This window comes from Peromyscus maniculatus, chromosome 1 (assembly GCF_049852395.1).
Source record: "Peromyscus maniculatus bairdii isolate BWxNUB_F1_BW_parent chromosome 1, HU_Pman_BW_mat_3.1, whole genome shotgun sequence".
NCBI classification, from domain to species: Eukaryota; Metazoa; Chordata; class Mammalia; order Rodentia; family Cricetidae; genus Peromyscus; species Peromyscus maniculatus.
In genome coordinates this window covers 95,481,882-95,770,239 of record NC_134852.1, presented here as the reverse complement: position 1 = coordinate 95,770,239, position 288,358 = coordinate 95,481,882, and the positions used below count along the sequence as shown (strand labels likewise).

The following is a 288,358-nucleotide window of genomic DNA, read 5'->3' as shown; positions in this document are numbered from 1 at the left end:
CATTCCAGTTATACATGAGGGGATCCAAAGAAATCTGAGGAGCTGGGTAAGGAAGACTTTTACATATCCAAATAAAAGCCTATGACTTTCAATTATCCATTCAACAAATATTGGTTAGGTCCAGAAGAAGAATGGCTACGTTTTGGTAAATAATGAGATACCTAGTATAGGATTATGGCAAAGATGGATGCTGAATCTTAGGTTTACAATGGTGTGACGTATTGACATTGGGAAGGAAGATGATGGTGCAGGTAGGGATGTGAGAGGTTTCAAGCTCCAGTTTGGGTGTGGAAAGTTTCAGGCATCTGTGCAATCTCCAAGGAAAAGGACAGGTCAGGTTGGCAATGGCAGAAGTAAGTTAGGAATTCAGAAGAGAGGAGATTTGGGGACCACTGGTATATAGATGAGTAGAAAGTGCTGATGGGGGGAAAGCGGAGTGAGAAAGGCCTGCAGGAACTGTAGCCTTTAACAAGTTATCATGAAGCCGGGCGGTGGTGGCGCACGCCTTTAATCCCAGCACTCGGGAGGCAGAGCCAGGCGGATCTCTGTGAGTTCGAGGCCAGCCTGGGCTACCAAGTGAGCTCCAGGAAAGGCGCAAAGCTACGCAGAGAAACCCTGTCTCGAAAAACCAAAAAAAAAAAAAAAACAAGTTATCATGAGAAGAGAAGCCAGGAAAGCAGTCTGGGAGGGGACAAGCAATGTGTGAGTGTGGAGGTGTTCAGAGTGTGCAGCCAAAGATGTGCAAGATGGGCAAGGATGCTCATGACCACGTGTCTGGTTAGCAGGCATCTCAGGCAAAGCCAGCCATCAGCCTTCTGAATAACAGATTTTATTGGGACACGGTCAAAATTGTTCATTTCCAGACTCTCTGAGGATGTGTCCCCGCTGTAATAACAGAGTTCAGCAACTGCTTTAAAGCCTGTGTGGACTACAAACCCTCTGGCCTTTGTAGTTTTCTGACAGCTGAGGGGGCTGAGAAGCAAATGAATGGGAAGGAGTAAAGACACTGAATGTGAGCAATTATTAAAAGAGCTCCTAGAAGGGGCAGAAAGTGGTGATGCCCTGTTGCCCTGGAATGACAAAATATTCGTAAGCAGACTGTCCCCTTTCTTTAAGTTCTTGAGCGTTTTTTCTTTATTGAAAATAGATTCTTTTCTCATACACTACATCTTGATTATAGTTTCCCCTCCTTCTACTCCTTCCAGTTTCTCTCCACGTCCCCTCCCCCCTGGATCCACTTCCCTTACTGTCTCTCATTAGAAAAGAATTCACTTCTAAGAGATCACAGCCAAATATGGCAAAATAATATATAATAAGATAAAGCAAAACCATTACATCCAAGTTGAGCAAGGCAATCCAACATGAGGAAAAGAACCTCAAGAGAAGGCATAAGAATTAGAGACCCACTCATTCTCACACTCAGGAGTCCCATCAAAACACTAAACAGAAAGCCATAATATATTTGCAGAGGACCTGGTGCAAACCATGTAGGCCCTGTGCTTGCTGCCTCCATCTCTGTGAGTTCATGTGCATTTGGCTTAGTTGATTCAGAGGACCTTATTGGCCTGATGTTCTCCTTCTGGCTCTTACACTCTTTCTACTTCCTCTTCTGGGGGGCTCCCCAAAGGGGGGGATTTGATGGAGACCTCACCTTTAGACTCTTTATCAGAGTAACATCTGGCTGTGGGTCTCTGAGAAAACCTCTCTGATGAGGCACTGACTATATTTATCTTTCTGAGTCTGGAATACCAGAGTCTGGACAGCCCAGAGACCTGGGATAGAAAAAAAATCAATAAAATTATTCCTACTGATATTCTATTATACTCATAGATCAGTGCCTGGCCTAATCATCATCAGAGAGGCTTCCTTCGGCAGCTCAGGAGAGCAGATACAGAAACCCACAGCCAAACATTAGACAAAGAGAGAGCCCAAATTGGAGATCTTCACAGGGTCTCTTCTCTTGGAGTTCAGGAACCCCATGGAGGAAGGTGAGGAAGAACTGTAGGAGCTAGAGGGGTCAAGGACACTTGGAGAACATGGCCCACAGAATCAACTAAGCAGGGCTCATAGGGGCTACAGACTTAAGTGGCAGTCACAGAGCCCGCATGGGTCTGTACTCAGTTCCCTGCAAATATGTTGTGGTTGTTAGCTTGGTGTTTTTGTGGGACTCCTAATAGTGGGAGTGGGGGTATCTCTGACTTTTTGCCTGCCCTTGGGACCCTTTTCCTCCAACTGGTTTGCCTTGCCCAGTCCTGATATGAGGGTTTGCGCCTAGGTTTGTTATAACATGATATGCTTTATTCAGTTGATATCCTCAGGAGGCATGCTGTTTTCTGAAGGGAAACCAAGGGGGACTAGATCTGGGGGAGAGGGTAGGTGGGGCGGGGAACTAGAGGAGTAGAGGAAACTTGTCAGGATGTAGTGTGTGAAAGAATAAAAAATGCATACAGATCTAAACAGAGAATTCTCCATAGAAACTCAAATGGCTGAGAAACACTTAAAGAAATGTTCAACATCCTTTGCTTTCAGGGAAATGGAAATCAAAACTACATTGAGATTCCATCATACGCCTGTCAGAATAGCTGTGATCAATAACTCAAGTGATACATTATTCTGGCAAGGATGTGGGATAATGGGAATACTACTCCATTGCTGGTGGGAGTGCAAACTTGTACAGTCACTATGGGAATCAATATAGTGGTTCCTCAAAAAGTTCTGTATTGATCTACCTCAAGACCCAGCTACAAACAGAAGGGAGATCTTGCAGTGCATGGAGAAGTAAAGAAACTCAATAGTGGCAGCTTCCCGAGACAGGAAACATTCTAAGAAACACAGAAAGAGGTGGCTACAGGACAGGTTTATCTTCCACCACCAAGTAGGTAGAGAGACACATTAGGTACTGAGGATGGGATGTTCAAGGATTTGGGGGAAGGACCTTCAGATGGATTCTTTCTGTGGTTTTATTTTCTCTGTGCAGTAGCAGACAAAGGAGTGATGCCATGTGTGAAGAGTGAATGGGGCTGGAGAAACAGCTCAGCATTAAGAGTATACACTGCTTTTGCAGAAAACTAGACTTTGACTCCCAGCACATGTGTTGGGTAGCTCACAACCACCTGTAATTCCAGGTCCTCGGAGACCGAGTGCCTCTGACCTCCATCAGTTCCTGCACTCACAGGCACGTATCCTCTGTAATAATCTATAACAGATGATTGCATCTACATTAGACTGGAGGGAACAATGATTCCAGTATCAGGAGAAGCAGTTTTCAATGACAACAAATGAAGAGGGAGGGCCAGAGGCCACGAGAATTGAGTTCTTGTCCACACTCATTTTCATTGATCACCTCCATTCTTAAGGTTCGAACTAAATGTCTTCCACAGGCTCATGTGCTTTAATGTGTGGTCTCTAGACAGTGAATCTATTTTGGAAGGTTGTGAAATTTTTAGTATGTAGAAGGTCATTGGAGGAAGTAAGTCACTGAGGGGTAGGCCTTAAAGTTTATAGCCTGGTTCTGCTTGCTGTCCAATCCCTGCTTCCTGGTCTGCCCACAGGTGAGCAAGAAGCCTGGTGCCCCTGCTTTCATAGCTGAAGCCACTGTAGGCCTTTCTGCCAGGATGGACTGTATCTTCTCAAACTGTAAGCTAAAATAAATCTCTTTTCCCTTAAGTTACTTCTTACAATCTTTACACATGTAATTTTTCATAATATGGTCATTTTACCTTTATATTTTGATGTAAAATGACATAAAATATCACCTTATATTTTATATCATTTGTTTTTAGGGGTAACAGTCTTCTGAGATGAAATTCACATGCTGTGTAATGTATCTATTTAAAGCTCAAGGGTTGGTAGCAGTCACAGGTAATTATCACTAGGTTCATTTAGAACATGTTAATCGTTTCACTCCCGAATCCAGCTGGGTAGTAGAAACTACTCCATTTCTCCCCAACCCCCAAGTCCTAAGTGACAAGCTACCCTTGTTCTGGCTCTGGAGATCGTTCAGCTCAGAGTTGCTTTGCTGCATGGATGATGTGTCTGTTGGCTAAATATTTACAACTAGGAATACAACACATTTTTTTGTCCTTCTGACAAGTTAGTTTATCCTTCCTTTCACGAGCTTGGGAATGTCTCAGTGATTCCCTGAAAATTAGTTTCAGTGGGCTTAGCATATGTCAAAAGTATAAGGAAAGTCTGTAAAAACTTAGCCTTCTTCACTCATTGGCATTGAAAATTGCTTCTCACGGTACCGGAATCACTGTTCTCTTCAGTCCAGCGTGGCCTGCCTTCATCTGCTATTGATCATTAATTGTGCTGCACACCTCAGTTGCATTGATGTTTCCATGGCTGCCCCTTGGGTATTTCAGCTGAGACTATCTGCATCTTATTTGCACACGTCTATGAGCAGGATGAAAGTTGGCATGACCTTCAGAGTCTGCAAAGGGCAGAAGAGAGGCAAGTAGAGTAAGCAGGCTCCAGGGAGGACCATATCCCGTCCACATGGGGGTTTGTTTCCTCATGGCTGAAAGTGAGCTCCCTGCTTAAGATACAGACAGAGGGATGGAGAGATGGCTCCACTGTTAAAGGCTAGGCTCACAACCAAAAATATAGGATAGGGAAAGGATCCGCTGTAGGAGATTTCTGGAGATGACTAATGAAGTCTCAGAATCTTGGCAAGTGACACCATTAGAGCCCTGATGGGAGAAAAGATTGGTGTTTGGGGAAAAATGATCAACAGCTTCAAAACGAACTTGTCCTCCTGCAATTGATCAACATTCTCATCAGAATGAGAAGCACTATAGCTCTCGTTTCTGTGTTCTCTTCAAATATCATTTATTAAAAACAAAACTAGCTTTAGAGGTTTTTTAAGGTAGCATTCTACCTATCAGTCACTCTATTTATCTCCTTACTCCTACATCCCTTTTTATTAATTTAGTGCACATATCTCCATAGTGCAAACACAGCTGAATATAAATTTAAGTTTATATTCTCCCTTTTATACATGAAAGGTCAGTGTGCTGGGTTTCTGTTGTTGTTATTGTTGTTGTTTTTCAACTTAACATGGACTGAGTTATTTGGGAAGAGGGAACCTCAGTTAAATTGTCTCTCTATGGACTGGAGAAATGACTCAGTGGTTAAGAGCACTGGCTGCTCTTCCTAGAGGACCCGGGTTCAATTCCCAGCACCCACAGGGCAGCTGACAACTGTCTGTAACTTCAGTTCCAGGGGATCTGACACTCTTACACAGACACACATATAGGAAAAATAGTAATGCACATAAAATAAAAGTTAAATAAATTATTTTTAAAAAAGAAAAATAAAAAAAAAGGAATTGTCTCTAACAGATTGGTTTGTAGGCAAGATTGTGGGCATTTTCTTTATTAATGATTGACAGGGGAGAGTCCAGGCCACTGTGAGTGAGTAGTGCCTCCCCTGAGCAGGTGGTCCTGGGTTGTATAAGAAAGCAGGCTGAGCAAGCCATGGGGAGCAAGCCAGTAAGTACTATTCCTTCACGGTTTCTGCTTCAGTTTCTGATTCCAGGTTCCTGCCTTGAGTCCTTGCCCTGACTTATCTCAATAATGGACTCTGACAAGGAAGTAAAAGATGAAATAAACTTTTCCTCGCCGAGTTGCATTTCGGTCACGGTTTTTGATCACAGTAACAAAAAGCAAACTAGGCCAGAGGGATCTATTTACCTGCTCTGTACTTGTTGTTAATTCTAAGTCAGCAAGAAGAGAGGTTCACTTTCCTTCCTGGATGGCGGAGGATTCCATCAAATCTTTGTGCAACAGTGTTTCAAAAACATTGAACCTGTTTCTGTCTGTTGAGCGTTTGTGTTGTTTCTAGTCCTTTGACATTACAACTGTAGAGTTACAGTGAGTCGTTGGCTGTATGTATGCCAGGACATCTGTGCTACAAATTCTCAGAACTAAAAACTGCTGAATAAAATGGGAAGTACATTTGATTACGTCACTTTTTCTTTCAAAGAGTGTCAAGTGTCTCAAGTGCTGCTCCCTTCCAGGGGCATTTCTAAGGTAGAGTGGCTGATGGACTCTGCCCCCTCACCCCACCCAAGCAACAGAGACATATCACCTGTTCAAAACTTAAGAGTAATAATTGATCCTATGACTGGGAATGTAACTCAGTGACAGAGCACTAGCCTAGCTTCTCAATGCCTTGGATTTTATTCCTCACACTGCAATTGAAAAAAAAAATTGAAATTCAATTAAAAAATACAACAAAATTGGTGGGCTCCACATTGACACCCTGACCTAGAAATTCTACAGTCAGCGATGAAAACTCTCTTCCTCCTCCAGATCTTCGAGCATTCAGTTGTGATGGTTAATCTTGATTATCAGGTTGGAGGGACTGAGAATCATCCAGAAGACACCCCTTTGGGCATGCCCTTTGAGGGTGTTTCTAGATGAATTTAACTGGGAAGGGAAGACCCACTTGGAGCAGGTGGTACCTTTCCATGGACTGGATTCTGGGACTGAATGAAAAGGAAAGGAGGAGGAGGAGGGGGAGGAGGGGGAGGAGGAGGAGGAGGAGGAGGAGGAGGAGGAGGAGGAGGAGGAGGAGGAGGAGGAAGCCAGTTGTGCAGAGCATTTGTCCCTCTCGGCTTCTCACCTGCAGACACAATGTGACCAGTCAGCCCATGCTCAGGCTGCTACAGCTGAGAGCTGTCCTTGTCGCTTTGCTTTCCCCATCGACACAGATTTTACTCTCAGTCAGCCACAAAACGAAACTTAAACCGATCCAGTGCTTTCCTGAAGTTGCTTTTTTCGGGTGTTTACAGCAACCAGACAAGCAGCTGAGACAGCATGTAGATTCAGAGTCATGGGGCTGGTGCTGTGATGAACCTCACCATGTAGTTCCTAGGCCCTTAGAACTGGTCTACCAGATGAGTGTGGAAGAGTTTGGGGCAACGGTCTGGAGAAGTCTCAGAGTGCTATAAGCAGAGCTCAACAGGCCCTCTGCTGGGAGTTTAGGAGACCAAATGCCAAGGGAAATGTGAACAGTCAAGGCTCGGCTTGTGACATTTCAAACTGGGAACACAGACTCTACTGGGAACTGGGCTAGTGGACATTTGTGTTATGTTCTGACAAGGAATCTGCCTTCATCCTGCTCATGTCCTCAGGCTCAATTCAAAGGTGATGGAGTAATTTGTTCAGTGGTGGAAATTCCAAGGGAAGATAGCATTCAGGCTGTGATAGGGTTACTGCTTGCTGATCGCATCTGGATCTACAGTCAAAAGAGACAGCAGGAAGTACAGCAGAAAGATATGAAAAATGGACAAATTTTCCAGGAAAGACGTTTAAAGTTTCAGATTGGGTTGGTGTGGCTGTAATTGTTAAAAAAAAAGATTAACATCATTATAAAGAGATCTCCTGTGCTATACTAGGACAACAGGAAAGGTACTCTGGGAACAAGACACCTCCCTCCCCCACACAACCCCTGCCCATCCATCAAAATCTCCAGCTTGTAAAAATGCAAATTTATTTGAAAAGAGAGAGCCTGAACTGAGAATGCCACTGAGGGGATTATAAATAACTGCTTGAAAATAACTGATTAGGGAAGCCATTTTCACACATTCAACTACCACAATGCACAGATGCCATTATGGCTATGCGGGAATGGAACCAAACACATCTCCAGCTGGCAGTAAAACTTGACAGTGTCATTCACATACTGCTGCTTTTACAGACATGCAAAAGAGTTGTGAGGTCCTGGAGACTTGCACCAAGATTTCTTAAAGCTTTAAAGACTGGCCAATATGTAGCAGTGCTTTATTTCCTGCAAGTGTGAGACTAAAATGCTTTCACCCTAAAACTAAGGCCTAAGATTTCTCCTTTTAGGTACAGGCTATGAGTTACTGAAACCAGTCAGTCCAGATTCCAGAAACCAGGAAGTGTAAAAGTACAGACTCACAAGGTAGTCACAAGGTAATGACTGCTGGGCTATGGAATGTCCTCTCCCTGGTTCCCTAAACTGACCATAAAAATGTCCCCACCTGAGGGCAACCAATGAGAAATGGTGGCAGGCAACCACCCCCTTAGAAATAAGATTAAGCCATGATGTCTAGAAAGTCCCTAGAAGTGAGCCAATCAGAATTGTACCCATACTAGCACCCCTAAATGATGTAACCTTGTGGCTTTTGCCTTTAAAAACTGAGTTTGCAGAGAGGTGGGCACTTCCTCCAGCCTCCACTACATTGGATCTGTTGGGCGAAGTCGCTGCCTACTAGGCTTGTATTGCTTTTGGATATCCAGAATTAAACCTTGCTTTTGCATTCCGGCGTGCTCATCTTTGGTGGTCTCTCTGGGGGGTCACAATCTGGACACAACACAAGGAAGCCCCAGGAGGCCACTGCATGAAGCTATGAAGGTAAATCCTAGGCTGCAATGGAAACCCAAGAACGTTGGAGATACTGGGTCTAGGGGACATCTGCCAAGGTAAACTGATGACACAGAATGGAGTCAGCCCAACACAGAGGGTATGTCCACTACAGATGGCACAGATGGAGGGGTAGAGCTTCTCAAGGCTGTTGGAGATCAGATGATTATATCATGGATTCCAGATGCACAACAGGGAGATGCAGAATTTGCTTTCTCTGCTGGCTTTGGTTTTGGTCTAGCATTTCCTTGCTCTAGTCCCATCCCTTTCTTTTGTAATGGGAATGTTTACTCTGTGACACTGTATGTTGGACACTTACAACTTATGCATTTAATTTTACACAAGTCTACAGTCAAGAGATTGCCTGAGTCTTGGAGGAGACCTTGCCCTTACACTTTTGAACATTTTTAGAATTGTTAAGACTTTTGGTTTTTAGCAGATGGACCAAACACATTTTGCATTATGAGGTGAACATGAGACCTTAGGGGATCAGTGGATGTTATGAAGTAAAGGTGATGTTTTGTGGGTCGAGTTGGAGTGGTTGATCTTGGTTGTGTACTTGACAGGATTTAGGATCAGCTGAGAAACAACCCCCTGGGCATATCTGTGGGGTGTTACCAGAGAGGTTTTACTGAGATGGGAAGATCAGCCTGCCTGTGGGTGGCACATTCCATGGATTGAGATCCCAGAATAAGCAAAAAGGAGAAAGTGAACTGAGCACTAGTATTCATCTCTGCTGCTGGAGTCTGGACACAATGGGAGGAGTCACATAACCTGATGGCAGTCACAGCTAGATCTTTTCTTGTGCCCCCACCCCCCACACAATGACCAATTCTTCCCTCAAACCATGGTCCAAAGCAAGCTCTTCCTTCCTTAAGTTGATTTGTCACAGCAGTGAGAAAGTAATTACTAATGTATCTAGAGTCTGTGTTCTTGCTACAGTTGATGTGGGTTATACCGTTAGACATACATGCATTGCTTTCTGTCTATGTAGAGGTTAACTTGGTGGCCTCATGGTTATAAGATGTCCACTCCAGATGTGGCTGCATTTTCATTGGGAGAAAGACAAGCAAGGTCCTATAAATGAGAGCTTCTGGGCGCTTGTCTTTCTCCCAATGAAAATGTAGCCACATCTGGATAGGACACCTCTGCAGGCAGCTTATGTCTCCAGACTCCATGTGCTACCAATGTCTGCATTTAAAAGGATGAATGAGGGCCAGGTGGCACTGGCACACACCTTTAATATCAGCACTCAGGAGGCAGAGCCAGGTGGATCTCTCTGAGTTTGAGGCCAGCCTGGTCTACAGAGCAAGATCCAGGACAGGCACCAAAACTACACAGAGAAACCTTGTCTCAAACAAAACAAAACAAAACAAAAAGGATACATGGACTTAAAAGAAATTAGCATAGAAAAATGATTGAAAAGAGGAATGGGACTTGAGTTTCTTCATTATGCTCTTCATCGTGGTAATTGAACTGTCACTTTCAAAGCTTAAAATTCTGCAGAAGCTAAGGTGTAACAAAACCTTCAGGGTTACTGTTCAGTCCTGTGATGACTGTTAGGTAGATGTGTCACTGAAAGGAAAATGGCGCTGGTTACCGTGTGGAAAGGTCACGATCATGACAGAACCCAGTGGTACCTTTTAGAGCTTTATTAGGAGGGAAAGGAGAGAGAGAGAGAGAGAGAGAGAGAGAGAGAGAGAGAGAGAGAGAGAGAGAGAGAGAGAGAGAGAGAGCGCCAGGCCTGGCAGAGAGGAAACACTGAAAGAGAGGCACAGAGAGAGATGCACACAGAAACAGAAAAAGCACATAGGGGTGCACATCCAGCTTTTAGGCTGGGACGCAGTTGCCCGCTGATGACGAATAAGGTGCCAATATAGACTCCTTACATTCCAGACTTTTGCTTATTATAAAAAAGCAAGTAAACAGGAATAGGGGTATCATTTCTCCTGGAAAAACTGCTTCTAGTTGACTTGGAGGGCGTTGGTTGGCTCTTGGGGGGAATAAGGAAGAGGGTCTTCCGAGGTAGACAGATGTTATGGGATGATGGGGTGTCTGTCGTCTGTTACTCTGGAGCTGTGAATCCCTCTTGATGATTAATGAGGTAGGTCAACTTCAAAAGCAGGAAAAAAAAAGCCTCTACATTTATTTTCAGATCACAATTGTAGACTTTCATTTAATTACATTTTTAATAAAATAATTCATACATTGTAACTCATAATAAAAGTTCATAATAACCCAGGGATGATGGCTTATATCTGTAATCCCAGCACTTAGGACACTGAGGCAGGAGGATTACCATGAGTTGGAGGTCACCTTGGACTTCAGAGTGAGCTATCTCAAAAACAAAAATAAAAACGAAATTCCTAACATATATTGAGGAGCAGGTATTAAAGGTGCCCTACTCTGGAGGTCAGACTATGCTTTGGACTTACTCTTCCTCAGCAGGGCATCAGGGTCCCACCACTAACTTTGTCATTGTGCTGGCCGGCCAACCTAGATGGGCAATAAAAGGTAACACTGCCCTTTTGTTTTCTTCTGGTCCCTTGTGATGGGGGAGGGGAACCCTTTGCCACCATGTGCTCAAGGACCCTTTCATTTCCTCTAGCTTTCTGATCCTGCGGTGGGGGTGCTATGGTTCCTTCAGTGCATCCTCCTTGCTTTCTTCTGGGCAGACTTCATTTGACTCACCCCCCACAGAGAGCATCCAGAGTGCTGCAATGTTCTCCCTAGCCGTAGGACTGATGGCTGCCTCAAGACCAAGGCCATCTGCTTCCTGGTCTGGACATTCTGCTTGCATTAATAGAATGTCAGTATTCATTTTCAGCACTTTGTCAACTCTTTGGCTGACGATGCATTTAGAGTCAACCTGACTCTCAATTTCTTTGACTCACACCCTCGACTAAGCTTTTGAACCCACTTAGAAGTGTGTTATCTCATGGGTGCATTTGTCCTTAGATTTATGTTGTTGGTCCAGCTTGTTGAGGTTATTTTGTCTTTTGCTTCTGGCACCTGTGATGCCTCTAAGGCTGTCAGCATCACATTAAAAGCAAATCTGGAAAACTGTAATGATCCATCCTCATTCTGATCACTGAAAAAGACTCCAGGTTCTGAAGGCCAATGCCAGAGCACTGGGGCCAATTAGGATGTATTTCCACAAGTGAGCATGCCATAGAAATGACCACTGCATGCTTTCTGATGTTTATCATTATTCAGGAAGAGCTATGTGTTCATTATAGAAAATCACAAAATACAGAAAAATATGAATGTAAAATCCAGCTTCCAAAAAGTTAACACTATAGCATCATCATATGAAGTATCTATTATCTCTCTCTCCATATATGTATATATATGAATGCATAAGTATATAAGTAAAACCTGCTGAGTCTATTTAATAGGCCTTGTATATATACGGTTTCAAGGCTGTCTACTTTGTGTTAGGTAACCAGTTAGGGGGCCATCCCTGGGAGAGGCCAATTCTACCTCTCTCAGCAGTCCTTAGCTGCCTGTAGTTCTTTGTTTAGGCATGGGACCCTATAAGATTTCCCTCTTCCACATTAGCTTGTCTGTTGATATTATTATTAACATAGTCTTGTTTAGGTAGTCATAATTTTGAGGTATCTTGTGCTGTGGGATGTTCTATATGGCAAATATGTCAATAAATAAAACACTGATTGGCCAGTATCCAGACAGGAAGTATAGGTGGGACTAACAGAGAGGAGAATTAAGGGAACAGGAAAGGAAGGAGCCACTGCCAGGACAAGGAAGATATAAGGTACCGGTAAGCCATGAGCCACATGGCAAAGTATAGATTAATAGAAATGGGCTGAATATAAGAGTAAGAACTAGACAATGATAGGCCTGAGCTAATTGCCAAGCAGTTTAAATAATATAAGCATCTGTATGTTTATTTTATAAGTGGGCTAAGGGACTGCTGGGGCTTGGCGGGACCCGGAGAAAAAACTCCAACTACAGTCTTGGATATAGCTTCCCAATCATTTCTAGAAGACACAGTCCCACAGCAAACTCCCTGGTCCTCTGGCCCTTACAATCTTTCTGGCCCCTCTTCAGAGATGTTCCTTGAGCCTTAGGTGGAAAAGTTGTGTTGTAGATACATTATTTGGGGTGGGCACCACATGACCCATTGATTTCTACACAATGATCCGTTGTGGTTTTCTGTAATGGACTTGCTTACTATAAAGAGGAGATTTTTTTTTTTTTGGTTTTCAAGACAGGGTTTTTCTGTCCTGGATCTCGCTCTGTAGATCAGGCTGGCCTCGAACTCACAGAGATCCGCCTGCCTCTGACTCCCGAGTGCTGGGATCAAAGCCATGTGCTAAGAGTAAATTCTTAGATGAGGAGTGAGAGCTACACTTCTCTGTATGCATAAGGATGAGTTTTAGAATGCAGTTAGGAATTATGCCTGTCTTGGCGTTTCTATTGTTGTGAAGAGACATCAAATGAGCACAACAACTCTTGTAAGGAAAACATTTAAATTGGGACTGGCTTACAGTTCCGAGGTTAGTCCATTGTCATTATGGTGGGGAACATGGTAGCATAAAGGCAGACATAGTGCCGGAGAGGTAGCTGAGAGCTCTACATCTGGATTTGCAGGCATCAGGAAGAGCAAGTGAGTCACTGGGTCTGGCTTGAGCTTCTGAAACCACAAAGCTCACCCCAGTGATGCACTTTCTACTTATTGAAGTGGGTTACACCTACTTCAATATGGCCACACATCTTAATAGTGCCACTTCCTATGAGCCTAAGGGGGTTATTTTCATTCAAATTACCACAATGACTGTCTAGTAAAGTGACCATAGTAGAGTATCTTCTAAGATCTATGAACTCGCTATCCTTGGATAGTTGGCTAAGTTTCTAGTACCAGACATGATTTCCCTCCTATTGAGTAGAGGGGGCAGGGAGAGAACAAATGACATCAAGGATGTTTGATAGAGCTCCAAGGAATTGTATTATTTTATAGTTATCTAAAGTTACAGACAATATGTGTGTGTGTGTGTTAAATGAAGTCATGCCACTTAGAATGCCAATGTTCCCCATAAGAGCCATATACCATCTAACAAAATAACCCCAGTACCAGAAACGAGAACCCTCCTTTTAAGTTGTTGGTCAGCAGAGTCTGAGTGACTACCAAAGCAATATAGGCTATTGCTGCTGTTCCCAGTTGCCTCTCAGAGGTTGAAAGTAAGTTCCTATTTCTGAAAATACCACACCCTTTGGACACCTGGATCTGGACATCTGGACATCACACACTCTGAAGATTCAAGCTGGATCTAACCTGAAGCCTCTTTCCTGGGGTTTAGATTTCATGATACCAGAAAGTACTAAGAAAAAAAAAAAGCTGCCAAGGAATGGAAGCAATAGTTGTATCCAGCTGTAATGACAATGAACTGTAACAATGATCAACAGAACAAGATGTCTCTAAATAGTGCCATTCATACCTTGGCAGTAACCAACAGCTAACAAAATATCTTATTTCTATTGATTACATGTATGGTGATTAGTACCACTTCAGGGTATATTAGTGAAATTATTAAGGCCACTCCACGTAGTTAAAAGGGAGGTTTATTTAGTGGAGTAACTTACAAATAAAGGGATAGGTAGGTTGCAGTCTGGGAAAGACGCAGCCTGGTGGTGTTCTCTGGAGAACTCTACTCGGTCTACCTCCAGCATCCAGAGTCCAGGAACTAAGAGAGACCTTGTATCTGGATCTTGGGTCTTCAGGGTCCTCTCTTGGCCCTGCCTTGTAGGCATGACAGTTACTGAAGCCTCAATGGGGGTTGGAACTTCCAGATCAAGGTTGGAATGGCTACCCACTACAAGGGTATATTAGAGAAAATGTTGCAGTAAATATGAACTTGGGTGGCCTTTTACTTTTTTAATGTGATTGAAGAAAAAATAAAATTACAAATATGGCTCCCATGAAATCTCAGTGACAGCGTTACTATATGTTCTTCGCACATGAGATCTCCAAGGGTTGAAGATACCTGAGTGGTCTTGAAGGCCTTTGGCATATATGGGCTCATCTGTGTTCTTATCTAGGTATGAATCTGATTATACCGTGCAAGAGGGAGCAGGTAGAGACATGGTAGATGCTTACAAGGGAGCAGCTAGCCAGCCTATTAGTCCACATGAATCTGATATAGCAGAATCCTCATGTGGCTGAGCGATTCCCAAGTCCACTGTAAGGGGCCAGCTGCACCATCATCTCTGTAGTCAGCACTGGGTTCCTTCTGGACTTTGCTGATGCCAGAGAAGAGACTCGTCATCTGCTAGTGCCTGTGCCTAACCACATCAAAATGGATGTATAGAAAAGAAGTCAACAGAGGTGAGTGGGGACAAGATGCTTTGTCTGGAACCTGGACTTCTCAGTCATGAGTCTGTGTCTCTTGCTCTCCACCTTTGTCAGCATAAACTGCACTTCAGTTGAGTTTCTGGCATGTGCAGCCCTCTCTGGGTCCTCTTCCCTGACCCAGCCCTATGCTCTGAGACTTGTGTGGAACCAGATGTTTTAGCTGGTAGGAGGATAAGAGTGTGGCCCAGCATCTGGAGCTTATGGCATCATTCTGTCCACACTGTTAATTGCTATGAAGCAATAAAAGCACCATTTCTTTAGTATTTTCCCTCCTCACTCACCTCACCCAAGACCCAAATCAATGACTATGTTGTGGCAAAATAATCACAAGTGCTTTAATATTTTATTAATTTTAGACAGTCAGTGCATGCCACCAGCAGAGAGAGAGAGAAGCTACCAACACCATCAGGACACATCCTCCAACCAAGTTCAAGGACCTGTTTTTCCTTTCTTTATCTCTATATACACATCCATGCCGCTCACAGTAACTATTTGATATCAAACAGTCTTGTGAATTTTTAACTTTCAAGTTGTGTTGTGAACATTCCTCTGGGCCAATAACATTTAAAAATTTAATCTGTAATGAATCATGACAACCAATTATATGAATATAGTAACATTTCCCCTCCTTTATCCAAAAGAACCTGGAAGAGTGTCTCAGAATATTCAACTGAATTCTTGATTTCACATCTATAACTTCATTGCACCCACTGTTAAATGTGGCTCTTAAGTGAGCACATTTTGAATCTTAAGATTTAAGGTGAGATTTGATAAATGTAATAATTTTAATTTGGAAATACACTATCCTTCAAAGAACAAAGCTTACTATGCATATTTGTGTATTTGAGCATGCACGTGTATGCCCATGGAGATTATTGATGTGGCAATGAGTTCAGGTCCTCAAAATATCTAACATTATCTGTTGAAGGCACTGAGTTCCAGACTTCAGTACCAAAGGCCTGTGCCAGTGCCTGGCTTGGGAAAAAGCTTTTACTGAGTGAAAGTTCACATCCTACCCCATCCTCTGCCAGTCTCCAACATCCAAACTTCTCAGGAAGCACACAGCCTGAATAAACACCTACCCTGCTCCCCAAGCACAGTATGAAGATAAGCCTCTGCCAGACCTCTGCCAAGCAAATTACCGTCAAAACCTTTTTAGAAAGGTGATTTAAAGTGTGCTGCAATGATGAGTCTGGTAAATTGCTTTAAAGTCCTTGAAGAAGTGGTTATTGATCCCCAGCAATATTACAGACAATGTGCAGAATTTCAGTTTCTCTCTTTGCATGCCTAATAAGTTTGACTTTATATATTTAATGTCATCCTTCTGTCTTGCTTGTTGCACATTTTGTGTTCACAGCACAGTACCGCTCAATTTAAGTGATTTTCCATCCCTCACAGTGCACCAATTATCAAGTTATTACCTTTAATTCCTGACATATTTTTCGGTGTTTTACTTTGCATCACTGAGAGTGATCCTGTAAACATTGTGTATTATATGTACATGATGCTGCTATTTGGGGATAGATGGATAGATACATAAATAGGTGATAGATGATAGATAGATAGAAGATAGATGATAGATAGATAGATAGATAGATAGATAGATAGATAGATAGATAGATAGATAGATAGATAGATAATAGATGATAGTTGTGTATGTGCACATGTGTGTGCAGGTGCAGCTGCCTGTGCATACACATGCAGAGGCCAGAAGATGACTTCAGAAAATATCTTCCTCTATTGCTCTTCACCTAATTTTTTTGAGAAAGGATCTCTCACTGAACCTGGTACTCACCATTTCAGCTAGATTGGTTGGTCAGCAAATCTCCCAAGATGTGTGCTAAGCAAAGAGCTCTAACACAGACCTACAAGGCCAGCCCTGAAGTCTTCTATTGAATGGATGACCAGCGAATAATTGTTGAGATGTCTCTATGAGCTCAGTATTATTTTTTCACTTTAATTTTTTTATTCTTTGAGACTTTTATACAATGGGTTTTGATTGTATTCATCCCTCCCCCGCTCCCCAATTCTTCCCCAATTCACACCATTCTTCCACTGACCCAACTCTGTGTCCTTTCAAAAACAATCCTTCTAAACCAATTTGGAGCACAGCAGCATTATTTTGTGAAATACTTGGTATTTCTTTCATTCAGAAGCATTTGCCATTTGCCAGGTCCTCACCTGGGTACTGTGAATACAAAGATGTCTTGACAGTCTCGGGACAACTAGGTAGGGGCCAAAATGTTCTGCAAGACCCCTGGTGACTCTGAGAGTAAAGAAGATTGGTGACAGAAAGGAAGAGAAGCACTTTGGGGCAGTGAGAAACACTCAGTTTACTTCCTCCTCCTGGAATAGAACTGTTCCTCACCTCAGTGTTCTTGGTAACCAGCAGGAAACATGTCCGGAATGTTACTAATGAATCAACACACGCGTGGGGCTCAAACTAAGGCTGGAAATACGAGCTATGGAAATGCTACTTGAGCCCTTCCAGAGAGGAACACATGGGCTTGTCTGTGGGGACACTCCCAATGTCCCCAGAGTGCACAGAGCTCTGGACTTCTCTTTGAAAGAAGCTCCTTCAATCACCAACCCGGTGACTAGAGAGTTCGCTCTCCAGGCGTGCGGTGACAAAGAGTGCCAGGTGAAAGGACTGCAATCCTTTTGGCTTGAGCAGCCCTTTATCCTTTAGATGAGGGATTTCCATATCAGAAAGTCATAACTTGAAAAGCACTTGAGTTGTGAAATGGAAAATGTGAGGGAAATGCTTTGTGTCTGCACTGAGAGTGATTCATGGCCTTCAATTTTACTTTTAATTTAAAGTAAGCTTGCCTGATCTCACTTCCTCCACTACCAACTGAAATATTAAGTGTAATTTCATCATCCATTTCTAGCGTTATTAAATAAAGCTGAAAGCTCCACAGCACCTTAATATGCACGCGATATGGACTGCCTAACGAACGCAGTCTGTGGCATTCATTTTTTAATTAAATCAAGGAAGAACTTGGAACAGATGTGTATCGTTTAAATGGATCTAAATGGTCCACTCCAGCTGGGTGCTATGGAAACCCACACTTCAGAAAAGCTTATCCTTTAATTTCCAATTAAATCTAATCTAATTTCTAATTTATTTCTACTTATAGCTTATACTGAAGTCTCTAATTCTTTGGTCAGTAACATAGAGGCACAAAGCTGAGAGATGGAAAAATCCCAGAATCCTTAAATTGCAGAGCTAAAAAGGCTGAGGACATCATTACATCCTTTGCCTCATTTCATGAAGGTGGAAGCTGTGTGAGAGAAGAAATGGACCCAAAGTGGACAGTGGCCAGCTCTGCCAGGTCCAGACAACACTGGGAAATATGTGGTTTATAAACTGGCAAGACATTCAGTTCAAAGATTAAAAAGAAAGCAAGAAAAACCAGACCAACAAAAAATTCAAACCACAAAGCGTTTTATAGACGATGAGATGTTGGAACAGCTCAAGAAAAATGTTCCTTGAGAAGTCGTTTATTTCCTCCAAGGCCGTTTGTCTTCTCCTTTTAATACTCCCAAGCATGAATTTAATATCTTTGCTCTAAAACAAATAGCTCCTATAAGGCTCAAAGGACAAGAGGGATGTTACAACTCACCAAGTCCAATAAGATCATTAATTATTTTGCTGGCCATTAAGCACTGGTCTTCAGGGATGGTTGAGAAATGATGAGCTGGAGGCTAGAATCTTCAGCATGTCCTGTGTTGCCAGAATCTGTTGCCATTTGTGGGGTGGGTGATAGGTCCTCAGAATCTGTTCCTCATTTGTTGAGGGTGGATGAGGGGCCCTCAGAACCCGTTACCAATGAAAAGGGTAGGTGAGTCCTTGGTAGACTTTCTGTCCCTGGTCTTCCCCTCTACCTCAGAACAGAGTTGGGAGCTATTTCTTTCTCTCCACCTTTTTGTAGGTGCTCAGCCCTCAGGATTTGTCCATGTTTCATTCTCCCAGCCTGATGTTCATTTCAGATGCTCTCATATATATCTCACGAGATCAGGCTTCACAAGAACCTTCCCTTAGAACTCTCTGAGCAACCCAAAAGGTATCTGTCCCTCAGTGCACCACGATGGCCTTTGCCCACTCCAGTCTGATCTTAAACATCTGTTATGGATACACATAGATGCCACAGAGGATTAGCAGAAGTGTGCCTGTGAACCGGCTCTCGTTTTCTTGCCAGCCAGATGTTAAAAGCACAGCCCGAAGATGCCTGATAGTGGTGCCAAAACTTACACAGGATTAAACAGCTCCAGTCTCAAGTAGCCTCAGGCACTGTTAGGGTGGCATGGGAAGGCATCAGCGACCAGAGAATGCTGGGGTGAGTGTGAGCATGTTCCAGGAAGCTCTCAGCCTCAAAGGCAGATTTCCCTGTAAGTCATGTAAGAGTCTTTTTCAACCTCATTCCTTCTTCTTTATAGTTCAGTGATAGACATAGACATCATAGCAAAGAGGCCAGTTCTCTCCTCCGATGTGATCAGGTAGGGCTCACATTGACCAAAAGGCTGAGAATGTTCTAGAATCACATTGTCACGTCTGTGGCCATCAGCACAAGTCAGTGTGGGAAACAGGAACAGATTACATGCAGGAGAAGAATCCTGAAAACAGTACAAGTCCACATTGACAGGCAGAGGGATTGGGAGACCAGTGCAGACTTCTCTTCAGCCAGCCCTTGATGAATTCCTCCACGAGGGGAGGCTCAGGAGCCAGTTTTTCTTTGGATAGGAGAAAAAAAAATCACTAGAAAAAATTTAAAATGGTGTTTTGCCTGCATGTATATGAGTACCACATATATGCGGTGCCCACTCTGAAAAGGGTATTGGATTCTCTGGCACTGGAATTGGATGGTGGTGAGCTACTATGTGGTTGCTGGGAATTGAACCCCAGTCATCTGGAAGAACAGTCAGTGTGCTTAATTACTAAGCCAACTCTCCAGCCCCAGTAGGGGGAACATTGTAATGTTTGCTTGTTTGTTTAGCGTGTGTGCGAATGCCAAGGTGCGTGTGTGGAGGTCAGAGGACTGCTTGCAGTTCTCGCCTTACACATGTGGGTCCCAGGGGCTAAAGTCAGAGCATCAGACTTTGTGTCAAGCATTTTTACCTGCTGAACCATCTCCTGGCCCTGCATCGGAGGAATTTCTAGTCAAGGAGAGAAGAGGTGGGTGTTCTTTCCCCTCCTAAGGCTCCTGCAGACGGGAGTGCAGCAGAGATCTGTGATCATCACACCCCTCTGGCCTCCTGAGTTGGGTGTGGGCAAACAAGGCATGTAGTGTTGGGCCAGCAAGTGGGGAGACTTAGGAAGAAATTAACTGCTCATAGTGCTGGAGGCCAGAAGTCTTCAGTCAAAGCACCAGTAGTTTGGCATCTGCTGACAGCAGCGAAAGTTACTCAATATGGAGTCACTTATGTCATATCTAGTAAATTAGAGTTGAGGGGCCATAGAAAAAGGCGCTCAGGCTGTGTACACCTTAAAAACAAACAGCCCAGCGGTGGTGGTGCACACCTTTAATTCCAGCACTCGGGAGGCAGAGGCAGGCGGATCTCTATGAGTTCGAGACCAGCCTGGTCTACAGAGAGAGTTCCAGGATAGTCTCCAAAGCTACACAGAGAAACTCTGTCTCAAAAACAAAACAAAACAAAAAAAAAAACAAACAAAAAAACAAAACAAAACCAACAACAAACAAAAAACAATTAAAAAACAAAAAACCTAACCTAGTCCAATCCTAATCATAATGCCAAGACTATAAATCCTACCTAGCAACTAGTGACAGCCACAATCAGAACTTGCCAGCTCTTGTAAGAAATTGCAAAGGCCAATGAACTTTCTTTCAAAGCAGGTTCTGTAACTTATTCCTAACTCAGTGGAACCCCACACAGTTTCTTTTATGTCATGGATGCACCAGAGACTACCATGTCACCATGAGCCCCAAACTGTAAATCTGTATCTTATGGTTTACACTTTGGTTGGAGATTTAGTCACTTTTTTTTTCTCTTCAAGTTGGCAGAACTCAGTTTTTCATTTAAAGGTCAATATTTTCTCTGTCACTCCACGAGGTGGAGAGTGGGGCAGCCTTACTGAGACTGCCTTACTGAGGACACTAATCTCAGTCCTGACGGCCCTGCCATACCACATCCCACTGTACATATTGTGACCTTGGGGAGCTACATTTTAACCTGTGACTTTGGGGTTGAGCCTTGACTGTAGAGCTCCAGGTACTTGCGAATGGGGCCTCTAGAATCTGGAAATCTTGGATAGCCTGAGTAGTTGAAATCATCTGTCCTGGGTATAGCATCTGGCAGGTCCTAGGCCTACTTATTGTCAGGGCCATCAGAGGCAGTCTGGGGTCATCCCGGACGGTCCCTGTCCTTGTGCTACAGTAATTAAAGGAGCCATTTAGAAGGAAGGCAAGTGCCAGGCAGATGCCAGGAAGATGTCATGATAAAGATCCAACACAAAATGGGAAATATGGCAACAGAAACCCGAAGTTATGTCAGAGTGGGGGCAGCCAGACACTGTGGGTTTAACTAGCTGGTTTTGTAACAAGAAAGTGAGTCAGTTGTTTGAAAAGACTTTATATTCTGCAACAAACAAAATGATAACAAATCATGCGAACATTGATACCCAACATTCCTAGAAATGTGAAATCTCTACATTCTGCTAATAAAATTCATTTTAAAACTTGTTCTTTGAAAGTTTATATATATATATATATATATATATATATATATATATATATATATATGTATAGATAGATAGATAGATAGATAGATAGATAGATAGATAGATCATATTCACACGCTACCCTCTTATGTATAATCCCCCCTCCAAACTACTTTTTTTCCATAAGGAGCCCTCTTACCATTTTTGTTAGTGTTATCCACTGAGTTAATTATGGTTATTTGGATAAGCATGGTGGGGCATTGAGATAGTGGCATGACTTACTGGAGTATCCAACCACTCTCAGAATGGATTTGAAATACAGTTTTAGAAACACTACCTGAGTAAACTGGGAGTTGGGGGAAGGAGGGGGGAAGGGAAAAGGGGATAAGAACATGACTGAACAGGATGGTTAAGTTAGGGGAGGGACAGAGAGGGAGAGCAATGAAAGAGATATCTTGATAGAGGGGGCCATTATAGGGTTAGGGAGAAACCTGGTGCCAGGGAAATTCCCAGGAATCCACAAGGATGGCCCCAGCTAAGACTCCTAGCAATAGTGGAGAGGGTGCCTGAACAGGCCTCCTGTAACTAGATTGGTGACTACCCTAATTTTCATCATAGAACCTTCATCCAGTAACTGATAGAAGCAGATGCACAGATCCACAGCTAAGCACTGGGCGGAGCCCCCTAAGTTCAATCAAAGAGAGGGAGGAGGGATTGTATGAGCAAGGGGAGCGGGTCAAGATCATGATGGGGAAACCCACAGAGACAGCTGACCCCAGCTAGTGGGAGCTCACTGACTCTGGACTGACACCTGAGGAACCTGCATAGGTCCAAACTAGGCCCTCCTGAATGTGGGTGGCAGTTGTGTGGCTTGGGCAATTTGTGGGTCCCCTGGTAGTGGGACTGGGATTTATCCCTAGCGCATGAACTGACTTTTTGGAGCCCATTCCCTATGGAGGGATACCTTGCTCAGCCTCGATGCAGGGGGGAGGGCCTTGGTCCTACCTCAACTTGATATGCCAGACTTTGTTGACTCCCCATAGGAGGCCTTAACCTCTCTGAAGAGTGGATTGGGGGGGGGAGGGGCACAGGGGGAGGGGAGTGGGAGGAAGAGAGGAGGGGAGCTGTGGTTGGTATGTAAAATTTAAAAAACTTTTAAATAAAAAAAGAAAAAAGAAAAAGAAGCATTGTCTGAGCCCAATACAATAATCTGACCTGGACACAGCCTGTGTCTATCAGGTTTTTACTGCCCTGTACATTGTAACTTATAGTATGGTTTAATTCCACAAGGATTTTGCCTATTATTTACCTTTATAAATATCACCTCCCTCCTCACCTGCTACAGAGACAGCAATCTCTGCTCTGGAATCCCATGGGCTTAGAGACAAGGATGGCATTGAGTCAAGGGTCCCTTGAGTGTTCTGCAGATACTTTGTTTTGGGCTTGTGGCTTTTTGTTTTTGTTTTCGTTTTATAGCAGAACTCTCTCCCTAATGAAACTTTGTACAGAAATTTAATAGATAAAGCCTGCCTATAAAGATGACGAATGAGTTATTTCCACAGTAAAAATATATTTTGGTTTTTTCCCCTGTTGATTATATAAATAACATATTTGTTGAGAGAGAAAAAAATACAATACAGTATGAGGCAAATTAGGAAGCATCTCTAAAATTAGTTTCATGAAGTTACTGTTGTCTTTCCTAGCATTTTTCTTTGTGCAGTTTTTATGCCTGAGATTTCACATGCTGGTGCATTTTCATTGTAGGTAAAATCTCAGGCATAAGATTGCAAGATTGAATGTAAGGTTTTTATGTTTTAGTTTGAAAACAGGCTGCCGGGCTGTTTTCTAATGGTCTGAAGTGATTCTCGTCCCTACTGATGACACTAGCTGGAGCAGGATTTGAGACTCATTTTACCTTTGTCAGTTGGCCAGCCTTAAGAGGACAACATTTATTTTGTAAGTCTTTTGGCATTCACAGACTTAGTAATTGTTTTTGACTTAGATTTTCTGCTGTTGCTTATCTTCTCTCTTTAAATGGGGTTGAACACGACAGACCCTGGTGAGTGCCACAGGCATTGAACTTTCCTAACCTCTTATTTATCCATTGTGTTTATGATTTCTCTGTGAAACTTGAAATAATAACCAGCTGCTTTGGATTTGATGTCTGTTCCGTGTGACATCAAGGCACGGTACACTTAGCTCTATGCCTGCAGTTTCCATGTCTGTGGATTCAAGCAACTGCACGTGAAAATAGTTTTTAAAAGTCTGTACTTCTAATGTAAAACGTATTTCTCTTACTTCTTAACACAACATGACAACTATATAAACAGCCTTCACAGCACATTTACAATCATAATTAGAGATAACACACATGGAAGATGCAGGCAAGCTCTATGCACCATTTTGTATGGGGAGCTTGAACATTTTTCAGATTTTGGTGTGTGCGTGCATGCGTGTGTGACCACTAAAATTATTCCCAGTGGGTTCTGAGGGATGACTCTACGTTCAGCAAATGTATTCTTTTCTTGCAGTTTCTGATCTTGTTCAAAGATGTCTCCCTAGGCCCACTTGCATTAAGTGGTGAGCTGCACCAGAAACAGTCCAGACTATACATGACGACTACTGCCATACTGCAAAAGTACACTGAGGCTCTGAGCAAAACCATGAATGAGCTCACCGCTTTATTGCAGGCCCAGAGCACTTGTGTTTCAGAGTTCTCAAGCCGCCATCCAGCCAATGGCTGGGGTGTCAGTCACCTTGAGGCTGACTAGGAGACTCTGCTCCCCAGCTCATATGGCTGTTGGTGGGGACTAGCTATTGACAACAGGCTACCTCTAGGTCCTGCCAGCTGGGCCTCTCTATAGTGCAGCTCAAGGCCAGCTGCTGGCTTCATCAGAGCAGTGGGAACCGGGGGCAGAGCCAGCTTCGAGAGAGGGAAGTCACATTGAAAGTGGCATCACAGTGCTGTGCTGCAGCCTTTGCAAGCCAGGCACGACGTCCGAGCCTCGCTGTGGAGTTGGTTTAGTGAGGAAGTGAATGCTCGCAGGTAGGAAGCAGTGGTGGCCATCTTTGAGAACTGTCAGCTGGCAGAAAGGAGAGCACTGTCAATGCATGTATTTCATTCTGAAAGGGCAATGGCAACTTTGTCGTAAAGTAGACATTCATGCTCTGGTTTCTTTCTTTCTTTTTCTACTTTTAAACTTGAATTGAATCTGTTTATTCTTATGGAAAGTTGAGGGATAAATATGAACAACTAATATTTTTTCATTGTGTATTAATGAACACACCTTTAATAACCAATATCCACCCACAGGCTGCGTGTGGGAACCATTCAATTAAAAGTCCCTAGTTTCCAAACCACATCAGTTCAAGAAGAAATTAACTTTCAGATGCACAAGTGCTCAGCAGGGTGCAGCTCATCTGCTACACATGGGTCTTTATAATCTGATTAAACCACTCAGGGCTTAGTGAGGAAAAAGCCCAGAGCTGGCTCCCCCTCCATTCACTATGCAGAGGTTGTTTGATGTTCTTTTTAAAGCCAATTCATTGACTTATTATATTTTCATTTAAAAAAAAAAAAAGCTTTAGTCCTTTTTGCAAACCACATCAAAATAAAAACTCTGCTTCGCAACAGACATGGAAATGTGGGGCTTTACCAAGCCCCAAGGACTTGAGAGATTACACTTACATCAGTCTTTTCTTGGGAATTAAATGTCTATTCAAACACAAAACTAAGACAGAAAGGACATTCATTAATTATGCATTTATAAATTTATTTAGCTGTGCAAACTTCTCTCTGTTTGCTAGCTAAAGTTCGCAGAGACCAGGGTGGAATTTTATTTAGAAGCTGCATAGAAAAACTAAGCAGAGAGAAAATTTGTGTTCGTATAAGCAGGGAATATTCCTATTTGGGATGGGTTTTGTAATACTTGAAGGGAAATTAGGAGACTCGTGAAACATATGGTGAGAGATACTTAATCTTCAAAAAAGCAGTCTTTGTTCAGGGAACCAATTATGCCGCTTCAAATCATTTCAGGAGAATATTTATTTGCGTAATTAGGCTTGCAGTATAGACATTGAATAAGCACAAGAATGACAGATCTATTTCGGATTAAATAGTTGTAAGCTAAAAAGGCATGTTAGAGATTTTCTTTGTGTGTGTGGTATATTTGTGTGTCCACATATGTGCGTGAATGTGAGTGTGAACGTGCATGGAGGCTAAAAGTTACAAGGTGTCTTCATTTTACTGCTCTCCGTCCTATCTTTTGAGACAATATCTCACTGCACCTGGTACTGGCCAAGTGGCCAGTTAGTTCTAGAAACCCATCTGTCTCCATCCATCCAGAGCTGGGATTACAGATGTACTTGTCCTTGTCTGGCATTTTTATGTGGGTGCTATAGATCTCAACTCAAGCCCTCATGCTGTGAGATTACCCACGGAGTCATTTTCCTGGCCATGAGATTTTTCTTAAAGGCATATTTTCTTGGTAATAATAAGGTAAGTGTCCAGTTCCTTCTGTCCAATGCTCACACTCGCCGTTTATTCCTCAGTGTGCGCGTGCATGAGTGTGGGCACAAGCGTGCCATGGTCGCGTGTGGAGGCTGGGGGACAAGCTCAGATAGCAGTCCTTGTCTTCCACCTCGTTTGAGTCCGGGTTCCTTGTCACTTCCGACTAGCTGGCCCACGAGTTCCCCTCTCTCGGCCCAACTCGAAGTAGGAGGAGTAGGATTGCAGAGGCACACTACCACATCTGGCTTTCATGCGTGTCCCGGGTTCAAACCCAGCCCCTCATGTTTAGGCAGCCAGTGCTTCTTAATCCGCAAGTGTGCAGTTCTGCTCTAGCGGCACCACATTACGAGTTTCTAAGCCCTTTGTGTCCACCTTCCCCTGTCCCACCTGAGCTCCCCCCACCCCCCCCCCGCCCGCAGGCACAATCTGCTTCCTACCACTGTGGCTTTCTTTCTCGTTTCCTGTAAACGGAATCATTTAATACAGCTCTTTGTTGCCAGGCGCCTCTCCCCCAGCACGCTCACTGGGAGAGGCAGCCATGTTATTGTATATGTCCTAGATTTGCTCCTTGCTCGCTGCTGAGTCATTATTTACACTATGAATGCGCAAACCTTGCTCATCACTCCCCTTGAGCCCCTGTGTTGTGCTGGCTTTGGACGACCCACACACAGAAGCAGAACACAGCTCTGTGTAACAGGCGTGTGCTTCCGTTTCTTTTGGGTGAATATTTTACCGCAGTGTGGGCAGGATGCTCAGGAAAAGCACCCTTAACTTTTTCACTAAACTACCCCAAGTCCATTTTCTGAAGAGAACGAACGTATCATAACACACTTGCACCAGCAGGGGGCGCTGGGCCTCACATCCTGAAAACGCTACGGCCTTCCACTAGCACCACCTTGGGGCCTTGAAGGAGCATTTATCCGAGCCACAAGCAGCTGGTTTCCTTTCAATTCGGCGAGGCTCAAACATGGAGAAATGTGAGAGCTATCTGTCTCTTTGCCTGTCTACGGGGAAACAGAGGTATTCTTTAATCCATAAAAAAAAAAAAAAGCACAAAATCATGTTGTTTTCAAAGAAACAGCTACAACTAGAGATCATTGTAGTAAGTGATTTAAGTCAGTCTCAAAGAGGAATATAGTAGAGAGACACAAAAGCATGCATGCACATACAATATGAAAATAGAGCTAAGGCGGGCGGTGGTGGTGCAGGCCTTTAATGCCAGCACTCGAGAGGCAGAGCCAGGCGGATCTCTCTGAGTTCGAGGCCAGCCTGGGCTACAGAGCAAGATCCAGGACAGGCACCAAAACTACACAGAGAAACCCTGTCTCAAAAAACCAAAAAAAAAAAAAAAAAAAAAAAAAAAAAAGGAAAACAGAGCTAAGCTCTTTAAGGAACAAGGAGGATGAACGGGAAGGGTCAGAAAAAGGAGGGTTGGTGCTACAAGGGGGCGTATGTTCAACATACAATACATACTAGTCTGAACACTTCGAAACTCAAAGAGGCTTCTTTTGAATTTGAATGACTTTTGTACCTGTGACAAGGGATGGGGACACTGGGAGTTTGGGCCTTGAAATCAGATTGCCCGATCTGAATTCGACCTGTCACTACTAACTGTGTTGCTCCGTCTCCTCATTGTGAAGTGCATTAAATAACTGTCTACCGTACAAGGTTTTGGAAGATAAATACATTGATGCACATAAGGCACTATGTGCTATGAATACATGTTCCACATAATGTAGATGGATTACAATCCCTTCACCGTTCTTATGAAAAATTTCTTTTAGCATTGATCCTAGGAATTAAGAGAGAGCTTCTTGTAATCATATTTTCATCTTTATGAATGACTCTTTATTGAATTTCGACAATATACTCATTATAGAGAATTTAGAAAGCAGAGCTTTGGCAACATGTCAGGCTGAGCTCTGTGTAGAGATTTTTCCTGCTACACTACATGGATAAGATAGAAGAAGACAATTCTGAAAAAGGCACAGCTAAGGCTCTGGAAATGGGGAGCTAGGAAACTTTAATCAATAGTCCTCCTGGGCAAAAATGCTAAAAGAATAAAAAAAGAACATGGACTGGAGGCTGGAAACTGGTAAGAAGATGGAGGAAAATGACTGGACCATCATGCAGGCAAGAGTAGGCTCCATGAGAAATCTGTTTGAGGCTGAGACCTTGAGGTGCATGTTAAGTATATGTGAGCTCTGGAAGCAAACAGACTTCCTTTGACCTGAGCTCAGCCCAGCTCACCCACTCCAATTCTCATACCGGATCTGCGGGGAGTCTGGGTTGATGAGCCCTGGAGAACTGGCAGAAACATAACATCCGATCTGGACAAGATAAGAACCACTTAGACCTAAAGTCATTTCTGTAAACAACTTTGTAAAAACAACCACTGTTGGCAGTCAATAATAAGCAGATCAAGAGGAGAAACAAACAGTTGAGCAAAACACATCAAAAAAGATTGTGTGTGGTAAACAGAGTCGCTCACATGGCCTCCAGAAAGCAGAGCAGGTGACTGTGGTTGCTGGCTTTCTGCTCCCCCCCACACACACCCTTTTTATCCCATCCAGCCCTCAGCCTATGGATGTTGCTGCCCACATTCAGGACAGGTCTCCCCCAAAATTTTAATTCTCTTTGAAAAAAAAAAACCCCACCTACACACTGAAGTGCACTTTGCTAATCAATTATACACCCCTCAACCCAATTAATGCCAACTGTCTCAAAACCCTTTGTCCAAAGCTTTCACAATTTTCCAATTCTTAACTTGCAGTGGCCGTCTAGACCAAAAGCTGAGTCCAGTCCAAGAGGAGGTCAACAGGCTTTCCTTCGTGGTCTTACTAAACTCGCAGAAAAGTTGACAGTGGAGGTCATGCTCCCTGCCATTCAGGGGTCCTGAAACAGTGCCTGGGCTCAGCCATGGGTGACATACCAAACAAACCACCACAATCCGCAGGACTGGTTGATAAAGCTGGGTCTTCTGAGGAGCCTCGACTCAAGAGAACGCGAAGTAGCTCTTGATGTCACACCTGCCCTACTTGACGTAATTACGGCATGAGATAAAGCCCATCTTAGCTTTGAGTTGCATTCAGGAAAGAGATATTTGTAAAATGGCCTCCTCTTGACCCCAAGGCTGCTCTGACAGGTTCAACAAAGGTTATGACATACAGAGCAGGGATGCCACCAGCTTGGGCATCTTCAACAGGTGTGACCTCCAGGGCTCATGACAGGAAGAAGTCCTATCGAGAATCTCTGCAGCAGCCAGTGTTTTAAGGGTTGCTTTGTTTAACCCATGAAGGGACAGGGTCCCTTCGGTCAGAGAGTTGAAGAAGAGAGGCAGGAAATGCCACTCATGGGCCCCAGACCTACCAGGAGCCATTTCCAAGACAGAAGCCTGAGCAGGCTGCACCATGCCATCATGTGTATCCAAGGGAGGAGACAGACTTCTGGCAGAGGGAACAGTTTGGGTGAAGACTAGTCATCCCAGAGATCTCAGATGGATGCTTGTGTGACCAGTGCTATGGAGGACAAGTACACACAGAGGCAGACAGAGGTCTGGGGAAAGCACAGCCTGTTGAAATCTTTGTCCATTCTCTGTATGTACTCACCTCTCTCTGGGAACCCAGGAGGACAGGGAGAGGCTCAACACTCTCACCCCACTGTTGCCTCAGCAGTTGCCATGGACGCCTTGTTGCCAGGCTGAGCTCCTTGGAACTTTGCTGTCAGGAATGATGTCACAAAACTCCTGGGAGCTTACAGAGCACTGCTGGGCCAGTGCCCTGGAGACTCTAGATGAAAGCAGAGTCTCACAGAAGCTATGCTGCCACGTAAAGAAGGGATAAAGGGCAGAGCCCTTTGGAAGACCAGAATTGGGACCGAACCCATCAGCAATGCAGAAGCTGGATGAAGAGTTTATATGGTGGAGGGGGGGTTGGGCCATCCTGAACTGTACCCCTTAGCACAATCTGTCCTTCCTTCCTCTTTCTTTACTTTGACTTCTAATTTACCCATATGCCCACAGATATCCACAAAGCCTGGGGCTGGTGTTTTGCAGCCTAGGCCCACTCATTACCATCGGAAGAGCTGGCATCAAAAAGCTTCTAGGCATGGACATCTGTTTCTGCTTTCACACTGACTGAGTCCATCTGACAAGGACATATCCAGGGACCTTCTTCTCAGAAAGGCCTATTTCACCTATCATTGCTCGCCTACGGAAGCCATAAGGAAAGACTATGCCTGGGAGAGCCTCAAAGTACCAAAATGATTCTCTACCTCCTATTGTAAATGCCTTCCCTTCAAAAGGTGAAAGGATCATGAATTTGGCTGAGGGCTAACTGAATTAGCTGACAAAAATCACTTCCCTACAATGCATCTCAGAGTGGTCACACACCATATATGTTCTGTGGGTTTTTTAATCTTTTCCAAGTGTTAGGAAACTATATCCAGCATTAAACAAATGTTGCAATAAAGGAATCAACTTGAAGATCCCCGTGACAAAGAGAAAAGTCCCTAAATGCGTCACAGACTAAAACATCTATTTCCAGAGTGTGACTTTCCTAAGTCATGGCTGTCACCACTTGCTCTGTGCGCAACGGATGTGGTCTCCCATACCAGGGACTCAGATCTTCAGGGGCAAATGGAAGATGTGGAAATATGGAAGGTGTGACGGAGACTCCCAGAGCAGGAGGATGACAGGAATGGAGTGCACCCCAGCCCTCCTACATCAGGGCCCAGCAAACTAACACTCATGGCAATGTTCTCAGAAGCCTCTGGCTAGAAGACAGGGACACTCAGCCTTCAATTGCTGAATGAGAGAGCCCAGGCTCTTGGAGTGTGGAGAGCTCACCATCCTTTAATTCCCCGATCCTCTCTAACTATGGGTGGACATCACAGAAACAGAGCATTGAGTCTGTGATGTGTCCAACCAAGGATCTGGGTGACATTGGGTAGCAAAAGTCAAAAGTACAAATGGCTCTTTGCCTGGGCCTTTGAGGCCCAGTTCTGTTCCCTACATCTAGCTGTCATGGGGTCCTTGCCCACTTCTCTGAGCCCCTTCACAAAGCACTAACAAACTACATCTCACAACGTATGAAATAGAATCAAGTTAAATTTATCACAGGAATGCAATACTGATTACTAAATTAAATTACTAATCATTAAATACATTAATGTAATAAATAAACCGTACTACTAAGATGGAGGGGGAACTCTCATAAGATCATTTCAGTTGATGAAAACTAAAACGTTGTTTGGCAAAAATAAACGATTAACAAACTGGGGGCAGAAGTCAAGTTCTTCAAATTGATGAAGGACAGCTATGAGAAATACCCGTCGATATTCTATTTAACACGAAAGGAAAAACTCCCTTTAGTATCAGGGAACAAAGACATGTTTTTGCCACTTTAATATGGGGACAAAGATGTTTTTAGCACTTAAATTCATCATTAGATTGAGAAGTCTAGGCAGGAGAAACTGACAGAAGAAATGAAAGGCATCCTGTAGGGAAAGGGGGGAAAAAACCTCTCCATTTGTAAGTGATAAATTCTTTCACATGGAAAAATCTTAAAGAATCCCCAGAAACAACTATTAGATGAGGGAAAAAGCTATTAACAAATAAGCCAGCAAGATGCCAAGTAAAATAAAATTGTGTTTCTGAATACTTGGAACTTAGCCCTTTCTGACTTTAAATTTTACTACAGATATAATAAGGCAAAGTGATGCTGGCCTAGGGATACATATATAGATCCACAGAACAAAACTGAATCCCAAAATAGTCCCTCATGGTTCTAGCCAGCCAGCTTTTGGCAAGAGTACCAAGGCAATTCAAGGAGGAAAGAATAGTCTTCCAACAAATGATGCCAGGATAATTGGAGATGGTGTTAGACTCTTGTTTCTGTTACGAAATTAGTTACTTTCCTCACTGCTGCAGCAAAATCCCTGACCAAAGCAACCTGAAGGGTTTGTCTCAACCCACAACTCAAGGGTCCAGTCTCTCTGGTGGAGAGGTCAAGGCAGCGGGAGCTCCAGGGCATCCGGTCACATTAAATCCCAGTTAGGAAGCCGGGAATGATGGTGATGGTCGGTGCTCAGCTAGCTTGATTCCTCTCAAGGAATCCAGGGTCCAGCCCAGGGAATGGTTTCATCCACTTTTAGAGTGGGTCTTCCCACCTCAACTAACCTTATCAAACGAATCCTAGATAATCTCTCACAGACGTGCTCAGAGTCTCGTCTTCTAGATGATCCTAGATCTGGTTCACTTGACAATGTATTAACTACCAGAGTTACAAAATAAAAAAAAGGGGGGGGTTATTCATTATGCTCACAGTTTCAGAGATCTCTGTCTATTGGTGGGGTGTTGAGCAGAGCACAGTCTGTAGTAAAGTTCACATCCTGGTAGACACAGAAGCAGAGTTGAACAATGACAGGAAAGGGCCAGGGCCAGATCAAGATAGTGCCCCTAAGGATACCCCCCCCCCAGTTACCTACTTCCTCCAATCAGACCCCACTTTCCACAGACCCTCTGTCTAATGTTTAATCTATCAATGCATTAAGCTGTTTGTTAGATCAGGGTCCTCATGCTCTGACTCTGTGAGCCTTACAGACCTTCTTCTGAGTGAGATTTACTAATCTTCTATGCAGTTTTCAAATCCAATAAAATGAACCATTTTACACACACACACACACACACACACACACACACGTATATATACACCAAAGAATGTAGCCATTCTCTTGCCTGATAGATTATATAAAAATTCCTTCAAAATGGCCAAGGACTTAAATATAAGTGATAAAACTATAAAACTCTTAGAAAAAAATCTTTATTCCCTCACACTAAGCAAGGTACCTTAGATATGACATCAGAAGGAGTAATTAAAAGGTGCTTAAGACTAAAATCTTTTGTATTTTCCAAAGACTCAATCAAAAAAGTGAAAAGATAACCTGAAAAGGAGAAAACTATTTGTAGATATCTTTTCAGTATCTAGTATTCAGTGTAAATAAAATTCTTCTCACTCTTAACAGCCTTACTTAAAATGGGCAAGATGGTGACATGGTAGAAACAACCCAAATACTCACTGTGTCAGATTGAAAAATAGCCCCTCAGTCATATCCAGGTCAGACACTCAGACAATATTAATGTGATCTCAATCTCTCTTAAGAGAGAAAATTGGTTCTGTTTTAAACCATGAAGGATATTCATTGGGATTCTATCGCTAGAGCCCTTTGCTCTTCTTTCTGGCATGTCTAGACTCCTCATTAGAAGCCTTCCTAGGTTCTGAAGGGCATATCAAATCTGTTCAGCCAACCCAACATTTTAGAATACTCAGAGAGACAAAATCTCATCTCAGATCCATTCTCTGAAACCGTCCTTCTAGATGTCTCCAGATTAATTCTTTCTAAAGGAGATACTTTCATAATACAACTTCCAAGGAAATTTCCATCCTGGCCATTAAGCACTCAGCAATAAAGGATGCTGTTTAGGTTGTGAGGACCATGCCATGCATCGCAGTGCACTGGGATGACCCCAACCACCATAAGAGAAGATAGAACTCAAGCAAACACAAGTCTATCAGAAGTCTTCGATGGCTAATTGTTCATGGCAGCCAGGTAAGGCAATGGTGCCCAGAGAGTTGCTCAAACACCACTCTAGATGTGTCTGTAGGATGGAGATGTAACTCATTTACAGCATACAGGAGGCCCTGGGTTCAATCCCCAGCACTGCATAAACCATGCATGGTGCCACATGCCTATAATCCCAGTACTTAGGATGTGGTGGCACTCACCAGTAAGATGCTGGAGGACCAAAGGTTCAAGGTCATCCTTGGCTACATAGGAAGGCTCCTGTTAAAAGGATTTCCCCACCCAAGAGCTTCTCAGCAGACTCCACATGCCCAGGAAAAGCTGGACACTGAGACCAAGAGTCATCTTTCATCAACTAAACAAAATCAAATTAGAATGTTCCAGAAGGAGTCATGCAGAACTGGCCCAGCCCCCAGGGTTTATTTTCTTAGCTGCTTCTAGAAAATGTAGATCCCTGTAGCAAGGTGCAAAGCTGGCATATGGCACAACCATCAAACCCAGGTGAAACCATCGGATCCATGATAAAACCAACTTGAAGCATTAGAAAGTAGGTATCTGGTGTTTGCTCTCACATGCCTTCACCTTCTCATGTGTTTCAAGCTTTTCAGTAAAAGAGGGTGGCACATGGTGGTAAAGCAGCATCAGGGTTCAGCACACTTAGCTAACCATCGTCTGTCTTTGTAAACTAGGTATTGCTAGAAAATAGTCACAGTGTGTGCGTGCGTGTGTGTGTGTGTGTGTGTGTGTGTGTGTGTGTGTGTGTGTGTGTGTGTCATATGCTTTATTCCAAAAGCTTTAATAGAATCCCAGCATCTAGGCTATACATGCATGATTTTGGCTTGTGTTCATTTAAACCAATGACTGTACTTCACTTGAGTCTGCTTTGTTTTTTGGACATGGTCTCAGTAGCCCAGGCTGGCCTTGGAGTCACTGCGTACCTGAGGATGATTTTGAACTTCGTCTCCTTCTGCCTCTGCCTCCTGTCCTGTAATGATGTGAGGTATGGCCTTTCTTTCCCCATTTAGAAACTTCCCACTTTACCCCCAGCTCCCTCTTTCTGACACAGAATGCTCACATTTGCATTATTTTAAACTTTATTTTGAGCAACGATTCCATCCAATCCAAGTTATAAGAAGTTAATCATCTGTTGAGCCTGAAGGATGTTATGTTAGAGAAATAAATCAAGCACAAAGAATAAAAACCTAGTGTTTTCTCTTATCTGTATCTAAGGTAAAGGATGATGGGTTCTATCTGGAAAGGGATGGAGAAGGGAGACAGAGAGGACTGTTAGTGGGCACTGGGGGCATTTGGACACAACTCCACATATTCTAAGAAGAGTAGTATTTCAAACTAGCCAGCAGGAAGGATTTCAAATACTTCCAGTACAAAGAAATACTAAGTATGTAGGTGGTGGGTTTGTTTGTTACCCTGATCTGACCATTGTGTGTTTGCTACATGTATTGAACAGTAACCTGGTCCTTTGTAAATGGATTACTACAATTACTATGTGCTAATCAGAAATTTTAAAAGTACAATTTAAGCCAGATGTGGTAGCTCACACCTGTTAGGACAGTACCACAGAGGCTTGGGCAGACTTTTCTGAATGGTCTCTGCTTATTTTGCTGTTGAAAAGTAAGTTCACGGTCTGGTGAGTTAGCATAGGCTAACAGTTAACTGGACTCTCTCAAGCACCTTCCCAGGCAGTGTACCTGGGAGTCAGAGCTATGAACCCCAACTCAAAGTCTTCATTAATTTTCTTCAGCCAAGTATGGCTTTGGGTCAGTCACTGATCCATCCTGCATGCTAGTGGAACACTAAGAAGACAGTGACCCAACCTCAACATCTGAGGCCATGAGCTACCAGAAATATAAATCTATTTCTTGAGAGTTCCAGAAGCCAGCTTCCTTTGCTGCAGGCTGTAAAATAAAGTTCACCATTCTCTGTCCAAAGTATGCTGGCCTCACAGCAAACAGCCAGTCTAGGTTTGTATAGCAAGGGCTTCTCAGCAGAGGATGGCTGTAAGTATGGGTCAGGGAAGGAACTGGCAACTCATACTACTTACTGTTAAATTTGTAAGATACACCCAAATGCATAATGTATTCAAATCTAATGCTGACTATTCCTTTTAAAGTAGTTCTACCAAAATTCAATCAGCCATTTGCCTGTTGGTGAAGGTTAGGTGTTTTTAAGGCTTAGGTATTAGTGACTGGGAAGAATTGTGTACTTGGCCTCTGTGCCCTTCTATAATGCTTTCTTCAAGATATATACCTGGTAGTGGAATTGCTAGTGGTAAATCGTGTACATTTTCAACTTGACTGAATGCTAGCGGTATTATCATTCCGACACCCCAGCTGCTTCCGGAATCCCATGGCCGTGCATGTGCGGTGAGCACTCAGGCAAAACGCTTATTCACTCCATGGCTTTACATACATCCTATGTAATCCGAGAGCAGCATGGCCACGTAATCTGCACATGTGTGGCGTGATTACATGAGGCCCTATACGCATGTGCAAGGTGATCCTTAGAAGTGAGTCGATCCACCCATTCTCTCCCGCTTCTGCACATTTATTTCTGGCAGGGCTGCTCACTAACCCATCTTTCCTATCCCTCCCAAATAAAACTCTCAAAGTGGGTTTTGTTGTATCTCATGGTTTGTTCACGCACCCAGTAAATAACAGGGTTGTTCTTAATGTGGTTCCTTCATGTCCGAAAGTACCTACAATAGTTCCAGACACCATATTGAACTACAACAACAGCCAAGGCGTAGAAAGTATTGAGATGCATATTCATGATTAAGGCAACCATTAGCCAACAGAGCTTAAGGCCAGTTTGTAGATTCTGTGTAGTGTACTGAAGGATGTTCAGCAATATCCCTGATTGTATCCAGAAGCCTGAGTTAAATATTTCTGGGTAACACACTGCTGTTTCTGCTGAAGGCTTCTTGCCTATAGGTGTGAAGGTCTCAGCTGGTCTGTTCTCAGCCTGGCTTCTGGAGAGGGGAAGGAAGTGCCACCCAGGCAGAGACAAGGACTTCGGGGACAGAATCACCCAGACCATCACTCCAAGGGCTGTGTTTTATTTTCACATCACAATGTAATTAAAAAAAAAAAACAGACTCTCACTTTCCTCTAGGTCCTTGAATCCATTAGATTCTTTATACCAAGGTTCTTTGAGAGCCTTGGAAAAATTGTACAGTGTTTAAAAAAAAATGTTCCCAACTGACTTTCCTCCCTCAATTTACATGCTGCATAGATTCGTGTTCAGCACTGTCATTGTCAGTGAGAGTGACGGATATTGTTCTTAACAGGAGTCAGGGTTTCAGCGAGATTTCTCTGCCGTTACAGAACCATCATTTCAGAGTATCTCTGCCCTCCCAGCTTCTTTTATTAAAGGACATAAAGGCCTGCCTGTCCCCAGGGCTGTCGCTGAAGGCAAGTGTGCTCCTGCCCCCACAGCATTCACTCGGAGTTGCTGCTGCCTTGGGCTTCTTCGATAAGTTAACAGACATTACAAAGATGATTTAATGCTGATGATGTTCACCGGGAACTCTCTCATGGCTTGTTACGGCTCTTTGTTCTCACTGACTTCACTGCTAGGCCAAATAGGACTCAGAAGACCCATATTCAGCAAGAGGCGCCTTGGATGCTCTTGTTTTGGAGGTGTCAAAGCCCATCTCTCCTCTTTGCAGAGGACACAACCATGCTGGGCCCCCGCTTCTTCTGTCTCCTTGCGTTAGACCTGGGTTCCTGAGCTCCCGTTGTATTTCCAGCCTCATGATCCTGAAACAACACCTAGTCTTTCCTCTCAAGGAACTCTCACAAGGTGTAAGGGAGAGTTCCTCTAACGACAGAGAGGGCTGGAGTGAGTCAGATCTTCACTGAAGGATGGATTGGTTGCCATGGACACTGTGCCAGGGATTCTGGAAGCAGAAGGTGGCTATGACTGAAAGGGCATTGTACTTGGAGCTGGAGCTTGCTGTCTGATCCAGCTGGTGACCTTAGATGGTGGAGAGATGGGTCACTGGACATTTTGATTCTTCTTTTCCTCATCTGCAAACTAGGGTTAATAAAAACTTATTCCAAAGGCTGGCCTAAAGACAAAGTAAAGTAAATGATGTTAAGATCCTTTTATGGTACCTATTCAATGAAGCAATACTCTATTTGAATTATGATATACAGAGTTCTTTATCTTGGGGAAAATTTGTAAGTGGCTAGGAAACAGTGTATGAGTCACACTCACAATAAGAACTTGTTGAATGTGCTAGGTGCTATTGCTGGATTATCTGTGGATCCTACAAATACTTAAACTCCTCGCTGTGTTAGAAAAACATGTAGAAATTGATGAGAAGCAATGAAATGCTATGTCAAAAGTGTGATACACTGTGAGGAAGCAGGGCAATAAACCAAAGCATAAAGAGGCTGGCAGCGCTGTGTCCCGGTGGGGTGTCCAGAATGTCAGCGACATACAGGAAGGGAGGCTGAAGATGCAACTATCTGCAGAAGGAAGGATCGAGGCCACTGCAGTATGGCTCATAGGAGATCCATGCAGGTCCTTCATACTGGAGAGTCATCAAGGTCAGCATGGTGGAGGCAGAGAATGCAGAATGATGAGGTAGGAAAATGAGGCTGGGCAGTGGTGAGCCTACGTATGTAGGACTCTGGCTGCAACAGGGAGGGCAGATTCTGTTGGAGCCCGTTGAAGACTGAGAGCAGAGCCTGGGCTGGATTTATTGTTTGAAAACGACCCTCTGGCTGTATGAAGGTGTGAAAGGTGAAGGCAAGGATTGAAGAAGGAACTATTGCTAATCCAGGTGGTTTGGAGTCTTGCAGCTTGGGCTAAGGTTGTGATGGGAGAAAGAAGACATTCAGTGGAGCATTAGCCAAAGAGAGGAGATGAGAGAGAGTCAGAACAGCTGAGCACACGACCCTGCTACAGCGTGGTAAGAGGACCAGCTGGCATAGAGCAGGGACGAGAGGAGGAAAATCTAGGATTTCTTTTCTGGCCACAATAAAGCTAAGCTCTTAGATGTAAATAAAACTGGATTGAGGCCAGTTGGGGACATGAAGCTAGAATTCAATTAATATGCTCTTCTCAGGCTGAGAATCCTCTCCACAAATGGAACCACTTGCTCCCATGATGCCTGTGTTATAGGTGAGGAAAGAAGCTCAGAGATTTTGAGGACAGTTGAGCTGTTTGGATCAGTTGTGACTCAAGGCCAAAGGACATAACTCATAAAGGAAGTTGGTGTTGGCAGAGCAGAGGGAGAGGTTGATCCCATTAAGTCATTGAAGACACTGGTGGACCAGATCCCGGACTGCTATCCAGACCCCAGAAAAATAAGGGCACGGGTGGGAATGGAACTTAGACGCCATAGCTTCTACATTCCCATCATTCCTCAATGTCACCTTCACCACCTTTCCTTTTCTCCACCTGTGTCTTTCCCAACCATGGGTCCAAATAGGACCTGCTTACCAGGCTGTGGCCGAAAGGATGAGTAGAAATTCCTGTGGGGTTTTCTCCATAGTCGAAATTATCTCTGAACCTAGGTACCCATGATGGCATCTTCCCTAGAAGGCATCCCTCCTGGTGGGCTCTCTGGAAGGAGCAGGGAGCTTAGGTGCAGCTTTCTCTAAACCTAGAAGTCTATTCTTTATCGGAGCAGAGTTTATGTCAGGATTTAGAAGGAAAATGCTCCCCCAGGCATCTTTCCGTCTCTGCAAAGTTCTGTGTCACTAAAACTGCAGGAGCAAATAGTAGAAGGCATACGGCTTCCACCCTGACTGAGCTTTGAAACCTCCCTTTGTGTTTCCCAAAATGTTTTCACTCTCTGTCCTCTTCACCAGAGAACCTTGGAAACCCACAGCAAAGGCATTTTTATTAAGTTCTAACTCAGGAGGCTTAATTACTGCTAGGCAGCTTTTCTCTATGACTCAGAAACATAATCCTGCTCTCTCCGCTTTCCCCCTCGGGTTCAGGCATCGCACCAGGCTTGTCTTTACAGAGTATCACAGCAGCTGGAAAGGAGCAAAGGTGGGCTCCCAAGTGCTATGGTTAGCTCTGTCTCCTTGCCGGCTAAAGCAAGCGCCTGAGCATTTTCCAGCAATGGGATTCCTCCATGGCTCAGTCTCCCCAAGTCTGAAAACAGGGGGAGGGATGTGAGGAATGCTGTCCTTCTGACCCCATTCATTTTTACTATGGGAGTCCTCCCATGTGTCAGAGGGGTAGGTAACAGAGAAGCAGGGCCTGGGACAAGACAGGATGAGCAATGGAGCTGGTTAGATTGGGGGGCGGGGAGAGACAGAAGCAGAACTACAGCTTTACGAGGCCAGCAAGCCAGGGTCAAGGAGGCCCTGCTCAGGCCAGCCTAGGCTCAGGGAAGGAATGAGAGAAGGCACCCCTAACCTGAAGTAGTGATGGAGAAAAAAAGGAGACCCAACAGAAAGTAAAGAACAGAGGATGAGGCCCCCGCAAGAAAGGGGCTAGTGGAGACCTGGAGCAGGTTGGGGACCCAAGTAGCGTCCACCTGCTCTGACCGCTTGTGAGAGTCCATTGCTACATTTTCAGGCTTTTTGTGAGCCAGAGGACATCACTTCAGCCATTGAAGACTGGCTACAGTGTGGCCTATAGAAGTAACTGCAGAAACTGGCAAACCCAAGTGCTTGCCCCTCCTCCAGCCTCCGTAGCCCATTGTTAAAATTTTTCAGGCTGGTCACCACCATCCTAGGCTCCAGTGGTTTGAGAGTCCAGTGATCCAAAAGACTTGACTTAGAAGATGAGCTAACCAGCTAACCATCAAGCCTGATTTTGCTACCCCCAAACATCATGGAGCTTGCATCCCGGTTTCCAGGAGAGAATCCCTTAAGAGAGTTAATGATCATGGTGTGTTCCTTTTCTAGTAGAGTCTCCAGATAGCATCATGTCAGCATCAGTTTTATCTGGGAACCTGTTGTATTATCCAGCCCTCTCCTACCTTCGCTTTGTTAGAAACTCTAGGAGTGTGTGTGTGTGTGTGTGTGTGTGTGTGTGTGTGTGGTGTGTTGTAGCATGTATGTGTATGTGTGGAGGCAGAGATAGATGTTATATGACTCTCTACCATTCTCATCTAATTTTTGAGGCAAGTTCTCTCTTTTTTTCATTTTTGCCATTTTTTAATTTAATTTTTTTATTTTACATGCCATACATATTTTACAACCACAGTTCCCCCTCCCATCCCTCCTCCCACTCCCCCTGCCACCTCCCCCTCCAAACCCAACCCCCATCCCCTCCTCCAAAAGGGTAAGTCCTTCCATGGGGAGTCAACAAAGCCTGGTACGTTCAGTGGAGGTAGGACCAAGCCCCCCCTCCCCCCTGTATCAAGGCTGTGCAAGGCATCCCACCATAGGGAATGGGCTCCAAAAAGCCAGTTCATGCACCAGGGATAGATCCTGATCCCACTCTCAGACCCTCAAACAGACCAAGCTACACAACTGTCTCCCACATGCAGAGGGCCTAGTTTGGTTCCATGTAGGCTCCACAGCTGTCAGTCTAGGGTTCATGAGTTCCTACGAGCTTAGTTCAGTTGTTTCTGTAGATTTCCCCATCATGATCTTGACCCCCCTTGCTCATATAATCCCTCCTCCCTCTCTTCGACTGGATCCCTGGAGCTCAGCCTGGTGCTTGGCTGTGGATCTCTGCATCTGCTTCCATCAGTTACTGGATAAAGGCTCTATGATGACAGTTAGGGTAGTCACTGATCTGATTACAGGGGAAGGCCAGTTCAGGTACCTTCTCCACTATTGCTAGGAGTCTTAGGTGGCGTCATCCTTGTGGATTCCTGGGAATTTCCCTAGCACCAGGTTTCTCCCTAACCCCATAAGGGCACCCTTATCAATATATCTCTTTCATTGCTCTCCCACTCTGTCCCTCCCCCAGCTTGACCATCCTGTTCCCCTCATGTCCCCTATTCCCTCCCCGCTACAGCCCCCCCCCCCCAGTTTACCCAGGAGATCTCATCTATTTCCCCTTCCCAGGGAGATCCATGTGTCCCTCTTAGGGTCCTCTTGGTTACCTAGCTTCTCTGGAGCTGTGGGCTGTAGTCTGGTTATCCTTTGCTTTATATCTAGTATCCACTTATGAGTGAATACATACCTTGTTTGTCTTTCTGGGTCTGGGTTACCTCACTCAGGATGTTATTTTTCTAGTTCTGTCTATTTGCTTGCAAATTTCATGATGTCATTTTTTTATATACAACTGAGTAATACCCCATTGTGTAAATGTACCCCATTTTCTTTATCCATTTTTGGGTTGAGGGGCATCTAGGTTGTTTCCAGGTTCTGGCTATTACGAATAATTACGAGGCAGGTTCTCTTAATGAATGTGGAGCTTGCTATTTCTATTGGCTTGTTAGCCAGAAAGCCCCTAGGATTTTCCAATCTCTATCTGCCAGTAATAGGTTACAGATGTTCATCACGATGCCCGGCTCTCACATGGATTTAGGATCTGAACTCAGATTTTTGTGCTTGTTCAGCAAGCATTTTTCCCATGAACTATCTCCCCAGTGCCCCTAACCCATGTCTTACCAATCCCTGAAGATGCCTGACGTGAGAACCACTGGACTAGGCAAGCAGTGATGATGAAGGCTGGGCTCCAATCTATGAACACAATTAAAAAAGAAATCACTTGCAGGGAAGCTACAAGGAAAACGGTGGGAAGATGGCCCAGCAAGTGGTTCAAGATAAACTTTGGAGTGACAGGACTGTTAGGTGGCTTTGCCATCTCAGGCTGAGGAGGAGCTGATGAGAGCTTATGCCAGATGTTGGGGCTTCGTATGTGTCACACAGCAGTGCACCACAGTGATGCCTACAACATCCATCCACCCACCCATGTACTGATTCATTTACTCACTCGAGAGTCACCTTGAGAGACTCCCATTAATCTCAGGTTTGGGGTGTTGGGAAAACACAAGCCAATAAGTCACTCTCCCTGCTCATAACTCAAGCTCTGGACAGGACCCAGGGGGTAAAATATAATTACAGCATGTAAGATGGGAAATGCATATGGGGAAAAATGTGTCTGAGTTCAGCAAAGGGAGGGACCCACCTGTCCACCAGCCTAGCCGAGAAGGTTTTCCCTTTAACCCAGCACTGACTTCTCTTAAGGAACCCTGGCATCTATGACATGTCCCATCACACAGACAAGGAAGCCAATGATTGGGGGTGATAAGGAATATGGAGTGGGGAGGGGATGGGGAGTGGAAAGAGGGAGGTGATAAGTGACTTTTCTAAGGACACATAGTCTTTAGAAACCAGGGTCAGGTGTGTGGCAAGGCTAATTCTAGTTCTTTCTTTTAGAGTTGGAGCTTGAAGATATAAATATTTTCAGTTCTGCCCTGTGTGTTTCCTGAGGACTGTAGCATTAATATTACCGATACCAAACAAGCATGCTGGGCCTTTCATTTATGCAGTACTTCAAGGGCCAGCTGTGCTTATTTTCATTGGAAACACAGTCTGCTGGTTGAACTATGCAGAGAGGACATGGGGCTGGAGAGATTCCTCTGTGATTAGGACTGCTTCCTGCTCTTGCAGAGGACCTGAATTCAGATCTCAGCACCCACATCAGATGGCTCACAACCACCTGTAATTCCAGCTCCAGGGGATGCAACACCCTCTTCAGACCTCATTACACACCTATACAACACAGCACACACACACACACACACACACACACACACACACACACACACACACTTAAATAAAAATAAAAGTAAATCTCTAAAAAAGAGAAGAGGCGTGGATTTTGTTGCCCCTGTGATAGGCATAATTTCAAACCAAGAGAAGATGAAACAATTGAGCCATATCCTGACACATTGTATTAAGGACATTTCTTCTGCTGGAATAAAACAGCATGGCTGAAAGCAACCTGTGGAAGAGTTTATTTTAGCTTATGGCTCCAAGGGGATAAGAACTCACCAGGGTGGGCAAAGATGGCAGCAAGCAGCGGGCCTATAGTGGCAGGAGCAGGAAGCTGAGAGCTCACATCTCAACCACAAACACAGAGCAGAGAGTAAACAGGAAGCAGCTTGAGGCTTTCGGCTCTCACATCTCACCCCCAGTGACAGACTTCCGCCATCAAGTCTGGCCCATGTAAACAGCCACAAACAGCACCACCATCTGGAGACCAAGAGCTCAAACTCTGGAGCCTGTTGGGGGGACTTTCTCATCTAAATTACAGCCACACACAGAAGGTGAGCCAGGCCATGCAGAACAAGCAAGTGACCGTGGACCAATGGGCTGCTAGCAAGACCAAGCTCTCAAGGGAAGCAGTTGTGATCCCCCAGCCTTTGTCGAGTACTGAGCTAGGTTGTAGAATGGGAAACATCCCCTTCATCTTCCGGAAGCTTACTGTCCGATGAAAGGCTCAGGTGGCAAGAAGAGCAGTGGAAACGGTGAGCTAGCATTAACACGGAAGAGTGCACAGACGGAGTACTGAGGTGAATCAGGAGAAAGCTTGGCTTCATTAGAGCTTGGCAGAGAGGAAAACGGAAAGAAATATAAAGAGGCAGAAGCTTGAGAAAGCTTCAACCAGCACAGGAGTGGGAAAGAACCCCAGTCCAAGGCGGGGAAAAGTCAAAGGGGCATTGAACAGTACCATTTGTTAAGGTTGAGTGGTTCTCAACCTTTCTGATGCTGCGACCCTATAATACACTTCCTCATACGGCGGTGACCCCTGACCATAAAATTATTTCCATTGCTACTTTGTAACTGTAACTTTGCTACTATTATGAATCATAATGTAAATATCTGATATGTGACCCCGAAGTGGCCATGACCCACAGGCAGAGAACCACTGATCTAGACGAAGACCAATTGAGAACCAGTGTGGTCAGATCCACCATTGTCTGGGTATGTCCTGGAGTTTCCTGCACAGTGCACATGAGAATGGGAAGCTGTAAGTTGCCCAAAGCTTTGGGTGTGCAAAGGCCCTTGGTGCCCTTCAGCAGGTGTATCTTCATGGAGCCATTACTACCCTGTCCCCACAGAGACTGTCCCATTCCCACTCTGGAGATATCTTACTGACGTCCAGGAGCAGCTTACCCAGTGCAGGGCACAGTGCACCTCTTGTCTCAGTGGATTTCCACAGCCGTGAAATGATTGACATCAATGCTGCCATTCCCATTTCACATATGAGAAAACTGGCCAAACAAACCACTTAGGGCCTCACTGCAAGCGCGTGACTGCATTAGTTAACTTTTCTCATTGCTGTGACCAGATATCCTACAAGAAGCCACTTAACAGAGGAAGAACTTATCTCAGCATACAGTTTAAGGGAACACAGCCCATCACGCCAGGGAACGCACCATGGCAGGAGAGGGGCGTGGTTGTAACATCACACCTGCAGATAGGAAACAGATGAATACTGGTGCTCAGCTCACTTTTTTTTTTTTTAATTCAGTTTGAGACCCCAGCCTGGGGCATGGTGTTACCCACACTGGAGCAGGTCTTTTCTGCTGATTCCAGAATCACCCTTACAGACATACCTAGAAATATGTATTCCATGGTGACCTTAAATCCTACCAAAGTGACAACAAGGATTGACTGCCACAGGCGGCAGATTTAGGTTTGTGTGACATCAATGCCGGTATCTATGACCCTCCTATTGTCTGTCCTTCAAATGTTCTGTCTTTTCATTGTCAACTTTCAAGTGGTCAAAAAAACTAGCATCGGCCACAATGGGGTTTTTGTTGTTTCTGACCTGCTTGCCCTGTTCGCTTCCTGTCTTAGGTTTGCTGAAAAAAAAAAAAAAAGTGATTGCAGATCACCTAAAGATGGGTGAGGGGACAGAGCTGAGAACAGGAAGTCTATGAACAACAGTTCCAGCACAAGATTGCCACAGACTTGTCGCCCCAGCCCTTGTGAGCTGGAGGCAGGAGGACCAGGAGTTCAAGGTCATTTTCAGCTACATATTGAATTAGAGGGCAGCCGGGGCCACATGAGACCCTGGCTAAAAAAGGAAACGAAAACTCTGGCACATTATAAAAGGCAGGCTGAGCCCTAGAATTTTCCATGAGGGTTTATTTGTTTATTTTGGTCACCTTTTATGTGTTCTGTGTCCCGAGCTCTCGAAATTGGCACTGACACCTGTTTTCATTTACAAAGCTCCCCGCCACAGCACTACGGCTTTGATGAATGCTGCTGTAAGCGAGAGAACCTTCCACGTTGAGCACAGAAGGTCAAAAAGCGCTTGTGAATAGAAAAACCTCTGTTTACTCTTTTGAATAGTCAGATAAATTTAAGTATCTTTGGCGTCAACAACTCCAGCCTGTTAAATCACAAACCAGAACACTGAATACACAGGGCAGCATGGAGCGTTCTCCCCTTTACCTAATTACAAAGCACAGGGCTGAAATCATTCACGTTCATTTACCCGACTTCCTATTGTCAATCTCTGTATCCATGCTTGATGTGATTATGTTAATGTGCTAATTAAATTGAATGTTCTTTGTTGAACGTTCTGCTCCCAGCAAAATGGGAAACTTCTCCGAGAAGTATGTCTTCCTCCAGTGTGGTCTGGAAGAAATAGGGCAAACTCCCTGTGAGAGCAGGAAATGGTGTCTTGGGGGTTGAGCTAACTAAGATACAATTCAGTTTGGACAATTGAATGCATTTATGAAGTGTATTCATAAAGAAAAGAAGGAAGTCCAGTGGCAGAACTTCCAGGAAGGCCTGGAAGAACTGTCAGCTCACTTGTATGTGGACCACGAGAGGGCGCCACAGGGACCAAACGCATAGTGTCCTGTGGCCATCTACTGTACTCAAGACTACCTTTACAAACAAAGCTGTTATGAACATAGTTGAGCAAGTGTCTTTGCGGTATGATTGAGCATCCTTTGAGTATATGCCCAAGAGTGGTATATCTGGGTCTTGTGGTATATTGATTCCCAGTTTTCTGAGAAACCTCCACACTGACTTTCAAAGTGGCTGTATAAGTTTGCACTCCCACCAGCAATGGAGGAGTGTTCCCCTTGCTCCACATCCAACATGAGCTGTCCCTTGTGTTTTTGATCTTGGCCATTCTGACAAGGGTAAAATGGAATCTCAGAGTCATTTTGATTTGGATTTCCCTGATAGCTAAGGATATTAAGCATCTCCTTAAGTGTTTCTCAGGCACTGAGATTCTCCTGTTGAGAATTCTCTGTTTAGATCTGTACCCTATTTTTAGATTAAGTTATTTGGTTTGTTGATACCTAGTTTCTTAAGTTGTTTATATATTTTGGAGATCAGTCCTCTGTCAGATGTGGGGTTGGTGAAGATCTTTTCCCATTCTCTAGGCTGCCATTTTGTCTTCTTTACCATGTCTTTTGCCTTACAGAAGTTTTGCAGTTTCAGAAAGTCCCATTTATTAATCACTGCTCTCAGTGTCTATGCTATTGGTGTTCTATTCAGGAAGTTGTCTCCTGTGCCAATGCATTCGAGATTATTTCCCACTTTCTCTTCTATCAGGTTCAATGTATCTGGATTTATGCTGAGATCTTTGATCCACTTGGACTTGAGTTTTATGCAGGGTAATAGACATCAATCTATTTGCATTCATTTACATGCCAACATCCAGTTAAACCAGCACCATTTGGTGAAGATGCTTTCTTTTCTCCTTTGTGTATTTTTGGCTTCTTTGTTGAAAATCAGGTGTCCATAGGTATATGGGTTTGTGTCCGGGTCTTCAAATCAATTCTATTGATCAATGTGTCTGTTTTTATGCCAGTACCATGCTGTTTTTATTACTATAGCTCTGTAGTGGAACTTGATGTCACAGATGGTGATACCTCCAGAAGTTCTTTTATTGTACAGGAATTTTTTTTTTTAGCTACCCTGCATTTTTTTTTCCATATGAAGTTGAGTATTGTTCTTTCAAGGTCTGTAAATAATTGTGTTGGGATTTTAATGGGGATTGCAGTTTTATTTGTAATAGTCAGAACCTGGAAACAACCTATATGTACTTCGACCAAGGAATTGATTTTTTTTTTTAAATGTGATACATTTACACAATGGAGTACTATTCAGCTGTTAAAAACAAGGACACCAGGAAAGTTGAAGGCAAATGGATGGAACTAGGAAAAATCATGCTGAGTGAGGTAACCCAGACCCAGAAAGACAAACATGGTATGTACTCTCTCATAAGTGGATCTTAGCTGTAAAATAAGGGATTACCATGCTACAATCCATAGACCCAGAGAAACTAGGGAACAAGGAGGGTTCATGGAAGGATGCCCGGATCTTACTGGGAAGGGGAAATAGAAGAAATTTCTTGAGTGGAGAGTGAGGGTGGGTGGGGATGAGAACATGAGTGATCAGGTTGGGGAGGGCAGAGGAGGACAGTACTGAAAGAGACTACTGGAAATAGGGGTGGGCATTTCAGGGTCAGGTAAAAATCTGGCAAAAGGGAATCTCCCAGGAATCTACAAGGATGACTCCAGCTAAGACTCAACAGCAGATATGTAGCCTGAACTGACCATCTCCTGTAACGAGATTGGTGCCTAGTTCAATTGTCATCAGAGAGACTTCATCCTGCAATTGATGGAAACAGATGCAGACCCACAGCCAAACATTAGATGGAGTTTGGGGAATCCTGTGGAAGAGGGGGAGACAGGATTGTAAGAGCCAGAGGGGTCAAGGACACCACAAGAAAACTTGCCCAGCCTTAATACATGGAGAGGTGCTTAGTCTCTCCCAAATTGTTTTGTTGGTATCCATGTGAGGCCTGCCCTTTTCTGAATAGAAATGGAGGAGGAGTGGATGGGGGAGGGGGAGACATGAAGAAGGGAGGTGACGGAGAGGGTCTGGGAAGAGAGGAGGGAGGGGAAACTGAGGCCAGGAAGTAAAATACATACATACATACACGAATAAATTTATTTTTTAAAAGACTACCTTTGACTTGAACTTACTTTGTCCTGTTGCTTTCCTGACATGATATCTGCAGACACATTAGACACAGCCTGGTGTGGCCTCTGGGGGGGGGGGTCCCAGGTAGAAACAGTTTCTGGGAATCTGTAGCTGACACCGAAAAATGGGGAGGGGACAGAAGGGAAGGCTGAGCTGCATGCCAGTGTTGCTTCTGAGTTTCCGGCCGGATGCCGAGGTCTTGCCTAAGACAACAAGTACTTCTTGAGTCGATTGCTTCCATTTGCAAACGAAATGGTACCATGATACTCTGTTAGTACTTGAAATTTTAATTCCGTATTACTGAGAGAGAGCTTTTACATTTTGGTTAGACTCGGATTTTAACTTCTGCAAAGGCTACGGACACACTGGGGAAGCGTTTGTGAAAAGCGGGGTGGCTTTCAGAGATCTGACTCATTTTGAACCCAGTCTGCATCTGTATTTCCTCTACAGTAGCGTTCTCTGGGCTACCCAGAGTGTGGGTACTGGAGAATGTCCCACGTGAGTGTGGTGCTGCAGTCTCTCGGACATTCTGCTGATCTCACACACACTTCACTTTCCTCATATTACCCAAAGGGTTATCCAGACTTTCCGTATAAGTTGTGCACAAAGGATGACAGCTGTGACAATGACTGGGAGACACCGTAGCCCTTAGCCACCAGTTTCCAGGGTACGTATCGTAGAATCTACGGACTGGGGTAACGGCACTTTCCTGTGGTTGCCATACTGCTGGCACTTAATATGCATTCACTAAGTAACAGCTGTTAGTATGTTAAAGTACGTTCATTTAAAAAGGAGCCATATCACACTGATGTTTGGAGATAGATCTACACACACAAATTATTAACTAATGGAGGAAATGGATTGTACACAGGCTTCCAAAGGTGAGGGTGCCCTGGAATGTATGTCTATTTGACCTCAAACAAATGGATCACAGAGAGCAAAGTTTAACAAAGTATGTAGTTAGTTGAACATCACTGACTCCTGACTTTAGGAAAAGTTCAGCTAGCTGTGTTAGTCATGGTTAATTAAATAAGGTCTCCCCACCAGGAATGAGTTTGGTACACACAATCCCACTGTGGCAAAATCTTGTAGCCAGTGTTGCTATAAGCCCAGAGATATGATCCATGAACTAAGACTTTTTTATGTTGTAAAAAGTAGAACTATGTCACTGCTACACACCTACTAAAGCCGTTAATGTCTAAACTATTGACAACACAAAATGCTGGTGAGCCATGGAGCAATAGAGGCTCTCATTCATTGGTGGTGGGAATGCAAAATGGTACAAACATTTTGGAAGGCAGTTGAGCATCTTTGTAAGAACCTAGATGTACTCTTGCTCAGCAGCCAAACCCCTTGGTTTTTGTCCAAATGAATTGAAAACATCTATCCATGCAAAAACCTACACGTGGATATTTATAGCCGCTTTATTCCTGTCTTCCAAGCCTTGGAAGGTGTCCCTCTGTGAATGAATAAATAAACTGTGATAAAGCCAGACAATGAAATAACATTCAGTGCTAAAAGAACTATTAAACCATACAAAGACAAAGAGGAAAATGTCATGTGTGTTAGTAAAGTGCGAGAAGCCAAGCTGAACAGTGTAGACATTGTAGGGTCCCAGCTAGATGGCAACTGGGACCATATCTATAATGAGAAATATTTCATATTGAAATATCTATAATGAGAGCTAAAAGATCAGTTGTTCTTAGGGGCTGGTGGAAGGGCTGATCAAAGGTTCTTAAGGTGAATGGGTGGGACACAGGATTTGTAGGGCAGTGGAGATATTCTGATACCACAATGGTGGATCCACATCATCCTGTGTTTGTTAAAACAGAATGGACTCTGGCTGTCAGTGATGTATCCATGTTGGGTCATCATTTGTACTAAATGTACTACTCTACAGAGGACACTGACAGTGGGGGATGTTGTTGAAGGACAGAGAGTAGATGGAATGCCACCTACTTCCCACTCAGTTGTGCTGGGAACTATTCTGAATATAAAGTCTTCTGAAAGAAAAAAAAAAGCAGAAACATTGCTAGATGAAAGGGGACTGAAAAGTGGCAGAGACAGGACAACTAACATGGCCTGTGGTCCTTGATTTAATCCTAAATTGGGAGTTGCTTTTTTCATGAAGGTCACTTTTTAGATAATTAGAGACAAATAAATAAGATTTGGAGCTGATGTAATTATATTAAATCAATGATAATTTCTTGATTTGATAATCAAAATGTGGTTATGTAAGAAAAAGCACTTGTTCTTGAGAAAGACACACCAGAGTATTCAAGCAGAAAGGGGTGTGATATCTTCCAAAGGCCAGAAAGACAGCACAGACATACACAGAGAAATCATAAGGCAAATGTGACAAGATACTGTTAATTGGGGTATAAGGACTGTGTAAGTTATTTCTACTGATTATTTTTTTACAGAAGCTTGCAAAAACTAAAATTGGTTCAAACTTTATAACAGTATAAAAGACTGAAAAACCAGAATTACTCCCGAAGGATAAAGTACATTAAATGACTCATTGGAACCAGTGACAGCATTATGAATTCCCTCATCAACTTTCATCATTGACATGTGCATGAACAGAAGTACTGTTGAAGGGCATCCTTCCTTCAGCCTGCCTTTTTCTTTTTCCTTTTTTACTTTTATTGATTCTTTGTGGATTTCACATCATGCATTTCAATCTCACTTATCTCCCTGTCCCCTCAAATCTGCCCTCTGCCCTTGCAACCTCCCTCCAAAACAAAACCAAATTCAAAAGAAAAATGAAAAACAAACCAAACAAAAAAAGAGGAATCTTGTCGTGGAAGCTGTCACGTGGCCCGGTGAGTCACACAGTTTACATTTTAGTCCGTACATCTTTACTTGTAAGTGTTCACTGCTATGAGTCATTGGTCTGGCTGGGGGCCTCTGGTCTCTGCTACACCGTTGACAATGGATTCTCACTGAGGCTACCCTTGGATATCCTGTTGTTGTCCTGTGTCATGGAGATCCTGCTGTTTGGGATCTGTTGGTTCGTCCCCTTCACATGCTCCAACAGCTCATAGACTCTCGGTGGGTGTTGGGGTGGGCCAACTAAAAGCCCTGGTCCTGGGCCTGGGTGGTAGCTGGATTGGTCAGCTCGTAGCTTTTTCCCTCATCCTCACTACTCGAATGAGCTCTCCAGCACTGCCTGGGCTAGCTCACCCAGTGCCACCTGCAGTAAGGAGTGGGGCCAGTTCTCCTGCTCCTGAGTCCTCAGATCTGGGTTTCGGTCACTCATATTGCCAGGGCCAGCCCCACTGTTTTGCACAGGCAAGGTGCAGGGCCTTCTCTCCTGATTGCTGTAGGGGGCATATGACCAAGGTGGAGTGAAGGAGATGGGGGGGCAGTGTCAGCTCTCCTGCTTTCAGGCCCTCCGGGCTGGCTTACCTGTGTCCCCAACAACAGGGTCAGCTCTAGTGTGCTGCCCAGATAGGAAGCAGAGGCTGCTTTCCTGTGGACTGCAGCCTGTGAGGATCAGGGCGAGCTCTCCTATTCTTATGACCCCAGGGCCAGCTCTCTCACCTGCCACAGGTGGTAATGGGTGAGTGGGGAGGGCATCTTTCCCTCAATCATGCCACCACAGGATAGATGGGCAGGGCGGGGTCAACTCTCTGCTCTCATGCCCTCAGGAATGGCTCACATATGTCCCCAACCAAAGGGTCAGCTCTAGTTCTAGTGTGCTTCCCAGGTGGGGCATAGGCTAATGGTTAGGGATAGGGCCATTGTTCCTGAGTGTGTGTGTGTGGGGGGGGGTGAGCTCTCCCCTGAGGTGTAGGGCCAGCTCACTTGCTGCAATATCCAGTGAGGGGCCAGACCAGCCATCCCAGGGCCCGTGAAGAGCAGGGATGGCTCACCACAGCATGGTTCCAATGACCCCCTGTGCTAACACAGGCCATAGACATCACCACAGACCCCAGCTGCAATAGGACCATAGACCCAGACATGGCCTTCATCAGCAGTTTGGGCATAGATGCCACCATGGCCCAGATGGCAGCACAGGCCCCTTAAGTCAGCATGACCCCAGCAAGAGCATGGTCCCTGGTCATCAACATAGTCCCATCTAGCTGGCCAGACCCTGGGCATCCATAGAACCTTTGGTGGCAACTGGAGCCATGGATACCACCTCAGACTCCAGCCTCCTCAGGGCCACGGACCCAGACATGGCTCTAGGTAGTGGCCTGTGCCTGGAAGTCTTCATGGGTCCAGGTGGCAGCACCAGCCACCCAGATCAGCATGGCCCCAGGTGTGGCACAGTTCTCAGACATGGACATGGTCTGAGGTGGCTGATCAGACCCTGGTCTTCTGCATGGCCTTCAGTAACAACAGGAGCCCTGGACATCAACTCAGACTCTGGCTGCTGTAGAACCATGGACCCAGACATGGGCCTCTGCAGCATCTCTGGCCCGGATGACACCATGGCTCCAGGTGACAGTGCAGACCACTCAGATCAGGAGGTCCTTGGTGGCAGCAAGGCCCTTGGACACCCTCATAGCCACAGGTTGAGACTCAGACCCCAGGCATCTATGTGGCCTTTAATGACAACATGGGCCACAGACGTCAATATAGACCCTGGCTGTGGTAGGACCATGAACCCAGTTGTGGTCCTGGGCAGCAGCCTGGGCCCAGATGTCACCATGGTCCCAGATCTACCTGCCCTTTTCTAACCGAGCCATATTTCACATGAGCAATCTCCACAATAGCAGAGTACAGAGACCTGCTACACTCTAGGGACACCTCCCTCTCCCCTCCATGTGGCTATGTCTGGTGGCACAGTTGCCTTTTTATTGCTAATTTTTCTCATTATTTCTGTCATTTTCTAATGATATAGTGCTTTAAATTTATTATACAAAATTATTTATTATACAAAAGAATAAAATGTACTAATCGTACTGTTATTATTTTTTTAAATATGTTTTTTTAAGATTATTTATTTATTGTGTTTATACAGTATTCTGCCTGCATGTATGCCTGCAGGCCAGAAGAGGGCACCAGATCTCATTATAGATGGTTGTGAGCAACCATGTGGTTGCTGGGAATTGAACTCATGACCTCTGGAAGAGCAGGCAGTGCTCTTAACCTCTGAGCCATCTCTCCAGCCCCTGTTATTAATTATAACAGGCCCCATTATTTCCTCTCTTTATTCTTGCACCCACCCCAGTCTGTCAGGTACTTATCCCAAGAGCATCCACTTAATTGCAATAGCCACACAATGGCCATTTCTGAGTAGTTACTCTATTACCTCGTATGTCCATTAGTTTATATGTGCACCTGGTTTGGGATCCTGACCATGTCATTCACTAGCTATATGATCTTCAACCAGTTAACTAATCTCTCTCAGCCTCTGTTTACTTTTAATTTAAGTTATTCTTGAAAGCTGGAGTGTACGATTGTGTGAGCTAGCCAAACCACAAATACCTGCCTGGCTATTCATTGCTTGTTTCCTCTATTTACAGAACTCCTACTGAATCTTTTTCCAGTTGCCTTCCTAGTTTAAAAAAAGGAGTTCCATTTCAGCTCTCTGTGGGAAACAGGGAAGCATGATCAGCAGGGACAGCTCTACTTTGCATAAATCGATACTTAGAGATTGAGTGGGCAGGAACACTGAAGTCAGATTGACCTGGGTCCACATTTTAAGCCATGTCACTTATTAACTGTGTGAAGCTTCTCCTCCCTGAATATCAGTCACCAGACAAAGTAGAAATAAAAAATAACTCTATTAGAATGCCATATTAGAGGATTAAGGTTAAAAGTAAGATATGCAAAGTGATTCTGTGATCTTTTAGCTATTTTATAGACATAATACATGCCAGTATTGTCTTGTCCTAGTTAGACCATCATTTCTGAGATAAACATGATGACCGAAGGGCTAACAGGGTTACAGTCCATCAACAGGGCATGCCAAGGCAGACTCCAGGCAGGAAATGAAGCAGAGGCCATGGAGGAACACTGCTCCATGGCTTGCTCTCCATGGATCACTCATCTTGCTTCCTCATACTCATCAGAACTAACTGCCCAGGGATAGCATTACCCATAGTGGGCTGAGCCCTCCCTCATCAATAATTAATCTAGAAAATGACCTCACAGACTCATCTACGGGTCACTCTTATGGAGGAATTTTCTCAGTTATGGTTCATCCCCTCAGATAACTCTAGCTTGTGTTAAGCTGACAGTAAATCAACCAGGATGTGTATATTATAGATATCACACACACACACACACACACACACACACACACACACACACACACGTTATATGAAAATGCACACACAATATAAAGATGATGCGGTAGCTACACAGTGTTGTGATTTAAGTGAGAAATGTCCCCCATGAGCTATGTGTTTGAAACAGAGTGTCCCCAGATGGTGTGACCATTTGATGAGAGTGTAGAACCTTTATAGCCCAGCCCCATCTCCAGTTCTCTGGTGGCTTCCTGAACATTTACATTATGATTCACAACAGTAACAAAATGACAGTTGTGGAGCAGCAACAAAAATAATTTTATGGTTGGGGAGTGGTCACCATAACATAAGGAACTGTATTAAAGGGTCACGGCATTAGGGAGGTTGAGAACCACTGCCTTAAGGATGGTGTGCTTGTCTAGGAGAGGTTTGAGGCTGAAACTGAGTGACTGGGGATGACAAAGAGTGCTTTGTGGCCGAGCCACTGCGTGTGACAGCCTGTAAGGGGGGACCGACCACATGTCTCGGGGAGGGCTCTAGTCCTGGACCCATTCTGCTCTTTGTTACTTCTTTCCACCATCCCTTCTCTGCCTGCCTTCCCATCAACAGAGGCGTTCCAGAGCCTGCTCACTTGCTCAGTTTTTGTTTTGTGTTTTTAATTTTTGCCTGTCAATCTCTTCCCCAATGCTACTTTATCTATCTTCCTTAGGTTTCCTAGGTATGTCCATTCTGCTTTTGACTCCTAAAGGGGGAGGGGGAAAGCTTTGAGTTTACATCTTCTTTGACAGATTTCATCATTTTCAGTTCCTGGCTTTCTCAGAACTTCAGAAGCAGCTCCAGAATCCAGCATGGTGATTCATAAAATAGCTCCTCAGCATTAGTAGGTGCTTCTAGAAAGTTCTACCTAGAAACATACCAAGCCCTAGAAGAAGGAAAAAGTGGGCTTCCAAAAATAATACTATTAGGGATTCAGAGGTCTCCCACAAGCTCTATCTTATGCCAAGCAAGCTTATTAAGAAGTACAGCATCTTGCATGCTATTTCCAGGGGAGAAATGGGACAAAGTCAGCAAGAAGCTAATCAAACAACATTGCACAAAGGGAACACAGGGTATCTCAAGAGAATTACAGCCAGGGCACACAGTGTCCTTGGAACTGATGTCCATAGCCCCCTTAAGGTGGAAAGAGTTGTGTTCTCAGGATCTGAAGCCACAGCTCCCCCAGGGCCCTAGCCCCAGGCTGTACCAGCTCTGCCAAGTATATTCCTGGCTTTAGAGGAGGATCTGTGTTCCTTCTCTATTCATTAGATCCTGGGGGAAGGGAGGGAGTTCCAAGGCCATGACCCCAGGCTATTAGTACTTCTGCCAAGCATGCTGCTAGTTATGAGAAGGAGCTGTTTCTTCTCCATACATCAGGGCCTCAGGAAAAGCCTTAGTTGATCAGCCCAGCCTTCAACAAACTTGTCAGTGACTTTCCCTTTCAAAAATAAGATGAAGCTTTGCAGATGCCACTGACTACCAGGGTGGTTCAATGTCAGTCATGGTCAAGTGTTTTTTGACATTGCTACTGATGGCGAGTCCTTAGACTTTTTATTTCCTCCGAGCTGTTTGCAATGCAAAGTTCCAGGCAGCAAAACAACATTTGTTCTCTGAGCACTTGGGAAAAAGGATTTGGTTATATCATTTACCACATTCACAGTTATTCCAGGAGTCGTGTGCCAAGGTGGTGACTTCACACCCCGTAATGACACTGAGCACAAGAAATCTGAAGACAAGAGCATTTTGAAGCATACAGGTCCTGGCATCTTATCATGGCAAAGGCTGAGGCAAACGCAAATGGTTCCCAGGTTTTCATTTAGCTGTGCCAGTGATGTATGTTGTCTTTGGGAAGGGGGAAGATGGATACTGTAGAAACCATGAAACACTTTGGGTCCAGGAAAGGCAAGGCTGGCAAGAAGCCCACGATGGATGATGGTGGAAAACTCTAAAGCATTTGTCTTGGGTGCATCTTACCCACCAGACCACCCCTGTAGCTTAGAAGAGTGCACCCAACCTGTATGCTCACAATCCCCGATAAGCTTTATGCTCTTGCCACAGCTCATTAGGCTCTGAGTTTTTCAATATTCCCTTTCATATCTAGCTGGATTGCAGTGACACTGGTGACTGTGAAAAAAAAAAAAAAAACTAAATGGCCACACCCAACACAAAAGTGAGATGAGCATGGTTCTATACACCAAAGCTTGTGTGTAAAATCGACTCATGCGGTGTCAGAAATAAAATTCAGTTTAAATACAGTGTGAGATACTGGGTTTGAAGTTTGTCTTTCCATCTATATTAGGTGGAGTCTGGGTTGGCTGGCCATTGGTGGAGGCTCTGCTCTTTGGGGAGCAGGAAGAAATTGGGGCTGCAGACTTACCAGGCTCTGGTACTTGAGAGATAAGGGCTGTGCCCACGAGTGCAGACAGAGAAGACAGACCCCACCTACGTTTGGCTTGATTTGGTTGTCAGCTGATTGCACGCTGGCTTTTAGTGTAAGTGGTGGGTGAACGAGGATTGTGGGGAAGAGCCCAGCAGCTAGTGGAGTTCAGCCTGTATCTTGCCCCAGGTGCTGAGAAGGCCTGGCTGCCCTGGAATTGCCTGAGGTTGGCCTTGGTGTTGGCTCTGTGCCCTTCCCCACTACCAGGAACACACAAATCCACAAAGAGAGATGGTGGCTGGCTTGGGGAGAAGGCTGAGTTAAACAGGACAGGGAAATAGCCAACCTGGGTGGCAAGAGGAAATCAAGAAAGGTGTGTGGCGAGTTCAAATTCCCTGAAGCTATCTTGGGAAGAGAGCCTTGGGAAAGATGAAGGGGAGGGGTGCTTGTGTAATGCTTGAGTAATTGTCTTTTCCCTGTAACCTACAACTCTTCCGTTTTCATTCACAAAGCCGACAGGGTGTCAATTTATGTTACTTCAAACATTTAATCTCCTAATCCATAGAGCAAGAAGAATAATGGGAACCCCCAAAGAGTAATCCTTACACTGTATCCCAAAGAATGTTGGAAGTTTACTGCCTAAAACTTCTATGGCAGTGTTCGAAACGGCCAGATATTCAATACACCAGAATCCAGCCCCTCCATGACTGGCTGGAGTATCCTCAAAATGAATTTTCTTACCCAGAAGTGTGCTTGGTTTTATCCAGCCATGTGTCTGTCCTACAGGAAATCATTGTCACCTGCCCTTCAATAGTAGTCATTTGCATGCTAATGATTAAGCAGTCTCTAACCAGTCAGTTGGATAATGAACCTGGGCTCGCTGTATTGTATCAGAGTAACCAGAGTGGGTGGCAGCCAAATGCTGAATATCACTTAGAGAGAGATTAATTTTTAACCAACCCTATTCATTCTCTTGACGTTTGAAAGCAAAGTTACCTCTGTTTATATAATACAAGAAAAGATCAAATACACATATTTGGCATGCCTTACTGAAATGCCTAAAGAACTGTAGTGGGGGAAAAAAATAAAATCTGTTCTCCTTTGAGGACTTCTAGTTTGAATGAACACAACAGGAAAGTAGTTAGCCATTAAAATCAGGGGCTGGGGAGACGGTTCCGTGGATGAAGATCTTACTGTGTAAGTGTGAGGACTGGAGCTGGGATCCCTAAAACCCAGCTAAAGCTGCACATGGTGGTGCTCATCTTTAATCTCAGCATTCCTGTGGCAAGATAGGAGGCAGAGACAGGAGAACCCCCAGAATTCCAAGTGCCAGCTAGCTTAGTGTAGGCAGAGGTGAACAGCAAAGAGATTCTGCCTCAGACAAGGAAGAAGGTGTGGACTCAAACCAAAGGTTGTCCTCTGACTTCCACCTGTGCCCCTTGGTGCAAATGCATCCACAACCACACACCAACAATCTCTCTCTCTCTCTCTCTCTTTCTCTTTCTCTTTCTCTCTCTCTCTCTCTCTCTCTCTCTCTCTCTCTCTCTCTCTCTCTCTCTCTCTCTCTCTCACACACACACACACACACACACACACACACATAAATCGAAATAATTTCATAGACGTAGTGTTTCTTCATTAAGATTAAATCAGATATGCCAATGAAGCAATAGTACTAAAATGATTTGAGAGTCAGAAGGCAGTGTACAAAGGAGTTGTTTTTATCTCCACTGGGGAAAAAAAGGGTTATTGACAACTTTCTCATGCATTGGGAGAAAGTGAAAACTGATAGCGAACCATGCCCTAAGTTGCATGAACTCTTCCGTTATACTCATTTTTCTTTTGGTTTTTTGAGACAGGGTTTCTCTGTATAGCCTTGGCTGTCCTTGAACTTGCTCTGTAGATCAGGCTGGCCTTGAACTCACAGAGATCTGCCTGCCTCTGCCTCCTGAGTACAGGGATTAAAGGTGTGCACCACCACTACCGGGCTTTCTTTTGTTTTCCAAGGGGAATTGATATGGCTTTTAATACAAACCAGAATTATAGCAAGATATTAAAAATAAAGTCCAGTCCAGAGAATGGTAGAAACAGACAGACAGACAGACTCAGGAATTCCCTCACACAGAGTGGTGTTAAGTACGTCAGAAAGATACAAGTAGCTCTGTGTCACCTTGTCACAGAAGAGATAAAAGTGTGGAAACACACTGAGTTATTTGATTGCTGATGTTCAGTAGGATAGTCAACCATTCCATAACTATTAGAAAACTTCATTTGGGTATTGCTATGGGCTGGATACCAGGAAAAATGGGAAAAATGAAAATAACACCTCATAATTTGATGGAACCAATAAACATGCAAAAAAAGAAAAAAGAAAAAAAAAGAAAAGAAAAGAAAAGAAGCCCAGGGCAGTGAGAGACATGATGGAATACAGAGAAAGGCGGGATCTGGAGTGATGGACATGTGGATCCTGGTGAGGAGAGGTACAGAGGGAGGAGGAAGTGACAAGTAATTGGGTTTTATTGGTGTGCAACTGTTAGTGAGGATAGGAGAATAGAGTGTGAAGAGAGGCAAGCAGGAGGGAGTTGGGTCCACAGCTCCTTTCCAAGGTCTGTCATTTACTAACGACAGATACTTACTGTCAAGCTTGATGAATCTGTTTCAGCTTTGATCTTGGCTCATTTTTTTTCCTGATTTTTCTGCACTCTGGATGAGTCATCTCTGGATTCCTGTCCCGTCTTTGGAGTGGTGCCCCCCATCCCTTTGAGCTCTGCTTCCTTGTAGTGTCGGCCCCGGGCTTCAGTAGGAGACACTTCCTTCTATCAAAGTCCTGTGTCATCTCCCAAGCTGGGACAGCCATGATCAGCTGTCCCATGGACGAGGTGGGTCTTCCGGGGGGAGGCACACCACACAAATTGAGGGGTGACCAGCCTTTTTTCATGACATTCTTTCTCTGGAGTGAAGGAATGGGGTGAAATATCCCTCTAAACATTTCAGCTCCGCCTACCAGGATCTACGTTCCTCATGACGGAAAAGAAGGTGAAATGGAGTGAGAAGGAATGGCGGCCAGAAGAGAAGCAAGTCAAGCCCAGTCAATGGTGATGTTCAAGGACCTGGATCTAGTTTTCCTTGAGTCTAACTAGACCCCTGCCCTCTGTGCTTTGGTTGTCCACCTTTTCTTTGAACGACCTGGGCATGGTCAGCATCTCACCAGGAGGCTCACTGCTCTGAGATAGTTCAAACTGGGGAGCTTTCGTGGACAAAGAAACTCCAATTGATTTCACACAAAGACTTTTGAAATAAATGCTAAGTTCACTTACTTTCTTTTCTTCTCGATAAATAACCATTAATGAGTTTTTCTCCAGACATAGCTTTGGATGGACAGTGTTATCATTACAGTTTTTCAATTTGTCAGTTTGTTTTTTTTTTTTTCCTTTCTATTTGCTCTGTGGTGGTTTGAGTGAGAACGCCTCGCCTCCCACAAGAGGTTCATCTGTTTGAATATTTGGTCCCCAGTCAGTAGAATTGTTTGGAAAGGATTAAAAAGTGTGGCATTATTGGAAGAGGTGTGCCACTCGGAGAAGCCTTGAAGGTTTCAAAAGCCCAGGCCTGTTCCCAGTTAGCTCTCTCGGCTCATGCTTGTGGATCATATGTAAGCTCTCAGCTATCGACCCAGAGTCATGTTTGCTTGCCATGATGATCACGGACTCCACCCCTCTGTCGCTATGAGCTCCAAATTAAATGTTTTCTTTTTATGAGCTGCCTTGGTCATGGTGTTTTATAATAGAAAATAACTAAGACATGATTCATCACAATCTTAGCTGGCGAACCTTCCTTAGCCTCTCTGTAATAATATAAACATGTACATCATACCAACCACATACCCGAGGCTATCAGCTCCCATGGTCCTCATAAAACTCCTCTGAGGTAAGTATTACCATTATCTTTCCTTCATAGACAAGGAAGCTTGACTCACACGCTAGGTACACACCGTTGCTGGGATTTGAACATGGGATTGTATGGCTCCAATCATACTCTGAGAATAGCTGAGTCTGAACTGTCCTGCAGCTATTGCTCCATATGGCAAGGACCAGTCTAGAATCCAGCAACAATTGGGGAAGCCGGAGAGCAGAGCAAAGAGCTGTCCATCAGGCCTTAGGAAACCAGCTTCTGGCAAAACTCCATGAGTTAGACATCTCCAGGAAGGAAGGCATGGCCCCAGCCTTATGGGCCAAACTTACTCATCTCCAACCCTCTCGGTCTTAGCCACCTGTCTTCCCCTCAGATCGAGGATGATTTGACCCACTGTAGAGGAGAGGTTGAGCAGAAGGCAAGAGGAAGAGTCTCATATTTCTGCAGTTTGGCCAACAGTAATCAATGTGTTTTGCATTTAACCTTCGTTGCTGTTTCATGATCTATCAAAGATCTCAACAACTTCGTCAAATTTTCCACCACATTGTGATTTTTTGCCACAGCTACTCCTTAAATATCTGATTAGTTTTGTTATTGTTGACATTTTATACCCGTGTTAAAGGGGTAAAAAGAAGCCTTGAGGTACTGGAATACTGTGTGAAGCTCAGGGTTCTAGTCCCTGTAGAACTGCCCTATGAGGGCTCCTCTTTGTCCCTAAATGGGAAGCAGACTCGAATCTCTCCACATTTGAGTTTTCTCTCTACTTGTCTGACCTGTCATCCTTGGAGATTGAGTCCAAAACGTGTAAACCAGGCCCATGGGTTTACTGTCTGTCCATTACCCTTTCCTTCCTCTCCTCCTCAGACCCTTTCTTCCTCTTCTCCTCAGTCTACAGTAAAGGCCACCATGGTAGTCTTCTCCCTCCTATCTCTTCTGGCCAGGGACTTGCCACACACATCCTTCACCATGTAATGCATCTGCAGAGCATTGCAGTATCTCATGTGTTCATAGCACATGGATTATCTCATTCAAGTTCATCTCCATGGTGACTTGGCACAGTAGGCAACGCCACCCATTTTACAGGTGATGAAGGTGAGACTTAGGGAGGGGGTGGTTAGCAAGGCGTCTAGGGCAAAGAGAAACAGTGGAAACCACTTCGATGGCAGGAAAGGTATGCCTTGCTGCCTAAGATTAGGTTCGAATCTGCTCTAAGTCTGTGATTCTTCAAAAAGAGAAGAGGCCTGCTAGAGGGGATAGGCGGGTGGGATGCCTAGCTGGGCAGATTTGGACAAGTGGAGTGAGGGACAAGGAGGTGAGAGTGAGATGCCAGGGACCTAGAAATCTTTCTTTCCAGCAAAGAAAAAGAAGTAAGTAAGAATGGAGGAGTGAGGACAGATGAAAGGAAATATGAAGAAAAGCCTGTCGATGCAAAACACAGATCTTGTGCTGAAGCTTATCCTGAGTCAAACACACTGGTGGGGACATCAGGCTGCAGGGCTCAGCAAAGCAGGGCCAACTCTGCTATAGGCCTCAAGTCCTATCCGATTTATTTATTTATTTAATTGTTTTGTTTTTGTTTTTGAGACTGGGTCTTCCTCTGTAGCTCAGGCTGGCTAGAACATACTAGACAGTCCAGGTTGGTGTCAAACCTGCAACACTTTTTCTACAAACATCCTCTGAGGACTGAGGTCACAGGCATGATCCACCACATGGATCTGATGACATTCTTGGCTTTGGGGATAGTGGAATTTTTTTCAGTTTTTCCTAGGACTATATTCTAAAGGTTTTAGCTAGCAGTGGTAGGATGTTGGTCAAATACAGAAGTGAGTAATAAATAACTATTTAGGGAGTTACAGAGAGCCCAAGGTAATGTTGGCTTTCTGTCGGCAGCATTGTAACTCCTCAGTCCTAGGTGTTCTCATCAGTCAGTCAGCTGTAGGATCATCAGCCCAGGTGTGGCTTTTCAAGGGACCTTCAGAAGTTCCGAAGCCTGGGGTTTAGAGTCCTGGTGGCCTGCTGCTCATCCTTTACCTCCCTCTTTACCTGGGTAATCATGGTCTCTTGCTGACCCGAAGTGAAGTTAGAAGGTAATAAACACCCCCCTTGAATCATTTGATGTCTTCCCAAAGAAGCCCTTTGTGTCTGGAGTCAGGACTCAAAGGATATGAAGCAGAATCGGGGTCACAGCTTCCTCTCCTCAAGTTGAAAAGAAAATAAATGCTCGGGGATTTGGTTGTTTATCAGCACGATTAAGCCACTGCTGGCCATTTCTGGGAACCCAGACCCATAATTGTGTGCTGTGGGCACACATTTTAAACGTGTAAATCTCAGCTTCAAGTCTAAAGCCTCTTTTGGCATTTGAGAGTTCTGGGTTAAGTTTGAGTGGAATTCCTAAGCCTGCTTCTGGTCACAGTCGGCTAACTCTCTTAATTAGCACAGGACCACTGTATTGTATAAACACCGCTACTCTGTGCTCAGAAATGACTAACCGCCCCATTCCAGACTGTTTACTTAAAAGGAGGGGGGCTTTCATCCTCAATCAATGCCCCTGGGCATCGAACCTGTTTAATTCTGAGAGACAAAGGAGGGCTAATGTGGGCCTGGTCCGCTCTTTCTCCTTTCCTTCTCCAAAGCCCACCCTTCTCTGCCCAGCCACCAAATCCTCATGCCAGGGGTGACTCAGCACCAAGTCTCCTCCAGCCATTGAACGGTACAATCTTGATAAATTCACTTTTCTACTTAAAGTTCATTTCTTCTCTGGAAAGTTAACAGTTGACACAGGCACTTTCTACCTAAGAGGGTCTGTGTTGGGGAAGATGAAATATCTCCTTCTTTATGAAATTCACCCCCCACCCCCACAAAACCCTAAACACCAGCACAAGACAGACACCAGACTATAGAAAGTCCAGCTGTTGCTCACTCGATAGCTGTCTTTTATTGTAATGGACACTGGCAAGAGGACACATGCATGAGATCCAGTATCAGATTTTACGGGGCTAGTGAGATGGATCATCATATAAAAAGGCCTTGCCTCCAAGCCCAGCTGAATTTGATCACTGGGGCCAGCATGGTGGAAGGAGAAAACAGACTACCCCAAGTTGTCCCATGACCTCCTCATGAGTGCCGTGCCACTTGTACACACACACACACACACACACACGCACGCACGCACGCACGCACGCACGCACGCACACACGCATGCATGCATGATATTCACAGAACAATGTTCAGAAAATGGGTAAAGGACAAGAACATAGTTAGAGAAACCTTGTTATACCTGGCTATGTATGTATGACAGTTGTGTTTGCTACAAAATAAGCCACACATGACTGCACTTGGTTACTAAACTGCTATGTATCTGTCAAGGAGGGAAACCTGATTGTTTTTCAGGCATGTGGAAAGTCGGAGGGAGAAAAGAACTCGGGGGTGATGCTGAGTGCTGTGCCTCCTGTGGGTAGAGCCGAGAAAAGACTCTACCAGAAATGCCTGGGACAAAATGCCTGATGGGACACAGTGAAAGACTCTGTATTTCCCTACCTTAAGAAACTTCACAGAGATTAGATGCGGTGCTTCACGCGTGTATTCCAAGCACTCGGGAAGCAAAGGCAGGAGAATTTTACAAGTCCAAGGCTGGCCTCAGCTATGTGATGGGAGCCCCCATCTCAAAACAAAGCAAGTATGTATTGTACATGGATTAAGTACTGAGGGGTATTTGAGAGTGTTGTCTTGGGGGGATATGGAAGAAAGGCTGAGTTTCACTTGGTTTGCTGTGGGACATTAGGGCCCTTCTATTTAGACACGTGCTGAAGTGTCAGTCCCTGGCTGATAACCCCATTGGTCTCTCCTTGTTTCTATCTGGCCCTGGCCTGTCTTGAGTCTGGTTGCACAGGGTATTATTTTTCCTTGGAAATGTCTTACCTTTCTACTTCCCTACATCCTAGTCATTTCCTCAAAGGCAGCTTTCAATGTCACCTCCTCTTTGTCCCTTTCATTCAGCAGTGACACATTTCAGAGGTTCTCTTTAAGCTTCCAGAAGCAGCTGCCCCCAGACAGCAGGTGCCTTATGCCCTTCCTCCCATTTCCCTCCTACTCTAGACGTCCTGCAGGACAAGATTCCTGTATGCTCAACACCCAGGTCTGTACTCGGCACACAGAACTTTCAACAATTGTCCAATTGATATATTCTTAGGGCAGTAGGAACAAACACTGCCGGAAGACGTTTGTTTGGAAACACACCCCAAGCATTATTTCCCTATTCTGTCCTATGCTAGTGTGGTATCTTTTGCAGATGTTATCAGCGTTAGACGCCATACTGCCCTCAGCTGTGGCCTGGGGTGTGACCAGCCTTCCAATTCCGCCTTATCAGGGCATCTACTGTGGAACATCCCCTCCAGGAATCCTGGTGGTTGCCTGGAAAACACCTCTTCAAGTCTCCTGCACTTTAATTTCACCCGGATATGCGGATGGAATCGTTAGAACCCTTCTTAAGGCCCCAGTCCGGAGGTGTGAATAGGGCCCTCGAGAGGACTCCATAATAAACGCTGACAGTGGCCATGTCCTCAGGAAGGCAGAGCTCGACACCGTCCTCAAGGCTTCCTTGGCTCCTTTCCATTCCTGGGCCAAGCTCTGGGCTGAAGCTGTGTGTGAGTGCCTTTGAGGGACGGTGGCCTCGGGCATTTCTGGGCGCCTTCCCCTAGGCCCTCGTCCACAGCCCTGGCCGGGGAGCCCGGGAGCCCAGTGGCGCGGCCTTGGCATGCTAAGTGGCAGCACTGGGACGCCTTTGTTTCTGAGGCCGGTTGTCCTCTGCATTCAAATGGGTAGCTCTCCCACCCGCTCCTCCGCGAGGGGACAGCGCCCCTCTGCGATGTGTCCCCGACACCTGGAGACCCTGAGAAGGCGTATAAGGGGGTGCGCAGAGACCCCCCCAGCCTGGGCACCTGCGCGGGCTCGAGGGGGTCCTCGCTGCCCGCTGGCCCAAGTCTCGCGGTGCTACGGCTCGGACCCGGGAGCCGCGGGCCCGGCACCCCCACCGCTCCACAAAGGCTGAACCCGGAGGAGGCCCGGGAAGGGAGGAGCGCGGGTGCGCGCGGAGGAGCGGGGAGCGCGCGGGGCGCGGGGAGCAGCGCGGGCAGGAGCGCGGGGCGCTCTCGGAGCGCGGGAGCGCGGGGAGCACCGCCCGCACCTTCCTTTGTGTGGCGCGGCCGCGGCGGCGCTGGCCCGCGCCGGGTCCCCGTCCCCGCCCCCGCCCGGCGCGCCGGTCCCTCCCGGCAAGATGGCAACCCCGGCCGCCGTCAACCCTCCGGGTGAGTAGCGGCCGAGCGGCAGGCCCAGCCTGAGCCGCGCAGCCCGGGGGTGGGGAGCGGCCGCCGCCCGGCAGCCTCAGCATCAGCACCGGCCGCGGCATCCTCATCCCTACATGGTGCCCAACCTGGTCCCGCCGGCGCCCGCCGCTACCGCGGGCGACTCGATGCTCGCCCGCGGGCTCCAGAGCCACGGGAGCTGGCGGATGCCAGGTGTCGCGCCGAGCGAGGAGAAAAGTTTGGAGCGGGGATTCAACAGGGCAGAACTCCTGGGACTCTTCGCCTGTCGGCCCCGCCTCCCCAGCGCTGCCTTTGGCGGGGTTTACACCTGGTCACTGTATATGTATCCCAGTCCTTTCTGGACACGAAAAGCCTAATTGGTCATAAGGTAGACTGAAGCAGCCCCGTCCCTGTCCGATTGCCTGCTGCCTCCCAGGGTACAGCGTGTGACCACTAGTCTCATGCTGGCAGATTAGAAAAATGGAAGGAGTTCATGAATGAGTGGGAGTGTTGGGCTGCTGTGGTGGGGGAGCCCTATTGTCGTTGGCAAAGTTGCCCGTGGTATCATGCAAGGCTGCGAAGATGGGACATGCGAGCGCCCCCCCCCTCCACCGCCCGCGCAAGTTTTAGGTCTTGTGTTGTCTCCTGTGGGCCTGGAGAGTCATAGGTCGCTGTGGATGAGGTAGGGACAGTCAAAGAACTCAGACCCCAGGAAAGCCCAGTGAAAGAGGTCTTGTGTTGAGGTTCAGACCTGGTGGGGTGAACTACCAGAATGCTTATGAGAGAAGAATGTCTTCAAAGTTATGAGTGGAAGATCCCTCTATCCAAGTTGGTTGGGGAAGGTTGAGGGTGGGGGATTGCGACCGTGGACACTCTAGCTGGACTTTGCAGAAGGTGCAGTTTGAAAATGGGGAGACACAGGTTGAGAGGCATTGCAGGCATAAGTCATGATGGGCAGGCTCTAAGCACAGCCTGAAGGCCAGTGACTGAGGTGTGAGAAGGAACAGAGGGACTTAGCCTTGAGTTGCATGGGTGTGGCCAGGCTCAAGGGGCCTTGAAAGACAAGGACTGTGACTTCCTCTTCCCACATAAGAGAGGGTTTTAAGTGGTCCTGAACAGAGGAGCCACATGATTGCCGTTTTCCTGTAAGGCTGATTTGTCAGATGTGCTGAGGTAACATAGACGGTAGTAAGACAAGAAGCAGGGACAGCGGTGAAGGGAGATAGAAGAAGGAGGTCAGACTTAGGTAGAGTGGCTTGAACAGAGGAGAATGAAAATACCAGGCACAGACAGAGTGTGGGATCTGACCTTCTTTAGACTTGGGGTAAAGGCCAACAGGAAAGCCAGAACACACAGAGGCCGGTGCCTGTGGGGGCAAGGAGGTGATGAACCTTTGTAATTCCAAGGAAGGAGGCTCTTGAACTGAAACAGGCAGTCCTGGAAGAGCAGGCATGGAGTCCCAGTCTGGAACTCTGAGTGGGCAGATGACTGGCATAAAAACATGGCTGTGTCATTTAGTTACCATTGAAGTACTTTCAACCTATTCTGCTGCCTAGAAATCAATAGAAAATTAATAGATTTAACTGTAATGAGGTGAGAAAAAGCAGAGGAGAAAATGAAGATGGTTGAGTTCAGAATAGGCTTCTATTGGGAAAAAGAATAAACACTTTGGTGACTTACATAACTCATCTACCATTACATCACTGTTGGAAACTGCTTTGCCCATCACATTGCTCTCTATGCTATACGGAGTAAAGACTGGACAGTCACCCAATGTGCCAGAGCCTTGACCTTGGAATTTGGAAGGAGTGTTGTTGGTCAGCACCTGGTCAACTTGATACACTGTAATCCAGATCTTTTCTCAGTAGACAGACAGAAATACTAGATATCCTGACCCTGCTGAGAGTTTCTCAAGGAAAATTTCTTGCAGTGATTAACTAGTCTATCATTCACCATCATTTCTTTAACTGGTCCACTGTGATGGCCTTTGGGTCTGTAGGAGGTCTTGGTCTTGCACCATATAAGGCTTCAGCTTCTTTTGGGGCAGAAGAGTTAGTTTTAAGGGATACGGTTAAGCATGTGAGCTGAAGAGAGATATTTCAGATTGTATGAGAAATTTCCACCGGGCTAGCTACTCACGCCCATGAGCATAAGTCACGTGACATTTCTTTGGATTTCTCTTCCTACCTCCACCCTCTCCCTGGATGTTGCTTTGCACAGATTAAGAGCTTGGTAAACACAGCTAGATGGACTTAGAGGTGGCACAATTAGTTTCTGCAGCTAATCTGTTCTCAGAATGCCATGGCCACCTCCCATACCCAGCAGCTGACCACTGCACTCCAGCTGAACATATGCAGACACTGTGATATGGTGCAGTGGTGCATTCTGGGACCTCAGCAATGGTGGATGAAACTGGGTCTTTTCACGTATGCCACTTCATTGCTTCAAACCTTACTCTGGTCCTTCTGCTTGAGATTCAGGTTAGCATTCTACCAGTTACCCTCTGGGCACAGAGGTCTCTGGAGGAAGGGATGGCTCCCAGGTATTTCCATAGCTGTTGATATCTTGCAGCTTCTAAGTCATTCCCACTCTATACACTGGTCCCCTACTATTGTAGTGGCTGAATTTGCTCTGTTGTGTCTGACCAGGGATGATGTATATTCATCTCCTGGAATAGAGAAAGGAGTTCTAGAGCTCTGTGTGAGGGTGTTGTTCTACCCTTTAAAGATGATATTTAAGCATTTCTGATTTTTATGAAATTGTGCAGGTTTGAATTAGCTACATGCATTTGAGGTGTCTGCTCCTGACAATGCATAGTTTAAAAGGAGCCAGTGTCATGGTTCCTTTTTAACTTTGGTGCCAAGAAGTCAGGTCCACACTCACGCGGAGCAGTCATTAGCCTTACACATTAACTGGAAGGTCTCTGGAATGAGTTTTACAGAGTGACTAATAAGACTCGTGATGGTTAAGCTCAATTCTCAGCATGGTTAGAATCACCTAGGAGACACACCTCTAGCATATCAGTGAGGGTGTCTCTTGAAAGCCTTAACTGAGGAGAGAAGACTCACCCTGAAAGTGGCAATAGCATCCTATGGGTGGGGGGCCTGAGCTGAGTGAAAAGGGGGACGTGAGCTGAGTACCAGCGTTCATGCCTCTCTGCTCCCTGACTGAAGATGGAATGTGACCAGTTGCTTCAAGCTCCTGCCCCTGTGTCTTCCTCACTGTGATGGGCTGTGTCCCCTTAAAAGTTCCTTTTGTCACGTCAAGAAAAGTGATTAATACAGCTTGTGTATGTTAAAGGAGTTTAAAGGTATGTTTTTAAAGAGGTTTGGGATTCCACTTTTACCCCCTGGAATTAGCTAGTATATCCCTTTGGTATTTTAATGTGTTACTGATTATAGAGAATAGGAAGGTTGTTTGGACAGGTTACTGTAGATGAGAAAGTGTTTGGAATGGTTCGACTGTCTGTTGACTATCTTTGGTGTGTCAAACCCTCTTCAGGATGCAGAGTAATGTATGAGAAGATGAGGGGGAATGTCGCTTGACTTCAGTGAGTTCAGAGTCTTAGAAAGGAGGTATATACATTGCCCAACTTTATTTTTAAACAGGTGAAATCATGGGGTTAGGAGGGTGGCACGGTGGGGAGAGTGTGTTTGCCGTACAAGCTGAACACCTGAGTTCCAGTGTACATCAGACACATGAAAAAACATGTTGGCTCGGGGTGGGGCATCGAGGGGACAAGAAGGACATTGCTGGGGCTTGCTGGCTGCCAACCTAGCTTTAGGTTTAGTGAGAAGCTTTGTCTTGAGGGAATATGGTGGAGAGGGATAGGGCAGGACCCTTGAAATACTCCTGTAACCCCTGTGAACATTGAATGAATGGGTGTGCTCCCATACATGTGATCATACAACACACACACACCAAAAAATAAATAAAAATAAAACACCACAGTAGAATGAAGTGAAAGCTGACTGGGTATATATGTATAACAAGGGCCCTCTAGTAGCCTAATGGGGAGGTGGCTTCAGAAACCAGGCCTTTTGTAGAGGAACACATTGACATACAGAATAATTTTAGAAGGATTATTTGAACTGGTGTTGAGGGGTAAGGATAGACATATATGTGAATGTTTGGGGACTGTCAAGTCATTGTCTCCTCATGCTCTTGGGAATCTTGCAGAGCACCCGAGAATATGCAATGGATTTATAGCTTCTGAGAGATGCATGCTGTGCTTGCAAACTGTCCAGCCTTGGGTAAAGCTGGAACACCAAAATAGCTGGGCTAGTAAAATGTGTCAATGTTATGAAGAAATGATACCCTGAGATAAGTAACCAAGGGACCTGATTTAGATGGGAGGATTGGCCAAAGCCTTGTGAAGTCAATGAAGGTCTGTATGAGAAGCTGACCTTTAAATCTGGCTTTGAGGAATGAAGAGAAGCATGAAAAAGAGCGTTCCCACCCCACCCCCACCCCCTGGGCTGACAGGGAAAGGCTCCTGCAGAGAGCCCATGGTAAGGAAGAATTGGTAGATTGGAGCAACCAGAAAGGACAGTGCTGCCAGAAAATGATGAGCAAAGACAAAGGTAACATGAGAGGCTGGAGGTGTGAGAAGAGGCAGGCTCATGGAAGGCCATGGATCTTGAGTTCAGGTTCCAGTTTGATTCTAAAGGTAATACCAAGCTGTTGAGGGCATTGGGCAGGGGAGATATATGGTTCAGTACACATATCCAGGGACTCATCTTGGATTCTGTGGCAAGCAGGATGAAGTCTTCCATGAGAGGTGTGGACTTGGATATGGGATGTACATGTATGCAGCAGGGACACTCTAGTTACATCCTTGTCCTTTGCAGTTGGGCAGGGCATGTTCTCTTTGGGGCAGAGTCATCCTGACTTTAGGTAAAGCGTTGGGGGATGAGTGCTGAATGAGTCCCAGGCTTCTCTCCTGAGAGCTGCGTGGATGGAGGTGCTGAGGAGAAGTGGGGTGAAAGTAGCCAATGGGGGCATCCTGGAGGCTTCAGGATGAGACATTTGTGTTGAGGGAATCAATGGAGTTGTCATAGAGGCCTAGACGTCTGGGCTGAAGACATAAACAGAGATGATAGGCAAACCAGCACAGAGACCCACAGGTGCTTCCCAGGGTAACAGGTCACAGAATATAGAGTATTTGGGCTGGAAACTGAATTCCCAATCAGGGCTTCTGGCCACTGCCTTATTATGGCTTTGTTGAGATGCAGTGTGGTACAGAGTCAAAGGGAGGCAGTTTCTGCATCTTTCCACATCGTCACTCATTTCCATGAGTGTATATGGGTCTAAGGCCTGTGCTGGTGTGTGATGTAAGCAAGGGATGAGAATAGTTAGAGCTTCTAGAAGAATATTCTGTGTGACAAGGCCACAAAGTTTCCAGAGCCATGAGCTCTTCCTCGGAGGGCACTGATAGGAGCTCTTCCGGCTGGAAGCTCAGTTTCCTACATACAAGGGACTTTGCGTTTCAAGGATAAATGCCATTTCCCCTTCCTTATCAAGATTCTTCTATCAGTGATGGCTGCTGCTGTATCTGGGCCCCTCTCAGAGTGATGAATTGCTCACCTTTCCTTCCCTACTCCCTCCCCTCTTCACACCTGGCCATTTTCCCATCACAGCTCTTTTCTCTGCTGTGCTCAGTGTAAACTCTGCTCCCTTAGGGAAACCCACCTGGAGCCTTTTATCCGGGCAGCATGTTCATGCAGTGACTTCCTCCAAGGCATGGCTGAGCACCTCTACTCAACTGAAATTGAATGGATTGTGTGGTTCAGCAAATGTTCTCATATCCCTGGTCTGACCCGAAACCTAGGAAGGCAGGAAGTGCACCTGTCCCTGTAACCACACAAGTCCCTGCTGTACCGCTTTCCACTTGGTAGGGTGTTGTTAGTGAATGGACACCAAGGAATTGTCTTGTTCATGTGTGATTCCTTTACCTGCCTTGAAAAACAAAACAAAACAAAACAACAACAACAACAAAAACCCACCCTGTATGTCTGCATCTCTGAGCTGTGTAGTTTAGAGCTGACTTTTATTTCTGATCATTTGATTTTAGTACGGACATCCTATCAGGATAATCCCTAACCTGACCAGTTCCTCTAGACTTTATATAATAAGGCAAGAAGTTGTGCAGCCCACAGAAACTTACAGTTTCTAGGCCAGATGGAGAGGGCTGGTGGTTGGAGTGGAAGGATGTTTAGTAAAGCCCCACTGAGGTCCTCTTGGAAGGACCTCCTTGGTGTTATTGGTACCTGGGTAGGCACAGTGGGACCAAAGGAGCAGGTGTTCTTTCCAACATCAAACACTCAGTGGGACCCTTTGGTGTCCACTTTGCTCATCAGAGCCTCTCTGCCTGGTGAGTCATTTTCTTGCCTGGACCTTTGATTCACCCTAATTGTCACATGACTGAAGAGTGGCCAGGGAAGGTGCGTGGTTGCCCTGTGTAACAGATTGAGATGTAAGTATATTAGCAATGGTTTTTGTTGCTGTGATCAAATAGTAGACAGAAAGCATTTATTTTGGCTTACAGTTTGAGAAGGTCTAATCTATGATGATGAGGAGTATTAGACTATTTGCTCTCATCTGGGCATGACAGCAGAGATGGGATGTTGCTGCCCGGATGGCCTCCTTCTTTTTTCCTTCATGGGATAATGCCACCCACTTTCAGGGATTGGTCTTCATTCAGTTATTCCTCTACAGAAAGAGCCTAATAGGCCACCCAAATTTGTACCTCACTAATGCCCTAGGTGTTTAATTCAGTTTAAAAAATGTGTGTGTGTGTGTGCAAGTGTACCTGTGCTGTGACGTGGTATGGAGATTAGAGGACAAGTCTGTGGAGTTGGTTCTCTTCTTCCACCTCCTTGTGGGTTCCAGGGATCAAACTCAGGTCTTGAGAGTTGCATGGCAAATGCCTTTACCCAATGAGCCATCTGTACCCTGTCTCACCTATTTCTTAAACCTATCAAGTTGACAAAACTAACCATTATAATTACAATAGTTTTATTTCTGTATTTTAGGCAAACAGCAAGAAGTCCAAAGTTAATTTATGCTCCCAATATTTTACCCATAGTTATAAAAAATATATTCTCTTAACTTTCCTTGAACACTCCCATGAGTCAGATGGACACCTGGGCTTAGAGGTTGCAGGTGTGTATGTGTACCACATCTCAACTGAGGACATTTGCAATGCTTAGAGACATTCTCCCTTGTCACAGCTCCTGGGTTGGAGGTGATACCAGTATCTGTGATACAGGCCACGAGGCTGTTTAGCAGGCTCTAGGGACAGGGTGACCACTTCTCCACACTAAAGTATCCAGACTCACTTGCCACTAGAGCCGTTGATAAGCTCTGATCTGTGGGGATAAACTTGTCCAAGGCCTCTGGAGAGTGATGACTGGAAAAGATACATCATTGTGTGTGGTTCATAAAGGGGCAGGCTTGCAGAAAACAGGACAACCTTGAAAGGTTGATACCCCTCTCTTCTTTTAAGATTGGACTTTGCTGTGTAGCTCAGGTTGTTCTTGAATACTCCATCTTCCTGCCTCGTCCTCCTGAGTGCTAGGATTACAGGTGTGTACCACCACACCTGGCTTAAGATGACGCCTTTGAGATAGTTATGAAGTCCATGATGGAAGTTAATTTCAATGTGAAATAACAGAAGTGCAAGAAGTTTTCCTTATTTTTAGAATGGCATTGGTAATTCTATCGCATCAGCAATTTGAAATGAGGCATAGTCTGGAATCGTTTGCCATAATTTGATATGCCTGACGGATTCCAAGTCCTCCAAAGAATAAAATGAATGAATGTGATCAAGGATCACAGCTGTGCTCTCTGATTTTTTTAAAAAGCATTTCACACCAGAAAACTTCCAATTCTATTCAACCAGCCTCCCTGAACACGGCCCCTCTTCCCTGAGCAGAGGGCACTGTGCTGGGGGAGAGGGGCATGAAAGATGCTGATGAAACAGGCTGGCAGCATGTGGTGTGGACTTAGCCAGTTCCTACATCAGGCAGCCCTGGGACAGGTTTATGCAAATTTATGCAAATGCTGGTTGTCATTGGTGAGCAGAGGAGATGTGGATTATCCTGATTCTTTCCTACAGGCATAGAAAGAAAGCTAAAGGAATGTCTTTCGGGTCTACAGCACTGTGGTGGCCAGAGAGTGTGCCTTTTCCTAATCAGTATCTCCAAGGGCAGGTCTGTGTTTCCAGCTGCCTGCTGGGTCTGTGGGGTCCCACAGATCCCACAAAGCTTGTGTCTCCCTAGCTTACTCCTCCCCCTGGTCCCCCGTGGCTGCTAATGGCACCACACTCCATTCATTGGTTCAGGCCAGACATTAATTATTTTAATTGCCTATCCACCTAATTAAACAAATATTAATTGAATGCCAACTGTGTGTACTCACAGTGGTGTGCAAACCCAGGCATGGCTTCTGCTTTCACTGAGCTTTGCTGTGTGGCTGGTGAGTCAGCCATTTATTAAGTGATCAAATGCACAAGACATCATTAAAAAAGGTATGGTGAGAGAAGAGGGTCTTTGTTTTCTAATGCAGCATGTCGCTATTGAAGTAAATATAGTAGGGGTGAGTGATACGCAGGGGTCCCTTCTGAAAAGATCTTTGTGGCAGCTGAGTGAGGAACATGGGTGGCGGCCACAGGCAAACCAGGTGAGGAGATCTGCTGGGAGCTCCTTCAGTGGGTCTGGGCCAGGTGATGGAGCCTGCAGACGTTTGGGGGAAAACTGGTAGAGCCGGTGGAAGAAATGATGACAAGGAGGCAGAGCGCAGCAAGCTCCTGGGTTAGCCATCAAGTTGGTATCATTTCCCCATAGACCCTGAGATACAGGGTGCTAAGGCTTCTTGGGTTAAGGACTTCACGTAGAGAGGTCGTGAGTTTGGTCTCACCTGTGAGACTGAGGTGCCTCCGGTTCAGAGGTGGATTTACTGGAAACCTGAGTATTTCATTCCACATCCACCCCACCCACCTTGCAAGCAAGACTTTTCTCTTTTTCTTCTTTCCTGTTTTTTCTTTTCTTTTCCCCTTTCTTCCTTCCTTCTTCAATTTCTGCTACATAATTGGTACTTAATAAATGATTATTGGATGAATGAATTAATTTGGAAAACCTCCTAATTCCCTAAATTTTAATTTATGAGGAGAAACATGTTTACTGCAGGGGATTTTTGAATGAAGTTGGTAACTTCATTTCCTGAGGTCCGCAGACAGCTTGCAGGGTGGCACAAAGAGAATTGGATGCTCACATCTCCCTCCAGTTGCTGATATGGATGGTTTATGGGTTTCTGCATCATTTGAAAACAAACAGCAGGCAGGATGCACTATTTTTTGTTTGTTTGTTTTCCTTATCCCCTTTTATTAAATTTATCCTGATTGCAATTCCCCCTCCCTCTACTCCTCCCAGTTACTCCTCACCTCCTCACCCCTCCAGATCCACTCCCTTTTTGTCTCTTACTAGAAAAGAACAGGCTTCCAAGAGATAACAACAAAACATGACAAAATAAATTAAAAGATAAAACAAAAAACATCACATCAAAGTTGGACAAGGCAACCCAACAGGAGGAAGAGAGCCCCAAGAGAAGCCACAAGAGTCAGAGACCCACTCATTCAAACATTCAGGGGTTCCATACAAATACAAACCTGAAAGCTACACTATATACGCAGAGGACTTGGTGCAGATCTGTGTCGGCCCTGTGCTTGCGGCTTCAGTGAGCTCGTATGAGCTTTGCTCAGTTGATCTAAAGGGCATTGTTCTCCTGGTGTCTTACATCCACTCTGGCTCTTACACTCTTTCCACCTCCTCTTTCTCAGTTTCCTGAGCTCTGAGGGAAGAGATTTGATGGAGACATCCTATTTAGAGCTGTGTGTTCCAAGATATCTCTCTCTCTCTCTCTCTCTCTCTCTCTCTCTCTGCATAATGTCTGGCTGTGGGTCTCTGTATTTGTTACCATCTGCTGCAAGAGGAAGTTTCTCTGATGATGGCTGATTAAGGCACTGATCTGAGTATAGCAGAATATCATTAGAAGTAATTTTATTGTTGCTTATTTATTTATTTATTTATTTATTTATTTATTTATTTATTTATTTATTTATTTATTATTTGTTGGCCAATAGTATTTGGTTTTACAGTAGGTCTCTGGTCTAATCTTGGGTTCTTGGTCACCCAAGCAGTATTGGGTATGGATTCCATCTTGGAGAGTGGGCCTTAAGTCAAATCAGACATGGGTTGGTTACTCCCACAAGCTTTGTACCACCATTGCCCTAGCATATTTTGACACAAGACAGATTGTAGATCAAAAGTTTTGTGTTTATGGATTTCTTTTGGTCGTGTGCAGAGTACCTTCCTGTACCAATGACATTAGAACATAGGGGTAAAAGTTCTATGTGGGCACCAGCTTGCCCTCTCCATGTTCAATGAGTTGTGTGGGTGTTGTCTTCAGTAATAGGACCTTGCTGTCAGTTTGTAGAGAGAAGTCTGTTGTCTTAGCAACAGCCTGGGTTGTTTGGAGATTTCCATAGGATCCTTTCAGCCAGCAACTCAACTGGATGTAACCGGTCCTGGTACTGGAAGTTTCATTTGGTGACAAGAGATGGCCACTTGGACTTCATCTCCCTCATTATTTAGAGACTTCATTAGGATTGCTTAAATATATTTTAGGAAGTTTCCACTGCTCTAGATTTCTATACCACCCCTCAAAGCCCCTCAATTCTAGCAATTTCTTCCCACATTCCCTCCCTCACCCCCATATCCCCTCCCCATCTGATTCTCCTGCTCCCATTCCCTCCCTGTCCCAGTCAACCTGCTTCCAGAGACTGTTCCCCCCAGTCCCTTCCTCTAGACCTAATCTCTCTAGGTCTATGGATAATAGCTTGGGTATCATTTATTGAATGGCTAATGTTGGCACAGATAATAAGATATATACCATATTTATCTTTCTGGATCTGGGTTACCTCACTCGAGATGACTTTTTCTAGTTCCACAGGATACACTTTCTAACGCTAAGAACTTCCGTGTTTCTTAAGGATGTTCCCCCACAACGTTGCATCTGTGGCCCCGCTGAGGAATTTGTTGTTAATCTGACAGCACTATCTTATCTGTGGTCTGTTTTCATATTTTGCCAGTTGGTCCTTATCACATGAAACTTATTTTCTGATTCTGAGTTTAATCCAAGATTAGAAAACCCATTAAGTTGTGATGTCTCCTTTGATTCTGGAATCAGTTTTTTTAATTTTAAATTTTTAAATTTATTTTTCAGTTGTTTTAATTTTGTCCTTCATAACTTAAAACTCTTTGTCAAGTACTGATTCTGTCTGATGTGCCTCACAGTTATAATGAGTTGTGCTTTATCCTATCTATCTGTCTGTCTGTCTGTCTATCTAATCATCTTTCTTCAGATTTTAAGTATTACAAGCAGGAACACCACACAACTCACCATACAACTGGTATTATATCATGAAGTGACTTTTGGTAGTTGTTATTAAAAGCAAGTCATCGAGGTGTCCATATCAAGGTCGCACTGTACTTGGTTAAGTGAGGAAAGATGTCTTCTCTTGGGTTCTGCTCACCACAGTAAGTACACACAGAACAGAGTACAGGTCTTGGGGATTTTAACCTAAGAGCTTCAGGGTTGACACTTTCCTAAACTACATATCAACTTCATTTGATAAACAGAATAATTATAAGTTAACTATGTCAGGATTCTCTTACCTTTAATAAAGCCAAGAGACAGTTGAAGTGTTTAATTACCAACTTCCCTGACATACAAATTGAAAGGCTTTTCAGGTAAGCTGCCTGTGTGGAATGCCTGAATGAGCTCTGATTAACAGTAGGCTCTACAGTCAAGCAGTAATTATTCTGCTGTCCCATTCTTGGGTGCTGATGCACATCCATATTTAGATGCATATTTGTGTTTATTTTGGAAACTTAATTTCCTGCTTCCTTTAATTTCTTCTTAGAAGGCAAGTTTGTACTTCACTCTGCTTAATTAAAAAATAAATAAATAAATTTTGGGGCTGGAGAAATGATTCAGCCTTTAAGAGCACTGGCTGCTCTTTTAGTGGACCTGGATTTGATTTCACCATCCACATGGGTAGCTCACAGCTGCCTGTAACTCAAGTCCCAGGGGACCCAGTGCCCTCTTCTGGCCTCTGTGGGTTCTAGGCACTCATGTGGTTCTAGGCATTCACAGACATACATGCAGTTAAAATACTCATACATATAAAATAAATGAATAAAAAATTTTAAAAAACTTTGGGGATCTAATTTGCCTATAGAAATTTATTGAACTTCCCATTCGTAGAACTTTGTCTTGACACTCTTCCTTCTTTTCTCCCTTTGTCTTCCCTCTCTCCCCTTTCACCCAGCTTTAGCCTGTGTGTTGAAGGCTTGGCCACCGGACTGTGGTGCTACTGGGAAGCAGTGGTACTTTAGAAGGTGGAGGGAGTCACTGGGGTGTGTGCTTGGGGAGGATAGTAGACGCTTGGCTACTCCTTCCCCCTACACTTCATGTCTGCCATGAAGGAGTAGTTCTGCCTTACTACCCACTCCCTGTCCTGACATCTGCAACAACAGAGCCCACCGCCCCGGACTGAAGCCTTGGATACCTTGCCTCCTTAGGTTAGTCCCAGGTAGCTCCTCACAAGGCCAGAAGCACAGTTGTGGTGAGGACTGCAGGGTCCGATCTTCCAGTGTTGGGTTGCTTCTCCTAACGCCATCACAGTGGTGTGGCACATGGCACTGGGCTTGGAACCCAAGGACCATATGTTTTGTTGAAGAGAGGGGCTCCCTGGTAACACCAGAAGCATGGTCTTCCCTTGGCACTCTGGGACTCCTGGGCACATTTGATCACCAGCTTCCCCTCTCTAGGCAGTCTTCCTCTACTCTCATTGTGGGAGATCTTTGGGGCCCTGGATCTACTATCCCCAGGGTGCTGGTCCATTGGTGCCCTGGTACTCCCTCTTTTCCCCCCATCCCTTCAATGGTACAGAGGACATAATCATGGCCCAAGCATATTTTTCCTCCCTATCCCCCATATGCTCTGGCCACCCATTATGCGTCTTCAGTTGATGGTCCAGGGCTGCTGGAGCTGGGCCTGGCGTGAACTCACCTCTGCAGTCACTTGGTACCCGTCTCCTTCCACCTCTGCCTGACCCTCTCCTCTGCTTTGGTTAGGTTCTCTACAGCACTGGAGTCAGAGCAAGGGCCTATTTTGTTCAGATTTATTCCATCTCTGTCACTCATATGTTCAATAAGTATTTATTAGTCGTCTACCCTTTGTTACTTTCAGCATTTGGTGTTGGGTATACCCTGATTGCCAGGGACTATGGCACAACGCCTGCCTTCAGTTCTTCACATTCTTGAGGGCAGCTTTGTCCCCTTATCTCTCATGTTTAGCACTGGAGACAAGTCCTTTCCATACAGAACCTGTGCAGTTTGGTGTTATTAAATCAGGGATTCTCAAGCCTGACCACACTCAGAGCTGCCAAGACGGCTGCTTCAACACAGAAGGATGCCCTGCTTCTGAGGTCCTGAGTCAATAAAGTAGGGTGGGGAGGGGGTATGAGCTTTGCCTTTAGGACAAGTTATCATGTGCAGCAGCTGCTAGTGATGATGCAGAAAGCACACTTCAGGTCCACTCAGGGAAGTGCCAGTGGATCACTCCCTTGGTTCCTAGCTTTGTGCTCATGAGCTCAGTGGCTTTTGTGGTGGTCAGCTGTGGTCGCCCCATCTCACAGATGAGAAAATGGAGGCTTAGATAGGAGCTAAGCCTTGGGATCTGTTTGCTGGCTTCCGTGTTTGAGGCAAGAGCAGAAGAGAAGAGACAGTTAACAAATGAACTGAATGAGGAGTCACGAGCAGAGGGATTAGCCGTGTATGCAGTAGCAGGGAAAGGGTGGGAAGGGTCTGCTTGCAGGGCTGTCCCTGGCTGTGGCTGAGTATCCATGGGTACCCTGTGCTCATAGACAACTGGGCCTCCTTTTCTTGAGCTTCCATTTGTTCATCTCTAGCCTGAAGACTTAGTCACAAAAGCAAGCGTTCCAAGTGTGCAAGTCACAGGACATCTTGGGGGGGGAAAGCTGAAGAGTTTACGGTCTTGATTCTCGGGGAATTTGAGTGCGTTTGGAAAGACAAGCATGAGATCTGTGTTTGTAAGCAGAGCGACTCTGGGTGGCAGGGGTGCTTTGCTGCGATCCACTGGTTTTAGAAGGAGAGGCGAAGTAAAAGGAGCCCTAGGGTTGCTAATAAATGCTTGTGTGGGGAAAGCCCGGAATGACAGGACACTGGCAGCAGATAGCTAAGACACCTCCCCTTACCCCCCTCCCGCCTACTATCCACCTAGTTCCTGGAGTCTCTTTCCCATTCTGTCATCTCACACCATGGACCATTTTGGATCTGTTTGAGTTCTTCGATCATATTCTCATCTTGGTTAAGAAATTTCCCCCAGCTGGATCAGGCCCTCTGAATAGGTGAGACAGTTGATTGGCTTGATCAGTTTGGGAGGCAACTAGGCAGTGGGGCCAAGTCCTGTGCTCATTGCATGAGTTGGCTGTTTGAAACCTGGAACTTATGCAGGGACACTTGGCTCAGTCTGGGAGGAAGGGACTGGACCTCCCTGGACTGGGTCTACCAAGTTGATCACAGTCCTCGGGGGAGGACTTGTCCTGGAGGAGGTGGGAATGGAGGGTGGGCTGGGGGTAAGGGGAGGGGGTGGGAGGGGAGAGAATAGGGGAACCCATGGCTGATATGTAGAACTGAATGGTATTGTAAAATAAAATATATATATATTTAAAAAAAAAGAAATTTCTTAGAAACATATGATGATGATACATTATCAACATGTAAATATGTATTTATATTTATTCCAATAAAAATGACAATTTTCCTTGGAGTGTCAGTGAGATATGGTAGGAATAATAGAACCATTTCTGAGATAGACCTCTGTTTATGCCACTTGGGGTAAGTAACTTAATCTTTCTGGATCTTGTTTTCTGTCCTTATTGTAATGGGGGGGGGGGACAGTACCCATTGCCCAGCAGATAATCCACATGTTGGAGGATTGTTATGGGCATGCAGTGTGATAAACATGCGTAGGGTAGTACCTGACACTTGGCAAGGATGAGCAATGCATGTTGCTCTTTCTCAAGAGGAAATAGGAAATGTCAGTGTGCATGGGGAGCATGTGGATTATTTTCCAAGTTCAGATTATTAAACACCTAAAGGTAATATAAAGAACATCACTCTAGGGCTGGATACATGGCTGAACAGTTAAGAGCGCTGGCTGTTCTTGCACAGAACCTGGGTTCAGTTCCCAGCACCCACAATGGTGGTTCACATCTAATTTCAGGGGATTGAATGCTGTCCTCTGACCTCCAGGGCCCCAGGCACATACCTGGTACTCATACACTTATGCAGGTAAGACACCTACTTAAACACACAAAATAAAACAAATAAATCTAAAAATTTTTGAAAAGAAAGACATTCATTGACCAGTCTGGTGATACACATAGTTTTCTTCCTCATATTGAGATGGAGTGGATAGCCTTGCTGGCCATCAGCTGTCGCTGGCATAGATGGACAGCTGAACCTTCATTTTCCAGGTTGCCAAATTTGGGAATGTCCTTTTGTGGGGGATGCCACCTTTTCAGGAGTGGGCTTGGGTATACTCTTGTGTTGACATTTGTGGATGGGGAGTCTTTTGTGGATCTTCTGAAATATCTTTAGTTGGCATTTTGACAACATTCACAGTTGTGTGGTCTAAACCTTCTGTCCATCTACTCATGTGGAGATCTGTGGATTTAGACTCCAGACACGGGTCTCATGCACTACTTGACTTCCCCATTTGCTGGAGGCCGTTTGAAGTCACCCAGAGCCTATGTCTTCCTCTTCTTCAGGTTACTTCTCAGGTACTTTGTGGATGCCGCCTAAGAAGGTCTGGGCCTTTGCCTGTCAGAGGTTCTTTACTCTGCCCTTACTCTTGCAGAGTTGGTAGGTGGGCTGTGGAACACCAGGCTTCAGACTGGTCATGGCATGTTCAAGGTGCTTCTCTGTTGCCTTGTAGGATCTGATGATACCAATGTAGATTAGGGGTCTTTTGGATTCTCTTCCCTCTGAGGGGACCCCCTCACTCCTGAACACCAGGACTTTTTAATCTAGAGTATTCTCTTCTTCTCTAGGGTAGGCACTTGCAATCTAGAGATTTAAATTTTACTTTGAATAATGAAAAATAAATACCCCCTTCTTATTTTTTGAAATTTTTGTATCTGGAATCCGGGATTAAGTGCCATTGCCTATCTTTTCTCTCATTCCCCCCCTGCCTTACTACTTGATGACTTCTGGGAGATTTCATTTTATATATTATTTTTTACGACTTCCCATCCTTTCTGCCCAGGGAATGGGGCCAGTTCATTGGCATTTTGAATTAGAATTCCTTTCCTGTTGCTAATTGGGTGCCGGATAGGAGAGATGAAGTCATGTATTTCTTCTGTTATTGTCAACGAGGGGAAAGGTGACTTTGAAAAGAAGCATTTAGATAATTTTGTTCTGTAAGAGGAGATTTATTAATTGGATGGAACAACAAAATTCAGTGGTGTCATTAGACACTAGTATTTATACCTTGCAAAGAGTGATTTGAATTAAAGATAAGAGTCTGTCAAACCAAGGCAAACACAAGGAAGGTATGGTCACAGTATTAAATGGGTAAAAGTATATAAAATATATCCTACAGCATAAAGAAGGTCATTTTATCCCATTATTCACTGGTCTTGAACAACATCGTATGGTTGATATGATGTCTGGTGATAGTAGAGTGCATACCACATCTAATTGTTCCATTTTCTCCATCAAATCAATCCCACCTAAGTGCTTGCACTTTGAGCACTCAGTCTTTTGTTTGGGGAAGGTGCACCTTTCCCCTGGGGTCATTTATGCTGCCTTGAGCCTTTCATAGCTTAGAAAAATTAGAGACAAACCTTTGGCCTTTTTAAAGGCTGATTGTCACTTAATCCAAGTGAGTTTTCAGGAAATTATAACTGAAATAAACCTAGTAAATCAGTGGTGTGTTATATCGATACTAAACACAGACAAATAGAGAATTGATGACTTAGAAAGTATGGTGAAGGAAATTACAGAGGGGTTAAGCAGTGTAGCTCAGTTGATAGTACTTGCCCCGCATATACAACCATGTCAAATAAATAATAAATAAATAGAAAAAAGAAGTTACAGAGAATCCAGTACAGTGGCAGAGTTAGAAGTTATGAAAATAATGCTTCAGGTAATTGCAGTGTTCATGTGGCTTTGAGCCTTAGTTTATATGATGGTTGGAATAACCTCAGTGAGGGACTGACTATACCAGGTTGGCCCGTGGACTTGTCTGGGAGTGGAGGGGGCAGTTGTCTTAATTAGTTAGTTGATGTGGGAAGACCCAGATTGCTGTGAGAAGCAGAGTGTGGAAAACTGTGAAATGAGAAGTCAAGCTGAACAGCAAGCATACATGCATTCATTTCTTTCTGTTTTTGACCATGGCTGTGATGTGATGTGACTACCTGTGTGAAGTTCCTGTCTTGACTTCCCCACAGTGATGGGCTGTCACCAGGAATTACAAACCTTAAGAACCCTTTGTCTCTTAGGGAAATTTATCACAGAAGCAGAAATGAAACTACAACAGTTAGATTCTGGAACTACCATAAATCCTCAGCGAGATAAATAAAGAAGACACCTGAACCTAAAACTAAGGTAGTAAAAGTCCTAAACACTGAGAAAAACTTAAGACCTGTAGCAACAGTGAACACATTTGTGTGGCTGGGTTAGAGTAATCAACCACTTCTCACCTACCACATGGAAGCCAGAAGATGGCTGTGCTGAAGACCAAGTCCAGGACCTTGGCCAGACCTCTACCACTAGCCTACACTTTCAACCTCTGTGCATAGATAATTCATCTTTCAGCAATGAGAAGGAAGTAAAAAAAAAAAAAAGTAAAAAGTTAAGAGAACAGAGGCCCCATTAAATGAGATTCTAAAGGTTCTACTTGTAGAAGATGAAAAGTGACCTCGTTGGAAATTTTCAGACATAAGGAGGAGGGATGGACAAAGAAAGTGATGAACACAAGAATAAAAATAAATTTGCTTTGACTCTCCATAACAACAACAGGCGCTGGGTGGCGTGGCCAGAGGGAAAGCTGCGTGGTTCCACACACTTCTACCTTTTGCTGTAGTGTGCATAATAATTATTCTAGAATAATCAGTAGCATATTTAAATCACCTTCAAATTAGTAGGACAAAAAAAATCATAAAGTGAAGTCTGTAACTCCCTTCCCTCAACACAGCATGAACAATTCAGGGAAAAAGGACTTGGGAAAATGGGTAGCAAGTGAGAGGTGACAGAAGTGAGTCTGAGTATTAAAATGGTCCCTACAAATGGATTCAACTTTGTGCATTAGGAAGGAAAGTGCCAGATTAAAAATAGATTCAATTGGGGTTGATAAGAGATGTTTAAAATATATTTTGGATTCCACTTTTGGCTTCAATTGTATAGGTATTTTATTTCTTATGGAAGAAATTTGTATATTCATTCCTTGATATGTCTTATTTTTTTCATAAGTTGTATTTTAAAGATCCATTTAGGCCAAGTTAAATGAAAAATGGAGAAAATATTTTAAAACTATATGGTAATTTAAAAAATCAAGCTTTCATATATGTGTGTGTGTATACAAGTATGTATGTGTAACTGTATGTAAAACAGCTGGAGGAAGGCAGATCTCAAGGAAACATTTTTTGAAGTGCAGAAATGGACCATTTAAAAGTAATAAAAGGTATATTTCATAAAATCCTACTCAGATACATTAATAACTGATGACATGGAAGCTGAAACAAGTGTACTTGTAGGGGTCATCTTGGCAATGACTCAACAGCCTAGTGACCTTGGCATGCTTGGGAAGCCTGCTGGTTTGCTGGGGGCAGGATGCAAAACATTGCCTTGTTTGTGGTGATGGTGAATGTACAAACGTGATTCCGGCACCAGGCGTGCCCATTGACTTTCAGGCATTAATCACACTTAGAAGCGATGTCTTGAGGACACTATTTTACAGTCTTTTATAAAGGCAGAAGGGGTCTAACCGTTAAAAGTAACTGAGTCTGAATGTCCAGCAAGGGCAAAGCAAACCCACAATGGTTTGCATATGCAGCTTTTTTAAGATTTATGCTTATTTTTAGTGTGTGTGTGTGTGTGTGTGTGTGTGTGTGTGTGTGTGTGTGTGTACATGTCCCTTGTGTGGGGGCCCCTGCAGAGGCCAGAAGAGGGCATCAGATCTCCTGGAGCTGGAGTTACAGGTGGTGGTGAACCACCTGATATGGGTGCTGTGAACCAAACTCAGGTCCTCTGGAAGAGCAGGAGGTGCTCTTAACCACTAAGCTATGTCTCCAGCCCCTAAATTTTTTTTTTAATTTCAGACTATAATTTCACCATTTACCCCCTTCCTTTCCTCCCTTCAAACCCTGCAGTGTACCCCAACTTGCTGTCTTTCAAATGCATGACTTCTTTACAGTACTTTTTGAGACAAGGGCTTACTGTGTTGCTCTGGCTGTCTTCAGTTCCTGTGTTGAAGTGATCCACTGGCCTCCTGAGTACCTGAGTCTATAGCCTTGTACCACTGCACCTGGCTTATATATACAATATTCTTTAATGGCTTACCAATTAGGCATTAAAGCATTCTCATTTTAAGTTTATTGATGGAGAAAAATCTTCATGATTTATTAACTTAAGCAAGTAAATTATGTGTGATAATCCTAATTGTTCTATCATTTTAATATACTTATTTATAAATTTGTATATTTATTTGCATTTATACCTGTATGGAGAAGGTGTCTTTTTCTGTGTGTGTGCTTGTTAACATGTGTGTGATTGCCAGTGTGTGCATGTCTGGAGGCCAGAGGTCAATGTTGAGGGTCTTCCTCTGTCACTCTCCACCTAATTTTTTGAGACAGGGTCTCTCACTGAACATCCAGAATGCCTTCTCAGCTAGACTGGCTGTCCAGCGAGCTCCCAGGATCTGGCTATCTTTGTCCTCTTCCCCCTCATGCTATACATGTGGGACACCATGCCCATCTCTTAGGGGGATGCTGAAGATCTGAACTCGGGTCCTCATGCATGTGTGGCAAGCACTGTGCCTGCAGAGTCAACTCCCCAGCCCTGAAAAGTCATACTTCTATGTACAACTTTTTGTCTTTGTAGAGTTCCTAGCATTTTTGGTCCTGCACCTTATTATAAAATAAAATACATTTAAAGAGACTGTAATCCTAGATTGTGTGTTGCATTTTGTGTTATGTGCCTAGAAGGCATTGTCTTTTGCTTTAGATGTGTGTTGGTTTGCATGCATTATCCACTTGGCCATGTGTGACTTCACACGTGTTTCTCGGCCTTGACCTTTGACTTCTTTATCCGTAAAATGTGCATGATGATCCCTAGCTCACAGAAGAGCAGTGTGTGTCAATGAGATGATGCATGTGGCCTGTTCAGTCCAGCACCTCACAGAGTCCGTGGCCAGAAATAGTGCTGCCATCGTCGCCACCGCTCTTGATCTGAGGCCGTTTCCCAAGTGGTTAACACCCACCTTCATATTACCTGAACAGCGGCCATACTGAGGACAACTCAAAACACATCCTTCATGCTAAGGACACTTATGTCATTCTGAGTCACAGCACTGGTTATGTCAATGTCCTTTTCATTGACCGTTGAGCTAAATACACCTTGTCTTTGATCTAGCCTGTGGATGTCTTTGCCAGTGTCAAATTGTATGAACAGCAGTCTCCTCACACACAGCTTTGCTTTCTGCAGTTACCAAAGGCCAACAGGGTCTAAAACTATTAAGTGAAAATTTCAAGAATTATCAGTTTACAAGTTTTATTATAATATGCTGTTATAATTGTTCTGTTCTTAATAATAGTTATTGCTGATCTCTTACTGTGCCTGATTTATAGGTTGAACTTATTGTGGGTATGTATGTAAGAAAATATAGTGTATCTAGGTATGGGTGTTCTGCATTCTTCTGTGCCTGCACTGGGGGTGTTGGAACAGATCCCCTCTGGTCCAGGTGGTATTGCTGTTCAGTCCTGGAATAAAAGACACATGGTGATGTTGTATGGTCAAAAATATTACTAAGAGATATGTTAAGATCTGACATATTAGTGAGATTTCTAATCTCTGTCCATATTAGTAGTGATATTCTATAAATATTGTAGAAGCAGTTCATTGTTTATTGAATATGTGAGTTTAGGGATGTGGTGTGTGTGTGTGTGAGAGAGAGAGAGAGACAGAGAGAGACAGAGAGAGACAGAGAGATAATTTGCCAGGATTCTTGTATCTCTAAAAGAGAGCCCATTTTAAACAAAATTAAATAAACCATAAAACTTGGTGCTTAGATGGGCATTTGGCTCGGCCCCGCTCCCTCATGTTAGTTTTATTCTCTGGCAGGTCCCCTCGAGGTTGTGGCTCAGTTACATCTCATCATTGGGAAATCCAGCAGAGAGGTCCTGGATAGGAGGGCCAACTGACATCCCTACACTAGTCTTTGGTCAAAAGACATGTTCTCTGAGTGGTTAGATGTGGGCATGTTGTGGGAAGATCTCCCGGGTGCAGATTTATCTGAATCACAGGGACCAAGGAAAAGAGGGGGCATGTGTCAAATAAGACTCTCAACGTTATCTTGTTACCAAAAGGGCGGAGGGCCCAGGATAGGCAGTGCAACGAGGGGTCCACTCTTGTACCCTTGTTGGTGAGGTGCTTCTGTGTGTCACGGGTTTGGGCTGATGATTGGTTTGCACACAGCTTTTGCAGAGTTTTATGTATTGAGGAGACAGCCTCTGTGAACATCTTCACTGTCAACCTGCCTATGTTTAGAACCACTATAAAAACACACCTCTAGGGAAGTGTGGGAGGGTGCTAACTGGGAATGCAGGTCCCGTCCTGAATGTAGTCGTATCCTTCTCTGGGCTGGGTTCCTGGACTGTGTCAGAGGAGACAGCGAGCTGAACACCATCATGCACCTCTCTTGCTTCTCTGTGGACACAGTATGACCGGCTGTGTCACAGGGCTGCCACCACAGGTGGAGCTGGTCTTGCCACCATGCCTTCCCTGCCATTGTGAACTACACCTCCAAACTGTGAGCCGAAACAAACCGTTCCCTCCTTAGGTTGCTTTAGTCAGTTATTTTATCACAGCACAAAAACGGCCAGAGCCGTGCTCAGGAGGCTTGCAGCTTTGGCGGGATGGCAATGCGGTCACAGTTACATCCTCGCTGCAGTCTGGGTTGAGGGCTCTCCTCAACAACACCACTCTCTGAAGGATGTCTCCCTTCTCTGGGCACCTCCATGGGCCAGTTGTGGCAGTGATGTTGCCAGTGTCCCACCTTGTTTTATTATGGCATCCTGCCTGAAACCACAGGACAGAATTTTACCTGTACCAAGGTGATTTTCTTCTTGCTGATTTTCTGTCCCTGGAACTTTTCCCTTTTTAGATGTCTATGTGATCACACACACACACACACACACACACACACACACACACACACACACACACACAATTTATTGACAAAACAGCTATTACTGCTTTCTTCCATCACGTGTGTATATCTGTGTGTGTGTGTGTGTGTTTGTGTATTGTATGCATATGTGTGTGTACATCTGTGTGTGTTGTGTGTATATATCTGTGCGTTGTGTTTGTGTGGTGCCTGTGTATGTATGTTTGTGTGTTGTGTGTATATGTGTATGTATGTGTTATGTATATGTGTGTGCTGTGTTTGTGTGTTGTGTGTATGTGTGTCTGTCTGTCTGTCTTGTGTATGTGTCTGTATGTGTGTGTGTGTGTGTGTGTGGTGTGTGCATATAGTGGCAATTAATGAGGGAATTCCACATAGTTTATCTGATAGTCACAAGGGGTTTATTTTGAGTTAACTTACAACAAGCAAAGGGAGTTGGTTACGGGATCCAGGAGAAGTGAGGCCCGGTCCAATGTGGTTCTCTGAAGAACTCTGACTTGGTCTGCAGTACCAGCATCCAGCATCCAGGATCACGAGGTAGCCAAGAGAGAGAGTGTGTATACGCATTTCAGGTCTTAAGGGGTCCCTGTCTCGGCCACGCCTGAGTAGGGCAGGTACCTACCTGCTGTCTACTAGGGGTGGTACTTCAGGGGTGAAGCACAGACAACCACCTCTACGTGTGTGTGTGTGTGTGTATGTTGTAAAATACCTTGAGCTACTGAGTCACATTCAACTTCTTGTGCCTTAGCTGTGGCACTAATGGATTTTTGGGTTTTGTGATTGAAATTTGCTCAGTATAGCCCCATGTACATTTCAGGGACTCAACACCATGAACGTTTGCCCTTCTGAGGAGCCTGAAGTGCTGTGTGGTCTTTGACTTTAGAAGCCCATAGCTGACTTGCTGCTTCTGCTAGCCCAGCTTCCTGTGTGGCTGGGCTGTCTCTGAAACCGGGAGGGTTTGTATGTGTACTGCTTTCCTCCACAATAACCACTTCTTCAGAAGAGCATGGGCAGGGCTACTTCTGAGTGGCCGTTCATATCCACTCCCTATTCGCAACCCCCAATCCATCCACAGTGCTCAGTTGAATTAACCACCTGATACAACACAAGAAAACACCACTTCCTGAGTATGTGGATAGAGAGGAAAGACAGAACAAGACTGCTTTCCCAGGATAGAGCCAGGTTCTCAAAACCTGTGCTTTTTGTTAAATATGAATTACTGGTTACTCTTTAGCCACTCCATGTCCATGTTGGGCCTTATACATTTGTTTTGAGCATAGCTATAGTAGCATTGGATTTCAGCTGTGTGTGTGTGTGTGTGTGTGTGTGTGTGTGTGTGTGTGTGTGTGTGTGTGTGTGTGTGTGTAGTGTGTAGTGGGGCTGGGTCCAGGATCTAGGTGCCAATCAATTCAGTTGCTGGCTAGAGCTGTCTTTCTGGCTTTTGGACAGACACGCTCTTCTTCTAGCCTCACCTGGCAGAGAGAAAGGGATGGTCTTCTCTCATAAAGTCACTAATCTCATTATGAGGGACTCACTTTAATAACTGTATTAGACCTGGTTACCTCTAAAAGCCTTCTTTCCAAATGCATCATTTCAGGGGTTAAGGCTTTAACATATGCATTTGGTGGGGCACAATTCAGTCCACAGCACCAACAAAAGTTATTTGATTAGATTACATTGTAAGTGACTCATACTTGGGATGATAAGGTCACTAACTTGGGAGAGATGAGCATGAGGCAGTGGAGTTAACAGGTATGCTGATCCAAAAAACTAGGATTCTTCTGCAGCCCTGGTCCTGCTGAGGCCTAAGCAACTGTGTTTAGTGTCTTTCACCTGCTTTTATGAAGACACTTTAACTGCTTTTAGATTCATAGGTCTAATTGCTTCTGTATTAGACTTTCATACCATGATGTCTGCTCTGTTGACCCAAGAAATACAGCATTCTCCTCAAAGGGAGTTGTAGCTGAAGCTTTCTCCAGTCCTGCTTAGCCCCACAGACCCCACGGCCACTTATAAAATAATCACTCAGAAGTTTATATTAATTAAAACTGTTCGGCCATTAACTCAGGCCTACCACTGACGAGCTCTTACACTTAAACTCAGCCCATTTCTGTTAATCTGTATGTTGCCATGTGTTCCGTGGTTTTACCTGTGTGCTGTTATATGCTGCTCCTTTGGCGGCTTGCTGGCGTCTCTCCTGACTCAGCCTTCCTCTTCCCAGAATTCTCCTCTCTGCTTATCCTGCCTGTACTTGCTGCCTGGCTACTGGCCAATCAGCGTTTTATTTATCAACCAGTCAGAGCAACACATTGACAGCATGCAGAACATCCCACAGTAGGGAGTAGTTTATTCTGGAATCAGCTATGAATGACCGTGACTCAGGACACAGATTTGATTTGTTCCAAATTCCACATCCCAACATGGTAACAGTTTCATGAAGGTTTTATAGTAACAAAGAAAACCATGAGTCAAGACCCTTTTCAGATTCAGTGGTGGACCGTTACAACAAAGTGGAGATGTCTGTGCTGTAGGCCTCAGATGCCGTCTGATGACATTCTTAGCTTTTGAGTGGGTGGAAGCTAGTTAATTAAAGTTAGTTAAGCTGTTAGTTAATGCGACCCAAAGGTTTTACCTTGTAGTCACAGGGATGTTAGGTTAGACACAGAGGTGGGTAAAGAACCTAATATAAATTCTGATTAGTCTCTGAACCTGCAGCATTCCAACCTCTCCACAATCACTGAAGTTCTAACCCATTGATCGGCCTTGTGGAAAGTTCAGGATAAGTACAGATCATTGCTGAGAACTTTCACACACAGCTCACAGGTGAGGGGGCTTTTGGAGGGGATGCTGAAAGCATCATCCATGTTCTCCCATGCCCTGTCATGCTGTCCTTCCTAACAATGTCATTGACATCATCTAATGAGGCCTGAGTGTGGAGGGCGATGTATAGTCTACATACAGAAGGAGTCAGCCTAGTACCCAGCTATCTGGGCAAGACAGCAAAGAACTAGATGAGGTCCCAGCATTCCTTGTCTGTGTTCTTAACCACAATGTCACATGTAGTTTCACACATGGGAACCACCTCAGGTGCTTATAACTACCACTGCTGTGTGGAAACTGAGGCTGAAGAACACCCAGGTCTTAGGAGAGGAGCCGATAGAACCTAGGTTCTCAGCCTTGCCTTCCAAGGTTTGAAGCAGCCCTCTTAATTTAGCAGGAGTGAATCCTGCCCCCTGCAGGAAAGAGGAAGAACATGTGTCGAGGGCAACAGATACCATTAGACCCTACCACACACACAGCCCCCAACATCGGTCCCCTCTCACATCATCATCATCCTCTCATTTTCTAATCTGACCTCTGGATCTAGAAGCAGATGAAAATATTTTGCAGTGTGTAATGAGTTGGATCATCAACACTGGGGCCGGGGGGGGGGGGCATCCTTTATGCCAGGCAGAGTATATGTCACTGGAAGATCCTTTATTCTTAGCATACTTTCTCTATAGTCTAGGTCTCCTTTTAAGGTAGGAAGCATCAGAAAGTAACAGCAGGAGCCGGGCGGTGGTGGCGCACGCCTTTAATCCCAGCACGTGGGAAGCAGAGGCAGGCGGATCTCTGTGAGTTTGAGGCCAGCCTGGGCTACCAAGTGAGTCCCAGGAAAGGCGCAAAGCTACACAGAGAAACCCTGTCTCGAGAAACCCTGTCTCGAAAAACCAAAAAAAAAAAGAAAAAAAAAAGAAAGTAACAGCAGACAGATAGCTTTGTAGAACAAAGGAACGGTGTGGATGGACACTGCTCAGCCCAAGTGTGAGCTATTCAGTATGTGCTATTAAATATGTATTTGGTCTTCCTGTTTCCTTAGAGAGATATGAGTGTCCTTTGTGTGCCAATTATACAGCTGGTGGCTGGGACTCTGGCAACTTCAGGATGGGGACTGGTTACCTGGTATACCTTTGCAGGAGGAGAGGGTTGGGACTTTAAGCCCCAACTCTGACCCCTGGAGAAGTTTCTAGTTTGCTTTCCTGTTGCTATGATAAACACCATGACTAACAGCAACTTAGGGGAAGATAGAGTTTATGTCAGCTTACACTCCCATCTCAGCAGGGAGTTAGGACAGGAACCCTGAGCAGAGCCCAGAGAGTGGGAGCTGTTCACAGGCTCACTCACTGGCTCACGCTCAGCTAGCTTTTTTATATAACCCAGGGTCACCTGCCTGGGGGTTGTGCCGCCCATAGTGAGGTGGGCCCTTCGTGTCTATCGTCAGTCAAGCATCCTTCACACACATGGCCACAGCCTGTCTGATCTGGGCAGTCCTTTGGTTGAGACTTTCAGATGATTCTTGGCTGTACTGAATTGACAACTTAACTAACCAGGATGGAACTAAGCAGAGAGGGACTAGAGATGGAGTTAATCCCAAGCAGCCAAGGACTCCATCAGTTCTGCCTGAGTCATGGGACTGCATACACAGGTTTGGGAGCTTCCTAGTTGGTGGCATGTGAAGGTACCAGGAGTGGTGTGTTGGGATTGGATGGGAAATTTCCCTACCCCCTCCTCCATACCTGTCATCTGCTGAAGCCAGCGTAGATGCGTATGTCCATCTTCAGTTTGAGTTGTTAAGAACCTCAGCCTCTTCAGGCTTTTTCATACGCTTCTGACTCTGAAGGGCTGGTATCCACCTGATCCTCAAGAGGTACTGGCATGACCTCAGGAGTTTTTCTGCTGCAGTAGTCTTTTTTGGTATAGTGACATAGGAAAATAATATCTAAAATATAATGTAGGAATAAAGGACCACAATCTGCTACTGATGCCCCTCCCCACCAGGACACTGAGATGTGCACAGCAATCTGTACAGGTCAGTGCAGGGCACCACTCTTTATGACCCACCTATGTGCTCTACTACACTTGCCCTAGGCTGGACTATGTCTGGGTACTGCTGGTCTACAATGCTAAGCCACTCACTCTCCTCCAAAGCCCTGCCCTAGGAGTCCCCACCAGGCTTCACATTCTAAGATGAGAATCCCAGTCATTGAGATTCCCACAAAGCATGGTCAGGGGTACTTATGCAGTGCTGTTTTTAAGATGAAAAATCAGCCACTTGTGACCAATGCCCCACCCACTGAAAGCAATAACTAAAACAAGATCCCTGAACCCAAAATTGTCCCTGAGAAGCCAGCAACTGTGGGCTTGTGAGGAGTTCACAGTTCTGCCCTCCCTGCATGTCCTTCTTCTCAGGGGTCTTTCTGGAAATGACAGCATGGAGCACTGATAGTCATTGTTCTCGTGCTTGTGACGTTGTAATGCAGGATCAGACCCCCACACTGCCATTCACAGCCTACATCCCCAAGACCCTGTTCCCACTAATGCCTGCCCTCTGAAACCCCAGTAGGGGATTGGGAGGCTGCAATCAGGGTCCCAAAGTTGGCAGCCTTTCACTCTGTCTTTCTGAGGCTATGTGTTCTGGATTCATTCTAGGTTTGTGTGTTATAGGGGTGGGTGATAGGAATGGACATCTTGGTTAGAGGTCATCACAGATGGGTCTAGACCCATATCTGTTGTTCATTCCTTATATCTTCCTTGAGAGTTTTGACATCGGGCCTCTTGAACTGCGTCATCTTGTCAGGGCCCCTGTCTGCACCTGCCTGGCTGTTGTTTCTCAGCCTTCCTGGTGGTGTCCATACTGAAGCAACAGCAGCTGCTGCCTTTCTGGTCCCCATCTTGATGCTGAGAATGGCTTTGCATCTTGGAACTTCTTTAGAGATCCCCCTCTTCTGTGGCCTTCAGATTGGGCAGCAACTTGAAATGAAAGGGTTGCTGCCTCGGGCCTCTCTTTCTTTGCCTCTGGGACAAAGCTGGGTATGCCATGCCATGTTTTAGTCTCTCCTATCATGCCTGGAGGAACTGACCACTGTCCTAGAGAGGATTTCACTCCCTGGGGAGCTTATGTTGAGCTTTCCTGAGATCTCAGCTTCGAAGGTGGGGCTTTTCTTAAGAGGTGAAAATGTAGCATCTGTTTCCCAGTGGTGGGTGAGGACTTTGATGGGATAGACCTGCACAATGCTCCACCTGGATCTGTGGATACAGTGGGAAGGCAATGCCAGTGAATCGATCAATTACAGGCAGATGTTCTCTTGACTACACCTGACTTTCTAGGGTCTCGGCTTAGATCAGAGGTTGACAAGTTATGGTCAGTAAGCCCCGCTCCTGGTTCTTTTTATTTGTTATGTCCCAGGAGCCAAGAAGCATGTTTGTATTTTCAAATGGATATAAAATGACACCAAAAGAATATCACATGCTATTCAAATTTTACATGAAATTCAAACCTCGGTATTTGTAGTGCAGAACACGGCCCCACCATGGACATGCATGTCTGGTCCATGGCTGCAGAAATGAGAATTGACAGCCTGCAGACTTCACAGAAAACGGTCGCTGAGGTAGTCCAGGCTGAAATGAACCTCATGCTTGAGCTGAGGCCTTGGGGGAGCATACCAGCATTCCAGAACGTCTCTGCATTCTGTACTCTTTGTCTGCAACTGCAAGGTGTTTCTTAGAAGCGCCTGCACCCGTTTCCCGTGCTCCCAGGAAGCCCACAGTCCTCTTCTCTAGAAGCTCCCCTTTCATCTCTTCAAGTCTGAGGGCCTGTACCCGTTCCTCTCCTTGTCACTGCGATGGAATAGCCGACAGAAGCAACTGAAAGGAGGCAGGGTTTACTTTGCCTCGTAGTTTGATGGGATATAGTGCATAATGGTTGCACTGGCTGGTTGTGTGTGTCAACTTGACCCACACTAGAGTCATCAGAGAGGAAGGAGCCTCAGGGGAGGAAATGCCTCCATGAGATCCAGCTGTAAGGCATTTTCTCTTTAGTGATCAATGGAGGAGGGCCCAGCCACAGTGGGTGGGGCCATCCCTGGGCTGGTGTTTCTGGGCTCTATAAGAAAACAGGCTGAGCAAGCCATGATGAGCAAGCCAGTAAGCAGCACCCCTCCATGGCCTCTGCATCAGCTCCTGCCTCCGGGATCCTTTCCTCGCCAGCTTGCTTTTTGTCCTGGTGTTTTGTCACACCAATAGAAACCCTAACTAAGACAATGGTGATGGAGAGGCATGGTGGCCGGTGGCTTCATGGTGATAGAAGAATGCAGCTGTAACTTTGAACCTGACATCTAGGTGGAAAAGGCTGCAAATGTTAGACAGGAACCTTAGCCTGAGGTACAAAACTTCATGTCTGACCCCAGCAACCCACCTTTCCAGTAAGGTCCCCGTCTCCTAAAGGTTCCACATCCTCCCCAAACAATACCATCAACTGGGGCCCGAGTGTTCAAACATGGGAGCCTCTGGGGGATATTTTATATCAAAATACAAGTGCCAAGCAGAAATGGAGCCACAGGGGACAGATTCCACTTGGTCTGTAGTGCCACAGAGTCTAACAGCAATACCTTAAACAAACAAGAAAAGCCATTCTAATGCTTTGCATGGAAACAGCCTTACTATTTTGCATATTTTATATTTGTAGAGTAATTCACTGTTTAAAATTTAACACAAAATGTTTTTGTTGAATGATGGATGAATGTATTCATCAAGGAATATATTCAACAAGGAAACCACTTCACTTCATAAGACTTCCTAAAGAAAATTTTGTATTATGGAAGGATGTGTGATTTACTTAATGGATTGTTGTGTAAACAGGGGAAATGTTAATTTTTTTTTTCCTTTTTAGAAAAGACATTTTCTGAGAAGAATTGTGCTTATGGTATGATACGCTGTTTTTCTGGCTTTATAATACTTCTGCATTGAATATCTCTACTTGAATAATGAGAGAATAACAAATGTGCCTTTCCTACTATCTTGTTATGCAAATGTCTTTTATTGACATGCATCTTTACATGGAGTTGAACAGTGGCATGCAGCTGTGTGGCAAACTTGAAGCCATAAGCAAAGTTTAGAGGGACGAAGGCAGAGGAGAGTGACCTGGGGAGGAAAGACTACAGGAAGGCCCGAGTTTGTGTTCATTTCCGGGTGCTTTTGTTGGAAGGAAGGGAAGAGCCCTGCACAGGAATCAGAGGTACCCAGAGGGACAGAGATGCGAGAAAAATGAGTGAGACGTGGAGAGGACCACCAAGAGAAGTGTAGCGGGGGTGGTTCAGGAGTAGAGGCAACAGCCAATGAGAGAAGCAGCCCTAAGCGGAGGGGGCGGGGTGGAGAAGAATGGAGGAGGGCAAAGGACAAGAAGAGGAGGGTCGGTACCAGTAGGCTGAAGAAGTGGGTCCGGCAGCTCCAGCCAAGATGGTTTATTCATTACTGTTCTCAATGCTGTGACAAAACACTTCACAAAAGCAGCTTAGGGAGATAAGGGCTTGTTTGGTCAGTCTGCTGTCCCTCATGGAAGCAAAGATGACCGAAGGAGTGGTTTGAACTGTAGGCCAAGAATGTCTGCATCCAGGAAGCAGAGAAAGGAGTACTGGGGCCCAGAGCACGTCCTCTTTTTTCTTTTTTATTCAGGACATAGCACCAGCCCATGGGATCCACATTTGGGGTGGATCCACCCTTCCAGTTAGACCTCTCTGGAAACACCTTCACAGATATGCCCAGGCTGAGACTCTAGGTGATACAAAACTAGCCAAGTAGGCAGTGGTGATTAACCGTGACAGTAGGTGAAAAGATGGTCCTTGGTGGAGATTTCTTGTCTTAGTCAGGGTTTCTGTTGCTGTGGCAAAACACCATGACCAAAAAGCAACTCGGGGAGGAAAGGGTTTATTTGGCTTATACTTCCACGTTGCTGTACTTCCATCACTGAAGGAAGTCAGGACAGGAACTCAAACAGGGCAGGATCCCAGAGACAGGAGATGATGCAGAGGTCATGGAGGGTGCTGCTTACTAGCTTGCTTTCATGTGGCTTGCTCAGCTTGCCTTCTTATAGAACCCAGGACGACCAGCCCAGGGATAGCATAACCTACCACCATGGGTTGGACCCTCTCCTATTGATTACTAATTGAGAAAATACCTTATACCTGGATCTCATGGAGGCATTTCCTCCCCTGAGACTCCTTCCTCTCTGTTGACACACAAAACCAGCCAGTACATTTCTCCTGAACTTTTCTGAAGTCATGGTGGAAGGTGAGTTGGGATGTGGCCGATGGACATGTTCACAGCCATCTTCTCCTATCTTTTTTCTTAAAAAACAACAACAAAAGGCTTATATTGATTTGTAATTGTGTGTGTGCACCCATGTGCTGGTAGAGATCAGAAGAGGGTGTCAGATTTCCAGGAGCTGGAGTTAGAGCCATCTGACATGATCAGATCCTCTACAGAAGTAGTAAGCTCTGTTAACTACTGGGCGGTCTCTCCAGACTCCATCCTTTATTTCTTCCAAGTCCTGCTCCTGAGAGGTGGCACCTGGAGTCCAGGTAAACAACAGAAACTGGCGGGTCCTTCTTATACCCACTGTTGTCCCTGGGCCCACTTCAAGGAGCTCGCAGTGCCATGGTGTTCACAGACACAGCCGATGAACTTCACAGCCATGCTGTCTGAGCCACACGACCCTGGGCCTCCACACTCCTCACTCTCCGCTTCTCTGAATGTTGCCCCAGGACTTCCCATCACCCCCTCCCAAGGTCTGTCAGCCCTAGCTTCTCATTCTGTTCTGGTTAGCGGAGGTCGAATGTATGGAGCACCGATTCTTTTTTGTTTGTTTGTTTTTGTTCTCACTGTTTAGTATGGTGATATTTTATTTGTAACCCCAAGGCTCTAATATTTAAGGTGCCGTGACTCCTGCTGAGAAAAGCCATTCATTAGATGTCCAGTTGCTGCTTCCTGAGTGGCATGGGCCACTGAAGCTACACAGTCCTTTCAGGGACTTCCTTTGTCCTGGAGTCTCAGGTCAAAAACCTGCCTTTTCAGCCTCTTCTCTTGGCTACTTCCCTCCCATTCTCAATAGCAGCTACCCCCCCCCCCCCCCCCCCGCCACACACACACACACACACACACACACACACACACACACACACACTCCGGGCATTTCTGACCACAAAACCCATTAAAGTTGGCCTGAGTCACAGTCATTCCTAGAATATGTGTGGCACACTTTTCTGGGTACTCTTACTGTTGCCCTGACTTCTAATTGGTAGCAGCATCTCCTTGACCTTAACTAATGAATCTCCTGATCTGTCTTTCCTGGAGCCTCGCCTCCCTCGTCTCTCTTGATAGTCTTTTCTTCCCTTTCCTTCTGTTTCCTGAATATTTGGGTTGTGGAATATTCAGACTGTTTATCACACACAGTTACTACAGTATATCCTAATCAGCATATAGGAAGCACCACTTCCCCTTGAACATGGGAATAACCTGCTGCTTTCCCAAGCCCCTGTGCGTGCTCCTTAGCCTGCTCAGTCTTGGCATCCCTTGGGAACTCAGTAGACATTCTGTCTTTCGATTCTGACTTGCATCTTCCCAGCACACCCCCTTCCTGGAGAGTAAGTTAGCTCAAGCTGTGGGCGGCTACACGATTTCTTACCTGCTGGCTCCCGTGACATCTCCCCTGCCCCCAGACTCCAGCATCCTGGTGCTCTCATTTATTTTCAGTCCTATCACTTGCATTGTTTCCTAACTATGAGAATATTGCATTCTTTGTATTAAGAACTTGGAGATAATAGAGAATAAGTGGAACTAAAAATCACATGCAATCTTAACACTAATATACTAGCTTTGTTCCATTTGTAGTGTACTGTACAAGCACACACACACACACACACACACACACACATACACACATACACAGAAAGAGTGGGAGAGGGAGGGAGAGAGAGAAAATCTTTTTCTCCTTGCATGAACACATATTGAATGTGCATTGAATTAATTCAATTTGACTTAGTGCTGGTGGTGGAGCATCAAAGTCAATGTGACTGTAATCCAGGCTGAAGCCAGATGTTACAGTTTTAGAATGGCAGTCTGACACTGTAACAAGCAAGAGTATTGCTACTGTTTTTACTGTGGTTTATTAGTGGGATTCACATTGCAGAAACTGTATTTCTGTGTAAGCAGCACTGGAGTGTGGCACTGCCCTGTGAGATGTTCCTGTACTTAGTAGGATACAAGCTGTGATGTTTAATAGATGGGCGTTTGCCAGTGAGTTTTATAAAGAAGCAGGGCAAATTGGAGCTACTTTATAGTTCCCTAATAGATCCTACTTTTCTTTCTCTTTGCCTTCTCAATAATTTCTGGCCGGGCGGTGGTGGCGCACGCCTTTAATCCCAGCACTTGGGAGGCAGAGCCAGGTGGATCTCTGTGAGTTCGAGGCCAGCCTGGTCTCCAAAGCAAGTTCCAGGAAAGGGGCAAAGCTACACAGAGAAACCCTGTCTCGAAAAACCAAAAAAAAAAAAAAGAATAATTTCTGTGCTGACAATGATTTACCATAGGTGTGGCTGTGTGATTCTGAAGGTCTCACTCCTTGAGAGTCTTTTACATAACGAACATGACAAATGATTATTAGTTTATCCTGGAAAAGACATGACAAGTCCAAGTTCCTCGAGAGATGCACTCTCTAAGCAAATAAACAAGGGAACAAGATCCTAGAGGTTGTTTATGATTAAGGTAGTTTCCAAAATAATTCCACATAGGTATAGATTATGATACATTATATAATTTCTTTTATTCTGCTTTACATTACTATCTATGGTTCTATACACACCTTTGCTTAGAAAGGACATAACAGTCTCTGATGGTAGCAAGCTCATCCTTTCTCTCTTAATAGTTGTACTGATTCTTTGGTGTTCATTTTTTAATTTTTGTTTCTGTGTCTGTATGTACATATGCATGCGAGTGCCCTCGAAGGCCAGAAAAGTGCCTCAAATGACCTGGAGCTGGAGTTACATGTGGTTGTGAGCTGCCTGATGTGGATGTCGGGACCTGAGCTCCTACTTTCTACAAAAGCAACAAGTGTTCTTAGCTCCTGAATCAACTCTCCTAGCCCCATTCGTGTGAGTACACGAATGGGAGCATGTTTCTGCCATGTCGCACACGTGGAGGCATTGACTCAATTCTACTTCCTTCCTTCCAGATGACTCTAGCTTGCGTCCAGTTGACAAAAAAAAAAAAAACAAAAACAAAAACCACACAGCACTCCCATCAACGCCCCCACTATGATGTAACTTCCTTCCACTAGTCTCCACCTCTTTAAGTCTCCACTACCCCCTCCAAACACCACAGACGAGGGATGAGCTCAGAGCAGGTGACATGATGTCCTCAGAGGGCCAGTCCGGAGTGGAGGGATCCTGGTGAGCTACTGGAAAGAATTGATAGTAACCGGAGTTGTTGGAGTCTCAGCGAAGACAAAGGACAGGAAGAAGAAGTCATGTTCCCCTCTTTTTAAACAAAAGAAAATAGAATCTAGACTCACATATAGACCCTTTGGGCACATTCAACATTCAAACCAAGACTCAGAAGCTAAAGCTGCCCAGTAGATTTTGAGCAGATAGAGTGGTTGGAGCTGGACTTGGTGGATCTCTGACAAATACACTCATAAGATTGTGCAGCCTGCTCTATTTACTTACTCCAGCACTTTCCTGTAAGATTATTCTTTGAATTTAATGGCAGAACGACTTTCATCTGTCTGGCTATTCCATAATTTATTAGCTTTTCCCTTTATGTCAGACATGTTCACTCATTTGGTTTCTGGTCAGCCTTAGACTGTCTTTGGGCAGGCTGTGTCCATCCAGTCACTCCTCCTGCTCCTTACCCTTCACGTTTGTCATCATTGTGAGGAAACCTCCACAGTAGAGAACTGGTCTCTTGTGGTTCCTTCAGGGAGTCCCCTCAGGTGTTTGAAGATGGCTTCATTTTTTCCACTTCCTCCAAGACTGTCCTCAGGCTGACTGACTCTGCCTCACATGGGTTCTGATCCTCATAACACCTGAGCTCTGCCTCACTTGAGGTTCTTAAACTTCTGAGTGTGAAATAGCAGAGCTTTGAGGCCCTGGCTGGGTCTTCCACAAGCTACCTACCCTCTGTGCTTTCTCCTCCTTCCTGGCCAGATTGCCTAGGCTCAGACATAGGTAAACCCCAGCCTGGGTTTTAGCCAGGTTGGAGCCTGTCTTGGCAACAATCTGTCCTGTGCACTTTAAGCATTCCCTACCATGTGTCCTGGCCCATCTTCTCTGGAGCCAATAACCCCAGCTTTCCTCTGAAGGTCTCTGGCTGTTGGGAGGTCTGGTGTGCCTCAGGAGTAAGACCCTCTGTGGGTAGATGCCCCACTGTGCTGAGATTCCTGGCCTTTGTCCAGTACCTCTGATCCTCTTTCTGTACCTCTGTTGTTTGAAAATGGAAGTCCAAATGTGCAAAGAGTGAGAGACTTCGGGTCACTGAGCCCCAAGTAGAATGTGTTCATCAAACCTCTCCCCTCAAGACTCAGGGATGTATGCAGAAGAGATGGTGGGAAAATTGTTAAGAGCCAGAGAAAAGGAAAATGCCAGAGGAAACAGCTTCTTCCAGGCACATCGGGACTGATGCACACAGGAGCTCACAGAGACTGTGACAGGACACACAAGTCCCACACAGGTTCAAACCAGTGTCCCACACTGAGAAGGAGAAATGGACACAAAGTCCCACCCCCAACCAAGAAGCCATTTGCAACTGATAACCTGTTAGGAAAGAAAAAAAAATCCATTTTCTCCACTGGAGTGTTACTAGATATAGCAACCACACTCTGTGGCAGGCCTATTGCCCAAGAGTAGCTAAGACATGATGGACTCTGTGTGTGTGTGTGTGTGTGTGTGTGTGTGTGTGTGTGTGTGTGTGTGTGTGTGTGTGTATTTGGTTTCATTTGGTATTTTTGTCTTATTGATTGTTTTGGTTTACATTTTTTTTTATTTTATTTTTGAAGAGAGAGAGAATGAACATTAAATGTGTGGGAAGGGAGGTGGAGAGGATCTGAGGAGTTGAGGGAGGAGAAAAACATGATCAGAATATATTGCATGAAACAAAATTTTTAAATAAAAAAAAAATAGAGTTTAGCACAGAGACACTGAGCCTTCAGCCAGAAGGAAGGTGAAAGAAGCGAGTTTATGGGCACGGACACCGATGGGAACCTGTGTCCTGACACCAGTATTTCAGAGCACTATGGGCCTGGGGAGACGGGATCCCCCAGGGCCGCCATTACTAGTTGGGGTGGGAGGGCCTCTCCCAGTCTTCATGGCTGTTTCTTGCCCCCAAAGCTAAGGCCCCCCAGCTAGGAGAGGCTCAGTGTCTAGTCTGAGATGATTGCTGCCAGAGAAAGCAGGGCTTGGCTCCATCCTCCTTGCCTCGCCCCAATCATAAATCCCTCCCATTTCTGCCACCTCCTGCCCTGTGGGATGGGTATGTCTTATGGAGGGTGATCCTGCCTGTGGGATGGGTATGTCTTATGGAGGGTCATCCCGCCTGTGGGATGGGTATGTCTTAGAGGGTGATCCTGCCTGTGGGATGGGTATGTCTTAGAGGGTGATCCTGCCTGTGGGATGGGTATGTCTTACGGAGGGTGATCCCGCCTGTGGGATGGGTCTGTCTTAGAGGGTGATCCTGCCTGTGGGATGGGTATGTCTTACGGAGGGTCATCCTGCCTGTGGGATGGGTCTGTCTTAGAGGGTGATCCTGCCTGTGGGATGGGTATGTCTTACAGAGGGTGATCCTGCCTGTGAGATGGGTATGTCTTACGGAGGGTGATCCCGCCTATGGGATGGGTCTGTCTTAGAGGGTGATCCTGCCTGTGGGATGGGTATGTCTTACAGAGGGTCATCCTGCCTGTGGGATGGGTATGTCTTACAGAGGGTCATCCTGCCTGTGGGATGGGTATGTCTTACAGAGGGTCATCCTGCCTGTGGGATGGATATGTCTTATAGAGGGTGATCCTGCCTGTGGGATGGGTATGTCTTACGGAGGGTCATACAGCTGGTTAAAGCCTGACAAAAAACCTGGATGCAGAGCCCTGTGCTCCCTGTTAACATTATTTTTCTGTGCATTGTGCTACAAACATCCCACCCTGAGGAGGGCCTGTAGGAATCGTGAGCTCTGCCTTCTATCCGGAGGAGGAAGGGACCCTCCCTTACCCACACTTCAAGAAAAATCCTTCACAGTCTCCCACTGAAATGTTTTGGTTACAAGCTAGATCTTTTCTTTATGTGTCGCAGCTGCACAAGAAATCCAAGTATCCAGTTTTTCAGAACCTAAGCAGTTAACGCTGGAAATTTTGCTGCAAATAAATTGATCAGTATGCAAGACAGTTGTCACGGCTGAATCATGGTCCACAGTTAAGGTAAACAGATCTGTGATGACATTTTCTGAGCAGAATACAAATGCCGTGCACTTGCTCCCAGAGGTTTCTGGCATTTTCTTCCTACACGGGCAGCATATTCTCCTAAGAAGGTGTTGTTCACAAGGAAGAGAAGTCTTTGTTCAACCCTCTGAGAAGGTAGGGCTGGAGCATTTGATGTGCTATCTGTGACGAGCGTCGCTCTGGGAAAGATGGGTGTGGAGGGAGCATTTCCTTTGCTTAGTGCCCTCCTTTCTCTTCTCCCATCCGTGGAGAGAACCTTTTTGGCTTTTTACTTATTTGAATGGTCATAAAAATATTCCATGTGTTTGTATTGTGAAAGTTTGCATGTGGTTAGTTTTCTCCATGTGAAGATCGAGGGCTGTTTTCTCCTCTGTGGATTTCCATGAAATAGAGAGGAGGAGAACAGAATGTCTTTTCGCATTCCCTCCTCTTCCTTCATCTTAATACTCTCAAGTTTCATGGTTTCCCAGGCTATTCCTGCCTGCTCTGTTTTATAGGAACCTGACACAGCATGGCTGGATCTGAAATGAGAACTAGCCTGTGGCTAGATGCTGCGCCATGGGCCATGGATGCTGTATGTGTTATGGTGAAGCATGCATCACTTAGTGTGGGCTGATGTTCTGATGTGTGCACAGCTTAGTTACAGCACTATCTAGGAGCTAGCAAGCAGGCAGTTACCCTCTCTGCAGTGGGGAACTCTGTTCCCTGGGGAGGGGGGATCCTTGCAGGTGTGGTTGAACGCTGTGGGGTGCTGATATTTCTGCTTCTGTATTGGCCATCAGTTACAATGAGGAACCCTGAGCACAGGTCATTACAAGAGAGTCACATTGGATATGGGGGATAACTGAATCTGTTGAGAGTGGCACTTGGGGGTCAAAGGCTTCCAGAAAGTTCCAGTGACTGAAAGTGAACCAGAAGGTGCACCCTTCCAAGGTGGCTGAGATGGGGTGTGCTTGGACACTGTGGAGCAATGGAAGGGCTGCATTCAGGAGAGAATGTCTGCTGTGCTTCTCCAGTCCGTGGATAGGCTATCCCAGCGGTAGCCTCCTTCCAGAAGTCTTCTGGAACCTTCCCTGGCATCCCCAGACCACAGGGCTTCCTCTCTCACTGCCAGCAGCAGTCAGTGTGAAATGTCCAGCCAGCTTCATGCTCAGTCTTGACTGGGCCTTTAAAAAAAACCTCTGCCTGCCTTTTGGCTTCCAGCACAGCTTGTGGCTCAAAATAGGCTTTGCAAATGGTGCTTCTGATCCAGACAGACGGCAACCTGAGCAAAGGAAGGGTGCCTGCTTAATCCAGTTCCTTAGCTGGAGTACGGAGGGAGAAACTGAACGCAGTGCCAGCTTCTTCAGGGCCCGTGTCCTCGGAGTTGACAGACACAAGAGGTTATCGGATGCAACTTGTTCTTTGCAACAGGTCCCAGCACAAGCTCCTGCGACAGAGTACATGTCAACTTCCAGCCACCCCAGCCGTGGTTTTCTTCCTTCTCTAGAATTTTCTGCCCATTCAGTGTAGGAGGATCAGGTGACCAAGGTTTTTTTGGGTTTTCCCTTTTTGAGCCTTGAGGCTGACACACCATTATTTTGAGACAGTGACATCATCTTTCCTCTTTGAGGCTCTGTCATCCCAGCCAGCCTGGTCCCTCACCTGGACTCCTGTGACCTTCATTCTCTCTCGGGAGGAATACAGGTAGAGTGGGACGACGGTGTCTACACTGGGGAGGAAGGGGCTGATTGGAAACAGGCCTCCTTGAGACTTGGCCCTGGAGCTGAATCTAAATGACCAGGGAGTTAACTGGGTGAAGAGAAGGATGAGAGCTTTTCTCACCCAAGGATGTAGTGTGTGCAATGGTCCTGGGGTGGGAGGGGATAGAGTAGAGTGTAAGGACGGACAGGGAAATGTGCCTGGAGCCAGAATGGTGGACAGCAGAGGTGTCAGTAGCCTGACCATGAAGGAACAAGTTGGTCATGGCAGGGACTCCACACAGCGTTAAGAATAAAGAGAAGAGGAGAACGAGAGTGCCGTGGCTAGCTTTATCCAATCTGGAGGAGTGGGCACTAATAAGAGAGCCAGGGCAGAGCAGGAGGCTGGGGTGTTACCAGCCAGGCCAGCAGCAGAAGATAGATAGACAGACTTGGAGCAGGGGCAGCAGGCTTGGGGATCCACAGAGGTGGTGTTGATGTAACATACCTGGAGGAGGTCACTGAGGAGAAACCTGGATAAAAGAGGCTGCCTGGGATGCCCTGGAGGCCTGGTGAAGAGCAGCCGCTGGAAGGACACATGCAGGATGGCCAAAAAGTGGGTGGCCAGGGATACGGCTCCTGAGAAGCAGGATGGATGCCTGAGTAAGGCTGGGTGGGGATCCGATCCCACAAAGAGGGTAGGAACAGGAGAGTCACGGTTGGCCATTACCAGCTGTGGCCACTGTATGTATAACTGCAGATCTCTGGTGGGGTCCTGAGACCACGTCTGAGTAGAGAAGGAGGGCCAGTGAGTGGGAAGAGCAGAGAGGCAGCCTCTTATAGGGGCTTGGCCACTGCTTTGAACTTTCCCTTGAACAATGGTAACGGCAGCATCTGTTTTAAGGTGGTTTGTGTTTGATGTGTGGTGGTGTTATCATGGAATGCATTTGAGTTTCTGTGCAACACCAGACTCCTTCTTTGCCGACTGTGGCAACCCCCCATCTGTATGTGTGAGGCTCATGTCCTTCTTGCTAAAGCCTGACCAGGCTCTGCTTGATCTGCCTATGGGGAATGGGAGTTGAGAGCAGGATGAAGGATGCACCCAAAATTTCTGGGTTCCCTCACCAGCATGCATCAGCCCTCTGAAGGAAGTATGGAGCTGTAGCAACCTGCCAAACCGGGGGCCGTGTCTCTAACCTGCCCATCACTGAGAGCAGGCACCATGTTACTGAGGGAAAAACTATGGCCATGCCAGGTCCAAGGCAAGGTGCATAGTGTTTGTGTGTGTGTGCGCGTGCGTGCGTGCGTGCGTGCGTGCGTGCGTGCGTGCATGTGTGTGTGTGTGTGTGTGTGTACATCTCTCCCATTAGTATCTTCCTTGATCTCACTAGTTCGTTGTGTGCACATTGCATCTCTATGGTTTGTATGGTGTGTCTCAGTGAGGTATGCATGTGTGCTTAGCCGGAAGGGAGGGAGGAAGAGTGGTGGTGGCAGGAAGTGGAGGCTCACTGCTTCACACAACTCCACTGGAGGAATACAGTGCCTGGTCTGCTGACCCTCCCCCAGATGTGGCCCGCTGCCAGCTGGCACAAAGGGCGAGCCTAGAGAGACTGCACCAGCTCTACTCAGGAAGAAGCCCATCTCAGGCAGCCCAGGCTGGGGCTGTCCCCATTTTCATGCTTTGGTGACAGCAGTCCCAGGTGAGCACTTTGGGAGGAACAAGGGTCCCAGAGTGTAGCCTTCCCTGCACATCTGTGAGACGGGACCAGAAAGACAAGAATCACAGTCGTGCAGGGAAGAATCTCATGGTAAGATGATTACGTTTGTTAGCACCCCTGTGCGTGTTTAACTGCATGAACATGCTTACTGTGTGCCTGGTGCCACATCTGAGTGTGTGTACGTGCCTTAATATCTCTGGTCCTCATAACTTCTGGACATGTGCGCTATTACCTCCCTCTTTACAGATAGGATATCAAGGTGCAGACAAGCGATTTGCTCAAAAGTTATGAAACACTCCCCTCCAGGTGTGTATGTAAGATACACACACACACACACACACACACACACACACACACACAGGGCTCTGTTGAAAGGTACTCTTTTCCTGGGGAGAAATAATTAGAGGGGACATTTCTTTTGGCAGACATCATCCATTCTTTTCTGTCCTCACGGCAACTCAGAGATGTAGGTATTTGTCTGACTTTATAGACGAGGCCTTTGAAGCTTGGTGAGTTAAGTCACTTCCCATAACCCCACAGCTCAATTGAATGGCCCCAAACCACGGCATTTCCTGTGTGCCACACAACTTCTACTGTGGTTGAGAGTCTCGGTGTCAGTTCATCTCTTGGGTAGCTGGGGTGGTGTCCGCAGGGCACCCCACTTCTGCCTGGGTACCTTGAGGATGACAGCCCTGTAGTGAGTGGCTCTGCCACTCTCCAGCTCGGTGGCCTGGCACCCGCCTCTCCCTGCTGAGTTCTCCAGTCTGCAACAAGGGATGCCTTTGTATCTACTTCATGGGTGGATGGAAGTCAAGTTCATGACAGGAAGGTGGCAGGGTTCCAGGAAGACAGTACCCAATATAAATCTTGAGCAAAATTCTGTCATTATTACCAAGCCGATCTGCTCATCATTGGACATGCCTGTTGGAGAGGGCCCCCTTCCTCGGCCTCTGTCCCCTGCATGCATTGCTCCAGTTCACTGGCTATATACAGTCTTTCCTGTGTGTTCCTCGTGAAAAAGTTTTAACATTTGCTCTTCTGTTTGTGACATTCAATTAACACATCATTAAACTAATATTAAAATAGCACATGGTGAGGTTGCTGGAACATCTCAGTTGGTAAAATACTTGCATTACAAGCATGATCGCCTGAGTTCAGATCCCCAGAACTACCATGTAAAAAGCAGGCATGGGGGGTGCACGTTTGTAGTGCCAGAACTTCAGCAACAGGGACAGGAGGATCCCTGAGTCTCACTGCCAGCAGCTTAGCAATGAGCTCCAGGTTCAGTGAGAGAATCTGTTTCAAAAATTCAGGTGACAAACCATTGAGGACCACACCCAACTAATGTAAAACTCTGGCTTCTGCACACATTTGCAAATATGTGCAAATGCATTTACGTACACACACACACACACACACACACACACACACACACACCACCCGGCACTGCATACCACATACCTCCTCAGTCCCCAGACTATCTTGTGGTGAAGCTTGGATACTTTAGCATCTCCATTCATGTATCTGTGTTGTCTTCCGGAAGGCCGTCTTCATGGACCCCAGTTGCAGAGTGTGGCAGTGGCTGCACTGTCCTCTTACTGGCTCTGAGGGGTGATTTCTTCCATACAGTGTAATCACACGGGTTCCTTTCCCCTTGTTTAAGTGTGAAATTCAGAAACCCTGGAGCAAATCAACACTGCCCCATAGGGTGACTCTGCTTGTTAATGTCTTGGCATCTTGGCTGTATTTGGTACCAGGCCATGGCTCAGACCTGGCCAGGAACATTTATTTCTGTAGGATCTTCCAGAAGAATCCTGCAATTTTTGCCTGTTTATGCATCAGTTAAAGGGAACAGCTACCAGGTTTGAGAAGCAGGCATTTACCTTTCCATGGGAGGTCCAGCAGACCACATGGGTGTACACAGACAGAGGAGAGAGACCTGCAGATCACACGTGTGTACACAGACAGAGGAGAGAGACCAGCAGATCACATGTGTGTACACAGACAGAGGAAAGAGACCTGCAGATCACACAGGTGTACACAGACAGAGGAGAGAGAGACCTGCAGATCACACAGGTGTACACAGACAGAGGAGAGAGACCAGCAGATCACATGTGTGTACACAGACAGACGAGAGAGACCAGCAGACCACATGTGTGTACACAGACAGAGGAGAGAGACCTGCAGATCACACGTGTGTACACAGACAGAGGAGAGAGACCATCAGATCACATGTGTGTACACAGACAGAGGAGAGAGACCAGCAGATCACATGTGTGTACACAGACAGAGGAGAGAGACCAGCAGATCACATGTGTGTACACAGACAGACGAGAGAGACCAGCAGATCACATGTGTGTACACAGACAGAGGAGAGAGACCTGCAGATCACACGTGTGTACACAGACAGAGGAGAGAGACCAGCAGATCACACAGGTGTACACAGACAGAGGAGAGAGACCTGCAGATCATATGTGTGTACACAGACAGAGGAGAGAGACCAGCAGATCACATGTGTGTACACAGACAGAGGAGAGAGACCTGCAGATCACATGGGTGTACACAGACAGAGGAGAGAGACCAGCAGATCACATGGGTGTACACAGAGGAGAGAGACCAGCAGACCACATGGGTGTACACAGACAGACGAGAGAGACCTGCAGACCACATGTGTGTACACAGACAGAGGAGAGAGACCTGCAGATCACACAAGTGTACACAGACAGAGGAGAGAGACCTGCAGATCACATGTGTGTACACAGACAGAGGAGAGAGACCTGCAGATCACATGTGTGTACACAGACAGAGGAGAGAGACCAGCAGATCACATGTGTGTACACAGACAGAGGAGAGAGACCAGCAGATCACACAGGTGTACACAGACAGAGGAGAGAGACCTGCAGATCATATGTGTGTACACAGACAGAGGAGAGAGACCAGCAGATCACACGTGTGTACACAGACAGAGGAGAGAGACCATCAGATCACATGTGTGTACACAGACAGAGGAGAGAGACCAGCAGATCACACAAGTGTACACAGGCAGAGGAGAGAGACCTGCAGATCACATGTGTGTACACAGACAGAGGAGAGAGACCAGCAGATCACATGTGTGTACACAGACAGAGGAGAGAGACCTGCAGATCACATGTGTGTACACAGACAGACGAGAGACCTGCAGATCACATGTGTGTACACAGACAGAGGAGAGAGACCTGCAGATCACATGGGTGTACACAGACAGAGGAGAGAGACCAGCAGATCACATGGGTGTACACAGACAGACGAGAGAGACCTGCAGACCACATGTGTGTACACAGACAGAGGAGAGAGACCTGCAGATCACACAAGTGTACACAGACAGAGGAGAGAGACCTGCAGATCACATGTGTGTACACAGACAGAGGAGAGAGACCTGCAGATCACATGTGTGTACACAGACAGAGGAGAGAGACCAGCAGATCACATGTGTGTACACAGACAGAGGAGAGAGACCAGCAGATCACACAGGTGTACACAGACAGAGGAGAGAGACCTGCTTTCTGTTTTCTTGGAATCTGTTGCAGATATTTCCTAAAACATCAACATTGGAAACATTTAACCTTTAACATGAATGAAAGCCTCATTCATGGAGGATTGCATCTTCCATTTGGTTTATTTGATATCTAGAAGTGTACTTTGGTTACTAACATGGCATTGGATTAAAATGGACTATCTATTCCTTAACTAAATTGTGAAAAGTGGACACAGGAACAGATTTCCTCTCATCACAAAGAATGCCTGTCTCAAACCAGTACCTCATCCCAGTTAAACCCCAGCACCCAGCTGAGCTGTCTCAAACCAGTACCTCATCCCAGTTAAATCCCAGCCCCCGGCTGAGCTGTTTACTAGCACTGCGTTCATGACTTTAGTTATGTTATTTGAATGCTTATTTTCTCAGACATTGTGTTAGGCTCGTGGCATCCATTATTCTTAATTTTAAAAAATGACTTCACAAGATAGGTATTTGAGCATTTCATAGACGTTACTATGACCAATAGTGACCCAGTCATTCTGTTAATTGGCACCTGCTCGAGCAACTATTTGGAAATGTTTGACTGCAAACTTGGATTTTCCTCTTAGCCCTTTGTAGGTCATTGTTAGTGAAATGCATTCCTAGGGAGGAACTGGAGAACACACACACACACACACACACACACACACACAGAGAGAGAGAGAGAGAGAGAGAGAGAGAGAGAGAGAGAGAGAGAGAGACAGAGACAGAGAGAGACAGAGAGAGAGACAGAGAGAGAGAGAGAGAGAGAGAGAGATCCTGAGGTGATGCACTAGTCAACAGGACACTTTCTCAAAGCCATCTCAAGATAGGAATGGATCTTCAAAATTACCTCCCCCACTTTGTCTTGCCAGCCAGGGTTTGGGGAGCTTTTACTTTCTGCAAGTTGGATCCCAATTGGAAATTTTGTTTTCCTAAAACAAACTTCAGTGGCTATCATCTTTGCTATACCAGGCACTGCCTTTCGGTTGCCACATCCCTCCTCTCTGCGCTGGGAGTGACTGGCCCGGAGGAGCAACGGACATTTGGAGATTTGCAGATGATGGTCAAGATCAATTCCACTCTGATGTTTCCTTCACTCACAGGCACCAAAGGTGTTGGCTTTCACATGCTGAAACTAACGTTGCATGGCGCACTGGTATAGTGGGCAATAAATGTGTTTCCGGAGTCCTAGACATTTATTATCAACTGGATTAATCAAAGCTGAAGTAACTTCTTCACATAGGATTTCTCAGTATGTGTGTAATGGGCATTGGCATTTTTAATAAAGGAGATCGATGCTCAGCTTTTCTAACCATGTTTCCTCTGGAGCCTTTTATCCTGGAGACTCGGAAGGGATGACTACTCTGGAGAACTGGCTTTAGAATGTTGTGACCTGTGGGTTCACCTTGCCTGCTAGACAGCCCTGACCCCCAGCTTGAGACTCAATAGAAGCTGGGGGTATCAGCTGCTATTTCAGAAAAGACATTTAATACTCTATCAGAAGCAGCTTATGATGAGCTTGTCAGGGCATTGCTGTGCCTGCTACCTCACAGTCTCAAACCCAGGAACTGCCCAAGGGAAGGATTTTTCTTGTATACTTCCTAGTGTATGCACTCAAGACCACCACAGTCCTCAAAATTTTGTAAACACAGTGGAGGGGCTGATAAGATTGTTATCAGTATTATCAGATTTCGAAAGTTTTGAGTAGAAAGGCTCAAATATGTTTTTTAGCCTATGAGACAACTCTAGTTTCCCTAGAGAAAAAACAGTGATAACACCAGGCAGAGGGCAGCCTCAGTGGCCATTCCTTCTGCCCTGAGAGGAGCCTGATGCACACTTTATCCCCTACTGTTCTGCTGGAGTATATCTTATAGACCACTGTGTCCCTTCTGCCCCAAAAAGGACTGAGCTCAGAGCGACCTCAGCAGAAGGCATTCCAAAGACCAGTGAGCCTTGCCAGTGAAGCTGCTCCTGGGGTTTATCTTGACAGGGACTTAATCAGGACGGTGCCAACAGCCCAGAAAGTGTGAAGAAGAAACTCTGTGATGGGGTGATTGATTTGAAATCAAGGATGTCTAACTTGGTGTTAAAGAGATTCCAGAGATGTCTGGCATATTAGAAACAATATGTTAACCATGGTGAATAGAAAAAAAAAATAACTCCCTTCTGTTGCCCAACATTCTCTTTCTTTACATTGGTATTTGTTCCTGGAAAACCTTGGCTAGGAGTACCCAGATGCCTCAGTGTGAGGCTGTTGCACGAATTCTAATCGGTCTCATAATAACAACCTGGAGCCAGATATCAGGGCAAAAACTGAAAGATCAGAGAAGCAGAGCAAGCCACAGCTACCACCTCTTACCTCACCAACTCCTCAACCTGAAAGAGAAAGAGTTCCTGTCTCCTCCCACCTTATATTCCTTTCTCTGCCCAGCCATATCACTTCCTGTCTCAACCTTCCTAAGTGCTGGGATTAAAGGGGTGTGATCCCAAGTGCTGGAATTAAAGGTGTGTGCCACCAGTGCTCTCTTTTAGACTAGATTAATCTTGTGTAGCCCAGTGTGGCCTTGAACTCACAGAGATCCAGATGGATCTCTGCCTTTACCTCCCAAGTGCTAGGATTAAAGGTGTGGGCCACCACTGCCTGACCTCTATGGCTAACTCTGTGGCTAGCTCTGTCCTCTGATCTTCAGGCAAGCTTTATTTCCTAGATTACAAACAATATATCACCACCTGAGGCAACCTCATGATGAAGCCTAATGGGGGACTCTCAATGCCCCTGAATCCATGGGTTCTGACAGTCAGGGTTTCTGAGTCCACACTGAGGATGGAGAACTAGGCTCTGTGTAGAAGCAAAGGTGGAGGTCAGTGGGTACTGCTACAGGCAGACTGTTTCTTAGATTTAGCCTTGTCCCAAGCACTGTGGTTGGTGCCAGCTTTAGCATGCTCTCTGTCTCTCTCTCTCTCTCTGTCTCTCTCTCTTTCTGTCTCTCTCTGTCTCTCTGTCTCTGTCTCTCTCTGTCTCTCTGTCTCTGTCTCTCTCTGCCTCTGTCTCTCTGTCTGTCTCTGTCTGTCTCTCTCACTCTCTCTCTGGCTTTCCCTTCCACCTAGATAGCCCACCAGCCTCCAGGTGACTGGGAAACATGAGTCCCTTAGCTGCTGCAAAGCTGCTCTCATGCTTCTTAACCACTGACTTGAGCACTCAGTTGGGAATCCTGCCCAGAGGTGAAAAGCAGAGGTCAGGGAGCTTTTCAGAGGACCGGCCCAGTCAAGTGACTGGCAGTGAACCAAGTGGCCACAGCACCAGGTCCTCGGGGCTCCCTCCCAGGTGGGCTTTCTTGGGGCACTGTGACAGCTTTCTTGCTTGTCATTGGGTTTTTCTGTCATTAACAAAACTTCTTGTCTCTGTTGACTTGCAGAAATGGCTTCCGACATACCTGGATCTGTGAGCTTGCCTGTTGCCCCCATGGCGGCCACTGGGCAGGTGAGGATGGCAGGGGCCATGCCTGCCCGAGGAGGAAAGCGGCGATCCGGGTAAGCAGACCCAGCATTTCCAGGAACCGGCCTTAGTCAAAGTTGAGCAATGCTCTTGACCTGTTAGAAAAGTATTGTTTTTTTCCCCCTCCTGGAGAGTGAAAGCTCAGCAGTTTGCATCCTGTTTAGATTTTGCAAGAGTCCTAAACATGCACATGATTTGCTTCTAAGTTTTCTGGGTCCTGGCACCCAGCTGGGGATTTCTGTTTGCTTGTCCTTGTAGGGAGAGTGCGCTGTAGGGGCCTGCTGGGCTTTGCTTATGCTAGCTCTCTGAAGGGAGGCGTTCACTCTCAACTGCCTGAACATTCCGGCCTCCTTTGGCAGATGCAGCCCCAGGAACTGTAAGCGATCTGACTGGGGCCCTCCAACCTTCCCTCCAATGCTCATCTGTCCTAGGAATGTGCAGGAATTCCTTTGGCCAGGATCCAGCGCCCGAGCGCCAGCCAGATATGTTGACTATTGCTCAGACAATGAAGAGAATAAGTATTAAGCTCTGTTGACTCTACTGGTTCTGATAGGTTACAGACCACTTTTGAGCAGATGAAACCCAAATGGGCACCTATTTGTTTTGAAAGATGTTAGCATCTATACCCGGAACCCAAGTCAATCCAACCAAAGGAAAAGCATAGCTGGTATTTCCTAGCCCAGTGTATTCCTCAACCCTGTTCCCCATTGATCCCTTCTTTTTCAGTTGAGTAATTAATAAATAAGCTGTCTCATGATGTTGCTCGTTTTCTGATCGCACACTGCCCGTGATTAGAGCTATCCAGTGAGAACAGAACACACCTTCCATAGCCCAAGACTGCGGGCTGGACCCATGTTGGAATGGTCCAGCGTTTTAATCCCAAGAGCCTCTTCCAAGCCCTGTGATGTTTAAAGAGGCACAGTTAAAGGGGACACTGAGGCAGTCAGTGTTCTGTTTGCTGCTGCTGGGTCTCCTCAGTGGGCGCCACAAATAACTACCTGATAAAGGGTATGGCTTGCCTCTGGGGCTTTGTGTACAACCGCCTGTTATCTGAGCCATGGTTCCTGCTAACTGTAGACAGAGTTCAGTGGTATAACTTCATAAAAGAATGTGTAGGGGCTGGAGAGATGACTCAGAGGTTAAGAACACTGGTTGCTCTTCCAGACGTCCTGAGTTCAATTCCCAGTAACCACATGGTGGCTCACAACCATCTATAATGAGATCTGGTGCCCTCTTCTGGTGTACAGACATACATACAAACAGAACACCGTGTACATAATAAATAAATAAATCTTTAAAAAAAAAAAAAAAGAATGTGTAGAGTTTTAAAATATCTGCTTTCCAATTAAAAAAATCCAGATTATTTCAAATGCCACTATTTTAACTCACATTCTTTAGTGAGGAACCCCATTGTTCCTCCTTGTCTTTTTCCAAAGAGACCAGACTAGGCTCCAATGAGCCCCCTAGGTTAGTCTAAGGGCTTTCTCCCACCCCATGCTGAAGACCCATGAGCTCTCCCTGTGCTGGGGGTGTCCGTGAGCCTCTCTCTCCTCGTGGTTCAGGCTGGTGTGCACCCCGGCAGCTTTCCACCTTGGCCTATAGAGTCCTAACGCAATCCTGGAGTCATTGCACTTAAGACAGTTTCATGTAGGACTTAATACCATGGCTGGAATTCCCCACAGCTGTCCTCCAGGCTGTATCATTGCACACACTCTTTTAGTTCCTTCTCTCCTGCTTTGACACACCATGACCAAGGCAACTTACGGAAGGAGGAGGGGTTTATTTGAGGGATAAGAGTCCATCCCCACCACAGTGGGAAAGTCCAGCAGCAGGCAGGCATTGCAGCTAGAGCAGCTGAGAGCTCACACCTGAAACCACAGACAAGAAGCAGAGAGTAGACTGGGAATGGCATGTGGCCTTTGAAACTCAGTGACACATGGCCATACCTCCTAAGCCTCTCCCAAAAGGCTCACCAACTGGGGGCCAAGTATTGAAATATGTGAGACTCTGGGAGACATTGACATCTCATTCAAACCAATACAAACACACACACACACACACACACACACACACACACACACACACAGTGCTATGGTACCAGAAGCTAGTGTGGGCCCTGGGTAGGCTACTCTTAGGCTTGGGTTCCATTCCACATACAACTGAGAAAGCAACCTATGAAGACAGGAGGCAGACATGAAGATAGGTGAGCAGTGGCCTCCGACATCCTGCCATAAGATGAGGCTGGGGTTCTCTGGGAGCAGACCAGTGAATTGGATCTTTGCCTGGAAGCCTGTTCCCCTTGCCATCTTTCTTGGAGTCTGTATGCTGCCTGCTCCTTCCTCCTGTCAAATGGTGGGAATAAGACCCCATGACTTAGAGACTCATGCTGGGTCTAAGAAGGGGAACCTCCATTTTTAAAGACCTGTTTCCATAGTAATTCTTGCATCTGGCACTGTTTACATCTCTTTCCCTAATACTGGTCCCTTCCATTGTGAGACACTGATGGAGGCTATGTGTGTCAAAAGGCAGATAGCTCCATCGGGGCCTTGAACTGTGGCTGGGAGCTCCATCATCAGGGCCTTGAGCTGTGGCTGGCAGCTCCATCATCAGGCCTTGAGCTGTGACTGGCAGCTCCATCATCAGGGCCTTGAGCTGTGGCTGGCAGCTCCATCATCAGGGCCTTGAGCTGTGGCTGGCAGCTCCATCATCAGGGCCTTGAGCTGTGGCTGGCAGCTCCATCATCAGGGCCTTGAGCTGTGACTGGCATTGACTGTTGTTGGCTGTCACTGTCACTGGCATGGTGTCTCCAACTGCTCCTTCTGTTAAGATTATGGGACACCCTTGAAGAGATGGAAATGGAAGAGAATGGGGTATCAGGAGAGAAGAAAACAGCATTAGTGTGCCCTACCCCATTCCCTTCCAAAGTCTTGGCTCTCTCACTGATGGTCATTCTCATGGAGTATCAAGTGCCCAGGACAGCCATCCATTCCTCTCTAGTGATTCCTAGCCCCATAGAGCTGGTCCCTTGAGGACTTCGGACCCTCCTGGATGTGTGCCTGGCCTAGTGCCGTGAGTCCTTATTGGCTGGGCTGTCTTCCCACTTCACTGACAGGCTGAGCAGTGGGTCTCAGCAGGGCACTGCTTTCTGTCTGGCAGCTGGGACACAAAGGTGAAGGTTCAGAAGTTTCAGATTCTTTCCAAAGTAGCTCCACATGTGTGGGAGAAATGAGCTGAAGCAAGTCACCTGACGTACATTCTTGTTGTGACCTCCCTGAGCTCAGCAAGGGGTGGGGGAGGCTCCCTCGGGGCAAACTCTTTCAACCCTCGTGAGGAAGTGGCAGTGATGAGTGAAGTGAAGAACTGAGCCTGCTCTGAAGCTAGCCATTGGAATAGAGGGTGGAGGCCCCAGACAGGGATGGATGGAAATGGATCAGCTGCTGCCGTGCATCCCAGGGCTGGGCTTCTAACATGCCATTAGTGAGGGAGGAGGCTCCAGAGTTCAAGACCAGCCTGGGCTACACAGTGAGGCCCCGGTTAAAAACTAAAGAAGAAAAGAGAAAAAGGGTGGAGAGAGAGAGAAAGAGAGAGAGAGACAAAGACAGAGACAGAGAGAGACAGAGGGAGAGAGAGAAAGAGACAGAGAGAGACAGAGAGACAGAGGGAGACAGAGAGAGACAGAGAGAGACAGAAGAGAGAGAGAGGGGAGATATTTGTATTTCTAAGTGGATGTTCCTCAGGTTTAAATGTGTAGTTCGGCTGTAATATCAACCAACAGATCCAGGCTCTGAAGGGAGAACATTTTCAGACACATTGTCACTTTGCTTTGTTCTGGAGGCCCATGGCTGGACCCGGGGTTGCTCCTATGTAGCCACTGTTTGGTCAGCCCTGCTGGAACGACCTTTCTCTTTGTTTGCTGCAGCGAAAGCAACTGCCGTATGAAAACTCATATTTGATGCTGCACTGTTATCCTTCAGAAGCACTGCTGGTGAGATTCTCATGGCTTCCTTTCCACTCAAGTTATGCTCAGAAATGCCTCTCCAAGCTTCTCGTTCTGACTCACTGGCAGGAAAGTGGGGTCAAGTGTGTTTGCAGATCACCCATTCACGGTGCTGCATCTTTTAGAGTGAATGTAATAAGGCTTACAGTCGTATTTTGATTTCTCTTATTACCCAGATGTTTCAGTATAATAGAGAAACATAAAAGACGTAAAATAAAGGATGATTTACTCACACTTGTTATAGCAGAAGAAAAAGGCGCAGCTTATTGTAGTCATATTTAAAGTTGGACATGGTGGCAGAGACCCGAAGGTGCACCTGGGGCAGGTGTTGTTTTGAGGTCTTTTGTTTAGTCAGGGGCAGCAGTGTGTGTGTGTGTGTGTGTGTGTGTGTGTGTGTGTGTGTGTGTGTGTGTGTGTGTGTGATGCTGAGGGGCTAGTGAGACTGTTTGTGTGGAGTGAATGATCCTGAAGATCTCAACAATCACGTGGGGGTCCTGATTTATCTCCTAGGATGGACCCACTTTATACTTTTCCAAATGGTTGCTGCCAAGTGTGAGTCCATGCATGCACAAGTGGCAGGTGCAGTTTCTCTCTATGCTGTGTGTGTGTGATTGCATACACACTCATGGGTGGTGGGTGCAGTTTCTCTCTATGCTGTGTGTGTGTGATTGCATACACACTCATGGTTGGTGGGTGTAGTTCCTCTCCACGCTGCATGAGATTGCACATGTGTGCATAGATGGGAGCCATCATTTCTTGGTCTTTAATTTTTTATATACAAATCATGGCTCCGAGTTCCCAATGGACTCCAGTAAACTCGGGGTCCAGACAAGGCCATCTTTTCTTCTACCTTCTGTTGGCCTGATCGGCAGCTCATCTGTCCAAGCTGTGACCCTTTACTACAGAACTCACTTCCTGTGTATCTGCTCCAGAGGGGAATGGGTAAAGAAAACCGTTAAAATAAGGGTAACCGACCATCCTGATTTGCTTGAGACTGTTTTAGCACTGTAGTCATGGATCCCAAGAATGCCCTGTCCTTGGTTACCCCAAACATCTTTGATCTTTAGGCTCCGAGTGAGGCTGACTAGTCAACTGTGTTTTGTAGGAGTTTGATGATCACAATCCTATCAGAGGCCCTTGAGATGGCTCAGTGGAACAGGCAGTTGCTTCCAAGCCTGTTGACCTGAGTTAGATAACTGCATCCACATGGTAGAAGGAGAGGGTCTTCTACCTCCACAGGCAAGCACAAGAATACAAGAGCGCGCGCACACACACACACACACACACACACACACACACACACACACACACACACACAAATTGTTATAGAAACTTTGATATCAAATTGAAATGAGTGGAATTTTAAAGATAACTGTACGTCTCACACCCATTTGAGGTTTTGATAAATACTTGCACAAGTTCTTTGGAATTTGTGGTGGGTTTTTTAATGTAGGCAGAAACGTTGATCTTTTGCTCTATAACCACTAGGTGGCAGTGCTGCCCTGCAAAATGCAACTGGCCTTTTTTTTTTTTTGTGGTTATTTCCCACATGTAATTTCCAGGAAGGTGAGATGATAGCTTGGTAATTATACAGGATACTAATGAGTTTTCTTCATTTAGAATCCCCATATTCACCTCCATTTGTCCTGTAGACAGCTCTGCAGTCCAATGCTGGGCTTCCATAATGACGCTTTGGGGACTGTGCATGTCTGTTTCCCTGGTGGCATGCATGTGGTCTTTTACCTATCTTTTCCCTTCTTTTCGACCGTCTCCCTTATTTTTTGCACAGAGGTTTTGTGTTATCACAACAGCCATTTCCCCCAGCTGGCTCTTGAAGACCAAGGATCCAAGTTGGTGAGGGATCCCATCAGGCAATTCTGGGCAGAACTGTGTCAGCTCAGACTGCACTGTACATAATCCAGGACAAGGACATGAAAAAGCTGCCTGTTCTCCCTCCCTCCATCCCTTCATTTTGCCATAGCTGACCCTAGTTCCTGGGTCCCCCAAGTTACTGCACAGCTTAGAGGTCACCAGACACCTCACTGGGGCCATCTTAGGGTATGTGTACAAGGATGGCACTTTATATGTAACGTGACTGCTTCTTGGTGACCTAGGTACCCTGTCCCTTTCCTGGGTCACTTATTGTCCAGGCTCTTACGGACCAGAGAATGAGGGTCACCCTCCCTGTGTGGGGCCAGAAGCTCTGGCATCTGGAGCTGTGGTCTTCTGGCACTCACACAATTCTTTGTTTATTGTTTGAGCAGAATCTCACTGTGTATCCCAGCACACTCCATTCTCATAATAAGCTGCTAAAACATGGAATTCCTTGGATGTAGCTGCCAGGCAGCTAGCCTCCCTTCTGCTGGAATCATGAGGGTATGCCTCACCAAATCCTTCAGCAGGGCAGTGCAGGGCCCGAGGATGCCCCACTCAAGAGCCGCACTTAGTGCAGGTGTCTCGTTTTCTTCTTCAGAAACTCTGAGTACTGAGTACTCTCGCTCGATCAGAGCTAAGTTTCCTCTCTGCCCTGTCATTATCCGGTCAAGTATTTGCTGACATTAGAGGAATGTGGGGTTTTGAGAAGGACCATTTGGGATGTTAGTTAAGCCAGAATTCTTCAAGACCTTGTTTGATGTTTACAAGGGGAGGCCCAGTAAAGAAGAGGTCTGAAGAATAGTTTGGTGAGCAGACAGCTGCTTGCCTGAGTGGTTTTGATATCAAATGGCCTTCTCCTCCTCAACAGCCTTCTCTTTGGTCCTGGGTGTAACAGAATGATGGTCTGGAATGACCTTTGCCCTGAGGTTCATGGAGACTCACCAGGTCACAAGCAGTATTCCCAGACAAGTTCACTGTTCCTTAATATTCCTTCATCACCCTTTGAACTTGCTGTATTCCAAATCCCTTGAGCAATATATACCATAAACTTGAGAAATGAAGTGTTGATATGGAATACACGATGTGGAGGGGACCAAAAGCCCCAGACACGATGGGAGACAAGAAACCTTGATGTCTTTCCCCGAACATGGACTGAGCCATTCTTTGGTGAACTGAGAAGAGTTCTAGGGGGACAAGCTGATACTGAGCATTCCTGCTTCTGACCGGAAAGCTAACAGTGTGCGTACTGGACACCTTCCATCTGTGACTCTTGTTTTCCTTCCTGAGACTGTAGGAAACTGTTTTAGCATCGCCAAAGGTCAGAAGCATTACCTAGCAATGTAATGGTGTGAAGGTTCCCTTGTTCTCACAGCTCACATCACTAAATTACAGTCTTCTGAAAGTTATAACCAGTGCTCACTGTCGCTTTGACCTTTCAGGATGGACTTCGATGATGAAGACGGTGAAGGTCCCAGTAAATTTTCAAGGTGAGTTTATTTTACCTTTCTTAAGCCCGTAACCAGCAGTCATGTGACTGGCATGCATTTAGTGCCTCTTGTTATTGAGCAACCCATTGCCTGTACTTTGACCATCTTGTGTATGCCTTGCTTAGTGCCAGCGTTTGGCCTAGTGGCCGGCAGCTATTAGTAATGCTGATATGTCCCAAGCCTGGCCTGGTGGCACATGCCTGAAATCTCAGCACGTGGGAATGTGGGCCAGGAAGATGGCAAATTCAAGGCAAACTTGAGCTATACAGCAATACCTGGTCTTCAAAAAGCACAGCACAAGAAGGGGGTGGGGGTTAAGTAACTAGTTATTAATCCTGTTTGCTTTTGAGTTAAACAGTGACCACTAACTTTAATGGACTCCCTTAAATAAACAAACAAACAAAAAACCCTAGGGCCCAAGTTCAGAGACAATTATCAACACGAATCATTTTTTTTCTACTAAGGAAAATTAGGAGAAATACAAGAAATGTGTAGCCTATTTGAGGTTGGTTTCAAGGTCCTCACAATCAAGCTACTGACTGTGACAGCATCTTTAGCTGGCTCTGTGTGGCTGGCTGGGGTGTAGTCTGCCTTGAAGGAAAGCTCCCGGGTCACCAGTAGTGGTGGTATAGGTAGAACCATGACTTCCCATCCTTTCTGTTTGTTTTGTTTGAGGCATTGTAGGACACTTAGAAGTGTGATGAAGGAAGGTGCCAGTCTCCCGTTCCCACCATACTTCCCATCTGTACCATCTTCTTCCAGCAGGGCTGGCCTTGATGCCCCCCTCACTCAGCCCTCCTTCTTGGTTATTGCTGATCTGAGAAACGTGGGGCAGGTGATAAGTGCCTGTCTACTGTATTCATACTCCACATTTGGACTGAAGCAGTTTTGAGAAGTGTGATGTCTATACAGCCCGCCGGGCTGGCCGTCTACTTCTTTCCATACAGGTCCTTTTGGTTCTTTTTACCCATAACCAAAATGGTAGCTGTGAATGAAGCAGTGTTCTCTATAAACGCAGGAGGGATCCATGCCTCGTTCCTGTCCAGGGATTCCCAGCATCTTCAGGTCCACAGTACATGTCTCCTCGTCCCATAAACGTTTACCTCTGAGATCAGGCTCATCCATCCATGTCCCAGCTTCATCCTCAACTGCAGCATGAGACATGAGATGAGAACACATTTTTTTTAACCCATTAGACCTTGAAATTTCCTGTCAAAATAAAATGCGAGCTTCACCAACAAAGCGTGGGTTATCTCTTCCTGTGTAGACTGGACCCATTTTAGGTGTCCTTTTTTTCTAAAGATGCACCTTAATAGCAAGGAGTGCTCTGTTCCTGGAAAGGAGCTAACCTCAGAAACGCCCCCTCCCCCTCTCTGCCAAAGCCTGCCCTTGCCACACACAACCTTTCTGTAGAAGGAAACGATGACATTGAGTCCTCTATGTCAAAGTTCCCCCTCGAGACTACATACCACAAGCATGTTAACCTCGGGAAACAGTGCGGCTGGGTCTCGGGACAAAAAGAGGAAGAGAAACACGGAGTGACGTTTGCTTGACATTTTGCATATCACAGTCGGTGATGAAACAACAGAGGAGGAACACGGAGCTCACTGGGCCTGAGTGTGAGGAGGCAGCGACCCCATGCTGTGTAACACTCTGAGCCTGCCCGTGAGTCACATGTTACACGGTCAAGTTCAGACCTTGGCTTCTCTCAACCACCTCCTTTCCCCCGTGCCTTCAAAATAAGAGAGAGATGGGATGTACTTCCAACATGTGCTGTTACTTACCGGGCTGGGTTCATGAGGCCCCAGAGGCCACTGACTTATACAATAGGGTACTTGAAATAATCCATGGCTGATGAACCTGTGGGTACATCCGAGTTGCCCAGAGATGGGGAGACAAGCAAGTCCACTCCCTACCTTCCACTTAACCACCCAGGGGAAGGTCGGATGTCTGCTGCCAGCCTCGGTAAGGTACACTCTAAGGCCTCTCCCATTTCCTGCCCCCATGCTCGCAGTCAGTCCATAACTGCAAGTCCCAGTGGGCAAGGCCCTGAAAAGTGTGGAGACTATGATGCAAGTCAGTCCCCATCCTTCTTAGTTGATTCACAGTCTGGGCAGATGCAGCACCATGATCTCTGTCCTCTGATGGGAGTCTAGTGAGGATTCCCAGCTTTTCTCAAGGAATGGAAATATAGAGCTTGGCTTCCTTCCCCAGTATAGCCTAAGGAAGCCGCCTTCACTTGCTGGCACTGGGCTTGACTTCTGTTCCCTCTTGAATCCCATTGTCAACGCACAGGCGCTAGCAGCAGACAGGGATGAACTCCCTGTCTCCAGAAGACTCTGGTCACACACCAGAGAAAAACACAAGCCTCCCTAAAGCACACCAGGACCCAGTGCCATCTATCCTTCCAAGTGCCAGCATCCTGATGGCGCAGCTAGTCTACAGGCTCGCCCTCAGAGTGATGCCCCTGCCTTCTCACAACACTGGGCAGCACAGAATGGCATCCTTCTTTAATGTCCCAGGATGTTCCTGTGTTGACTGTGTCAGCATTGCCTGGTGGCCGGTGGGAGACTCCGAAGTGCCTCCCTTTCTGTGTGTTAATCAGGACGGGTGACACCCCACTGCTCTGATGGTGCCCCACTGTTCTGAGTACACTCGAGAGGCCCCTTTGCAGCAGAGCTGGAAGAGACCCAAGTCAACACACAGCTAGCTGCACCTCCCTCTTCGTCCTTGATTTGACCCTTCTCCTACATATGTAGGGGCAGATTTCCTTATCCAGCTGCCTGGCTGCCAGCAGTAATGGATGCTCAGAGACACCACAGTCCCAGGCCTAACAGACTGATCCTGTTCCCCTTCCCGTGAGGATAAGATGAACTTGGGCCAGCAGATAGGGCCTAGGGATGTGTCATTCTCTTTTCACAAGATGGCATTCCCTCACCTCTGTATCCTTGACGGCTCCAAAATGAAGTCATACATATCAATGCATACCACTTGTTCTCAGATCTTGTTGCTGGGCAACCGGCAGTTCTCAGTTCTGTTTAACATACTGCTAGTAGCTCAGGCTTATTTCATACATAATCTAAGATTATTGTATCATTTCCTGCACTGGCCAGTGAATGTGATTTTCAGCTTTTAGGTCTTACTTATTGTTTTCTTCCTTCAACTCAGCCCACAAGTTGAATTTAACTATGGACACATCAGAGAACCTCACAAAGACCACTCCCAATGTTTATAGAGAACATTAGTCCGTGATAATAAGATACCGTTGGTTGCCACAGACACTACCTGAAAGCTTTGGACTCAACACTAGGTTTGAGAGTCACCCCTGAAGGACTTTAAGTGTCAGACTTACATTTAGAGGATTGTCAGTCTGGCTACAGTGTAAGGTCTGAGGTGGAGGGAAAGGAGAGGTGAGAGGAGGCGTAGCCACATGGGGCAGGTGCTGTCAGCCACGGTGGGCAGCGAGCACGGGTAGGGAGAAGGGAGAAGAGTGGAGAGGTGTTTGCGAGAATTTTGGCACAGGCAGGAGTTTGTGGTGAAGGAACCATCAGAGATAAGTCAGAGCAGACATTGTGTTCTTATGATTCAGAAAGGTGCTGAGTGCCAGGATACATATTGGACTAGAGAAGGGAATTCTGGGAGAAGTGTGTGGTGCTGGTGGGATAATACAAAGGTCAGATTGAGAGACTCCAGATTGATTAGACTCCAGGTGGGGTGGGAAGTGGGGGTTGCTTCCCACAGAGAGGAAAGTCTGTCTCACACAGGGACATGCAGGCAGGTGGTGTGGATGGTGCTCTGGGTCCTTCCTGAATCATCTTCTCCTGTAAGTGCCTGAACTTCCTGTCTGACTTCCCCTTGCTTCATCGGCCCGTGCACTCTCAGAGTACCACCTTCTCTGGGTGGCCCCAGGAAGTGTGAGCCAGCAAGGTAGGAGTAGGCACCTCTGGGGAGCTCGCCCTGCCCTTGGGTCTCGTGGACAAACGTCCAGCTGAAGAATGTGGTCTGCACCACGTGACCTGCTCTGTGGCTGTGGAAGGAGAGAAAAGGGACGCTGATCTCTCCATGGCAAGATTCTCGCCTGTGCTGAAGAGCTAGAAATCCTCTGACCAAATTCCTGCTTGCTTCACTTTCTCTGGCTTGTAGGTGCCCCACATGTGGGGCGTTGACCCACCAACCCCACAGCTCCCCAGAGTTTTCTTGAGTGCGAGCAGCAGGAAATATTAGATAGAAGGATTTAGATTGTGGAGATAAACAGATAGAAAACAAAGAATAGCCTCAAGGGGGCCTGGAACCCATTCCCACAAGCCCTGTCTCTGCCCCAGGGTATTTATAGAGACGCCAAGGGGTGGAGCAAAAGACCTCCTCCCCCAGCACAGCCAAGTGCAGACTATCTCAGACACCTGCACTCAGGCCCGTGGTCCTAATCATCCTCTCTATGCAGATCTGCTGAGTAAAGCCATGAGGAACCTGAAAACGGGCTCCCACACCCACCTCAACCTGTTCTTACCTGGTCAACCCTTTCTTCCCCTACCTAGCAAACTCTGTCCAGTTCTGTCTGGAGGATGTAGACTTTCCCGACACTGGAGGTTCTTACTATGTACGCGAGCATTGTGTGTCCCTGGCCAGTTTACATCCTTCCAGTCAGTACTCAGGAGTGGGGTTGGCCGTAGGAATCTGCCGGCTGGTCTTTACCTGTCTTCCTCCTATCTCCTACCAGGCTCATCCACCTGTGAACCTCTAAAATGTCAGCCCCAGCATCCGGGCCCACTGGCTCAGCTTCCATTAGATTTCTCACTGTGGTCTGGCCTGCTCCCCAGCTTCCAAGTTCCTCAGCTTCTCCTTGCACCAGGTCTGCCCTTCCTACAGGAATGTCTCTTCCTCTCTCCATGCATCCTCTTGATCCTAAGCCTTCCGTGGACCCTCCAGACGGACCCTATTTCCAGGGCACTCCTCCTTTTTTTATTGCCACATATGTCGAACTCGGCCTACCATCCCCAACCTCTTCTAGCCGCCCACCACCACCTTCTGGGTCTTTTTTCTCTCCTGCCTTTTACCTTCCACAGCCTTGCAGACAAAGTGACCAGATCCCACCTCTGGTTCTGCTGTGCACAACGCACCTTCCTACTTAATGCCCTTTGCTGCTTGAAAACCGTGTTGGGCTTCCTTGTTTTCTCTGTCTCCCCATTGGGGACGGGCTCAGGACTCCTTGAACGGAAGATATGCTCCAGAAGGCTCACAGCAGGCCACCACAGGGACCGCTGCTGTGTACACACACCATGCACGTCTCAGCACACACGGCATGCACACCATCATGCCACTGGGCCTGATTGTCATGCTGGCCCACTTCCTGGAAGGATGGGGTGCGAAGCTGATGAATACATGCAGTGTGTGGAGCAGCCTTGCCTGGGGATCCTCCTTTCTTACTGTTAGTGTCACTTTCCTTCCCAGAGAAACCACAAAGTCCTCCGTCCTGCAGCAGCAGACATGGGGTGTATTTTTAGACACGGTTTCATCCCAGGAAACAGCTTTGTCTTAAGTGTGTTGAATGGGGGGGGGGGTGCTGGCTGTTACTCTCTTTTGAGCCTAAAGGTAATAAATAATTCCAGACAACAGAAATATTCTCCCAGTCCTTCTGCTAGATTTTCGTTGTAAGCATCCCCGAGATAGAGTTCGGTAATTCCTCGCAGTGCTTTTTAAATCGGTTATTGGTTAATAAGGGGTCACACCTGTTCTGTTACTTCACTACAGGGTGCAGCACAAAGGCACGTTCACAAGTTTTTGTGAAGTGAATCTGCATCATCAGTGGTCTCCTCAGTGACAGAGTATGCAGCAAGGCTTGTGATCGTGTTAGATACTGCAAGCGCATTGTCAGCTGAGGTATTGTTAAGGAGAAAGGCATCAGATACAGCCCCTGCCAAACATCTCAGCTGGGCCTGGGCTGCGGTAGGCCAGATTAGAGCACTCACATCAGCCTGTGGCTGGCTGAGCGTCCAACACGTCCCTACGAGATAGTGGGATGTTGAGGACTCATGAGATCTAGTGAATGCTGTATTGAAAATGAAAGTAGCATGGCTGTGTGGGAATTCATCATTATCGGGTGCTTTATGTATTTTGAGATCAGTGCTTACTGAATGGGTTATCAGCATCAAAAAATTGAAGGAGCTATCTTATAATTGGAGGCTATTTATAGTGCTTCATACCATGAAGTGTATGCATCACATATGTAAGCACACATTCATGTTTAAGATCATGCTTGTACACAGAAAGCCTCCTAGGATGCTTTGACCTTCCATGGTGCCTGGTCTTAATTTTGCATGTCTAGGGAAAACCCATAGGTAGGTGGGTAATTTAGGAAGTGCCAATACATATACAGAGAAGGAGGCTGTGGAGGTCCATGCTCCCCACACACAGACAAGAGCTTACAGATGTGTCAGGGCTCAGCTTCAGCCCACAAGTACCAGAGCACTCAGCCACTGTGAGTTAGGCCTCGGAATTTGGCCATCTGATGTGATTGTGTTATTTTTTCCCAATGTCTGCTGACCCCGGTCTGATCCTTCTCTTTTTCCCTCCCCCTGACCTCTTGCTTTCTGGGAAGAGAGAACCACAGTGAGATCGAGCGGCGCAGGCGGAACAAGATGACTCAGTATATTACGGAGCTCTCCGACATGGTTCCCACCTGCAGCGCGCTGGCTCGGAAGCCAGACAAGCTCACCATACTGCGCATGGCTGTTTCGCACATGAAGTCCATGAGGGGCACCGGGAACAAATCGACTGACGGCGCGTACAAGCCTTCCTTCCTCACCGAGCAGGTGCCCCGGCGCTGGCTACTCTTCTGGTGTTGCGGCCAGGGGAAGTGGGGGAGAGTCTTAGTTAGGGTCACAAGCCTGAGGTAGATGATAGAGGAACATGAAGTTCCGGATTGGGGAAGGAGTGAAGGTGAGAAATTTTGCTTCCGTTCTTCAGCAAGAGGTACTCTTCCAGAGTGCCAGATCTCTCTATTTTCTGCTCTTTCATCTCCCATCTACCTCGGTGATGAGCACGCTGACTCAGGAAGATGGTGCCGACACCTTAATGCCTGTGTGTTAGGGGTAGTGAGAGGATGGTCATGCCGTGAGATGTCTGCAGGGTCCTGGTCCAGGCCGCCTCTTTCTGTCCATTTAGTTTAGCTGACAAGCCGCTGCTCTTCATCACCGTTTGAGGGCTGAAGAAGTCGAAGCTTGAATTTCCCAGGGCCAGTTACTTAGAGAAGGAACTGGAGACTACTCTACCGGGGTTCCCTAAAGCCACCCCCCTTTTTTTATGCCCATGCTAACTGGGGAGAAGAAATGCATGAACTAGCAAGACATCATTAGTAAATGGATTGACAGGAGCCAGGCGGCTTATGGGCCAAGTCCTTGTCCTTCATAGTTGAGCATCAGTTGGTGCTTAAAGCTTTAGTTGACGTGTCTAACTAAACATGGAGCTTTGACTTTCAGGCTTCCGTAGCTTTCCTGAGATAAATGAAGCCAATGGCTCCAGTGGAAAGAGGTGAAATTACATGGTTGTCGGGAGTGTTCATTTGGAGGAGCCAAGTGTTCCGTGTGTGGAATCTGGAGTCATGGAATGTTTGACAGGACAGAAAGTGGAGCTCAGGTGAAACTGAGCGGAAGGGCCTGGCTCGCACCAGGGGCTGCGCTCAGGGCAGAGGCTGGGAAGGAGCCACAGAAGAGGCACAAAGGAAGTCAGCATAGGGGCTTCTAAGAGGGGCACGGTGCACAGAGGGGGGAGTGGAGAAGGCGTGAGGGACCAGCAGTCCTGCTAGCACAGAGCGTCTGTCCGTGTTGTGATCACAGGTTTAGAAGAATGAGGAAGAGAAACTGACTCCATTGCCCTCTGTCTGGTGCAGGTGTTCTGACAGACACTTTACCTCCGCTGTTCCCCTTTAAATCCTCCCAGGGGTCACTTGATCCCGCCTGTTGAGAGTTTCAGGAAGAAGGTGGTAGCCGTGTTTGGTCTTAGAGATGTGGCACATGGTGGCTCAGGTACAGGCTTCCATCCTCATTCCCATCTCTATAAAAATGAAGAACATGCTAGCCCCCAGCTCTGAGAGTGCGGTGAGGAAGGCATCCTCGTAAAGTCTGGTTAGCGTGGGAATGTTACCGTAATGAGCGATGAGTGGTGAGACGTGACTTGCTGGAAATGTATCTAAGTACTGCTGACACTGGGGTCAGTACAGAATGTTTTGCCCAACTTTAATCCCTACAAAAAGGACTGTAAGCAGCTATGGGAGGTGGCAGAGAGAAGGCAGCTACACATTCATGTGCCCTATCCATGCCGCTCTCTTGGTCACGTGTACATTTACAGAGCCCTGCAAGGACTTACTATGTGGCACACACTCACTAAGCCCTGCATACCAAAAGCCCATTTAACCTCCAGAAATTTCACTGAAAGTAAACTTCATGAAATACCAGAAGCCAAAGCCATTAAATATCCCACCAGAGCTGTGAAGCTGAGTGGCAGAGCATGGATAGACGACACTTCCTTATTCCTAAACCCACACTGTCTTACTGGAGAAAGGAGGAAAGGCCAGTTATGAATAACGAGCTCTCAGATGATGAACCTCAGGAGAGAGGGTGGGAAGAGATGGGTGGAGCTGGCTCTGTCCTACCAGACCTCTGCAGTCCTTGCAAACTGGATTAAAACATGTGTGCATACACAAAGCCCCTCAGCCTCCTCCGGTGACATAGAATTCTGTCCTTCCCCAGACATCTTATCCCATTTTTTTTTTTAAAAGGATCTTCCTGTTGGGAAGATTTTCCTGACACTGAGAATGAAAATGCTGATGTTGTTAGGACTACAGAAGCCTCTGAGAGACATAGGAAGCAGAAGTGTATATGGGAAGCTGACAGAGTAAACTTGGGGGTTGCACTGTCAGCATCCACCTCGCTTTCCCAGGCTGAGTGCGTTTGACTGCTCCCAAGCCGGTGCCTGCATACAAGCCACAAAGTTCCTAGGCTGTGCCCCAAAAGTTAAAGTCTTCCAGGGACTTGGGTCCTTGGACCCTTTTGGACACTAGGAGGTCGCTCTGACCAGATGCTCCAGGTTCCATCCCTGGCTTCCTCGCCGCCGCCCCTGACTGTTGGGTGGTAACCATTCCTCGTGGGATTGTATTTGAACATTGGGGTCTGGGCTGGGGAAAATGCTGGCTTACTGCTGCCCCCAAAGGATGAGTTTGTTCTTTGAGGCCTGGACAGTGTGCGAGAAGGTTGGAGTGGTGGGTGCCGACTCCAGTGTTTGAGGAAGAATTAGCTCCACACCTCTTGCGGTCCAGGAGCCCAGGCATTTTATTTCACTTGGTGTGACAGGATACAGATAGTTACCACTGAGTTGCCTTTAGGCATGGTTATCTCAGTGTAGCAGAGTTGATTTAGCCTCATTTGTTGCCCTGTGGGGTGACAGCGGGCTTCAGGAACAAGATGAACAAGAGTGCAGTGTCCCCACACAATGGGAAGACTCATGGTCTGTTTCTTTCTTCTTTCCTTCTCACTCTCCTTCCTTCCTGCCATCCATGACCCTTGGTGCCATGCACTGGATGCTGGGCCCTTCTGTGGGGTCGTGACTGCAGTTTCAGTACATGAGGAAAGTGCCTCAGGGAACTGGCAACTCAGCACCTCCTGATCATTCTTACCTGATCTTTCACTTCTCCACACTGGAAATCAACCCCCAGCCACTCTCTCCGAGAAAAGACGGTGTATTTTAGGGAGGGTGCAAGTTTTGTGCGTTTCTCTAGAAAAAAAAGAGCTAAGCAGGTGAAATGATGTTCATCAACGCAACCCCTTGCACACCGGAATGAATAGCAACATCAAGGAAGTTGAGGTTGCTAGTTAAGAGAAGATAATGGATCTGTATCTGTTAGTACACTTGCTGACCATGGCCTTTTCTCCCCAGGAGCTGAAGCATCTCATCCTGGAAGCTGCTGATGGGTTTCTGTTTGTGGTGGCAGCTGAGACAGGAAGAGTCATCTATGTGTCAGATTCTGTCACACCTGTTCTGAACCAGCCACAGTCGGAGTGGTTTGGGAGCACCCTCTATGAACAGGTCCACCCTGACGACGTGGAGAAGCTGAGAGAGCAGCTGTGCACTTCGGAAAACTCCATGACAGGTAAGTGTAACTGTATTGTGTGTGGCCTTTTGACCTTAAAAATTCTTCATCCAGTAAACACATTGGGGAGCTGGAAGTCACATCATATTCCAAAGGCTTCATTTACAATATCTTAAAAATGTTTAGTGTCACCTTTTTTTTTCTGAATTTTTCCTGTAATTAGTGCATGTGGCAAGTAGGAGGTGTTCTTGCCACATTAGTGAGACCCATATGTTCTCTATGTATCGATCGGTATGATACACATCACTTACAACGCAGGCCTCAGCCACCTACAGTTCCTTATTGAAACACTTAAGTAAGTCAGACGCTTTCTTCAAAATCACCTCTTTGTACAAACACAGGCAATAAGATCTGTAGCATTCACTGGGGGAAGCGCGTTGGAAGTAAAGCGCTCCATTGCTGATACAAGTAAAAGTAGGAACGTGCTGAAAATGCCCGCATGGCTTTAGGTGGCAAGTGGAAACTCATGAATATTACTAAGCGTGGTGCTTGGCCTGGAAAAGGACGTCTGGTCGGGGAAACAGGTCTTAAGAGGTTTTGTCACTTGTGTCTTCTCATGAAATGCTTCAACGACAGTCATGTGAAGTCAGACGGGGAGTTTTAACACCAAGTGTAGATAACTCATGGTGAGTTGACATTACTGGTAGATGTCTGGGGTGTGTGAATAATATGGCTCTCTGTGTGGCTTGGTTCAGCCAGGTGCAGTTTTCTGTGTCCATCCACTGTTTCTCATGGATAAGCAAACACAAAGCTCACATTTTTTTCTCCAATTGTTCCCCAACCTATCAGTCAAATTAGAGCGAATATATTTTTTCATAACAAAAGCTATAGAATTGTTCTATCAAAATATTTGCATTCTTCTATATAGCATACATCTATGCTGTATTCCTCCCTGACTGTACTGTATGCTGCTGGGGTTCTCAGGTTGCTTTCTAGTGCAATGTTAAATTCTGGTGTTTTGCATGTAGCAGCCTAGTGAATAAGCGAGTTATTTGTTCATTGCAATCAATTTGGATCTCTGTGACACGTGTCATAGACTGGGTAACTCAAACTGCAGGAACTGATTTTCTCTCACAGTTCGGAGGTTGGAAATTCAATTCCTTAGTACACTTCATCTGCAACAAAATACTATGAACCAGTTGCTTTAAATATATCTATGGGGCTGGAGAGATGGCTCAGTGGCAAAGAGCACTTGCTGCTGTTCAGAGGACCTGAGTTCAGTTCCCAGCATTCACACTGGGTAGCTCACAAGTGCCTGTCACTCCAACTCCAGGAGATCCAGTGCCCTCTTCTGGCCTCTGCAGGCAACTATACTCACATTCACATACCCACACACATAAATTAAGTGAAAGATGTGTGTGTGTGTGTGTGTGTGTGTGTGTGTGTGTGTGCACACCCTCACACTAAATCTCTATCAGTGTATTGTCTCGTAGTTTTAGAGATTAGGAAGTCTAAAATCAAGCTGTAAGTAAATGTATCTGGTGAAGGCCCACTTTCTGGCTCATAGATGATGCCTCCTGGCTGCGTCCTCGCAGGGCAGAAAGGACTGGCACAGTCGCAAGGGTCCCATCCTCATGACCTAATACTCCCATCACCTTGGGAATTAGGATAGCAACCTTCGAAATTGCAGTCAAGCAGTCAGTTGGTTTCATCCAGGATCATGGTGTTGCAGGCTTGTGTCTTGAGACCTCTCATGAGTTTCCAGGTGCTTCCCTTTGAATCTTCCATGGTCTTTCTTTTGTGTGCGTTCCTGATACTCCCCCCCCCCCCCCCCCCCCCGCCCCTTGAAGGACACCAGTCATATAACCTGGCTTTATGTCAATTGCCTCTTTAAAGGCCTTACTCCAAAAGCAATCATATTCTGAGGTTCTGGGAGTTAAGTCTTCAACCTTATGAATTTTTGAGGGAGGGTTGCAAGTCTACCCATAATACTAAGAATCAAATCCAGTCTGGTGGTGTCCAAACTGGCAGAAGTTGAGCTATTTCTGAGTGATGGCAGTCCTTTTCTTAGTGCTGGTGATCAGTGGATAGTGATTTAGCATGGGGACAGGGTTTATGTCTTAACCGTCTCTGCATGTCAATAAAAGAACAGCACAACAGAACTCAGACTCAGACAGTGGCTTCCTCTCTGGGCTGACGTCTTACAACACAGAATGTAAAGTTCAACACTTGGGAACTGTGAGAGAGAAAAGAAGTCAGCCAGGAAGTGTTGGTTTTAAAGCTGAAGTCACCTCCTCTGGAAAGAGCTGTGTTTTTCCCCAGACTTCCTGGATTTGGCCACAGGATGTGGCTTCTTCAAGCCCTGCAGAAGACCTAGCTGGGGCATTTGACAGGGGAAGTGGTGGCCAATGGCAGGGCAGGTTCAGGTCATCAGAGGCTTGTGGACATTTCTAAGTGAAATCTTCATGCATTTGACTGAGTAAAAATGACCTTGGGAGGAGTGTGAGCAGTAGTCACAGTAGCCAGAGCTGGTGCAGTGTAAGTAGTCCCTTAAGATGCCAGAGGACTCCCGGTGAGCTGTGGACAGCCAGAGCTCTGAGCTCTCTTTCTGGCCAGGTTCCTCTTGAAAAGAAGATGGGGTTGGAGATATGGGTCCTGGTCCTTAAGGTGTTAAGAGGGCACAGGATTTTTTTTTTCCTTAGAGCCTCATAGTGAAATGGACTCTTCCAGGATACATACAAGACTATTGATCTGGAGGAGCTGGCTTGAAAGGGCTCCTTGCAGCAGGGCTGCATGCTGATAGGCATGGGGTTTGCTGGTGCCCAGGACGGGCTAGAGGCTGATCACTGAGCAGCCAACATGGACATTTAATATAACTTTTTTCATTCAAAAGTCTTAAGGGTTCCTTGATGCCTTTGATTATTGGATAAGGGTCTCAAATCCTTCTATCCCTGAACCTCTGTGGTCTGAGGTCAGATATAAGTAAATAGGAGCCACTTGAGGGAGTTAAGGTGCAGGGTCAGGGAGCTAATCAAGGCCTGCTAGAATAGAGATGGCTTACCTAGAATAGGAAAACTCCTTCGTTAAGGGAGGGTCTTTCCTCTGACCCTCTCTCCTAGAAAGTGGATGTCCCATTCATTGGACCTGTACCATTATCTGTACTGAAGGTAGGCTGAGGGAGAGGATGCTCTATGTGTACACAGTGGAGAAGGATCTTAGAAGGATCTTTTTATTGCAGAAAAAAATTCTTTTCACTGGGCGGTGGTGGCACATGCCTTTAATCTCAGCACTTGGGAGGCAGAGCCAGGCGGATCTCTGTGAGTTTGAGGCCAGCCTGGTCTACAGAGCGAGAACCAGGACAGGCACCAAAACTACCCAGAGAAACCTTGTCTCAAAAACAAAAACAAAAACAAAAAACAAACAAAAGACCAGGTTCTGTACTGACTGTTTGACAAAAACATGAATTGGGACTTGCAGGAACCTAACACTGAACTTCCCTTAGCAAAGGTGTTTACTCATCCAGCATCCACAGTAGCTTCGTGAAGCATAGCTATCAAACAATGTGAATTGATCCAATCCCAGCTTTTCTTTGTTTCATGTGGGGCTTTCAAGTGACACCTCGCATTTATATGCAACTCTGGGCTTGGAGCCTCTGGCTGTGCCGTACCTAACAGGCAGAAGGATTTCTGCCAAAGTCTCTGTGAGTGTTCTCGGCTTGCCTTTCTTAGCTCTGTTTCGACCCCTCTGCTTTCCTGCCCTGACCCATCCTGAAGGCTCAGGCTTCGAGGCTAGCCTCTGCCCAAGGCACTTGGACTCACGAGTTGAAGTGACTCTTCAGAGGAAGGAGGGACGCTGAGCAGTGAGTGGTGTTTAAGGCGACCCTGATGGAGAGGGACTGTTGTCAAAAATAAGGAGTGCCTTGTGGGGAAGGGGGCTGCAGAAATAACCACTTCATATCCTCTGAGTGATCTGAGGGGTCACTCTCAGTGGGGGAGGGTGGGGGAGGGCCCAGGGCATTCCAGGTGACAATAGGTATCTAGCTGTAACTGGATATGCCCAAACACTGGGTTCAGAGAGCAAGCGGGGGGGGGGGGGGGGGGCAGGGGGGGCAGCAGAGACACCACCCAGGAGACATGGACGGAGCCAATCCTCTCAGTGTCTTCTGGTGGTTGAACTCTGGAAAACCTTGATTCTGGTGAGCAGAAACGGGAGGCGCTTTGCCAATGACCCCAGCACCTCACTGGGAGGAGTGGCCCCGGGTCTCTCCAGTCAGAAGGAAGATATGGACGAGGTTAATCTGTGGGCATTCCAAGAGGAAGTTCATTTGGGCCATGTCCCCTGTGCTGCCTTGTTGTGCTTGGGGATCTACAGGTTCTCCTGTGTTCAGGTAACTGGGTCAGCATTTGGGATCAGTACAGGGACTAACTTTGGAAAAGACTGCCCAATGGTGGAAATGGGTACAAATGAAGAGTAAACTAACTCCCTCCTTCCTCCTTCCCTCCCTCTCCCCCTTCCTTCCTTTTTCAATGACCATTTATTCATTAATTCATAAACACCTGTCTTGTACAACTGTGGATAAGTCACACGGGTGTGTATGGGGGTCCTCTCCAGCCTCCAGTTCCTCACCTATAGACACTCACAGCTTCTGTTTATGTATAAGCCCCCCATTTCCCAACTGTTGCGGTCTAGATTCTTTGTGATAATTTGGGGAGAACCCAAGCTGGGTTGGTCCCCAAGGCTTCAGCTGGAAAGCCCCAGTGCATGAGTCACTCACCCCCAATCAGCTGTGATTAAGCTTCCCTATCTCCCTTTGAGATTTGCTGAAGTCCAGGGATGCTTTGGATCTTGGATCACAGTATTTGGCCAGGCTCCGGTTTGGGCACAGATAGCTGCTCTGAGAGCCGGCCACCAGGGAGCCATTTTCCGTCAGCTGTGCTCACAGCCTCTTATCAGACATGCTCCATGAGAGCTTCAAGATGCCATGTACACTCAGGAGGGGGAGAGAAGACACTTGTGGGACTCTGGATGCCTGTGACTTTCATCTTCTCATTCAACCCTAACAGTGAAATATTAATGCCTACAATTAATCCACTTACATTTCTATGGCGTTTTTTACCCACGGTAGAGAATAACTCCCCCCACACTGCGCTAGCTCCAGTCACTTACAGAGAACTGGCAGATATCCTCACCCATTTGGCGAGGGGGCCTGGACCAGGCAATGACTCTGAGGCACCAAGGAGAGATGAAAGGCTTAGATTCTCTGGCCTCCTCTGCCCCATTACAGTCTTGAGCATCGAGATTGCTGCCAATATCCCTGAAGTGCCAGCAATCAGACCAGTACAGCAACTCCTACCAAGCAGGTCATGGTAGCATTGAAGGCTCAGGGGTACATGAAAGTAGACAGTGTCAGAGTCATGAGACTGAAACAGACAGTCTGGGCGTCTCATCACCTTGCCTGCAGTGGTTCTCATCTCCAGCAGTGGTTCTCAGTCAGCTATGTGAACATCATTTTTGAACCTGCTGGAAATGAGAGTCTCAGCTCACCCTGGACCCACTAAATCAGAAACTAAGACAAAGTAGTCTCTCTGTCTCCCCATGTCCCCAGCTCTTGAGGCGCACACTGAACTTTGAGACTTACCAACTTTGTGACACCATCTTGAAATTTTATGTCAAATTCCTCAGGTTGGGTCTCCCTTTATTCTTGACCTCATCAGGCTCTTTAACCTCTGTTTAAGTCACCTTGGAAGGGTAGGGGATAGAAGATTTAGGGAAGTTTCTTATTAATTATGGAGCTCTGTTCACACTTGTCTGTACTGGGCAAGTCGATCTTGGTGAGATTTGGCAAGAGTGTTCTGGGGACCATCAGCACCCAAATCTTCTAGGAGCTTCTTGAAACATAGACTCCTTGCTGAGTCCAGTCTGCATTTTCACAAGGCTCTCAGAAAATAAAAGGAGGGAGGATTTGGGGTCATGGATTCAGGGGTTCAGCCCAGGGTTGGTCAGGTCCATTGCTTTGAGACTAAGGCAGGTCAAATATCATGTGACAGAGACTGCCCACCCTGGAGTGGCCAGGAAGCAGAGAGAGAAAGAGGGAGAGGTGAGGGAGGGCAGGCAGCAGCCCCAGGACAAGAAATGTTTTTCCACAGCATTCTTGCAATGACTCACTGTCCCAACTAGTCTCTACCTTCCATAGTCCTATACTCATCCCCCATGATTATCCACTCAGATTTTTGAGTCATGGATAGATTAATCCATGAGGGGTCTTCACTGATGAAGGTAGAGTTCCCCAAATCCACACTCTGTATTTCCCTTATTTGAATACTATTTACCCTGGACTAACCTCAATACATGAGGGTTTGGGGGAGGCATGGAGGGATGACAATTTATCTTCAAACCAGAATAAGTTCCAAGAAACTTAGGTATCTGTATGCACATTAAAGTTTAAAGGAAACTGACTAGTTTAGTGAAGTGTGGCGAAAGGGGGGTTTGTCGTAGCTAGGATCAGGAGAAGTCTTTGGATGTGCGACTGGCGTGAGATGATGGTCTGCCCCAGCAACTTCCACAGTCCTCCTGTTTGCCCGGCTCTTTGAGGATGTGGCCAGGACTTTGGGGAGTGCACTTCTCACCATCAGCAACACACCTCGCTGTGAGACGGAAGAGGAAGGAACCTCTGGGATACCCATTCTACTACCCTGGGAGAACAAGCCAGATGTTCCGCAGACCAGCCTGGGACAGAGTACACGTGATGGGATGAGTGGGCCTGGGAAAATAGTGGGAGTTGTCACCATTCAGTCTCAGCCCACCCAAGGCAGCTGAGCTGCCTTGGTAACACTTCACAAGAGAGGGCAAGGACAGAGTGTGTGGAATGGAGCCGTGCACTTGGGTCCTTCAGGGGAAGAATGTGAGGCAGATAATTGGTCCCACAGGAGTCCTGTGAATTATGCAGTCCACCCTGTGGTATCAGTTCAGGAAGAAGATGGTGTATTTCCAACTGTCAGTCATGAAGGTAACTTCATGAAAACCATATTTTCAAATACATAGTTTATTTTCTTTGGAATGCCCCAACTTAGTCTTTGGACTAATGCCAGACTCTGAAACCCGAAACACATTCAGCAGTCCATTTCTTGCCATATTAGGTAACGCAGAAGAAAAAAGAATAATTCTGGATTTTAACTCAACTATTAACACTGTTATTGAGTTTCTGTTGTTTGAAGGGGAAATGAAACATCTTAATGGTTAGAAAAGCTTGTTTATTTGAGTTAAGCCGCTGGAAATCGGCCAGCTCTGTAGTAAACACACAAGCTGCAGGGAAAGTGCCTGCAGTGGGGCTGTCAGAGGTGCCCAGTAAGTGCACACGAGTGTGGAACTGAGCACACAGCTAGGTGTTCTGCCTCTTGACAGAGACACTCCCCCTGGAAACCGCAGTGCTTTGCATCCCAGATGTTTCCCTGGAGCCGGTTCAGTTCTTTCTCGTTGTTAAATATTTACACAACCTGCTGTGTTCTGCTTCATGAATACATAGCATGCTGATGCCCCCGGAACTGTTTGTGTTTTTCTCTCATATTTTCCTTTGAAAGCTATTTCATGAATGTGGACAGACCTCCAGCCTGAGCTGCTGGGTTCATTATCACGGGGATGTCACAAAAGGTGAAGAAGCCGGAGCCGTGTTTCTGCACACACTGCAGTTTCCTGCAGAGACGCTTTTCTTGCATGCTGCCAAAAGTCCCACGAGCTGTCTGGTGGGACCCAAGCACCGGACCAAAGGGGGAGATGAGGAGGAGTCACGGGGACATGGGGAGGCAGTGAGGGGAGATGGAGGATCCTGCCCTTGGTCAGCTGGCCCTGTGACATTTGCAGCCCCTGAGTCTTTACCTTGAGGACTAACTAGCTTCGATAGACTCACTTCCTCGTCTGTAGATACAGATAACAGTGTATCCCCTAAGGACCAACACAGAGCATTCCAAGAGCTAATCTGTGGGACAGCAGTAATGGCTGTGTTTGGAAACTGGCATTTTATTCATTTCTGAATCATCGAGAACGTCACTGAACCACTAACATAGATGGCTGGCCTTCCAAACATCCCTGCTGGCCCTGGTTACTTTCTTTTCTTGTCCCCTGAAAGTGTCTTGTCAGCACAGGCTTGTAAAGAGGACAGGGAGAAAAAGCTGGACTTCATTCAGTCATCCATCAAACACAAAGCTCACCAAACACCAACTTTATCAAGATACTACACTAAGTGTTGGGGATATGGTAATGAATTAAGCCAAAATAGCCAAGCTCTTGTGGACTTTACAGTTTAGGGGGGCACAGGTACCAGAGAAAGAGTCATGTTTACTATATGTAACATGGTGGGACATAGGGTAAAGTCCTTAAGGGCAAGGAAAGCCAATAATGTGCATTGGACCTGTCTAGTTGGATTGGAGAAGGCTATGGGGGTGAGTGCTGCTTTGTAAGACCTGGCAAGGAAGTCAAGGGTAAACCAGGTAAGGTTGTCAATGGAGGGAGGTGGTGCTTTTTCCCAGAGTCTTAGCGTGTAAGGGTTTCCAGCCAAAGGGATCCTGTGTCCCTGTTGTATGTGAGAAGCTCACTGTGGCCATAGAATGGAGGATGGGCGTGGGAAGACAATCCGGCTGTGTGTAGGAGGCAGAGTTCATCTCAGGAGGATACAGAGATTTCATCTCAGGAAGATGTGGCAGGGGGGTGCCTCAGGAGATGGAAAGATTCAGCTCATACAGGTATGGAAGTTATCCAGGTAAGAGAGATGATGCAGGCTGGGGCTAGGTGGTGATGTGTTTCCTCTGACTGCTATAGTGACCATAATCTGGGACACCTTAAACAACAGGACTTCTGTTGTCACGGTTCTGGAAACCAGAATTCTGGAAACCTAGTGTGAAACTGAATTGGCTCCTTCTGTGGGTTCTGGGTGAAAATCTGGTGTAAGCCTCCCCCCTGCCTGTCCTGGTAGATGCCTCTTGATCTGTGCCTCCTTCATTACTTGGTGTCTTCGTGTCTAAATTCACCTCAAATCAGGACACCAGTTACGTTAGACTAACACCCACCTTAACCCAGTGTGACTTCATTATAACTAAAAAGACCTTTTTTTCAAAGAAGGTACAAAATTCTACAAGGATGTGAATTTTGGAGAGTACAGCATTACATTAAGTCCAGGTAACAAAGTGGAGACAGAAGGAAGTGTTTATATCCAAGAGAACTATAGGCATACAAACCAATCAAAGAGAGACAGGTGAATCTGAGTTTGAGACCAGCCTGTCTAAAGAGCAAATTCCAGTACAGGTAGGGCTACACAGAGAGACCCCATCTCAAAAAGCAAAAACAAACACAAACAGATAAACAATCAGTAGAGTTGACACAATGGCTCTAGTTCTTTCTGTAACCAAGGAGGATGGCCTTTGTCAACTTTGAGCTGCCCTGTGTGTTCACCAATAAATAGTTTCTACCAGAAGGAAGTTTGGCCATAGATGGAGTTGGAAATCCCCCTCAATGTCCCTGAGCTCTTGTTGAGTCCAGCCACACAGCTTATCCCTTCCTGTGGTGTGTTTGTGGTTAATGATGGTCCCCTGGATTCACCTAGCTTCTTTGCCTAGATCGACTACTGCAATGTGACCTGCTTGGAACTAAGCATATTCAGGACTGTTAATGTTAGAACTATGGCCCACCCTGCCTTATGAGTCAATAGTATTGAAATCACAAGGATGGGTCTTGCAGTCGGGGGGGGGGGGGGATTGTGACTCTACGTGCCTCAACATCTTGGCATGGTGCTCATTCAGCTGGGAACGTGGTGTAGGTTGAGCCATGTTGCCCAATTCCTCTACTGGTTCTTACTTGATCCCTCTTCATTGCTTTCCAGTCCAACCACTTAACTGAACTGGGTTTAAGTCTTCCCTAGGTGGGATGAAGAGCAGTGTATTCCTGCCTCCACTACTCAGATCTGCTGGGGTTGGAATTCAGACCATCAGAGCCAAGCAGCCAGCCTACCTTCCCGTGATTCTTGCCCATGTTTCATATCTGCCTGGGTTCTAAGCCTGGGCTTCTGTCTCTCTTCATCTGCCTTTCTTTGTTCTGACTCAGTTCACCACCTGATACATGAGTCTAGCCAGCTCCCACCTGCCCTGGATCAGACCTGCCACATTGCTCTGTCTGCATTGGCAGAAGCATGTCCAGACAGGTGCACACCTGGTGCCTATGGGGACAGAAGAGGGACTTAGGTCCCCCAAAACTGTAGTTATAGACTGATGTGAGCTGCCCTGTGAGTGCTGGGATCTGAGCCCAGGTCCTCTGCAAGAGCCACAAGTGTTCTGAACCTCTTAGCCATCTCTCCAGTTCCATAATCTGTATTTTCAAAAGCAAATCTGTGGTTCCAATAGGAACCAGAGGCTGAGAACTCCCACATCCTAAAATGATCTCTGGGAGCAACAACAGCAAAAGAGTAAGAGGAAAGAGACCACAAACAAACTACAGTCTAGTCTGCCCTATGCCTAGGAGAGAAAACGTCAGAGAGATGAAGAGCTACTTTTGACTTTACTCGGCCAACAAACAGAGTGTTAAAGATGATGGTGAACGCACAGCATCCGCACTTTAAACCCTCTGCCAGAGTCTCAGTTCCTTCATCAAGTATCTTTCATCTTAACCTTGGTACTCAAGCAGTGAGTCCACAGAAGACCCCCCCCTTCTTAAAAAAAAAAGAGAGAGAGAGAGAGAAAGAAACTATGACAAAAATAGCCCAGGAATAGTATTGTTTTTAGGAAGATATAATTATTTTGAGTTGTTTGGAACATTTTGAGAGACACTGAATCATTGCTTCCTGGTGCTATGATTTAGATCTCGGTAAAAACCTCACGTGATGGTCAGACTTTGTAAAGCCTTCGGTTAAAAATAGCTTGATTGCAAAACCCCAGCGTGCTTGAGAAAATTAAAATAGTTTCCTCCGGCTTCACCAAAGAATGACACACATCTCCCCCAGAAGTGGCAAACGGTTGAGTGGAAATTCATGCCTGAGCTCTGTCCTTCTTCACTGCCTTTTCAGTGGATGCTAATTGAAGAGAGCATCTGCATCCAGTTTTCCCTTTATTTTTGTAAATTCTTTGCTTACACCCGGACGAGAAGCCTCCTCTGCCAGTTGCGTGCTTAGGCTTTGGTCCAATGGAAAGATGCATGGATGGCTTGCCGTTTTCTCCTTCGAGTGATGACACAAATTACTCCCCAGTGAGCTATTTACAATGTCGTTCTTTAACCTTGACCCAGTGCACATGTTCTGAGGACTGAGAATCACGAGAGCGAGCGCTACACACTGAGGTTGTGGGGGCCGACCCCACCTGTCATTCATAGCTCTTCCCCTGTGACTTACTCGTGCTATGGCCACTTGGCTTTGAATGTAGGTAGCAGCAAAGCCAGCGACCTCAGGAGAGACCTGTTTCCACTTGAGAACAGCATACTTGTACTCAGCATCCTGAGTACTGCAGCCCATGACTCTACCACTGTCTCAAGCCACACAGATATTGGTTGGGAGAGCTGGATATCTAGACTTGTAGACCATCGGCGAGGTAATGGCTGCAGAGACAGATTCTGTTCTAAGAATCTGGGTTTCACCCCTGCTTGCTGGGTGACCTTGGCCAAGGTTAGGATTCTCCCCAAGCCTCTATTTTCTCCTCAGTGTGGTGTGAAGAGGGTCTCAGGCCATGGCGTGCCATATCTCAGCCACCACCTTTTTTCCCTAACTTTGGTACTAGTTCCTTTGTATTTGGTTCAGTTCCCTAGACACACAAGCTGGATGGATGTTTATTTACACAGTTATGTGAACACTAAGTGTTGACGAAGAAAGGGAAAGGTCTTCAGGAGAGGACTGGTCTGTAGGAACGGGACTCAGCAGTATAAATTGCACAGAATTCCTCCCATTTGATATACCAGGCTTTTTCTTTTGGGCCCCCAACCAGGTCCCAAATCATGACACAGAGACATCTTACTAGTTATGAATGCTCTGCCTAGCTTAGGCTCGTTTCTGGCTAGCTCTTTAAACTTAAATTAACCTGTTTCTCTTTATCTACAAATGCAACACATCTTTACATAGTTAAACAAATGCAGCATAAACAAAAGTAGCATGCCTTTACACAGTTAAAGTAATACTCTGCAGCATAAACAAATGTAACAGCTTTGCCTAGTTAAAATAATATTCCACAACAATCTGGAGCAAGAAAGTAGTCTTTGGCCACCCTATCCTAAGCAATCACTGGCTGCAGGCTTTGGGAGGGGAGGCTTCAGGCCAAGTGGTTTCTAGGACAATTCTGTGAAGTAAATTCAGGGAAGCCTGTAACAAGTTGGGGAGGGATACTTTTTCCTCGTGGGACAAGAGGCCTAGGGGAGCCTCTGTGGGACATCAGAAGGGTCCTTCAAAGAAAGGGAGCCCCGTGGCAAAGGTGGCAAGTCTCGAGGTGACTGGACCACCTGAGCAGCTGAGGGTTGCCCAGGATTATCTGACGAAGTATGTGTCAGGTATGCTAAGACTAGAACTCCTAGGCTCTCTAGTGTCCACTCTTCTCAGGACTGGCAACATCTTGGCTTATGAGTGAGTCTAAGTCCCTGAGACTTAGTCCCCACTTTTCATGAGTGAGGAGGGCCTCTTTCTGGTAGGCCACCATGTGTCTTTTATTCCACAAATTATTAACCACATGTCTCTGATGAGAATGGAAGCGGCAGCCGGACATGAAACAGACATGGTTGCCATCCACAGTAGAACTCCCAGTGTGGCTAGGAAAGGGACAGATGGCCACGTGGTAAGCCAGAATGGAAAGGCTCTGTGTCCTCAGGGGACGGAGCAGGGTGCTGAGATAGGAACAAGGCCCTAACTCCTGTGCTGGAGGATGTAGATTGGGGAAATGACTCGGTAAGAGCTGAGGCTGTGTTTTACCAGAGATTCACAGTTTATAGGGTCAGGCTGTGGAGTGAGCCAGTCTGAGGACGAAAGGCTGCCGTGGGTGCGACAAGGAGAAAGGCCAACTAGTGCTGGTCCCAGAGAACCATTTTGCATTTAAGATTTACACATAGGGCAAGAAGCATTCCCTAGAAGGATATTAGCACAGTTTGCATTTTTTTTATAGATAAAGACTTCTGGTTGCTGGGAAGGAAATGTGGTTTTGAAATCTAAGAATAAGAACTAATATTTATGCACCATTAGAGGTGCTATGCAAGGTGACTCCAGAAATATTTTCCCTTACGTCCTCCGGGCAGACTTTAAACAGGCTGTTCTTTGGCATGTGCTGTCCAGTTGTTGCAGCCCCATGGCTGTGGCCCATCCTCCTTCCCTGGACCACCTTTGCACATCAGTCGCATGTGTGTGGCAATCTGTCTCAGAACCTCTGCCTTCTATTTATCCTTGATGACTGAAGTTGGGAGAGTTGGCCTTTGGCTTTTTCCGAGCCACTCAGGGGTCTCTGTCACTTATGGCTCACCAATACTTGAGAGCTGTTGTTTGGTGGAATTTGATGGCCTCAGGAGGGAGAGTGAATCCACTTCCTTACACACACACACACACACACACACACACACACACCCATCATTTCCTTTCTCTCCTCTACTGAATCTTCCCTCCTCCCCTTTTCATTCAACGCAAGTTTCTAATATTTAGCAAGATCAACTAGATGGCTTAGTAAATCCAATACATTGTAAATGCTATATGAGTTCAGGTTATAAATGTCCCTCAAATGTGATTACGCTGCTGCACTGTTGAACTGGTAGAACCTTTAAGACTTGAGGCCTAGTGGGAAGTCTTCAGATCCTGAAGGACATACTCAAGATCAGAGGATCATGGAAAGAAGGTCCTCTCTTTCTCTTCTTAGCCACCAAGTGAACGGGTTTCTTCAACATGCACTCCTGCTATGAGGGGCTACCTCATTACAGGACCAAACGCAGTGTGACCAACTGATGATGGAAACCAGAAACTCCAAAACGATGACCTTGAATAACGTCATCTTCTTATAAGTTGATGGACTCCAGCCTATTTGTTCTAGTGATGGACGTAGTCTGTAAACAGTCACTGTGCTGTGTTGTTCAGGGGTAATGTTGGGGAACATAAGGTGTGTCCGTAGTCAGTGCAGATGTATTTCTTAGAGCATTTTTGATCCGTGGTGGGTGGAATCTGCGAAGGTGAAATGCGTGGACACAGAGACATTGCCAAGTATATTTGTCAAACTCCATTGCTGCTCATTTCTGTACTCACCCCACCCAGATGCACTGTTTTTGTTGTTGTTGTTGTTGTTGCAGAAATTTTTCAGTGTCCGTCTGATCTAATTACTTCCCACTGTTCTTCTCCCTGGGTCTAGGTTTTCCCGGTATTATGATATTTTTAATCATTCCATTAGCAATTCGTGAAGGAAAGGAATCCAGACCTGAAGTTGCCTTTTCCAGTGCTATGGCAGGCTGGCCTCCTGCTGTCCATCAGCCTGACTGTCTTCAGCCCTGGATGGACAATCATTTACCCTTGAAATGAAAACCCTCAGGCTCACATTTCTGGCATTTTTGTAGCATGATCCCCCAAGAGGAATTTATTTCTCTAACTCACACTCCAACATACTCTAAACAGGATGAGGGATTTGTACTCTTGTCTGCCGATTAAATAGCCGAGGTGCCAGCCGTGGGGGGCTGTGAGTGATGATTTTCCTAATGAATAGCAGAGCAGCAGGCTGCAGTAGGAGGCGCCCCTGTAATTCCATATTATGATTGGAATTCAAATGCAGGGAAGAGTTACGGGGGCTCTGCTGAGAGTTGAGGGGCCCAGTTGCTGAGGTGCTAGAGGTGGCATGGTCTGTTCCCTTTGGTGCTCTCTGCCCCTTGGGAGAGATGTCCCCCAGCCTTAGTCTCTTCTTTGCTTAGGAGATGATGGCTCTCTGATGCTCCCCGCAGACCGCCACAGCCCTGTTTTGCCATCTACTGCCTGCCCCTTGCTAATTAACACCTCATTAGCGCCTTCCCCAGATGGAGGGCAGGGAACCCAGGGCCAAGGATACAAACCAGACGGCTTGGCAGGAAAGCTCCTTCTGAGTGTCAGTGGGACAGGGGCCCATCGGGGGCTGTTTGCCAGTCCCTGTCAGCCTTACCCGAGCCTCTTTCTTTTGTCACCCCACTGTTACAGACTGGGATCTAAAGAAAGTCGGGAACCACATTCCCTAGTCAGAAAAGCAAGGGAGGATGGGGGCGTGGTTCCCCACAACCTGCTTCTAGCATGGACAGCTCTACCTGTGAACCGTGAAGGTGCATTGCTCTGTTGAGTGGATGGGACCATGGCTGCCAGTCATCCCTCCTCCCCCACGGACATTTCCTATAGATTGGTGTTTTCCCACTGGTCAGGACACTCAAGTCTCCAAGTAGAGTGTGCTTGCTCCCCAGGTGTTAGATATGGCTAGGATGGGATGTGAATGCTCAAGTCACAAAGTTTTGCTTCTAAAATATACCTTATCTGTATATGTTAAAGAGCAAATCACATTAATTTTCTCAGGAAGTTTGGAGGAAGCAAAGGTTTTACTTTGGTCATATGCTCTGGCCTTCGAAAGGCATAAAGACTGTCTATTGTCAACAATATGAGGTGTGAATGGGGTTCTCAGAAGCACATGCCTCAGTGTGGAAGAGGGGGACAGAGAGGAGAGGGAAAGGGAGGGAGAGAGAGGGGGAGAGAGAAGGAGGTAAGCATAACTACTACTACTACTACTACTACTACTACTACTACTACTACTACTAATTATTATTATTATTATTATTATTATTATTATTTTGGTTTGTTTTTTCAAGACAGGGTTTCTCTATGTAGTCCTAACTGTCCTGGAATTCACTCTGTAGACCAGGTTGGCCTTGAACTCAGAGATCTACCTGCCTCTGTCTCTGCCTCCTGAGTGCTGGGATTAAAGGTGTATGCCACCACCGCTCTGCTTAACTTCTTATATTACTTGATTTTCTCACTTTTGTGGGGAAATACCTGATAGAAGCGACTTAAAGGAAGCAAGATCGATTTTGGCTCCAGGTTTAAAGAGGGACATGTCCTTTGTAGAAGGAAGGCGTGGAGGTGGGAAGCGGCTGGTTACCCTGGATCCACAGTCAGGGAGCAGAGAAGGGGGAGGCCTGGTGGGTAGTCGGCTTCCTCCTTTTGCCGCTTTTGCTCAGTTTGGTATCCTCACCTTTGGAATGGTGCCACCCACACTCAAGGTGGGTCTTTCCTTTTCAGTCAAAACTCTCTGGCAATACCCCACAGGTGTGTCTCCCATGTGCTTTTAAATCCAGTCAGCGAAGACCAAGCCCTTTCCTGGGACTGTCCAGGCGACTCCAACCCACCTGCAGCTTCTATGCCTCCAGCCTCCAGCCCAGCAAGACTTCTTTGTCCCATTCTCAAACCCCTCTCCCAGTTTTCCCACACCTCGGGGGCCTCCTCCTTTTCCAGCACCATCTTTGTGAGCTCAGAGCTCCTTCCAACATGCTGTGCTCATTCTTGACACCACCCTGCCACTTCTGATCTGTCTCCACCGTCTGACCCCAGGCTGCCTCTGCAGACTTTCCTCCCAGCTCTTCTCAGGTCCAGCTGAGCGAGTTCACAGTTAGATGGGAACATCTTGCTTTCCCAGACTGTGCCGTTTGTGCTGACACTGTAGCTTACATTTCCAGGTTTCTGTTGGAAGGAGGAACATCACCAGTAGGTGCTCCTCACCTCCCCGTTAGGGGTTCATGAACTTCCATGCACTCTCTTCTGACAATATTATTTTGAGAAAAGAAGTCCTGTTATCCTATGGGGTATTCCTAGCATTGGAATGAGGCTGTTTTTTCAGTCCATTCCTGACTGAAATCATCCCACTTCCAGCACCACTGTCTCCCCTGCTGACTAGAGTGACGTCTCCTGCCTATGGTAGAACCTGCTGGTCCATAGCTACTGCCTCTGGGTCAGGAAGCCATATTCCACTGCAGATTTTTTAACCATGTTGAGTTCGGTGGGAAAATAGTTCTGAACTGGCCGATGGGATATACCATACACAACCTGTCATTCTCTGGCTGCTGCCGTCTTGCCTCTGCCTGGATTACCACACAGAGCCAGGTTAGGTGAGCTGCATCTGGGACTCGGTGGCTCGCTCAGGTACCAGGAGAGGCCTATGTTTGGTGACTCATGGTTGTTGTTGAAAGTCAGGAGCTTAGCTTTTGTAGGCTGCTTAGAACTGCTGCTGCTGAAAGGAAGATCAGGGTAAGAGACTTGTCCTCGGAGGCTGGAGTCTTAAATCTTCCAAAGTCCCTTAGAAAACTGTGAACACAGGGACAAATGGACACCCGCAAAAGCACCTAAGGAACTGTGTGTGATTCAGTTGCCATCCAGGTGTGGCTGTGTGTATTTGGCTCTGTGTTTCTTATTTAATAAGACGGTTACATCTACGTTGCTCAGTTGGTAGAGCATGAGACTCTTAATCTCAGGGTCGTGGATTCATGGCCCACGTTGGGTGCCAGATGTAGATGTAACCATCTTATTAAATAAGAAACGCGGAACCAAATACAGAATTAAAAGCTGAGAGGTCAGAGCAATAGCTAAGAGCTGAGACTAAAAACCACCTTACCCTTCCTGCCGCTGCTGTCCTTTCCTCAGCCAGAGCAAGAGCTTCCTTTGTATCTGTCTTTTTATAGACTTTCTGTTCTGCCTTCTCATTGGTTGTAAACCCAACCACATGACCTCCTTATCACTGCCCATCTATACAGACCTCCAGGTCTTCTGTGGTTGGTATTAAGATTAAAGGCGTGTGTCTCCATGCTGGTGATATCCTTGAACACACAGAGATTTGCCTGTCATGTAATCGGGATTAAGGGCGTGTGCTACCACTGCCAGACTTCTGCTATGGCTTGCTATTAGCTCTGACCCCCAGGCAACTTTATTTATTAACATATGAATAAAATCACATTTCAGTACAAATAAAATATCACCATATTTATGTGATTCCAGACAGAGCTATTGGAAGCCTATGGTGATGAGGTACCTGGTTCCAGGGATACAAATCTGCTCCCCAACTGGTTATCGGTGCTCACAGTTTTTAATATAGGAAAGGAGGCAAACCATCACCCAAGCAGCAGTACTGTTCTGTGCCACGCAAAAGCCCCCCAAATTCCAACCTGGGTATTGCAGATAGAATCTGTGGGTAGCTCCAGAGTGACCTCAGCCAGTAAGGAAACCAGTATCTTAGTCTACAGCTGCACAGAACCAAATCTTGCCAAGAAACTGAATGGGTAGAAGTGGATGCTTCTCCAGGCACAAGCTCAGCTCAGTCTGTACCTTGGTTCTGGCATTCTAAGATGCTCACTGGGGAGCCCATTGGAGTGGGTTGAGAGTAGAGACGTGTTTGAGAGCTGATACGCTTGGGTGTGTTGGTGAGGACACGAGAAAGAAAGGCCTTCCCTCCAGAGCAGGGATTTCAGAGAGGAGGAGAAAGGAAAGGCTTTCTCCCTTCTCAGGATTTCAGCTTCATGTTCGTCTCCAAGCGTTTGCTGCAAACTGAACCTCTAAATGTGGCGCGTGCAGGGTTCTTAGTGAGTGCTGGCCTGCAAGGAGTTCAGGCTAAAAGAATAGTAGGTACAGCCAACAGCTCCAGCTGGGTCACAGAAAACGTTTCTGTGGAAGACTGGAGCTTTCTAACTGTGCATGAGTGTTAGCCACTCCCCATCCCCCTTGCTGAACTGAACTCACATGAACTTGAACCCTCAGTGATCAAGTCCAGCTGCATTCTCTTCTCTCCAGGGAGCAGGTACTGCATTGATGGCATACTTAGTTTTTAGGAGCTTTTATAGCATTATCCTCTATCCCTACAAATAAACTGAAGCCCTGTCTACGAGCAGACAGGCTTGAGTGAGAGCCAAGAGGCTGCCTGAGCTGCTTATCATCTGTGAGGTGGGGCTCCTTTCTCACTTGGATTCTTCATTTGCAGGGTGACTGGGTGGATTATCTGTTGCTCACAGTACCATGTTTTGAGAATGAAAACTAACTGCCTGGACCCCTTCCGGTTTTGAGAGCACTGCTCTTTCTGTAACCCCACCCAAATGGACATGTAAACCTCTACCTCCCTGACCCCACTCTCCTCAGAACTGCTGAGACAGACTAGAATGGTCCAAAGGACTCTATTAAGTCAAAAGGAAAAATCAAAAAGGCAGTAAACAAATGCACAGGAAGAATTGCCAAACCAAACCAAAGCCAGATTTCCCTCGTCTAGGTCTCTGATCCTGAAACAGACACAGTCTAGCCACAGTCCCCTGCAGATGGCTGACTTCCTATCCCCCCCCTCAGTGTCCATCTGCTGTGTCTGATGGGTACTTTCTCATCTTCTGCTATGGGGCATCAAGCTCTTATGTTGGACTGTGCGGTTAATAGCCCAGCTCCCTACTCCTCAGCTGTGGAACTGTCTTTCTTGAGTTGTTGAATGTATCTGGACTTCAGTTTCCTCATGGGAAAATAAAGTCTACTGGGATGACCAAGGAGGAAACATTGTTGAGGATGTCTGTCTAGGGCACAGGCAGCAGGGAACTTCACTGCCCATACCGTATTCACAATAGTAAGCCACAGAGACTTAATCTGTTTTCCTTTACCTCAGTGCTCCGACAGTTTCTGGCATGTGAGTGGTAAGGTTTTTTTGTTTTTTAGGTTTTTTTGTTTTTTTGGTTTTTTTTTTTGTTTTGTTTTTTTGGTTTTTTCGAGACAGGGTTTCTCTGTGTAGCTTTGCGCCTTTCCTGGAGCTCACTTGGTAGCCCATGCTGGCCTCGAACTCACAGAGATCCACCTGGCTCTGCCTCCCGAGTGCTGGGATTAAAGGCGTGCGCCACCACCGCCCGGCTGGTAAGGTTTTTTTGTTTTTTAGGTTTTTGGTTTTTTTTTACCACTAAGGCTGACTTCTAAATGTCCCTCTCCATGCTTGTTCTGGTTCGCTTTCTGTTGCTGTGAGAAAACACTCTTACCAAAATCAGCTTAGGAAAGAAAGGGGTTTATTTCATCTTGCAATTCCCAGGTTATAACTCATCATTGAGGGAAGTCAGGGCAGGAACTCCAGGCAGGAACCTGAGGTACTAGGAGGGGCCTCTGGTGACTCATGGTTGTTGAGAAGTCAGGAGCTTAGCTTTTGTAGGCTGCTAAAACTGCTGGAGGAATGTCACTTCCTAGCTCTCTCTCTGGCTCGTGCTCAGCTAGCTTTCTCATATAGTTCAAGTCCACCTGCCTAGGGATGGTGATGGCCACAGTGGGTTTGGGCTCTCCCACATCTATCCCCAAGCAAGAAAGACGATTGCTCATTGATAATCTGATCTGGCCAATCCTTCAATTGAGACTTCTTGGGATGATTATAGGCTGTGTCATCTTGACAGTTGAAGATAACTAGAACACTGTTCATCCTGGGTAGAGCACTCTGAGCTACCTCCTAAGTTTATTATACAGTTCACACAAAATTACATGTGTAGACATTTATTGTGTGATATTTGCCCTTGTATACACTGTGTGGTTAATTCTCTAGTTCTTTTCTGTTAAAGGCCACTGATTTAATCCATGTTCTACTGCTGTGAAGAGACACCATGACCTAGGCAACTATACAAGAAATCATTTGATTGGGGACTTGCTTATCATTTCAGAGGGTTAGTCCATTATCATCATGGCAGGAAGCAGACAGGCGTGGTGCTGAAGGAATAGTTGAAAGCTTTGCATCCTGGTTCATAGGCAGCAGGGAGACAGGGAGACAGACAGATAGACAGACAGCTACTGTTTCTATTGCTGTAAAGAGACACCATCACCACAGCAACTCTTAGAAAGGAAAACATTGACCTGGGGTGGCTTGCAGTCCCGAGGTTTATTCCATTATCATAATAGCAGGAATCATGGAGGCACACAAGCAGACATGATGCTGGAGAGGTAGATTAGAGTTCTACATCCAGATCCTCAGGCAACAGGAAGAGGAAATGACACTGGGCCTGACTTGAGCATTCGAAACCTCAAAGCCAACCCCCAGTGACACACTTCCCCCAACAAGGCCACACCTCCTAATAGTGCCTCTCACTATGAGCCTGTGGGGGCCATTTTCATTCAAACCACCACATTGGGCCTGACATGGGCCTTTTAAACTTCAAAGCCCACCCCAAGTGGCACGCCTCCTCCAACAAGGACATACCTACTCCAACAAGACCACGCCTCCTAATCCTTCTGAACAGTTCATCAACTGGGGACTAAGCATGCAAATATATGAGCCATGGAGCATTCTCATTCAAACCTCTACAGCCGAAGAACCTCCTATTAATCTTGGCTGTTGGACCGAAAATGGAGAAAACTAAAGTTGAACCTGTGACTTGCACACAAAGCAGGGAGGGGCAATTTGTTGGTTCTAAGACACGAACACCACCAGGTTTTGTGTTTTCACTGCTCTTTTGACGTTATAAACCCGGTTTTCCCATGAGGCATTGCCGCTGGAAGAGTCACGCTCAGACCCCAAAAGGAAAAGAGATGGGATGGTGGTAAAGCTTACATTGTGTCTGAGGAGGACTCTGGCCTGCTTAGAATAGCAGACTTAGAACCAATCGCTGTGACAGAAGGTGGGTGAGGTGCTTAGGTGGTGACAGAAGAGAGGCCGTCTTGCATCAGGTGCTTAGCCCTCAACCAGTTTCTGTGGTCAGGGTGGTTGTTGGTTTTATGCGGCAATTTTACCCTGCGAGGAAAAGTCATGAGGCACAACGGAACCCACTATAAGAGTGTTATTAGGAGAAGGGAGGGACAGAAGATAATGTGGTCAGGCCTGCTGAAAAGACATGTGCAGAGAGAGGGAGGACTATGTGGGACCCGCCTTTTATGGACTACTCCCCAGCCCCACCCCACACGTATGCGCACATGGGCCCACATGGCTACTCCACACATGTGCATAGATTACATGATCATGCTGCGTGCAAAATTACACGTAGCACATAGATTATGTAGGACGTAAGGCCTGGAAATGACTAGGTGTCTCGACAGGGCATACCCTATCACGGGGGCATGGTTAGAATTCCTATCAGTGGTGAGCTCTTGGGGGAAGATGGCAGCTCCTTGTTCCATGTTCATAATAAATGGAACTGAGCCTGAGCACCATCCTAAAAAAGCTTTGCAGTAGGAAGAACCTGGTAGATAGAGTAGCAATGTCTCCACACAGCTCCGCTGCCCATCCGTGCTCTCTTCCTTTGCTTTGGAGAGAAACTGGCTTGACTAGAACTGGAGAACCGATTGACGCATTGCCCTGAATATCTGCCATACATTATGAAGTATGAGGAAGCTGTCCCCACCTGCTGTAATCTGAATTCCCATGTGGAAAAGGACCCTCACTGTGAGCCTTGAGATAGGGCCTCTAAGTGGTGACTCCCCACAAGGGCCTGATGGGGTTAGTAACTGTCAGCTATTTTGTGTTGCTGTGGTCAGAATACCCAGCAGAAACAACGTAAAGAAATGCTCACTTTGTCTTAGAATTTCAGAACGTTTAGCCCATGATAGCCTGGTCCACCAGCTGGCTACCAGTGGCATCAGGACTGTATGCCGGAGACAGCTGCTTAATCTCACAGACAACAGAGCCAGGCAGGACCAGGGACTGGGTACCACTTTCAAGGCCCACCCCTAGTGGCCCAATTCCCCACAGTGAAACCCTGTGTCCTAGAGGTTCTAGATCCTACCCCCAATGGGGTCAGTTTCAGAATAAGCATTCAAAACATGGGCCTGTGGGGGATATTTGAGGTTCAGATCCCAAAGCTCTGATGAGAAAGATTCATGGAAGCCTGCTTGCCTCTTTCTCCTCACAAAGATGCACCGGTAAGATGGTGTCTATGGAGAACAGGCCTTCATCAGACACCAAATCTGCCACTGCCCTGCTCTTGAATTTCTCAGTCTCCAGAACTGTGAGCAACAGTCAACTGCTTACAGATTACCCTGTCTAAGACAGGCATTTGGTTATAGCAACCCAGTAGGTTAAAACACCCCTTTAGGGGTAGAGGGCCTGTTCCCTGTGGTCTCCCAGGCTAATCGCACACTGCTTGGGTTCCTGTGCTGGGTCAGGGTGTTTTTCCTGTGTGTACAGCTGCCGGGATGGTGGGGGTCAACCTTCTGAGAAAGGGAACACATTGTCACCGAAACACCAATGAAAGCATCTTCAACCCCTGGGTCCCCATTTCATGGGGCCACACGTTTTTTTGGAACCACATCAAATATTGTTATGTTGGGGCGGGTGGGGGGAGTTATGACTTTGTTTTTGTCACTAAAATATTTTTTTCTTGTTTTTCTCCCGTGCTATCTTGGTTTTTCCTTTTAAAACCAAGATAAGATGTTTCTGGTTTTCTCAAGGTTCTTTTGATGAAATATTTCTAATTTATATTTGTATTTTTCTTGTAGCCTGGGGAGCATTTTTATGTGCACAGAGTCTTCTTTTGTAATCCTATCCAAGACAAACCTCTGATTCTTCTTTTTCAAAAAGTCACCACTAAGAAAAATAAAACTTAAAAGCCAGCTTACCAAAAGTGTTATGGAAGGGGCATATGCTCACAGGAAAAGGCATTCTGCCCTAGAGTCTTTAAAATGTCTCTCAGTACAGGGTCAGGTGATGGATATCTTTGTGGACTATGTAGTCTCTGCTATGATCACTCAACTTGGTTGTTATAGTTTGGAAATGGCCATGGATCAGAAACAAATGAGTGGACAGGACTGTTTTTCATTAAAACTTTATTTACAAAAGCAGATGGTGGGCCAGATTTCAGCTGACCCCAGTTCTCAAGCATTTCCTGCTTTTTAACTATCTGAGAAAAATTATAGTTCAAAACATTAAGGTAGATGAGTGTCATTTTTATCCCCATTTCCTGGGTGTGGTAGTTTGAGTTTTCACTGTGACCGCATAGGTTCACAGGGAATAGCACTATTAGGAGGTGTGGCCTTTGTTGGAGGAAGTGTGTCACTGGGGGGTGGGCTTTGGGGTTTCAAATGCTCAAGCCAGGCCCAGTGTCACTTTCTCTTCCTATTGCCTGAGGATCTGGATGTAGAATTCTCAGCTACCTCTCCAGCACCATGTCTGCCTGCATGACTCCATGCTTCCCACCATAACAATAATGGACTTAACTTATAAACTGTAAGCCAGTCCCAGTTAAATGTTTTCCTTTATAAGAGTTGCCATGGTCGTGGCGTCTCTTCACATCAGTAAAACCCTAACTGAACACTGAAGTGTTGAGAATGAAGCTCACCATGATCTCTGGAGGTTTGGGATGAAGAGTTGTAAGGTTAGTCTAGTGATGCAGTGGTTGCATGGTGGAGAACTCATGCTACGCTGAAACATATACATAGGAATATGTACATTTGTACATACACATCTATTACCTGTATACAAACACATATCCACATGTGTAGACACAAATATACATATACACATATGCAAACACATGTGCACACATGTGTACATATATATACAAGCGCACACATATATGTATATGCATAAACATATGCATATAGGCACATGCATACATATACACATATGTATATACACACACAGATACAAACACCATACATATACACACATGAACACATACAGATATACACACAGCTATGCCAACATGTGCATATGCACACACGTACACACTTACAAATACATTCACACATGTACATATACACAAACACACATACATACACACATATATATGTGTGTGTGCATGCATGTGGACCAACATGAAAACATGCATGTGCATATAGATGTTCACCACAGCAATCTTACCATATGGAAAACTTGGGGATAACTTAAATGTTCAATAGTAAATTCTCCATGCAAAATAATATTATAAAACCATGAAAATGAGATTTGTTATAAAAACCTTTATTAGTTTATGCTAAGTGACATGAAGTGGGAAAATGTACCCACGAGACCTCAGCTAATTAAAATAAAGAGCAAGTATGTAGAGAAAAAGATTGACAGTAAGTACGCCTACATAAAACAAAAAGTGTGTGTTTTTCTCTGTAGAAGATTGTCTGGGATTTTACTTGATGGGTGTATGTATATATGGGTATGGGTGTGGGTGGGTGGTGGAATTTTTCTACAGTGATCGTGTTACTTACAGAACAGAAAAGCATCTCAGGAGAAAAATCCTAGACTAAGTTCATATAGCTCTCAGCCTGAGGCCAAGTTCTTCCTATTCTGAGGCTAGCTTGATATCCTGTCTCCCAGAGAAGCCAGGGGCAGAGGCTGGACCACACCAGAGGCCTTGGAAGACAAACCCTATTGTGGCTTTCTAGTCCATAAGTCTGTCCTCTCTGGGCTCACAAATCGTTGCCTAGAACCTGCCAACACTGCACTCTACACCCCCCCCCCCCGAGTGGACCCCTTACATAAATCAGATCTTCATAAAACCCTGTAAAGTAGGGATATGTGGCCCTATTTTCCAGCCCAAGAAACTGAGACTCAGAGAAAGTAAGTGACCTGTTCAAACTCCCATGCCTGCCACGTGGAGCAGCTCTGTCTTGGACCCTTCTGCTGTGTTCCTTTTGAAATACCATGCTCCACTGATCTCACTCACTGCCAGCTCTCTGTATAACAGGTCCAGGAAGAGATCTATTTCCAGATGTATTGGAAAGTGCCCGGGACTCCTGTGGTAAAGGCAGCTGTCACATGACTTGAGGCCTTCTAGCTTAGCTGACTGGGTGCCAGGGCCACAGAGAAGCTCCTCCTGTTTGTACTAGGAAATGGATGCCCGCAGGACTAGATGCTCTCAGAGTTCAGAGAACAGGAAAATGGCATGTATTAGTCACTTGACTCATCGCTGGGACAAAAGTGTTTAACAGAAGCAGCTTCGGAGAGGAGGGGCTTATGTTAGTTCACAGTTTGAGTCCATCATAGTGGTAAAATCATGGTGGGGTTCATGGTGGTAAAAGCATATGGCCTAGCTGCTAACACAATGGCCAGACCAGCAAACAGTCAGACCTGAAGCAGGGCCCGGCTATAACCCTCAAGACCGGCCTCCAATGGCCTGGGTCCCATGTCACAAAGACTTCCGAACATTCCCAGACAGCACTGTCAGCTGGGGAGCAAGTGTTCAAACACAAGAGCTGCGGAGGACGTGCCATATTCAAACCATAGCACGGGCAAACCAGACGGAGAGTGATAGCAGGTTGGAAAGCTGTGACGCAGTGATGCCACTGAGATCAGATTCCACGCGAGAAACAAGAGGCGTGACAACAAGGGAGGGGCCTCCTGGAGGAGACCAGAAGACTCCGGGTGCAGGGGACTGAGTACTGGGTGGAGGGATGTTAGGACATGGACTCGGAGACCCCAGGGCATGATGGCAGGGCTTGACGTGAGGAGAAAGAGAGTGATTTGCCAGATTCTAAAGTGAAAGAGGAAAGTTTGAGATATGGCTCAGGAGCAGAAGGCTTGCTGAGTCTGTGCAAAGTCCTGAACCCTGGCCCCAGCATCTCTAAAACAAACAAACAAAACCCGTTTTAAGTGGAGGAGGAAGGGGGACTGTTTCTGGAAGGCTGAAGTAACAGAGGGTGGCAGGGAGGCACAGCAGATGCAAGAAGAGAATCGGCGGCAGAGGTCTGAGGGTGAGAGAGAGCGAGTCTGTGTGTGCGTAAGCAAGAGCGTTCCGTCCCGGGGGACTGATACTCGGACAGCAAGAGGTCAGCCTGGTTCTTACTGAGGCATTGGCTGAGGGAGTCTCTGGGAAGGGCTGACTGTTCACAGGGCAGCTTGTTTCCAGGGGTGGGGCGGGCATTTAGAGGGCACAAAGAGACCCTAGGGAAGGAGAGAAGGGGGCAGGGACCAAGCATGAGGAAAACAGAGATGACTAGGGGGTCCAGCCAAGGAGAACAGGATGGAAGGCGAGAGGTGGGATGAGCCAGAGACACAGGTGTGAGAGAACAAGTCCTCCCACCTTGGGCTAGGGATGTTGCTCAGCAGGAGAGTGCTTGCCTAGCATGAGGAAGGCTCTGGGTTCAGTGCCCAGAACTTCAAGAAAACAAGTCATCCTGTCGGCGAGGAGGAGGATGGAGGTAGAGAAGGGATGCTGAAGAAGTCAGCACTGGCCTCGGCTGACTGCTGCCAGGTAGCTGTTGGGACTAGCCTGGGACATCCAAACCAGCCAGCCCCCAGGCTTCGTGGGTCAGAAGAGTTAAACATCAGCATAGGCTCCATGTTCATTCCTTCTAAAGTCCCATTATGAGCCAGCCCAAGCCCCAGGGCCTGTGAGCAGATACATTCATATCATCTCGCACTGGGATTCAGGACCCAGTGCCAGGCATGGCCACCTGCCTTCATAATCTCCACTGCTACAATTGTCAGATCCAGTTCCTACATCCCTCCCAGGAACACACCTACAAGACATGTCAAGCGTGCTTGCATTCCTGAGGAGCCTGGAGTCGGGGCTCACCGGGCCCAAGGAAACCCCAGAAGCACGTGGAGAAACAAACGTTGGGGGCAGTTGTCTCTCCGGGTCCCCACAGCAGCTCGTGGAGATGTGTTTATTCATGTCCTCCTGTTGCACCACGAGCGAACTTCGCAGCTGGGATTTATTTTCAGAGCGCTCTGGAATCTGACAGACCCGCCTGCCTCCTGCTTCGCAGCTGAAACCTTTTGCCATTTGGTTGATGATAAAGCAAGTGACGGTTTACACTAAAAGGGGCTGGAAAAGATGCTGTCTGTGAGTGAGACAGGCAGGTGTCAGAACCGGAGGAGCAGACTGCAGCACAGTCAGCAGAGTGCCAGCTCCGCTCTGCAAGATCACTCAGCTTTCAAGTTCAGTGTTGCCTCCAGAGGGAGCTGAAGTCTGGGTGCACACCTTGCTTAGAGGTGTCCCTCTGCTATGGATAAGATGGAGGTTCTGTATAGATGGTGTCAGTATGGAGCATGCAGCTACAGAGCTGTGCTCCACATCTGCAGAGAAGGCGGCCATGTCCCAGAGCACTGCAGGGGTGAGGAGAGCAAGCTGATCAGGCCCAGTCCAGAGCCATGTTTGCCAAACGGTCCCAATACAGTACCAGAGAGCCAGCTCCAGAAAGCACAGCATGCCTCAGGAGTGCAGTCCAGGGAGGTGACCGCCTGGGTTGCACATACTTATCCTCCTCCATCTCATTCCTCCTTTAGCTCACCAAGCCCAAACTGGGGGAAGGTATTTCTCGACGCCCTTCTCTTTCTAGTAAGAGGGACTCACTTACCTGACCCTGAAGGAGGGGCCTCTCAGGCCACTTTCTCATACTGTGTTCATTGCATTTATCTCTGTGTGAAAGTCTATTCTCTCCTATCCTAGTCCATTGCTTTCTATTTGGATCCATAGTCTCTCTCCCACCAGTAGTAATGGCCTTCTGTGTGCTTGGGTCAGTGAATTGTCAGTGCTGAATGACTATTTGTGATCACTGAGGTAACAAGCGGGTGTCATGATGTAATGCTTGGGGTCAGTCAAGGAGAGGGGGTGCTGCTTGGGGCCAAGGGAGTAGCCAGGAGCACACTGGGGAGCCATGAACTGCACCAAGTAGCCAGGCCCCAGGCAGAGCTGAGGAGGGTCATGAGGTGAGCAGAGGCCATACTATACTTTTATACTGGGGTATGGGATGTGTATATTGGAGACCATTGGTGGGGAGCATGAGAGATTTTTCAAGAAAAGGTATGGCTGCGTTTAAGACTCCCATGTTCACTGTCAGTTACTCCACCTTGCTTCTTTCTCCTTGAACCTTGATGTAGGCTGGCAGCCATCAAGCCCCAGCAGTCTTGTCTCCATCCCCCAATACCCCTGGGGTTACAGACATATATGGCCATGCCCAGCTATTTTACATGGGTTCTGAGGTCTGCAATTGGACTCTCCAGCTTGCACAGCAAGTATTCTTTCCCACTGAGCCACCTCTCCAGTCCCTCATGCTCTTCAGTGGAGGATTTGAGCAGTTGAGTAGTAGGGGTGAAGACCACGGAGAAAGGGCAGCTTTGGAGGGAAAACACATTTGTTTGCACCTGTGAGTGTTAAAATGTCTGTGATGCCTAAGAGACAGCTGGTCTCATTGAAGCACCTAAGAGGGGTCCGGCTGCCTGGTGCTTGTCCAGCGTGCTGAGAAAGACTGGTCATGGTACGAGAGCAATGACAGTGGGTTCTGTAGTGAGGGAAGAGGGAGGACTGAACTCTGACTCCAACGGAGAAAAACAGAAACGCAGAACCAGAGAAGGGGTGAGGACTAATTGGGTGGGGAATTACTAAGAATAAACATTAGAGTAAAGAGAATTCTTGCTAGACCCACTCAGCAGAATTCTTGTTGAATTCAGGCCACCGTGATGATATCAATGGAGGCCAGATACTGAGGGTGGAGATTCTGCCCAATGGTGTTACTCAGCTTCCCACTACTATGATAAAATACCTGGCATAATTATTAAAGATAAAATGTTTGTTTTGGCTCTTGGCTTTGGAGGTTCCAGTCAGGGAATGGCAGTCTGGGCCTCTGATGGGGTGTGAAATGGCAGTGTGTGTGTGTGTGTGTGTGTGTGTGTGTGTGTGTGTGTGTTGCTTCAAAGCATACCTGCCTAGCTCACAAGCTAGGTCACGTAAGGAAGAATAGCCCATGGTCCCACAATCATCAGGAGCACACCCTCGGTGACCTAAGGACCATCTACTAGGCCCCACTTTAAAGGTTCCCCATATTCAATAATGCCATTTTGGGGACCAAATGTTGAAGACATGGACCTTTGAGGTCACTTGTGCAAACTTATAACATTGGTTTACCTTAAGGAGTCTTTCCAAAACCATACCCTTCGTGCCAGAAGGGGAAGCCCAAAGCTGAGCCCAGTTTAAGAGAGGAGACTCGGGGCTTCTGTAGAGTTTTTGTTAAAAGGGAGTGTCTTTGACCTCTGGAGATGGGTGTCATGATGCCACCAGTCTGCAGGAGGTAGTAGAGCAAGTGTCACCAAAGATCTCTTCAGGGAGATGGAAAAGAGGAGGTCCAAAGCCCAGCACCAACAGAGGGTAAGGGCTGAGGAAGGGGAGCCTCCCCTGCAAATGAGGAGCCAGCTAGAAGTCTTGGTGTTCCTGGGCAAGAATATTATCAGGGTCCTCTTGAAGAGAGGGATAAAGAGGAAACAGGCCAAGGCATATATTTTACAATTGGCATGGAGATTTCCTGTGGCCTGAACTGGGTGGTATCCAGGGAGCTGTAGGGTAAAGGCAGGTTGCAGGGGTCCACCCCTGGGAGAAGGCCAAATTATAGACCATGAGTGTAGATAGAGCAGTCTGCCTGCCAATGAAGAGAGAAGCTAGGATCTTCTGGGTCATATGCTCTCTTCTCTGTCATTAAAGAGTTGTGACGTTGTTTATACCTGGAGGCTGTAGACAGCAGAGAATGGAGACATTGGAAATGCCTGAATGGGAAGGGATCAAGGGATAGAAAAAATCTCACTGGTGTCAGAGATGTATGTGGAGATTCTGAAATATTTCTTCCCTTAAACTGAGAGTAAGATGGGTGAGTGAGGCCAGGGAGGCAGAAGGCAGGCTGTGTGCACTAGGGAGAGAGAAGGACAGAGACACTGTCTAGCTCTCTGGCTTAGATTGGAGTTTCTGGAGCCACTCCTGCTGATGTTGGGAGCCTGTTTTGGAAGGAGCTAGTGAAGCTGCCCTGTAGCTGCATAGTTAACTGCTGATGATGCAGCTCCACCAGCAAAGGACTTGAAATAGCTGCTAGGGGAGAAGACACTAGGTCACGGGCATCCAGAGGTGACCTCTAAGACTTTGGCATGAATAAAACTGCACAAGGAGTGTATGTATACAATGACAAGAAAAGATGGAGGAAATGGAGCCCCTAAAGGGAGAAAGAACTCACAGGGAAAGAGCAGAGGAGCCAGGAAGTCGTGAGAAGTCCAGGTTGGGAGGGCTGCTTGTTTATTTAAGACGTAATCTCCCTGTGCATCCCTAACTTGCCTGGAACTCACTATATAAACCAGGCTGACCTTGAGCATTCCGAGATCCACCTGCTGCTGCCTTCTGAGCACCAGCATTACAGGGGAGTGCTCCCATGCCTGGCTTGGTAGGGTTTTTAAAAGAGAAGTTCAGCAAAGCAGCCAGATCAAATAAAGGAAAGATGTGTTTTGGATTTAGCCATGGGGAAGTTGTCGGTCACCTTGGCAAAGGCTGTTGTCATGGGGTTGGGGAGGAGGTGGCCAGACTGGAGTGACTTGAGGCTCAGGAATCCAGCAATACAGCTGACAAGTAGAGATTGCACTGAAGAAAACAAGGCCTTGTGAACCGTATGGACTCCATGTCTCTATGAGACTCTGCCAAAGAACACTGGGGGTGCCGAGAAAATAGTCTGTTCAGCTGTGCCCAGCTTGTCCTGGCGTGGCAGAGCCATGGAGACCTGCCCCTTCCTCCCCAGCTCTAATCTCACACACTACTGTGCTTCTCTCCCTCAGGCCGCATCCTGGACCTGAAGACTGGGACAGTGAAGAAGGAAGGCCAGCAGTCATCCATGCGCATGTGCATGGGCTCCCGGCGCTCCTTCATCTGCAGGATGAGGTTTGTGGGTGGGCAGAGGCCAAGGCCAGGGGAATCACTTGACCTTGTGCTCTCAACGTCAGACGAGAAATACACCCCAGTTCTTGACCCATCATGGGAATGCTCCCCTTCTGTCTCCTATACGGCCCAGTAATTCACCATTCCCCACCCATTCTGTTCTCACACCTTTGTGTGCTGCGTTCTTCTCTTCTTGTTTTTTTTTTTTTTTTTTTTTTTTTTTTTTTTGGTTTTTCGAGACAGGGTTTCTCTGTGTAGCTTTGCGCCTTTCCTGGAACTCACTTGGTAGTCCTGGCTGGCCTCAAACTCACAGAGATCCGCCTGGCTCTGCCTCCCGAGTACTGGGATTAAAGGCGTGCGCCACCACCGCCCGGCTTGTTTTTGTTTTTTAATGTAGCCATAGTTAGGGCTGGAATTTGTTGTATAGAGTAGGCTGGCCTGTAACTCGCAAAAAATCCTTCTGCCTCTGCCTCAAAGGTGCTGGAATTAAAGGAGTACCCAACCACACTTTTAATAACCCTGCTCACTGTAATAACCCTGCTCCAGTGTAATAACCCTGCCCCACTGTAATAACCCTGCTCACTGTAATAACCCTGCTCCACTGTAATAACCCTGCTCCTCTATACTCTTGATTTTTTCCCCTGAACATCCTTTGAGGCCTTTCACACATCTTGCCTCTCCAGATTCTGTATTCCTCAATATGGTTTGTATTGAAACCACTGATTCTGAGCTTATTCTTATATTTCCTATAACAACTCACACCTTTTAAACGGGTCCCCAACTATTATTGATTAGACTTTTTGTTTATTTTGATCTTATTTTGTGTTTTTGAGGCAAGGACTCATGTGTCCCAGGTTGGCATCAAACTCATGTAGCTGCAGATGACTTTGAAGTTCTGGTCTTCCTGTATTCACTTCCTAAGTGCTAAGACAAGGAGGTGGGCCACCATGCTTGGTTTATATGGCATAGGAGTTCCAGGACTTCCTTTATGGTAGGCAAACACTCTACTGACTGAGCCACTTTCCAAGCCCCATTGATTTGTATTTAAAATGTAAATGGTTTGGCTTCATGCTTCAGTTATATCATCCTAAGGATAGAGACTGTGGTTTATACATCTTTAATTTTTTTTCTTTTTTGAGATGGCCACTTATGTAGCCCAGTCTAGCATCCACTCTTGATCCTCCTGTCTCAGCTTCCTGAGGGCTGGGATTACAAGCTTGAGCCACCTTTGCCCAGATGATTTATGACTCTTTGCACCTCCTTGACTTTCAATAGAATGTTTTATATACAGTTATTGCTTGAAGTCATGGAAGAATGGGTCCACAACTCCTCACCATCAGCAAAATCTGAAAGGGAAAGAGAGAGAGAAAGAGGGGAGGAGAGAGGATTGCTTTGGTTCTTTGCAGAGAAAAAGAAAGGTCAAGGCAGCATTTTGCATCATTAAGGTGATAATAAGGAATGAGACATATATCTTGCAGACATCTAATAGCACATGCAGCGAGCCACATGTAGGGTATAAAATAATGAGATAGGTCAGATATGAGACTATGTCCTGTCCTGTTGGAGAAGCGGGGTGCCATCACTAAGATGGGAAAGATGCCTGGGAGCTCCTTCAGGGTGAAGGGGAGTAGTCATCCTTTCTAGACTGAGGTGCCAACCAGACAACTCGGTGGAAAAGATGAGGGGCCAATCGGGTGTACAACTCCAGAACCCAGAGGAAATTCTAGGACTGAAGATGGACTCAGGGACCAATGTTGAGATGGCAGCTGAGCTGGGCGACAGTCACCGGAAGGCAACGGAGAGAGGACAGCAGAGGACAGCACTTGGGGCCCTGCTCCCCCAATGGCAGAAAGCTGAGTTGAGCATCCAGGCAGATGGGAGGGAACCAGAGGGAGCTAAGGAAGTATCTGAAATGCCACTACTGAGTCCCAGATGCAAGATCTGAGGCTTTAAGGCTACTCCTCAGAGTGAGAAGCAGAAGCTGGAGCTACAGGCAGGCAAGCAAGACTCAGTCTTCCACCCAGCCCGCCCTGGAATGCGTTTGTCCTAGGGCTGTCTTTAAACACCTCTCCTGACCAGTGTGGGACTCTGCATCCATCTTGGTTTAGCACAGCCTTGCCTTCACCATTAGCCTTGTCCTCTCCCCTTCAGGCTGTGAGATCTTACTGAGCTGCCCATCCCAAGCCAAGCACAGCAGAGCCACTGGCTAATGTCACTTTTACTTGGTTATCTGCTGCCAGATGTGACTGAACACTTGCACATCTGTGGGTACTATAACATTCCAAGAAGAAAATGCTTTAAAATGAGTATTTATTCTTCCTGATTCGACGTCATCTGTGTGCGTCTTAGCAAAATCTATTTCTGTTGGCTGGAGAGATAGCTCTATAATTTAAAAAAGAAAAAAAAATAGCCTAGCATGGTGGTGTGTGCACTTGTAATCCCATTGACGGGGAGGTGGAGACAGGCAGACTCCTGGAGCTTGCTGCCTACTGGGCAAATCCTATGTGAGAGAGACCATGTCTAAGAAAAGCAAGTGCATGACACTAGAGGAAAAACAGATAAGGTTGTCCTCTGGCCTCCACACAGACGTGTGTATATCTGAACACATGTGCCTGTATAGATGTATACACACACACACACACACACAAAGGGAGACACAGAGAGAGACAAGAAAAGAGGGAAGAGAGAGAAACCTACAAGTCATCTCACCAATGTTGCCTGCTCCTTACCCCTAGGAGGGTCTACAGAACCCTCTTTTACAAAACACCGCTTTAGAGTCCTGGTGAGAGAGAGAGCTGTTATTTTCCCTGCATCTGCTCCTCTCCAGGCTGAACACTGGACCTCTTCCAGAGAGCCCTGACAAGGTGACAAGAAGGCACTGGAGTGACAGTGCATAAATGATCTCTCTGACTTAGGATGGAGTCTCACTGGCTGCCTGCTTTGTGTTTCGAGTGAGCTGGACCCAGGACTCATGCACAGCCTCCAGCCAGAAACAAACTATTATCAGCTAATGTCACAGCAGGGGCCTCTTGACCGAGCTTGGGGACGGTTAGTCAGCCCAACTGATATAAATTCTTAATTAGCCGCATGAATGAAGTGCTTGGAGGCATCGTAGCACACCATTTCTATTAGCAGGTAGAGCGCCACTGTCACCGCCCAGATTGCTCCATCTCTCGGAGCCCAGGCACACCTCCAGACCGGGTCCTCAGAGTTGCTCATGAGAGTATGAGCCCGTGCTACCTGGACTGGCTGGACAGATGTGCAGCCCCTTTTGATCTGCCTAGAGCATGACATCATCAACAAAGCAACTCAGTTTCCTCAGGACACTGGGCACAGTCTGCCAGGAAGGGGCAGAGGGCCCTGTTGGCATCCCTGGGTGGCAGTGTCACAGATTGATCCTGCTATGAAAGTGACTCCAGTGCGGGCAGCTCGCCAAGGTCTCAGAACATAATTGGACTTTTTTTTTTTTTTTGCATGTTGCAAATGAAGACATCCAGGCTGGCACTTGTCATGTAGTTGGGAAATGGAAATGCACTTAGCAAATGGATCTGCCAAGTGGTGGCCAGAGCCTGGATGCTTGATGCCTGGGATGCTGAGAGAATCATTAAGAAGTGGTCAGGGAGATCCTGCCATTGTGGAGAGAGCTTCATCCCCAGGGCCCCACAGATGGGCCCCCAGGCAGACCTGATTCTCTGCCTGTGGGTCCCCTGTCTCCACTCTCTCTCTCTTGCCATCAGCAGGCTTCCAGCAGTGTGGTTATTCCTGAGCCAGCCCTGGTAGGGGAGGGGTATCCACAATGCGGTGCTCAAGCCTAGGAAGATGCTACCGTTCCTGCAGCTGTTGGCATCTGTTTTGAGTTGGTGTCTCTGCTCAGGCCTGAACAGACATCACCCTCTGCCGTCATCACCCTCCTCCTTTCCACAAAGCCACCGGCTCCCCTGACGTGATCTGTGGGACCAAGGATAGCTAGGCTTCTTCTCCCTTAGTCTTTCTGCAACTCTCTAGTACTAAGGGATTGTGAAACGGTTCTCATGCATGTTAGAAGTCGGCCAAACTCTCCTTCTAATGGCAACCACAAGTCCAACGCAGGCAAGCCCACTTCTGCCCTTTGGAAGGATATCATCCATGGGGCTTCTCCGAGTAAACATTTAGAGCAGTTGAGAACCATCTACTTGATAGCAGGGTTACCCTTCAGGGCATGGAGGGAATAGAAAGTGAGCAGGGGAGAAATTTTACAAGTGCTGGTCCTAGGTATCTTTTGTATCACTTGGTGCTTGACAGCAGCATGTGGTAGCGGGCAGGAGCAGCCGTGGGAGGCATCTTCTAGTGTTATGGCTTTTGTGCAGGCCTTGGGTAAAAGGATCCTTAGCCTTGCAGGTGTTAAAGCTCATGTGCTGGTCTAAGATACTGAGATTCCTCAGCTCTCGGCTACAGCTGGCATTACGGTTTCCAGGCGATCTAGGTATCGTATTCGCCAGCCTTTGATAACAGCAGGTGTTACAGCTCCCAGGCATGAGGTGCTGAGGCTCTCGACCTTAAAAGCTTGACTGCTATAAAATTCTTCCAACAACAAGGCCCACAGTCTCTCTTCACTCTGCAGGCTTCTTTTTTTTTTTTTTTTTTTTTTTTGGTTTTTTGAGACAGGGTTTCTCTGTGTAGCTTTTGGAGCCTGTCCTGGAACTCACTTGGTAGCCCAGGCTGGCCTCGAACTCACAGAGATCCGCCTGCCTCTGCCTCCCGAGTGCTGGGATTAAAGGCGTGCGCCACCACCACCCGGCTTCACTCTGCAGGCTTCTAACCGGCTGGCCGCTGTCAAGTAGCTGGCCGCCCCGCCACTTACGCAGCTCAGCCCACTGGTGGCTTAGCTGTGGCGGCCCCTAATGCTCTCCTGCCTCTGCCTTCACCATTGTTCTGCTCTCTCTGCTACTTCTTCTGTATGTCACCAGCTCAGACTGTAGTAATAAAAAAAAGTAATTAAGACGACGACAACAACAACAAAAAAGTAATTAAGAAAAGACTGTTCCAGAAGAGCTGTTCTCTCGGCTTGATGGAATAGCAGAAAAGACAGCACGGGAGAATGTCCCCCAGATGGCTCACAAAGTGGGCTGAAGAGTCTGCTTAGGTAGCCAAAGAGGGTATTCACATCAGTCATAGCGATCGGTGTATGCAAATGCAGGCTAGTGTTGGCCCCCAGTCACAGGCTAACTCCTCAAGTTCCGGTCCTTCTAGTCATCAGAAGTGCTCCCCTCCTGGCTCAGGTAGAAATAGCTGTAGGGTCATCTAGAGTTCACCCAGGCTTTTAACAGTTAAACATTCCTGTAAGAAACTATTTCGAATAGCTCTGGCTAGGGCCACACCTCCGCAAATGGTTTTTACAAGGTGTCTATGAAGTGTTCAGAGCGGCCAGTGCACACATAAGGGTACTCTGACCGACTGTTGGACTGATATTCCTTTTGCTCAAGGTAGTCAGCGATGCAAGAGGAAGTCCAATGGCCGTGGATGGAAAAGTTTAATTGCCCCTGTCCATGTCTCAACATCTTTATTTATAAGAAAGCGAATGTCAGAAAGAGTGTTTGCAAATTAAAGAATTCATCATATATGTTGATAATAGGCCCAGTCAGTCAAATATTTGCCTTGTAAGGCCTGGGTTTGATCTCCAGAGTCCATGCGAAAAATAAAAAACAAACAAACAAACAAACAAAAACTGGGTATGGTGGCACACCTTAGTGATCCTAGCGTCAGAGATGGAAAACCAGGAGGGTCCCTGGGGCTCAGCCACCATCCAGCCTCACTTGGTAAGCTGCAGGCCAGTGAGTGAGATTATCTCAAAAGAAAAGATGGAATGGCACCTGAGGTATCCTCTGACCTCCATGTGTATGTGCATACACATGCACCTGCACCCCCACACACATGTGCACCTGCACACACTTGAGCACACACAAAGAGCTTACACTAATAGTGATTTTTAACAGCACTTAATGCTCTCCTAATGCTTTGGGGTGAGGTGGGTCCCCCTTGTCTCAGCAGCACCATCAGTTTTGTGTATTTACTGCATCCCCATCGATTCTAACACATGCGTTGACTCTTAGGTGCGGAAATGCTCCCTTAGACCACCTGCCTTTGAACAGAATAACCACCATGCGGAAAAGGTTCAGGTGGGCATCCCTTTCTTTGATGTACTTGGGGAGTGTGTGAGCAGATGGCAGGATGGCCCCACACTGGGGAACAGTTCAGCTTGAAGAGGGGCTAAGTGTAGAGGACCAGGAGGGTGCGTGTCAGGGTGGCACTGTAAGAACCGGGAGTTGGGCGGGCGGAATTCGTGTGTGATGTTCAGGCCCTGTTGGAGGATGGGAGTCAGGGTGGTAGGAAATCAAGATTTAGAACCACAAAGGAAACAAGAGAACAGGCAGCTTAGATACCAAGGGGGTCATCCGCATCTTGCCTTATTCCCATGTAACGAAGACAGCTTCATGTATATCCTTTCTCAGGAATGGCCTTGGCCCTGTGAAAGAAGGAGAAGCCCAGTACGCCGTGGTCCACTGCACCGGTTACATCAAGGCTTGGCCTCCAGCAGGTGAGCAGAGCTGCCAGTGTATTTCCAAGAAGGCGGATGCCTTCAACTGCAACTGTAATACTGGGTTAAAAGTGTTCTTGGAGAAAAACCAGGAAAGTAGTGTTGTTTTTCTTTGTGGTTAGAATGTCATTTTTGATTCTATAGAAAGCCCCACTATCTGAAATAGGTTTCTAAAAAGGGGAATGAGTGGAGCCTTCGCATCATCAACCTCTGAAGAGATAGTGTGCAGATCTGAAATGATAGATGCAGCCGTGTTCCCATAGATACGCACGTCAAAATCACAATGAGATAACACATGATAACAAGCACAGACAAGGAAAAGGAGACATGAAACCATCATATCTTGCTGGTGGGAGTGTGAAATAGCATAGCCACTTGGAAAAACTGTCTCAAAATGTTAAGCATGCAGTTGCTGTATGACTTCACAATTTGACGCCTAGATATCAAGCCAAAAGAATTGAAGACCTAGGTCTACAAAGAAATTTGACTGCAAATGTTTATCCATAATGGACAGAGGTAAAACAACCTGACTATGCACTATAGGTGATAAAATGTCATGTATCCATACATAGTAAATATTGCTATGTCGCATAGTAATCCCACAAAGAAGAGAACACAAAGACTGTGGCCATAATACAGTTAAAGAATATACATCAATAGCTAGTCTAGTGCTTGGAATAAATAAAAAGAGTTTATAGTATGCTGGCCATTGGCAGGCAAATGGAAATAAGGAACTGTAAGATAAAGTGGCTTGAACTTGATATCATGACATCGCCTCTACTGGGCAGTGAACTGTGGATTATGCTCACTATGAATTGGACTTTTGTTTTTGGAGGGATTGTACAAGAGCCCTCTCTGGCCAGTGCAGGGATCTACAGTGATCCTTCCTTCACTGACTGTCCGACACTGCCTGCTTTATGGGTAGAGTGACGCTTTGCTGCTCTTTGCCCAGCAGATTTTACCTCTCTGACCTGGCGTGTTGATTTTTGTCCATCCCATAGGTTGTCGGAAGTAAGATAATTTCTCCATACTCTTTAAGGTTTTTCAAAGAATGAGTCTTCTATGTCCACAAGTATCATCAGCACCTTTCTGGAGTTCCGAAATGCACCAGATGGTCATAACAGTAATGACTGTTGGTTGAGTGTTTGACATGTCAGACATGATCAGAACAACCACAACAGTGCTGTGGAACTGGCAGAGTCGAAGGGCCTGCAGTTCAAAACTCTGCGATCTCAACAGTCCACACTGACTTTTTGTGTATGTATACACAGATATTCACACACACACACACACACACACACACACATACACACACACACACACACACACACACACACAACCTGCCAGTTGAAAAGATTATTTTTTCTACTTAAAGCATTATCTTGGGCTTTATTGGATTGTTATCACAAAATAGTGTAGACTGGGTAATTTACAATGAAAAGAAATTTCTTTCTTACACTTAAGGGTGGAGACTTCAGGGCTAAGGGACTGCATTTGACAAGGATCTTCTGGCTGTGTGTCAGATTATGGCAGAGGGTGTCATCTAGGGAGAGAACTGACGCCGGGAACCTAGAAGCTTAAGTCTCTCTCCCTTTTATTTTATTATTTTTATTTTTATTTTTTTTTTTTTTGAGCCACCATGTTGGGAATCCAATGAAGGTCCTCTACATGAGCAGCTAATGCTCTTAATCACTGTACCATCTCTCCTGATCCCTAAGAGACATCATTAAAGTACAGGAAGTATAATTTATAAAACTGTCAATATGTTGTTTGCTAAAGGCCTGAGCCAGACTCAAGGGCAGAGATCAGAAGGCATCCAGCCCTCAGCTTGGGAGATCCGCTCACTCACAGTTCTGACAGTGCTACAGAACTAGTCAGACCCCAGGAGGACAAATAGTTCCCAGCAGCTGAAGTGTTAGGAGGAGCAGTGTAGCAATAGTATGGGGCCTTTTGTAAACGACATGGCTGCTCCTGTCTGCTGTTCTTCATGGGAGCATCAGATAGTGCTTGAGAAAGCAGGTTTCTAGTAGGAGATTGCCCAAAGAGATGAAAGCCAAAGACTGTGGCCCTTGGAGGGAGACAGGCAACAGTGTCTCCACTATCCAGTACATGATGGCCTGTGTGTGGCCATTGTGTAGCAAGACTCTTAGGGCTACAAGCCCCAGGCCATTCTTCTAGGAGTGCTCAGGTAAATGGGGGAGACCGCATATGTAGAGGCGATAGAAAAGTATTATAAGGCAGTCGTCCTTGGGGATAGAAGAGTCCCTAAGCCAGCTCTGAGGTTAAGAGAGTTGCCCTGAAGAATGCCCATACCCAGGCTTCATCAGTACTCCAAAGCCTTCTTCCTGAGATCCATGCCAAGGGGATGCCTTGATTCCTACTAAATCTTTCTTCACTTAAGTCAGTTTATCATTCTTACTATACCAGGCAAATTCCTCATCTGCTTCTGAACTCAATATTATGCTTTTCTGCCCCTTTATTGGGGCTCCAGGCCCATGGTCTCACATGAGTAATATTTTGAGTATGGTAAAACTCACTCAGCCTCTGCAGAGTGCGAAAAGAGGCTGTGGCCCAAGAAGCAGGCAGAGGTGGCATGGAGAGGATGAATTCCCCTGGAGCTGCGTGTGTCTCAAGGCTATTGGTGTTAGCTTGGGTGGGGGCAGGAAGGCTTATTCTTCATCTTAAATACTGGTCCTTGAAACTGCCACTTAAGGAATGGTTGATGGAGCCAGGGTGTTTCACTTAGAGAAAATGAGACATGATTGCTGTCTTCAAGTATTTGAGGGGGTGTCATAGGAAGGAGGAATTAGTCTCAGGATAGTTCCAGAAGGAACAACTTGGAGGAAAAGAGGAAAGTTACAGAAGAGACAAGTGAGCCAAGGGCATGAAAGGGCATTAAAAATGCAAGGTAGACACATTAAGCTATGGGAAAAAAACCAAACAAACAACAAAAAAACAAACAGTTTTCACGGTTAACCAGAACTGTATATTAAAACAATTTGATACCATTTTCTCTTACATCCTAATGGACCAAAGAGAGAAATGATGCACAGTGTTAGTAAAGAAAAGTCATGTTTTACAGTGCTGTTAGGAATGTGAATTAGTACAAAGCTTGAGTAGAATAACTGAGCACTATGTATCAAACATTTGACAGTGTGTGACTCATGATACAGCATTCAGATTTGTGGAAATTTATTCTAACAAATTGACTAGAAATGTCTGTATATTGTGTGCTTTAGCACAATTTAACAATTGTGAAAGCGCCAAATTAATCTAAATGTCACTGGTAGAGAATTGGCTAAAATTCAGTTGGATCTATATAAACTAGCACATTGGAGAGACACTAATGAGAAGATGTGCTATTCAAGGATGTTTGAGAACAAAATAAAGTGTGGAGAATTATTTTTAAATGGCTACCAGACACATACATCTTGATTTTTAAATTATAAATGAATAAAACATAGGTATATGTTAAAACTGGAATGTTAATCACTTATTTCTGTGTATGGATCGTTGGAGCTTTCTCTTCTGTGTTCACGTCTGCATTTCCTCAAAGTTTTACCTGACTTTCATAATCAGAGAAAAGGATGTTTTGAGACATCAATCTGAAGTTTCAAAGGAGGTATCCAGGATGATCAGATGGCGTGGTTTACAGTGAGCTTGAACGTGTGTCAGTGTCTTCCGTTTTGGTCTGCTCTTCCACCAGTGTTTCTGTGAAGAGAGGGGTTCTGGAGAAGAAGGCCATCTTCCTGCACCATGACTCATGCACGGCTACAGGGCACTTAGCTGCCCCTGCCGCCCTGTTCTGTGGCTGCCAATACTGACTGCTGATTAATGGCTGCATTCTTAGCACATGTAACACTAATTCTGGCTTACTGCTGGCATCCTGCAAGGCCCAAGGGCATTGTTGTGTTCATCTTCTCATCCTCATATATCATTCAGACTCAACAAACATTATGTTCATGAAGACTGGATGCATGGGTAGATGGGTGGATGGGTGGGTGGATGGATTGATGGGTGGATGGATGGATGAGTGGATGGGGAGATGGATGAGTAGATGGGTGCATGGATGGGAGGATGGATGGGTGGGTGCATGGGTAGATGGGTGGATGGATGGATGAGTGGATGGGGAGATGGATGAGTGGATAGGTGCGTGGATGGGAGGATGGATGGATGGGTGCATGGATGCATGGGTGGATGAGTAAATGAGTGGGTGGATGGGTGAGAGGATGGTGAAAAAAAGAAGGGCTCTTGTTAAAAAAAGAAAAATCATGACTCTAGAGGGATGCACGTGTGAAGGAATTTCTTGCCAGAGTTTCTAAATTTATAGAATTCAGTTTTATGGAGCTCTTTTGAGACAGTTAAAGACAGTTGTGTGGCCTAGATGAGTGGCTAAAATGAAGCCATGACTCTTTTACCCCTTCCTAAGGTCATGGAATTGAGGTACTAGATGAGCAAACAGCTCACTGTAAGGATTATTAGTTACAGTATTGACCCTGCTTGCTCACGAGCTCCAGCTCTGTAATCATAAACAATGACTAAGTTATGGAAAAGATTTATGACAGCTAACTAAAGTCACTATAAATATCAAAAGCCAACCTCAAAAAAAGGTTAACAGCCAGGATGGACTTTGCAGTGCAATCCAGAGCTTTGTGGATGGATTCCTTGACAGCAACTCATAACACATGCACTTAGGCTAACAGTAGGTTAGCCTTGAATTCATGAATCTTCCTTCTTCCTGTCTGTCCATGGTATACAGACCTCAAAGTAGATTCTGGTGTATTCCAGAAGCACTTTCTGTAATAGAGTAGCCATCCTAATTAGCCTGACAACATTTTACACTCTACTGATATTTGGAGTGGGACCAATAGGCAGTGAGTTCCTTTGTCCCATCATGTGGTTGTTTAGTTTGTCAAAAACCACTTATAACAAGGTACATTCTGTACATTGGGGGTATATTCAGAGTCTGAAGGACACTATATTTCCAGAAATGTGATTTATTTCCACCACCACCACCCAGCATCTTGCCTTTCATAGAGGATTCATCTTTGATCAGGGGTCATTTCTAAAGTGGAGGCTGGCTTACCACCTAAGCAGTCCATGAAGAATGCCTGGTTACCTAGCAGAATGTCTGCACAAGAGAGACCCAGGATAGAGAGTTTGACCCCAGGGCTGGTGATTCAGCCCCTGGGACAATCTAGATCTGGAAAGAGCTTGTGTTGGCACTAGGCACTTTCCTCGCTGATGAGGTGGGTGTCTTTTTCTCACTTCATGGCTGACTTTCAGTAAGCTGTGGCCACAGCATGCCACAGGCTTGAGGTTATTTTGCAGTTCTGGCCAGAAGCCTTTGGGGTCAGACCAGTGCTCATACTTCACCCAACAGCTCGGCTCTGCCATGAGCTCATCTCCAACAGCTCTGGGCTTCTGGCAGTTTGCTTGTTGAATGTTCTGTTTGTTTTTTTACCATGTGAAAGTTCCCAAAAGTTGCTTGTTGGTATTGAGGCCACTAAGTCACCGGTAATGGCTGTACCCCTGTGCTCTCCAGCCCCCAGCCCTCCTGCTCTGCCCACATGTGGCATGCTCAGGATCTCTCCAGACATCAAAGCCACCATACTAGCTTCTGAGATGGAGAATAATGGCCACAGGCTTCTGGTTTTTCATTCTCAGGCAGGATGAAATGGCTTTTCTTGTTCCTTCCATAAATGTTTTCTGAGCTCCCACTACAGACCAGGTTCTTTGTGAGGTCCTGGGCACCTTGAGGTGCCTTCTTACAGTGCTGTGGAGGGGACAAATTGACTTCCAAGTCAATGCAAAGCCACAGGTCATAACCAAGGTACAAATAAATACAACTGCTGAGATGTGTCAAGATAAGCTTGTCTGTCCTGCATGCCAGCCTGGCAGGCAGAGAAAGAGTAGCACTGAGATGAAGCATAAGGGCAAAGGAGAAGGACTTTGCTGGATAACAAATGTATTGCAAGCAAGGGAAATTATGTAGGCAGGAGAGATCTTAACAGTAGCTCCCTTCTTTGGGAAGAGACTGTTGAGAGTTGGCTCAGTGAAAAGTCCTTGACCTGCTTTATGTATTTAATTTTCACAAGAACTGTGATGAGGTGCAGATACTGTCATTTCTTCCTTTCTAGACACATAAAGACAGCATCGTGAAGCAGTTAGCCTAGCACTCTTGACTAGTAAAGGAGTAAGGTTGGGCTGTATTGTCAGTCGTCTTGGTGATCACTGTTGTGATCAACCTTCTCCCTGAAGGAAAGGGATACTGTGACTGGGGATGTGTGTAGCTAGAGTTTTCCTGCCTTGCCCACAGTCAGGACAAATCTTTGTCACCCACCAGTCCCACAGCTGCTCAGACCAAGTAAACACAGAGACTTCTATTGGTTACAAACTGTATGGCTGTGGCAGGCTTCTTGATAACTGTTCTTATATCTTAAATTAATCCATTTCCACAAATCTATACCCTGCCATGCAGCTCGTGGCTTACCAACATCTTTTCATGCTGCTTGTCAGGGTGGCGGCTGGCAGTGACTCCTTCTGCCTTCCTGTTCTTTTATTTCTCCTCTCTGTTAGTCCCGCCTATACTTCCTGCCTAGCCACGGCCAATCAGGTTTTATTTATTGACCAATCAGAGCAACTTGACATACAGACCATCCCCCAGCACAGCCAAGTGCAGATCATCTCAGACACCTGCACTCAGGCTTGTGGTCCTTATCATCCTCTATGCGGACCTGCTGGGTAAAGCCACAAGGAACCCGAGAACAGGCTCCCACAGGACATACAGAACATCCCATAGCAGATGTGGGTGAGACACAGATCTCAGGGATGCATTGCTAACCCTGAGAGCTTGGGCCCTTCCCTACTTTCTGTGTGTAGGGTTTTGAATAATGTTCTGTGAACTAGAGTAGACTTGCTTGGAGGCAGAATGAGGACTAGAAAATGGAGCTGAAGGAGGACGATGGCTGTGCTGATGTGGAGACGTGAGGGAGCTAGGACAAAGCAGGTGACACGAGGTGGCAGTGGGCAAGGTCCACACAGGCAGGTGGGGAAACTGCCACTCACACTCAGGAAGTCTGGTTGCAAAGTCCGTGTCCTTACACATCATTATTAGACTTGACTGGCTTCTCTTACTCCACAAACAGTATACAGATCACTTTGTGAGTGTGACTAGAATTTGGACTTCAGCTATTTGGTCATTGTTATATTATGACATCAATTTATGTGCCATTATCTGTCTGTCTATCATCTGTCGTCTGTCAGATCTATCTCAAATCTGTCATCTGCCTGTCAGATCTATCATCCATCTTTTCTATCATCTATCAAAACTGCTGTGTGTGTAGCTCCACACTCGTGTGAATATTGGCAACACTAGACTCAGTGGTGGATTATTATTTTTAAAGGCTGGGCATGGTGGTGCACACTTTTAATTCCAGGAATCAGGAGGCAGAGGCTGGTGGATCTCTGAGAGCCAGAGTGATACAGTGAGGTCCTGTCTCAAAAAGAAAAATTTAGTGTGAAAAGAAAGATAAAAGAAGATGTGAAGGGGGATATGGAAGGGAGTTCAAGAGGAGTTCGGGGTGAATATAATCAAAATACTTCGTATACATGTGTGAAGTTCTCAAAGAATAAAATACATTGTAAAAATTGTCATCTATCACCTATCATTCATCTGTCACCAGCCTATCTATCAAATCTATCAGCTGTCATCTCTATCATCTACTCATCTCTCAAACCTATTTTCATCTATCAAAACCCTCACCTACCTTCTGTCCGCCAGGTACTACAAAGACCTCATTGGTTTCGTTGTCCACCCTCTCTTTCCCTACACCAGAACTCTGACATTATTTGACCCATTCCACCATGCCAAGATGAGTCTCCAAATAGTTTGCAGCTGGAAGGGTGAGCAGGCACCACACTCCTTGGCCCCCACTTAGAATTTTGTTCCTCATATAAATTTCTTTAGAATTTCTTGGTCTAATCTTTTATTCGTGGCTACCATTTTGTTTTTTAATGTGACAAGCGTGCTTGTCATCTAAACTTGGTCTTTACTGATTAAGTTGGTGTCCTTCTGCAAACGTCCTCCAGATCCCCAGGGGATTGGATTGACTCTAGATTTCCCTGCCTCTTTCACAAAACAAGTGGAAATGTTTGTTCTGGTTCCTTACCTTGATGTCCTCTTTTTCACATGCCTCTGGTTTCCATGGGGCCCGCCATAGACAGGTTATTGTGCAGTGGTCCAGGGCTGTGGCAGGGGTGGCAGGTTACAAGTCACAAATAGCCCCAGGGAGGATCTTGGAAATCTTTGGCCATGCGGTTTCCTAGGAGTCCCGAGCTCTTCCCTGGGACTTGCCCCCCTTCTGGGCTCATCTCAAGCCGAGCTTACTCTGAGCTTTTGACTGCTCTGATGCAAACCTTCCACTCCACCTGCAGGTACTTACAGAGACAAAGCTACATTGTATCTTTCCTCAACCCCATCTGGCCTGGTCCGAGCATGCCAAAATAACCCACCCTTGCTGACCTTCCCCGGTTTCCAGCACTGAGATATGCTTCTCCCCGTGTCGGCCTCCGGCACCTTTCACTGTATTTTGGGAGGGACAGGCAGGTAGGTACAAAAGCTCCGGTTACACCCGTAGCTTCTTCGCTTTGCAAAATGGAAAATCCACTTTAAAGATTACCAAGTAAGATCCCTGAAATACAAAATAACCATAGGTCAACATTCTTTCAAATATCTACCAACATAAAAGTCCCTAGACCACAACAAAAGGATTCCATACAATCCACTGGGAAACTTCACCTTCTGCATTTTTCTCCTGGCAAATGGTACTCGTTGACACGGCGCGGTGCAGTCTCTGAGAAGCCTACAGTGATGAAACCTCTTTATCTTTATTGAGACTGTTTCCCAAATGTGTTTTTGCAAAAGTAAATTTTTCCCTAAAATTTACAAATGGTCCCCAGGGAAGGCTTTGGCGGTATGCCGTGAGCAAGTGCCCTGAATCGCTTACAGCCAGGAGACAGTTGTTCCCCTTCGGCCTTTTGTTTTTGTGAAATGTAAAAATATGTCTTAATTCACATGAGGAGGTGAAGGCCAAGGACAAGCTCTTTCCAGAGAGACTGAAAAACAGCCCCGTTCTGCACGTGTCTACGCTGGGTTCCTGTAATCTTTGGTGAGTTATGAAGAAGCCTCCTTGGCCAGTGCGGACTTCCCTCCCCAACAGCAGTTTCCAGTTCCATCTCATTTGCATTGTTTATCCTCTCCAGATTTATTTCTGGCTGGCAGGAGGGAAGAGGCTATCCAAGGAGGGCGAGGTAATTTAATATGGGGTGAAATGAGCTTGTGAAGCTGATTAGGGAACCACTAAGACCTGTTAGAGTAGCCGGAATTATCCTGTTCCTTTTAAAAAACACTTGGCAGTTCCTGCCAGGAAGCACTCCCTCCTGACTTCTCTCCACCCACTCTGGCACCTAGCGGTGGCCCTGTGACCCCTCCTCCAGGTGCTACTCTGCCCCCCCCCCCCAACACTGGTAAGCACATGGCCATTGGGATGAGCTCAGTCTGTTTTCCCATTCAGCTGGTGAACTCGGAAGAGCAAGAGCAGATTCTCCTTCCTCTGCAGCAGACGGTCAGGCCCCTACCTGGTGCTGGTACCTACTGGATGTCACAGCCAGAGAGGCTGGGGCAGCATCACAGGCCAGTGTGCCTCGAGGCAGAGATCAGCTCAGGGAGCGCTGGCTCAGCCCCAGGATGACCCTACCTCCTCTGCCAGTGCGGAGGGTTGCGTAGCTGAGGTGGTCCTGGTTGCATAAGAAAGGGAACAAGGGAGCAAGCCAGTAAGCAGCATTCCTCCAGGGCCTCTGTTTCAGTGCCTTACTCTAGATTCCTGCCTTGGTTTCCCCTGGTGATGGATGGTGACTTGCAGTCCAGGTCAACCCTTTCCTCCCCAGGTTACTTTTGGTCATGGTGTTTATCACAACAGAAGCAAATATGATATGGCATGTCAACATATCATATCATATTTGACATAAATAGGACACTGATATGTTGAGCCTCTGTGCCATGCACAATGTTGACACTTCATGTACAGTCCCCGACCAAATGCCAACAAAGGCACTATAGAAAAATGGTACACATACCCACATCACGTGATAAGTGTGGCACATAGTTTCCTGAACTTCAGAGAGCCACAGGCTTTTGCCATCAACAACAGAGTCGAGATTCTGGAGTCAGGATGCCCCTGGTTACCCCAGAGCAAAAGCTCTTTAGTAATATCCATTAAGCCACACACTGTCCATAGAGACATCTTCCTTCCAGCTGGGTTAGTACCAAGCCCGATGGCCATTTTCCTTGAAGAATCCTTTCCCAAAGCCAGTTTGGGCCTTCAATGGGTTTATCATTAGGCCCCCCCATAAGACCGACTATGTCTCTAATATCCAAAGAGAATACTGTCACCATTGTTTTAAATATGGATATTTGTGCCATCACCAATGGAGAGTAACTTCACAAGGCTCACCTAATGAGCTCTGATGATTATCTCCAGTGGATGTGGTTGCCGATTCTGTGTGCTCGGCCATAGATCACTTTCCAGAAGGTCTCTGTGAGTGACCAGGAGGCTGCAGGGAGAGGCAGGGAGACACTGGCAGTGTGTACCCTACAGCAGAAAGTCATTGCACCCTCCTCGCAGGAAGGCCTTGCTGTCACACACACACTTCTTCACAGTCACCTTCTTCTGATGAGCAGGTCACCATCTCAGAGCCTGAGAGGCTATCACAGGAGCACTCACTAGCGTCATTTTCACAAATGGCACTAGAGGGCCATGATACAGCTAACCTGTAGGGGAGGACCTTTGACATTTCAAAAACCCAAAACATTCAAACATAGTCAAAGCTGTGCTATGCCAAGATGCACATGGCCATATGGTAGATGTCCAGAGCCAGGGCAAGAGGAGAGATTGGAAAGTGGATGCTGGGAAGTGTTTGAAAAGAAAAGACACTGTTGAGCCTCGGTAATAAGGGAGTTGTCTTAAAGCAGCCCCAGAGTAGGAGAGCTTGAAAGTAGGTCACTGGAAAAAATGAGGGGCCACTGTTGGGGAGGGTTTTCATGGTGAAGGAGGTACCATGGAATAGGAGGGATCACAGAACCTGCAGGTCAGCTGGCAAGGTTGGGGCCTTTCAGTAAGAAAAGCATCATTCCCAGGGCTGAACAGAAGGAAGTGGTCTCAGCCTCAGCTGGTTTGGGAGAGGTGAGCAGGGCAGTGGAGGTCAATCCTGCTGGACAAAGAAAGTTTGTGCCATGGCGGTGAGAGAGGACGGCAGAATAGGACATGGGGCCACCATAGAAGAGGAGGTGAGCAGAGCCTGATGTCCAGGGACTGTGAGTGCCCGTGGAGCTAGAGCATCTAAGGAGAACACGGTGATGGGAGTTCTAGTGTCACCGTAGGCAGATGGGTGACAGGTGGACAGCTGCCCAGAAGCAGGAGTGAAGGGAGCAGCTAGGGAAACTCATTGCACTCCTATGAGCATCCCACAAACAGTAGCAGAAACCCCTCGGCTTTCCTTGGGAAAGGACCACTGTGTTCCCAGCAGAAACCACATCACTCATACGGGATGCTAATTCAAACTCAATTACATGGTGGACAGAAACTGGGAGGCCTCAGGTTTCCCCCAATTTGCTTTCTTGATGGAGAGGCTGAGGTGTAGAGCAGGCAGCCATTGTACCCTCATTCTAGTGAACCCAACAGACTCCCCGTGTCTGTTGTTAAGATGACCCTATGTTTACAGATCCCCATTTCCTGGAAACGAAGTTTTGCTTTTCAAGTCCAAATCTAACAGCTCATCTAACATACTCATCAACAGCCTCCCAGTCTAGCCAGCGAGAGGTAGAGATGCTTCTCCACCTCGCGGCTTCATGGCCATGCATTTGAAGGGGAATGCTGTGACTCCCCTTAATGTTTGGGCTAAGCCTCTGCTGCCAGGAGGCATGTCACCTCTCCCCTGCTAATCAAAGGGCAGGGTCCTAAGTCTGGATATCGCTATGCTACACCCATGTTTCTGTGTTGCTGGAGAGCACAGGGCATCACGAGAAAACTTCCCAGGAGTGGGAAGCCTAAGGACCAAAGCATCATGACTTGGCCTTTTTAAAATCACAATGTACATTCTTTCTGCCTCAGCCTCCCAAGGGTTGGGATTACAGGCTTGGCCACCACCATACCCGCATTACTTTGTGTCTTTTTAGGAAATTATGAAAACGCAGAACATGTTCATTAATAAAAATCTAGAAGATATGGAAAACCATGCATAACAGAGAAAAGTCCACTCATAAGCCCATCATAAATGTGTTTAAAGGTTTAAATTAACCAATAACAGTACCCCTTTCTGCCCTGGACCTTTCGCTGAAAGTCAAGTGCCTTATCTTCTAGTATTTTTCTCCTTTTTTAAAAAATGTAGTTTATATGGCTTCATTCTTTTACATGGCTGAATGACGTTTAATTAGTCATTCATTCTCCAGAGGGGAGTGTGACTCTCATCTCCAGTTTGGGAGTCTGGTGGGGCTTGTGAAGTCTACATACTGCAGGGGATTATCTGTCTATGAATTCTAGCATTTCTGAAGGTTAGTGTGGTGATACTGTGTTCCCCAAAATACTGTGCACCCTAATAAACTTATCTGGGTCAGAAAACAGAACAGCCACTAGATATAGAGGCCAGAAAATGGTGGCACACATGCCTTTAATCCTAGTATTCCAGAGGTAGAGATCCATCTGGATCTCTGTGAGTTCAAAGCCACACTGGAAACAGCTAGGCATGGTAACAAGAGCCTTTAATCCCAGGAAGTGTTGGCAGGAAACAGAAAGGTATTTAAGGCGTGAGGATGAGGAACTAGGATCTGGTTAAGCTTTTAGGCTTTTAGCAACAGTTCAGCTGAGACCCATTTAGATGAGGACACAGAGACTTCCAGTTTGAGGAAAAAGGATCAGCTGAGCAACTGGCAAGGTGAGGTAGCTGTGGCTTGTTCTGCTTCTCTGATCTTCCAGCGTTCACCCCAATATCTGGCTCCAGGTTTGTTTTTATTAATAAGACCTTCTAACAATTCGTGCTACAGAAGTAGTACAAACATGGTAATTTAAATTGACAGAGCTACCACCAAAGTACCCTGCAGAGGAGGATCAGAGTATCCCCTTCCCACCTCACAACATCTCTAGAAGTTTCCATCATCCTGTAAGCTTTATCAGTGTGATATTTGGAACTCGGAAGAGGTGTGACATTTTTTAACCAAATGTTCTTTAGTATGAAATTTCATGTCCTTTGGGGGCACACAATGTTGTGGGTATTTCACTCTGAATTGCTTGTTCATAGCATGCACTCTTTTTTTCCAGGATGATTTATGCCTTTCCAGTTTTCTCCTTGGAGATCTTGATACACTTGTGTCCTGGTGGCTACTGTGTTGCTAATACAGCGTCTCACTTGCTAACACAGCCGTCTCACCCCACTTTACCTTTGACGCTCCTTTACCCTGTTTTCCAGCCCACAGCATGGTTTGTCTGCCTAAGTACCAAACTGTGCCTGGGCCTTTCTTCTTTGGGGCTCGCAGACCTTGCAACTCAAAGATGTCCTCGGGCTTCTCCAAGGATAAAGAGTTTCAACATCTGGGGTGGGGGAATGCTGGGCTGTTGATTTCTTTGTTTCTTTTTGGAGGCCCCACAAAGATTCTCTGCCAGCTGACTCTTCATTTCTCTTTGCATGTATTACCTTTCTGCTGACCTGATCCAATCACAAACCATCATTTCATCTTGTATGACCTGTAAAGGTAAACTGTAGAGCCTGCCAGTATTGGGTATGAAAAAGTGGGAAAGCAGGGTGGGTTGGCTTGAGACTGAACGACTTTTAGAACAAGGATGTGTTCTCCTTAGCTGGCACTGCCAGGCTGCCATTCCCAGAGGATATAGGCTGAGTCTAACAGGAGAAGCCTTCTATCAACAGGGGTGCCCAGAGCCTTCAGCTGCTGGCTAGGAAGATAAACTGTAACTACACCCCCTCCCCCGTATTATACTGTCCCTCCTTTCCCTCAGCCCTGTGCCACCTGCAGCTACAAGAGACATCCCTCCAATCTCCACTGGTCTCAAGTATATAGCCTGATACTGATGAACCTGTGAAGCCCCGGCCTATTCTGCCAGCCACTGGGTTTGCCTGGACTGGCTCCCTTTGCACTTGTCATTATAACAGTTTTTACATCTGTTTGTCTGTCTTCTTTTGGGCTTTCCAGAGGGACATGACTGTAATAGTAACACATGCATCACCAGCATGGAGGTCAGAACATAGTGGAAACTTGGAGGTAATAATGCCTGGGAAACCCTCTGAGTTTGTTGGTCAAGGGAATCCAAGGGACTCCCTAAAATAAATAGGCTATTGTCCTTGTTTGCCTCCGAGGCTGTGAAGGTATGACCCTATTGCTGAAGTCACAGGACTTGGAAGAGTAGAGCTGGAACAGACCTGAAAGTCTCCTCTGAGAAGTGATTCAAAGTCCTAAAGCCACAGCCATGACCAGCACAGGAAGATATACCCAAGGGTGCAATAGTGACACTTAGATTTGGAGAGTAATAGACAACCACCTAATTGGACATAAGGCCCACTCCATAGGAGGGAAAGCATGGCTGAAACTATAAACCTTGCCAACTACCTGTGACTGATGAGGTCACGGACCCTAGAGGAGAACCTACTGCCGCCATGTTCCTGAACCAGTATAATTCTCAACTTCATTCTGCATATCTGTCTTTAGATCCGTAGATAAACTTATCTCTCACCCCTAATCAAAGACGCTTTTTTGCCAGCAGGCAAAGAACCATCACAGAAATCCACAAATGGTCAACATGCAGAAAACAATTGACTGCCGGGTTCCCATCTCTGATGGGTACATCTACAACACAACCCTCATACCTAAGGCTCAGGGAACACTACAGAGAAATGGGGGTGGAAAGATCGTAAGAACCAAAGGACTACGATGTCTGCTGTGAGATAGTGTGAGATAGCATCTTTTATCTATGACAGAGTTGCACTTGTGAAATCCTTTTTTTTTCCAATGAACACTCACTTACTAAGCCCACACATGGTAAGGGTAGAGCTTGGAAATGCCTATCCTAGCCATGGATGATGCACAACAGTCCTCACTGAGGACCGTGTCCTCACTCCTTCTTCTCTGCTGGGAATATCTCAGACATATTATTTTCTATAGTTACACAATATCCAGAAGGGTAGTGGTAAGCTTGTTCCAAAGTTGGAGTCCCTTCTCAGAAAGTGGGAGAAAGTGCAATGATCGTCTCAGCTAGTGGAAATTTGCTTTGTTTTTCTTACACACCCTTGAAATCTTAACAATATGGTTGCCTAAACAAGACAGTCACAGTGACAACACCAGATGACATCCCAACATGGATGAGGGAATAAGTTTAACAAGTATAAAAAGTACAAGCATATATGGGGAACATTTTGAACCATTCTGAAAAACATAGAAAGGATAAAATATGTGATTAAAAAAACAAAACAAAACAAAACACCTTACCCTGTGCCTTGGGAGGGTGAATCAATATTTTGAAGACATCATTTCTCCTGAAAGAAGAAAATTAGAAATTTAACCAGGCCTATTAGCAATGTCATCCAACTATTTTATGAAGTTAGGTAAGTTGATACTAAGTTTCATGTGGAAAAAAACACATTTAAGAGTAGCCAAGACAACCCTACCAGAAGCCCTAGAAGACATTAGAACACACAGGGGTGCTGCTGAGGTTCGGGAAGTGTGGCACTGGGGCTGGGATGGATTGGTGACTGGTGGAGTAGGAAGGAAAGTCCGTAATTAGACCCCAGCATACGTGGGGACTTGTTCCGGGATCACAGTGGTATCTCAGATCACTGTACTTTCAACACATATCAGTGGGATAACTGGAGTCGCCTATTTGAAGAAAACACGGATATGTATCTCATACCCTACACAAGAGTAATAGAGCATCTGAGACATCTAAATGTAAAAATCGAGTCCAGGAAAGCACCAGCGAGAAACAAGGGGGAGTCATTTTAATCTCTGCATGAGAAATCACTTTCTAACTGTGGCTCAGACTCATCATCGTAAGCAAAGTTAGAAGACAAAGGACCATGTAGGAGAACATATGTATAACATCCTTCTCTGCAGAGACAACTCTTTAAAAGTGAGACCCTGCATGATAGTGCACAGCTATAATCCTATCACCTGGGAGATGAAGACAGAAGGGTAAGGAGTTCAAGGTACAAACAAAGTTCAAAGCCATCCTGGGATGTAGAAAACCTGTCTCGAGAACAACAAGTGGGAAACAGGTAGCCAGAATCCCAACAGAACAATGAGGAAGAACCTGAACAGATAATTCATTAAAACTCAAAACGCAAAAGCAGTTCTAAACATAAAGTGATATTCAAACATAACTATAATTACTGAAATGCAAATTAAGACATCTATTCTCACCTGTCAAACTGACAAAAACCTGACAGCGCGTTCTGTTAGCCAAGAACATACAGAAACAGACTTTCAGACATCAGTGGCTGGAATGCAAACTGGTACAGCCCATCTGGAGGGAGTTTTATCAAAACAGAAAGTATATCTATACCCAGCAATCCCATTTCTAGAGAACTGCTACCCTGCAGGTACAACTCCGGTGATTAAAAAATAACACGTACTAGAATGCTCGTTGCATCTAACTGCACAGCACCGAAAACACCTCACCGTTCACATGAGAGATGGTTGGATAAACCTGGCACATAAGCACAGCTAAGTGCTTTGTTGTTCTAAAAAGGAACTGGGGAAGAGCTAGCTCTGTAAACAAATCTGGAGGGTTTCTGAGATGTACTTTGGGTATCTGTATACATGTATGTTCATGTATATTCAGGTACATGTTCGTGTACAGGCATGTAAGCACATGTATGTGGGGGCCAAAGGGCAACCTCAGGTGTTGTCCCTTGGGTGTCATTCACCTTGTTTGTATGTTTGTTTGTGAGAGTATCTCAGTGGTCTGGAACTCGCCATGTAACCTAAGCTGGCTCATTGGCAAGCCCCAGGGGATCTGCTCAGCTCTACCTCTTCAGTGCTGGGATTGCTGGTGTGCACCAACAGGTGTGGGGGCGTACAGTTTTAATCTCCACATTCAAGAAAGATCTCTGTAAATTTGAGGCCAGCCTGGTTTACATGGCAAGCTTCAGGACCGCCAAGGCTACCTGGTGAGACCTGGCTTCTAACAAACGAACAAAACCACCACCAACAAAAAGCAACCAACAAATGTGCACCACCTCTGATGGTCTTTGATTCCTTGTCAACAGGAAAGTGAACTGTTTGGATGATCAACAAGACCTGGTTAGTCTTCCTGTTGGTGCTTCACTCTAATGGTTGCAGGGAAATTGTGCATATGTAGAGATGAATGACTTGCATCTACCCTCCTTCGCTGCCTCTGTGTCATCCACAGATGCAGATGGTGATGTATCCTGGAATCGTCAGACACTGTCAGGCAGGGAGGAGCAGGAAATATTGTGGGGCTGCTGAGCGCTGGCTAACTTCCCAGCTCTGAGTGACAGCACTGGATCTGCATTTGCAGTTGCATGAATGAAATCATGGCTGCTTTCCTCACTTAGCCAGTAACTTTGGGCATGTTGATGACGCTGGTATGTCTCATTTCAGGAATGACCATTCCCGAAGAAGACGCTGATGTAGGACAAGGCAGCAAATACTGCCTTGTAGCAATCGGGAGGCTCCAGGTAAGCAAAAAGCCTATCCTTTTCATCTTTGGTGAGTGCCCGTGACTGTACGGGACAAGAGCCTGAGTTTGGACGCTTCTTTATTTGGAACTCCTGTGTGCTCAGTATTTGTGGGGTTATGTGTCTCACTCTGGGTCAAGGATAAGGCTAATCCTGAAGGTTAAAAAAGGGGGTACCATGAGGGATACACCACAGAGGCCTTGCTGTACTGAGGGTCAAAAGACCTCTCTCTCACCTACATATTACTGCAGAGATGAGTTCTTCCTGAAGTCACATCCTTGCTAACCACCTTTAAAGTCTCCCATGGGCTTTGTGGGACAAAGTCCAAACTCATCATTCCGGCTTCCTCTCCTTCCCTTCTTCCCATCTCACCACATCCTCTTACCAAACCACATTATTCCCATCTCATGATGCCACCACATGGTTCCCCACCTCTGTGGGTATTTTCAAGCTGTTGCTTCTACCTTGTGTTTCTTAGTTGCCATTCTGCTTTCAAAATTCCTTCTGTGTGCTTCCTACTGTCTCGTCCCTTGAGACCTAACTAAATGCCAATGTCCTTAGTTAACACTGGATGTTGCTTTGCACTGTGTTCTCTCATCACTCCAGAGTTCTCACCTCAACTTCATCTGCACACTGTTTTCTGGGGTTAGCTGAGGGTATGCTTGTGCCTGACAAAGTCCTCTGGGGCAGGGACCCTACCCTGTCAAAAGTTAGTTTACTTGGAGCTGGAGAGATGGCTCAGTGTTAAGAGAATTGACTGTTCTTCCAGAGGACCAAGGTTCAGTTCCTAGCAGCCACATGACAGCTCACAACTGTCTGCAGCTCTAACCCCAGGAGGAATTGATGCCCTCTTCTGGTTTCCTCAGGCACCAAGCACACAGGTGGTACCCAGACATACATGCAGGCAAAACACTCATACACATTAAGTAAATAAATAAAACTGTACATTTTTAAATTTACTTGATGTCTGATATACAGTAGCTACTCAGTCAACTGCTTTATTCATTCTTCTGTTGACATTTAGGGTGTTTTCCAAACGGATGAAGGGAGGCATAGTTGATATAATACAGAATGCTCATGTTTCACATCCTTGGTCTCCTAAGTCTGACCATTTTCAACAAATGAATAAGCAATTCATTCAAATAAAACAAACATTGGGTCTTCACTGGGGTGTAAAATAAGAATAGTTGGGTCCAGAAATACATACTTTTTGAGTCTCTGTACCAGTTATAGAGAGGAAGATGGGAGACGGAGAAAGTAGCAGCATGTACTGAGCACCAGCCATTTGCCAGCAAAGCAGGCAGTATCTCTTTTGGCATCACAGTTATAAATTGTTGTAATTATTCATTATTCCCACTGACTAACAAGGAAACAAATGCTCAGAAATGTGAAGGAAGTGGCCGAGCATTAATTAAACACAAACACACACACACACACACACACACACACACACACACACACACACACACACACTCATCTTTCCAGTGACACAGAAGGATGTGTGAACTTCAAGCTATGTGAATTCTTACCAGGTTCTCATCTGCATCTTTATTAACCCTCCGTTCCAGGTGACCAGCTCTCCTGTGTGCATGGACATGAGTGGCATGTCAGTGCCCACGGAGTTCCTGTCCCGGCATAACTCTGATGGAATCATCACATTTGTGGACCCAAGATGCATCAGTGTGATTGGCTACCAGCCCCAGGTCAGTGGCTAGCCCTGAGCTCCCAAAAGCTGGTAGAAGATTTAACTTCACTCAAAATGTGTTTATCTTACTTGTTCAAGGTTCAGCACAATGACATCTTGGAGAAATCATGTAGGAGTCTAGATTCCCTGTTTGTCTAGACTGACACCCTTCCCAAGTGAAACTGTTCATCATAATACAGCATCACTCTAAGTGGACACCTTGTCTTTTGTCCTAACCTTTCTATAGCTCTCGCTGAATTTTCACAAAGGAGGGGGAGTTGAGATTGGTTTATTTTAAATTACAAAGCTTATCTGTGTCTCACATCTGTCAAGATGCCTAAAGGATGTTACTTAATCCTTTGGGGAAACCTTTCTACTTGGGGCATATTTCTGGTCTTTACTCCAGATCCTTCCTGAAAAGTCGGTGGCATGAGCCACTCAGGTAAAGCCAAGAAACCACAACCACATGTATTGAGCTGTGTCCCAAACCTAAGGATCTCTACCTAGAGGGGACACTTAAGGGACAAGTGGGGGAGTATGGAGATGTTACCAAATGAGTTGATTTCTTAGGCATGATCATGTTTTGGTTTTGTAGTATGCTGGCATTTATTATATTAATGCTAAAAGGCCTTTGTGGAACAGTGTTATAGGATCTACAAGTTATTGTCAAGTGATCTAGTTAACACACACACACACACACACACACACACACACACACACACACACACACACACAATTCCCATCTGCATTTGTGTGTGGACATCTATGAAGAAGAAAGAAAGGAAATATTGGTAACATGTCGACAATTGAATCAATGTAATGGATATGCAAGTGTTTATTATATATCCTTTACCTTTTCTATAGAGATTTTTAAAATAAGAAAATCATTTAAAAAAAGAAGGGGCTCTTTGTTCTAAGGAACAGACTTTGGGAAGCTTTGGGATGTGGTAACATGAGTTATTTTAATTGCATGTGTATTTTTTTTTTAATTTACTTAACTTTTTATCCATGCTGGAAGCAGGCCTGTGTGTAGATTTTAGAACTAGGAACAGTCCCAACCAGAAACATGAGAGACTTTCTATAATTCTGAAGCTAGATTCGTGCAAACTGTGACCTCTCAGATAGAATAAGGTAAACGCCGATGACTCCTGACAGCAGTGCATTTCTGGACAGACCCGTGCATTCCGCAGCAGCTTCCCCTGAGTGTCTGTGTGCTCCTGGGGCATAGGAACTGCCCCTGGCTGCTGAGTCAGCTCACTTCAAGTATCATGTGCTGATGCAGGTTCTCATCATTGAGTTAGGTCACATCTTACGCTGTTTAAGACACTTCCCAGCACATGCTTGAAATTGCCCTTTGATGGGTTTTTTATATTCTGCTCTCATTCACTGTAAAACACCCGAGTTACAGATGAAGGCTGGATCTTTCAAATAACACATAGACTAGTGAAGGTCAATAATGAGCAGGCTTGAGGCAAGCCCAGTTATTGTAGTCCCATCCCATTCGGCCACTGGTTTCCATACTTAAACAGTTTTAGTTTTTGTAAGCAGCATGTCTGTCCTTGAGCTTACTTTGGATGTTTTTAAAAAATATGTTGATTGCAGTTTGCCTCTCCAAGGCAAACAGAACTAAAGTTGTGTTGTAAAGCTGCTGATCTAGCACCCAAGCAAAATGAGACATCAGTGAGGACTGAGCCAGGGGATTCAGAATGGATGTGAGGAAGCCAACTTCTCAGCAGACAGGACGAGGGGGGCCGTCTTATGTTTAAGACTATGGTGGGCAGGCAAGAGGAGGTGGGCTCAGGGCGATGTAAGCAACACCTTTGTCTCCAGAGTTGGGAGTAAGAGATGGAGAGTGGTCTTTGGTGTTATTAACGCTATCTGTCCCCCTTAGGACCTACTGGGAAAGGATATTCTGGAATTCTGCCACCCTGAGGATCAGAGCCACCTACGGGAGAGCTTCCAGCAGGTATTGCCCCTGGCTGCTGCCGCTGGTGCCTAGTGAGGTACCTGGGGGTAGGGGATGGCAAGAGGGATGGAGGCCTACTGTGAACTCCCAGGCTGGGAGTGCCCTACGACAATGTCAGACAGCCATTCTGGGCAAGAGTTCAAGCACCGGAGTAAGATACACAAAGAAGTCATGGCTATGTGTTAGGAAACGAGGACAGACTCTGAAGAGTCTCCCCACGCACCAAGGCTAGTCAGGGTAACTTGGGAGGAGAGCCAGCTTCCAACGGCGGGATCAGCTGACATGAGTCGTAAAAGGACAGTACAGAAGAAATGAGAGAACCTGCCAGAGGGAGGGGGCCATGCCAGGCACGCTGGTGTGGCCTGCCAGGAGGATCCTCAGCAGCTCCTCAGGCTGACAGGGAGGAAGTGGCAGGCAGTGAGACCAGCCAGGCCGGGTCTGAGCCTCTATAGGGCCTCAGTTCTCTCCCAGGTCACATAAAGGTGAGTGGCAATTCCTTTGAGTGTGTAAGCAGAACAGAGCTTTGAAGGGCCATTTGGGAAGCCCAGGTACACAGGAAAATGAAAATAAAAATAAGTCAGGAGAGCTTTAAAATGAGCGATGGGTTCCCAAAGCTGTGCAGGACCTGTGGGAATCTGATGTGGAAGGCAACTTAAGGAGAGAATCATTCAGATGGGGATGGTGGGGAGAGGCAGCCTGGCAGAATGGCCACCATAATAATGGCACTCTGTGCATCATTTCTGCTTACTGAGCATACACTCTCTAACAGGCACCCATAGCGTGAGTCCCAGGAGGCAGGACTGCTTGGTCCTGGGGTGGTGACTGGAGTTAGGAGAGGCTCACTGAAGCAGAGGGCCAGAGTGTCACACTTCACAAGTTAGAGCTAATTCAGAATGAGGTCTGTTGGCTCCTGAGCTGGCCTGGGAGGAGGGGAGAACTCGCTCCAGCAGACTCTGACATACTCCAGGAAAAGGAGAAAATGGACGTAAGAAAGGAGACCTTTGAGTCACTTTTCAAGAGGGAGGAATCTGCTGCCATCCATCTGGAGTATGGGCTTACTTTAGCATTTTGCTTTGCAAGTATCTCAAGCCCAGCCAGGAGAAGGCCTCTCCATCTGCAGAGACCTGGGCCTCCAGCTTCACACCTACATGGGTGGCACTCCGGGGCCGGCCGCCTTCCTCCTTGATCTCAGCTCTGTTTTTCCGACGATGACGAGATGCCGACGTCACACTCCTTCCCACTTCTGGTTTCCTTTCCATCCCCTAGCCCGGTTTGGCTGACTTCTTCACACTCTTCTGCAGCTGTGAAGACAGGCTCTGACATCAACCATAGTACTACTTCCTCGTAACCTCAAGCCCTGGGTGGCCCCAGCCCACCTGTCCTCTGGCTTCATGCCTGTCTCCTCCCAGGCAGCTCTTCACCTCTCCATCTGAGGGCCCAGGATCTCCAAACCCAGCACACTGCCTCTTCTCCCAGGGGCCTCTCCCTCACACCACTCCCAGCCAGTTGCTCGGTACAAAGCTCAGCATCGCTTAGGCACAGACCACATGACAGGCCTTCCTGGAACACCTCTACAAGACACATGATGTCTCCCTGCTTTCTCCTGCCATCTCTGCCCCTCCTATCTGACTGCTGCAGATGTTCCCTCGCTGTGTCTCTCCCTCTGTGGTCATTTCACTCCAAGCCTTTGTAAAAACACAAACTGGGTTTAGTCACATTTTTCATTAAAACTTGCTAACCATGGTCCATGTATCTAGAGTTAAATATGTATTTCTTCCCGTAGCTTCAGCCTGGTCCGATTCCATGCTCCTTTGGACATGATTCTTCAGTCTCACTGGCTTCTCTTACTTCCTTGAACATTCTTTTCCCCATCTTTTGGCCGTGACTGAGCCATTCCCTGGCTGGAATACTACCCTCTACTCTCCATTTGACTGACGGCTTCCAACCCATGTCACCCATGAGACCTTACCAGTGACTGAGACAGAGGTCACATCCTCCTCCTCTTTGCTTCTCCTTTACCACGTGTCATTTCTTTTGTCCACTTCCTCTTTTTTGATCTCTTTCACTGAAGCCTGGCTTTACTGTGGGCAGACCCCCATGCCTGTACTTGTGGGCATCATCTCCGGGAGGGTAAATTTGAACCAAGCTGCCTGAACAGCTCAGAACTTACAGCGTTGGGAAAAATGTGAAATCGGAACGGTGAGACTTTACCAGGATGCTTTGTGCCGTGTGACAGCTGCGTGTGAGGCAGTAAGGGTGCCTTTGCACAGCCAGGCCTGGGCTCCATTGGTTTCACCTTCCTGGGTGTATATGGCTGTGACTCTCTCATGGTGATGGGCCTGTCATCCTGTTTCCGGTAACTATCCAGATCCTTCTTCACGTGTTTTCCCATGGAATCCCACAAATGCTGTCCTCATGTTTTTCCTGGTAGACAACGGGACTAAGAAAGTTCTGAGTGTCACCCACCACCACTGCCACTGTGATGGAGCATGTCTAAACAGAAGGCATGGGTGTGGAGGGGGAGCCTGCTCTAACTTTCTCTCTTCTCTTTGACCTCTTGGCAAACTGACTGAAAAGGGAATTCTGGGAGCGGATACAGTTTCCCGGCCCCTGGGAAGGTACGCTGACACCACACTAGACTCAGAACTTGTGTGTGTTCGACGGGCTTCCTGTCTGGGCAGTTCAGTGCTTTTGTTTAAAACCAGAGTTCAAGGGCTGACTCAGCTCTCTCAAGAACAAACCACTTCCCTTTATCAACACTGGTCCCCTTCATTGTTGGTGGCTAGTGCCCAAAGAACACAATCTCGGGCCAAGTATGGGTGTGCCTTGGGATGTCTTTATGGTTGTACAGTTACTGCCCATGTGTCCTGGACCTGAGCCAGGGCTTCCCCCTCTGATGCCGCAGCCTTGGTTTCCCTTTCGCTAGCGGACGAGATGGCTGGTCTCGATACACGTTAGTGAAGCTGCCGACCAGGGTGAGAGGAGATGTTCAACTCCTTTTTCTTCTCAAAGCTGCTGGGTTCTTGTGGAATCTGTGGTTGACACAGTCAAATGTGACACAGTAGAGAGTGAAGTCCAGGTGAGATGTGAGTGGATGCTCTGGAGGCCCTGGTCTTGCTGTCCTGACCCGGGGCAGGGTGGATGGCAGGTGATGGTGATAATGTTGATGGCGACGATTGTAATGGTAGAGATGGTGATAATGATAATAGTGGTGATGACTATGATGCTGTGGATGGTCAGGCCAGTCATGGCTTTGCCTGTGATAATCATAAATGATTACGATGGTGATGTGGTGGTGATTGTGATAATGATGGTGATGGCAATAACTGTGGTGATGATAATGGTGATAGTAGTGATTGTGGTGGTGGTGGTGATGGTGATATCAGTGGTTGTAATGGTGACAGTAATGATTATGATGCTAATGATGATGGTGATGGTAATTAGTGTGATGATATTGACAACTGATTGTGAGGTGATAATAGTAATGATTGTAAGGGTGAGGACTGTAATAGTGATGATGGTAGTGAGGGTGATAATGGTGGTAGTAATTGTGGTATTTTGAATAAGAATGGCCCCCATAGGCTCATATAGTCATTAGGGAGTGGTGCTACTTGACATGGATTAGGAGGTGTGGCCTTGTTGGAGGAGGCGTGGCCTATTGGAAGAAGTATGTCACTGGGGGTGGCCTTTGGGGTTTCAAATGCTCAAGCCAGGCCCAGTGTCTCTCTCTCTCTCTCTCTCCTGCCTGCTGATCCAAAGGTAGAACCCTCAGCTACTCTCTAGCACCATGTCTGCTTACTTGCCACCATGCTTCATGCAAAGATGATCATGGACTAAACCTCTGAACTGCAAGCTAGCCCCGATTAAATGTTTTCCTCTGTCAGAGCTGCCGTGGTCAGGGTCTCTCTTTGCAGCAACAGAACATTTACTAGTCAGTAGTGATGATGATGATTAAAGTGATGGGAATGATTGTAATGGTGATACATAATGATAATACATAGCGATGATGATGATGACGACGACGACGACGACGACGACGACGACGACGACGACGACGATGATGATTCCCATGAAAGCCGTTTTCATGAAGAGCCAAACTAAGCTAGATCTTATTATCTTTGCGGTCTCTTGTATTACCAGCCCCACACTTGAGTGAAGCACAGTAGGATGCATCTCTCTGGATGCATGCAGCCCTGCTTACATACATAGTTCAGTCCCCATCACTTCTCAGCTTCCTTGCCTATATGTGATTGTCATGCTGTGCTTTCTGCAAGGAGAGCCAACAATCTCATTTGCCAGCATCATGCCTACCCTCCAACTCTTTCACAGACTTCATTTCCCTTCTGGAACCCTTCATTCAAGTCAGGACCTCAACAGAAGGTCACAACTCCTAGCCCTCCTGGTGAGCCCCTGACATTTGATCGTGGTTTTGTAGCAGATTCTGTGGTTATAGTTGTCTACACATCTCTCCAGCCCCTGCTGGGTGACAGGAACTTGGGAACAGGACATTCACCATGGCAATGGGGACTCAATACAGGGTATTAAGGTCAGTAAACCAAGGATTCAGACCATGCTTTTTCCCTGGCTGTGGTTACAAAGCCTCAGCAGGTGTCTGTCAGCTCTGAAGCTCATGTCCTCAATATACATTATACTGCTGTGAGGACGCATGGCTGAAGGGGAAGGACTGGCAGCCCCCTTCCTCTTTTCTCTGCCCTCAGACCCATAGCCCAGCTTTGTACACAGGCAAGGTCTGCTGCTGGTCTGTGAGACACGATGAAAAATTCTCATGCCCCCTCAGGTCCTTCTGTTGGAAGAAACAGAAAGCACACACCCTCCACACACTCAGGACAGAGGACAGACAGAGGTCTGTATATGCTGTAGGTACCAAGGGAGCACTCAGGCTGCTGACCTAAGAGGACGTGGCTTTGACTTCTGGCTCCTGTGAGGGAAGAGGCACATCTCTGTTAGGAGGCAGTGGTGGTTTAAATAAGAATGCCTCCCATAGACCCATATATGTGAATGCTTAGTGATCAGGGAGTGGTACTATTTGAGAAGGATTAGGAGGTGTGACCTTATTAGAAGTGTGTCACTGGGTATCTTGGTTAGGGTTTTCTATTGCTGTGAAGAGACATCATGACCATGGCAATTCTTGTAAAGGAAAAACATTTAATTGGGGTGGCTTACGTTTTCAGAAACTTAGTCCACTATCATCTTGGGGCAACATGGTGGCATGCAGGCAGACATGGTGCTGGAGAAGTAGCTGAGGGTCCTACATCTAAACTTACAGGCAACAGGAAGTGATCTGTTTTACTGGGTATAGCTTGAGTGTGGGAGACCCCCAAAGCCTACCCCCATAGTGACACACTTCCTCCAACAAAGACACATCTACTCCAATGAGACCACACCTACTCCAACAAGGCCACACCTCCCATTAATGCCACTCCCTTTGGGGGCCATTTTCTTTCAAGCCACCACATTGCGGGTGAGCCTTGAGGTTTCAAAAGCCACAATCTATCTCTATCTCTCTCTCTCCCTCCCTTCCTCCTTCCCTCCCTTCCTCCCTCCCTCCCTCCCTTCCTCCCCACCCCACCCCCCTCTGCTTGCTGATCAGGATGTAACTCTCAGGTACTTCTCCAGCACCATGTCTGTCTGCTGCCATGCTCTCTGCCATGATGATAATGCATTAAGCCTCTGAAACTATAAGCAAGTTCCTTACATGTGCCTTACCAAGTCTCTTCACAGCAGTGGAACAGTGACTGAGACAGGGGCCAACTTGTCTATGAGGCAGCATCCTCTGAGTGGGCCAGATTTACCTCACCCGCAGTCAGCCTCCTTCTGGGTGGTGACAAAGAAGACCTCTGCTTCTTCCAGCTTTCTGTCTGGTTTTGTGATCACTCGTATATTCCCTAAGAGGGTCTTGTCTGATACTCTGCAGTGTGTGTGACTGTGCGTGGTTTTCTCCGGGGACAGTGTGGGAGAAGTCACTTAGCTGCTTCTGCTCCAGTCTGAGATGACCAGGGCCATGAAGCCAGCTTGTGAGGTGTGCTATAAGCGTTACTCTGTGCCAGGCACTGGGCTGGGCTGTATGAGCCTCTGCTCACCATGTCCCCAGGCTGTGTACAGTATGATAGAGACTGCAAACTCCCAATGGGAAGCAGGATGCCAACGCAGTGAAATGAGGAGGAGTCTGACCTTACCTGGCTCTAGAATCTGACCCTGCTCTTGTCAACAATCCATCTGTGATCACACTCATGAAGACTGAAGACTTACATTCCCGGGACCTGAGGCTGTGCACGCCTACAGAAAGGACTTCTGCTTGCTTTATCTTGTCCCTGGGGACAATCACATCCAGGCAAAGTCTGATAGTCATTTCTATAGCTTCTCTATCTCCCACTTCTTTCTTTTCTGTGAGACCAACACCTGGATGCTTGCAGCTGCCAGTGGGCGGATGTCTTCGCATACCTTGTATTGTGTGAGTGAACAGAGGGGGGAAAAAAGCAAGCTGTCCCCAGAGAGATAAGCTTGTAACTTGGATATAAGATCGTAGTTCCTGTCCCCTTTTGCAACCAGAGCTGTCTGGTCTTGGAGAACGTAATAAATTTCTTTGCATCCTGCTATTGCCATATGTAAATAGTGAAGGCACCTTTCCAGAACCTTTCTGGGCTGCACTACAGGGTGTCCGTGAAAATACGTTGGAAACCATGCTGCAACATGAAAGTAGCGCCAGATCAATACATACACATAAATAATGCATTTTATTTCACCTCCTTCCTGAGAGTTTATTTGGTCCATTCCACAATGTCAAACAGAGGTTAAAATCTTGGGTGAATTAAATCCATCTAAGAAATAAGTCCATGATGCATTGTTGCTGCACACTTCGGTGAGACAGTTACGCCAAGCAGTACTAACCCCCAGCCCCAGCGATGCCCAAGGCAAAGAGGGAAAGACAGAAATACAACTCTTACGGTGTGCTCGCCATCTGATTTGTATCCACTAAATTGGAAGCATTGACTGTTGCTGGTCTCTCAGTGACAGAATGACCCCAGGGCAGTGCCCTCCCTGTTTCGGAGAGAAGCAGATTGAGGTGGGAGCTTAGCGTCTGCCTGTCACTCTTACTCTCACGGCCCCCCTTACTGTTGTTGGTGGCAGCACCCCGTTCTGAGGTCCTGCTGGCCTTCTCAGCAGCCAGCCACACTGCCTCGCCATTCCCTCTTCCTCCTCCTGCTGACTTCCTTGTCCAAATGTTTTTGCAGGTGGTTAAGCTGAAGGGCCAAGTGCTGTCGGTCATGTATCGGTTCCGCACCAAGAACCGGGAGTGGCTGTTGATCCGTACCAGCAGCTTCACCTTCCAGAACCCCTATTCCGATGAGATCGAGTACGTCATCTGCACCAACACCAATGTCAAGTACGTGCACAGCCCTCTCTTCTGCTGATTATTCACATATGAGTCACGTCCTCAACTGCTTTGCTTGAGGCTCCCTTCTTCCCATGGGCTCTGGCTGCAGCCCAAAACCCTACGGGGTGAAGGAGGACGAAAAGGGGAGACTCTAGGTTCCTGTTACTGTGGGGTGCATGCATCCCCTCCATGTTCAGGTCAGGGTACCGCAGTCTCCATTCTGTTCTTCTCCCTCTGACACAAGCCAGGCAGAGAAGAGCTCTGCCAGTGCCCACCTCCACATCCTATTGTGCTAGCCAGTCCTGGTCCTGCTGAAGCTAGTGGGTGGAAGAAGGAGACTGGGCTTCTTGAAGCTCTGGCCAAGGTCAGGCAGCCTGTTGTAGCACCTCGAACTACCACCTAAGCCCAGAAGTACCCCCTCCCTGCTCCCAGCCCAGGACCCCTGCTTTTACACACATTCCATATCCATGGAGTTGGTGGATAGACCTGAGTTCTCTCTTGGCCCTGCTGCTTCCTGGCTTTGTGATCTCAAGTAAGTCCTCTTCCTCTTCTGTGGCCTGGAGCCATGGCCCTCTTCCCTGTGTGTGTATGGGCATGTGCCTGCATGTGGAAGCCAGAGGTTGACATCTGAAGTCTTCCTCAGTTGCTCCACCTTACCTTTTGAGATGGAGTCTTCCACTGGGCGTGGAGCTCACAGGTTTGGCCAGGCTCTGACTCTGCTCCCCAGTGCTGGGATCACATGAGCACGGCTGAGCCTGGATGATTTACATGCATGCTGGGGCTCCAACACAGCTTGTCCTGCTTTACTGACTATGTCACACACCCCCAACCCACGGTCCCTCCTTTCTGGAGTTCAGCTCACGTCTGTGGGACAGACTTGTGGACACAGCGCCTCCAATATGCTATAGCGAGCATGCGTCTTCACATCAAATGTGGAGGAAATACAGATGAAGGCTGATTTCAGATGCTTCCTTTTACACTATTTTAAGATTTGTTTTTTTTTCTTTTGAGGCAGGGTCTTTGTAGCCCTGGCTAACCTAGAACTCACTATATAGACAAAGCTGGCCTGGAAGTCTCAGAAGTCTACCTGCCTCTCCATTTTCTGCAGTTTGACTTTACTGTTGTGGAAGTGATGGACATTTAATGGAAACCACACTTTGGACTTGAATCTGCTCCCTCCCTGTGCTAGACGAAGCTCACGGGATGCTAAGCCGTGGCGGTGAGCGGCAGCTCCACTTAGCTCCACATCCATGAGAGAAAACAGCCGTCATTCTATGTGTGTTGAGGCCATGAGTTAGGGGCCCAGGTGCTTTTGTGGTTTGTGGTACCACACACTTACTCTAAGTTCATCAAGTGTAACCCTGGTGTGACCTAGGAGACATCTGTACCCAGCAAGGAACTAACACATGTAAACATGTGGACACAAAGGTATCCCAGTGAGTTACAGCACATGGAAGCCATGTCTAGGGTAACAAAGAATGTGGAATGAGGCTGCCATGTTGCCCTTGTGTCTGCCACTCATGGTCACTGGGCCCCCCCAATCTCCATTTCCCAGGTACAGTCGGGGCTGGTCCTGAACCCATGACCTTCTTGTCGCCATCTCCTGACACCAGGCGATCCTTCTAGGGACCTGCCCTGCCCCTCCATCATTCGTTCCCACCAGGCCTCGCTGAGCCACTGCTGCCCCTCAGTGTGTCCCAGGCCCTTGCCGCCTGGATCTCATACAAGCCCAGCAGCCGCCGGCACCCCTTCTGAAGCACATAACTCTTGCTCCCAGGTACTTTTCCCTCAACTGTCTGCTGGACCAGCTCTCACTCTAGATATCTTCTCCCTTTGTATACTTGGTACAGCTGGATTCTTCTTCTACCCCATCTGCTGGTCAAACCTGCAAATGGAACAGGAGAAATCGGAGAAGCCACCGACCCAGATGGGCACAAAGATGATCTTATCTCCATTTTCTGTCTCGGGTTTTGGGTCAAATTGAGGGGGTTCCATTTCCCCCCATCAATGCCACAACGTGGATAAGGGGTGCTCCTTCCCCAGGGACCTGGGAGGCATCCCTGAGTGCCACACCCATAGCTGATCCTGGATCTGATGAAAATAAGGAAGGTTGAGAAATGGGAGCAGAGCCAAATGCATGGGGCCAGGGAAGCCCTTACTGCTGCTTGTGTTCGAGGTCTAGAGGCCTATGAGCGGGTTTCTCGGGTGCTCACAAACTGGGGGTGCCAGGTCCTTGCCAAGGAGAGAGATAAGAAGGACAGTGCCAGCACTGACATGCTTAGCACCTGTGCAAGCCAGGTCTCTGCCCTTAGCTTGTCACTCCCAATATGGCTTCACACCTGCCAATTCAGGCTGCCTAGCCAAGAAGTCATGGGAACAGACAAACGCAGTGACTACTCAGAGTCCTGGACACTAGTCTAGAATCTTAGCCCTGTGGATGCCAACAGGTTGGTTGGTTGTTAGGGAAGGCCACCTCCTCTCTGGATTCTGCCTCCTTCTCTGCCCCGCATCCCTCTCTGTTCCTTCACAACACGTGGTTGTGCACACAGGTCTATACACAGCAGGGGCCCTGAGGCTGCCTGCTCCCTGTGGGTGAGGCTGTTTTCTGGGCATTGAGGGCGTCATCTGTGCCACACTGTCAACCCTAAATCCTTCCTGTTGGTGAAGCTGGTTCTCCGTCACGTCAGTCACTCCATCTACAGTAACAGCCCTGAGTCTTGGCTGGGCACCCAGGAGCTTTCTAGATTTGGATAAGAAGAGCAGACTTGACATTCCTTGTTGGGGGAGGTTTGGCACCTTTAAGTTTTTCATCATTCTCTTCTGGTCTTTGTTAACTTTCTGCTGTCAGAGTCACATGTGTGGTCACAACTAATGAAGCTGGTACTCCCTGATCCCCATGACCGGACACGGCCTGTGCCAGTCAAGATGCATGTGTTACCGTTCTTGTTCTTAAGGGGGAACCGGGTCTCAGGAAGCCTAAGGCTTGGGCTTCAGAACTGTGAGAACGTGGGTAGGGGCGGACAGGAGACAGTGGAAAGATACAGAGGAAGAAGAGGATAAACCAGTCCCCCAGGGCCTGGGGAAACAACCCCAGGAGGCAGCCCTGACATGAGAACCTGGAAGCAAAGCCAGCTCCAGCTAAATGGGATGGCCTTCTTTCTGAAAGCCAGGCAGTGTTGAAAAGGCAGAAAGGCATTTTGTTAGGGGTGGGCCATCCTGCTGCCCCAGGCCATTCATTCTCAGCCGTTCCTGGAAGTTGTGCAGATCAGAAAGCCCCTGAGGTACCTGCAACAGCTGCGGCGGCAGCTGCAGTGTCTGAGCCAGGTGTTCGGTGGCCAGGCTGAAAAGCTCACAGTGGACGGTAGAGGGCAGTGCTGGCCGCGCGTGTGCACAGACGACCTTTTCTTGAATTTGAGAGGTCAGCTGTGCCAGCAGTAGGCCGCCGGCTAGTTAGGAAAGATCCTCCAATGCCCCCTGCTTGGTGGGCGGAGAGGGGAGTTGCTTGCTCAGTCCCCGTCAGCTGAGAGCATCCAAAAGCAACTTCCTGAGGACGTTAAGCAAGCATTGGGTATTTAGCATTTGTGCTAAGCTGCTGAAAAAGGCTCTTTGTCACCTCTGACTGCTTCCTGTTCCCTCCACACAGATGGGAGCCCAGAAAAACAGGCTGGTGCAACACACCGGGTGCACATCTCCGAGCTGTGCCAGCTCTTGGTGGTAGGGAATTGATACTCTGAGAGACCAGTCGTGGGCTGACTGGGTGCCATTCATGACCGTCTTTTCACATTTGCTCAGCCTGGCCTGTAGACTTTCATTTCCTACCTCTCTTCAGGGTGCTGACATGCAATTCTCCCTGGGCCAAGCCTCTGTTATTAAAATAGCACTAGTCTGAGGCTGTCTCCGGTTTTCATGGCACAAAGTTCCTGGTGTGTGTGTACATTGCACATGTACACGTGTGCACCCTTGTGTGTTATATGCATGGATGCAGATGTATGTGTCCATGTGGGGGCTGCATTATGTGTGCATGAATGTGCATACCTGTGTGAGTACAGACACAGGTTCTTAAAGTCCCACCGTGCCCAAAGTCCAGCTGGTCCATGCTCACGCATACTCAGTGATAGTAGTGGTTGACTGCTTGGTAGCAGGTGGAAATTGTGGAGAAGGAATGGAAAATGTGTAGAAGATTGTATGTGATCTCTGCAGAATTTAGAGTAGCCCCACAGCCTAAGGAGCATGCCCAGGAGGCAGCCTTGGGTAAGTTCTAGAAGCAAAGGCACCATCCTGGTCTGTCTTTCTGCAAACCAGGCAACAACTTACAGTCAATGAGCGCTGAGATTTTTCCAGTCACAGGCTCCAAACCCAGAGAGTGTCTTGGTCCCTGCCTCTCCATCCCCTCAGAGGAGAACCTGAGACCAAGAGCTGCAGGTGCTGCTTGGGACCCTAGCATACTTCCACCTCTGCCCAGGTGGCGGCCTTGGTGACCTCTCAGGTGATGGTCACCTTCATCAGGCTGCTGTTGAGCCAACCCACAAGGCCAAGGGGCAATTTCTCTGAACGGATACAGAGTCATACCATTTCCTGCCCTGATCAAGTCAATGCCAGGTGTCCAGAGTCCCCCCGGAGCCCTGGGACGTGGAGGTTGTTTATTCTGGGCTGGACAGAGGGGAAAGTCCAAGGTCCACATCCCTGCAGAACTGAATTTGAATCCCTTCTGTGCCACATTCTATCTGGGAACACCACTTAACTTGCTGAGCCTCATCTCCTTTATCTGATAATTGACAGTCCTTTATTGTAAAGATGCAAAGTGTTGGCCAAGTACTGGTGATCTGTCTTCCGTTCAGATATGAGCAGCCTGCCAATGAGCCGTCATGCTTCCCCAAGATGCAGGGAACAGGAAACAAAGCAGATAATGGAGTAAGAACAAGGAAGGACAGTGATGCTTCTTTTATAGTTATGATTATATTTATTCTTTTAAAAAAATAACAAAGGGTCTCATGTTGCCTGGGCTGGCCTTGAATATAACCTTGAACTATTGATTCTCCTACCCTCATATCCCTAGTGCTGGGATTACAGGCATGGGTCACCATGACTGCTTTTATGTGGTACAGGGAATTAAACCCACAGTTTCATGCATGCTAGGGAAGCACTCTACCAACCCTGTTACATCCTAACCCTCTTTTTACATTTTTTTTGAAATCTCTATTTGTTTTGAGACTTATTCGTGGTGCTCTGCTTTGCTGATGTGGGAGGTATAGGTTCCACTGCCTGGTGGGACATCACATGCTCCTGATTCCATCCCTGCCTTTGTTGCCGGGCTCTTGGACCACAATGAGAGGGCAAATCCTTCACTCCTGTAGAAGCTCAGTCTTCTCATCTGTCCTCCCCTGGAGACCCAGCTCCACCAGAGCAGGAATCTGGGGGTTTCTGAATCATCAGAACTGGGCGTGGTTTTCTTTGCCTCGGCATAGTTCACTAAATGAACTTCTGAGTTTGATTCCAAAGCAGCTGCTCAGCAGGTTCTCCAGCAGAGCCTTATCTCTGAGGTATCTAGAACTGAGTTTCCTTAAACTCTACCTTAATTGTGGCATCTGGGTTATGGGCTTCACTATTCTCTGAAAGCAATCCAGTCTCCTTACTTTAAAACTTGAAGCATCTCCCTACATTAAAATTTGAAGGTGCTGGGTGTTTCCCAGCATCCCAGTAGGACAGCCTGGCAGAGTAGGAAGAGCCTCGTAGAGTAGGAGGAGCCTGGCAGGGTGGGAGGAGCCTGACTGTGTGGGTGGAGCCTAGCAGAGTAGGAGGAGCCAACCAACTTGGAATCTACTCTGAAGTCAGATCCTGCTCTGCTGTAACAGAACATCTCTGACCTAACCACAGCCTTCAACTCCGGCTTCTTGATTTTAGCATGTGGATGAAATAATCACCCTGAAAATCCAGTATGAGGCATGAATAAGAAGATGTACATCCTGATGGCAGGTGTGCCCACTACAGCCAGCAGCTTTGTGAAGTGCTAAACCAACTGCTTTCCTGAATTTTGCTTTTAAAACAATTTCAGTACTGTATTTTTTACCCTGTATGATACAGAAGTCATTAGATGATGCTTATTGTTTGAGCCAGGCAAGGTGGCGCCTGTCTATCCTCCTAGAAATAGAGAGGTTGAAGCAGGAGGGTCAAGAGTTCCAGACCAATCCAGGGTGCGTAGCAAGACCCTGTCTCAGAAATAAAATTTGAAGGCTGAGGAGATGGCTCAGTGGATAAAGCACAGTACAAGCGTGAGAACCTGAGTTTGAGTTCCCAGTGCCCATGTAAACAGCTTATCATAACCCTGACGCTGCTGGGGTGGAGACAGGTGGATGCCTAGAGCTCCTTGGCCAGCCATTTTAGCCAGTTGGGGAGCTCTGAGTTCAGTGAAGGACCCTGTCTCAACAGACAAGGTGGAAACCAATCGAGAAGGACTCCTGATGCCAACCTCTGCTTTCTACATGCACATGCACACAACCACAGATTCTACACACACACACACACACACACACACACACACACACACACGCGCACGCACGCACGCACACACGCACTTTACCTTACCTTTTCAACAGCTCATGCAGAAGTCTAAACCTGAAACCCAGGGGTTGGAGTAAAATAAGTCTAAAGCCTTTCAGCGATCTGTTGAGCACGGGCTACGTGGTGACTTTGAGGAGCACGATGTCCGCCTCGGCCCCATTGCCTCTCCCCCTTCTGTTCCTCACACCTGTGTTGGCTTGCTCTTTCACAGGCAGCTGCAGCAGCAACAGGCAGAACTGGAGGTCCACCAGCGAGATGGGCTGTCGTCCTATGACTTATCTCAGGTGAATTTCTGGGGAATCCTTTCCTGTTTGCCACTCAGAGGACAGAGAACTGAACTCACCCCAGAATCCCCACTCTAAACTAAGCTAAATTAAAACTAAACTCACTCCCCATATCCCAAGGCCAAGCCTCTGTCCCATCCAAACTCAGGGGTACGAATAGTATTCAGTCCCTGGTGCCCACGGTGGCTCTTCCTTCCTGAAGGGCGTCACATGGGGCAGAAAGTAGGCAGAGAGCAGGTGGGGCGCCATGGTCAGCAGACACTGAGTGTCTTTAGGGGACAGAGGGAAATTCCAGTGTGGGCCTCAGCCTCACACGTGCAGAAGCCCACGAAGTCAGGCTCCGACTTGTGTTCTCTGGCTTCCTAGCCATCTCTGTCACCTCTGCTCCCATGCCCGTCCTGGTTTAATGTTTCCCTTCCCGACATACTCTGGTCTCTCCTTCCCTTTGCTCATCTCCTCCCTCTTCCCTCCTCCTGTCCTTGTTCCCACTTCTGACAGCTGGCCATCCGAGAAACTGACATGGGTCAGTATCTGACCTCATTCCCAAATTAGCCTTTAGGTTCTCTTCCTGGTGTCTATAGTAGGCTGGGTCTTTTTCATTTATCTCTAAGGAGGCAGTCCCTGTGACCCTGGCGTTCTTCCTGTAGCCAACCCCCAGCTCACACCTTCCCAACCCAGGCGCCCTGGATCTTCATGGATAAGCTTGCAACCTTGCAATAATAGTCAAGTCTTGAAACACGAGCTCATCCACCCAAAGGGACTATGCAGGGGACAGCATGTGACTCTCGGAAAGTACCCTCTGTGCCTTATGTCTGGATCGTCATTGTGTTTTATGTGCCAACAGGTCCCTGTACCCAACCTGCCTGCCGGTGTTCACGAGGCAGGGAAGTCTGTGGAAAAGGCAGATGCAATCTTCTCCCAAGAGAGAGACCCTCGTTTTGCTGAGATGTTTGCAGGCATCAGTGCATGTAAGTGGCAGACAGTGCTAAGCCATGAGGCTGTGGGGTTGCAGCTGCTCTCAAACTGTCTGGAGATAGCCACCCTAGAGATAGGGCCAGGAAGGGTGACTTTTGTGTAACTGCCACAGGACGTAAGAAGAACCCTGTACAGGAGTCAGGGCAGAGCCTCTGTACTCCGGTCCTGGCCTCTTACTTCCTGGTCACCTGTGACACTCGGCTTCAAGCTGTAGCATCTCATCTTTACAATGTAAAGGGTCAGAGCAAACGAATCCATTACACAATGCCTTAGTCACTGGTCAGACTTCATCACTTTAACAAAAAATACCCAAAGAAACAACTTAGAGGAAAAGAGGGTTGTTTTGACTCTCAGTTAGAAAAGAAATCTGGAACATAATTGAAGCGAGACGAACTAGTGAGCCCTCAGGGGCGAGTGATGAAGACACTTTCAAACTGTGCAGGGAAGCAGAGTGGCAGCATCACCAGAGAAAGACTTCAGAATGTCCCTGTGGGCAGAGGCCATAGAGCCTGAGCTGACTGTAAATCTCATGAACTTTGAAACACCGAAAAGCCAAAATAATCACAAACACAGGAAGAAACTGATTAAAAAAAAAAACAAAGTAAGTAGGACTCAGAATGCCTTTTCTCAGTTTTAACAAATCAGGTAGATGAAAATAATAAAACAGGGAAAGATTTAGAAGACTAAATAATATATATATATACATTAAGATGTACATATATGATTGTATGTGTACCTACATAATCATGTATAGGTACATGTATAAGTGCTGTACCCTACCAAAGTCCCAGAGCATAGAAGAACCATGTGTTTATTATTCACCACCAAAACACATGAGGAAAAAGTAACTTGTGTAAAGTCATGCTTTTTGTAGCAGTAGTTGACTTGGCTGCCCGTCTGACACTTGTTTTGTGTGGTGCTGGAGAATGGACGTGCTAGGCAAGAGCTCTACCACTAAGCCACACCGCCAGCCTTTGTGAATTGTTTGTACATGAGACGGTGGCCTGAATCATCTTTACCCTGTACGTTTTAGCCTTGTCTCCTCCCTCCTCAAGTCTTGCTCTTCGTGCACCACCCTCGAGGTCTTGTGATTAGGCTACAGATTGAGGTCCTGCCTTTTAAGGATGTCCCATAGTTCCACTCTGACAATGTCTTTATTAAGAGTCCCACACAGGGATGGGAATAGGATCTTTGGCTCCTGGGTGGTCTCCCAGCCCCAGGGCCATAGCTTGATCATCTACAACCCATTACTGCTCACACCTACCTGGCAAGCTGGGCTCGGGGAGGGTGCAACATGCTGCCTAGTCACTGCTGTGCATCCAGCCTTGATTTCCTTCCTCCCAGTGTCTTGAGAGTGACTGCATAATTGAGACGTGTAGGCATCATGATACTGTAGGGCAGTGGTTCTCGGCCTTCCTAATGCTGCAACCCTTTAATACAGTTCCTCATGTTGTGGTGACCCCAGCCGTAAAATTATTTCATTGCTACTTTGTAACTGTGATTTTGCTACTGTTATGAATTGTAATGTAAGTATTTGATATGCAAGATATCAGATATTTAATGTAATGTAAATATCTGATAAGCAAACCCTGTGGAGATCGAGAACCACTGCTCTGGGGCCACAGGCGATGCACCATGGAGCCGAGGGAGGGGTGCACTCTGGTTGACACTTTGCTGTCTAGAGGCTGCATCCATCCCACTCACTCATTCCTGCTTCCCATGTCACCACCAAGAGCGCCTTCATTCTTAGTGAGATCTAGACAGCCTGGCTATGGCTGGAGCCCAGTCCTCTCAGCCTTTCTCTGCAGGGGACATGCTTGAGCAGTCTTCTCACCTTTCTGGGGCAGAACAGTGGTCTTGGTGACTCATCCTAGCCTGGGTCTGACTGTTCCCTGTCTCAAGAGATGTTCAGTCTGAGACCCTAGTGGAAAGCCAGGCAACACCATCCAGCTGTTCCCAGCCAGTCAGTCTGAGGTGCCCCTTAGCACCTGCTGATCAGGTCAGGGAAGGGGCACTGGCCTGGGATTCAAGTTGGATCCTCCCTTGGTGTCCTGTGACCTGGGACAAGCAGTGCCTCAGTTTCTTCTTCTGTAAAAGCAAATGTGTCAGCCGTTTGTGTCCCAGCACTGTCCTCAGGAAACATTTTACTTACCTTAACACACAGAATCCCCACCACAGCCCCGTGAAGTAGACGCTGCAATTACCTTCTTCTTTCAGCTGGAGAAACTGAGGCAGGGGCACGTTCAAAGAGTATCCCAGGTGACAGCTGTAATACAAAAACCCGAGCTGAGTCCCAAGGTGAGGCAGCTGAGGTTACCCTGGGTGTCCTCACCTCTGTTCTCATTCCCTATGGTGTACCACTCCATGAAACTGGAAGGACTGAATGCGGTAATGCCTTCTCCACTCTCAAGGGCTTGCCTTCAAGCAGCCAGGCTAGCCTGGGAGTCAGGAGGGACCATGCAAAGGTGAGGAGACTGTCCTATGTGGACCTCCTAAGTTCCCATGCCATGCCCTGTTCTGGAGTGCACCTGCATGGCCTGCAGCAGAAAGATGGGGGGACCTTCACATGCAACTCCTATGGTTTTCCTAGCGGAGAAGAAGATGATGAGCTCAGCATCAGCATCAGGCAGCCAGCAGATCTACTCCCAAGGAAGTCCATTCCCTGCTGGGCACTCGGGCAAGGCCTTCAGGTAGGTGCCAGGGAGGGGAATGGTAGGAAGAAAAGCCTGAGTGTCAGCATTGGCGCTGGGAGCTGAACAGGAACCAGCCATTCCTGTGCTGTGGGATGGAGCCAGGATGGGGACTCTGGACTCCTGGCTCTGTTCCATCAGCCCCTCCATAGGCACTGGGTGTCAGTGACTCGCAGACACCAGTGATCAGCCTCTCTATGATCCTGAGCCTCTCTATGATTCTGCAGGGGAAAAAGAAGGGAGATGGTCTGTAGCCAAGATCCAGGTAAGGCCTAGTTGAGAAAGTTAGAACTGCCCTTTTCTCTGGTTTGCTGAGGCCATGGCCAAGTGCAAGGAGAAAAGATGAGCTGTCGTATCTGAGCTTCAGCCTCAAGGGCCATTCAAGGCACCAAGCCAAGCAGGGTGCCTGGCTGTTAGCATCAGGGCATGCTGTAGCTTACTCAGGAAGCTTGACATCACCACTGGGGACCAGGCCTGGCTCAAGTTTCTTCTAAGAAACATAAGCATAAACCCAGGAGCATTGCCAGAAGACAGGCCAGCAAACCTTGGGGAAGGCATTTGATGTCACAGCAGCTACCTCTAAGCTTCCCAGAAGCTCCGCATACCTCAGACCCAGCAAGATGGTGTTTCTCCTACATCCCAGTTGAGCTTGGCTCAACTCTGAGCAGGGCTTCAGGGACCTTGCAGGGACCAGGGTTGGGCAGGCAAATCCAGTGCCCCAAAACTACATTGGCCACAGCAGGATAGGAATCTCCCTTCCTTGCTGTTCTAAGAACAGACTTCCTACATCAGTAGCAGGTGTGACCAGAGGCCCTAGGAAGACTGGGCACACGGGCCAGCACTTTGTTCCAAACAGCCCTGGCCGAGTTACAGCTGGCCCTCTTTAGTCAGCATCCTAAGAAGGGCTGTGCAGGCTGAGCCATGAGGCGCAAGGAACGAGAACTAGAAAATGTCCTTTGAAAGAAAGGGAGCTGCAGAGGAAACATGACCGAAGTATGTAACATGTATGTATGATGGTGGCACAGTGAAATCCATTACTTTGCGTGGTAGCTGACATCTGTAATCCCAGCACTCCAGAGTCTGAGGCAGAAGAATACTCTGAATTCATGGTCAGGATTGATTATACGTGGTATAATTAATATAACTGATTTTAAAAAGGAAACTGAATGAAATATAAAGAAAATATCCTCTGCAGGGCATGGTGGCACACATCCTTTTATGCCAGCACTTGGGATAAAAATGCCTTTTGGCAGAGGCAGGAAGATCTCTGTGAGTTCCAGGAGAGCCAGAGCTACGTAGTAAGAAAGACCCTGTCTCAAACAAACAAAAGAAAAGAAAATATCCTCTCACCTGAACCATCCATCTGGGGGAAGCGGGATAGAGCTGCCATGTTAGGTAAACTCATTTAGGAAGACATGATATTTGAACAAGCAAATTTGCTTTACAATCTGCAGCGGGTCCAAGAACCTAGGAAAAGTTTCGACTACAATTATTAAAACTGTAGTCTGTAACTCTCTTTCCTTCAAAACCCACCCCAAATCCTACAATTAGACACAGCCCACCTCGCTCAGTACATTCACAGGCCCCCAGCACAGACCCGGGGAGATTGTAAGTAGGGCCTGGAGCGGCACGAGTCTCCCTCCAGCCTTTTCCATCTACAATGGACTTCCAGTCCACATAGCCCACAAAACCCCTGGAAGAGGACCTGGCAGTGGAGTGAGGATGGTGTCAGAGCATCCTCACCAGGCATGCAGAGAGCTAGGCATTGTGATACATACTGCAGGTGCCCAATAAAGGCGCACCAAGTCAATCCATCTGAAGGCAGCAGAGGTAAACCAACAGCCACATGCCTGACTGAGCCCCTCACAGCAGCCTTCCATTCCCGGGTTTGTCTCAGTATTGAAACTGACAGCCTGCAGCCTATGTGCGGAGTCTGTAAGCTTTCCCAGTGCCCCAACGGGACAAATTAACCAGAGCACCAAGAGCAGGTAGCCCGGAGTCTGATTTGTATTCTAAGACTTGTGTCTCTTCTTGGAATGAAATCTTTCATAGAGATCTGGGGGTGTGCAGGGAAGGATGGTGGTGGGGAAATGCAAAAGCTGACAGGCCCTAGGGGAGAAGGAGGCTGAGAATAGAAGCCTGCAAGGACCCCTGGGCAGTGTACAGGGAGGGAGAGAGCAGGAAGGAGAGCCAGCGCAGGATCTTTTGACAGAGACTCGAGAAAGCAGGCCATTTCCTGGGAATGAACACATTTTCTTCTCCTAGCTCTTCCGTGGTCCATGTGCCTGGAGTGAATGACATTCAGTCCTCCTCCTCAACGGGTCAGAACATATCCCAGATCTCCCGGCAACTGAACCAAGGCCAGGTGGCATGGACAGGCAGCCGTCCACCCTTCCCAGGGCAGGTATGAGTAACTATGAGGCATGACCCTGAGTGCCCGGAGTGACAGAACACCCACCATCTGCTTTTTGGAGTCCCAACTCTGAGAGTAGGCCAGTGCTCCCAGCTAGAACAGCCAGCTCCTTGGGAGTCCCTGCCATCCCTGGAGCCCTTTGAAAGCTGGGTCCCCAACAGTTATACCATGTCTGATCAGCATTCCTTTCTTCTCACAGCCGCCCCCCCCCCCCCCCCGTTAAGAAAGGGAGCAAAAAGAGCTTGGGCACCCAAAGCTTTTCCAGCAAAAACAAGTGCCCCCCCCACCCCGCCACTTTGGAGCTCTGGTAGCTACTATGCCAAGAGGGCCTGTAAATTCCCAACAATGCAACAAATACTCATAGTTCCTTGGAAGATACTAGAATGATAGGTCTTATTCAGCTGAGAGGCCTCCATAAGCTGAACTTGGTGAAGCCAGGCCATTGTAGTCCTCAAGGTAATGTTAACCAGCTCCACCCCAAGTCTCCAGGGCCAGGACACTGGCCCCCATACACTGGGCTTACCCCCGGCCAGTGAAGGTAACCAGGGCCAGCTGTTCCTGAAGGGACCTCAAGGGTGGAGCTCAGTGGGAGGCTGGGTGGTTCTGCCTCTTTCTGTCCTAACCATAGCAAATCCTACTCCAGCCCAGCAAGACGCAGTCATCTGCCTTTGGGATTGGATCAAGCCACCCCTACCCGGCTGACCCCTCTTCCTACAGCCCTCTCTCCAGCCCAGCTGCCTCCTCGCCAAGTGGAAACGCCTACCCCAGTCTTGCCAACAGGACTCCGGGGTTCGGTAGGTGGGGAACAATGGAAAGAATTCCTGTTCTGAGCATCCTGTGTCCAGGAGCTGAGCCCCGGGCTTCCAGAATATAGGACAGGGCCCCAAGCTCTCAGGATATGGGGCAGGGCTCCAAAGTGTCCCAGCTTCTCTCCTATCTGGCTGTAATCAAGAGGCCTCAGGTGTCCTGAAGCATCCACCTTGACCCTGTGGTCCAACATTGCTATTTCAAGGCATCAGCACTCATTCCTGTGTCATGATGTGACCCGACCACTAGTTTCACATCCCCGAAGTAAAAGCTTCTCCATTCTCCATTTAAGAACCCAGAGAAGCCAGGGGTGGCCGGTTGGGTCAGTAAAACGAGAGGTTCCCTTTGTGAATATTGCAAGGTGTAGTTTATGTGTTTCCCGTTCTGTGACTTGGTGCCTGACAAGGTCACTTCAGGACAGAGCGGTTTATTTCAGCTCCCAATTTGAGGGTCAGTCCATCACCACAGGGGAGGGGTCACCCCGTAGCCACAGTTGGGAATCGGGAGGTGAATGCTGGTGCTCAGCTCATTCTTTCCTGTGTGTGTAGTATTTTCTTTGTATTTCCCCAGCCCGTGGATGGTGGTGCCCCTCAGTCAGGACTCTTCCCAACTCAGTTAATCTAACCTCTAAACTCCCTCACACACATACCCAGAGGTTTGTCTCCTCAGTTGTCCTAAAGCCTACCGACTTCATATCATCGTCACACCAGGGGACCCTATCTCATGTGAATGTTTCTTGCTCTGCGAGAAGGGCCTGGGCAATGAAGGGTTTTGTGGCTATGGCTGTGTCTTCTGGCTCAGTCTCAGGAGCTCCTGCCAGATGCTCTTCATGTATTTGATACATGCCAGCATCTCTCCCAGGGCCGGGGTCACACACCATAGAAGGGGAGGTCCTGCCAGATTCTTGAGTACAGTCACTGGGTGACATCCAAGATCGAGGAATCCAGGGATTTTTCTATGCAGACCCATCACCCTCAAGTGAGCAGGAAGCCAAGCCTAAACCTCCCGATTTCACTTGTCAAGTTAAAAGCTTCCATTTAAGTGGCTCACCTGTCAGTCTTGTGGGAAAGTGCCCCTCGGAAGCCCATCATACCGTGTGGTTATGAGCCGTCCCTACCTCTCTTCCCATCCACCACTGACAGTATTGCTTCTGCATCAAAGCCCAAAGTCTTGGCCACAACATCTCAAGCCCCCAGGTTTGTCTGTGCCCATTGGAGCCGACAGTCCCCCAAGCACAAACCTTATTTATGTGTAGCACACATGTTCAGCCTTTAAGTATCCGTAGTGGCTCACTCAGGGACACCGGTATGAGAAGCACAGCCCCCTCAGCCTGTTGCCCTCAGCTCTGTCGCAGCTGGAGGGCAAGGTCCCTCTTTCATGTATAGGAATATTCCCATTGTCGGGGAGCGGCGGCCCTGACTTACTATGATTTAGCCATCCTTCATGAGAGCCAAGCCCGGTGCCAGCACTGGAGACAGGAGGAGACTGAGCTGACCCAAAGAGACTGGGCTGACTTCTAGCTCAGGCTAGAGGCAGAGGCAAAGATCCAAGCAGAGGTAGAGAAGACAGGGAACAGGAGGTAGAGAAACATGCCACGGCGTTCTTCATGGAGGCCCTGGCGACCAGGAGAATGGTCACTTGTGTTGCAGAGCCAGGAAAGTCTTCAAGAGAGAAATGTCATGTATCCCTGGGAGGACTTAGGAGCATCATGTGACCATGACACATAGACAGATGGGCAGGCTCCTCCCTGTTCCAGCAGTCCAGTGCCTTGACCTGTGTGCATTTGGCCACTCTCCATGAAGTAATGGCCAGGTTCTGAAGTGTAAATGGTGGCAGGACCCTTGGCTGAGGCCACTGGCAACTCTAATGATCAAGAATAGGGTCACTATACAAATACTGGGGTTTCTATCTCAACCAGTTCCACTGCAAGTTGCTAGGTGGTAAGCGTGCCAGCAGCAGACATTACTAGGTGCTTACTGGACAGTGCACAAGAGGCTTCCACTGGGTGTTCACATGTTCGAATTCACTTAGCATTTACCTGGCCATAAGGGAGAGGTCATTGTTATTCCCATTTCAGAGGACAGAATGGAAGCCCTGGGTCTTCCTGATGCATCAGTAGTGGAGCTAAAAAGGAATCAAGGCTGTGTCCCTCTGCTCACAGCCCTGTGCCTTCTGTCCCTTAGGACCCACTCCTCGGGGAGTAGAAATAAGCTGGAAGGGACATCTGCCAGCATGTCCCTTGATTTGTGATCATGAGGAGGGTGAGAACTCTGTTGGGAAGGAGTGGAAGGGAAACCCAGCCAGAGACGTTAGGGACTGAGCACTGTGATGTGACTCTACCCTCAAGGTATCCACGGTGACTTCAGAACAGTCGGCTGTGGAGCAGGATGCAGGGGCAGCATGTTTGAGAGTCTGGCTGTGAGGATGACCAGGAGAGGAGATGGGAACAGAGCAGAGGAGCTGAGGAGGAGAGAGGGAAGGAGCCCAGCTGGAAGGGAGGTGCTACCATCCCAGGAGGCAGCAGAGCCTCCTGGAACTGAGGAAACCTCCATCAGTGGAGAATGCTATCTTGAGAAGGTGGCGGTGAGTCCCTGCTAACGGAGGCCTCAGCCTCTGCTTCTCAGGACTTCAAGAAGCAGACTCCTACTGGGGGTAGGGCAGCCTTGGTCAAGGTCAGAGGAGAGAGTATATGATCAGAAAGAGGACTTTGGGGAGAAGTTTACTATCAACCTCAGGAGGTGCAGGAAGAAAGTAGAGGAGAAATAGAGCAGTCTCCATTAACGGTCAGTTTCATCAATTATTAAATAAAGATGAAACAGTTAAAGCTGGCAGTGCAGTATACGTACTTCAGTGAACACCCGGCTTAACCCCGCCTGTGGAATCCAGATACAGCCCTGCCTGTGGGCATCCAGATACAGCCCTGCCTGTGGGCATCTGGGGCACCAGACAGATATAACCCTGGGACTCATGGGGGTGCCAACAGCAGCTCCTTGCAGCATTACAGGGGAAATGGTGTCCCTCCCCTCCTTCCTTCCTTCCTTCCTTCCTTCCTTCCTTCCTTCCTTCCTTCCTTCCTTCTTTCCTTCCTTCTTTCCTTCCTTCTTTCTTTCCTTCCATCCTTCCTTCCTTCCTTCTTTCCATCCTTCCTTCCTTCTTTCCTTCCTGTTGTCCCCTCTCCTAGCAGCCATGAAGTCTGCCTGTACATAAAGCTATACTTTAGACCATTTCCTCGATACCTACAAAATGGGTCCAGCTATAGGAATTATAATTTAGGTCCAGCTATAGGAATCATAATTTAGGTTTTTATCTATTAACCAAACTTTTCCTTTGCTGGTCCTGTAATGGGGCCAGGAGGCATTACAGTAAAATATTAGCCACCTCTTTTTAGATGCCCAGGTTTAACCTTGCTTTGATTCTCAAAGCTGCATCCAAGTAAGTGTAGTCCAGGGAAACTGGAGGCAAGTTCCCTATGATGGTTCTAAGTAGACATAGACAAGTCCTAGAGCCTCTGGAGTGGAAAAAAGGGGTGTCCCCTTGCCACGAGGAGCAGCCTCCTTCCCATCCTCTGATATCTTTACCAGTCATCCTTAAGTATGTCTGAGCATAGCCCCCAAAGGATCGGGAACACTGATGTGTGTGCCAGGTACCTTTGAGACTTAACCTTAACCCCGGCTGAGATTAAACCAACTCCCTGCATTGTCTCTCGGGAGTAAGTCATAAATGCTGAATGCAAATTCCTCCTGGGAACATCTCTGAGGTGTTTCTTTTACCTTTGTAGAATAAGACCTCTTTACATGGAAGGAAGGAGGGACAGAAAGAAGTAAGGATGGAGGGAGGCGGGGGAGGGCTGGCAGGCAGGCAAATCCGAACTAATGTGTTAGTGAGTTCAGCGAAGAGGCTTGCTTATATGAAAGGCTTTGGCTTTTTGTTATTGTTGTTGTTGCCTTAAGTTGCCATTGAAGGTGAAAAGTACAAGCAGCCATAGTCTCCCACCTTGGATGTAAGTCTCAAGGGAATTTCTTTCTGCCCCAGGAGTTCTCTCCATCCCCACAGGAACAGGAGTCTAGAGTAAGTGGACAGGCACTGAGAACAGTGACAGTGTGGTGCTACAGTGCAGAGGGCCCAGGAATCGACCCAGGAATCCCCGGGAGGAAGAAGGCGCAGTCCCAGCCTACTTCACACTGTAGCTCCCAGCTTCACACTTTAGCTCCCAGCTTCACACTGTAGCTCCCAGCTTCGCAGTCAGACACTTAGTTTTTGGACAGAGGTTGTACCACCCCTCTTCTCTCACTCTCTAGCCCAGTGAGATGGGACTCTAGGCTGCAAATTCCTGTCCCCACCGGAGACTGTCTCTGTGGAGAGAGGAGAAAATAAAGTAAGCTTGGGGACAGCGGGCGTGAGCAGAACTTAAAGATGGTGGTCATTGAGACCCTGCTGTGAAGAGAATTAACACGTGTCTTACATCCGTCTTTCTCCACCCAGGAGACATCAGGATAGGGTTCGGTCTCTGAGAAAATTATCCTGGGTGCGAGGAAGGCGCAGGAAAGAATTGTGATGGTGCCATGTGGGAGTCCTGTCTGGGTCTTTAGTTTCCATGATCCCGGCAGGCTTCCAGGAACGTGAAAAGCAAAAAGAAATGGTGGAGGGGGACCTTGGGGTATATGAATGAACCCCTTGTTAGAGAAAGGTTTGGGGATATGTGGGTCTCAAGGGACCCAGCTGTGTTAGGGGTCCTAAGCAACCACTTGGGCACTGCTGCTTGATGAGTCACGTGGCTATTGCCATCTTACATCTTGACTGATCACACAGATATCCTCTGCCCGTGTTAGAGATGGTTCCACAAGAGCATGTGCTCATTCACCATCAGGACACGCACGAGTCCTTCTAGGATCCGTGCATCTCAAAGACTAGGTATGGACAAGTATTGGCAGCTGCCTGTCAAGATAAGTCCCGGCTGGCAGTTATGCCAGGGCGTGACCTTGTTTGCCTTCGTATAAATTCCACTAATATCCTGTAAATTAAGAATTACTTTGTGTGTTAAGAACCAAAGCCCAAAAGTGGAGAATTGGGGTAGTATGCTTTCCCTGGTTCTGGAGATACCTACGTCAGCATGGGTGATTTCCCAGCCAGTGAGGGTCATGACTACAAGCTGTCTTGATTGGTGGAGATCAAGCTTTATCCCCATTTTTCTTTCTTAGTTTAAAAAGCACCTGAATTAAGTTAGCAGAGATGTGGCAGGAAGCAGAAGAACATGTAAAATAAGAGTGAGTGACCTGAGACATGTCATCACGAACGTAGGACAGATCTTGTTTGTTGGTGCAGAATTGCATGCACAGAAGAAAATTGTAGGCAATATTATAGTCTCAATTCAAGATGGGGAGTCCATGCCTTACCACAAAGAAATCTAATTTTAACCAGGAACACCAAAAGATATCGCCTGGATCTTACTTTGATTTCTCTTAGCTTGAGGTCGTTGATTTTATAAGCTACTGATAGCGCAAAAGCCCCTGAAAGACCTGGGAGGGAGGGGGACATATGTCCAGCACATGCCTAAGTTGCTACTTTGGTAGCACATGAAAGAGCTGGGGCGGAGAAGGTGTTCTATAATATGGATGTCCTAGCTCCACATGAGGATGGTGCGGGCTGAGACCAGAGACATGTTGTTAAAAACACTTAACTTTGATTCAAAATCCCATCAGCCACATGTGACATCTATATCCAGTTAAAAAAGCAACTGCCTGGGGACCATGGGATCATATACCCAGCTGGTCAAAGGCAGTGTTAAGGCCCTCTGTTGTGGTCAAGGGTCTATGTGCCCAGTTCTGCTAGGCTACTTGAAGTGTCTCACTCTTCCTTTTGATCCGTGGCCTCTCTCTGGCTCCGAGGAAATGGCAGTGGTGATGCAAATGGATAGTCCTGTCACTCAGGGAGAAAAAGGAAGTTAAACTCAGGGCCATTTACAATTCACCATGTGACCATTGGCCACAGACACACGGAAAACAATCCAAAGGAGAAGACATTACTTGTGCCCTTCATGTCTGGCTGTTGTCCCCAAGGGCAAGAGCCTGGGAGACCAGGAAGAAGAGATGTGTTTTTCCTATGAAGGCAGACTACCAAAGGGCAAGATGGAAAAGGGAAACCTTGAGGTCAGATCTGCCCAGCAGGAATCTAAGCCACAGGGTAACCCCTGGGGTCTGGCCACCAGAATGAGCTTGCCTGAATCCTGGAATATGGTCACCTATCTTGTCCCCCAGAGGAGTGGCTTTAAAGTCTGTGGTCACCACATGTCACTGGAGAATCTTTTGTGGGTTCTTAGTCTCCTTTACAAAGTTATTTAATACCTGACCAAGAAGGAAGCTTGAGAATCGTCTTATTAGAATTTTAGAGAAAAACAAGCAGGCAAACTATAGATCCTGGCACCTCTCAAGAGGAGGGAGATGGAGAAGGAAGAAATCCATGCCTTTTGGTTAAGGTCAGCAATGCAGGTCTGCAAGCAAGGTCTTAAGAGAAGCAATGAGAAAGTTCAGAGTATCAGTTCAAGCATGTTTAGGGATTTGAATGGTATTCAAAGAAGAAAGGACAGATTACACTTCTTGAGTCTGAATTTAGAAAGTTAGGCTGACTTAACAGTAAATATCTGTAAGCAACTGCATCAGGGTTTCTAGAGGGTGTGATTACATTATTTCACTGAGGGGATAATTATTCCTCCCATCTCTTTAGCATATCCCCAAAATAATCAGCTTTCCTGAGGGGTGATCTCCTGGCTAGCCAACTGATAGGCCCAATTGGTGTCAAGTCCTTCACAGCTTATTCCTGGAAACATGACTAGTAGTGAGACAATGAAGAAAAGACAGACAGACAGGAAAGCTGGGATTCAGTGACCTGTGTTTACTCTGACAGTGCATACCTACTAGGCAGTAGCCCAGAACTTCAGCATATTTATTGTGTACAGCATGAGGGAAAGTTAGCTACTCTTGGTACATCTCTGCAACCACATGCCCAGCAGAAACTTGGACCAGTTCAGTATCTCAAAGGAGGGCAATGAAGGCTGGATTTAGAGCTAAGACGAGTGGTAACTGTCAGGGAGTGTACAACCTGAATCCCCAAATTGGTTACTTTCTCTGTCTCAATCTGGTCATTGATGTAGAATGTTTCTTGTAGAAATGTAGGAAACCAAACCCACAGCTTGCTCAAAGAGTATACTTAAAGATACTGAAGCAAACAGTATTGCTCCACCATTGCTTATGTATGGCCTGGATTGCACAGCAGCATGCTTCGAGAGACAGTGGCTTGGCAAGCACCAGCATGTCCATGTCTTACATTTAGCATCTGCTTTTCAATTTTAGGCTGAGATAGTTCCAGCAACTCAATCATAACGACACAAGCCCAAGCAGGTGAAAACAGATCAAATCAGGCCATAGCAGAAGACACCAGTGCCCCCCTACACAAACCTCACTTGGAAAGCACCGGGAATTCCTCCCCACCCCCACCCCCACATGCCCCACCCTGTCCAAGCTTAGTGGAGGCTGGAAATGGAATTTATTATTCCAAAAACATCTGAAGCTTCCTCCACCGAGAAATAGGATGCACAAAGAGAAGCTTCCTCTGCTGAAAAATAGAATGCACAGAGAGAAGCTTCCTCCACTGAGAAATAGGATGCACAGAGAGAAGCTTCCTCCACTGAGAAATAGAATGCACAGAGAGGGGAGGGAGATGCAAGCCCCTCCCCTAATCTTGCCCCCAAATTTAAGCCATGTACATTTTTAATCTACAAACTTTGAGTAATTATAGATATACCCGACCCTATTAATCAATGTTGAAAGGTGAGCTCCCTGCCAGAGAGCTGAGAAGTGTGTGCTCCTTGTCTGATCCGCTCAGTTGGCTAGGTAGGAAGCAGCTAGCTCCATCAGAACACATTCACTTTACCCAGCAGGATTTCTCAGCTTTTACATTGCTGATGGGTTGGTCTAATCCCCATTGGGGTGGGATGTCTGCTTACTAAGGATGTTTATCAGTCTCCCTGTATGTTTATCTGCCTGTATCCTGCTGCTTGTGAGAATGAGAAGTGCCAGCAGTTCCCTTCACCAAGAACCATTAAGCTAAACCCAACAGTGCTGAAAGAACTGAACGGCTGTCTAGGACTTCACAGGAATCTTGCAGCAATTTCTAGGCAGTGCAGCCTCCCAGGAAAAATGATAGTGAACAAGAATGAAGTATATCATTAAACTTCACCTAAAAAGATGCAAGATAGCAGTGTAGCCTCTGTCCCTCAGGACCAGAGACTGCTCTAGGGTCTGCAAGGTCACACAGTTGCCACAGATGGCAGGTACAGTGCCTGCCGTTACCCTAGACACCTGGCCTAGCAGGAAGCTGACCCATCTATCCAGGACAGTGGCAGCTGGATATGGATGACGGTATGGCTGGAACCCAGCTCACAGCTTTTAACTGTACACACGACTTTTGGAACAATGACCTAACAAAGATGTCGGAGACCACTGGGTTATTCCAGAAAGGAATTCTTTGCAGACCTTGGGAACAGGCCACATGCAGCTCCTGCTGACCATCTGCAGTGTGGGTTGGTAGGGTTTAAGCAAAGGGCCCACAATGCTCCCTTAGCCAGGAGAGGTCATACTGAAGGTCATGGTATTCTGTAGTTAAAGAGGTTGCTAGTCCAGCTCTGGAAAGACAAAAACACCTATTTAGTGGCCACTTAGTCTCCCTTTCTGCTCAGGTCACACTTTGTTCCTCCAGGAAGACTCTGGTTTAGGTGGGACCTATTCTTATGCCCCATGGTAGCCTGTATCCCCCTCAAAAGAGCCCTCACCTGTACTGACCTCTGAACTCTTTGCCATCCCAGTGGACTGTCTCTGTCTCCATCACTACCCAGTGTCTTAGATTTCAGCTGTATGTATTGATGAACGCAGGCAGGCTTCCATGTCAGGAGGATCTGGATTCAACCTCTAGGCTTGTGTAACAAATGAACTGGACGAATCTGTTGATGTCTTTGAGCCCTCAGTTTCCTTATCTCAAAAACGTGGATAATGGACTCATCTCTTGGATCTGGAAATGAATTGAAATAATGTACCCAGGACAAGATTAACATGTAGCACACCGTTGTCAATGCTTCAGAATACTGTCATTTCCATCCTTCAGTGTCCTCTGTCATTCCCAAAGCAGCATAATTAATTGATTTTTTTCCTGCTGCAAATGTTTAACAGCATTTACTGTCTCAGACGGTTAAAAAAATTATTTTGAAGTATATTATCTGTAATTAATAGAACCATGTGCTCCGGGGTATGATTAATCAGCCAATCTTCTCCAGTCCTCTCTTCCCTCTCTTCACTCTACCTCCGATTGTCCCCGAGGTACAGCTGAGGAGACTTCCTCATGCATCATGTGTAAGCTGGAGGCTTCGGAGGCAAAGGACTAATACAGCATGTCCACATTCTTCCGTCTCACTCCCCTTCCCTGGTCCCTTCCTCCACACGTTCTCTCCCTCCCCTTCTCTATCCCCCTTCCTCACTTCCTCCTCTCTTCCTTCCCTCCTTCCTTTGTCTCTTCCTTTCTCCTGCCTCCTTGTTCTCCTCCTTCCCTCCTTCCTGAGTCCTCGCTCCCTCATCTCCCTTCTTCAAGAACTTCCAGAAGCCATCATCCTCCAGGCACCATCACAGAGCAGCCTGGCACAGCCTGGCCTGAGTTACTCCACTTTGGGTGTCAGTATCATGGGAAGGGCACCGTGTAAAAGGTGGTACCGGTGCTGCAGGAAAACAGAGAAGGCAAAACTGAGACTAGAGCCTGGGATCACATTTCCTTGGGACCATGAGATAACCAAGAAAATGCAGGAGCAGGGCCAGTCAAGGGAACAGGTGGCGGGACCAGTGAGATGACCCCGTGGGTAGAAGTGTTCGCTCTACAAGCCTGATGACCTGAGTCTGATGATTGCCAGCACTCATTATGGAAGGTGAGCACTGACTCCCAATAGTTGCCCACTGACCTCCACACATGCATCTGCACACACACACCGTACATGCACACATTAATAAATTCTATTTATTTAAAAAGGGGGAATGCAGGAGCATGAAGACAAGGACAGTGACAGAATGTGACAGCCAAGTCCTGCTAAGTGAAGAGAATGAGGGAATAGTTAGAAGATATGAAGAGAGAGAGAGAGAGAGAGAGAGAGAGAGAGAGAGAGAGAGAGAGAGAGATGAGGCTAGAGGATCATGTAGAAGCCACATTCAAGGCACCCTCAGCAATCTGTAGGCAATGTCCCAGGAGGGTGATGCCAGAGCCCTATGGATCTGGGAGTGGATGGCAATGGGACTCAGAACACAGTGGGGACAATGAGCTTAAAGGAAAGGCGCTGTGCTGAGATATGCCACTGAGGGAGCAGGGGCTGAGCAAGGCCCTTTGATGGACTTAGTGGGGGAGAGACCGGAAAGGAAAGGAAAGCCCTGTCTTCAGGCTGTGAGGAGAGGAGGAGGCAGCTACAAGTATGAGGTGTGGCTCCTGAGCTGGCCTTTTGTATTTTACATGCACGTTACACACCTGTGTGCAAACACATGCACTCACTCACACACAATATCCTTTTTAGTTAAGTACCAAAAATAGTTGAGGCAAAATTTTCATTCCTCCTCTTTCCTGTTTTGAGGCCACCATGAGCAGCCACAGGGGCGTAGACGGCTCTGAGGGCTGCAGCACAAGTCACCTGACAGGCACATTCTAGCAAAACTATTTTTTCTGGCCGAGCACTCACTATGAAATCACAGTGCTTCCTTGATTTTTCTCCACTCGGCTTATTCTCTGCCAGAGAAAGCAGGGAGCCAGGAAGAAAGCCTGTTTGGGTGGGCCATGCCTTTCGGGAGTGTGGAGCCCTCGGGTGGCACCAGGATGGGGGAAGTGACAGAATGTGACAACTCGTGTTGTGTCCATTGGCCGTTTCAGCTGAGAGTGGACAGAGTGGCGGGCAATTCCAGGGCCGGCCCTCGGAGGTCTGGTCTCAGTGGCAGAGCCAGCACCACGGGCAGCAGAGCGGTGAGCAGCACTCCCACCAGCAGCCTGGCCAGACTGAAGTGTTCCAGGTAAATCCAGCGAGCAGCGCCTTCTCGTAGGTGTAGGTACCTGCGCCTTCTCTGCTTCCTAATGCCCCTCCATGCACCTCTGCCTGCCCTACCCGGTAGCCAGCAAGAGATCCCGCCCAGCCTGCGATATGGGGAGCCCACAAGTAGAAAGGCCTGCCCTGCCCAGTCAAAGCCTACAGGAACACGGAAGAGACAGACGGGCCTGCAGCCCTTCAGCTGCACCCACACAGGGGAGGCGGCATCCTGAACCGCACCCCGAAGTTGCCCAGGAGGGATGTATGGAGACAAAGACAGTGGGAACTCTGGAGCAGGGTCCGTACCCCTTTAAGGGCTAGAGAACCCCAGTGCTCACCATGGCAGTATGCACCACCTCCAAGAGCTGTAGGTCCCTAGGGGCTTGACTGCCTCAGCCTAGCTGCTCTCCACTATGACAGCCAGGAGGAGGGACTCCCCCAGACCCTCAGCCCATGGCGGCTGGAGCACTGCTCAGCTCTCCAGACCTGGTTGCCTGTTGGCTGAGGCTCCCAGGCTACTTCCACACCTCCGTTGCTAGAGACATGCCTTGCTGTTCTCAATTCCTAGCACAGACCACCCTCACGGTGCTGATGACAAGGACATGGGCCTGCTTATCATACGGGGCTCAGCCTCCCAGGTTTTCCTGGAAAGCTGTAAGTGCAGGTGTGAGCCCCTTGACTCCCCTCAGCTGGAGCTGGGCCTGCCCACCCAGTCTCCTAGCAGCAGCCCAGGCTCCTCTGGGGAGCCCCCAGAATGCTGCCCGCCCCGTGCAGCGAGGCTCCGGGCAAGAGCCAAGGTGTAGGAGGCTCAGGCCACACTCTTCCTGCCCAAGGCTCAATGTCCCATTCACACACACACACACACACACACACACACACACACACACACACACACAGAGTTCACTCCCACCTGGTTACAGACCCATGTCTAGATCCAGGTGTCACTTACGGGCCCACAGGGTTGTATCCCCTTCTCCATACAGGGAAGTGCCTTTGACTTCCCCCCTTCCCGCTGTAAGGACCAGCCCTCACCCATTGTTCATCTCATAGAGCGACCCTGAAAGGCACAATTTCCTAACAGTATTTCTTTAAGCTCACCCTGCCAAAAAGAATTCTTGGTCAAATAATTTTGTAAAACACCAATGAAAGCAAATTATTCAGTCTCTTTTTTGCAGAAATCATCAGAGCCAGTGAGGAATGGATGTCTAGGAGATAGGAAAGAGTGCCTTGTTTCCCAAGCACATCTGGCCACAGAATTCTTTTCCCACTGTTATCACGTGGGCTGGGAATTGGACAAAGCATGATGGAACTTTTGCCCTAAGGAATTGAAACTCCCCCAGTATTTTCAGGACAGGTATTCTACTGCCTAGCAAACTAGGACTAGATAAAGTCACCAACCTTCCACTCGGGGATAGCACCACCCTCCCTGACAGACCACTGCACCCAGGCCGCACCTGCTCAGGCTCCTGCTTGGTTGGAAGTCACATGACTGTTCAGTCTCGAGAACTGCTGTAGTCAAGGCCTTGCTTGCCCAGCTGGGCTCTTTCCACCTGTGGGCTTAGCTTCAGAAAAAGGCTGTGTGTGACCTGGTGGTGTTTACCTTCAGCATGACCACACCCCAGGAGAGCAGCTCCCAAGGCACTCAGGTATTGAGGACCCCTGAAAAGCAGCCCTGTACACCAAGCTATGCAAAGGAACACTTGCTCACTAGAGAGATAGCCAAGGGGGTCCGTGGCAGGCTGGACTCCGGGACAAGGGCAGGCTGTGGGTGAGGCCACTGACCGCGGGGGCTTTCTGTTCTTCTCCTCTCCAGGACATGCTGCCCATGCCGGGGGACCCGACGCAGGGGACTGGCAACTATAACATCGAGGACTTTGCTGACCTGGGCATGTTCCCTCCATTTTCTGAGTAGCTTCAGGCAAAGCCAGGCTCCAACTGCCCAGGCGCTATTCTTGTCATGGCATAGATGCCCATGTTCAAAGGGGCCCCCCTCACCCAGCTTACCCTGCTGCAGAAACCCCAGAAGCCCCCCTTACTCCCCATCTCCCTGGACATGGCATCACCTGGCTCTAACCCACAGGCCTGGCTTCTTGGGTTTGGGGTCTTTGTATTTATTGTACTTTATCTATGTGCTCGGAAGGGGGCCTCCAGGGTCCTTAAATTCCATTGTGAATAATCTCTTAATGGACAGTTTGCACCCATCAAGTGTTTGCTTGACATCCACAGTGGCTGGCAGCACCAGCAGGTCTGCCTGGTGCAGAGGCTGGGTTTCTTTCTGCTTTTTCACAGCTGCTGCCTGGGGGCTTCGGGTCGGACTAAGAGGCAGTAAGTAACCTCTGCGTTCTGTGCTGGAGCTGGGAGCACAGAGACTGAGACTCCCACCACTTGCTATCCTTGATGGCCTGGGGCCAGGTGTGCTTTATACAGTGAGAATCAAAGTTGTGAGTTGGTAGATGTACTGTGGCGTGTTGGTGTGTGTGGCCCGTGAGAGTGAGACGCTGTCCCCAATTCAGCTGCATTTCAAAGGGGAGCGTGACAGGAGGCCTGGGAGCTGGGCTGACAGCCAACCCTATGGCGCTGTCCCCAGGAGTCAGGGCTGGGGAGCTGCTCACTTTGTAAGCCAGTTCTTGGGTCCGCTGACCCTTTGACAGACAGCCTCCCCATCTTAAAAGTTTCTAGCCTTTCCTCCGTGTGACCTGTGCGAACACTCTTCTCGTACTCTAGCCTGCGGGACAGTGTCCTGGTTCCCTGTAGGTCACTGCATCCTCCCTGCTCTGTAGCAGAGCTGAGCTGTTTCCTGTCCAGCACCTTCAGGAAGTCACATCTGGCCCTCTGTACGAGGTTATGAGGCCCCACCTCTCAGGATCCCAGACACGTTCTGCTCAGTAACCTAGAAAGATGGGGCCACATTCTGGGTGAAGAAGGATGCTCTGGGTCCCCTCAGCCTCTGTCCTCAGCAGGCAGGAGTATCTCAGAATGGACACAGTCAGGCCTTGGAGGCCAGGGACTCAGCTCTGGCCACACTCTTACAGTGGGTCCTAAGGTAGAACTATGAGCTAACTTCTAGAAACTTCTGACACCAGACTCCCTATGCCAGTCAGATTTAACAGAGTGTCAGACTCCACCCCATTTTCAAGTCCCTCTGCTCCTCCCACATCCCATGTGCTGTGGTGAGAGCTCTCTGCCACCCTTCACTTTATCCAGCCTTATCACAGGTATCTCACCACCCTGGATCAGCCCATTAATGCCCAAGTGTGGGAGAAGCCACAGAGCTACCTTAGGCAGGCCCTGGGGTCCTTCAGAGCTCTTTCGGGAACCCCTTGTTTGAATGTGGAGGTGCAAGCTCTCACAACAGCCCTGCCCTGCTGCCTGACTCCTGGGATGCTGGGAGTGTAGCTGGGAGTATAATAGGTTCTGGAATCCATGAGAGCAGAATGAGCATGTGGGTTAAAAGCCCAGGACAGTACCACTGCATTCCGAGGCTCAGCCTTGCCTGCCATCCAGGGAGTGCCAGTGTTTTTGCAGGACTCGCCGGCAATCTCTACTTAGCTCAGCAGAAAACCGGTGGTGATCCCTGTCCCTGACAAACTCTGGCCCCGGAGGTCCTCAGACAGCTTTGAGCCCTTCCGTGGAGAGTAGTAGCACAGTCTGAGATTCATCCCAGCCTCAGAATCCCAAATAGGTCTCCTGTGTGTGCTGCATGGTACACCTTCTGTCCCCAGCAGTCAGGAGCTGGCCTCAGGTGGTGAGCATAAGTCATAAAAGAGAAAGAGGCCCAAAGCTAGCTTCAGGAGCAAAGGATGCTTTTCAGTGAGGAAAACAGACATGACCTTTAACTTGTGAATTAAAAGGTATGGGAGCTGTGGGTTTGGCTTTTTACTGCCTTTGGAGGGAAATTGGGACTTTCCTTGGGTATGTGACACAGGTTACATGTCACTCCCCTATATGTGAGCTCATCTGCTTTGTGACAGCTATGGCCTATCACACAAGCAAGAACAAGTCATTTGCTAACCAACAGTAACAAGGCAAAATTGCCACCCTCTTGGTATATGGCCATGGCTTTCTGTGCCCTAACTTGCCAGTCCACCATCCCCTACCCTATCAAGCTGATGCTCACCTCAAGTGCCACCACTGGGGAAACTGAAATAGGAAAGGTCGTGAGCTCAGGAGTTCAAGACCCAGACCTACCTGGGCAACATAATGAGACTAATCTCAGAAATAAATATACAGCTGAGGAACATGGCCGTATTCCATGGACTGGGGAGTCAGCAGCTCCCTAGCTGCCCTCTTCCTCCATGAGTGTGGGACAGCTTTGAAGAGGTAGCTCACAGGACATGGCCATATTTCCTCGTGTGACGTGCCATGTCTTGTGCCCTGAGCTGGGTTTCTTCAGGCAGCCTGCAAAGCCTTGTGGGTATTGGCCATAGCAAAGTGGAGCTGTTCACAGGCCATGCAGGGTGCGCAGTGTGCTTTGTCTAACCATCTATTTCCTTCAAGAAAAAGTTCACAAGCAGGCTTCCATGGACAGCAAGCACTTACTCATCTCTCTTTTAGCCTTTCTTCTTATGGATGTGAACTGTGCCGTGGGTAAATCATTTGTATTTCTTGAATGTTCTGTATGACTAACAGGTATTAAGTCACTGGGTATATGTGTAACTAATGTAACTGCCTTTTCAATTTTCATTACAATAAAAAAATGACTTTGCTCTGAACAGTGAGTGCCTCGGGACCAGCTTGGTGATTGATCAACTTGAGGCACCTGCCTCTGGGAGTCTGGGATAAGCCACCTCCAGCCAATCAAGGGTATGCAGTACAGACATGCTAAAGAGCCACACTTTGCAAGTTCTAGCTACTTAGGACATGAAAGGAAATAAATGATTCTTTTTTTATTAATTTTTTTATTTATTTTACATACCAACCACAGTTTCCACTCCCTCCTCTCCTCCCATTCCCTCCCTCCACCTCCTTTCAACCCCTCTCCCCATCCACTCTGCAGAAAGGGGCAGGCCTCCCATGGGAGTCAACAAAGCATGACATATCAAGTTGAGGCAGGACCAAGCTCCTCCCCCCTGCATCAAGGCTGAGCAAGGCATCCTATGATAGTGAATAGGTTCCAAAAAGCCAGCTCATGTACCATGGCAGGTCCTGGTTCCACTGCTAGGGGCCCCACAAACAGACCAAGCAGCACAACTGTCACCCACATGCAGAGAGTCAGGTTCCCTGCCTGTTGGTCTAGAGTCCTTGAGCTCCTATGAGCTTCGGTCAGCTGTCACTGTGGGTTTTCCCATCATGATCTTGACCCTCCTTGCTCATAGAATCCCTCTTCCTTCTCTTGAACTGGACTCCCAGAGCTCAGCCCAGTGCTTGGCTGTGGATCTCTGCATCTGCTTCCATCAGTTACTGGATAAAGGCTCTATGATGACAATTAGAGTCGTCACCAATTTTATTACAAGGGAAGGCCAGTTCAGGTACCCTCTCCACTGTTGCTAAGAGTCTTAGCTGGGGTCATCCGTGTGGATTCCTGGGACTTTTCCTGGCACCAGGTTTCTCCCTGGCCCCATAATGGCCCCCTCTATCAAGATATCTATTTCATTGCTTTCTTTCTCCATCTCTCCCCCAACTTGGCCATCCCAATACCTCATATTCCCATCCCCCATTCCCTTCCCTCTACTACCCCACCCCCAGTTTATCCAGGATATCTCATCTATTTCCCCTTCCCAGGGTGATCCATGCATCGCTCTTAGGGTCCTTGTTACCTAGCTTCTCTGGGGCTGTGGATTGTAGCCTGATTGTCCTTTGCTTTACATCTAATATCCACTTACGAGTGAGTACATACCATATTTGTCTTTCTGGGTCTGAGTTACCTTACTCAGGATGTTTTTTTTCTAGTTCCATCCATTTACCTGCAAATTTCAGGATGTCATTGTTTTTTACCACTGAGTAATACTCCATTATGTAAATGTACCACATTTTCTTTATCCATTCTTTGGTTGAGGGGCATCTAGGTTGTTTCCAGGTTCTGGCTATTATGAATAATGCTGCGATGAACATAGCTGAGCAAGTGTCTATGTAGTATGATTGAGGATGCTTTGGGTATATGCCCAAGAGTGGTATTACTGGGTCTTGAGGTAGATTGATTCCCAGTTTTCTGAGAAACCACCATATTGATTTCCAAAGTGGTACAAGTTTGCACTGCCACCAGCAGTGGAGGAGTGTTCCCCTTACTCCACATCCTCTCCAACATAAGCTGTCATTGGTGTTTTTTTATCTTAGCCATTCTGACAGGTGTAAGATGGTATCTCAGAGTTGTTTTGATTTTCATTTTCCTGATGACTAAGGATGTTGAGCAATTCCTTAGATGTCTTTCAACCGTTTGAGATTATTCTCTTGAGAATTCTGTTTAGATCTGTACCCTATTTATTAATTGGATTATTTGGTATTTTGATGTCTAGTTTTTTGAGTTCTTTATATATTTTAGAGATCACCCCTCTGTTGAACGTGGGGTTGGTGAAGATCTTTTCCCATTCTGTAGGTGTGTGTTTTGTCTGATTGAGAGTGTCTTTTGCCTTACAGAAGCTTTTTAGTTTCATGAGGTCCCATTTATTAATTATCTATCTCTGTGTCTGTGCTACTGTTGTTATATTCAGCAAGTTGTCTCCTGTGCCAATACATTCAAGGATACTTCCCACTTTCTCTTCTATCAGGTTCAGAGTAACTGGATTTATGTTGAGGTCTTTGATCCACTTGGAATTGAGTTTTGTGCATGGCAATAAATATGAATATATTTGCATTCTTCTACATGTCAACATCCAGTTATGCCAGCACCATTTGTTGACGATGCTTTCGTTTTTCTATTGTACAGAAAAATCAGGTATTCAAAAATCAGGTGTTCATAAGTGTGTGGATTAATGTCAGGGTCTTCAATTAGATTCCATTGATCCATATGTCTGTTTTTATGCTACACCAAGCTGTTTTTATTACTATAGCTCTAGAGTAGAACTTAAAGTCAGGGATGGTGATGCCTTCAGAAATTACTTTATTGTACAGGATTGTTTTAGCTATCCTGGGTTATTTGTTTTTCTATATGAAGTTGAGTATTGTTCTTTTGAGGTCTGTGAAAAATTGCATTAGGATTTTGATGGGGATTGCATTGAATCTGTAGATTGTTTTTGGTAAGACTGTCATTTTTACTATGTTAATCCTACCTATCCAAGAGCGTGGGCGATTGATCGTTCCATTTTCTGATATCTTCTTCAATTTCTTTCTTCAAAGACTTAAAGTTCTTATCATACAGGTCCTTCACTTGTTTGGTTAGAGTTATTACAAGATATTTTATATTATTTGTGGCTACTATAAAGGGTGTTGTTTCTCTGATTTCTTTCTCAGCCCATTTATCATTTGAATATAGGAAAGCTACTGATTTTTTTTTTTTTTTTTAGTTAAGCTTGTATCCCTCCACATTACCGAAGGTGTTTTTCAGCTGTAGAAGTTCCCTGGTAGAATTTTTGGGGTCACTTATGTATATTATCATATCATATGTAAAGAGTGAAAGTTTGACTTCTTCCTTTCCAATTTGTATCCCCTTGATCTCCTTTTGTTGTCTTATTGCTCTAGCTAGAACTTCAAGTACTGTATTGAAAAGATATGGAGACAGTGGACAGCCTTGTCTTATTTCTGATTTTAATGGAATCGCTTTGAGTTTCTCTCCATTTAGTTTGATGTTGGCTGTCAGCTTGCTGTATGTTGCTTTTATTATGTTTAGGTGTGTTCCTTGTATCCCTGATCTCTCCAAGACCTTTATCATAAAGGGGTGTCGGATTTTCTCAAAGGCTTTTTTCAGCATCTAATGAGATGATCGTGTGGGTTTTTTTTCTTTAAGTTTTTTTATATGATAAATTACATTGAGAGATTTCCATATATTGAATCATCCCTGCATCTCTGGGATAAAGCCTACTTGACCATGGTGAATAATTTTTTAATGTGTTCTTGGATTTGGTTTTCGTATTTTATTGAGTATTTCTGCATCATCGTTCATGAGAGAGATTGGTCTGTAATTCTCTTTCTTTCTTGTGTCTTTGTGTGCTTTGGGTATCAGGGTAACTGTAGTCTTATAAAAAAGAGTTTGGCAATGTACTTTCTGTTTCTATTGTGTGGAACAATTTGAGGAGTATTAATATTAGCTCTTCTTTGAAATTCTGATAGAATTCTGCATTGAAACCATCTGGCCCTGGGCTGTTTTTGGGTGGAAGACTTTTAATGACTACTCTTTCTTTAGGGGATATAGGTCTATTTAAATAGTTTCTCTGGTCTTGATTTAATTTTGGTATGTGATACCAATCCAAAAAATTGTGCATTTCTTTTTGATTTTCCAATTTTGTGGAGTCCAGGTTTTTGAAGTATGACCTGATGATTCTCTGGATCTCCCCAGTGTCTGTTGTTACATCCTCCCTTGTCATTTCTAATTTTGTTAATTTGGATACTCCCTCTCTCTGCCTTTTGGTTAGTTTGGATAATGGTTTGTCTATCTTGTTGATTTTCTCAAAGAACCAACTCTTTGTTTCATTGATTCTTTGTATTGTTCTCTTTGTTTCTATTTTATTGATTTCAGCCCTCAATTTGATTATTTCCTGTTGTCTACTCCTCATGAGTGAATTTGCTTCTTTTTGTTCTATAACTTTCAGGTGTGCTGTAAGTCACTAGTGTGAGATTTCTCCAAATTCTTTATGTGGGTACTTAATGCTTTTGAAGTTTCCTCTTAGCACTGCTTTCATAGTGTCCCATAAGTTTGGGTATGTTGTGCATTTATTTTCATTGAATTCTAGGATAATTTCTTTCTATATTTCTTTCTTTACCCAGTGGTGATTCATTTGAGCAATGTTTCCATGCATTTTGTGTTATTGTTGAATTCTAACTATAAGTTGTCGTGATCCAATAAGATACCAGGGGTTATTCCAATTTTTTGTATCTGTTGAGATCTGCTTTGTGACTGAGTATGTGGTCAGTTTTAGAGAAGGTTCCATGAGGTGCTGAGAAGAAGGTATATTCTTTTGTGATTGGGTGAAATGTTCTATAGATATCTGTTAAGTCCATTTTGGTCATAACATCTGTTAGTTCCCTTATTTCTCTGTTAAGTTTCTGTCTGGCCACCCATCCATTGATGAGATGGGAGTTGAAATCTCCCACTATTAGTGTGCAGGGTTTGATGTGTGATGTAAGCTTTAGTAATGTTTCTTTTACAAATGTGGGTGCCCTTGTATTTGGGACATAAATGTTCAGAATTGAGACTTCATCCTGATTGATTTTTCCTGTGATTAATATGAAATGTCCTTCTCCATCTCTTTTGATTAATTTTAGTTTGGAATATATTTGTTAGATATTAGAATAGCTATACCAGCATGTTTCTTAGTTCCATTTGATTGGAAAATCTTTTCCCAACCCTTTACTCTGAGGTAATGTCTGTCTTTGAAGTTGAGGTGTGTTTCTTGTATGCAGCAGAAGCATGGATCCTGATTTCATACCCATTCTGCTAGCCTGTGTCTTTTTATAGGTGAATTGAGTCCATTGATATTAAGAGATATTAATGACCAGTGATTGTTAATTCCTGTTATTTTTTGGTTTTGGTGGTGGTGGTGGTAGTGTGTGTGTGTGTGTGTGTGTGTGTGTGTGTGTGTGTGTGTGTGTTTCCCTTCTTTGGGATTTGCTGGTGTGAGATTATCTATTACTTATGTTTTTGTGGGGGCAGCTAATTTCCTTAGGTTGGAATTTTTCTTCTAGTACTTTAATGTAGGGTTGAATTTGTGGATAGATATTATATAAATCTGGTTTTATCATGGAATGTCTTGTTTCCTTTGTCTATGGTAATTGAAAGCTCTGCTGTGTATAGTAGTCTGGGCTGGCATCTGTGGTCTCTTAGTGTCTGCAGAAGGTCTATCCAGGATCTTCTGGCTTTCAGAATCTCCATTGAGTAGTTGGGTGTAATTCTGATAGTATGCCTTTATATATATATATATATATATTACTTGGCCTTTTCCCTTTGCAGCTCTTAATAGTTTTTCTTTATTTTGTATGTTTAGTGTTTTGATTATTATGTGGCAAGGAAACTTTTTTTTTTCGGTTCAGTCTACTTGTTGTTCTGTAAGCTTCTTGTATTTTCATAGGCATGTCCTTCTTTAGGTTGGGTAAATTTTCTTCTATGATTTTGTTTAATATATTTCTGTGCCTTTGAGCTAGAATTCTTCTCCTTCTTCTATCCCTATTATTCTTAGGTTTGGTCTTTTCATGGTGTCCCAGATTTCTTGGATGTTTTCTGTTAGGAATCTTTTAGATTTAACATTTTCTTTGACTGATCAATCTATTTCCTCTATCTTATCTTCAACACCTGCAATTCACTCTTGTATTCTGTTGATTATGCTTGCATCTGTAGTTCCTGTTCACTTACCCAGATTTTCCATTTCCAGAATTACCTTGGTTTATGTTTTCTTTATGCTTTCTATTTCAATTTCAAGTCTTGAACTGTTTCCTTCACCTGTTCAGTTGTTTTTTTCTTGGCTTTCTTTAAGGGATTTATTGATTTCCTCCAATTTTTTGTTTGACTTTTCCTCCATTTTTAAGGGAATTTTTCATTTCCTCTTTAAGGACCTCTATCATCTTCAAAAAGTGTTTTTTTGTTTGTTTGTTTGTTTTTGTTTTTTGTTTTTTGTTTTTCGAGACAGGGTTTCTCTGTGTAGTTTTGGTGGCTGTCCTGGATCTCACTCTGTAGCCCAGGCTGGCCTCGAACTCACAGACATTCGCCTGGCTCTGCCTCCAGAGTGCTGGGATTAAAGGTATGTGCCACCACCACCCGGCCCATAAAGTTATTTTTTAAGGTCATTTTCCCTGCTTCATCTGCATTGGGATATTCAGGTCTTGCTGTTATAGAACTACATTCTGCTGGTGCCATATTGCTCTTTATGTTGTTGAATGTATTCTTACATTGCCGTTTACCCATCTGGGTTTGGGATAAATATAGGTACAGGTATTGATTCTTCTGATGTCTTTGTTGGATAGGCCTTTTGTTCCTCTATTATCTGTTTCCTTTATTGCCTTTTGGCCTGAATGGCCGAGGGTTCTGGTGATTGGCTAGTTGTCAGGTCAATTAGGGTTGTCTCAGCTGATGTTTGTGGAAGTTTGGGTACCTAGATCTAGCATATTGTTCAGTTCTTCTGGCTGGTGTGGGCTTTACTTATGCCTATGGAGTCTGTCCTTCTAACTGGTGTAGTTTTTGCCTTGCCTGTTCTTCCAACTGGTGTGGGTGGCACTTGTGCCTATAGGGTCTGCTGATATTACTAGAGAGGGCTATTCATGGGGAGGCTCTTCTTGCAATTGGTGCAGGTGGTACCTCTTGGGGCTGCTATGTTGCAGGAGATAGTTGGCCAGGGGGAGTATGATGGGTTTGGTGGGTTTGGGAGGTGGAGTGGGTCTTGGAGGTTACAGAGTCCAGTGGGTGGCCGTGGTGGTGGAGCAGCCTGCCTGCAGGACCAACAGATGATTCTTGAGCAATGTTCTCAACCTGTGGGTCACAACCTCCTTGACAATCCTCTATCTCCAAAAAATATTTTTGTCATGATTCATAACAGTAGCAAAATTATAGTTGTGAAGTAGCAATGAAAATGGTTTTATGGTTTGGGGTCACTACAATGTAAGGAACTGCATTAAAAAGTCACAGTATTAGGAAGGTTGAGAACTACTGTTCTTGAAATTCAGTGTAAGGCAAGGCTTTCTAGCAAATCAAACTTCACAAACACTAAAGACATTTATTTTTCCAAAGACTTTAAAGAGAATGCATGAAAAAAGTAGCTCTGAATCATACATCTAAGAAGGACTGGTATCAAGAAACTAATGGATGCAAGAAAATAGTCTTACAACTCCAGACAGAAATTTTAGTATCAATAAAAATAGCTGAACATAGCATATCAGTGTTTTTCCCCAGGAATTCATGTATAGGCTGCTGTGTGTGACACATGCCTACAATTCCAGCTTCAGGCTGAGGCAGTAGGATTGTCTGAATGAGCTCAGGAGTTCCAGAACAGCCTGGGCAACACAGTGAGATGCTATCTTAAATACATGTATTCTCACTCAAAACAGATATGCATATGACATTCCTGATTAGTATCTTTAGTTCTAGAGAAATGCTAAAAGTTACAAATGTTATTCAGAATAGAAGAAGAGGAAGAGGAAGAGGAAGAAGGAGAAGGAGAAGGAGAAGGAAGGAGGAGGAGGAGGAGGAGAAAGAGGAGGAGGAGGAGGAGGAGGAGGAGGAGGAGGAGGAGGAGGAGAAAAGGAGAAAAGGAGAAGGAGGAGGAGGAGGAGGAGAAGGAGAAGGAGAAGGAGAAGGAGAAGGAGAAGAGGAGAAGGAGAAGGAGAAGGAGAAGGAGAAGGAGAAGGAGAAGGAGAAGGAGAAGGAGAAGGAGAAGAAGAAGAAGAAGAAGAAGAAGAAGAAGAAGAAGAAGAAGAAGAAGAAGAAGAAGAAGAAGAAGAAGAAGAAGAAGAAGAAGAAGAAGAAGAAAAGAAGAAGAAGAAAAGAAGAAGAAGAAAAGAAGAAGAAGAAGAAACCCCCATTCATAAGGAAATAGTATGGCCTCTTCACATGGAGGTTTCTTGGGAAGTTTTTTGTTTGTTTTAGTTTTGGTTTTTGGTTGTTTGTTTTGGTTTAGGTTGGTTGTATGTTTTTTTCAAGACAGGGTTTCTCTGTATAGCCCTGTCTGCCTTGGAACTCGTTCTGTAGACCAGGCTGGCCTCAAACTCAGAAATCCACCTCACTCTGCTTCCCAAGTGCTGATATTAGAGATGTGTACCACCAATGCCAGGATTCTTCCAAAGTTTTAATAGAACTTCTTCTTATTTCCTTTTCTATTGATTGACAAAATGTCCTGGCAAGAGCAAACTGAGGGAGAAGGGGTTCGTTTTAGTTCAAAGCTCCAGATAGTGTTTATCATGGTCAAGAGAGGTCAAGTGACCCTGAAGCAGCCAGTCACATGTCATCCACAATCAGGAAACAGGGAGGAAGGCTAGTTACTGTTCAGCTCACTTTCTACATTTTATACACCCCAGCATCCCCTGTTCGGAAAATGGTCCTGCACCCAATTAAGATGGGCCTTCCCACATCAGTAATCCTAATTATGATTCCCCCCACCCCACCCCCACACACAGACACAGAATACCAAAGGGCCATCTGCCTGTGATTCTAGTCTGTCAAGTTGAAAATTAATGCTAACCACCACAGACCTATTTTCTAAACAGTAGATGTTGCTTATAAAATAATAATAATTATTTCTGAAAAACAGGTTGCCCACCAGAGGAGGAAGAAAGCAAGTGATTTGTCACTCATTGACTGAGAACTCCTGGAATACTTAGGAATTTAGCCTCAGAACAGGTCTAGCAGAAAAGTGTCTATAACAAGCCTGCCCTATCCCTGCACAAGCTCAGGGATGTGAAGCTGGAAAGGCTGCAGGGCAGGGACACAGCAGGAAGAAACATTAGATACAAGTCAAATTCTTGCCAGGACCTGGCCCGACACCCAACCTGTGTTCCTTCTGTTGTCGATAAACTATGAACCAAAGCAAACTCTTTACACAATCATTTTCCGAACTGTGCCCATAATGTAAGTCATATGGAGAATACGGAAATTTATGAAGAATTAAACTGAATAAGTCACGTGCACTTGTAATCCCTGCACTAGGGTGGGGGACATAGCCAGATCCCTGGGGCTCACTAGCCAGGCAGTCTGCTGAAAAAGATGAGTTCTAGGTTCAGAGTCTGTCTCAAAAAAACAAACAAACAAACAAAAAAAAAGATGGATGACTCCTAAGGAGCATCATCCAAGGTTGATCTCTGTCTTCACATTCCCATACACACACCTGAGCACACACCTGAGCACATACACATAATGTTGTGTTCCAATTCTTTATCAGTAAGCCTGAGTAGAGGGAGAGAGGGTCAGGTTGAAAAGTGAGGGGACATTGGCTGCTCAGAATTCAGAGAGGGGGTGGGGAAAGCTGTAGCATGTGTTATGCTGCTACCCAGAGATCTCCATCATCTCCCAGTCTCCCCTCAACTTCCTGGGGAAATTAAGGCATGTCCTCAGTTGCTACTTGGAAGGTTACTTTGTTTGCTCACCTTCTCAAGCATGTTATTTCTGTAAACACTTATGTGACACCTACCACCTGTTATACATGGTGCTGGTTGTCAACATAAAGAAAACCTAGGCTTCCTGAGTGTAAAGAGTCCCCCATCCCTAGGGAAAGAGAGATGAGCAAGTAGAACATGGATTTCTGGAATGTGCTAATAGTCTAGGAACAGGATACCCATTAAGCACCCACATAAAAGTAGGCTGCATTCAAGAAAGGCTGAGGTGATCAGCATGACTTAACCACTGGCTTCTATCTCAACTGTAGGGTGAAAAGGGCCAAGGAAAAAACATCCTGCCCGTGACTTGACCACAGGACCAGGGTTTGAAATCTCACCAATCCCTAGCTTGCCCCAGAACCACAAAAAAATCCAACCCCAAGCCACCCAGGGAAAGCTCTGCCCCACCCCCAAGAAACCCTGTATAGGCTCTGTACCCTGTTCAGTCTGCTACTGTTTCTCACCTGAGAGCCAGCCTCGTGGATTCTTCCTTCCCAATAAATCTCATGAGTGAGACATTTTCACCAGAGCAGAGCCTACCTGTAACAATTTTTGCTGGAGCCAGAGCCCTAGTTGAGCAGAACTGTGACCCTTTGGCTGCTCCCTTATGGAGCAGAGTTGTTATGCTCCAGAGAAACTCTCCCCTGCTGGAACAGAGTTGTTGCACTTTCAATGGGGAAACCTTCCCCTGGAGCAAAGCTGTAAGCTGCTATGCTTACTGTGACTTTGTGGTATTCCTTGGCTCCTGACTACCCGGATCCCTTTGCATCCACTGCAACGCTTACAACAATGGTCTCTTTGCTGGCTCACAGCTTCTGAGCTCAATTCTTTCAGGGAACACTTAAAGCATTCCCATCTCAAATCCCAAGACTCTGAATAAAGTATGCCACAGGTGCAAGCTCCCTGCGGGACACTAAATTAGAATGCCTGCCACACATCCTGCCTCTGGTTCTTTAGATACAACCTCCTAGCCCATGATTCCTCCCACATTTTTACTAAAAGTCAAATACATATGTGAAAAAAAAATTAAGTGGTTTGATGCTAATGAGCAAAGAACACATTTCACCATCATGATCTGTTAGCATGGGAGCAATTTCTTCTCCCCAGGCTCCTCAAGGGAAGAAGAAATTTCTGCTCATTTTTCTCAGGAAATCTCTACATTCTTAAGTGGTCACCATGTTTCTCTTGCTGCTGGGTTCACAGACCTGAGCCATGTCATTGGTGATGTAAGTGATGACATCACACAAGGGTTCCTGGAAACTATGGATATCTCAGGCCTTCTCAACTCTTAGGAGGGGTGGTTTGAGGGCTTCCTGTAGAAAAGCTCACAGAGCTACCTGATCATCAAGGAGACAGGACCCCAAGAGCCAAGTAGGTACTAAAGCTAAGTCATTATAGGTCCACCTTCCATGGCAGAATAAAGTTTCATTGGAGATCTGCAGGCTCTGTCTTCAGGTAAGGAAGTGGGGAAATATCTGTCCAAGCCAGGTTGCTACCAGCTCCTCTGGAAAAGGACATAAGAAGAAAAATATAACTCTTTTGGTGGAAGCTGCCTCTGGACTTAGGTTCATGAGTTCATGTTCGTCGTAATTCAGAGTCCATGGCTCTCAGCTCCTAACCTTTAAGTGATCTCATTGCACTCTGGGTCCCCCACTGTTCCTTCATGGCCCATGTCTGGAGTGAGCCCATATTGACTGATGGCAAACTTGTGGTTTCCAGGTACATCTCAGCTGCCCCAACCCTGTGCTGGCTATAAGCCAGTATCCTGTGTTTTTATTCCTGTTTCAAGCTGTGATGTGGAAGCTGAGACCTGGGGTGGACACATTACTGGCATTTGGTTGTAGCAGAAACAAGTTGGGATCAGAGGCAGGCTGGGAGGAGAAGACAAGGCCAGGATCAGAAAGATTGGTGGAAACAAATATCTCAGCTGGGAGTCCTGGAGCTTTGCACCTTAGTTTTATTGGAGAGCTGTCCAGATAACCATTCTTCCTTGTGTGTGTGGTGACAGAGGGGAAGGGAGGTCATGCAAAGAGGGACAGAGGGTGGCATTTCATCTAAACTGAATCCTCCATGTCTGAATATTCTGGGTGAGTAACAAACAAGATTGAAAAGCATGGGAAAGGAGGTGATTCCCATCCCCCATGAGGCAGCTATGGGGTCCTGGGGCCAGGTCACGGAGTGAAGGTATGTCCCAGGCAGATGAAGAAATGGAAGCAGAAGATGTAGCTGAGGCCAGGATAGAAATGCTGGGCCTCATTGTATCCTAAGTCAAGGATCAGTCACAGACTGATCTGTGATCCAAGGGACCATTGCCCTCAGTGTGGTGGACATAAATGAGACAGGGTTGAGAGCATGCAGCCTGTCTAAACAAACCAGAGAAGTCAGCAGAGACCCTTTCAACTACTGTTAAGAAGAACATACCAGACCCTTGGGTCATTTTCATGCCTGCCATCTTTGTTTTCTTTCAAGCCAAGACAAGCACCATCCTCACATTGTAAGGCCCTGCTTTGCCAAAGCACAAAGTAGTGTGCTAAGGCCTTTACATTCCATCAAGCAGCTTGACAGTGATGCCTGGAAGCTGAGGCACCAACACTGGCTTCTTCAGTGGAGCACCTCCGAGTTGTAGTTCCTGTCCACTGGGGATCATTTCCCTCTGCGGTAACTTGACACTGTATCCTTGCTCAATCTCTCTGGATTTCAGCCCCTTCTGGGGTGAGGCGTCCTCCGCCTCCACATGCCCACTCCTGAAGCTGCAACCAGCTGTCAATAATCTCTTTCTTTTTTTGTCTTCTGTGGAATTACAGGGTGGAGGTACTGACAGATAGAGGTACCACCCACTCCTTCCACTTTTTCTTGGGAGCACTCCCCTAATGAGCCACATTCTCACACACTTTGCGTGGATTCCAGGCTCAGACAGTGGCCTTGAAACAAGCGCCAAAACCACAGCAAGACTGGAGAGTAAGAACTTGGAAATGCGTACATGGAAATTATTTTAACAATGTTTATTATTTTAAGTGCTAAGGACACAATTTGCGCTGGAGAGATAGTAAATTGTTTTTCTGGCAAGCAGGACATGAGTGCTATTCCAGAACTCAATTAAATAGAGAGAGAGAGAGCTTGGCACAATGGCACATACTTATAATTGCAGCAGGTGAGTCCCTGGGGCTCCTGGCCAGCCACCCACACCTACTTGGCAAGTTTCAGGTCAATGAGAGACTCTGACTAAAAAAAAAAACTTGTGGGGGAGAAAGCTGGAAAGATGATGAATCAGTAAATCGCTGTTCAAGCATGAGGGCCTGAGTGTAGACCATAGCACCCATGTACAAGCAAGGCGTGGGGCAAGTGCTTATAACCCCAGTGCTGGAGAAGAGGGGTGGATACAGGCTGATCCCTGAAGCGCATGGTCAGTCAGCCTAAGAGCCAACGAGCTTCAGTGAGAGACCCTTCTCAGAAAATCAAGGTGGAGAGAGCTTGGAGCCACCCGACACTGATTCCTTGGCCTCCACACCCATGTGCACATACCCACATTAATAAGTACATACACCAAATACACAACATATGGGCACATACATGCACACATTCACACACACTCATACATGCACACATTCACACACACTCATACACGCACACATTCGCAAGTGCTAAGAACACAATTTAATCTTTCCTTTAAAAAAATTACTGGTTTTGTACTATTTTGATACTGAAGATGTCGACAAGACTTTGAACTCAAAGAAACCTGTTTTTCCAAGAGCTGGGAGGAGCGGCCTGTCTTTGTTTACCTGGGACTTTCCACTGTTCGCAGCAGAAGCCCCACGTTCCAGGAAATGCCTTTAGTCCTGGGAAACTAGGACATTTGGTCACCCAGCCCAGGACCCCAGGATTTGTTGGCAAGGAAGGCGGGGTCCTGGAGAGGGGAAGTAGACAGGATTTTGCAAGACCACAGAACCCAGGTTCTCAGATGAGGAAAAAGTCTAGCAGTTCAAAAGAGTGGTATTTTCTTTCCCAAAGCCTCCACAAGAGAGAAAAAGCCGAGGGCTGGGGAGAGAGCTCAATGGGTAAAGTGTTTGTCACACGTGTGTGAAGACCAGAGACGGGATCTCCAGAGCCCATACACACGCAGGGAGAGCTCAGTGGCCAGGCTGTGATCCCAGCTCTCTGGAAGCAGAGAAGAGACCCACACAGCAAGCTGGCTAGTTGGCCTACCATACTGGTGAGCTGTAGTCGGAAGGTTTCTATGTGAAGATGGGCAAGGCCACTTGCCGTGGACGGAGGAGTTTGACCATCCTTTCCACTGTAACAGGGATCCACGCTCCTGGTCATCCGACACCAGCCACAGCCGAGTCCATGTGCCATTGTCTTTGTTGCCTGCTACTATAAATCCTAGGATGTTTTCATGGCGTAACATCACAGTCTGATAAATCTCTGCCTCTCTGAACCACGAACGTTCTTCCCCAGAAGAGAATATCTTCACAGCAACTTCTTCTCCCCACCACTTGTCTCGCTAAACTTCTCCAAACCAATCTTTGCCAGTGCTTTTTTGTAACACAATGGTCCTGGCAATTGTTCTCTGAACAAGCAGTGGTAAACCCTTCATCCCTTCATCCCCGGTAGCAGTGTCGCCACCAACATGGTGAGGATGAGAAGCAGCCAGCAACGTGGAGCAGCAGCTGCCGCCTCCAGGGTCCCACCGCCACCATCTGTGGCCTGGCCCCAGCCACAGCTTCTCTGCAAGCCTCCCAGGCTGGCCTTGAACTTGGGATCCTCCTGCCTCTGCCCCCTTTAGCAAATCCTACCATCGTTGGCGACCACAAACAGCTACATGCAGCTCGGGCCTGAGCTGGGGACTGCAAGTGGCTTTTTGTGAATTTGTGCCTCAAACATTGGGTGCCAGATGTAAGACGAACTGCCAAACGGTCTTATTAATAATAATAAAAAAAAAAACCTGGAGCCAGATATTGGGGTGAAAACTAAAAGATCAGAGGAATAGGACAATCCGCAGCCAACCTCACCTTACCAACTCCAGAGAGAGCTACTTCCTGTATTCTCATGCCTGTATACCTTTCTGTGCTCTGCCATCTTACTTCCTTTCTCTGCCTAGCTCTATCATTTCCTGTCTGTCTGTCCAGACCTCCAGATCTCTATAGTTAACTAGTGCTGAGATTAAAGGTGTGTGCTACCATGCCTGGATCTGTCCCCAGTGCGGCCTTGAACTCACAGAGATCCCGACGGATCTCTGCCTCCTCAATCCTAGGATTAAAGGTGTGTGCTACCCATGCCTGACCTCTATGTTTATTATAGGGGCTGGCTTTGTCCTCTGATCCCCAGGCAAGCTCTATTGGGGTGCACAAATAAAATATCACCACAGTGAGCTCTAGGTTTAGATCTTTCCTCCATATGACATGAAAGTCAAGACAGTTGACATAAGTCTCTGGCCTCCATGCACACGTGTGCATACTTGCATCATAAGTGTGCCCACACAGGTGAATGTGCATAAACACACACAGAAGAAAAGAGGCAATGGCTTCACCCAGCCAAGATGAGCGAAACCAAGTGCCCGATCCTGCCCACAGGAACTGAGGAACCATTTCCATTCCATACAACTCACCGACCGGGTGGAGAATGACTTGACATTCCTGTCATGTCCCGAAGACAATGTTTTGATCTGGTCCTCTGACCTCTGACTCTATCATCTGTCCACCCCCTCTCCCTAGTTGTACCCTCAGCTTTCAGGGAAGTGGGGTGATAGAGATGTGCAATCTGAGGCTGTGCAGTCCACAGACTTAGTCTCTGCCCTTTAGCCAACTGTAAGTTCCTCACTAACTGCTGCCCACTACACCAACTTCTCTGATGAGGTCTGAGAGTGCAGTAATGCATGGGTGTAGAAATACTAGTTTAGAAAAGGGTCATCTGGTACTATGTCCACTTAGCTACCAACTTCATTGCTCCATGTCCTGTAACAAAAGTGTGTCACCGGAGGGTCTTACTGTCAAGTTCTGGTGGGCAGCCAAGAGCAATGCAACAGCTTCTGTTGACCTGGGGGTCTCTGAGACACCCCCGGACCAACGACTCAAGTGGAGGTATCTTATAACTGGTACTGAGCTTTGGATATGGCCACCTGTGCCTTCTGGGAGGAGCATCATCCTCTGTAGGGTGGCTCCTATTAAACTCTTCCATAAGAAAAAAAAATAGTCAGACAGATAGCCAGGCTTGGTGGTACAAGTCTCCCCCCCACACCAGATTTGTTTATTTTAATTTTAAGTGGAGTCATATTTTGCCTGCATGTATGTATGTGCACCAAGTGCATGGCTGGAGGTCAGAATAGGGTGTCAAATCCCCTGGGACTGGAGTTACTGACAGTTGTGAGCTGCCATGTAGGTGCTGGGAATCAAATCTGGGTCCTCTGCAAGAGCAACAAATGTCCTTTACCACTGAGCCACCTCTCCAGCCCTGGAACACATTCTTTAATCCCAGCACTTAGGAGGCAAAGGTTGGTGGGTATCTGTGAGTTCAAGACCAGCCTGTGGCCTTTCAGATAACCTTAGTGCTCTCCTCCCATCCACATATCCACATACTCCCTCTTCCACTCTACCCTCCCATCCCTCTGCCCACTGACACATCCCTGCTCATTTTCCCCTTGAACCAGAAGATACTTTTAGGGAGCTGTAAGGGAGATAAAAGCAGGAAAGGTGGGCCAAGATGGGCCAAGAGACTAATAGAGAAAGACAAATATCATGTTTTCTCATGGGGGACCTAGGTGTGTGTGTGTGTGTGTGAGTGTGTGTGTGTGTGTGTGTGTGTGTGTGTGTGTGTGTGTGTGTGTGTGTGTTGTGTGTAAATGGTCCCAGAGGTCTGAGGAGGAGGGAGTGGTTGAATCCTGGATCGTGGCTATAGAAAAAAAGGGAAAAGTCTGGGGTAAGGTCTTGGGGGAAAACTAGGGCAGTTTACACTCTCCTTCACCTGTGTGCTGTGCCCAGGAGGCCCTCTTAGAGAAGCAGGTGTCTTCCTTCCCTCCAGCTACCATAGCATGTCAGCACAAGCTGGGCATCTTAAAACAAAACAAACATATTCTCCCATCATTCTGGAGAACAGAGGCCCGAAGGCCAGGCACTGGCAGGGCTGGTTCAGACTGCAGGCTCCTTGTCTCTTTCAAGCTTCTTGTAGCAACAAGGCATGCCTCTAGCCTCTGCCCACTTCACGTCACCTCTCCCTTGCCTCTGTGTCTCACCTTCTGAGGACACCAGCCACTTGACATAGGAGTCTGCCATAAATCTGGGGATAACAGCATCTCAAGGCCTCTTGAGACCCACATCGAACATGCTTTTACATAAATCATATGCATATGCACCAGCGGTTGACAGCTGGACAGTCCTAGGGGAACAGTCCTAGTACATGGGAAAGAGTAATGAGGGGCTTTCTGAGGCACATCCCCCACAGGGAAATGCAAGTCTCCACCTCAGAAGTGTAGAGGCCAGGCCTGCAAGGAGCTGCTGAAGGCAACCTTGCTTATCCTGGTAAAGCTACTTGCAAAGACTGACAGGTTAGCTGTCCTAGCCAACGCTCACGGAAGGAAAAGTTTCTCCTGGGATTACTTAATTTCCCATCTATTTAGAATGAAGTTTAAGCAGAGTGTGGTGGCACACACCTTTAATCCCAGCACTCGTTGGGCAGAGGTAGGAGGATCTCTTGAGTTTGAGGCTAATCTGTTCTACAGAGCGAGTTCCAGGACAGCCAGAGCTACATAGTGAGACCCTGTCTCATTAAAAAGGAAAAAAAAAAAAAGGATGGTTAAAACAAAAGAAGTAAAAACAAATATAGGTGTGTGTATATGTATTGGGTTTTGTTTTGTTGTGGTGGTGGCTTTGGCAGGCCTCTATGGTCACTTCCTATATCAGCAGATGTTCAAATAATGAACAGATACTCCTGGACTTACAGGAGGGTTAAGACAAGCCCCTAAGTTGGGAATATGGCAAGTAAAAAAAATGTATTAATAAATTTAACCTCCTGAACATCATTGCATGGCATGCCTGCCTTAAGCAGGCTCAGAACACTGCTAGAGTTTGCACAATCATGTAACCGGAAAGCTTATTTAATAAAGTGCAATCTTTTGAATAGTGTCCTCAGAGAGAAGAAGGAGTGGTTGAATGGGCACACAGCATTGGTACACGGTTGCCAGAAAAGTACAGCTTCTCCCCAGTGCATATGGCTTTTGTACCATCATAAAGATGAAAGTTGGCAAGTCAAACCATTGCAGGTTCGAGGACTGTCCAGCCCATGATCCCAACTTCTGTCTAGAAGGATGCTCATTCATATGCTCACACAGCTGGGCTCAGCCTCATGAGATGAGCCTGTGGTACCCCATGGCTGTCTTACAAATTAAAAATGAGACCCGTATACTGTCCTTCACTACATGGTCACATGACCCCAGGGATGTAGCATTGCAGGCTGGGATGTAGTCACAGGAGGCTTGGAGAAGATCACTGCAAGTTTCTGGCTTTCTCTAAGTACAAGCCATGAAAAATAGTATGGATATCAAGCAAAACCTGTTCACCCATACCCAAAATTTATTATGCGAAATTATTCAGTCCAAGAGAAAAAAAACTTACAAAATATCTTCAGTAACTTACATAATAAAGTAAAATTGAGTTTGAAGCTATGGATATTTTATTCTCCTACCCACTTTTCCCTACCTTCATTCTACTTAAGCAGCAGCAATAGGCTCTGTCTACCCTAGCAGAAAGTAGAATGAACAGGAGTTGATTAAAGTGCTCATTGGCTTATAACCATTCCCTTTTGACCAATAATGGACCATTGTATATCAATTCCCTCTGACTTGGAACATTTCCATCCTGGGAGAAAGCACACTAAGATTTGAGAAGTTCTAAAGGGATGTTCTTAAGACTCAGGAAGTAAACAACTCACAAGTCTCAGTAATTCCCTAAAGCTTGGCAGATATACAAGACCTCCTCTTACTCAAGGTTATAAAGACAGTAAGCACTGCTGAAGAGATTCAGATCAGCACAACTGTGCAGAAGAGACTCCTTGACTCATTAAGCTTCTGGCAAGTCCTGCAGAGATCCCCAGGGTACCATCTTTAATAAATCTTCACCCTTGCTGGGCAAGGCTTTCAATGACACAACTGCACTTAAATAGTCCCTGCTCCTTTAAGTAACCCTTTACCCATACCTCTCTAAGTAACCCAAATATAGTTTCACAAGCTGGATTTCAGTGGTATCATTACTTTGATCTGTCATTAGTTCCCTAGCTGGGGTGAATAGACCTTTCTCTTATGTCTCTGGAGGAGTAGAGTCACAAACACATATGCCCAATACTGATCCTATAAGATTATTTATTGAGCCTGATTGTTCCCTATTGCCTAGAAGTATAGCCTTCACAATATGCTTACTTGTGTTTCTGAAGATGCTTTTGTGAACTGGCTGCACTGGCAGTTGTAGGAAAGTATAGGGCTTCGGAAGAAGGTTCAGTGAAAAAGAGACTTTCTGGGCAAGCGTGAGGCCCTGAGTTCAGCTCCCCCATACCTGAATGATAAGGTGGGGTGAAAGCAGTCAGATCCTAGGAGGTTGCTGGCCAGACTATCTAGTTGAAGCAGCACTCTCCAGGTTGAGTGAGAGACCCTATCTCAAAAAGTTAAGATGGGAAATAAAAGCTGGGTGGCAGTGGCGCACACCTTTAATCCCAGCACTCAGGAGGTAGAGGCAGGCGGATCTCTGTGTGTTCAAGGCCAGCCTGGTCTACAAAGCGAGCTCCAGGACAGGCACCAAAACTACACAGAGGAACTCTGTCTCAAAAGAAAAAAAAGATGGGAAATAAAAGTGGGAGATATATAATGTTCTCCTCAGTCCTCTGAATGCACATGCATGGGGAGGGAACACACACACACACACACACACACACACACACACACACAAAATAGAAATAATTATATGCACAATACTTAGTAACGATGATAGCTGACAGTGTTGCTCATACCTTTTGTATTATACTTTCACAGTACTTTAGAATACACTACTTGACTAATGAAGGTGTATGTGATACAGCCATGCTCTACCAGCATCAGGCACCATGACAGCAACCTAGGCTGTCTGGATAGGTTGGTGTTCGTGTGTTGCTGTTTGTTTGATGAAAATGACTAAGGGTGCACTTCCCAGATAACGTCGTTCAGGAATTGAGACAAGATGGGTTTTCAAACATAAGGCACAGTCTTTCTTGAAAGTTAAAAGAGTTTCTCAGGTGTTCTCACTGAACTTTAAAATGGAAGTTTCTTCATTCTCTTACAATTCAAGAGGTCAGAAGTCCGAAGCCAGTCTCAGGACTTAAGTCTAGACAGTGGCTGAGTTAGTCCATCAGGAAGCTCCTAGAGGAGTCTATTTCATCTTTAATAATTCCTTCTCTCTTCCTCATCTCCCCCTCCTTCTCTTCCTTCTCTTCCCTCCCTCACTCTCCTCCTCCTCTTCCTCCTCCCCCTCTTTGAGGCTGGCCCCCAACTTCAGACCCTCTCGGCTCTGCCTCCTGAGTATTGGTCTGTAGGTATGAAAGTGTGTGTCACCACATCTGGCTTTGTTCCTTACCCTTTTCAGCTTCTTTAATAAAAAAAAAAAAAAAAAAGAAATGAAATATAATTACAACACTTCCTGCTTCCATTCTCTAACTCCAACCCTTTATGTCCCAACCTCCATCAAGTTCATGGCCTCTTTTTCCACTGTTGTCACATCCATGTGTAAACACGTGGTTTGCATGTTTCCTTCATTCCTTGATGTGCAAACCCTTCCTTAAATAATTTCAGCCTCTGCCACCTTTTCCTCATCTGTAGCCACTAATACTGCATTTCCTGCCTCCTCCTTACCGTATCAAGGACAACCTCCCACGTGAAGACCCTCAGTGAAAGTCCCTTTTGCCACTTAAGGTGGTATAGCCACAGGGCCCAGGGATTCAGGTGTGGACACTTTGGGGAGACATTGGTCAGTTTCCCACACCTACCACGAGGACAGTGCTTCATTTCTAGCGGCCATGGTAATTATCCAAACTCAGTTCCTGGCACTTTCAAGCTAAGGGAGGAGGTTCTTGAGTTCCAGGTCAGCCTGGAAAACTGAAGAAGACTGCGGTAGTCACTTTTCCTATTGTGTGATCTTACAAGAAGCAATTTAAAAGGAAAGATTTATTGTGGCTCACAGTTCAGGGGATACAGTCCATCATGGCAGGGAAGACATGGTCCCTGTGGCTGCAACAGGCCTGTGCGGTTGCTGATTACATGGTGTGAGCAGTGTTAAAACAGCTCTGGCTGAAGCTGGCACTTAGGCTGTAGAGCTCAAGCCCCACGCTTAGGACCCATGGCCAAAAGATCCTACAGCCTCCCCGGACAATAGCATCAGATGGAGACCAAATGTTCAGGCATCTGAGCCTCTGTGGGATGAGGTAGCAGGAGCATTTTAATCTGTAAGAAACTTAGTCTACAAGGTAATAATAAATCAATCCCGTTACACAGGCTTCTGTCCTAAGATTTCCCTCATAATGGCTGAGTAGGAATGAATAGTGTCCCAGACAGTCACAGGTTCTAACTTAAGCCTCTGATGTGGTGCCTGAGCCACATCTTTCACATAGAAAGTTGGGTAACAAAATGCCACTCTAAAGATTTGGGGAGCTGATCCTGGTGGGAAATGTCACATATACCTGAGAACCCTCCTGTCATTCCTCTGCCTCCTTCCTTCTGGCAATGATGGCGTTCAAATCACACCCTCTCCTCTTGCCTCCCACACACCCGATGCAGGGCTTGACTGTGAGTAGCAGGCTTCATGGAAGAAGCAGTGTCTGCTCCCCTGCCAACTTACACGAGGATGTGAGGAGTTGATAACACGTTGGGTGCACTGCACAGCGCAGAAGTACCTGGCTTCCTTCTCTCAACCCAGAGGGCGGAACATCATGGCACCCAGCACCTAGCACCTTCCAGTACAGCTTCCTGCCGAGTAAGCAATTGGCACCCCGACAGGAACTTGTCCCAGACAGATCACCAGGTTTCAGGGGGAGGGACAGAGTCCTTGTGCCGCTCCTCATCTCACTCATCCCCCACACTGCCGTACAAGCTGTCTACTTGAAGATGCAGATCAAGAGGCGAGCTCAGCAGTTGAAAGCAGTGAGTGCTCATATAGGGGATCCGCGTCAGCAGGCTCACAGCTGTCCCTAACTCCAGCACCAGGGCGTTTGATAACCTCTCCTGGCTTTCAGGAGCATCCACATTTACACACACACACACACACACACACACACACACACACACACACACACACACACTTTAACATTTTTTTTTCAATGCAAATCAGACTGGCCTGTATTTCTTACTTTATACTTCCCTACGTGAGAGTCTGTGATTATCTGATGGCTTCCAGAACCTTCCTTTGAGGCCCCACTGGACGCCAAACTTCAGTGGCAGCGGGTCCCTTCCTTTTGACCCACTCTTGGCCACTAGGCAGACTGTCTATCTCTGGCCTCCTTTGCCTCTGCCCCTGCAGTAGCTTTACATCTGAGGCTTAAAGCCTTAGCCAATGACGCTATAGCCCCGGTGACCTCACCCTCCAGAGAGCCACCTCTGATGACACCCACGTTTGGCGGGCTACTTTTGCTCTGTGCCCCCTCACACTGTGGTTCCTACACAGGGTGGTTGTGACTTTGCCTTAAAACAGCCACTGAATATTTTTTATGAAAATATCCCCTGGTAGTGTCCAATATACCTTGTTTAACCAACGTCTTATAAGTACCCAGTAGAAGTGGCTTAAAATGAATTTTAGGACTCTTTCTCTTCCCATACATTAAGCTGACCTGTCCTATGCTTGTTTAGACAAGTCCCGGTGTCTGGATGACGGCAGTGAGAGCCTGCAGCCTGTGAAATGCCTTCCACAGTAGCTGAACTGCCAAGTCATCCAATCTAGAACTTCTGAAACCACCAGAAAGGGCGAGTGTGTTCAGCTACTCATCGCCGATGCTTTTCAGCCAAATGCCTTTCTGGATTAATGGTTTTGTAAAAACATTAGGCAGAAATAGAAAAACAAGTTAATGTGCTGTCCTCTGCTTCCCGAATCCCTACCAGTCATCATCTGTAACGCATTGTCATTCTGGCATCTGCCAGCGTCTCCTCTTGGCCAAACCCTCTTGAATTGTGGAGAGAGACTCAGCAGCCCAGTTTGAGGAAATAGTAATAAAGTGTGCATGACGTCACAGGCAGGGGACGTAATGGAAGGTTCACGCCCTGGATGGTCACCATCTGCTGGAGTGGTTGTGTCCACTGTTTGTTTTGTTTCCCTTTGTACTTCCTGGTCTCGGGTAGTTTTGAAATGGAGGGTTAAAAACAGGGCGGGGCACTGGAGAGATGGCTTAGGAATTAAGAGTACTTGTTGCTCTTGCAGAGGAGCCAGGTTTGATTCCCAGCACCTACACGGCAGTCTACAGCCACCTATAATTCCAGTTCTAGGGGATTCCAAACCATCTTCTGGATTCCATGGGCACCAGACATGCATGTGATCCACAGAAATACATGTAGACAAAACACTCATACACATAAAATAAAACATTAAAAAAGAAAGTCTGCTGCTGAGTTTCAGACATGACAGTCAATTTCTTATAATGCACGTTCAGCGTTAGCAATCACTTGTTGGCACCAGCTACAATTTCCCCCTCACAGCATCTTGGTGTGGGAGCAATCACCATTCTCATTGTATAACAGTGAGAAAGGAACTTCCTCTTAACTGGTCCAGTGGGTAGCAAGTGACAGAGCCAGGATTTGAATGTCATGTTCTGACTTCAGAGTCCATGTTTTTTTGTTTTTTTTTTTTAAGATTTATTTATTCATTATGTATACAGTGATCTGCCTGTATGTATGTCTGCAGGCCAGAAGAGGGCATCAGATCTAACTACAGATGGTTGTGAGTCACCATGTGGGTGCTGGGAATTGAACTCAGGACCTCTGGAAGAACAGCCAGTGCTCTTAACCTCTGAGCCATCTCTCCAGCCCAGTGCATTTGACTGCAGAGTCCATGGTCTTAACTGCCATGTTCAGTGCTTACCTTCTCTCACCCTGACCCTTGACTCATGAGTCTTCTGACTGATGGAACCCCATCACCCAGAGACCCCCTGACAACCGCACGCCCCCCCCACCCCACTTCACTCCTGTTAAAGCAGCAGCTGCTCTCCACAGCAGCCTTTCAGCTCTGCCTGTCAAAAGCTGTACACAAAATCTTCCTCCAAATTGCCCATTGCGCCATTCACTGAGCTTAGCTCTGACCCTGAGTCCTCACATGACTATTCTTCCACACGGCATCAATAAAGTTTTGAACATGTCTTCAACCTTGGGCTATAATCATGGTTCAGCATGGAGCCTGGGGATCTGGTCATGAGTGTAAGGAAGGTGCACAGCATCTCAGCCATGTTTGTTCATGTAAAATGTGTCTTGATTTTACATGTGTCCAAATTCCCCATCGGGCCGGGCAGTGGTGGCACATGCCTTTAATCCCAGCACTTGGGAGGCAGAGGCAGGCAGATCTCTGTGAGTTCAAGGCCAGCTTGGTCTACAGAGGGAGTTCCAGGAAAGGCGCAAAGCTACACAGAGAAACTCTGTCTCGAAAACAAAACAAAACAAAACAAAACCAAAAAAAACCAAATTCCCCATTGGGTAAGTCTTTCTCATGTGGGGTTGCACCTGAATCTTCTCTTCCTTTTGAGACTAGGAGAAGAATGATTAGTGTTGGGCCTGTGAGGTGACTCAGTGTGTGACAGTGCTTGTCGTACAAGCTTGGTGACATCAAGTTGAGCCCCAGAACCCATGTAAAAAGCCAAATTCGGTAGCATGTGCCTGTGATCCCAAGATCTCTGCAGCAGGATGAGAGGACCAGACAAGTGAATCACCTGGAAGCTTATGGGACAGCTAGCCTGAGGTACACAGCATCACAGAAACAAGAGAGACCTTATATCCACAGGGGGGAGAAGAGAACTGACTCCCAAAAGTCCACATGCGTACCAGGGCTCACATACACAGGATACCCACTCCCTGCTCTCTCCTCTCTCCTCTCTCCTCTCCCCTCTCCCCTCTCTCCTCTCTCCTCTCTCCTCTCTCCTCTCTCCTCTCTCCTCTCTCCTCTCTTCTCTCTATAATACATTAAAAAGAAAAAATGGCCATTCTAATTAAAGTGGTTCAGGAACAAAAGTAAACAGGAAGAGCCTAACAGGGTGAGAAGCTATTCTACAGGTTGACTGGAACCAGCCACCCCTTGTGGAAACCCGGGCCTTGCAGGGAAACATGAGCTTTCTCCTCACCTGTATACTACATGCTCCACTTCAGAAGTGTCGGCTGTGGCTGGGATCTTACTTCCTCTGTTTCTTTATCCTCTCCTCTAACTTCTGGGTTTTGTGAAGAGTTTTAAACAGGAAACAGCTTTTTTCAGAGAACTAGAAAGTAAACACTGTGGCCTTACAGACACAGTCTCTGGAGCAGCTACTCAGCTCCCTCATAACAAGGTAAGAGTCCAGAGGAAAGCAGATGTGACATTGTTTCAATAAAGCTGTCCATTGAGAACTGAATTTCATATCATTGTAATTGGTCATGAATAATATCTTTTCAGCTATTTTAAAAGTAAAACTAATTCTTAGCTTATGGTGTAGGTGCAAATGTGCCCTACCTTTTGATATTCACAGGAAGTGATGTTAATATCTATAAAATTCACAGAATAATACAATGAAGTTATTTTAAAAAAATCATTGGTCTGGGGAGCTTGCTCTGTGGTTATGTGTTTGCAGTGCATGTGTGAGGAGTAGAGTTCAGATCTCCAGAACCAATGCAAATGCCAAGAGGGTGAGGTGCTTGTAATTCTAGAAGGTAGAGATGGCAATTGTAATTCTCAGAAGATAAACAAGCAAAGTTAACCCTCTCAAGTGAGCTCTGGGTTTAACAAAGACACCACCTCACTAAATAAGGTGGGAGAATGATCAAGAATGTTTTTCAACATCAACCTTGGATCTCCACATGCACATACCCCATATGTATGTACACACACACACACACACACACACATACACACACACACACACAGAGGGAAGAGAGAGAGAAAGACCATAGATGAGTTTGTAATATTGTGTTGGTCCACATTCAAAATTGTCCTTGGCTGGATATAGCCCACAGGCCATGGTTGGTCATGGATGGTAGAATCTCCAGCATTCTTAAGTCTGTGAAAGTGTTGCTGCCATCTCTAGAATAATTCCATTTTCCCAAAATGAAACTCCATTCCCATTAACAATTTTAACAATTTGAAAAATCACTCTTGGACTGCAATGTGGCTCAATGGATAAAGGAACTTGGAGCACAAACCTGGACACTTGAGTTTAATCTGTGGGTCCCACATAAAGGTAGGAAAGAACTGGCTCAAGGTTGTCCTCTTTTACATGTATAGCATGGAACTGATACCTCTCCACACCTCACATGCAAAAGAGCATACACATACAACATATTTTTCTCTTTAAATTATATATATATATTTTAGTTTGACTCAAATTATATATATATACTCTTAGTGTGACTCTTAGATGACAAGATTCAAGCCTTTGATCTGGAATGTTTACCAGCCTCCATTGTCAGCTAGGGTGTGGGAGACTGGTCTATGTAATCACCGGAGCTTCTTGACCCAAACTCAAATCTGGGCCATCTGGGACTGAAGGCCAAGATGACTCTTCTGGAAACAGTGTATATCCGGGCTCTGTGGCTTCTTCCCTGCAGCTCCGTTCCTGTTCTCAGTCCATCCTGGGCCAGAGTCCAGAGCTTGGTCACTTCCGTTTGCGTCTGAACTTTGTGGTGTCAGCCCTTGGAGAGTTTGGCCTGCAGAAGAGGAAGGTCTGACAATTGCCTAGAGCCTTGACTCACTTTTGCCAAAGGGCAAATGTCTGTAGATTGATTTCCTAAGAGAAGTAGCAGGACTCAGTTGAATCCTGAGGGCTTGTGGACAACAGCAACTCAACAGGATGTGGCACAGTTGGGGACCTGGAAGGAACCGGGAGTAGGGATGGGCAGTAGAGGAGACCTGCCAAAGGCGGACAGAGGACCAGACAAGCATGAAAAGAGCATCTACCTTGAGATAAAGTAATACTTGTTTGTCTACAACACATCTCTCAAATTCCATTTCTAGGTACCTTGTCTGGAGCTGTGATGAGGGAAAGCCTTTTGGGGGGAGGATTAATCTAAAGTGAGTTTTAAATATTTTGGTATCTGCTTCAAGTTGTTGTCTTAATCTGGGAGGGGGAGCTTTGAGTTCTGCTAAATATTGTTCTTCTAAATCCTCTGTTTGTCTTAGGAAAGTCCCGGGGCTCTTGTTCTCATTTCTATGTTGGCTTGTTCAGCGAAGCTTCTGGGTTGAACTCTGTCCTGCCCATTTTATGTGCTGGCTGGGAGAAGGAAGAGCACACTGCTGGAGTGTCCATAGCAGGAACCTGCTCCAGAGCTGAAGAGGTCAGAGCCTCTGCACTGAGCATGAAGGGGTGGCGGGCAGAATACCCAAGAGACAAGCCTGATTGCTGCAGAAGGCATCAGGGGAACTTGCTGTGACTCATAAAGCTCCAGAAGGAAGGAGATAAGTTACCACATGGTCATAAACTAATTCCATGGGACATGTATCAGCTCCACTGTAACCACAGCAGGTTCAAAGATTCGGGGAGAAGGTGGAGGGGTCACAGCACCATTGTCCACTTACTATGTAGACTGTATCCACAGAATGGATTTTAAAAATGATGTTTATTATTACACCATAGGTATAAAAACAGAAGAATGGTGAATTAAAATTATCTATAAACAAAAAAATTAAACAGAGTTACCAGACGATTCAGAAATTCTGCTTCTGGCATTTGTCCAAAAGAGCTAAAAGCAGGACTCAGATAGACACGTATGCAATCATGTTAACACGGTGTTTCTCAGAATAACCAAATGGGAGCAATGAATGGGGGCAAGTGTCAACAGAAAATGAAAAGGCACGTGTAACATCAGACTTTAAAAGGAAAGGAATGCGGGCGTATGCTACAATGTGGATGAACCTTGAAGACATTGTGCTGTGTGAAACTGAAACATATACAGATAAAAGGCAGATAGAGCACAGAAAACAGAGAGGAGCATTTTCAGTTTCCGTATTACAAAGACACACTTGTACTCTATATTGTAGACATCATTAGCTGAGCAAACACACGCCTGTTAATAGTCTGTTCTGGTGACCCCGGAGAAATACAAGGTTGATGCCAATGGAACCTAACTTGACTTGGGGTTTCAAAGATTGCCTGAGCCCTGACATCTCCTGAGTGAGGGTGGAGTGCAAGGGAAGACAGCGTGAGAAAGACATCACAAGTCTCAAAAATGTGGCCGACCCCCTGATCAGAGGGGCAAGACTGGGCTACAGAATGGCCAATGGCTGCCTTTATTCCTTCTGGTCTTTTCTCCATATAGAGTCTGCTGCTGGGGATAAAACAGAACTAGATCTTCAGAACAGGAATCCACTGTCTTCTCAGACTGACGGCTCTGAGTAAAGCACATTCTGGAGATTTCATTCCTGGCTCTGCTCGCTGGAGTCTGACTGTGACGGCTTGATCAAATTCTGCTTACAAGACCATGTCCTTTGTGAGGGATCTGGAGTGATCAAATTCTAGAGACAGAAAGTGGGACACTTGTTTCTAGGCTCTCGGAGAAGAAGGCAGGGACAAGTCATTGTTTAATGGCAGGAAGTTTCATTTGGATGAAAGAAAGCATTCTAGTGGTGGGTGAAGGTTTGGTCGCACAGTCATGGGAATGCACTTAATGCCACCAAATGATACCTTAAAATAGCAAATCTTACATTTTATCTCACACTCGACCACAAAAGAATGTGCCCATTAACAAAAGACTTCCATGACTTACAATCCAAGAATTGTGTGAGGTAGGGCAGGAGACTAATTAAACTCAGTGCATCAAACACAAGAAGACATGAAAGTGTGAGGGAAATTGTTGAGAAGAAGGGCTCCCCTGGGGGAGAGAGGGGATGGGCGAAGGCAATGAGGCAGAATATTACTACAGTTCCATACATGAAGGTAAGAAATCACTAAAGAATTTATAACTCTCAAAAGAAAAATAAATATTGTTGGAAGAGATTATAGAAGATTTAAGTCAATCAAGAGACAACCACATTCATGGATTAGAAGGCCTGCTGTTGTTGTTCAGATGACAACACAGATCAAACTGACCTATTTGTCTGGTGTGACAGGGGTCCTGCACACATGAACTCACAGTGGCTATGACTCAAGACCAAAGATTAAAGCAGTCAAAATCCCATCACGGAAGGGAGAAGGGCTCATGAAGCCCCACCCCTAGCTATGGAACTATTGGTAACTAACTGATGGCTGCTCATAGAACAAAAGTCAGTTTTCTTCAAGAATGCATTCCTGGGGAGCTACATGCTCCAGTTGATGGTCCTACACCCATACCCATACAGCAAAGCACATGAAGTTGGGGCTGGGGAGGAGAGAATAAAGGAGGAGTTAGAGGAGAGGGATTAGGGATGGATTTGACCAAAAGACATTATATGCATATATAAATTCTCAAACAGTAAAAAGATTTTTTTAAGCAAAACAAAAGAACAAGAAAAAATTCAGCGTGATCTCTGAATGTCTCAACTGAGTTCTTTGCAGAAATTGACAAATGAATTCTAAAACTGGTCAGAAATTCAAAGGCCCCAAACTAATAAGAATGTCTTTCAAGCAGACAATGCTGGCAGGCTCAAACTTTCCAATTTTAAGCCCACTCCAGTGCTACAGCAATCGAAGTTAGGAAATAGAATAGGATAAACACAATAGATGAATGGAATAGAACAGAGGAGAGAATAAACCTCCACATTGATGGCCAGCTGATTATCCACAGGCATGCCAAGACAATTCAGGAGAGAAAGAATAGTCTTTTCAACAAATAGTAAAGGGACAGCCAGACACCCACATGTAAAAGGAAAAAAAATGAACCTATCACACTATTTCCAAACAAAATGAACCAGAGCCCACCAAATGACTCAGCAGATAGCCAAGCCTGATGACCTGAGTTCCAGACCCATAGGATACAAAGAGAGAAGCAACTCCTATCACACACACACACACACACACACACACACACACACACACACACACCCGCCCAAATGCCTACACATACACACATGCTAAAATAAATGTAATCTTGAAGGGTTTATCAAAGACCTAAATGTAAAAACCAAACCTGAATCCCTATTTAATATTGCCAAGATTGTTCAATGGCACAAACGCTTAGGGAAGGTCCATTTGTTCTCCAAGTAACATAGTTAAATGTATGGCCAAGAAAATCAAACCGGTATCCTCACAAAAAAATAAACCTTGTACAAGAATACTCATAGCAGCATTATTTATCATGCCCAAACTGTTCACAAACTAATAAACAGATGAAATCTGCACAATGTATGTCTATTCATAGAAAGAATACTATACTAATACACACTACACCGTGGACAGACCTTGGAAATACTTCACTAAGTGAAAGCAACTTGCCAGATTGTCTGTTCTTTGACACAAAAATGTATAAAGTACCTGGTCCCTTGCCCAGGGCTCAGGACTGGGTAGGAAGAAATGGGGAGTAACTTAATGGCTCACAATTTCTTTTGAAGAAAGAAACTTTCTAAAACTGATTATGATGATGGCAAAACTCTTGATTATATGATGACCATTCTGTATGTTGAATGTATCAGTTATGGAATATGGATTACATCTTAAATCACTTGGTACAAAACCTTAGTTTGTGCTCACCCTTTGATTATGGTGAATAATGAGGCCAGGATCACAGTCTACAAATATCTGTTTGAAGTCCTGCTTTTAATTTTTTGCTGTATCCAGAATCAGAATTCAGAATCACATTAGCTCTGTTGGGGATTTTTATTTTGGAAGGATCGATGCATTGTCAATTTGTTTTTATGCATCTATTTCACTGTTAACTTTCTGGGTTGTGTCTTTAGAGCCTTCTTCTCCATATATTTATACATTTAAAAATAAATTTAAGGTTTTAATCTTTCGTGGTCTGCATTTTTATTCAACCATGCCATTAGTCTTCATATAATTTTTTCCAATTATTTTGTCAGATTGCCTTTCATGAATGGATTCATTTAATCAATGCTCTGTGGTTGGACTTCTTTAAATGTATTAATTTATTCTTTGAGAATGTCATACACACACAATATATTTTGATTATAATTACCTTTCTCCCCCTCCACAATTCCCGGACCCCCTCCAACCATGTTCCTCTCCCAACTACACATTCTCATAAGTTTCCTAGTAATGCCCTGAGTCTAATAGGTGTTGTGTGTGGATGTGGGGCCATCCATGGAGCATGGGAAACCTATCAAAGACTATATCTCTGAAGAAACTGACTCTCAAGAGCCATCAATGATAAATAACCCCTCAGCTAGGAGTGGACCCCTTTGTGCCCCTCCTCATCTAGGCTGGACTGTTGAGTGGCTTGATCTTGCACTGGTCTTATGCAGGTCACCAGAGCTACTGTGAGTTCATAAATGCAGTGGCCCTGTTATGTCTGGAAGGCACTATTTCTTGGGAGCCCTCCCCATATGGTTGAACTTTTGTTTACAGAAACCCCCACTTCCACATAACATGGTGTGTTCGGGGTCTCTGGGAACACCACAACCAGCAGAGTGCCAACCCATGAGAGGCAAGAAGGAAGTCAGGTTCAACATGACTCAGTAGCCAGTGTTGGTTCAAACATCAAGGGTCTGACTGACACAAGGTAGTTTGCTTAAGACAAGATGACATTGAAACTCTTGTAAAATACAAATGACATTTTCCATAAAAACAGATTCTATAGATTAACTGAAGGAAAAGTCTCAAGGTAAGCAATGCTCCTGATAAGGGTTTGGGGGAGGATAGAGCTATAGATCGAGATAAACAGGTTCAAGACAAGGGTCTGGGGGAGCCAGTGTGGCCTGCCCATACAGATAGCACAAAGGTCACCAGGCTATTAGCCACATTCATACCCAGACTTCTTGTTGGAAAACAGGTTCTACATCTCTCCCTTCGAATAGATAACTCCATGTCTTTGTCATCTCTGGTTCCCCTAGTGCTTATCTGTAAGCACAAAGGACCTACATGCCTCCTACAATGGTGAATATCTTTTTCAGAGGGCTTCTAGGTATCTATACCTGTTTCTTGGAATGAACTCCAGAATCAAAGTATTATGATGAAATTATATGCACATTTAGTAATTTTTGAAATGCACTGCCAAAATGTTTTTTAAAAAGGATATTCCTGGCAGATGAAGAGTGTTCTCCATTAAGCCAATGCAAATCAAAATTATGGGATGCCACCGGAGTGACGATCCCCTGCCCTCGGAGCTGCTGGCTGTCAGATGTGGATTCACTGCCTGATATTTTAGCTCTCAGGCTTTCAAACTACACCAGTAACTTCCCTGGGTCTCCTGCCGGCAGACAGGACCCTGTGGGGCTTCTCAGCCTCCATAATGCACGAGCCAGAATCGTATCGCAGATGGTAGATATATCTAGGTACATGTGGAAGTATATATGGGAGTCTACCTCCTACTGGCTGTGCTCCTCTGGAAAATTCTATCCAGCCCCTGACTTTCTTTAGATTTTGCACATTGTCAAAAAGCAACCTCACTTTCTGTACTCCATCTTCACTCTTCAGTTCCTGGTCCACCAACAACTAGTCTGTCTCCATAGTGACATAAGTCAGACACTTGCACTGCCCCCTGGGAAGCTGGTAGTAGCCTTCGGAGTGATAGTTCTGCTGTTTGCCACCCCCACCTCCTTTTACATTTTTGCCCTGGATGTTGGGGTGGGGTGGGGGGAGGGCACTGTGAAGATTCATAGATTGTTTTAGGGGATTCAGTGCCACCACATCGTGTTCAGGTTCCAGTGCTGTGTGTAGGCATTTGCCAATCATGCTTGTTGTTGCCCGGTAGTGATTACTACCTGAAAGCAGGAATCAGGGCTGACTCTCTCTGGACAAACCTCGACCACTTTGTAACAGGACTGATGTTGACATATCTTCAATCTCCCAGTGTGGTCCCCAGATCAGCAGGATTGGCTTCACCTAGGAACTTGTTCAAAGCAGCCTACCTAAGACCTCCTGAGTCAGAAACAGTGACCTGTGTTAACAAACTATGTGCCCAATATGCATGAAGCCTCAATTCAATCCCCAGTACCACACAGACTGAGCATGGTGGCACATGCTTATAATCTCAACATGTGGGAGGTCAGGAGGATCAGAAGTTCAAAGCCAACCTTGACTACATAGGCTATTCAAGGTCAGCCTGGACTACCAAAAACCCTATCCAGAGGAAGAAAATAGAAAGAAAATTTTGTGATTTTTTTTTTGCATATGGGCCTGCCTGAGTGTATGTATGTATGTATGTATGTATGTATGTGTGTGTGTGCGTGTGCGTGTGTGTGTGTGTGTGTGTGTGTGCGCGCGCACGCGAGTGCGCGCGCGCATGCGCGCGCGTGCGCACTATATGTGTGCAGATGCCCAAGGAGACCGGAAGAATGTGCCAGACCCCTAGAAATGGAGTTACAGATGGTTGTTAGCTACCATGTGGGTGCTGAGAACCAAACCTAGGTCCTTTGCAAGAGCAGCAGGTGCTCTTAACTGGGCCATCTCTCTAGCCCCTATATAGCCATTATTTAAAAACTATAGATTATAGAAACACAGAATTGGCTAAACTCTATTAAAAATGAAAGTAGTGAGTATTCAAAACTCACCACATCCAAACTACCTTATTCAGCTAGTGTCAAAGCTCTTGAAGTTACATCTACCTACTGGGTGAGAGTGATACACGGCGTTTGGCTCCTGGGGGTCTCTTGCCAGCCTGTGCAATGAAGACATCAGAGTAGTTTGAAGGCAGCCACAAGCGGGGTATTTACAGCATGTGGGTCAATAAGTGCTAAGATCAGAGCTTTTCATCCCTCAGCTTTTCATCCCACTAGAGAGAATTTCCAGCTTACTTCTGCTTGTGAGGCCCCAGAAGCTGTGATTTGATGCATCCAGGATATAGAATGTAAAAGGAACCCTCAGGCAGTTGTGACAGGCAGCTGGGAGTGGGCATCACTGTGATAAGGGAGGCTAGCCTTTGGAAGGCCGTAGAAACACGTTGTGTGGCAGCTCATGCCATGGGAAGATAAAGGAAAACATGGGAAAGTAGTTTCAGAACTTCTCAAAATCCATCATCTCAGCTAGGCAGTGGAAGCCAGCTTGGTCTACAAATCGAGTTCCTGGACAGTCAAGACTGTTACACCGAGAAACCTTGTCTTGGGGGAATGTATATATATATAATCTCAGGGAAAACAACAAATAAGTGTCAAAGGGCAAGGAGGGAACACAGTGGCCAACTGAGTTCACACCCTATTCCCACCACCCTCATGGGCCGCTCAGTGCCAGCCATCAGTCACATGTGGGATGCTGGCCAGGCGCGCCAGGGCCTCTGATTTCTTCCAGCTAAGCTAAAACACAATGGACCTTGCCAGGCTACAGGAAATCACGAAGGCCAAGCAAAACCACTTTGTGTCCAGCATCAGCCAGCAAGCAACTAATTGGACCCATCCACCAGCATGAGGGCCTCACTGGGACACAGGGAAACATGGTTCCAGAAGCAGCAAAGGATCTACCCGAGAAAGCGGCTGTCGTCACGACTCAGTGGAGTGTGGGGCTGCACAGCTACCAGATCCTCCTCACGGCCTAGGCTGTAGGTTGATGTCAGGGGTGTCAAGGAAGGGGGGTGGCGTTTTTGATGTCTCTAAACACAGTGCACCAGTTACTTTTCCTCTGGCTGTGACCAAAGACCTGACGAGAGCAGCTGAAGCGGGGAGGAGTTTATTTTGGTGGTGACTTGAGGAGACAATCCATCATGGGGAGGAAAACATGACCTCAGGAGCAGAGCATCCGGCTTCCTGCTCACATCTTAGAGGACCCAGAAGCAGGGAAGAGAAAATGCCAGTGTTCAGTCTGCTTTGTCCACACGCATCCTTTTCAGGTTTCCTGTAATTACGGGGAGGTCTGTGTACACGCATGAGTGCAGGGGCCCATGGGTGCCCGAGAGGCTGTCCAGTGCCCTGGGTTTGGAGTCATAGGCAGCTGTGAGGCACCCGATGTGGTTGCTGGGAACCAAACTCTGGTCTTCTGCAAGAGCAGTAAGCACTCCTAACGACTGAGCCTTCTCTCCAATCCACCTTTCCCTCTTTCTATTCAGCCCAAGACAGTGCTGCCCACATTCAGGGTGGCTAGTTTTATGTCAACTTGACACAAGCTAGGGTCATTTCAGAAGAGGGACGGACTCTCTCTCGATTGAGAAAAATGTCTCCATTAAGATTTGCCTATAGCAAGTCTGTAGGGCATTTTCTTCATTTGCAATTGATGTGACAAGGTCCCGTCCACTGTGGGTTGTGCCATCTCTGGGCAGGGGGTCCTGGATGGTATAAGAAAGCAGGCTGACGTCAACGGAAGAATGGATGAAAAAAATGTGGTACATATACACAATGGAATACTACTTAGCAGAGAAAAACAATGAAAGCATGAAATTTACAGGCAAATAGATGGAACTAGAAAAAATCATCCTGAGTGAGGTAACCCAAACCCAGAAAGACAGTCATGGTATGTACTCACTCATAAGTGGATTCTAGATATAAAATAAAGAACAATCAGACCACAACCCATAGAACCATGGAGGCTATATATATAGCATGGAAGTCCCTAGGATGACTGTGGCTTATAATTAATTTCAGTTTTAGTCAATTAATGAAAAAAAAAAGCCAAATGAATGGAAACACATGAACTACGAACCAAAGGCTGAGGGGCCCCCATCTGGATCAGACCCTCTGAATAGGTGAGACAGTTGATTGGCTTGATCTGTTTGGGAGGCATCTAGGCAGTGGTACCAGGTCCTGGGCTCGTTGCATGAGTTGGCTGTTTGAAACCTGGGGCTTATGCAGGGACGCTTGGCTCAGTCTGGGAGGAGGGGACTGGACCTGCCTGGACTGAGTCTACCAGGTTGATCGCAGTCTTCGGGGGAGGACTTGTCCTGGAGGAGGTAGGGATGGGGGGTGGGCTGGGGAAAAGGGGGGGTGAGAGGGGGAAGAACAGGGGAACCCGTGGCTGATATGTAGAACTGAATGGTATTATAAAATAAAATAAAAGGAAAAAAAAAAAGAAAGAAAGAAAGCAGGCTGAGCAATCCAGTAAACTTCGCTCCTCCATTGTCTCTGCTCCCATTTCTGTCTCCAGATTGCGGCCCTGAGTTCCTGTTCCCTCAGTGATGGAGTGTGACTTGAGAATTGTAAGCTGAAATAAACATTGCCCCCCCCCAAGCTGCTTTCATTGGTGACGTTTTATCACAGCAAAAGAAGCTATAAGACACTACCTCAGTTAATCTTCCCTAGAAACACCCACACAGATCCACCAAAAGTGTGCTTCACTCATGCCTAGGTATTCCTTAATCAAAATAACAGTCACAATTAACTATCACACACAAAATTAGAATTTGTAGTGTGTGTGTGTTTATGTATGTGTGCATGTGTGTGTGATGTATATACACAAGTGTGTGCTAATGAGTGTGCAAGCCGAGGCCAGAGCAGAATGTCAAGCTATCTCTTTCTACCTTATATTTTGAAATAGGGCCCCTCACTGAACCTGAACTTTCCTGTTTCATCTAGGCTCCTGGGATCTGCCTGTCTCCGCCCCGCAATGCTTAGGCTGCACACACATAGGACTCTGTCTGCCTTTTATGTGGTTTCTGGACATTCAAACTCAGGTCCTCTTGCTTGCATAACAAGCGCTCTCACCCTCTTAGTCACCTCCAGAGTTTTCTTTCTGTAAGATGACATTTAATAACAACACTGTGTGTAGAAATACATGGTCCTCCACACTCACACCCATGTCTAAGGTCAGAGGAACGGATTTGCTAGGCGTCACAACCATAAGCCCTTTGACATGTTTCTAGTCTCTAGTCCTGGTCTTGAGTTTTCAAGGTACAGGTTTCCATACAGCCTAGCAGTCCCTCTCAGCAACCGCTGCCCAGTGAAACTGAAAGCTCTCCACATGGGAGCTTGTATATAAGTACTCACGACAGTGTTATCCATCTTCATCAAAGAGTAGAAACAACCCAGGTGTATTCCCTATTTGTTCTGTCCTTGTGATAAAATACCCTGATCAAAGAAACAAAGAAAGGGTTTATTTTGGCTCATAATTTGAGGGGTAGTCTATCATGGTCCTGAAGAAGTGTTAGAAGCAGGAGGCTGCTGGTTACATTGTATCTGCTGTAATCAGGAAGCAGAAAGACAATGCTAGCCCTGGCTCATTTTTTCTCCTTATCCAGTCCAGGACACCAGCCAATGGAATGAGACTTCTCCCAGTTAAAGTAGGTCTTTCTATCTCATCTAGATAGTCTCTCCCAGACGTTCCCAGAGATCTGTTTTCTGAATGATTCTAGATCCTGTCCAGTTCATAATATTAACCATCACAACTTCACCCTTTGTCAATTTGACATGCAAACATCACTTTAAGTCACAGCCTTCCTCTTTCTGTCCCTGTAGGCTCATGGCCATTTTATAATACAAAAAAATGCATTCAGTCCAAGACAAAAAGACTCCATAGTCTGTAACAGATCCAAAACTGTTTAAAAGTATAAGGGCTGAGTTTCTTCTGGGACTCAGGAAATCTCTGTGAGCATCTGCATAAACAAGACACAAGTTACATGGACTGGAAAGATGGTTCAGCAGATAAGAGCATTTTCTCTATAAAACACCTAATTTCATGTCCTCTGCATGCATGTGTACACACGCACACAGCTATACATATTTATTTTATAAATATATATTTATTCATGTAACATATATGCACACATAAACACATACATTACATACTTCTAACATATAATGGCAGGAATAAAACATTCCCATCCACAAGGGAAGAACAGGGTCCCAGAAAGAATGATCAGATCCACACTAAAACCCAAAAGGGCAAACATCAAATCCTGTGGTTCCATGTCAGGCATGTGGAGCTCATGAGGGAATCATCTGGGCTCCAGAGGGCTTGGGTAGCCCTTTTGTTCAGCTCTTCTGCCTGTAGCACATACAATCTCTCCTTGGGGCCAACCCCATTCCAAGCTTAAAGCTTCCCTTTGCATATGTCCCATGGTCCTGCCATCTCCAACACTCAGTGGATCTCTAAAACTGGGGAGGAGGATTCCACAATCCCGTTAACCTTGCATGCCTACAAAACCAGGGCAAAGGAGGGCCTGAGAGGCTGTTGCATGAAGCTGGCAAAGACAGTGAGGACACCAAGTTTTGCTGCCAGCCTGGGATGAAGCCTGGCCTGCTTGAAACATAGTTGCGTCAGCCACAAATGTGACTCAGCACATTTCTAGGGATTGGTGTTTTGAAGGTCAGGGAACCCTTCAGTAGCATTCTTAGTTGGAGTTCTTCCCTTTCAAAAGAACTTGGCATTTCCCAAGGCAGAGTCTGGATGGGTAGGGTCTTCTTGCCACAATGTCTTTCCCGCTGTCCAAAATGCTACATTGCTCTTTAATATTTCTAATACTTTTAACAACTACATGTTTCATCATCAGCACCCTCCTTATCTGAAACTTTAAACTGCATACACATCTTTCTTTCCTGCCTGTCCTTTCTCCTCCACTTTCTGCTGTCTGGCTGTAAACCACTGTGTGAGCAGTGAGCAGTGACCACGACACAGCCTTGATATTCTCCTGTCTTGAAACTTCCTCCTCCAAGCAAGTTAGTCCATTACCTTCGAATTCAACCTCACTCAAGTTCTCAGGACACAGGCAGAGTGCAGCCAGGGTCTCTGCCAGGATATCACACAGGTGGTTCCTTGCCTAGTTCCACATAGGGCCCTTGCTTCCTGCCAAATCAATAGTGAGTCTCTGTCCACATGTCTCGTAGAATTCTTGTCTTCTAAGCTCCTATCAGAATTGCCCAACAACTTCTCTGAAGTGTTCAAGGACTTTTCCAGCCCAAAGTCTCCAACTCTTCTGCTTTTCTAGCCTACATCAGTTCTAAAAGCCTAAGAATGGCATGGTCAGATTTATCAGAGCAACAGCCCCACTTCTCAGTACCAATTTTCTGTATTTGTTGTTGTTGACTGTGATGTTAAAAAAAAAAAAAAAAAAAAAAAAAAAAAAAAACTAAAAAAAAGCAACTTAAGTGGGGGTCTGTGGGCTCACAGTTCAAGGGCACAGTCCATCTTTATTGTGCCCCCTAATAAACTTATCTTGGGTCAGAGACAGAACAGCCACTATATTAAACATAGGTTTAGGCAGTGGTAGCACAAGCCTTTAATCCTAGCATTCTGGAGGCAGAGATCCATCTGGATCTCTGTGAGTTCAAAGCCACACTGGAAACAGCCAGGCATGGTGACACACACCTTTAATTCCAGGAAGTGATGGCAGGAAGCAGAAAAGTAGATAAGGCGTGAGGACCAGGAACTAGAGCCTGGTTAAGCTTTTAGGCTTTTGAGCAGCAGTTCAGCTGAGATTCATTTGGATGAGGACTCAGAGGCTTCCAGTTTGAGGAAACAGGATCTGCTGAGAAGTTGGTGAGGTGATGTTAGCTGTGGCTGGTTCTGTCACTCTGATCTTTCAGCATTCACCTCAATACCTGGCTCAGGTTTGATTTTATTAATAAGACCCTTTAAGATTTGTGTTACATATCATGGTAGAGAAGTCATGTTGTCAGAAGCTTGAGGCAGCTGGTCATCTTGCATCTGCAGGCAGGGAACAGAGGTTAATGAATGCCTATACTCAGCTCACTTTCCCCTTCTTATTCAGTCTAGGACCCTAGCCAATGGAATGGTACCACATGAGTCAAGTTGTGTCTTCCCACTTTACCTAACCTAACCTAGATAATCCTTCACAGGCATGCTCCCAAACTAATCTGATGTAGTCTTTCACAAGCGGGCCTAGAACCTTATCTCTTAGTAATTCTAGATCTTGCTGTTGATGATGATAACCATCACATCAGATGACCATCAACTAATGAATGGAAAAGCAAAATGTAATATATCCATACAATCGAATGTTCTGGAGCCATTAGGAAGGGGTTATTGGCCCCACAATACAACATAAATGTACCTGGAAAACACTGCAGTAAGTGAAAGAAGCCAGATAGAAGAGGTAACATTTCTTGCATGTTTAGATTCCATTTATAGGAAGTATTCATAAAATGAAGAACCACAGAAACATAAACTAGATTAGTGGTCACCAGGATCTGGGAGGGAATGAAGAAGGAGAAACTGTTAATAAATAGGTCAGGAGCTCTTTGAGCATTAATAATAATAATAATAATCTGGAATTATACAATAGTGGTGATGCACAGCCATCCTTGTCTTAGTTATCTTTCTATTGCTGTGATAAAACACATGACCGAGGCAACTTATAAAACAAAGTGTGGAATTTGGGCTTGTGCTATCAGAGGCTGAGAGTCTGTGATGGCAGGTCAGGGACATGGCAGCAGGAGCAGCTGAGACCTCATTTCTTGATCCTTAAGTTGAAGGCAAAGGGAGAGACACTGGGAATGGTGCAGGTCTTTTGAAACCTCAAAACACAACCTCAGTGACACGCCTCCAACAAGGCCACGCCTCCTCATCCTTTCCAAACAGTTCCACCGACGTGGGAACTAAGTGTTCAAATAGATGAGCCTATGAGGGCCATTTTCATTCAAACCACTGTACTCCTCTATTTATGCTTTGAGCTAAAAGCAAATTATTTTAAACGTTATACCCATACATCTAAGGAGACAGCTTGTTCCTTGGCAAGAATTATGTAAACATCCCCTGTATCTCATTGTGGAATGAATCAGGACAGGAAGTTGCACAGTGACAGTCCCTGTGATGACAATTGGCATTGCAGAAGCTAGGCACAGACTTTTACTAATATTTACTTTCTCACAGCCAAGGGAAAGAATGGCCTGAGACGTGCTGCTTGGAATCAAAGTGCCATGTGAAGAGAGGATATGAAAACAGAGAAGGGAAACCCCAGAATAGTTCTTCATATTTAGTAGCCAGCACAGCAGTGTTCTGGGGGGGGGGGGGGCTCATCTTCCAGATCTGTCTCCTCCATGGAGATTTCTCCTTTGTTCTCACATGCCATGAATCCCATGCATCTGAGCACTAATGCGGTCTTCAAGTACCATGTCCAAATATTGGCACATTTAATTTCTCCAAGACATGAAGAGATTTATTTTTAGTTTATGGAGATGGTCCCACGGAGAGAAAGCTGATAGCACTATGGGAAAAACAATGGTACTAGCCTAGCCACAGGCATTCTTTCCTCAGTTCTCAGCAGAAGGCCAGAGGTGGGGAAATACATGTCCCCAAGACCCTGGGAAGAAGCTCTTTTAGTGGAAGAAGCCTGTTCAGCATGTCCAGGCAGGGGTTGGGTGCTCCCCCTGATCCACAGAGGGAAGACTTGTCAGTCAGCATGTGGTCCAGACTACAGGAGTTGCTCTGTGTGCTGGAAGTGGATTCAGAGCATTGGTTACTGAAGTATTCTGAAGGCTACAGCAGGAGAAAGGGAGCAGTGAGATTTGCCAGGACTAGAACTGTGGGAACTTGTGCCCCCCGATAAAGAGCTAACAGGGAAAAATGACTATATAGTCTGGGATCCCCTCATTAGAAGGAAATGGCTCGGGGCCCCCTGTTCTCACTGTGGCGCTGGGGAAGCTGCATATTATCCTCTTCCTGACTTTGTGGGGGCCAGGATGCCAGACGACCTCTGTGGCTCATGGCACTGTCTAAGCCAAGGCTCACCAAACACGATACTATGCAGACACCCATTGTCTCCACTGCCATTGTTAGGGCTGCTGGCGCTGAAGCCCACCCTCTGAGATGCTGTTAGCCAGTAAAAAAGATCGGGAAGGCTTCCTTTGTCCTTCCCTGCCTTCCCATCCCCTGACCATGTCCCCAGGGGCAGGATCTACACAATCTAACCAGCATGCAGAATCTAAGCCGAGTGCAGAGCCCCAGTCTCCTTCCATATGGAACAGGAAGGGGGCCATCAAGAGACAAATGATTAGTACGGCAAGGGGAGGGAAGCTTTTGTGGCTTCAGTAGCTATATAGGGGAAGAAAGTTAACTAATTTCCATGCCAGAAAGAGCTTGAGCTTGTGAGAAACGGACCTTATCTAATGCAGACAGGTTTACTTGTCTATTGTACTTACTCATTGTTCGTACTTGTTCACTGGGTTATCCACTAATGCAGTGAATAGTGATTGCCATTAACGGCTGCAGCACTCCTCTTTACACCCCACTGATCTCCAGGGTCTTCTGGGCTTCTAGAATCCCTGTAGTCATTTTTCCTGCAGAGACTGAAGCCAACATCAAGGCAGGAGGGGGTGAGGAGGCTCTGGTCCAAGCATACAAAAAGATGCTCCCTGGAGATGCTATCAGAGACCACCAGCCTGCTGCTGGAATCTCTCCAACTTTGTCATTACCCCTGGTTCACTGTGCCCAGGGAAGGACAAAAACTGAGCTCACATTGTTATTTTTTACTTAAAAGGCAGAAGCATACCTTTTATTTAAAGACATGAGCTTTTTCTCTGGCACAAAATTCTGAAACGATTTTGTCACATGGAGCATTCCTTGTTTCTGTGACATCACGGGACCCTCCACTACATCATCTCATCCAACAGAGCAGTCAACACACCCACTTCTGGCAGAGGTGTCAGAGAAAAGCAAGGAGCCAGTGAGATTGTATGTGGTGATGGCCATAGCCCCTTGACATGTCCAGGACTGGGGTATACGGATGATGTGCTTCGGCAAGCAGATCTTAGTGCCCGCAGGCCTCTGCTCCGTGGGGTCACCTGGAAGAAGCTGCTGAGATGGGTGGAAAGTAGGTGGGCTAGAGAAGGTGATAGCTCTGCTCCTGGTGGGATAAAGGAAGACCAACAGTCGTGGGCAAGTGGCTCCCTCCCTGTACAAGCAAAACTTCGTCCTTTCAAAAGCACTCATGCTGCTTTTCCAGCAAAGGCCTCAGGGGTCCTGGGAAGCCTGGGAGTAGAACAGGGTGACTCTAAGGAAAGTGAAGGTACTTGGAGAGGTAACTCTGCAGACCAGAGTCACCCCTACCAGGGGCACATTACAGGGATCAGAATGTGACTTCCAGAGAGAAGATTCAGTTGAACCGGAATGCATCTTGCTGAGCCATCCCTAGGTAGAGTGGGCACGGAAACAAGGAAAGAGCCAAGGTTGGGTGCCAAGGGGAAAGCAAAAGAAATGTAATCTGAAGGATTACATTCCTTACGCACCAGCGGCATGTAAGCAATAAGGAGGCAGTTGGAAAGCTGGAAGAAGAGCCCCAGACCAGTGGGAAGAAAGTGTGTACAAAGACAGAGAAGCAGATGTCTTAGTCTTTTGACCCTGACAAAACCACCTGAGCAGAACATCTTAAGAGAGGGAAGGTCATTTTGCTTCACAGTTTCAGACGATCTTGGCAGGGAGGGTGTGGAAGCATGCAGCTCACATAATGGCGTCCAGGAATTGGTGAGAGAAAATGCTGGCGTTCGCCTTTTCTCCCTTTTATTCCATCCAGTACTCTAGCCTCTGGGGAGGTGTCCTCCATATTCAGAGTGGGTTTTCCCACCCATCCTGTAGTTAAGTCTCTCCGGAAACACCCTCAGACACACACACAGCGTGTGCTTCATTGATCTCTTAGGTGCTTCACAAGCCGACGAAGCTGATGATCGGCATTTGCAATCTCGGGGTACTTCTCTGAGTTGGTTCCCACACTACCCTTTCCTCCAGTGTTCCTCCTGGGTATGCTGAGAGAGCTAGTGACAAGAGTAGCTCTGTGGGGACAGATTCCCACAAGTGCTTGTCTGGGTGAGTGGTGGGCTGACTAAGGTGTTCTAAGAAGGGCCAGCTACAAGCTTCTGATGTGTAAATGACCGGCTAGAACTCGGGGGGGGGGGGGTGGCGGGGGGGGGGGGAAGAAGAGAAGCAATTCACATACAAGAGAAGCAAGTGGCACTGGAAAGCCACTGGGAGAATGCCTATGGCTTACTTTATTCTAGATGGCATGCACCTTCCCAAGCTTTTCCCAGTCTGAAGAGCCAAAGGCTGGTCAACAATCCTCTGATGTCCTGTATTGTGGCCAGTGTAACAATGATACAGAATCCTCAGGGTCAGGGAGCCGTAGTTGAGGACACCGTGAGATTTTGGTGGGGGGAGGTTCAGTAAGTTACAATGTCAGAATCCACCAAAGGTCAAGTTGATTGTCTCATGTAATCATAGATAGGCCAACTAAAACATTTCATAATCACGGTTGTCAAATGTTATTTTGCTATCTGGAGTTACCACCAACTTGAAAGACTTCAGTGAAGTCTTCTTCCAAAACCAGAAGATAAACAGCTTTCTGAGAGCCCACGAGAGGGTGATCACTTGGGAAGAAGACTCTCCGAAAGACGTGATGAAGTAAACCGTGGATGGGATTGAACCATTTGGGTGGGAGCTACTGCAAGGTCATTAGCAGTGTGAGCTGGGGAGACACAGAGAAATCACAGCTAGGCAGATCACAGCCCAAGAGGGCTGCACCCTGGGGAGCCACCCTTTTATGAGCTGCTTAGGGGGTTGGGGATGGGAGTCTGCAGAAAGCCTTACGCAGGTCCCTTGTCAAAAGAAGACAGTAGAGAGTCTGAAAGGAGAGGGGAGGGATAGAGGAACACCTCCTCATTTTTCCAATTCCTGCATCAGTCCAGTAACAGGAGCTGCAGCTCCTTCCTTCTCAGTCCCCGAACTAGCCTCACCTGTTGATCTCCAAGTTCAAGGACCACATCCTGGTGCTGCCTGGTAGACACCACCAAAAGATGTGCTAGAATTCTAAAGGAAGACCTGGGTACCATAAGGCTGAATAACCCAGGAATAAGACTTTTCCAGAAAGTCAGCTTCTCCATGTCTTTCCAAATATGAGGGATGAAGGACTCCAAGAGTTATTTCAGAGGGGAAAAAAAACAGCAAATTAATTTTTTTAAAAAAAAGAAAAAACAGAAACACCAAAACAAAGGCAACAAAACCATGTAATTCATTACACATATGCAGATGTTCGCTGCCATCCATAATTTTTATTTTAAAAAGAATATATTGCAATGCAGTCTTCTACCTCTCATGTCAACAAAGTTTGAAGATGTGCATATTCACAGGAAATAATTATTGATGGATATAAAGTGGATAATGTAATAGATTATTATTACAGCATTATTTATAGTGCTAGAAAAAGTAACATATACACCTTACAGCAGAATGATGTTAAATAAATCATGTCCTGTATAAGCCTACATTATAGAGTACTGCTTAGATATTTTAATGATCCTAGAAAAGACTATCTGAATCATAAAAATATTTGTAGAATATTCCTAATAAAGTATAAAACAATATGCATTTAAACCAATCTTGTTCCTACTAAATGTGTACATTAAATATGTTCATATAGGCATGCTTAGGAATGAGATATTGTAAAAAGATGTTTAAAGTGTTAATAACTAAGCCACATACCCAAGCCAATTCAATCATAATAATGGATGGCTGGACACATCCGTGTTTAAAGCACCCCAGCAGATTACAATGGAGAAGCAGAATTGCAGTCAACGTTCTAAGCACACCCACTCTATTCTGTGCATCTCTCTCTCTCTCTCTCTCTCTCTCTCTCTCTCTCTCTCTCTCTCTCTCTCACACACACACACACACACACACACACACACACACACACACACACACACACACGAAATTACAGTGCTCATTTTGTGCTTCTCAACTGATTTCTTTTGATGACCATTTGGACCTCGGGGTGGGGGGTGGGGGGAAATGGAGAGCTCTAGTGTTTATTTGCCATAAGGAAGCACAGTATGCATTTCCACACTTGGGGTGTCTGTGAATTCTGAAGCCAGCCTGATTCTACTTGAGTGAGCCACCCACAAATACTGGGTAGACATTTAAAAACTAAGAATCTACCTTGGTTTATCATATCACTCTTTCTAAGGAGTCATAGGAAAGTTGACGGTCCCCAGGATAGAAGGACCACTAGGGCATACAGAGATGCACAGGAAAGTGTGCTGTTAATGACCAGACACTGGAAAATTCTATCATTTGTCATCCACAATGCTGTGCTTCCTGTCTAAGCCTGAGGCCTGAGAACGGAAGAGCCAATGAGGTGAGGCTAAGTCCAGGGCACAGGCCTGAGAGCCAGAAGTACTGACATCCAAGGACAGAAGAAAGAGGATATTCTAGCTCAAGAGACACCAGAATCTTTTCCTCCCCCTTCAGTTCTGCCCAAATCCTCAACTGATTACATGGTGCACAACTGCCCTGTTTGCTTAGTTTACTAATTCAATGAATAACCTCTTCCAGATACCCCCTCACCAACACACCTCAAAATAATAGCTAATGAGCCACCTGGGCATCCCTTAGTTCAAGTTGACACTCAAAATTAGCCATCCTAGACAGTTCACAACATAAAAGGGAGCCATCCGAGTCCATGTAGGTAAGTGGTATGGCTCCAGATGTTTTTAAACATCAAAATGGCATTAGGTACCTTAATGACCTCTTTGTTGGAAAAACAATGGGTGGAAGATCTTCTAATGAGTGAAGAGAGCTGCCTGGATGCCAGGCCTATCTGACCTCAACCAGTTTGGGTCCAGGTGAGATTCTCTCTCTCCGCATCCAGGGTATGTCTGAGATCTCTGCCAATTGCTGGACATGGTTCCTGGAAAAGACTGAGGCACTGTGTTCCTAGATCAGAGTTAGGCCCCATGGGAACTACTGCCATGTCTATCCCTGGGTCTTCATCTTCTCCAAGGGGCAGGCTGCGCATGCTGCGGGAGAAAAGGAGTCAGACCTCAGGCTCCATCTTTGCCTTTCATGTTTCTACTATGAAGCAGTAGTATGAGTTTCTCAAACTTCCTCGTGGCCATGTGTGGATCTCTGTTAGGATGCACATTATGAAACACTTGGCAGCAAATACTTGTCCTATGCTAAGAGAACATGACTGAAGGGTTTGGAGGTTTACCTGGAGTACCAAGAGGTCCAGGGTTTTCGGGGACCCCCAGAGCACAGCATGGGATTGGTCCCAGAGCACTGGATGTAAGGGGTTACACCAGTCTACATCAGCGTCCTCAAGGGAAATGGGCTGTAAATGTTCTTCAACCCTGACCCCATCTGCAGAACTGCAGATACCAAGAGCTTCTCTTGGACTTGGCCCTCCAGGTAGTTCTGTGAGTGTGGGAGCTCAGAACCACTGTTTTAGAATACTGTGTCTCCATCCCAAGCCTTTAAAGCCCTCTGGGGAACTGTGTGAAAAACCAATACCAGAGCCTTGCACTCCAGGGTAACTCCAATTCCGAGTCCTCTGGGGAAACCCAGTCATGGGATTTTCTCAAAGTCTAGAGAGTATAATAGCTGGGTGAAAGAACTATGCTTTGAAAAGACAGGAAACTTCAAGCCGAGGCTTAAAAGCTGCAGAATACACACATCATGTACACACATCACATACTACACTTACTACATACCATACATGCCATACACATGCACACATACACACCACACATACCACACAATGCATGCACACCATATACACATCCCCCCCCACACACACACACCATGTGCACATGACACACAGCACATACACACAGACACATACCGCAGAGCCAACATTGACTCCCCATCTAGCTGGGATGAGTTGCAGAACCTTCAGTGTTTATAAGGATGATTGAACTCAAGTCTCTTTTGCTAGTGACCTTTGGACAGATTGGATTATTTCCTTTGGACAGCAAAGAAAATGCCTCAATTGTTTCTGACAAGCCCTCTTTGAAAATACTTTGCCAAGCAGCACTTATCTGATTTGGAAGTCCAACCAAACCTCTAGATTGTTATCTATTGATCTAAATCGACGCCACATGGCATTGGGAGAGCCCAGGATTTAATAGGAAAACGTCTCCCATTGGAATTGAGGAGTGTCTTAGACTTCATCCCAAGCACCCCCTCCTCTGTTTCACAGGGCAATGCTGGGATGCGTGAGTACCACGGTTGGGACCCTAACTCAGCTGCCAATGGAAGTTATATATTTGTTGTTATTTTTAAGCAATGAATTCTTCATGAAAGTATCAACTGTATTGTTAAAAAATATATAATGCGGCCAGGTGGTGGTGGCGCATGCCTTTAATCCCAGCACTTGGGAGGCAGAGGCAGGCGGATCTCTGTGAGTTCGAGGCCAGCCTGGTCTCCAAAGCGAGTTCCAGGAAAGGCGCAAAGCTACACAGAGAAACCCTGTCTCGAAAAAACAAAACAAATAAACAAACAAACAAACAATATATATATATATAATGCATAACGAAGCAGCATTTCAAATTAAGAGACATAAGAATTAACATTTCAACAAATGACTTCTGAACAGATATCTGAGTTAAAAGTCTGAACCTTACTGATAATTACAGATGAAATTTTAGTCCTTTGCCACATCAGTGCCCACTTTAGAAGCACATACCAAACCCACACACATATATGAGCACAAGATCAATACAGAGAAGGTAGGCAGAGATGACGATGGCCTCAAATGGGTTCCCCAGCTCCACTTCCAGGAAACTAAACAGATCTTTATCATCAGAACACAGTCTCAAAGGGAATGACTCACAATGATGCTAAGTTCTAGAACCTTGGCAGACCAGAGGATCTGTACTACTCCTGAGAAAGCTGGCCCATAGAGAAGAGTAAGGGATATGGGCTTTCGTGAGCTGTGACTCATCCTGGGTTCTTCTCTCTCAGTGCCGAGCACCATCCATCTATAGCTACAGGCTGAAGGACACACCGGATGCTGTCTGCAATCCTCCAACTCACACTGCATCTACTCTAGAGTCCTGAGAGACAAAGCATGGGACAGGGACTTTTCCTTGGATTATGTTGGGATGCTAGTCCTCATCTCTTCATTACTCATCATAAATCTCAAATTACCTAGTGGATAACCCAGCTCACAATTCATCTTCCTATAGCTTTGGAACATCAGGCTAGTCTCACCTCACCCTTACTTCCATTTACACATTGGACCCTCACACACTACCAGGAAGAGGAAATCAGCTAAGTCTTGGTTAGGTGTTGTCTGTGCCACATGGAAACAAGGAGTGTGTGTTGTGTGTTACTCCCAGAGCTGCAGGTAGAGCCAGAGGAAGGTAGAGCCAGAGGAGGCTGAAGGAGAGGAGTGAGGCAAGAGCCGAGTTCAGAAGCACCACGATTGCTTAGTCTGGAATTACCCAGCAAGTTAGAAGGGCCAAGGGCCAGAATAGAGCTGGGGGTGGGAAAGCGGGCCAAGTCGGGTGTTGTTCTCTCTCCTGTGGCTATTACACAAACAAATAAAATAGCAGCAATGGAAATGAGGGGGGAGAGGGGAGAATCGCCACAGTCCTCCCCACTTAGCACATCAGATGTTTTTATTTTTCCAGGCCTCAGTGACATTTATGCAAAGATGTTATGCTGTGTGGTAAACACAAGCTCGGGCCCAGTTCCAACATTCCAAATTCAGCTGTTGTCCCTTAGGCTCACGGACAGAGCATGTTTGCGTGTTGTAACACACACTTCGTCAGCTTAATTACTACACAACATCTCACTGGGTGTTGTCACCAATGCCACCAACAATGGGTGAGTGTACCAGTTTCCAGTAACTTGCCTGCTTTGGGTCATCGTCGGTATCTGAAATGTTTATGCATCTGTTAAACATTGACGCTCGAGATAGGTTTTGCATTTCCCTTTGTAAGTAGGAGGGACAACCTTGCGTCAGCTCTTTCATTTACCAGTCATAGCTCCTCCTGTCTGGGTTAATCTACCTGGTTTCTCTGGCTCTCCTGGACCTGCAGACTCTCCGAGCAGCTGGCCTTGCTCAAATCTGAGGAATACATTTGGAGTCTTAACTCCAAGGCAAGTTGGTAGCCTTGTCTTCAGCAGGGTTTGGCAGTTGCACACTCTGGGCTTGGTGCAATGTGATTGCCAGCCTTAGCCTCTGGCTGCCATGAATTTCTTGTCACAATGGACTGTACTCTGGAACCCTGAGCTAAAAATTAAACTTTTCCTCCCTAAAGTTGCTTGTGTCTGGTCCTTTGTCTCGGCAATGAGATAAGTAACACATTGTGATAAAATAGATTATCAATCTACCACTCATCAATCCTTCCAGCTCTTCCAGGTGGACCTCCTTTCCCTTTTCTCCTGTACAGTGGCAATAGGGTCATTTTGCGTAATGTCACAGTTTAAGCACATAACCCCTGCCTGGGATTGAGTGCATACATATGAGAGAAGGGGAAGCACATGTGGTTTTTGTTTTTTAGGGAATGGAGTCCAGGACCCTGTGTGTGCCACACAAGCTCTTTACCACAGAGTCCCCTTATCCCAGAGAATAGTCTGTCAATTAAGACCTCATGGTATGAGATCTTAACCCAATGTTGCCTTAGTTTCCTCCTCTGAAAAGCTGAAATAACCACTCCCTGCCCACCCCCACCCCAGGGCTCTGAGGATGACATGAGGTCATCAGCTCAAGACTGATAGAATAGGGCTTGACATATAGCTATGAAGTGCTAGATTCTCCATGAGGTAGTGGAGGCAGCGGTACTCTCTACCAATATACTCCGTCATGGGTGATCGACTCTATTGAAGTGTGTTAGTGACTTATCGCTGAGACAGAATACCTAATAAAAGCAAGTTAAGGGAGGAAGAGTTGCTTCTGGCTCGTGGTTCCAGAGGACAGTCTGTCACAGCAGGAAAGTTGTGGCCACAGGAGCTTGGGGTGGCTCCTCACGTTTCCTCCCTATCAGGAAGCAGAGACACAGAAGAGTACAAGTGCTCAATTTGCTCTCTCCTTTCCAGTCGGTCTACGACTCCATCCTATGGAATGGTACCACTCACAATGAAGGTACATCTTCTCACCGCAATGAACCTAATCTAGATAATCCTTCACAGGCATGGCCAGAGGCTTGTCTCCTCGGTAATTCTAACTAGGTCTCATCGAGTTGAAAGTGTTAACCATCTGAGACAGAGTTAAAACAGTGACATCATGGTTTCTCTGAACTCATCATGAATTTGACACTGAAGGTCCCATGTCCTAGGAATCCCTCAGTCCCAGGCAAAGTATAATGGCTGGACATCCAAGCAGAGTCAGAGTTTTAGCTGATCTCATTGAAGCATCCCACCTTCTCTTTGCTTTACACAAATAAGCATGGGGAATGCCAAGCAATTAAGAAACGTGCCCAGGTAACACCAGAGGTGAGAGGCAATGCCAGCTGGCCTGGAGCTGAAGTCGTACTTTCCAAAGGAACCCCTGGATTCCTCCTGGAGGCTGACTCACGGTCACTTGCTATCATCTTTGTTTTTAATTGTTATAAAATTTACCATCTTGGCTGCTTTTGAGTGTACATTTCAGTAGCTATAAGTCCATTCACAAGGTTGTGCAACCATCACCATCCGTTTCCTGAGTTCTTTTCACAACCTGAGGACGTCATTGGCTTGTGATGACACAAATGTCAGTAATGAGTGAGTAGCTTCAGCCACACACACATCACTGCCCCTCTCTGCTTCTGAATACATCCACTGAGCCCCACAAAGCACTAACAAGCCGAGGTCATGGCGAAGAAGTCAATGTTGTGATTAAGAATGTTCGAAAGAGAAATGAGCCTGAACTGTGGCTAGGCAGACACTCCCCACTGCCCAGGACCCCATGGGGCCTGGCTCTGGGAAACGCTCCCTCTGCAACCATTTACAACTGAAGCCAAATGGAATCATGATAGTTTATTTCCAATTCAGACAGACAGATTTCTAAACACGTGGCCCACCAGGCCTGTACAACAGGTCTAACCTTTCAGCTCTTCTCAGATTCTGACCCTGCTAGGTCTGGTCTCAGGCCCTTTATAGATTGTAGATGCCCAGAGAGTAGAAACACTGCCTCTCTGTGCCTGATCTTGACCATGTCAGCCTCAGAGAAGAGCATACGGCTTAGCAGTTTGACACCGTGCAATCTAGAGCAGAAGAACATAGAGGAAATAACGATTGGGAGTTATATGTTATATAGCATTTGGTACCTAGTGTTGAGCTGAACTCGGCGTCAAATCCCCCCCACCCCCAGCTGTCCTGTCTTCATGTAGAGGGCTCCTGTATGTCTGCTAATACAAACTAGAGTCACATTTCCTTTCTTTGATCATTGAAAAGCTGGAGCGAATTCAGAGTGATGAAGCTCAGAAAGAGAGCAAGAGGAGGTGTTGGTACTTGGTCTGTAGAGCTCTGCAAGGATGGAGTCGGGAAGGTTGTTTGCAGGACCCCGAAAGCTGAGAACATAGTACCCCATCACAGGGCAGCGGTGCTGCCAGCAGCTGGGGCACAGGAGCAAGAAACACACTCGTAGATTGTGCTTTGGGGAAAGCAGTGGCTAGCAAGCTGGGCTGAATCCCTGAAGTGTGGCTGTGATCCTGGGCTTAGATGCTGTGCAATCAGAAGACACCCATTACCCAGAGCGGTGTGGAGGAGGAGGGATAAAGGACAAGAAGCTTCATGAAGAGAGTTTCCTGTTTATCACCATAGCATACGCAAAAAGTGCTTGGCACGGTGGCTTTAGCCAGGGTCATTTATAATCAGTGTGGTGTCCGTGACCTTCCTGGGTTTTCCCTGCTTAACCAGTTTACTAGCGATGAGTCATTTTATCTGAGCTCACTTTGCCATCAAGGACTCGTCTCCTAAGGAAGCTCGTGTCTGCTGCCTGCCCCTTGTTTATGTTTGTGTCTTGCTTATTCTCCTCCTCTGTGGATTGTGGTTTTCCGGGAGAGAGTCAATTCTGCTTTAGCAGAAAATGGAAAACCCAGTTGTTCAATAGATGATAAAGTCCATTTCCTCTTTCTTTTATCAAAAGAGCTTGTTTTCAAAATGAGCTTTTCAGTCACCTACAAGGAGAGATCGTCATGCTTGAAACTCCAGATTTTCCAAATCCATGCCTCGGGAGCATCAGGGGATGTTTGCATGTTTTTGCTTTCAGTCTTGATGATGTCAGTCTTCTAGGCCATTGAGTTCAAGTTCACCCGAGAATGAGTACAAGCGACATGAATGGGCATGGCTGTTCACTGAGGGCTGTGTTCTTTGCCAGTGGGTCCTGCTGTTCATCTGGATGCTTGTCCTGTATACAAGGATTTGTTCAGATGTAGTACAGTGTTCATCGTCCTCCAGGCACCCTTCCCCATGCCTTTCCCACAATGTTGGCTTCAAGAAGAAGGTCTTTGCTCTTATCACTGTGGCACTCTACATCCTTCCCAGCCCTGCTCAGTCCTACCCACTTCTCCTGGAAACCTGTGAGGGCCCCTCCCTCAGACAGGTGGGCATCCTTAGAGAGGCTCCTCTGTTGTACTCTGCAGCATCCTTCTGTGCTCAGCCAAGGAATCTGACATTCTGTCTTACTCTCGCTGGTTTTCCAGGGCCTTAGTGTGGTGCAGGCTCTGTAAACACATCAAATAAAAGCAAATACCTATGTGTAAAAATAGTCAACCTTCAAGGACACATTCTCTGTGAAGGTATCCTGATCCTTCCTTCCATCCTAGAAGGCATCTCCATGCGTGAGTACACACACACACACACACACACACACACACACACAGTGCCTCTCTGAAGGTTTTCTGTCCCCTGGCTGTGGCTCTACTTGGCACTTGGGAAGTGCTCATAGAATGCACGTTGGCAGGAAAAGGAGCTGTTTGTTTGCAGAGCAAACCCTCCTCTCCACTCTGAGCCCAGGAGGTTTTTGTTTTTGTTTTTTTAAATTCTGTTGAAAGCACAGCAGTGTGAAAATTCTTGGGGGAACATGAATTCTCATGCAGAATCATCTGTGTGGTGTCTTCATCTTCTTTTGAGAAGAGAGGTTTCGTGGAACAAATAGTATTTGCTACTACTTTGAGTGTAGGTAGGGTGCAAACATTGTAAGGACCTGAAAGATGAAATAGCCTTCCTTTTTTATAGTTTTTAATTAGAAATACATAGTTTATATACAAGTGAAACATGGTGTTTGTATTTCTGAGTCTTGTTTATTTTGCTTAACATGATGGTCTTAATTCTATTCATTTTTCTGAAAATGACATAATTTCATTTCTCTTCATGACTGGATAGCGTTCCATTGTGTATTTAGGCCACATTTTCACTGTCCCATCATCTGCTAATAGACACCAAGGTTGATTTCTTCCATGTCTTGGCTTTTGTAAACAGAGAAGCAATAAGTGGGTGTAGCAATGACTCTGTAGTGTGTTAACTTATATGTCTTTGGGTACCTGCCCAGGAATGCTATCACAAAGTCATATGGTAGCTCTTTTTAGTTTTTGAGGACCCTCTACACTGGTTCTCGTAGTCGCTGCACCCACTCACATTCCCACCAAAAGCAAATAGGGGTTCCTCTCTCCTCATCTCCAGGTCAGCATTTGTTATAGATTGTTTTCGTGATGATAACCATTGTGACTAGATTAAGATGCAATCTCAGCCAGGTGATGGTGACACACGCCTTTAATCCCAGCACTCGGTAGGCAGAGGCAGGTAGGTCTCTAAGTTTGAAGGCAGCCTGATCTACATGGTGAGTTCTAGGGCAGCCAGGGCTGTTACACAGAGAAACTCTGTCTCGAAAAACCATGAGAAGGAAAGAAAAGAAAAAAAGAAAAGAAAAAGAAGAAAAGAAGAAAGAAAAGAAAAGAGATGTAATCTTAGTGGCTAAGGATACTGAACATTGCCCCTTCTTGTTTTCCATTAACAGTTTTAACATCCCAGGCCTTACATTCAGATCTTCCATACATTTTAAGTTGTTTGTGTTTCTGTGGTTATTGTCTGTTTGTTTTGTAGGGTGAGAGTTAGCTGAACCAGTCTTTCAAAGTCATCTCTCTTCTAGATGGAGAGACAAAGACCTATAACACAGAACAGTTCATCCAGACAAGCTGATGGCCGGTGCGCTGGGTCTCACTTGCGCTTCTCTTGAGCACAGACATTGTGAGGTCTGTAAATTCTAAAGCAGCAAGGTTTGCTGATTGAGCCTGATATGCAGGGAACAGGGCGTTGAGAGATGTCATGAACAAGCCAAGAGCAGAACAGTGCTCTTCCCTTCTGCTGCTGAGCTGCCCACACTCTGAACAGGGCATCCTGAGGCCTGAGAAGTGCCCAGCTCTGAGTAGTCCCTGGGCTTGATCCTCTTTCTCTTCTTGCCATATTTATAAATGCTATGATAGAAGAGCGTTCAATTATTAAGGCAGCAGTTCTCAACCTGTGGGTTGTGACACCTTTGGGGATCAAACAATCCTTTCACGGGGTCACCTAAGACCGTATTTTAATTTAATTGTAATTTAAATTACAATCCATGACAGGAGCAAAATTACAGTTATGAAGTAGCAACGAAAATAATTTTATAGTTGGGGTCATCACAACAGGAGGAACTATAATAAAGGCATTAGGAAGGTTAAGAACCACTGTATTAAGGAATGGTATTCTAGAACTAGAGAGAAAGCACACAGAAAATTCAGCAAGCTTGGAATACATTTACCAGGTTAGAAGTCCCCTGAGAGTAATGAACTGGCCCTGTGGCCTCCACAGCCCTTGGTACAACACCTGACATCCAGTGAACACAGCTCAGTTTGTGTTTTTTGAGTTACATTTAAGTCAAGTCTCAAAGCTTCACTAGCTTGTCCAAACAGTAGTGAGGTGAAGATAGCAAGGTTCTCTTGTGACTCATGAAAGGATATCCATGTATCCAGGAAGACAGTATCAATCCCCCCCAAAATGTACCCCAACTCTCCACCCCCCACCACATGGACCAGGACCAGAGTGGATATATAAAGGACACTTGGTGTGTCTATATTATGTTTTATTTCTTAAACAAAGAGTAGAACTGAAGCATCTATTATAAAAAGGATTCCTCTGTTGTGTGATATTTTGATCACATTTTGCCAATGTTTGCTTTGGATCAGAGGTTCTGGAGGACTGAGGACAAATAGACAGGAAGTAATAAAGTGGGGCTTAGAGAAGATCTCAACCCTTTGGGGTGGAGGAATGGAAGAGGTCAGAGGTCACTGGTCACTTCTCCTCCACTTCTCTGATCATTCAGGTTCTTACTGCAATAGCTGACTCCTGATTTTTTTATTGATAAAGAATAATTAATAAATGTGACATCCATCCCTCCTGAAAGATGGATATGTGGATATTTGTTACATTAACTTTTATGATTTTCTGAGATTTGAGTTTTTGAATAACCATATTATTATTATTATTATTATTTATTATTATTATTATGTTATTAGGTATTCTGGGGGTCCAATGTTAGGAACTACCAAGGTATGCTGGCTAGTTTTATGTCAGCATGACACAAGCTAGAGTCACCTGAAAGGAGAGAGCCTCAATTGAGAAAAATGTGTCCCTAAGATTGCTCTGTAAGGCATTTTCTTAATTGGTGATTGATGTGGAAGGACCCAGCCCATTGTGGGTTCCTTAAAAAGCAGGCTGAGCAAGCCATGAGAAGCAAGCCAGTAAGAGGCACCCCTCCATGGCCTCTGCATCAGCTCATGTCTCCAGGTTCCAGGCCAGCTTGAGTTCCTGTTCTGACTTCCTTCAGTGATGGACTGTGATGTGGAAGTGTAAGCCTGCTTGTGGTCATGGTGTTTCATCACCGCAATGGAACTCTAACTAAGACACGTGGTGACTCTCAGGTTTGGTGACTCTGGGTTTAGAAAAGTTGGAAGGCTTATAGTCACAGTTTTCAGCAGTGAAAGAACAGAGACAGAAACTGCCTGGGAAGCGGTGAGCAAAAGGCAGAACTGAAAAGAGACCAGGCACATGTTCCGGTCCTCTGGAGGTACTCAGTTCTCTCAGAACAATGCATCGCCACCCACAGAACTCCCTGAGTCTTGGTAACTTCTTCTGTTTTCTGAAGCTGAACGGCAGATAAAGAAAGAAGGTGTGATTGGGTCACCATTCTGAGACAGAGTCCAAGTCAGGCTAACCCATTGGTTTGGCCTCTGGTGGGGGCCACCATAGCTCTGTCACAACACGACAGGCGACGTGGTGGTAGGAGCCTGCGTGAAAGTGAGAGATCACATGGCAAGACAGGATGCGAGAGAAATCAGGAGGCAGCCCTGCTCCTTTGATAATAACCCACTCTACACAATTCCTGTGAGAACTGCTTTTATCTCTTCTGAGCATGACTCTCCTGCTGACCTAATTACCTCCCTCTGGATCCCCCCCACGCACACCTGCTTAAAGGTCTCATGACCTCCCAACACCTCTACTCTGGGGAGGAAGATTCCGGCTTAGGAAACGTTTGGAGATAAAACACCCTCAAACCACAGCACCTGATGGCCAAGGCTTTGTTCTTTGTTTCTGGCTGTGCCAGAGATCAAACTGATACAATGTAGCAGGTCTTCCTCGGAAATCAGTGTTAGTTCAAGACTTCTGGAGTATTCATTCCAAAGCTTGATACAGAAGCACAGATCATCAGAGGCCATACTTGAGGAGCATGTGCAGGGCCAGCCTGCTCTTTGGAACACTGCGGGAGAGGGGATCGGAGTTTGAACATCCCAAACTCACTGAATCAACTCTTTATGAACCATCTCCAACCCAAAGTAAGATGCAAGGCTCTCCCTAGACTTAGAAAAAGTTTCATTACCTTGAGTTAATTACTTATCTCAAGCCTAGGAAAATAGTGGGGTGCTGGGGAGGCCTTTCCTCTCTAAAGCAAAGACACTTGGCCTCTGCCTAAGATTTAGCAGCCAATGCAGGACCACAAGCATGAAAATGGCATCAGCTCATGAAAAGTCGTAAGAAACAGCGCAGAGACGCGAGTTACTAAAAGCACTACAGGGGAGGGAACACAAACATCAAGCAGAATCCTGGCCGGAAGCTTCCTTCCCGCTGACTAGCCATCACAGCACTGGAAAATACCATGTGGACTGCTTGGGGACTAATGTCATCAACTCAGGTACGGAACTTGAATACAACACTGCTCACAGCCCAAGCAAGATATACCCACCAGTGCAATAATGGCAAGTCTGTTATAGGGGTGACAAACCACTTTTTGATGGGATTTGAGGCCAACGCCACAGGAAGGAATCCACCTCTGGTAGCGAAAACCCAGTCAAAAGCCCATGACTGGGAAGGACATAGACCCTAGCAGGGGGAGCTACTGCTGCTGTTTTCCAACAGGAAATGATGAACCTGTCAAATTGCTTTTGAAATGACTATGGTATGGCCAAGGATAAGTGATGCTACCAGCTTGGGCCAGAGAAGCTTCTTTTTGCAGCAGGTAGCAGTCGGAGGCTAATAACTGGTCATAATAATAAGACTAAGTGACACTTGAAGACTCAGCCATAAATGGAACATCTGTATTACCCCTTCCAAGCCTCAGCTCAAGATGCATCATAGAAGAAGGGGCAGAAAGAATGTAAGAGCCAGAGGAAGGGAAGAAGAGTGTGTGGAACACTGACTTCTGAGCATGACACAGCCATTCACTCTTTTTTTTTTTTTTTTTTTTTTTTTTTTTTTTTTTTTTTTTTTTGGAAATGCCATTCACTCTTGAACTCATAGGAATGGAATGAACTGCCCAAGACGGAGTCTGCAAACAAGCTGTCCTGGAAAGGGGAGGGACTCACAAGGCTCCTCCCCTCCCTGAGGATTTATACATAGCTGATGGTCACTGGGAGAAAGAGACATTTTCTTCAACATAGCCACTAATTGGTTGTCCACACTCTTGGAAACACCTACTGAAACACATTAGGTTGTTTAAAAAAAATAGAAAAAAGACATGGACATGGAAGAGGAAAGAGATCAAGGAGCAGAAGGGTCCAGGTCCAGGGGATCTAATGCCCTCTTCTGACCTTCAAGTGTACCTGTGTACATGTGACAGACAAACAGATACAGGTACACATACACATAAAATAAACTCCCCCAAAAAGGAAAAACAATCATATGTCCAAAAAGGCTAAAGAAAAACAGAACACACTTTAAACCTATGAGCATAACATAGAAATTAAGTATGAAATAATTTAAATGTTCCAGATCTCAGATAATATGAGTGTCCCCCAATGGGTTGGCTCCAAAAATAAATTATGATGAATTAAAGGATTCTATGGATTTGATCTCTTTCAGCAGAAATAAAAATGATCTGAACATATATATGCATATATACACATGTATGACCCAAATGGCTTAGTACAGTAATGTGTTGAAGAGTATTAATCTTAGAGCAGAACCACAAGCTTTCTCTGTGTGTGTGTTCTTTGCTTGTCTGTATTTACATATTAAAACATATGATGCTTCTGTAGAAGCATCAGTGCCACAAATATCTCAAATTTTTATGTATAAAAAGGTCCCTAACTTGTTTGCATATTCAAATAGCTTGGAGATCTTTTAACATTCCCAAGGCCCAGCTTCAGCCCAGGTGAATCAAGTTATAACATCTACGGGTGGGATAGGGGTGGAGTATTGTGTACTTCCGAATCTCCCTGGCTGTTTCCTTTGGAGACCACTGCTGACCATACTTGTACTCTAGAGTGTCCCTCCTGAGTCAGACATTGGCATTGATTGCCAGGGGCTTGCCCTGTCAGAAGCCATCTCAGGTCACTGCAGATCTATGAAGTGAAAATCTGTCTTGAAATAGGGCCCCCGGTTGTTTCTAGGGTAGCATAGTCTGAGAAGCTCTGATATAGGGCATGCTCTGTGCTCTGTTTCTAGTCCTGGTCATCTTCATTGGATTGAGGTGGGGGTGGGGGGCCATGTTAGAACAAGCAATGACTATGGATTCATGTGGGCAGCCTTAATATTTTTGTTAAATTAGTACATAAGCACCTGGATATATTGGATCATACCTGTAACACTAGCCCTTGGGGAGACTGAGACACAAGGATTGCCACTAATTTGAGGACAACATGGGCTATAGAATAAGTTCTAATACAGCTTGGGCTACGTAGTCTCAAAAAGAATAATATAACAATAAATGCTGGCTTCTTGATTTTATTATGACTATATTTCTGAAAAAATTTTGATGCCCACTTTCTATTATTTACTCATGACTTAGAAACTCCGAGACACTGCCCTATTCTTTGCAACTATCTTCTCAGCTTTTGTATGGCTCTCTGCCTTTCTTTAACCACAGCGAGACTCCGTTTATCTCTTTATACAACACAGACCTTTGTGGAAACCTTGGACTGTGTATGTCGATGCTGACAGTGAGACAGGGAACCCGCACTCCTGACTTTCAGAGCTTTTAACTGTGTGAGAAGCTTCTGCGTGGCTCCAACAGCCCTAGAACAACAGGGAAGGAAGGTGAGGGCACCATGAGAGGGCCTGGTGATTCAGAGATGGGAGTGGTCATCCCTCCCTGCTACTGGGATTAAGGACATTGTCATTAAGGAAATGTGCTCTGTGTCAAAGGTCAGT

General features: G+C 46.3%; 1 protein-coding gene and 4 long non-coding RNA genes across 13 annotated transcripts; 3 read left to right on the top strand and 2 right to left on the bottom strand.

The window, feature by feature from the left end:
• Positions 1-18,198: 18,198 nt before the first annotated feature.
• Positions 18,199-29,704, bottom strand: LOC143267634 (uncharacterized). Its single transcript, XR_013042969.1, has 2 exons — positions 29,565-29,704; positions 18,199-19,501 (listed from the first exon to the last, which is right to left on the bottom strand). It is a non-coding gene; the product is annotated as an uncharacterized LOC143267634 (long non-coding RNA).
• LOC143267635 (uncharacterized) lies at positions 24,642-30,425 on the top strand. The gene is made up of 2 exons (XR_013042970.1): positions 24,642-29,875; positions 29,978-30,425. It is a non-coding gene; the product is annotated as an uncharacterized LOC143267635 (long non-coding RNA).
• Positions 30,426-65,488: 35,063 nt separating this feature from the next.
• Arnt2 (aryl hydrocarbon receptor nuclear translocator 2) lies at positions 65,489-228,417 on the top strand. Of its 8 annotated transcripts, none has more exons than XM_076546471.1 (19): positions 65,489-65,620; positions 114,469-114,583; positions 121,860-121,907; positions 128,503-128,716; positions 131,835-132,048; positions 163,404-163,506; positions 169,593-169,658; positions 169,992-170,077; positions 187,761-187,837; positions 189,406-189,540; positions 191,413-191,487; positions 198,741-198,892; positions 205,653-205,725; positions 206,570-206,693; positions 209,291-209,390; positions 211,656-211,794; positions 212,447-212,597; positions 223,555-223,691; positions 225,519-228,417. In XM_076546471.1, exons 2-19 carry the CDS (start codon positions 114,471-114,473, stop codon positions 225,615-225,617), a joined length of 2,106 nt encoding a protein of 701 aa, XP_076402586.1. In that variant the 5' UTR covers positions 65,489-65,620; positions 114,469-114,470; the 3' UTR covers positions 225,618-228,417. The 8 variants fall into 8 exon arrangements, with proteins under 8 accessions (XP_076402586.1, XP_076402583.1, XP_076402593.1 ...); XM_076546468.1 differs by lacking the exon at positions 65,489-65,620 and adding an exon at positions 66,102-66,280 and having other exon boundaries at positions 128,515-128,716; XM_076546478.1 differs by lacking the exon at positions 65,489-65,620 and adding an exon at positions 66,113-66,280 and having other exon boundaries at positions 128,515-128,716; positions 223,555-223,723.
• Positions 228,418-236,147: 7,730 nt separating this feature from the next.
• LOC143267630 (uncharacterized) lies at positions 236,148-250,907 on the top strand. The gene is made up of 2 exons (XR_013042964.1): positions 236,148-249,846; positions 250,716-250,907. It is a non-coding gene; the product is annotated as an uncharacterized LOC143267630 (long non-coding RNA).
• An 11,794-nt stretch (positions 250,908-262,701) lies between these two features.
• On the bottom strand, positions 262,702-273,216 carry LOC143267625 (uncharacterized). 2 transcript variants are annotated; one of them, XR_013042963.1, is made up of 5 exons: positions 270,130-273,216; positions 268,044-268,179; positions 267,338-267,676; positions 265,021-265,101; positions 262,702-263,366 (listed from the first exon to the last, which is right to left on the bottom strand). It is a non-coding gene; the product is annotated as an uncharacterized LOC143267625 (long non-coding RNA). The 2 variants fall into 2 exon arrangements; XR_013042960.1 differs by lacking the exon at positions 262,702-263,366 and having other exon boundaries at positions 264,035-265,101.
• Positions 273,217-288,358: the final 15,142 nt, after the last annotated feature.

What these genes read in the sequence shown, in the direction of transcription:
- Arnt2 (XM_076546458.1), top strand. Translation starts at nt 66,250, where the DNA reads ATGGCAACCCCGGCCGCCGTCAACCCTCCGG. An exon ending in TCCTTCATCTGCAGGATGAG is followed by an intron (nt 163,507 to 169,592) that starts GTTTGTGGGTGG and finishes GTTGACTCTTAG; the next exon opens with GTGCGGAAATGCTCCCTTAG. An exon ending in GTTTGCAGGCATCAGTGCAT is followed by an intron (nt 206,694 to 209,290) that starts GTAAGTGGCAGA and finishes TGGTTTTCCTAG; the next exon opens with CGGAGAAGAAGATGATGAGC.